This window comes from Nyctibius grandis, chromosome 25 (genome assembly GCF_013368605.1).
Source record: "Nyctibius grandis isolate bNycGra1 chromosome 25, bNycGra1.pri, whole genome shotgun sequence".
Taxonomy (NCBI): domain Eukaryota; kingdom Metazoa; phylum Chordata; class Aves; order Nyctibiiformes; family Nyctibiidae; genus Nyctibius; species Nyctibius grandis.
The window spans coordinates 6582984-6852664 of NC_090682.1; the positions used below are offsets into that span (position 1 = coordinate 6582984).

Sequence of the window (269681 nt, forward strand, 5' to 3'; positions counted from 1 at the left end):
TGCAGAACAGAGCTGCAAACCTAAGGGCAGGTGCCAAACCTCCCCTCTCGCCATCGCTGCTGTCACTGGCCGTGTTACCCACCTGCAGTCTCCCAGCACTGGACAGTCCCCAGCCAGGACACGCAGGAGTCCATCTTCAGAGTCAGCCAGTTTGAACACATCCCATGTTGCCAGGGAGCGGCTCTGGAGCGAAGCCCTGTTCCCCCCCAGCACACCAGCTCTCCCCGTTTCCCAAGGAGAACTCCCCACCCACCCCAGCACAGACCCGAGCACCCTGCCCATGCCACAGGCGCCCGGCTGAGCTGCCCTTGGAGCCTTCCTGCACACAGCCCATCCTCCAGCCTTGAGGCACAGCTCCAGATTGAGACAGCCGGGGTGACACACTGATGTCAAGGGCAGGATCCGAGCCCCTGCCAAGCTGTCCTGCTGGCTGAAAGCCCCACAGACAATCACTTCTGTAGTTCTGTTTTTTAGCTTTCTACTTACCCCAGCTCCGCTGGCCACATACTTAATGGAATAATAGTAATAAAGCCACAACGAGGTGAAGTGGGCTTGGAAATTGCCAGAAATGACCTTGACAAGACAAACCATGGAACAGCCCAGAGACAAGCGAGGAGAAGATATGAAAGGTAAGTACAAGCTGGATATCTATGAATAACAGAACATCTCAACAAGAAAACAGAGCTACCAAGATCATCATACAAAACAGGCTCACGTTGATTTAATTTGTGTACAAAAGCAGGTACAGCTGCCGTCAGAGGTTTTAACAGGAGAAAGGAACATGTTGAGAACCAAGTTATTGCTAAGAAAACCAGTATTTCTCCAAACACGCTTCTCCACTCACAGACCCGAGCGGGGTGGCTTTGGGCACAGCATGCACCAGGCTGGCAGCCACCCCAGGCCACAGAAAGCCAGAGCTGTAGAGTCCCTCCTAAAACACCTACCTGGAAGCAGTGCCATGGTTTCCTGGCTGTTGGTGGGACACAAGAGCAAAATCCATACCGACAGGGACTGGTGCAGTCAGAGCAGATGGGAAGCCTGCGTGTTGATCCATCCCTTCCCTGCAGAGGGTCTCCTCTGGGCAGCTGTCGTTCCCTGGGCACTGCTGAGGCCTCCCCGTTCATCCAGAGCCCGTAAGAGCCAGCCAGGACTTCCTCAGCATGGACACCAGTGCCATGGTCTCCACCAGCAGTGCTTGCAGGACTACTCCAAGCAAGCAGGAGGTGGAAAAACAAGGGCCTGAGCCGAGGGTCAAGCTGTCCTAGGACAAAGGCTGGCCAAGTAGTTAAAAAACTTCTAAGAAAATCAGCAAAAAATATACACAGACCTTCTCACAAGTTATAAAATGATATTCATCAAAAATATATTTCTCTTGCCATGTAAACATTCGCCCAGTGCGAGCTGTTGCGGTGGTGTGCCAGCACACGACGCCTGGGAAGCAAAGCAGGAGGGGGATCCGCTCTCCTCTGCTGCACATCGTTGGCCACACCGAGGAACACGAAGAGCACGAGGGTGCAGAGCAGCAGCTTCCCCCACGCATCATCTCTAGGGAGCACGGCTTTGAGGATGGCTTCTCACAGAGGGGATCCCTCGAAACGCAGGCTTCTCCATCAGGCAGAGTGGATCAGCATTTGTCAAAGCATAAAATATTTAAGTCGGCTTGGAGGAAATCCTGACAAAGACTGAGATACCACGCTTCCCACGCAGCGGTGCCGAAGCCTCCCCAGCTTCTCCGTGGTGGGCAGAGCAGCCCCGCCTGCCCCCTCGCAGCCCCGTGCATCCCAGCGGGGTGGTGTTGGGGTACAGCCTCGGCACAGGAACGGCACGGAGACGTAGGTGGGGCTTTGTCTGACGCTGGGCATCACCATGGGCTCGTTCCTGACACGTTTTCTCTAGCAAAGTCTCAGCTGGATTCACATCCTCCCCCTTGACCAGTTAATCAAAGTCCTCCATGATTCACAGCTCTGGCTCATGGTCATTAGAATACTAATGAGGGAACTGTTGATTTATTGAAGTCCTGATATTTCACCACTGGATTAAACAGTCTATAAAGTGTATTTGGACACATCACAGGATTAGAAGAATCCGCCTGGGAAGGTCGCTTCCTCCTTCCTCCGCTCTTGTGAAGAGACTTCATTTCAAGGGCACAGCACGCCATGGAGGAGATGGCTGGGCATCACTGACCCCCAACATATCGTTAGGGAGACCACACGGGCCCCAGCCACCATCTCTCCAGATCCCAGTCCCACCTTCTAGTAATGGTACACTTTAATTTGTCTGTTCTCATCCAGTCCCAGCTGAAGCAGGCTGGGGCTGCTGGCAGGGGCCTTCTGCGCACCCGGGAAGAGAGGTCTGGCAGGTGGGTGAAGGAAAAGCCTGGCTTACGGGAGGGATTAGCACGCCTGAGCACAGCCAGCAGACAGGACAGGTACCGAGGGGCAGGGGCTGGCCTTGCACACACACACCGTATTTAGCCTGCTGCATCCCAGTCAAACGGAATTAAGGGGGATTAGGGAATTCAAAGGAGCCCTGTGCTCAGGCCAGCGTGTGCTCTCAGAGCCCCAAAGGATTTGCTGCCAACATCAGCATGCACCACAGAGGGGAAACACTGACAGCCCCTGCGTAATGCTGGTACAACACAAACCTGGGAACACACCCGCTAATAGCACTGAGAGGTCTCGCTCATTTAATCCTCCCGCTTGCTACGACATGCCTCAAAACAGAGCTGGAGGGAGAGCTCCTCCCTGCCCAGCCACGCGGCCACCCCACGTCCCAGGTCCACACGTCTCCAGGCAGCCTCTCCTTGCAGGGACACCGCTCCCTCTGCTCACTGCTGTTCAACACTTTAGTGCTCCTGACTCCCTCACCTCTGCTGTCACCTCCTACCTGCTGCAGGAAGCTGGAGTGCAATTGAGAGCAGGCCCAGGCAAAGGATACACTTGTGAATCCCTCTTGAAGTCTTCTAGCCATTTCTTGTTGGTCTCGATCATTCCTTGAATACTCATCGCGTTTGGCTCACGGCTCTGGAACTGGGAGTGCTGGAACGGCTGCATTTGCTCACTGTTGCACGAGAGAAAGAGAGAGCTCAAGTGGGAGAGGGCTCGAGGCAGAAACAACCCCAGAGATGACCAAGAAAGTGAGACAGGCTACTACAGAAAGCTATGGTTAACAAAAAGCGACCTCCTCTTGGCTCAAAGTCCTCTGCACAACCACATCAGAGAAGAGCTGCAGCAGGTACCCACCATCAGGCTGCTCTTCTCCTTCTTGTCTGTATGGTATCAGAAAGGTTTGGGTGGCAGCCTGCACTCCACCCACCCACCAGTGCCTGTCATGCCAGAGCTGGCCATGGCCCAGTGCCAGAAGCACCCCTGGACCCTGGGCCTGGGCTGACGGTTGTCAGTACAGCTATGGTGGCAGCTTCACTGGAGAAGCTATAAGGCAGTGCTGAGTGCGTGGCAGTGAATAACTAATAGTATCTAACTTATAACATGGAAACAACAATTCTATGTGGCCTATAAATCATTCTGGAGAACTTAAAGCATAGAAAGAGCAATAAAAGCACAACGGAAACATAACTCAAGGCAAAGACCCTTACTCTGCAGGTACGTATCCCAGCTTGCTGTCCGGAGGCTTGGAACTTGCACTGTGCGACGGGAACCCACCTGGAAAACAGACACTGAATACAGGCCCCCCAAAAGCAACACTCTTTCCATCTGGGTGGCATTTGCTTTCTTGTACTACAGACACACTGTCCCTGCAAGCTGAGCCACCCGCTGCAGACACAGTGGTGTTAAGGGAACAGAGACAGTGAACCCTGTCTGCAATTCACAGGTAGCTTCCAGCGCAGCAGGGCTGGCTCCTCTTTTGCTCCCTTCCTTCCTAACTGCTTTCTTGGGTGTACGTGAAAGGCTGCACTACTCCAGAAGCAGGATGGCAAGATCAGCCATATACTGCAACCTCCTGGGAAGAGGAAGCCTTTTCCTCATTCTTTATCTCAGTAGCACCCTTCCCACCAGCAGCAGCAGATCTGCCCTTAGCAGCATCAGAAGGGTGAGCCCGTTAGCACTTGCAGGGCCATGAAACCAAACGTTGTAAGCGAGCAAGCAGAGGCATCACAGAGAGGAGACTTACCTGGGAAATACTTGTGCCATTTCTCTGCCAGGATGCTGTCCGCTGACTGCCCAGCTGCGAAGGAGCGACCAGAGCTCCATGCCCACGGGTCCCTCAGAGACACCCCGGCGGGGGGCACCCGGGAGCCGCCTGCCTGCAGCCCTGCCCAGGAGGCGTATGTAGAAAGAGGGACGCCGTCGCAGGGCGTCGAGGTGAGGAGGGGAGACTGGCCATCGTTCATGGAGCCCAAGATGCCGAGGACCCCGTTCAGTTCACCAGTGATGCGCTGCAGAGACAGTGTCAAGTACTGGATCTTGTCCGGCTGCGGGATAGGCTGTGAATCCGTTCTCAAATCAACTGGAACCAGAGAGAGGAAAAGAGGGATCACTGGGAAGGCAAGGGAGACTCTGCCTCCCTAGCAGGAGGCTCGCTTTCCACTGTGTGTTACACTCCACGCTGGGTTTGATCAGTCTGAGCTAAGCAGGAGGCAGAGGGAATAACCCAGCTTTGCAGGCAACAGAGGAGATAGAGGCTGACAACAGGGATTTGTGCCTTGGAGGTGCTGGGGCACAAAGCGGGGGAGAAACAGGACAGCAATGACAAGAGCCTCCAACGCTGCAAGAACGGGGCCTGCAGGACAAGCCTGGATAGGCTTTAAGTGTGTGTTTCACCTCTCTGTTCCACCCCTCCGAGTTCTGCTGTACCCTGTGTCATGCAGCCACTAACACAACAGTGATTCCCCTGCAAATGGCAAGCCCCTTTCGAGGGAAGTTTTCCAAGTTTTCTTTAAGCTTCAGCCTTTCTGCAAGCAACACAACCCTCCTGCCTTCCTACGTGTTCATGGGGAGCCCTTCCTCCCACCTGCACAACTCCACTTACAGGCAACTCAAGGCAAACAGAAAAGCATAAGCAGCAGCCTGAGTGAGCTGCAGCAGCCTCTCCTGCCAGGGATGTGAGGAGGAAGCCCATGCACCTGCAGAAGAGCATTCCAGCTCTGCAACAGCAGAGAGGGAAGAGCTGAAGCCAGATTTTATAATCCACTCTAAAAACAGAGTTAGAGATTTAAAAGGGAAGTTCACACACAGATTCCATCCCTTTCATCTGCCGCTACAGGCAGGCAATAACTTTTTCAAATCACATTATACACAGAGCAGTCCCAGGCACGGACAGCAGACCTGCCTTAGGCAGGAACGAACACGAGCGAGAACAGCCGAAGGTACAGCAGAGAGGCGAGAGGGAAGGCAGAGCTAGGCCTAACGCATCACAACTGGGCACAGCACATCATGCCAGTCAGGCACTTACTTTTAGGCAAATGCAGATTTACACTGGACGTGCTGTCTGTGTCCTCAGAGCTGCTCAGATCAAAAGTCACCATCTTCGTGCATGCAGCACTCTTCAGAGTGTCTTCATCCGAAAGCTGGTCAAAAGGAGGAAAATAATGCAAATAAAACCTGCTCTTCTGTCCCCAAAACGTAAGAGCCACTGGAATACGCTGCTGGGTGCACGCCTAGTGAGTCACGGGGGTCGTAGTGCAATTGGGTTTGTTGTGCTCCCCACCTCCGTGACTCGCCTCTCCCCCACCTCTCAGACAGACACACCATTCTGTTCTCAAAGAGTACGTTCCCAAAATCCAGCTCTGCTGGCAAATGCCTCTTTGGCCACCAGCTAAACAGCCCTCGTGGGGACCAAGAGCCCTGCAGAGACTCCAGCCTGGGGGAGGAGGCCCAGAGCTCTGGGCAGGGTGGGAGTGCAGCGGGCAGGCACAAGGAGCAGTGGTGCTGTGGTTACCTCCTCCAGCAGCGAGGACTCCAGCTGTCTCAGCTTCTCTTCTTTCTTCTTCAGCAGCACCTGTCCTTTCCGCATAGCCGACTTCATCTTGTCCAACTGCTTTGCTTCCTGCAGTGGACCAGCAGCCAAGACAGGAAGAAAATTAACCAAGAATGACAGGACATAACCTACATTAGTGGTCACTGTGACTAATTATCTCACTTCCACTCAGCACAGGAAATCATGCTAGTGGAGTAAAACTGCTCCCAAGTCTTCAAGAGCATGGGGAGGGAGTGCAGAGGGCAGAGCACATGCCTTAAAGCAAGCTCACCCCAAGGAAGAGCAGGTTTCCCTTCCAAGCCCTGCATCCAGCAGGGTCACCAGCTCTGGTTCTGCAAACCTAAATGCTCTCTAGCATCAGCGAAGGGAACTATGACCTTCCCTGCCTTTGGCTGGCATACCAGCAGAGCTGGCAAGCACTCAGGAACCCTTTCCCAAACAAGGGGGAAACCACTGCAGAGCTACAGCTGTACGTTTGTCCCTACTGACGGGCAGCGGTGAGCGACTCACCTCCTCCAGGTTCCTGCGCACGCCCTCCAGGAGCTGGGAGCTGCCAGGATCCTGCACCGCCTCCTGCGCCTTCTGCACCTCCTGGCGCCACTGCTGCTTCGCAGCCTTCAGCGCCGTGTGCCTCTTCCTCATGGAGCGGGTCTGGCGCACCAGGAACTCCTTGGCGTTCCTGATGGAGATCCCTTGGGCAGAGATGTAGCTCCTGACACTGTGGGAAAGAGGCGTGCTGCTGGCGGGGCCACCCTGCAAGCCTCATGCAGCAGCCTCCTCAAACACATTAGTGCAATGCATGCAAATCCAAGGGAAAACGTTTGCTTGTAAAACCACAGCAAGAACGTTTTCTGCAAGTGGCCAACAGATACTCACTGGTCAAACTGGAAGTCGCTGTCCTCATGGCTTTGAGAGGGTGGGGAAGCAGGCTCTTGGGACGAGTGCTGAGGAGTTGAAACATTTCAAAAACTAAGACACATGAATGGGAAACAGAACCCCAGGACCTATAAGAACCCAATTAGGAGCAAGAATTCGGAATGACATCACCCTGGTATTGCCCAGAACCAAGACCAGCACCAGGGATGTTCTTTATGTGACTTCTAAAAAATAACAAAGACATTTCTATCCCTGGCTCAAGCCCTGCTTGTGACTCCAACAGCACCCAGGTATCCATCACTCCTTTCCCCCAACAATAATACACAGAAAGCAACAAATACTACTGAACATATTGATGTCCCCTGGCAAGGAAAAATGCATCACTGCATCTCAAATGGAGTTCACACAGAAGGAACCAAAACTGGGAGTTTCAAGTGAGTTACACCCTCACAGCTCCCAAGGCAAGCACCTTTACAGCCTGCTTTACTCACAGCTTGAAGAGTTTCTCTCAAGTCTTCAACATGGAGCTCAGCTTTCCTTCTTGGAGATTCCACGCTTTCTTCTGCCTCCAGTTCTTTCAGAATCTCCTGCTTGCTCTTGACAGCTGCCTCCAGCTCACTGCCCCAAGAAAACACAACAGTGGCAGCACTTGATTAGACCAGTAATCTATCAGCAGCGTCCAAAGGGACCTCCAGTTCCCAGGAGGGAAAGGGCCACAGACATGCAAGACAACACCAGTGTCAGGTCTGTGGTGTGACATCAAACATAACCCTCACCTGGGCAGGGACACATTGCTTCACACCCTTACCCAGCAGCTCAGCTATCTTAGGAAAATCTTTTATTTGCATTTCTCCGCCCCTCTCAAAGCATCTTATTAGCCTCACCAGACAGATGTTGAGAAGACAAACAACTTAAGCTGACAAACAGAGGCAAAGGGACAAAGTTACACAGCAAGTTACTCATAGATCTGAAACCAGACCCCAGGGGCTCCATGTAAGTAAGCCCACCGTTAGGATGCTGAAGGACTACGGCCCAACACGGGCAGCTCAGAGGTAAGGGAGAGGTCCAGGTCAGGTTGGAGAGGTTTCTGTTAGCAGCACAAGGTAGGTTTCTTGCATTAAAGTTGTTCATACACGCACCTGATGCGTTTCTGCAGCTTCTGGCTTCGGGTCTGCAACAAGTCCACCTGGGCCTCCAGCTCAGCCTTCTGGTCCTGGAGCTCCTCCAGAGACCTGCGCAGCTGCCGGATGGACTCGAGGAGGCTGGCGTGCTCCTTCCTGTTCTCCTCTATGCGGAGCTGGGAAGCTAAAGCAGCTTCCTAGAGGAAAGCCAAAAGAATCCTGCTCAGTAATTTCCCCAAAAGCAAGAAGAAAGGCACACAACACAAGCAGCTCGCTACTCATACAACACACAGGAGGTCCCAGAGCTACAAATGCACACGCTCCATGCCAATCCTGGAAGAACAGGACTGTCTCTCTTTAGGTAACAGCTCAGAGCTAACCAAACTCCCAGCAGGATGGCACTCCAGGCTGAGGCAGGGAGGGATTTTCAGACTACCAATTTAGAAACAACAGTTTGCTTTTTTTAGAGCCAAGTTCTAGCATGCTCCCTCACCCCAAACAAGCAGCACAGCACCTCGCCAGAGCCAGAGCATACATACATCTCTTTCCATCTCAGTCCGCCTCTCTTCATCCAGCAGCTGCTGCCTTCTCTTTCTCAGAGACTCCTCCTACATCCAGATGAGAAAGCAGGTGAGTGACAGAAGCGAGGTCATCTACAGCCCTTGGCACAGGCCAGGACTTAGATCTGGCAGGCAAGAGCACCAGCCAGTGAGTTTTGCCAGCTCCACGGGAGCATTTGGAGTGCTTCCCTCCCACTCTGCTGCCCAAGATCCCAACACACTCATTCCCTTTTCACAGCAGCAGGGAGAAGAGTGGGTAAATCAGGAAGGGACTGACTAAAATCCAGAGTTATGCTGAGCAGGACACGCTGCCTTGAAAGGCTTTTGATCCCTCTGCCACTGTCTCCCAAAGCACTGAGCAAACCCAGAGCACCGACTTTCACTGCAAGCACCAGCCATGATGCTGGACCACTAGGAATGCTCAGCCCTGCTCTGGTTTGGGATGGGAGCTTTACCTGTAACTTGGACGGCAGGAAGAGCCCCGGCTGAGCACCTCAGAGAAGTTCCCCCAGGAGGAAGCAGCCAGAGGAGCAGCACAGGCTAGGAAACCTCCGTGAGCCCAACAGGGCTGGCTCACCTGGCTGAGGAGCTGCGCTGATCTGGCTGTGATGTTCTTTGTGCGCACTTCAAGCTCGTTTTCTGCCTCCTGGAGTTTTCTTTCCTGCACAGAGATGCTGAGTTAGAGAGAGAACGGCACAAGCTCCTCCCTAGGCAGAGCTCTGCCACCAGGAGGAACAGAGTGGGAAAGCGTGACCTGCCACTTGCGTCACCTGGGGCTGTAGAGGGTGGCGAGTACACCGAGGTGTCACCGTGCCCAGGCCCTCCCCAAGCAGCCAAGTCACGACAGCCTGCTAGGCAAAGCGCTCCCCTCACCTTCTCCCTGTGCCTGTGCTGCAGCGCAGCGAGGCGCTCGTCCAGGTCTGCCCGCAGAGCCTTCACCTCCGCCTCGTGACGCTGGCGCAGGCGTGCCGTCTCGCTTCGCAGCCCTTCCAACAGCTCTGCTCTCTGCTTTCTCTCCTGTTTGGTGCAAAACACAAACAAGAGAAACGGCTGAGTGAAGCGCAGGGTTCTGCAGCAAGGCAGCGTGAACACACGGGGTGCACCCTGGGGAAAGGCAGCCCAACACAGCAGCTCCTGAGCAAACACCAAGCTCAGCAGATTCCAACCTCTTGCTTCCAGGGACACCTTTGTTAAGGGAACAGCTCCAGACAGGAGAAAACCCACAAAACTAAGGCTCTGTCACACACTTCTCACTGTATAGTCAAAAGTGGGAGGTGGAAGGCTTGCCAGAACAGGCATCTGCAAGAATGGGAACACCCTTGTCATACAGAAGTCCACAAGTGCGTGTGCAACGGCCTGCACAGAGAATATTGTGACAGCTTATCCTTATACCACCAGCCTAAAGTCACTTCACATCATGGCAACAGTGCCCAGTTCTCCTAGAAGGAAGGAGATTTCCCCTTTAGGAGTGGCCAGGGTAGGCAGGTCTGGCAAGCAGCAGTGCCAGCCCAGGCACAGCCCAACTGAGCGAGTCACTACCGTCACCTCCCCAATTCCCCGCTCTCCCCCAGCAGTACCTCCTCCTCATACTGAGCCTGAATCCGTGCCAGGACCTCCTGGTGCTCCTCTCTCATCCTCTCCATTTTCCTTTCATGGTCTTTTTCAACCTCCCGGCGTTTCTCTCTCATAAGCTCGCTGAGCTGCAGGGATGACAGGGAAAGACGTTACTCTGAACTACAGCCTAGTGCTACAGAGGCCCCCCAGGACACGAGCAGAAGGGCTGAAGTTCAGAGTACCTCGCACATGGCATCAGGCTGTGGCCTGGGTAGTACAACACAAGCACCCTGGTGAGGCAAGGTGCTGCTGGGGTGTCCTTTCCCCTAAGGCACCGCTGTCACCCCTGGGCAGGGGACATGGCCTCTCAGACCTCACCACGCATCCAGGGAGGGTGAAGAACCTTCCAGAACCCAAGATAAATACTTGCCTCACGTTCATATTCTGTTACTCGATATGCTTTGTGCTGCACTTGCTGCTCTGCTCTCTGCAAGTCGTCACGCAGCCGAGCCTCCTCGCTCCTCTGTGCCTCCGCTATCTGGGTTTGCAGGCTGGAAATGACCTGCCGTGAAAGCCACCCACAGAACCTTGTCACCCTTCTGACAAGATCTGTTCAGCGCCCTCCCACAGAGAGGAAGCAGCATGGCAGAGACCCACGGGTGCAGTCTCACCACTCCCTCCTTGGAGCACGGCCAAATGCTGAGCCAAGCCAGAACCACAGTTAGGAAGTGGAAAAAAATTAGTACCACCCTCCCTGGCCACCTCTAAGGACAGTGTGGGGAAAAAAAAACAGTTTACATTCTAAGGACACCATCTTTTACCTCACGATGCTTCTCTTCTGCTGCAGATTTCAGCTGCTGGAGTTCAGTTGCAAATTGTTTCTCTAGCTGTTCTGCTGCCTACAGGAATATGAGCAAGAGAGCCTGCTGGAAAACCTCTGTGTGTGGGGACCCACTGTACAACACACATTTGCAATTAACATCTATCCACAAGCATCACAAACGCACAACAGCAACCCCCTTCCAAGCCAGTTACACACAAGGTGCCTTTACTCTTTATGTGCTTTCCCTCCCAGGAGATCTCCGTGGATTTCAGTCATGCTGTGCTGGAGGGACTACAAACTGCCTCCATTCAGGACCTCCCCAGCCTCTCTGGAGGGCTAAAACAGCCACCAAAGGGGTGTTCTGATCTGATACAATGGCTTGGTTTAGCTTGGCACAGACACAGTGATTGTTCTTTTCTTCAGATGCAATGCAGCCCTTAAAATAATCATTATTTAATCACCACTGTAATAAAAACTGGGGGAGTACTCCTCCCCACCTCAACCACGCCTCGAACAGCACGCCTAGCATCATGCCTTTATGTTTTAAGGCAGTCATTATTACAGTACACGGAGATATTATTGAATCTCAGCCCTTTAGCATCGCTGTGCAAGCCAGGTCAGCATGAACAGCATTGGCTCTGACCCCAGCTGGCAATAAAGATCTCACCTTCTTCTTTTCCCTGTCCAATCTCTCCCTGAGCTCGCTCAGGAATTGTTCCTTCTCTTGTTCCAGCTCAGTCATCTCTTTCTGCTGGGCTTCCTCCATTTCCAGCTTCATTTTCTCCAAAACAAGGTGCTGCTCCCTCTCCAGGCTCTCCTCCTCCATCACCCGCTGGGATTCCCACTCTTCCCTTAGCTTCTGCAGCACGACCTCTTGCTCTGCCCTGGGAGATTTGCAACAAGAACAGAGGCAGAAGCAACTCAGAACTCAGTGCTTTACTACTGGAGTCACCACACAGCTCCCCTGCACGTACAGCATCACAGTCAGGGCCTCGTGTGGCTACCCAGGCAGGGTACCAGCTACGGGAGGCTCAGGGGGGCTAGTGCCTCCACTCGGAGTGGCACACAAGATGCTTCCCCCCACAACCAGCAGACTTTATGGCCCCAGGGACGGCAGCACAACTTTTCACCTGATCTTCTCTTTCTCTGCCTCGGTCTCGGAGGTGATTTTGGCTCGCAGCTTTGCGAGTCTCTCCGTTTCTTCCTTTCTGACACGCAACTCTTCCTCCTCAGAAGCCTTGGCCAAATCTTCTTTTAGAGTCCTGAGAGATGAGCAGCCAGGAAAAGAAAGGGAAAAGGTTCAAGAGGCTTTAATATCTTCCAGTCACCTCCCCAAGGCCTACAGATCAGCTGCTGCTCCCACCAGCTGTGCCTGCCCCAGTGATGCCTTCTCAGGGCTCCAGACCATTCCTTCTCCTCCAGAGCCCAGCTGCTGGCAGGGGAAACGGCCCCCCAAGCATGAAACTTCTGTGGTGCATTTTTAAAATGCACTATATCATAGGTGGCACTTATGTTTTTTTTTTTTTTCCAGGTAGGTGAAATCAGCTCCTATTAAATGAAAGCAGGCTCCCAGCCAAGGTACCTGCACGCATTAGTACATCCATAAGCTTCCTATTCTCCTACGACACCCTTTTTCCTACTGCTTTGTTACTGCACAGACATTTTTCCCTTCAGGTGAGATTTCTGTGTCTTCCTTCGCACCCAAGACAGCATTCCCATGACATTTCATGTCAACATACTGTTTCTGGCTAGCTCAGTGTGCTAACAACTTAAGTATCAAGGCCACCTAAAATAAAATATAAGCCTTGAGAGAAAAATCCCCCCAGGAAGAGGGCACAGCTCCCCGTGCTGCTCTGCTCCCCAGATTGCTATTAGCTCCCCATGCACTGGCCAGGTTTCACACAGACGTCCACACCCTAATCCTTACAGTCTTGTTTGGAAGCCCCTCTGTAAAACAGACAGCACCAGAGTTTCAGATAGTTCCTCTGAGGTAACCTCATCTTCTGGAATGCTCCAATTCCAGTCCTGTTGCTACCATTTAGCCCAGGATTTGAATGTCTGCCAGGCAGTAAAGCTCCAAGCACTGAACTGGAAACTTTTCCCAGGTTAACCGTAAGAGCCAGGCTCAGAGCTGTGACAGCTGCATGTGTACCGAACCAGAGCTCGTCTCGCAGGAGAGGGGAAGGTGCTCTGGTCTGTACTGGAGAGCCCTTTCCTGAGGCACGCTGCTCTCTGCCCACAGCACTGACAGCAGACTGCTGCTCGTTTCAGGATGCGCAGATCCTCACGCACAGGACTGTGTGCCAGGCCGAGTCCCATACTCCTCCTCCCCAAAAGCCTTGTTCTTGCCTCCTTTGCCCACAGCTCTGCAAAGCAGCACCACTTCCAAGGTGGGGGCCTATAAGAGCACAAGCCTGTAGCCACTGGCAATGAAATCGCACCTGGGAAAGGCTCAGAGGAGAAATAGGGAGGAGAGGGAGTAAAAAAGAAAAGTACCTGAGGAATTTTTCTTTTTGCTGATGAAGCTTCTCGCATTCCTCCTCCTCCTGCCGCCTCATCTCCTCCTGGAATTGCTGAGCTTTCTCCTTCTTTGCTTGCAATAAACACATTTTCTCTTGCTCAAACTCCGTCTCCTGCTCCTTAGCTATCTCCTCCAGGGATTCTTCACTAGGCTTCCTCAAGGACTGCTCATGTTTGATTTCCTTCTCAGGTTGCCTACCAAAAAGAGAAGGCTCCTTTGGGTGACAGAAGACTGAGCAACATGAAAGGAACAGCAACATTCTGCCAAACAGTACCAACATCAACCCAAACATCCGAGCCAGGTACTCTAGAAGCTTCCCTGTCAAAGGGAAAGGACACGCCGAGCCCCCACCAGACTGCAGCCGCCTACAGGCTGCTGTGGAGCCCTCGTGTGTAGCTCACGGGAGGTGAGGAACAGCAGTGCGGGTGGGTGGAGGGCAGAGGCAGAAGACAGGCTTGCTGCAGGCAAGCACTCCTCACAAGGCTCTGGGGGAGCACAGGCTCAAGGGTGTGAGCAGCACGTTATCTCAGGTAACAGCCTGGGGATGCCCCACGCGCTGCTGGGGGCCCTCCTGGTGACTCCCAGAGGAGCTCTGCCTGGTGAGTTATCAAACCCAGCCCTAGCAGCACTCCTGCCCCAAATGACTCTTATTTTGGCCCGCCAGAGCTCACCTTGCGAGGGCGACACAGCCTCACTCCACGCAGGATCTGGCGGCCACAGAACCCTGGCCAGGGCTGCCAGGCACAACAGCAGATGCCACCCGTACCTGTTGTCAGCCCAGGGCTTGGCAGCGCGCTTCTGACAGACCACGGGTCTTTCTGCAACTGCAACCTAAAGTGTGCTGGGAGTTTGCCAGCTCCAGGCAACAGAGAGCCCTAAGCACTCCAGAAATTCAAACCCAATCTGTTCCTAATTAAGTTCTTTCAGACAGAGAGCAGCAGAATTATAAGGTCTGAGAGAGGCTGAAGGGGAAGGAGGGGAAAAATGAAGATTATTCTTTGCTCGGGAAGCCGGAGCAGCAAGGTCTCATCGTGCTCAGAGACTGCTAGCGTAAGGCAAGAGGGGCTTCTGTTGTGCCAGGAATCAGGGAAATAACAGCCCCAGTAAAACAGCCTTGAGTCAAAGGGAAAAGGTCACTTATGCAGCCATTAGCAAAAAGAACAAGACAGAGCAAAGAGTAGTCGGGTTCTGGAAAAATCCTGCTTCACTAGTGCTCCCCCCCAGTGCCACGTGCTCTGGGCCAGCTGCAGAGGTGCCTACAGAAGGGACCATTTATCAGGCTGCTCTGCAAGGCAATTCAGCCACTTCCACCTCATCACATTCTTCCTTTTGCCCCAGTTCTTGCTTAAGAAGGGATTCAGCCACACACACACACTTACAGAGCTCAACACAATCCCTAACAGAAAAAGGGAGGTGCTGTGCTGGTCTCCACATCAAAGATCGCCTCTCCACTGCTTTGTCCTGAGAGACCCACTGCCTATTTTTCCAATTACAGCTGCTGATCTGTCACTTGACATGGAAAGCCAAGTCAGCACAACCACTTTCACAGAGACCTTCTATCGCAGCCCAACTGCAGGTACGTCTCTGCATGGACCAGCAGGTTAAAACAGCAACAGACCACTGGCTGTCGCCGGGAGCCTGAGCCCCGCCATCCTGCGCTCCGACCTTCCTCTCTCCACACAACCAACGTTCCCAGCGACTGTAAAAATGGGCTGATTTGTTGGGTTTTGGTTGTTCCCCCCCAGCAGCACTCAGCAAGCAAACTCAGGAGGGTGTGAGAACGTTTATCAAAGGAGAGTAAATGCTCACAGCCCCGTTAGTGACACCGGTAGGAAGGAGGCTGCTCCAAGTGCAAAGCAAACGGCTCTCTCCGCCCCACGGAGCCCGAGGGCTGAGCTGCTGCTCTCCCCCTCCCCAGCACACACTGCTCACTTGGCACTCCCCAGCAAAGCAGCTGCTCACATTTGCATGCGGAGATGTTCAAGCTCTGCTGCGACCACCCAACCGCATCGCCGAGCGTGCTGACTTCACACGCTGCCTTCAGACACCACAACGGGGAACAAAGGGACAGACGCTGTTACGCTTACAACACCGAGGACTTAACCGAGCCCTTACGTGGTGTGCGGGGCAGCAAGCTCCTCCAGGTTGTTCAGGCTATCCAGCGACCCCTCCTCCAGCTCCTGGGCCACGGCCTCCTCCTGACTGGGGTTTTCTAAAGCAAAACGCTTCTCCTCGGGCGTTGCACAAGCGCTGGGATCCCTCTCGCTTCGCAGCACCAAAAAGGTAACGAGACCAGATGTTTTGCCAATAGACAGGGTCAGCACAAAGGATAGACACCAAGTTGAAAAGATAAGCTTACTTTTCCTTTAGTTTGAAGCAGCAGAAGAGAAAGAAAGCAAGCAGCAATAAAGGAAATAATAGAGCAAGGACAAAAAGCAAGGTGATGCACCTCATCATTACTACGTAGAATTAAGCGTAGTGATTAAGAAATATCCATCACCACTTGCCCTGATACCTGACCATCCCCCAGACCCGCAGCCGCTGGGGAGCCCCGGTTGCAGCGAGGATTTGGAGAGCCTTTCCCGGCAACTGGGAGGTCCCACGCAGTGCGTCCACTCGTAGGGGAGGTCTCCAAAGTCGCTGTAAGAGGGTCCAGCTTTCGTACTGTTGAATAAACAAGCTGACAGAACTTTAAAGGCGGAAAGTCTGGTTTCACTCCGTTAGATGCCACCCAAAGCCTGGCCAGGGCTCGAGGAGGAACTAAGGGAGTTTCTCTATCTAGTTGGCTCTGACTATGTGTTCCCAGTCGAGGCCAGTAACCTGGTTTCACGACCTTGACAGCCTGCCTCTAAGCAAGGAAAGAGATACATTCTCCTGACTTTTCATTTTCACTAATGATTTTACTTAAGCTACATCTTTCATTAATGATCATGCCTATGTCACTAATGATCAGATACTAATATTCTCTAACATGAGGGTGGAGGTTCATCTAGAGGTCAGCTTTGGTTCGGGGCCCATTGCTCAGGCCTCAGCACTGCACCAGATTCGCACAGATGAGGTTCTAGCGGCTGCTGCAGGTAGACAAGACAGGGGGAACACGGGATGTGCAGCTGACATAGATGGGCACCAAGCCATGCCTGCCAACAGGAGCCATTTGCCCAACGTGGGGCTGCCAAAGGCACAGCAAAGCTCCAGACCATTCCCACCCACCTGAAGCCCTGTCAGGCTAACAGGCAGCTGAGGATTTAATGGGCGTCAGTCTCAAAACTCTGAGTCACTTCCCTGGATTATCCCCCTCTCTCTCCAAGTCCTTTGAGAATTTCCCCAAGGTAAGGCAGCCCTACCAGCAGGACTCACACTGCTGTCCAAATTACAGATGGAAATATTGGCAGGCATGCTTACATCTACAGTCCTACTTCATCTTGGAAGCGCAGAGAGGAGAGACAAGGCAAGCAGGAGCTAGCTTTCCAGGCAGAGAAAGAGAGGATGCGCAGCTGGGAAGCAGGTAGCAAGCGATAAGGAGACAATTCCTGCAGGCACAACACATTTTCAGGGACCTTCACAAGAACAGCTCCTCTAAGAACAAGGCTGCAAATCCCGAGTGCATGCAGCCAGTCATTAAGATGGTCTGCAGCTTCTTCTGTTCACAAGTTTTCCTGGCACAGGCAACAGCTTCTTGGTTCCCAGTGCCCCAGAGTACATGTAACTCTGGGCAGAGGCTAAGAGCTTTGACACGGTTCACCTCTAAGTGCCACGTGCTGCAGCTCTCAGAGGCAGAGGGGAGGGAGCCCAGAGCTCACAGCTCAGCACAGTATTTGAGCTGTTTAAACAAGTCACCACAAACAGGCTGAAAACAGCTCCCCTGCACAGCCTGGTCCTTGCAGTAACTAAGGGTCTGGAAGCCAGCACTGCCCTTGGGGTAACAGCTGGTGCACTCTAGAGTTGTCCACACATCGGGATACAAAAATAGCTTAATGCTCCCACCTGGTCAGCCAGTGACTTGCTCTAGTTCTACTCCACTCCCTGCAGAAGGGAGTGGAATATAACTGTTCACATTGCAGTTGGACTCCCCTGCCACCAGTAACAGGCACCAGGCTGGCCCTGGGAGCCTTCAGCTACCGGCTCTGCCCAGTGAGGAGCTGGCAGCCCAGCAGGACCAGTGCTGACCGAGACTGGGGGTGCCTCAGAACCAGAAAAGGTCTGTCATCAGGCAACGGCCAGTGGCCGAGTCTCCCATGGTTAAACAGCACAGGGTACACGCAATGTTAACACGTTCAGACCATCTTGGCACAAGCGTGATTATTGCAGCCTTCGAGAGAAATGAGAGAGCTGTAAGGGAAACAGAAGGCAGTTCCACATCTGGGGCAGTCACAAGGAAGTGAAAGACAGGCAGTTTCGCTGCCTACCGAGCCAGAAGCTCAAGCGAAGCTGAAATCTGCTGAGACAGTACTAAGGAGGGGGCAGGAGAAGCGAGAGGTTTATGGGAAAGACCTTATGAGAAGCTGCAGCAGCTCAGGGTGTTCTACAGGGGACACCTGGACAGGTTACAGCGACTGGAGCAGAGGCAGACAGCAAAGACATCCAGAGCTGGAGCTGTCCACGCCTCCTTTGTTGCTGTGTTTGTACCATACCTCTCAGCAGCTTTTGTTCTCTGGCTTTGCTCTTCCTTTACACTGGCTTTGCTTTGCTCTTCCTTTACACTGGCTTTGCTTTGCTCTTCCTTTACACTGGCTTTGCTTTGCTCTTCCTTTACACTGGCTTTGCTTTGCTCTTCCTTTACACTGGCTTTGCTTTGCTCTTCCTTTACACTGGCTTTGCTTTGCTCTTCCTTTACACTGGCTTTGCTTTGCTCTTCCTTTACACTGGCTTTGCTTTGCTCTTCCTTTACACTGGCTTTGCTTTGCTCTTCCTTTACACTGGCTTTGCTTTGCTCTTCCTTTACACTGGCTTTGCTTTGCTCTTCCTTTACACTGGCTTTGCTTTGCTCTTCCTTTACACTGGCTTTGCTTTGCTCTTTTTCCTCTTCTCCCAGCTCCTGGGCCTGCAGGTAAAAGCAAACAGGGAGGAGTTTGCTGGCTCCTTCACCACCAGAGCCTCAGGACCTCAGCGTGGTTCCGCTGAAGGGCAGCGCTGCTCAGGTCCAGCCACAGGACCAGAGAGCACCCGCAGGCTGCCCCAGAGCCCCCAGCTGCGTGCGCCAGCCTCCTCTCCCTCAGGTAACCAAGGGTCCCAAAACAAAGCAGGCACACAAACACACCCTGCACAGTTCACCTGGGGAGGGGAAGAACTTCCCTCTCCAAGCTGTCAGCCCCACACGAGACAGCAGCAAGGGCTCCTCCTCCCTGCTGAGGCTCCGGCTCCCCAGAAGGGCAGCCCCTTCATGAATTCTTGGGCACCACAGACAGCAGGTGAGCTCAGCCCTTGCCATGCTGGAGTGTGCTATGGAGCAGGGCCAAATTAGCACAGAATTAAACCAGCAGTAATTTACGCAAATGTTCAGTGGAGCAAACAGCAGAAGGATTCTCTGCAAGTGCTGCCACTTCCCATCACATCAGCCTGGGCAGAGCTCTCCCCAGCAGCTCCCCCTCCCAGCCTCCCCCCTGCCCCGGTGTAAATAATGACTTCCATTCCCGAGAACCAAGGAGCTCTGCAAAGGTTTCCTGGCTCAAAACGGGCTCTGTCACTGCTGCCTGCGGAAGGAAAGCAGCCAGACAACTGGAGGACGAGATCTTCCTGGGAAGGGATAACAGAGCAGCACTGCTGAGCCCACTGCTGTCCCCAGAAAACCACCAGCTGCAGGAGTCTCTGGACACATTTGAGAAGGTGAAGACAGCCCCTGCCCACAAGGGACAAGGGCTGATTTTCAGCCTTGTCTGGGAAGTTCCCAGAGGGCCTTGCCTCTCCTGCTGCCTCCCGAGCCCCAGCAGTACTGCAAGCAGCTGAGTTCTCCGCCCTGCTTCAATGCCAGGCTGTGTCCTGGAAATCTCACACACCAACAATCCAAAGCCAGTCTCGTGGCCAGAGGAAAGCAGGGTGACAGATAACAGGCCATCTCCTCCCTCTGCACAGCACAGTCCCCAAGGGACCTCAGCAGGAGGATCTCCACCGTCTCCTGTGCACATCAGCTTAGATGGCGTGCCTGCTTCCAGCTCCTCACCACCGTCACCCCCGTGCAGCAGCAGGGCCAAAGCAGGGTGCCAGCACTCCAAATGCCCGTTAAGTGAAGGGTGAAAGGAGCAGACTCTCCCCTGCCAGCAGAGAAGCCAGGTCTAGCAGGAGGCAGCCCCCACGGCCTCTGCGAGCTGCCACGGCTCCTGCCAAAACACGCCAACCAAACCGCTCCAACACTGCTCTCACGTAGCTCACGGAGGTGCTCTCTTCACAAAACAGACTATTTCCCCACTAGATCCAAAGCAAGGCAAGCTCGCTACGCAACAGTAGATGCATTGCTACAAGCCACGGTCTCATTTCAGACCAGCCTCTGCCTACCAACACAGAGGGGCAGCTGCAGGTCTGCAAGGGCACCATTTCATACCCACCCCTCTCTCCAAAACACAGCTGTGAAACTCAGACCGTGGCTGCTCCAACAAGACATTTGCATGCACAGTGACTGTGCTGCAGCACGAGAGGGAGAAGGAACACAGCAGGCACGTGTTTTGTTTTCCCTTCACATCTGATTACGCTCATTATTAGGCACCAGAGGACAGGTGTATTCTCCAGACACCACCTTACAAACTGGATGGCTCCTCTCTGCTGGACAGGTGGTGAGTTTGCCACTCCAGGTCTCCTCCAGAGCAGCTGATCAACTCACAATCAGAGCAAGGCTGAGTAAACCCCAGCTGGAGCCCAACCCTCTACCTCCCTGTGCAGCACGCTCTTCCAGCCAACACGCTGATGAGCTGAGATGCTGCGGGAGGAGTAGCTGGGAGGGCTCAGCAGGAACGGGGGGCTCAGGAAGCCAACCCAGTAACACGCTGAGAAGAGAAGGATAAAACCTCAAGCTGCACAGCAACCTTCTTCAGTCAGAACCGCCTGATCATAGCTACATCCCAGGCTAACGTGGTATAGGAAGCACAGACACGTGCACATGTACATACACTCCATTGCCAGACACACCGAGAGGAGCCTATTTTCTCCCCTGCATGAATGCAGGCAAGAAAACCAAATGCTTAAAAATAAGCTTCCCTATAGCAAAAATCTGCCTGAGGTAGTTAACTTCCTTTTCTTCCCATTTATGCTATCACGTTCTCACCCAAATCCTTTCCATCTGCTTAGAGAAAGGACAAATATACTCACAAAAAAAGTAAAATCGACTCTGCTTTCCCCCCACTCCCCAGGAAAGCCACTAATCTACACTCATACTGGGGCAGGGAAAGCACACACGTGAGCTTGCACACACGCACCTCTCACAGGCCACCTCTACACAAAGTTTATGATCTTTGTGTAGCTACTTGCATCTCACGTCTGCAGAAAAAACGAGCTAGTAGTGCTGCTTTCCTCCCTGACACTGAACACATCGCTTCTGCTTGCCTCCACAAAGCCTTTGTGCCGACAGCATCATCCTGGGATGAGCGCACCAGTGTGCAGCGTTTTACCTGCCTATCCACAGGTGGGTCCCTGAGCACATACACAGCACTTACCTTGCCGGTGGGGCTGTCCAGAACAGGAGACAGGACCTCCACATCCAGTACATGCTCAGAAAGCCGACTCCGGAAACCCAAGTCCTAAAGAAGAAAGCAGAAGAGGATCAGTGTCTGAGGGGCAGGTGCAGGTTTGGCCAGAGATCCTGAGAGACGAGACCAAAATCCTCCCACAGCCTGGAATCCACACTCACCGACAGCATGGCTTTTGCACCACTAGATATCTGAACAATTAGAAAGGTTTACAGGACACAGGAGAGGCTACACCACGACTCTGGCCCGCATCCAAGCACAGGTCACGCCTGCACTGCAGACGGACAGCTCTGTTAGCAGCTGGGCCAGCAGGCAGGGGTGACACATGGTACACCCAAAGCAAGCAGCAGACCCATCTTCCCCCAGCCTCTACTGCTCTCACTGCTGATACTGCTGCAGAGTTCCTGAGGTTCTTCCTAAAACTCAGCTCCTGCAAGTTGCCCACAAGCTGAGGCAGCTCTCCCTCCCGGCAGAGCCCTGGGGGTCCTGTGCACACACGCCCAGCAGCGAGCACTGCAAAGGTGTTGTCTGAGGCAGCAGCCCCTCGCCAACACGCAGACTCGTACTAACACCGATAAATAATGATATTCTCAGCCGTTTGCTGCCCGTGCTGCCTCTGCTCCCACTGGCAGATGGGACATTACCTCACCCACAGACAGAACACGCTAAGCGCAGGATGATGTTGCTGGCCTACGCCGTGGCTGTAAGGTCATCACAAGAGGTGGGCATGGCATTAACCGGCTGCACGCTCCCAGAGGACCATGAAGCCCACGCCTGAGGGACAAGGAGCTTGTAGGGACTCACCACCGGCCGAATCAGCTCGTGGTCCAAGATGTTAGAGACTTGCAAGTCCTCCCCACAGTCGCTGGTCGCGGATGCCTTTGACAGCTGCAAGGAGATACACGTTACAGCCTGTACACATCTCCCCCCTGCAGCTTCACCTAGGCATTTCCAACAAGATGGCAACTGATACTGGGAAGACAAGTCTGGACTCTACAACACAGGGAAGAACACTCAGGGCATGATACACAGACAAGCACAACACAACACACCACGTCACACAGGCAAAGGACTGGGGAAGGAGGGCAGTGGTAGGAGATGGGACTGGGGAGGGCAGAGAAGTGCTCTTCGAATATCCCTGATAAAGGGCCTATGCTTACTGTCCTGTTCCTTCTGCAGGGATCTCTGCAGCCCTGAACTCCACAGCTCACCACACACACAGGTAAAGCCACACAGAACAGCACCATGATCTTAAAAGGACTTTAAAAGTCCACCTTACCATGCCTACCTGATTGCAGTGGGGACTCCTGTGTTCCCAGGATCATGAAACAGTTTGTAGCTGTTCAGTGTGAATGCCCATGCAGCCCTGCTGACTTCAGCAGGACTACCCAGGCACAGAGGGCAAGCATGAAGCGTTCATGAAAGCTTTCAACTTTAAGGTCTTCAGGACAGAGCATGTAGAGAGGAATCAACGGGAGGAGAGGAGAGGAGAGGAATCAACGGGAGGAGAGGAGAGGAGAGGAATCAACGGGAGGAGAGGAGAGGAATCAACGGGAGGAGAGGAGAGGAATCAACGGGAGGAGAGGAGAGGAATCAACGGGAGGAGAGGAGAGGAATCAACGGGAGGAGAGGAGAGGAATCAACGGGAGGAGAGGAGAGGAATCAACGGGAGGAGAGGAACAAAGCAGCATGGACAGCTGGGCTTGGTGTGAACTTCATTATGAAACCTGCTTGCTCAGTACAGATGGCAGCACTGGAAGCTGCGACTTATTTCTCCCCCTCCAAGACTCGAAACATGCGTCACAGTTCAGGGTTTTGGCCTGTCAGTTGCTTAGTACTAATTTCCTAGCTCAGTACTACGGATGCCCATCTGGGAATTCGGAGCACTCGTGCCCCCCCAGGACCACCCTGCAGATTAGGAAAGCGCTTACACCGACTTCACAGAAAGCCAGCAAGGGCTTGAAGAGCTTTCCTGAATCAGGGCCTTACAAAGCACCGGGAACAGCCACAGCAGCTTCCACACCGAACCCAGCCCGTGCAGGCAGGTCTCTTACTTTGCCAGCATCCAGCCTGCTGTCTGTTTTCAGATCAGCTGCTGCTTCTTCCTCCATTTCATTCACTATCTTTTCCCCAACAGACACGGTGTTGACAGAGGCAGCCAGGCTTGCCAGCTGCTCTGCCTCAGCAGCTTCCCCAGCTGGAGATGCAGCTCCGGGTTGCCCAGAACCACTGGGCACATCTGTCTGTGCTGTGCTCCTTTCCCCCAGAGACTGGGGCAGCTCATCAGCTGCAGAGAGGTCACCTTCCACCTCAGCATCTTTCTCGCCCAGTAGTTCATCCCCAGAGAGTTCCCCATCGGACTCCTCCTTGTTCTGGTCAGACAGGCTACTATCATCATCTCCGGGAAGGACTTGAACCGGAGTCGGAGGGCACGCAGCATCAGAATCCAAGGAAGACTCTTGCCCTTCTTCAACATGTCTTGATTTTAAAGAGTCCTTCTAGGCAGCAAGTCAAACACAATTATAGCTATAACATGCTTTACCTCCTACTTGGGGGGATGCAGGGGTCAGAAACAACATGGGTTCTCCTACAGCAAGAAGCAAAACCACAAAGCTTTGGGTGACTTCAAGACCAATTTGATTTCTTTTCATACAGTCCCTTTCAAAGGGAAGGAACTTCATTAAGATGAAACACTCATTTCTTGGGCTCAGGCTTTTTTTAATCTGTCGCTCTCTCATTCACAGGGTCTCAGTGGGTAAGAGTTAGCAGCGGCTGCTGCAGGAGCCATCAGCCCCTGGGAGCACCCTACACGCTCTGCAGCACACCCATTTGTGCTTCCACATTGAATCTGTTCAGCAAGAGATGGAAATTTGCATAAGAGTATTGCTGGACACTTAACCTCTACCTGGAATTATAACCAGAGAAAAGCAGGCTGGAGGCAGTCATCCCACCTTCCAGCAGGACCAACCTGAGCACAGGCACCGATTTCAGCCCCAGACCGTGACTAGCTGCCACACGAGACTGCAGAATACAGAACCCACCGGCCTTGGGAAAAACAATCCCCAATTACAGCTTCGTCACCCAAAGGTTCAGCTGCCTCTCCCGGCAGTGGGGAGGCCCCAAAACTCACAGCAAAGAGCACAACAGCCAGGAGGAAGCAGGAAAAGGTTCCCTCATCAGCATGCAAACAAACCCGCTGGCACGTCCTGCTTTCTCACTGTTTTATTAATGCTGGGGTGTCTTGTCAAACACGAGCTGCATCCTGTGTACAGCGTGTACCGAACACAGAGCGCATATCTTAACGAGGCATTTTTATCCAAGTGCAGCTGGGATGCTGTCAGCTTTAAACCCTGGGCCACGGCAAACCGAGAACGTCTCCTAGCACATCGTTTGCCTGAGAGAGCCATCCATCAGACTAAAGAGGAGGGCAGAGACATCAAATCACTGGGTACTGTCCCAACGCTGCAGCTCGGAGTCTCACCTGCAGTTCCCTGAGGAGTAAGTGAAAGCTCACAGCCCCTGTCCAGCTTGGTGCCTGGTTGGCAGGGGGTCACAAACACGTCGCTGAATCGCCAGCCAGCCACACAAGGCCCTGCAAAGGCCTCCGTAACCCAGAGAAACATGTGCAAGGGTGGAGGAGTCCTCATTACACTCCCTTTATCTGGGAATTAGGGCATCTGGAAAGAGATCACTAGTTGTGCTCCCTTTCGGGCAGGCTCGGTGCAGGGTTTTCCTGAGGACCTCTCTCCATGACATCTGACTGTGCCCAAGAACGTTCTGCCAAATGAGAGCAATCAGGATTCCTGCACCTCAAAACACTACACACACACTTCCCTTCGAGGAGCACACACACCACACAATACACCCACGTGTCCAACCATACTGTGCACACACAGATTCTTCTCCAGGGAAGTTGACCTCAGCTACTAGAACACCCTAGCTGGTAGAGTCCTATTTTAATAACAGATACAGCCAAACCTTTTGCTAACATCACACCACAGACACAAGTCTCCAGGAGAGGGAACTCTGTCAGACACACAGGTGGAAGAGGAGGGAGGTTTCCGTGTTCCAAAACAGACTATGGGTTTTCTATGGTGTTCAGAGCTAGGACAAGTCAGTCAGGTTACAATTGGCTTTAGCTGATATTTTCACAAGCTGCAACGCATTTTACCTGCAGCTGAGTGAGACCAGCTGATGTGAAATCTCTGCCTCTCAAATTGTTACTTGTAGTGATCAGCGTAAGTCTGGAGAAAAGCACATCGGTGCCAATGGGACCAGGTTTTGGGAAGGCACCTGATCTGGCAACAAAGAGTCAGTACAAACAGCAGCCACCAAAACTGAATCCTACCCATCCCAGACTGTAACTGTCCTACCCATCATTGGACTGTAACAGGTTGAATGCAAGATCTTACAACAAGAAAATTCACGTTCTTTCTCCCCCCTTGCTCACCAATTTCAGGCTGTTCTCAGGCACAGAAGTACAGAGAGAGGGTTGCAATTTCCAGACCTCCTTTGGGCAGTATTTGCCCTTGGTTTTTGAGTTTGCACCTATCCCCACACATGTAATACTTCAGCCAGCACAAGAAACAAGCCAAGCAGCTATCAGATCCACAGCACACCACCAGAAGCTGCCTACTGCGTGCAAAGCTTCACTGACACCATGCAAGCAGGACCGTGATGTCAGAGCCACTCATCACCTCTGTCGGGCTGCCAGCTTCCTCGGCAGGGCTCCTCTGGTGCCGGGGATCACCTTCAGCGACATCAGCTAGCCGGCTGCCACGGTTTCCCTCCTCTGCTTTGCTGCTCTCCTAGCAGGTGGGTAACAGATCCGCTGGCAGAAGTCCTCACACCACCTTCCCAAGCTGGTAGGGTCACCCAGCTGTGACAGGCCACCACCCTGGGTACCACCCACTGCAAGCCCCCCTGGAGCAGACAGCTCTCCAGCCTGTGCTCAGGAGCTCCCAGGCCCAGACTCCCAAACAAACCGTTTATGCTCTGCCTGCTTTACTGCTCATCCTGCTGGCCAGCTCCACGAGCTCGCTGTTCCACCGGGCTCTGGCCAGCTTGGGGCTCCCCACGAGCAGCAGCTCCCCACAGCAGTTCTCAGCCTCACTCCCCCCGCACAGGACACAGCAAGGCTCTGAGCACGTCAGCCATTCCTCCCCTTTCACCCCTCATCCCTGGGCGGGTACGGTACGGATCTGCGGTGCCTGGGAGCCGGCAGCACCGCTTCCCGCACAGACATCTCGGCAGGAACACACAAGCTGCGCTGCACAGTGTTTGTTTACACCGACAGCTCCCTTTCACACATCTCCATCTGGTACTGAAGCCTCGCATCGTGACTTCCCACCACACAGAGCACCCCCTCGCCTCCCAGGGTTTACCCAGAGATCGACCTGGACAGAAGGCACAGCACTCAGCCTCCCAGGCTGGAAGCACTACACCAGGGGATCACTGCTGCTGCTGTGGGACCCTCTCTGCAGACACCCAGAGGTGCTTCCAGACCTTCTCTTCCTCTTGCCCCTTCCAGCAGTACACCAAAGCCCTTTTATGTTTTAGAGCAGTCTCACATGTCTGCAGCAACTATTCCATCACAGGAATCCAGGAGGCAGGAAAGCTGGGTTCAGGTGACAGCTAACCCCACGAGCAGCCAAGCAAAGCCAGCTGCATAGAGGAGTCCCTCTGTCCAGGAGCACATTCTAACTACTACACAGAAACCTCACGTTCTCCAGCATCTCCCTTGGGTACCATTTTCACTGCCTCTTCCCCAGGTCACTTGCTCCCTGCTCCAGAGAAGCACACTGAAGGGGGCTGCATCTCTTTCCATCTCTTGCTTCTCTTGGATGCAGCCTCCACTCTCACCCAACATCCTGCGTCTCAGCAAGTCGCTAAAACCACACACTTATTCCATACAATTCCCTTTGACTATAGGTATTCAACCGTGATCCACAGGCTACACCAAGCCAGCTTTTCATCGCCTCACCCCATTATTGCCTAGATTCCCCCCGCCCCACCCCGCAGGGCTTGTTATACAAACCCTTTCAGCTTTGTAAGGGAGCTGGAGAACGGCTCAGGCTGGAGGCTGAGGCTCACAGGAATGCTTTCCTACTGCCATCTCATGGAACTGCACATGAATTGTAATTTATTGTAGGGCACTAGTATCTTATCAGGACTAAGATATCGCCCAGCTGGGCTATCAGAGCCTGGCTGTCAGGCAGCCATTGCCATTTCACAATAGATTGCCGAAGCCCTGCCGCCGCGCCGAAACGCCACGGCAGCTCTTTGTTCCTGGACACATTAACGTTTCCGTGACGAGCTGGGCCCCGACAGGCTGCTTGTTGTTTGGAGATGGGAGTCAGGCCTTGCTTTGTCACATCCCCTGCAGCGTAAGCCTTCGCAGTTTCTGCCCAGCGCTGTGAAGGGTTCTCCAAAGTGCTTCACAGCTTAATTTTCATACATTGTGAAGAGGATAAGGGAAATACTGTAACACACTTGAAAAGAATTTGTCTTTCAGATACTAGAATGGTATTTTCAAAGCGATGAGAAAGGATTAGTGTCAGAGCAAACACTCGGGCCGAATCACCAGAGCTGCTTGCAACACACTTCCCATTGTGCCCTCGTCATCCTAAGCCTGAGCGCTGCTAATCAACCAAACCGCAAGCATTCTCCTTCAAGCACAAACTTGCCTTCAATACCCACACCCTGTCCCCTGCAGACAGCATCTGCCTTCTCATACTCCCCCCCCAGCCCTGCTCCAGGTCATTCCTGCTCACAAGTGACACTCAAAACTCATCCCTCAGGCACCCCTCCTGTGCTTTGGCTCCCCAGCCCAGGCGCTGGCTGGCAGTGCCACAGCTCCTCTCCCGCCCGTCTCACATCGCCCACATTCTTACCTCAGACTCAAAGCTGATTCCCAGGGCGCTGACATCCATGTGCAGGTTTCTCAACAGTCTTGCTGTCACATGAAGACTCTAAAGGTATCAAAAAAAGGAGATGGCCACCACCGAGCTCTGCCCTCTGCGATCCCATGGGCCACACAGGAGGCACTGAGGGCTCCTGATCAGTGAAATACAGCAGCAGAGTCAGAGCAACACGCCACGGCAATAAGCCTACTGCCAATTTGTTCTGGAAATACACCGTGGCAGATGTCACTTTATAGGGAGCACAAGGAGAACACAGGATCAGACGCTTTTTGGCCACCAAACACCACACAGAGGAAATGCACCCCAACTTAAGGCCCAGGGTCAAATGGAACAGCCAGAGTCAGGCAGCTGTCACCAGGGGAGCATCGCAGTTTGTCACTCCTTGAAGCTCCACGTGCTATGGTTACTGACACGCGTTAGGAGCCAAGGCACACAAACTACCTCATTCTTGCCTTCTTCCTCTTCCTTTCTCCATTTATCCAGAGCTGCTGTGTCTGAGGAAATCTTCTCATCGCAAACCAAGTCCAGCAACGTCTTGATCTGGCTGGGGGGCTTATGGGTCTCTGCAGGCTGTGAAGTCAAAAAGAAAGGGCAGTGAGAGGACAGACAAAGAGCAAGGGGAGATGCAAACCCACTGAGACACTGGTCAGCAGCCGGGAAGCTGCTGCACTCTGAGAAGATGCTCAGGATTACGCTGCTACAGCCACATCCAGCTGGGAGATAGTCTAGTCTTTCTGAGGCCACACTTTCCCTTACAACAGAGGGGCTCCTGTCCTGGAGCAGCACATCTGCAAAGCCTGCCTGTGCCTCAAAACACCGATTCAGTCAGAACATAGTAAACCAAAACATTTGAAGTCACCAGTGAGAAGACCTAACTCAGCCAGAGGAAAACCTTCAGTGAAGGTGTTGATTTGTACAATGTTTTGCACAGATATTGTTTTGTTTTCCTTTAAAAGATCACTTTGTTACCACTCAACACATTTGTTTTGTTGACCCAGAGGGCACATTCTGTAAACAAACATTTGACAACTGTAAATCTTACATTCATCCAGAAAGTTGTTCTTTTTTTTTTTTATTCTCAGCAGATACTTGAGTGAATATTATTTATTAGATTGCATTGCCTGTACTGTATGTCATAGCTCCTTTGGACACAAATCAAAGTTCCAATAAAATGAGCTTAAGACTTTTTCCCCCCCCAACAATAAAGAATTTCCAGTTAAATCTGCTAAACATAAAAGAAAGCTCACCACAAGTCTAGCACTAGGGTCCCTAGCAAGAGCAAACAAAGTATTGGGAAAGACAGTAGGGAAGTGTTTTTAAGAGACAAACATACTTCAAAACTGCTGTGAGATCCCAAATTCTCACTGCAACTGCTGAGCATCGCCATGCCCTTCCGCAGGGCGTGCTCTCCCGGGCACGCTCCCCGAGCGGAGGGAGCCTCACCTGCACTCCTCTGGCTGCACAGCCCGAGTCCGCCGCGCTGCCCACGTCCCAGTTCAGCGAGCCACGGAGGATGCCGGCCGGAGACGCCGCCAGGCCACGCAGCGGAGGGAGGGTGCCCAGGGGCGCCGGGACGGGCGCTAGCAGGGTGCCTGAGGGCTGGAGCAGACCGAAGGGAGTCACTGACAGCACAGCACGGGCACACAGCTTACGTACCTTATTTCAGACGCTGCGCGACACAGGCTGCCGATACTGAACCCGCCACCAAAAAGCTGCTTGTGAGACCCCCCACCCAGCAATCACCAGCACGTGAGATATGTCAGGAATAGCAGTTTGATTTACTCACGTGTTTTCTTTTCCAAAGACCTATCTGAATATGGTGCTTCACTTCACAGCAGTGAGGTGAACCAAGAAAAAAAAAAAATCAATGGGCATTACTGCAAAGCCGAAGCAAGAGGACACCAGGAGCCACGCTAGCTCACGTGCCAGCACATACCCACACGCAGCACACACCCAACATCACACACCAGCGGCAAACTGGGCAGCTTCATCTGTTTGCCCTGCTGCTCTGCACAGTGTGAAGAGTGGAGTAGAAACTGCTCCGACAGCAAGAAGCCGCCTGCTCTCCACAGGCTGCAATTACCACCTCTTTGTAGGCCAACACCCAGGCGGCTTCCTCACCTCACACAACCAGAAAAGCACGGGCAGGGGAAAGCAGCTCTGCTGCAGCACATCTGTAAGCAGCTCCTGAATACACCTCTCCCTCAGAAAGGACAAGCAGGAGCCCTGGGAGCCACCCAACATCCTCACCACTGAGCGACACACACTTCACATCTCAAGTTCTCTTCACCCAGAAACTCAACCATTCTGCTGGGCTTTGTGGAATTCCCCACCCCTGTAGTCTCACTCTGATACACTGCACTGGCTAAACTACAAACACACACACACACACACCCCCCAGGGTTTTCTTTGGAGCACACCAGTACAGCCAAGTGCTGCTGCTTCAGCAGAGCGTCTGTGTGTTCAGACCCCACAGGTCCTGTACTCTGTGGCTATGCAAGATCACAGAGTGAGAACAGAGTTCATTCACTCACACACTGAGGGATGGGGACAGGGAGATGAATATACACTGATCCTTCTTTCTCCAAGTTGCTGCCACAGCAATGGTAACAGAATAAATCACACATTCTGGGCCTAACTAATCATTTCTACAGACAGCCATTAACTACATGCACGGAGCAGAGGATGTGAGCTGTCCTTCAGCAAAGATAAACTCACTTCCATCAGGCTAATTAAAACTTTCAGGATAATCTGCAGTTGATCTGATATTTATAGTCATAGTTCTTAGCAGCTAACCAAGCACTACCACATGCTGGTGATTAGGAACCTGAGCTAGCAATTCAGTGGAGCCACAGCTGGGGACCAAAAACAGTAAAGCAAAGCAATTCCCAAACATTACACATCTCTCCAGGTCTGGCCAAGGACCCTCCTGCCCAGGGTGCAGAAGGGCAGAGGGAATTCGACCCAAGGACACCGAAGGGAGAATCCCTGGCTGCATTTCCTAAGTAGATAAATAGCAGCAAGTAACTGAAACATCTCACATAATTATATATACCCTTACCTATCTAAATTAGAAATATATACTTAACACAATTTCATATATAAACAGGTGTGTAAGTTTTGGGCCACTTGAACTTACATATCTATATATAAAAGAAAATGCTCGAAGTGAAGGCTTGAGGCTGAGTCAAAGAGGTTTATACCTTGAGCAACACCACAGCACACCGTCTTTCCCCATGAGATTTCTCATTAGTGGCTACTGGAAGGTAGGAATTATTTGCTATCACTTAGGACATGAAGGCAATTTGGTTGTGCTTGCAGATAGCAACAGCAAAGCAGACTAACCTCACACATGTCTACACCCACATTCAGCGTCTGGATACCGCAGTAAAATACGCATGGCCACTGCATGAACACCATCTGTGGGCCTCTCCAAGGAAGGCAATCTTTCCAGCACTCCAAATACCTGCTGCTCAGGACAGCACCAGCACCCTTGGCTGGTACCATTTCCTTCTCAGCAACAGCACCACAGGGCTGTGGCACCCCTGCGCCAGGCGAGTCCTCCTACCAGAGGACCTCCCAACCTCTGTGGGTTTGTGACCCCACTTCTGCTGGATTTCCAAACTCAGCCCTGCCAGACAGGATCCCTTGTCAGGGGAATCGCTGTTCCCATCCCAAAGCAGCAACAGCACAGCCCCTCTAATTCACAGCCACACATTCATCCTCCACCCAGCCCTCCCCAGCAGCACCGCAAGCAGAGTCTACTCACAGTGGGTCGCTTCCGTGACTGCTTCTCCTTCTTGTCTTTCTTCTCTTTCTTTTCTTTCTTTTTCTTCTCCTTCTTTTTCAAGCTGCCACATGCCAGCAGCTTCTCTCGTTCCTGAATGACAAGCTCGCTGTAGTAGCCATCACAGGGGTGCTCCCACATGGACTGGCCATTAGCAAAGTTGAAGTAGTAGATTTCACCAGTGATATCCTGGCTGCGTGGCAAGAACGACATGAAAAGTAAGAACAGTACTTCCCCATGCCCAGGACATGCATCTGCTGTGGCATTACGCCCTGCTCTGCCACCAACGTGGGCAGCACGCAGCAGGGGAGGCCAGGAAACCAACAGGACAGCTGCCAACAGAGCTCTCACCAGGGCTTCCACCCGGGTGGTAACGGGGCCACAATGGCTTCCTTGGCCAGCCACATCAGCTCTGGCTCCTTCTCAGGGTCAATCCCGATGTTCTGTGCAAAATCGTGGATTTCTAGGAAAGCAGAGGAGGAATCAGTGGAGATGGTCTACGCAGGCATTACACAATAGAGCCATCCTCCTCAGCTAAAGCAACGGGCAGGGGGGAAATCCTGATCTGGACGGGAAGCTGCTCCAAGCTGCCAGCACGCACCAGTGAGCGCGTCCTACGAGGCTGCTCAAGCAGGGAGACAGACTGCAAAATGGCGTTTATCTTTGCAAAGATAATTTTTCAGCTCCGCCTTCTATGAAATCCGACTTATTCTACCCTCTCCATTCATGCTCTCCCTGATTCTTGTGTTAATGCACCTAGAAGTGACCCACACGCTTGAATCCCTCACGACAGCTCTGAGAGCACGGGCAGCAGTTACCTTGCTGGCTGGGAATGCACGTGTCATCGTAACGTTCTTGCAGGATGAGCTGGTTCCCAATGAGCGTCATAGCTCCTGCCACGGCTCCCCACACCTGGCAGCACGAAGGAAGTGACACAAAACCACAGCCATCAGCTGCGCTCAGAAATACAGCCTCCTCGTCACACAGCACGGGGCTGAGGCCCCAGGAAACCCAGCGCTGGGGCTGGGGAGGGCAACAAGGTGCACTTGTTGCCCCAGTCACAACACCCACAGCCTGAACCCACCCCACAGGAAGGGAAACACACAGCAGGGCAGACCCCTGCACTCTACTTACAGAGCTCTTTCACTGCACGCAGCAAAACCGAATCAAACACCTTCCGCACGTGCTTCACAGGGGCTGCGGAAACAGGGAGCAGAGCTGAAGCAGCACACGAGTTGAGACTCCCCAGGCTTCTGAGCTTCTACAGAGAAGATGAGCACGTGCTTCGGGCACTTTTGAAACAGGAAAAAAATAAGCTGAAATGAGAAAAGGAAAAAAGAGAAAAAGAGAAGTTTTCCCAGAGCACAGCACAGCTTTCCGAGAGCAGTCCCTGGGCTGAACCAGCGCTGCCCAGGGACAAGGCAGCTTCTCCCCAGACCCTGCTAGCCTGGGCCTCTCTCACCTCCCCAGAGGACACTTTAGAAGCTATAAAGGGATCCTAATTTAACGTGTCCCCCCTCTGGAGGGCTGCTTTGCTATTGAACTCCAAGGCTGGAGGCAGGGATTTGGTCCCACCACAGCTGGCCCTTACAACCCATTCAGCACAGGCTCAGGCAGCTCTACGTCAATTTCGCTGCCCCAAACACCCGCAGCTGTGGCTCTGCGCAGCCACGTGTGGCCAGCATTAGCCTCACAGAGGCACACGGGGAGGCAGGCCAGGGCGCTGAGCAGGCTCGCAGCGCAGCTGCACAAGCACCAGCACAGGGGAGGCTGGGAGCCCAGGGCAGGAGCAGGGACGGGGCTGTCCCTTCCACTCCCTGCACACCAGCCAGCTGCCCAAGCACCTCCTGTTACCCCCAAAACCCCAAACGCTCAGCACCTAGAGCACCCCTGGGCCGTCCTCAGCACACGGGGGCCCGCCAGGTGCCCCGGCAGCACCGGGGAGGGGCCGAGCACCACCAACACCCTAACGCCGAGCACCTGGAGCGGGATCACCCCTCCCCTGCCTGGAGCCGAGCCCTCGCTGCCCTCTCACCTTCCCCTGCCCTCGGCCCGCTCCGCATTTATAACTCTTAAGCAAAGCCAGCCTCAGGGGCAGCGGTTAATCCCGGCAGAGGTATCCTCGGCACACACCACACTAGACCCGCAGTTAACGACCCGGTTAAAGCGTTCCGACGTGTGCAGCTCGCTCGAGGGGTCCCGTTCCGGCTGTCCTCCCCCCCAGCACCATTTCAGCCCCTTTCCTCCCCCGGCAGCGGGGAGGGAGAGGGGTGAAGCGCTCACCGCCCTCCCGGAGGCCTTGCCTCGGCACACCCGCCTCGGGCAGGGCGGGTGCGGGTAACCACAGCGCCGGAGCGGCGAGGAGGACCCAGCCCCGAGCCACACGAGAAGCCAGGCCTGGGAGAAAGCCAACAAGCTCCGGTTAACGGGGCACAAAACTTTAAAAAATGCCTTTTTTTTCCACCCGTTTCGTACCCGCCTCCCCGGAGCGGGCGCCCCGCCGCCCCCGCATGCTCACCGCGCTCGGGCCCCGCTCAGCAGGCCGGGGTCGGTCCGTAGGGTACCCGGTGCCACGCACGCCGCCGCTGCCGCCGCTGCTCCTTTTGGGCCCCGGCTGCCCCGGTAACGGCAGGGCCCACCCCCGCCTACGGGCCGCGTGACGTCACGGCGCGGCGGCGCCTGCCGGGGGCTGTAGTCCCGGAGGGGCGGGGCCCGCGAGCGTTGCCATGGCGACGCGTGGGCGGGACCCGCGGCCCGCCCCGGTGCCGCCGCCACCCCCCCGCCGGGCCCGGGGAGCCGCGGCGGGGCCGGAGGGGGGGGGGGGGGGATCGGGAGCGCTTCCGCCGGCGGGCGGGCTTTCCGGGGCGGGGAGCGCCGCGCCGCCATGCCCGCCGCCGCGCTCGGCCCCGGCGCGGCCGCCCGGCCGAGGCGCGGGGCGCTGCGGGCCCGCTGAGCGCCGCGTCCCCGCTCGGCCCGCCCGCGGGGAGGAGGCCTTTCCGGGGCGGGGAGCCGCCGGCGCGGGCAGCGTGCGGCCATGGCTGCCGCCTGGCCCTGCCTGCTGCTGTGGCTGGCGGCGGCCGCCCTGCGCGCCCGCCCGGCCCCGCCGCGCATCCGCCTGCCGCTGCGGGGCGGCGCGGCCCTGCCGCCGGGGCCCCGGGCGCGCCGGGCGCCGGACGAGGCCGAGCGCGGCGGCAGCTTCGTGGACATGATCGACAACCTGCGGGGCAAGTCCGGGCAGGGCTACTACGTGGAGATGACGGTGGGCAGCCCCCCGCAGAAGGTACGGGCCGCCCCGCGCCTTCCTTCGGGGGCCGCGGGGGTGCAGAGGGGGCGCGGGGAGCGCTGCCCGGCCTTCGGCGGGGCCGGCCTGCGCTCTGCGGGTGCCCCATGGCCGGGCACGCCGCCGCATCCCGCTGGATGCACGGCCGGGCAAGCTCTCCCGGTGCCCGCAGCTTTCCCGGTGCCCCTCGCTCCTGTGACGCTCGGGGGCTGCTTTCCCCGTTGCCGTTGATGCGAGCTGGCCGCGGGCACCCGCCGAAGGTGGCTCCGAGGTGGGCGCTGCATGTGGCCCTCCGTGCGGCGCGGGCCAGGCTCCGTCCGTCCCTCCCGAGGCGAAGGATGCCACCGTGCAGGAGCTGGCACCGTGCGAGGGCTGCGAGGAGGTGGGAGTGCGGCGTGCCCGTCTGCGAGGGCGCTGCTCGGCCGTGTGCCTGCCCGACGCGGGCACGTGCAGGCCCCAAGGAAGCAGCCGGCCAAGCCGTGCTTGGCACGTTCCTCCCAGCACGGTGCCGGGCACAGCTGCCGCCCGCCTGGCTGCCCGTGCTGCTCCTCACCTGGGCAGATCTTCCAGAGCTGGCTTTCCCTGGGGCTGTCGTGCGGGTGGCCGCTGCGCAGGAGTCGGGGCGGTGTGGGCAGGCAGAGCAGGAGCCAGGGACAGAAAGGGGCCCCGTCGGGCTGGCAGAGCAGGAGCCAGCGCATCACCAGGCTCTGCTCCTGCCCCGTCTTTTGGTCGGGGTCCGTCGTGTCCTGGGAGCCGTGCTGCCCAGCTCACGCGTGTGCCACCGTGTGCCCGTGCGCCGGGGACAGTTGTCCCGTGTTGTCCCTGCTTGCCTGGGATTTATTCTCTGCTCTGGCAGGGGTTGTTTAGGGAAAAAAAGGGAGGAGATTATTTCTAAAATCCGGTTTTCAACGTGATTTCATCATCTTTTGCCTGGGACCTGCCACGTGTCGCAGCTGCCAGATAATTTCCGCGCGAACCACCTGTTCCCAGGCGCGTTTCTGAGCCGGCCACCCTTCGGGGCAGCATGTCCCAGCCTTGGACTCCTTCCAAAGGCGAGCGTGGTGCGTGCGCGCGCGCCCGTCTGCTGGAGCAAAATCCCTCCGGGCGTTGTAATGGAATTAAAAGATTCACATGAAAGAGCCCGGCCGTGCACATGCAGGGGAGGGTGTTTGTCTGCGGGGGCGCGGGCACCCTGCTGTCCCCCACCAGCCCGTCTCCCTCCTCGCCTTCCCTTTCACCTGCCCGGTGCTGAGCTCTTTCTCCAGGGAAACCCGTCTCCTCTGGGGACCTCGGGGATCAGCCGAGGTGGGCTGTGAGGAGCAGCCAGCCCCTGATGGCCCATCAAACACAACCGCCCCGGGAAGGGCCCGGGCACAGCAGCAGAGGCTGCGGGTGCCGGGGTGCCGTGGAAAGGTGCTGGCCCAGCACCTCTTGGCGCTTGCCCAGGGGGATGTTGGAGGGGCGAACACGCCGCTCTGATCTTAACCCGTGGCCTGAAATGGTCTCCTAGGCAAGGAGCTGGCCTGGGGTCGGGGAGATCTGTCCCCCCGCACAGCACGGGGCCGTGGGCAGGGCGGCAGGGCTGGAGTGGGGGGCACCCAGCCCTTGTCAGTGGGGCACGGAGGAAGCTCCGGGAGCCGTACCCAGCGCTGCTGCGATCAGCACGAGCGCGTTAGCCTCCTTCCTCTCCCCTCGCACTCCATGGATTAAGGGCCGAAGCCCTGGCACGCTCCTGGCCGGGCTGTGCTGAGGGCAGAGCCCACGCTCTGTTTGCACGGCGCCGGGCAGTGTTTGCTTTCTGTGCAACACCCCGATGTCGCCGACCCCTGCTCCGCCGCTGCGTCCTCTCGCACAGCGTCTCTGAGCTGTCCCCGGGCCCCTGCCCAGCTTGGGGCTGCACACCGCGGCACAGCGTCCCTCCGGGGCCCCCCACGGTGTGGGGACGGGGACAGCGTCACTCGCCCGCGGTGCCAGACGGAGCTGAGGGTGTACAGTCAGCGCAGGGTCCCGCTGCAGGCACGAGCCTCCCTCCCTCTCTCCCTTCTGCAGCTGAATATCCTGGTGGACACGGGGAGCAGCAACTTCGCTGTGGGAGCTGCGCCTCACCCCTTCCTCCGGAGATACTACCAGCGGCAGCTGTGAGTACGCTGGGGGGACGCAGAGAGCGCGGCCAGCGCGCCGTGTGCCCGCGATGCTGTCCCTTCTTGGAGCCAGGCTGGGTCTGCACGGCCCCTTCTGTGCCCGGAGAAGGGACCCCTTGGCCGCCTGCCCGCCCTCCCACAACCCTTAGGGGGGTGTCTGGGCTGCTGGCTCTGCGGCACAGGCACACCTCCACGCTGGCCAACGCTCGGCTGCGCGTGTGCTCCCGCCGTCACCCAGCCCGTGGGCACCCGCTCCTCCTCCACACCAAGCTCACTCTGGCTCTCGGATGCCGTTGCAGGTCCAGCACCTACCGCGACCTGCGCAAGGGCGTGTATGTGCCCTACACCCAGGGCAAGTGGGAAGGGGAGCTGGGCACCGACCTCGTCACCATCCCCCACGGCCCCAACGTCACCGTCAGAGCCAACATCGCGGCCATCACCGAGTCGGACAAGTTCTTCATCAACGGCTCCAACTGGGAAGGGATCCTGGGGCTGGCGTACGCCGAGATCGCCCGGGTGAGTCCTGGCTCGCAGCCCTGCCCGCAGAGGAGGGCACCTGTCCCAGCAGGGTCCGGGTCACCTCTTTCCTTGCCCCCACTCGCGCCCTTGGGGCCCGGCTTGCGGCCGTGCTGGTGGCCTTGAGCCCTGCTCCTGCAGCAGGCACAGCCGGGATCCCTGGGCGCAGCCGTGCTGGTACTGGGAGCTCCCCCGGGCACCGAGCACCCTGGCAGGAGCGACAGCCCTGACACATCCCCATCCTGCCTCTGCTTTCCCCTCTCCCCAGCCCGACGACAGCCTGGAGCCCTTCTTTGACTCCCTGGTGAAGCAGACCCGGGTGCCCAACATCTTCTCCCTGCAGCTTTGCGGGGCAGGCTTCTCGCCCAACGAGACGGAGGCCCTGGCGTCGGTGGGGGGCAGCATGGTGAGTGCCGGGTGGGCAGGCCGGGGGGGCTGCCCGGGGGGACGAGCCCCACGGCGCCCGTCTGTGTGCGCTGCAGATCATCGGCGGCATCGACCGCTCGCTCTACGTGGGGGACATCTGGTACACGCCCATCCGGAAGGAGTGGTACTACGAGGTCATCATCGTCAGGCTGGAGGTCAACGGGCAGGACCTGAACATGGACTGCAAGGAGGTGCGGGGGGCGGCGGGGCAGCCTCTGCGGCCCGAGGGGCAGCGGGAGGGCGGGGGAGCGGGGCTGGGGCCGTGCGCCCGCGTCACTGCCCCTCCTCTGCCCCCAGTACAACTACGACAAGAGTATCGTGGACAGCGGGACCACCAACCTCAGGCTGCCGAAGAAGGTGTTTGAGGCCGCGGTGAAATCCATCAAAACAGCTTCTTCGGTCGGTGAAACCCACCTCTGCCCCCGTCAGCGCGTCCCCGGGGCCGGCGCGGGCTGCGGGCGGCCCGGCTGCCCCTCTGCTCTGCCCGCCGTGGCCCCTCACCTCCCCTTCCCCTGCGCAGACGGAGAAGTTCCCGGACGGCTTCTGGCTGGGGGAGCAGCTGGTTTGCTGGCAGGTGGGCACCACCCCCTGGCACATCTTCCCGGTCCTGTCCCTCTACCTGATGGGGGAGGCCACCAACCAGTCCTTCCGCATCACCATCCTGCCCCAGGTGAGCCGGGCGGGCGGGCAGGACGGCGCCGGGGGGCACGGCTGCCCCGTCCCCGCCCCGACACGCCTCCCCTCCCGCAGCAATACCTGCGGCCGGTGGAGGACGTGGCCACCTCTCAGGACGACTGCTACAAGTTCGCCATCTCCCAGTCCTCCACGGGCACCGTCATGGGCGCCGTCATCATGGAGGGCTTCTACGTGGTCTTCGACCGCGCCCGCAAGCGCATCGGCTTCGCCGTCAGCGCCTGCCACGGTGAGGGCCGGGCCCGCGGGGAGGGGGGCGCGGGGACGGGGACGTGGGGTGGCCGCAGCCCTGCCTTCTCCCGCCCGCAGTTCACGACGAGTTCCGGACGGCCGCGGTGGAGGGGCCCTACCTGCACCCCGACATGGAGGACTGCGGCTACAACATCCCGCAGACGGACGAGTCCACCCTGATGACCATCGCGTACGTCATGGCGGCCATCTGCGCCCTCTTCATGCTGCCCCTCTGCCTCATGGTGTTCCAGTGGCGCTGCTTCCGCTGCCTGCGGCGCGACCACGACGACTTCGCCGACGACATATCCTTGCTGAAGTGACGGCGGAGCGCGGGGGAGCCCCGGGGCCGCAGGGGGGGCGGCGGGGCAGGGGGAGCTCGGCCCTGTCTCCGGGGGCCAGAGCGTGGCGGCAGGGCGGCAGCGCGGGGGGCTCGGACCCTCGGCCCTGGGGGACTCGGTGCCCGTCGGAGCCAGCGGGCTGGGGGCAGCCGTGGGCCCCCTGGGCCTGGGCCGCGTTCGGCTGGGACCTGTGGAAAGAGCGTGGGCGCTGGGGAGGGGGCTGAGGGCACAGCAGCCCCGGCCCGGGGGCTGGGGGCAGCTCCTCTGCCCTTCTGACCCCAGCCCGGCCAGGCCTGACGGGGTCACGCTGACGAGCCGTCCCCTGCCTGCCCCTTTCGCCCCGTCCCTGCGCTGCCCACCCGGCCAGGCAGCCCCCAGCCCAGGCTCTCCATGTCCGGAGCCGTTCCCCTGCCCTCCCAAACTCTCCTCCGCTGCCGCCAGCCCCAGGACGCCCCGCGCCCACCAGCCGCCTCCCGGGACAGGTAGGAGCGGGCACCCATCGTCCCCCACATCCTCTCTGGGGATGGGAAACTGCCTCACCTCCCTTCCAGCATCGAAGCCGGTGGCTGCTGCCCTCCCGCCCCGGGGCACGCAGCCTCCCGGCCTCGGCTCCCCCCGCACCCCACCAGCCTGCCCCGCACAGAAACCGTGGGCCAGGAGAGCCCGAGGTGCCCGCCGCTCCCCAGCCCGCCCGTTCGAAAGCCATAGGGGAGCTCCGGCGGCCCCCGCCCGCAGCCCCTGCCCTGCCCCACCGCGGCGGGTCCCACGGCGCCGGGCACGGCGGCTCCGTGCGCCCTGGCTCCTGCTCCGAGGCCTGAGACCCCCCCGGCAGCGGCTGTGGGGGCTGCAGCATTCGTTCTTTTTTTAAACACATGGTTGTATTTATTTCAATCTTTTTTTTTTAATAACGTGAGTCACTGGTAGTGCAGCTGCGCAGCGTCAGAGCGTGTACATAGCAGGTCCCGCGGCACACCCGGCTGTACGAGTCACGGTCGCTTCTCACCTGTACAACACATATATCTCTATTTTTAATTCTAGCGCTGAAAGCCACTGTTCCAAACCCAACATAGAGGGTTTGCTCCTGTTTCCTTTGGGGTTTTTTAAAATATTTTTCGCCCTCTGCTCACTCCCCGGGCCCTGGCCCCCTCCCGAGGCCGGGGCTGGCCGAGGTGGGCGCAGGGGAGGGGACGGAGGGGCGCAGGGCTGGGGCACGCAGGGCGCTGGTTCACAGGCTGCGAGGACAGCACAGGAGGCACTTGTGTCCTCGACGTGTTCGTACGGCAAGGGGGGGATTTTCCCATAGGTAGGGACAACCCTCCCCTCCTCCCGGCCGCTGCGGACTCACCTTCCCTTCCCTGGGGCAGATGCCCTCGAGCTTGTCTTTCCTTGCTTCTCTGCCTCCGACTTGGACAGGAGAGGGCTTTGTTTTAATCACCGAGATTCGCTAATTAAAAGGTAACGTTCCTCCGTGAGTGACAGACGGGGCTGCCTGCGCTGCTGGGGCCGAGCCGCCGGCTCAGGTGGGGCCAGGGGTCTGCAGGGATCGCCCAGCACAACGCTCGTGACCTAAATCCTGGAGTTAAAGGCGTCTTTGACCAAGCAGCGTCACGCGGTGGCAGAGCGCGCGCAGACCTCCACCCCTCGTGCCTGCCCGGGACCCCCGGCACCCCAGAGGCTCTGTTGTGGACCACTGCCTTAAAACACGCTGGCCAGCGTGTGTGTGTGCAGCAAGATTGGGACTGGGACCAAAGGCAGGCGTGCTGCACCCAGGCAGCGCCTGCACGGAGCAGTCCCAGGCACAGCTCCCTCCAGCAGTGCTGAATTTGTGCCACAGGCTGCAAAGAAGGGGGGAAAAAATTCCACCGAGTAAGTGCAAGGTTTTAAGTGGTGCTGAGCACCTGTAATCCCACCGAGATCCATGGAGAAAGGGTTGGTGGTCAGCCCGGGCTTGAGGAGACAGGAGAGGGGGAGCTAGGCACTGCCCCGGGGTGGCTGTCCCGAGCTGCAGCGCGGCCGAGCCCCTTCGCCCCCAGCGCTCCCTCCCCGGCCCAGAGCTCCGGCGGGGAACGTGGGCGAAGGCCTGTGCGAGGGGACGGGGACGGTCACCGCAGGCGCCGCTGTAGGCTCCAGTACTCTGTAACCTATTGTCTATGTAAGAACAATGAATGTTAACACGGTAAATTATTATTACATTAAAAAAAAAGACCACAAAAAACGCTCTGCGTCCACAACCTCATTGCTAAGAGGGGTGACGGCCGTGGCAGGGGAGCGGCCTGCCAAGGGGGTTTGCGGCAAGTGCGGAGCTGCTGGGGCCACCGGCCCTGGAGAAGGAGCTGCTGGGACCACTGGCCCTGGAGAAGCAGCTGCTGGGAGCTCAGGGGGAGGATGTAGTTCCAGGAGTGTCCCCGCACGCAGGTTATGCCTTAACACTCGTCCGCAAGGCAGGCAGCAGGGCTGCGAACAGAGGGGTAAGGAGCAGCACCAAATCACTGCATAATATACACACTTTATTTATGAATTTGTATGTATACAGACTTTCTATACACACATTACCTATATAATAAAAATGTACATGTGTATACATGGTCGTATAAATATAGAGCTGTAGAAATCTCAGAACCCATCCTGTCTATGCAGAGCAGCTCCGGGCGCGGGGCCGCCTCGCTCGAGCAGCCGTCATTTGAGACTGGGGCAGAAGGGGCAAGTGTCGTTTGTGTTGGTCTGTGCCCAGAACTTGATGCACTGGAAGAGAGAGAAGGAGTCAGGAGCCACTGGCGCTGCAGACACCACGTGATGCAGTGCTGGCCAGGGCGCATGTGTTAAGGGACAGTTTCTTTGGCTCCTTAGACACAGCCTCTGGCAAATGGTCGCCAAGAGGGAGCCCTCTTAACCTAGCAGGATCACAGGCCCTCCTCAGGACATGGCTTTCCATTTCCTCAGGAGCTGCTGGAGGCACCAGAGCCACGGGGAGGAGGGGTTTTGCCCACACAGCTGAACCGCTGCCAGCACCGTGGGATGAGAGTCTCCTCTGCTTCCCCAGAGCACAGACCCACGGCGCCCAGGCACCGGTGGCAGCTCTCTCCCTTGCCCTGTATTCTACAGATCCTTCCAGATTCTCCTTCTCCAGGAAGGCAGAAGGCCGGGATCTAACCCTCACAGGCCAGGATCTAACCCTCACAGCAAGGAGCACGGGCTCGGGGGCAGGAATAAGGACAGCCTCCTCCTAAGGCCACCACCAAACGGCCGCTCAGGGTGGCCCTGCTAAGAGCAAAGGAGGGGACTGCCAGGATGCAGAGAAGTTGTTTGCTGATCGTGCCCTGCTCTGGGCGAGATCTCACGGCAACAGGGACTCACTACACGTGCCCAGGGCTCCCGGAAGGGGATGGGCACTGGGAACCATTCGGCACCCAAGAGCAGCACGCAGGGGGAAGCACGCTCACCTCCTTGTGCAGCACGTGCGAGCAGGCCATGGGGTGAAGGTCTCCAGGCTGCACAAGCTTCTGGCACATTAGACACAGCTTACAGGCAGCCGGGGTCTGGATGAGCAGCCAGGGAACAGAAAGGAGGCAGGAACAGACGTCAGACACCCCAGCTCACATATTCCACATTCCAGCCACTCGTCCCACCAGCTGCAGCCAGGCACCAGTCTGCCCCACTCCTCCCTCTGCCCGTAGACACCACGTGATGTCAGAGCCTCTGGCACCTCTTGCCACCATCCCCCTCTCCCCCAACGCGGAGCACGAAGGGCCCATGCCCCTAACCCTCCCCTTCCACCTCACCAGCCCAAGCAGCTGCGTGAGGAGAGAGGTCCCAGCTCCACTGGCCCACCCTTTGGGCCCCCTCTCACAGGGCTCCCTCCCCAGCTGGCTTTCCCCGGGATGGTGAGGCGCTCCAGGAGAGCCAGCAAGCCTTACGTGTGACGCTGTTCCGGGGTACGCCACCTGGGCCGGGGGCAGGAACATGGGCGTGCTGATCTGCGGCAGCGGAGCGGAGAACATGGGGGCCCGGATCTGCCCGAGAGGCTGCTGCAAGGGAAACGAGGCAGGTCAGAACAGCCCGGAAGGGAAGGACAGCCCAGCTCCCCCCAGTCACCTCGGGGAAACCGGCTCCCTGCAGGTACGCCGCAGTCAGCAGAAAGGGGACCCCAGGGGACAGCCCACAGGGAACCAGGGAGCAGTTATGGCTTCTCGTTGCTACCCCAGCAGCCCCCCAGGAGGAGTCTGGCGGGCCCCCGCCGCTCTCCCACCTGAGACCCGGCCGCTGCCCGCTCCTGCTGCTCCGCCAGCTTGGCTGCCACCAGCTGATTCAGCTCCTCCATGGTCAGACCCTTCATGGTCCTCCGAGCAGTCTTGATCTGCTGCAGGATGTTGGTGAGCTGGGCCCTGCAGGGACAGCAGCCTGCTGAGAGCTCCCAGCCAGCGCGTCACACAGCCCTCACGGACGGGGACCCTCCAAAGGCCCTGCCACTGCTCCAGGCACGCCAGCCCTGGGGCAAGCCCGTGTCACAGCCAAGGAGCGTGTGCTCTCAACCATCTACCCTCTAGGTGAGGTGAATTGCTCCTCGCCTTCAGGCCTCCCTCGCTCCCTCCAGACCCCGCGGGCACCGAGAGCTCCGCTTCCCCTTCCCCCAGCCCATGTCCCCCGGGCAAGCCCTCGCTCTCTGGCCAGGGCGACGTGAGACACTCACTTGTTGCACTGGGGAAACCGAGCCAACAGCTTCTCCAGCAGCTTCTCCAGCTTGTCGGCCGGCTGCAGCCTGTGGAACTCCGGAGCGACGTTAACTCCTCCCAGGCCCGGCGGAGGGGGGATGGAGGCCGGGGGTGCCACGTGGGGGCTGTGCGTGCCCATGAGCGACGCCACGACCGGGCTGTTCCTTCCTTGGGAAGCAGGCAGCGGCGGGGAGGGCTGGTTGGGCCTGGAGATGGCAGGGTTCAGGAGAGGAAAGGAGAGCGCCCGGGGATCAGCGCTGGGCATGACCATGGGGACGGGAACGGGTCCGATGGGAAACGGGAGCCGGGGAGTGAGGGATGGGTTGGGCTGGAATGCCGTCAGCATGAAATCTGTCTGAGAAAGAAAAACAGGGGGAGAAGGAAAGGCTGGTCAGAATAAGCCCACCCGAGTGCCCTCCTCCCCAGCCAGGCGGGAGGTGGGCTGAACCGCAGGCACCGGCAGCTCTGCTCCTCGTGGCAAGGGAAGGAACCCCCTCCCCTCCTCGCCAGGGACAGCAGGCAAGCCCCGACAGACAGGGGAGAGGCACAGGGCTCCAGAGAATGCAATCCCCTCCAGCCTCCCCCAACACACACAGCACAGCCAGCGGGCAGGCCGCCCCCAGGGCCTCCCACCACCCTCCCGGCAGTGCGAGCTGGCGTTTGTCAGCCTGGAGAGGCACTCACTTCTGAGGGCGGGGGTGGCAGCGTCGGGGTGGGGATCTGGGGGAGGCTGCTCAGCTTTGTTCCGTTCCTCACCATCTGGATGTGGTCGTTGAACTGATCCTAGCAGAGAGGGCAGAACACAGACGTGTTTTTTAGCTTCTGCTGGGTCTCAGCCCTCTCCCAAAGGGGCCGAACCTCAGCACACAAAGTAGCGTCAACGCAGAGAACCGCTCGCCGTCAGGCTGGGAGCCCTTCAGCAGGACTTACTCGGACGCTTTCCTTGGTCATTCGTATCCTGTTCAGCCTCATCTCCCACTCCTGCTTCGGCCTCATCGTCTCCAGCGTGGGCGGTGCAGACCTGCAAGCGCAACTACACTTTCCCACTTGCAACTGTGCTCTCAGGGGCAGCAAAGCGGGAGCAACTAAGCCTCCAGTGTCAGCAGAGGAAGGGGAAGTGGGCAGGTAGGGACGCTTGAGTGACCCCGCCGTTCCTGAGCCTACACGGACTTACTTGAGGTAGGTGAGGTGTAGCTCTGCTTCTTTTTCTGCTTCTTCTAGTTTCAGCACCAGCAGCTCCTTTCGGCTCTCCAGGGACAGGATCTAGCAGGGAGAGGCCCCCACGGACAGCAGTTTGTCAGCCCTTCGCTGAGCGCCACGCCAAGTGCACCCGGGCACCGCTCCCGCTAACGCTTGCTGCACTATACTTGTTATCCCTTCTCCTGTCCCACAAAGAGGGAGGCTTAGCCTCATCCTCAACTGCTCCTACTTTCACATAATCATCCATTAATGATCCAGAATCTCAAGAAAGACCCTCTTCAACAACTGCTTTGTGGGTAGGAAGTCACCTACTAACCTCTGCCTTCCAGGCCCGTTCCGTCTCCTCGAGAATGTTCCTGTTGATTTCGTTGTGCTGGTTCTTCAGCTTATCCAGCTCCATCTCCCAGAGCTGCCTGCGGACAGAAACGCAACGAGGCGGCTGAGGCCTAGGCGCCGGCATGGCGTGGAACAGGAGAGCTGACAACCTCCCACAAACCCCATCCATCCTTGTAGCTCTGCATGGGGTGGGAGTGGGGAAGATTGAGAGCTCCTCAGGCTGCACAAGTCACCATCCCAACAGCAAGCTCTGCCAGAGCACGCAGACAACCGGCGTGCAAACACGCTGCACAAGATGAGGAGGGGGAGCTCCCCTCAGCAGAATTCAGTCCAGCTCCAGGGAGGGCTGCCCGGGTCTGAACCAGGAAGCGGCCCGAGGCGGCACACAGAACTCGGCCGTTCTGACCCCAGAGAAGTTTCAAGCTGGCCCTTTCCACCCGTGTTATGTGGGCATCTGCGCCGGGACCTGGAGCTTCTCTGCCCAGCTTTGAAATACCCGAGCGTGCCAGAGCTCAGAGCAGCTGTGGGGAACTGTCAGAGGAATAGCTCTGGCTAGTTCTGGGAAGCTGAAATGCAGTTACAAGCAGAGTCAAGCCCCTGAGCATCAGCTCTGAGGATCTTTATGTCACAAGTATCTAGGAGCTTGCTTGTGACCAGCTTTTGTGATCAAAGAGGATTTACTGCAGAGACTTAGGGCACCAGCCTGCTGAAGATCTCTAGAGCACGTAGCCAGACAGCACTGTCAGACCGCTCTCTCCAGCCCATCCCCCAGCAGCACCAGGCTCACTCCAAGGCAAAATGCCTGGAAAGAGAAGAACATCCAACAGCATCGACCCGGTAAGAGGCGAGAGCCTTACTTCTCATCGGACTGCTCTGCAATCAGAGAGGCAATCTTGTTCTCCTTCTCCTCCTGCTCTTTCAGCAACCTGCACAGGAGAGAAAGGACGGATGGAGCCACCTGGAGGGGTTCTCACCCCGCCGCCAACGCCACACGTCCCTGGTTTACAGCACACATCAGCACAGCTACGCACCCGGCGTGACAACACGTTCTGAAGACGGCGCCATCCAATGGCAGCACCCTCCAGAGCAAAAATTGTGCTGTGTCACGATACCGCTCAGAGGCTGTGGCACCGCACCAGAATCCACCGCAGGGAGCTGTGCCACGCCGACAGCACCGGCTTTGCAACCTCACCCAGGGGGAAGCGGCTGCGTGCTTGGAACCGTTCCTAAAGGAGCTTTATCCAAAAGCACCGCCGAGCCCTCAGCACAAAAACCATCAGACCTCTACGACAGCTCTGTAAAACTGCCAACTCACCGCCCCAAGGAGCCTTCAGATCTCCACAAACTCGCACCCCGCTCGCGTCAGCCCCCCCGCATCTCGTGGGACTCTCCTCGCAGCACACACGGCCTGTCTCACGGCAAAGCCTGGCAGCAGCTGGTGTGAGGCACAGCCAGGCAGCCTCCCGACACGGGGCGTTGGGAGGGGAACAACTCGGCAAGGCCACCGAGGCCCAACAGCACTGCGGCAGAGCGGGCCCCCTCCCACGGACAGGCTCTGCCTTCTGAGAGACGGCGTCACGCGGAGTGGAGCCGCGTGCTCCTCGCCCGGCGCTGTCCGGGCACACACCCGACAGCCACAGCCCCCCCGCAACAATTCACCTGGAGGTTCTCTGCTAACAAACGCTGCTCTGCCTGCAGTAGAGCCACTCCAAACTGTACAGATGCATCCTAAACCCCTCACCAAAATACTCGCTGCTTCCAGTTTAACGTGACCCTCTTTTGCTTCACCAGCAGCACATCACGGTCAGGCAATGCCTTTTCTCTCCCCAAAAGAAACACTTTCTTTTCCACACTCGTACCTTCTGCCTTTCTCACAGAGCTTCTCAATTTCTGCTTTCAGATCCTGCTCTTTCTGCAAGAATTCTTTCTTCTCTTTCTCCATCTTCTTCTTTGTCTCCTCTCGCTTGATCGTAACATCCTGAATCGCCTTCAGGATCTCCTAGGATAAAACAAGCATCACGCGAATAAAGAGCAAAATTCCCAAGTAACAGTTTTGTTTTCAACTTCGTTATTATTTTAGATTAATTGAAGAGAGATTACTCGATTGCACGCGTCATCAAAGTCTTTCTTTTCAGTAGAACTATATGAAATACACAGCAATTATTCTGAGGAAACCCAGGAGACAGACAGACGGCCTAAGCTGCAGCTTCTCCTGCCTCTTTAGAAGGATTTCAAGGGGCAGCGAGTTCTGCTCTGCTTTAGGTCTGGCCAATGGGCCACGACAGTTCCTTTTGGCTTCACAGAGCTACCACAGGGCCAGGTGTGTGTCTTTGTTTAGCCCGCACCCGGGGCTAGATCACCAGCAGGAGCAGCCGTGCACACGGGATGCTGCGTTCCCAATTAGCTCTGAACCGCTCAGCACCCCGATTTGGGCAGGAGCCAGTCCTCAGCGCTGTAAAATAGTGTCACGCACAGGACACTGCCATGCAGCGTGTCACTGCCCCTCCTCACGGCCTGCTTCGCTCCGCACGAGGCCAAAGCAGCCCACCTTAACCGTGTAGGCGGCGGTGCCAACGGGCAGCTCAAACAAGAAGAGGACTTTGCCACACACCTGGTGGTTCTTCATCTCCTCTTCCCTCCGCTGCTGGAGCTGCTTAAGCTGTACCTGGAGCTGATTCTCCACTTGCCTCTGCTTGTCCAACACCTCCTGGTAACGCTCCTTCAACAAAGCCCTCTCGGACATCATTTTGTCCTGCAGCGGAGAGCGGAAATTTAGGGAGAACCCCTTGCCTCAGGCCAAAGAGAGCACAGAGAGGGGCAGGGAAGCTCAGCAGCGTTTAAGAGCCCAGGAGGTGCCACCACTGTCAAGAACCACCGTTAATTAGCTCTACGTTCAAAGCTCAGGCTCTTTGGATCGGAAAAGCCGAGGGGAAGCACTGCCTGCAGCTGCAGCTAGTGCTGCACCTCCTGCTTTACAGGAGACAGCTTAACAACTGCAGGACTAGTATTTTAACGAGAAAAAGAACGGCCTGCGGGAAGAGCAGCGCTCCAGCTCATTTGCCCGGTAACGGCAGCGTGAGCAGCCCAGCCTGGACCTGATCGCGGGGCTTCCATACCCACCAAGTTCTTCTCGATGTCCTGATCCGTGTTCGCATCCATATCGGCCGTCTTGAAGTCGGTCTGCGAAGGGAGGCAATCGCTGTCAGCCCCGGGCCCCTGCCGCTGCACTGAGCCTGCCCAGACCCCCACACCCGGCCCGGTTCCCGAACACCCCCGTTAGGACCGCACACCCCCTCCCGCAGCCGCAGGGTCCCCCCCAGCCCCGGCAGACGCCCAGCGCATCCCCCCGCCGCCCAGCCGGCCCCCCACCCACCTGCACCGCGATGTTCTGCGAGGGCCTGGCGGGGCCCGCCTCCGCCTCGGGCTCCCCCGCCGCCCCGCCGCTCCGCCCGCCGGGCCCGGGCTCCCCCTCGCCGCCGGGCGCCGCCGGGGCCTGGCCGGGGGCGGCGGCGGTGGGCTCCGCCTCTCCGCCGGGGCCGGCCGGCGCCGCCTCGCTGGGGCTCTCCGGGGCGGAGAGCGCGCTGCCACTGCGCGAAACAAACAGGCCGGTCACTCGCTCCGCCCGCCCCGGCCCCGCTCCGGCCCAGGCCCCGGCCTGCCGGGCCTACCTACCTGCCTGGCGGCGCGGCGGGGCCGGGCTCGCAGAGGCGCGGCGGGGCCGGGGCGGGGCCGTCGGCCTGCGCCTGCTCCAGCGCCATGGGGCTGGGTGCGGGGCTGGGGCACGGCGCGGGCCCGGTGCGGCACGGAACGGCCCGGAGCGGCCCGGAGCGGAGCGGAGCGGCCCCCGCGCCCCCGCCGCCCCGCCCCTTCCGGCGCCAGCAGCGGCGCAGAGCGGCGCGCCCCGCCCGCGAGCGCCCCCTGGCGGAGCGGAGGCCGCGCCGCCGCGGGCGGATGTGACGTAACTGTCAGCGGGCGCGGATATCCGGCGGCGGCGGCGGCCCGTGCCCGGTGGGTGCTCGGTGGGTGCCCGGTGGCCCCGGGGGCAGGGTCCCCCCCCGCGCTGGGGCAGGCCCGCCTGGCACCGACCCGGGAGTTGGGGGGAGCGGCTGCCCGGGTCGTCCCGGAGCTTCGGCCTCCAGGACCCCCGTTCCTGCCCGGTGCCGGGGCGTGTCCGCCTCCCCCGGCGTCCCCGGCGCCGTGGGCCCGGTGCAGCGGGGAGCGCTGGCCCTGCCTAGGGCATCTACAGGGCTCGGCGGGCTCCGCCGCTCTTGGGAGGCGCCAGAACCGGAGCGGGGTCCCGGGAGGCGCTTCCCCCTCCCCGTGCGGCGCCGAGGCTCCTGGGACGGGGATTGAACCGGCGCTTGAACCGGGGCTGGGCGGGAGTTTCCACCCGTGCCCGGTAAAAGCAGGTTCCTCCGGCCGTGGGGGAGGTGAGAAACGAGCCCGGTGGGGCTCCCCCAGGAGAGGAACCGGCTCCGGCCGCGGGTGCCCGTGGGGTGCGGCGTTTTTCCTGCCGTTGGTGTCTGTGCGGGGCCAGGGTGAGGGAAGGACGTGGCCGCCCTCCAGCAGCGCCGTGTGCTCCTGCCCGGGGCAGGCGGGGAGGGCAGGTCCCTGCCCGGGGCAGGCGGGGAGGGCAGGTCCCTGCCTGGCCCCAGTGTGGCCTCCCGGTGCCACTGGGAAGGAGCTGCCTTGGCGGGGGTCTCCCTGGCAGGGGCTCTCTGCTCTCCTGGGGGGTTCCTGCCCAGCCCAGGTGTGCCAGCGTGGCCTGCCGGGAGCCGTGGGGCTCCGTGGGACCTTCAGGTGAGGCTACAGTCCCCCTGTTCTGGGTCAGAAGAGGTTCTCACTGGGTTTGTCTTGCACCCTTTGCAGCCCGCCTGTCTGATGCCGCATTGGAAGCGGAGGCTGCCGCTATGGAGCGCGAGGATGGAGGCCACGCTCTGTATCCACACGTGCCTTTGGCTGGGAGCCGCCTGGATCCCCCTCGCGTCGTCGGACGGACTGGCCTGTGGTGGGGAGCGCGCTCCCGGCACTGACGCCCGGCACGGCAAGCTGACGTGGGCTGTCAGCCTGGAGGCGCCCGAGGAGGAGCTGGAGCAGCGGGCGGAGGAGCTGGCCCGCGCCGCGGGGCTGGTGAACATGGGCCGCGTCGGGGAGCTCAAGGGCCACTACCTCTTCAGCTACCAGCCCGAGGGCTGCCCGGCGAGCGAACCCGAAGCAATAAGGAGGTCGGTGGACACTTTGTTTGCACAGCACGACAGCGTGCGGTGGCACTCGGAACAGAAGCTTCTGAAGCGCTCCAAGCGCAGCCTGCGCTTTAACGATCCCAAATACCCCCAGCAGTGGCACCTGGTGAGTGGTTTTCCGGCCCCTGCCGTGCCAGCGGGCTCAGGCTGTTTGTGCAGCCGCACGCAGGCTCTCCCGGGGCAGGCGACGCGGTCGGTTTCCGTGCTTGCAGCGAGGAGGAAGCACGCTGAGAGCTTGCTGTGCTCGCTGCGGTACCGGGAGGAGGCAGCTCCCGTGGCTGGCCCCGTGGCTGGCTGGTGCTGAGGTGGGCACAGGGGTTGTGGCCAGAGCACACTGTACAGTTAGTGTCGGCCCTGCGGCACCGGGCACCCCGCTTCGTGGCTCGAGCGACTGTTGCTCACTGTCCACGTCAAACAAATCTGCTGTGACTCCTCCCTGCGCTCCCAGCCTGGAGCACGTGGTAGCCAGCGTGCCCGACAGGTCTCGGAGCCCCTTTCCTCACAGCTGACCCGCTGCTCCGCTCTTCCTCTCCTCTCGCTGTCCTTTCTGGTGCTTAGAACAACCGCAAGAGCCCCGGGAAGGACATCAACATCACGGGCGTGTGGGAGCGGGACGTGACGGGGCGCGGGGTGACGGTGGTGGTGGTGGACGACGGCGTGGAGCACACCATCAAGGACATCCAGCCAAACTACGTGAGTGCCCTGTGCCGGGAGGGGGTGAGGGCAAGCTGGAGGCCGGGCAGGGCAGCATGAGTGCTCAGCTGCCAGCAGAGCCTGGCCCACGCAGTCACCCTGGGCAGACCTTTCCCTGGGGGATTTTGCAGCCAAGTCGCAGCCTTTGTGCTCTCCCAGGAGGGAGCTGCTTAGGCGTGAGAGCTGGCCTCCCTCTGACCCCAGCAGTGCTCCAGCTGCCTCTGTGCGTCCCCTTCCCGCAGCAGCAGATAGCAGTGTTGAGCTGCAGCCCTGTGTGGAAGCAGCCCCTCAGCTCCCGTGACCTCCAGGCTGTGTTTCAGCCCGTGTAGCGCGCTCTCGAGTCCTGCTTTTCCCGGAGAGCTGAGAGTAGAGCCCCGAGTCGTGACCGTGGGTCTGTTTTCAGAGCCCAGAAGGCAGCTATGACTTGAACTCCAATGACCCCGACCCCATGCCTCACCCCGATGAGGAGAACGGCAACCACCACGGGACCCGCTGCGCGGGGGAGATCGCTGCCGTGCCAAACAACAGCTTCTGCACCGTGGGAGTTGCCTACGGGAGCCGCATCGCAGGTATGTGCGCGCCTCGGCGGCTCAGCGTGCTGCCCTCCTGCCTGCTTGTCTCATCCCCAGCGCTGTGGGGCCGGGGCACGGCTCCGTGGGAGGGTGGCTTGGTCCAGGCAGCTCTGAGTCAGCCAGCACCTTGCTCAGGCTGGTTGGTCTGTCGGAGGGAGGAGCCGGTGCCTGCCTGAGCTGCTCTCCTCTCCGCTGGCCCTCGGCCTGGGCTCTGCCTCGTGTGGATGGATGGGGCACAATGGCTGTGCCTCTCTCCTCTGCAAAGCCTGGGAACGTGCTGCCGTGGCCCTGGCTGTCCCTGGAGCTCTCACGCTCCTTCGCAGAGGGAGGCAAGGTCTCCGTGCCTGGCAGGATGCTTCCCTGGCAGAGCAGAGGACGCTGCTGCTGTGCCATGCCCACGACGTGATACTGTCCACACCCGGCAGATGGTGCCACGTTCCCTGGCCGTGACACGGGGCTGGGGAGCGGGTGGGCCCTGGGGTGCCCCGAGGTGCTGGGGACCGGGAGCTCGCCCAGGGCTCTGCAGGAGGCTCGGCACCCCTGCCTTGTGCTTGCCTCCCTCCCTGCCTCGCCCCGACGGGTCACTCCCTGAGCAGCCACCCCGGGGAGCACTGCTCTGGGTAGGGGGCCTCGGGGGTACGTGGCAGCGAGCCCAGCTGGTGTTCGGTTGTGCTGTCACCATCACCAGGTTGTGGCAGTGGGACTGCAGGGCTTGGCAGAAGAGCTGTGTCCAGCAGAGGACGTGGAGCTGTGCATGAGGGCGCATCTGCCATCCCTCACGCACCTTCAGCCTCTGCGGGCTGAGCTGCAGGGCTGCAGGCCCGGGAGGTCGGGTTGTGTCAGGCTGGGAGGGTGAGTGTCCCTGCTGTGACCCTGCCCAGGAACGTGTTTGCGCTGTTCATACAGCTTGCTTTGACCCGCCGTGGTCACCTTCGTTGTCCTGTGTCCTGCAGGCATCCGGGTGCTGGACGGGCCCCTCACCGACAGCATGGAGGCCATCGCCTTCAACAAGCACTATCAGATCAACGACATCTACAGCTGTAGGTGAGCCCTGAGGGGGCCCGGGCTGTGCCGACACCCAGTGAAGGGCTGTGGGCCCCGCTCTGCCTGGGGAGGGGGGTCACAGCTCCTGGCTGAGTGCTCCCACCAGCCCCTCTCCTCCTGGGGCTCCAGCTAGCCTTGAGGCACCAGCACCAGAACGGCCGGTGTGGGTCCTGGGAGCGTGCCTGGTGAGCAGGCAGGCTGCGAGGTGGCGGGTCTGTGCCACCCTGCCTGTCCCCTGGCCCGGTGCCCGCCTGTGCCCTGCAGTCAGGCTGCCTCGGGGGCTCTGAGCAGCTCAGCCGAGGGGGCCTGCAGCTGGGCACGTAGGATGGGGCTCTGTTACTGCTGTTAGGAGTAATGCAATGGGAGGAAGAGGTGCTGACTGCAGCTCCTGGGGCTGTCACTTCATGGCTGTCTCTCTTCGCAGCTGGGGTCCAGATGACGATGGGAAAACTGTGGATGGCCCCCATCAACTGGGAAAGGTAAAAACCAGTCCCAGCAGCACGGCTGGCTCCCGGGCTGGCCCTTCAGTGCTCGTGGCTTCGTGCCTGCCTGGACAGGCGAGGAGGGACGTTGCTGTGGCACAGTGCACATTTGTTTGCTTCCCTGGCTGCAGGCGGAGGCGTTGCGTGTCGCTGTGCGGTGGGAGGTGAGGGCAGCGTTCAGGCAGTACTGGGTGAGCTTTCCAGGGAGGGGCTGGTCCCAGCAGGGAAACACTCTTTCACAACCTGTGGTGTTGTGCTGACAACTTCTGCAACCCAAGGGACGCTCTGTGCTCAGGAGCCCGAGCGTTCCAGAGGCCCCTAACCTGGCACCGCGCTGCCCCGGGATGTGGTTCTGATCCTTTCTCTTTGGCTTGGCTGCCTTCTGCTGTGCTTCTCCAACCACAAGACAGCAGTTACTGTGCTGTTCAGAGCAATGCTGACAGCTGAGCTATCAGTTCGCAATGACAAGTGGTTTCCAGTTCTGCAAGTTAATTTACTGTGTTCCTGCGTGCAGAGGCAGCTGTAACGAGTGCTGGGACTCAGAGCACAAGCAGAGCTTGCTCTACCTCAGCAGGGTGTCCGGAGGGCTTTGTGGCCAGGGCAGTGTGTGCCTTCACTGGCCGAAGGGAGGGCAGAGGAGGAGGGTTGGTTTCCAGCGGGACTGAGTTCTTGTGCATCAGTCATGAACCCTTTATCTGGGTGGGAACGGCGTCTGTGCAAGGTGTCAGCCTGGACATGCGCCTCCCGAGTGGGGCTGGTGTGGTGGTGATCCTCGGCGAAGGCAAAGCCCAAGTGCACGTGGGGGCTGGGACCTGGCAGAAGGGCAGCGGCCACGTGTGGGTAGTGTCAGTGGGCAGGAAAGCCTTGATGGGGCAGAGAAGCCTTGATGGGGCAGAGAAGCCAGCTCCAGAGTGAGCCCTGCTGCGGCTGGGAGGGCTGAGGCTGCTGTGTTTCCTCTGGAGTTCAAGTGCTGGTCAGCCTTTGTGCTGTGACTGCCTGGGAGGCTGCTTTTCCTCTTTATTTATTTTTAATGCAGAATCCACTTAAAATCATAGTGAGCTGTAGACCAGCCGTTCCCCAGCCAAGGCATCGCTGCCTTTGTGACACACTCGCTCTGGAGTCTCGCTGTCTGGCTGGGGCTGTAACAGACACAACCCCCTGCCTCTGCTGGCGGCGTGAAACACGGCCCAGAGGGGCTGTCCTGGCCCCGCTGGCACCCCCAGGGCTCGGCAGGGCTGGTTGGTGAAACCTCGGAGCGTGGACGTTGGGTGCTGGATGGAGGTGCCAGGACAGAGTGTGGCAGTGACGTTCCTTCCCCACAGGCCGCCCTGCAGCACGGCGTGATAGCGGGTCGCAGGGGCTTCGGCAGCATTTTCGTGGTGGCCAGCGGCAACGGCGGGCAGCACAGCGACAACTGCAACTACGACGGTTACGCCAACTCCATCTACACCGTCACCATCGGTGAGCGCGTGCCTCCCGCCTCGGTCCTTCCCAGCGTGGAGAAGGGAGGTCATCCCAACAGCACAGAACGTCTGATCCGTGTTCTGGAGGGCAGAAGCCACACGAGGGTAGAAGATCTGTGTCGTATTAAGCACAGTGAAAGGTTTATTGCGGCTCTCTTGCCTGTAGACCTTCCCACAGTGAAAGATCCAGGCGTGGGTCTGGTTTCCCTGCCCAGCTCCCAGCCTGTGAAGAAGCTCAGCTGGCAGGAGGGCTCTGCAGGGGCTCCTGACCTCAGATTGCAGCAGTTAGAACGAAAGAGGCCTCGCGTGGCCAATGCCTTCTCCTGTTCCCCAGGCGCGGTGGACGAGACGGGCTCCATGCCGTTCTACGCCGAGGAGTGTGCCTCCATGTTAGCCGTGACCTTCAGCGGCGGGGACAAGATGATGAGGAGCATTGTGAGTACCACGCAAGGCACGTGTCTTCCCCCCTGCTCCGCTGGCCACGCCTGGCCCCGGGGCTGGAGCAACCCAGTGCAGGGAAGGGACGAAGCTCTGTCCCTCCTGATCGCCACGCTCTGCCTGGGGCTGCTAGGGGGGTCCTTTGTGAGGCGGGGAATGAAGGTGCTTTTTATGCAAGTCCTACATGAGGGGTGCTGCGAGAGGGAGGTTCCTGTTCCTAGTTGTTCCCCGTGTCATCGCTGCCTGTCAGCCTGTGACTCGCAGTGTGGTGGCCCTCTCTCCACAACGGTGTTGGCGGGCACGTTTGTCACCTCAAGCGCAGGCAGGATGGCAGACCGAAGGGGACTGCGCTCCCTCATCTCCCTGCTCTGTGCTGCTGGGACGGGGGCCGCTTGGGTGACCCTGAGCAGCCCCTCTGCGCTGTGTCCCTGGGAATGTCACCCAGGGAGCCCCCGGCTCAGCCCCGGGGACCGCCAGCGCAAGACAAGCTTTATCCCAGCCATGTGTGTGCCCCTTTGCAGGGAGGAGTGAGCCTGGAGCGAGACTCCCGTGCCCCTGCGGGCTGTCCTGGAGAGCAAGGGGGGGCTGCAGCACGCCGTGCCCAGCCAGCCCCCCTCCCTGCTGCTCCGAAGGGATGTGGGAGCAGCATTGGGCCCTTTAAACTACTTGGCCCCAGGTCCTCCTCTGTTCTGGCACACGTGCCTCTCCCAGCTGAATTTTTCAGAATATTTTTATCAGCTTTTCCTTTTTTTTTTGCCAAAAAATGACTTCTTGTCAACAAAATGTCCTTTTTGCCTGAGCCAAGCAGCCGGGCCTGTTTTCCCCAGCGCCAGGCCTGACCCAGCGTGTTCCTCCATCGGCACTGGGGCAATTGAGGGGCTGTCAGGCTGACCAGCCCCTACGGCTGTGACCCGTGCCTGTCCTGCGGGGCCAGCGGGGCCAGCAGAGCCCGAGCCCCCCTGGGGCAGCTTGGGGTAAACGTCGCTGGCTCCCAGGCCTGACTGTTTGGGGCTGGGTTGTCCCTGGCTTGGCGGGCACCGGGAGCGTCCCCTGTCAGGATGGGCAGGTCCCAAAGGCTTTTCCTGGCACGGCCGATGAGGCAGCGAAGTCCCAGTGCCAGGTCAGAGTCAGCAGTTTATGTCTGGCTGCCCCAAGCCCACTGCTTTGGAGGGCTCACTCGCCCCTTCCTTCCGAACACTGCCTTTACAGGATGCTGGTGTGGGAGCTGATGCCCCTTTTCCTGGGGGCAGTCTGCTCCTGAATGCCCTTTGTGCTGCAGGGCTGTCGGAGTTAAGTGCTCAGTAGCCATCTGCTGGGCTTTTTCTTTTACCAGACTATAAACTTTGAGTGGTTTCCTTAATGGGAAGAATTTAACACGGCGTCTGGCACGAGCTGCGTTTCCTACTGAAGGTTGCTGCTGCTCGGGGTGTTCCTCGTGGGACGTGCAGCGCCCGAGCTGGAGCTGTTAACAGCTCGCAGAGCGTTACTGAGTCGGGCAGAGAGGGCTACAACCCCCCAGCTTTGGGCAGCGCAGGCTGCCTGCCCGCGGGGGGCACGGGGAGACCCACACGTTCAGTTGGCAGTGGTGGGGGGTGATCTGGGAACCTCCCCGTGCCCCTTTGAGGCTGTGCGTGCTCCAGGCAGCCCCGCACCAAACCATCTGCGCCCAGCTCGGGGCTGGGGAGCTGTATGGTGTCCTTTCCACCTCATACTGGTTGTTGCTGGGTGCCCATGTCCTGGCCAGGAACTGTCTGGTAAATGTTTCCAGGCTCTTCAGCAGCTGGTCCTGGACCCTCTCCCCCTGCTGCTGCCCCGCTCTTGTTGTTGTTCTGCTCTTGGCCGAGGGAGGATGACAGCATCTCTGGCTGCCCCTCCTGTCTCCCAGCCTGATCTCGGCAACCACAGAGAGAAAGCAAGCTCGTGTGCTGCAAATTCCTCCCTCCTGTCTGGGGCGGGGGAAGCTGCCCGTGTGAGGAGGCAGCTGGGAGACAGACGGATTAGATGTGGTTCATGCAGGCAGGGGGTTTGGGACCACCTCCCTGTGTCTCTGCTCTGGGGAATGAATCCTTGGGCACCTGGAGAACTTCCTTTGTCTGACAGCCTTGCACAGAGGGGACACGCTCTGGGTGCTGGCCTTCACTGTCCTCAGCAAGTAATACTCGGGCGCCCCTGTCGTGCTGGGGCATCGCTCCTTTCTTAGCTGTCTCCAGGACGATGGTGGGAGCCCCAGAGCCCCCATCTCGTGCCCTCTGTGTAGCGTGGGGGGCAGTGCTGTTCTCTGGGGGCTCCGCTGGAGCAACCAAGCCACTGCCCCCTGTCCCAGGGCTCTTGCTGGCTGTCGTGTCACAGGCTGAGGGTGGGCTGCGGGAGGAGCTGGCGTGGTGAGGGCACGGCTCGGGGCCAGGACCGCGTGCCCGGTTGCTCGAGTGCCTGTCCCAGCCATCCCAGCGTGGCAAGCAGTGGCCTGACAGGAGGCATCTCCCCCCTCTCTCGGCAGGTGACAACAGACTGGGATCTGCAGAAGGGCACGGGCTGCACGGAGGGGCACACGGGCACGTCGGCCGCTGCGCCGCTGGCAGCCGGGATGATCGCGCTGATGCTGCAGGTGCGGCCCTGCCTCACCTGGCGGGATGTCCAGCACATCATCGTCTTCACCGCCACCAAGGTGAGTCCCCTCCCTCCCCCTGCCGCCCTGCAGGGATGCTGCCGAGTGGTCCTGCTGCGTGCATCCTCAGTGTCTGCCTGCCCCTCTGCAAATCTCTGGGTTGTCTGGCTCCCAGCAAAGGGATCGTGTTTTCCCCTCGCCCCTCGTTCCTTCCAGGAACGTGGCTGAGGCATTTTCCTCTGTCATGATAACAAACGGGGTATTTGCTCCAGGAATGCCTCCCCCTGCCAGCATACAGGTCTGCCAGGGGCTCCCCGGGCCTGGCCCGCGGGCACCGGGAGTGTGTGTGTGCAGTGCAGCGCAGCCAGTGCCACCCCACAGGCCGTGCAGGGGGCCAGGAGCAGCTCTGCCCTGCTCAGGCCTCTCCTCGGGCTCTCAGGGGAGCGGGAGCTGAGCGGAGCTGCCCCGTTCAGCTTAGGGCCAGGGCTCCTTCCGCAGCCCTCTGGGGAGCAGGATTCTGCGGCCAGCTAGCGCTGTGCTGCCTTTGGCACCGGGCAGCGTTTTCCACAGCTGCATGCCAGCACCACAGGAGCGCTACAGCCTGATAAGTGACGGGACCCAGATCTGTCCTGGCCCAGCTGCTGTTGATTTAAAGGACTTGGTTCCCTCTCCCCAAGGCTCCTGCCATCCCCCAGGCTGTGGCTGGGGCAGGAGGGGGCCGGGAGCAGCTGGGATGTTTCAGAGCAGAGGCATTTGTGCCCTTTCGTGCTGCTTGATTTCCTTTCTGAGGAGCTGGGAAGCGTCTTTGTCCTGGGACTTGTTTCAAACAAAGGTCAACCTGTTTCATTCTAATAAGGCCATGTGGGTTTGCTGCCCTGCTGCTGTGGGATGCTCCCGAGCCTCCTTCCCTTCGGGCCTGGGTTTGCTCAGGGTCTGCAGGGCTGCCCGTGTCCCCAGGGGGTGACAAAGGTGCCCTGCGTTTCTTTCCAGTATGAGGATCGTCACGCCAAGTGGGACGTCAACCAGGCCGGCTTCAGCCACAGCCACCAGCACGGCTTCGGCTTGCTGAATGCCTGGAGGCTGGTGAACGCTGCCAAGGTGAGTCCCTGCCTGCCCCAGGGCCGCCCCGTGGGCCGGTGGAGTGGCCACAGCCCCGTGGCGGGGACAGGCCCTGTGCCAGCGCCGTGGGGTGACACTGCTGCCGTTGAGGGCCAGCGCTGTGGCCGTCCTCCTGCCAGCCCTCGCTGTAAGGCTGCTTTCGGTGTGAAGTAATGGGGCTTTGGGCAGGGCCTGAAGCCTGCCCCGAGCTGCTGCTCTCCTCACTATATATAGCCATGGGCGAGAGCCTTCGCCGTGGGAGCCGACAGCTCTGATGGATGGCTCGGGAGCTTCGTCAGAGCCCCGGCACCTTCCTCCCTGCTCCAGGGAGGGCGTCACGCCCCGAGGAACCGGGGTGTTCTCAGCTGGTCGCTCTGGGCTGCGTGTCTCGGGGGCTGCCGAGGGTGTGCTGTGCTCAGAGCAGGCAGGGGCCTCCCTGCCTTCCTCCCTGTGCCTCCAGTCGCGTGGAGACCATGGCACATCCCTCTGGTGCTCGTGCGTGGAGTGCCGTGCAGCTGGGCCGGGTCCCTACTGGTTGCCAGCAATGCCCCCTCTCTCTCAGGGACTTCCAGGCTGCAGGGCCTGGGGTTCTGCCACCTCCCCTGCCCCGCTGTGCCTGGGCTCAGAACGGCTTCAAGTCACCCCTCAAAGCCACGTGGGTGGTGGTGGAGACTCGATTGGAGCCTGGGTTGGCCCTTGTGGCCCCAGGCAGCCCCTCTGCTCTGCCCGCAGGCGTGCGGGCACCCCTCTCCAGCCCCGCGGCGCTCGGGGCAGCCCCTGCGTGCTGCCCGGGTCTGTGTGCTCCAGAGCAGCGGCGGGAGAGGCCCCCGGGTCCGTATCCACACCATGAGGTGTGCTAGGGACAGGAGCAGCCTCCAGAGCGGTGGGAGGTGGAGATGGTCGTGCAGAGGGGGTGCAGCCTCGCGCTGAGCCCTACCTTTCCCCTGGCAGGTCTGGGAGTCCGTGCCCTACCTCGCTTCATACGTGAGCCCGGCGCTGAAGGAGGGCAGGAGCATCCCGGTGCTGCCGCGGGAGCTGGAGGCCGCCTGGAACGGTAAGAGCCGGTGTGCCACGTGCCAGCACGTGCTGGCACACAGCAGGCCAGGGACCCCGCACGCTGGCCCACGGTGCAGCCAGGTGTGCTGACCTGCAGGCACGAGGCCACCAAGGGGTTAAGCGCTGGGCTGCCTGGGCTTTCTCCTCTCCCTTTCGCTGCCTGTCCCCAGGGGATCTGTGCCTGCTGCTGTGGTCCCCTCCCCATAACTCCATCCCCTGGATTGATGTCTTGGAGGAGCCAGACAGGCCTTAGTGAGCAGGGCCGGGCTGGGCAGCAGCCAGACCCGCTCCTCTGCCTTTGACCATTTTAGGTAATGCTCCAGCTCCCGACTTGGCCACATAAACACGGCGCTGCTTGGGCTGCTACCAGCTCGGCCCCAAGCCCTGCCAGCCCCCAGCGGGGCACAGCTGCTTGCCCCGAGGCAGGGCCCCTGGCCCACTCCCCATCCCACCGGAGATGCTGCCCCGGGCAGTCTGGCCCTGCGCCCCTCGCTGCCCCAGCCGCAGCTCCTGGCAGAGATGCTGGGAGCTGGTAGTGCCTGGAGGCTGTTCCCCAGGACAGAGGTGCCCCTGGAAAGAGTTTGGAGCTTGGCAAGCTGGACCTGCCCTTGCAGGTGGTCCTGTCCCTCCCCTCCTTGCTGCAGGCTCAGGAAATGCTGGGCAGGCGCTGGACACGTGTCCTCCCTCTCTCCTGTCCTTGCCCAGCTTTGCTGCATGCTGCTCCCCTGCAGGTTCCAGCACCACAGGGCCCCACAGGACAGAGGGACTGGGGGGACCTGGCTTCTGGCCCATGTCAAGCAGCTCGAGTGTGAGGTGGGGTGCCTGGGAGGAGGTGTGCCAGGACACCTTTACCTGTGCCACCTGGGGAGGCGTGTGGGTGGCTCGGCTTGGGCAGACAGGGAGGCTCCTCGCAGAGCGTGACCCAGGGCCAGGCCACCGGGCACAGCGTGGCTTGGCACGGCAAGCCGAGCGTGGAGTGTGGCTGCCCTGGCTCCTGCCTCCTGCTCCGGGGACATGGGCACCTGGGGCAGCTGGGAGGAGGCAGAGAGGGGGTGTGTGTCCTGCTAAGTGGCACAGCAGCCCCTGAGGGATGGCTGGAAGTGGGGACTCCATCCTGGCCACCAGCCTCGGCAGACCCTGCCTTCCCTTCCCCAGTCACCCCCGCCGACCTGGAGCTCTCCGGCATGAGGACCCTGGAGCACGTGGCCGTCACCGTCACCATCACCCACCCCCGCCGCGGCAACCTGGAGATCAGGCTCTTCTGCCCCAGCGGCATGATGTCCCTGATAGGGACCACCAGGAGCATGGACTCGTAAGCACCGGTGGGGACAGGGGTGCGGAGGCTCACGCTGAGGGCAGGACCCCCGGCCCAGCTGGCCCCGAGCGGCAGAGCCAGGGCCCGTGGCCAGCCTCGGGGCTCGGGCCACGTTACCCTCTCATGGGTGGCTTCTCCTCACCCTTTGGCAGGGACCCCAACGGCTTTGCTGACTGGACCTTCTCCACGGTCCGTTGCTGGGGCGAGGAGGCCCAGGGCACTTACAGACTGGTCATCAGGGACATCGGTGAGTCCTGCCTTCCCGGAGGCCCTTCGTGGCGTGGTGGCAGCAGCTCCAGGCCGTGCCCTGGGGAGCTGCCAGCCCAGCACCTGGGCAGCGGCCGGTTGGCTCCCTGCAGTGCTGCCCAGCCACGTGGGAGCGTTCCCCACCAGTCCAACCGCTCTCTTCCCCAGGAGACGAGAGCCTGAGGCCTGGCACCTTGAAGCAGTGGCAGCTGACCCTGTACGGCTCCTCCTGGTCCCCCGCAGAGATGAAGGAGCGGCAGAGGTAGGACACCCCGGCCCCGTCTGGGTGGGGAGAGGGGAGGCGGAGGGCTGAGGGGCGTGATCAGGAGTGTCTGAGCAGGGGCTGCTGGGCTGGAGCAGCGTTGCTGTGGGGTGCACGGCTGGGTGAGGCTGCAGCCTGGCGCTGGCCCCTGGCACGGGGCGCTGGGGCTGCACAGAGCTCTGTGGTTGGGTCTGACCCAGGAGGGCAGCCCTCGGGGGTGGAAGGGCACCCCACACCCTGCGTGGGTGCTGGGGACCCTCCCTGGAGCAGCCCTGCCTGTGGGACCCTCACGGGGCGCCGCTGTCCCCCAGGCTGCTGGAGGAGGCCATGAGCGGGCAGTACCTGCGCAGCGACTTCTCCCTGCCCTGCCCGCCGGGGCTGGAGATCCCCGAGGAGCAGCGCTACACCCTCACAGCCAACACCCTCAAGGTGAGCCTGGGGGGATGCCAGTGGCGCCGAGCCCCCCTCCTCTGCACGAGGGACGGGGGGACCTGCCTCGCTCATCGCCGTGGCACCGTGCCCTCTCCCCTGGGCATGGCTGAGGGCTTTGTTTCTAAGGGTTTTCCTCCTCTGCAGACCCTCCTGCTGTTGGGCTGCTTTGCCGTGTTCTGGACTTTCTACTACATGCTCGAGGTGTGCCTGAGTAGGAACAACGTGGGGCTGGACCTGCCCTGCCACGGCTCCCCCGCCTGCACGTGGTACCAGCAGGGAGGGAAGCACAGGGCCCCGGAGAGCGGCCTGGAGCTGGAGTCTGTGCCCCTCTACTGCGAGAAGGACACGGAGGACGTCGAGATGGAGTGTGAGCACCCGGAGCCTGCCCAGGAGGAGGAGGGGGAGGAGGGCTCCTGGACCGCCCCCCACCCCAAACTGCCCAGCAATGGCAGAGCCGTGAGCGTCCACGAAGCAGCCCCCGCCGGAGCAGGGTACCTCAGCCCGCAGGACAGGGAGCACCAGCCGTGCTAGCTGGGGCTGGGGGTGTGGGCCGCGGCCCCCCCGCTCGGTACGTCCTTCTCGAGACTTTCCTGAGCCACCAGGGACCGTGGGCCTTGTGTCCTGTGGCAGGTGGCGTTGGAAGGGGCTCGGAAGCAAGGAGAAAGAGTGCTGGCAGCAGGAGGGGAGCGTCCCTTTCCCTCGCTCTGGAAAATAAAGCAAGCCTTAAACCCCTTCCTGGCGGAGCCTGCCCTGCAGCCCCACGGGGGGCTGCCCTGTGCCCTCCTGGGCGCGTGGCACGGAGCTACGCACGGAGCCCCCTGCATGCCACGGCTCTGCGACCTTGCAGCATGAGGAAGGAGTGTCGCTTTGTCCCTAACTTCTGCAGAGTGAGCCTGGAAAAGGTGGCAGGGCCCCTGGCAGCTGCCTCTGCAGCGGGGACCCCCACAGCACTGTTGTTCTCTGGGCTGGGAGCCGGCCAGCACCCACCAGTTGTGCCCAGCTTTGAAGCAGGAGTCGTTTTGCCCATCTCCAGCCAGCGCTTGCTCCCTGTGCTCTGACCCCGCCGCCTCCACCTCTCCTGCAGGTGGGTGAGCAGCCGTGGGGCTGGGGGAGGCCGAAGGCAGCGCTGCTTTCTGCATTGTCCTGCTCGGGGGGGCTGGACGGGGCCGTCCCGCCTGGGGTGGGCACCGAGGGGGGAGGCACGAGCCCGTTGCGGCCCCAGTTTGTGCCCAGAGGGATGAAGCCGTGGCCTTGGGGCCAGGACGGGGCGGTGGAGTTGCTCTGGCCGTGGCTCATCTGTGCAGGGGGTTGGCTCGTTCACGCGTCTTTGGGGTCGTGGGTTTATTTTTTTAAAGCTGGGGTTGGTTTTTTAATCGGCAAAGCCCTTTGGTGCAGCTTTCCAAATAAAGTCTTAAAAACCCTCCTCTCCCCGCTCTGTTGGTCCCCTGCCCTCCCAGCCCTGGGGACGCTCCTGGCTTCTCCCCCCGGGCTGTGCCCTGCCCCGCAGGAGCCGGGGTACCGGGGGCAGCTCCGGGCCGGGGGAGGCGAGGGCTGGGCCAGCATTTGGGGCGAGCAAGGAGGAGGGTTGGCCCTGTGGCCGCCGAGCCCCAGCTCTGCTTTTCCCCAGTTTGGAGCTGGAAGGAGCAGCGGTGGCCCAGCTTTCACGGCGGGTGGCTTCGGCGTGGCGGGAGGAAACCTTGTCAGGCCGCGCTCAATGGATCACCTTTTAATTCTGACAAAAACGAAGTACAAAACCGAGGCCGATGTTCTTTTCTCCCCGTTCGCAGGGATCTCTGCGGCGGTGGCGCGGGGCTGCGGGCAGGCGGGGGGGCCGGGGCGCCCACCCCTCCTGCCCGCCGTCCCGGGGAGCGCGGCGGGGCACCGGTGGGTGCCGGCGGGGCAGGGCCGGCGGGCAGCAGGGAGGCGGCGGGGGCGTGGGGGGCCGGCGGGCAGCGGGCCGGGGCAGGGCGCGGTGCCGGGGCGTCGCCAGGGCTGGGCGCGTGGCATGGCCGGGCACAGGGCTGCGGCGTTGGGGGTGCCTGGCGTTCTCTTTGCAATAAATACCAATCGGTGGGGGCGGCCGCCGGTGCTGGGGCGGCTGCGGGGCCGGGGGGAGCGGAGGCGGAGGTCCCGGCCGGGGCGGCTCTCGCGGGGGGCGGCGAGGGGGGCTGCCTAGCTGATGATCTGCCGGGGCCGGCCGTAGCTCATGCCCGCCTGTGACGCGCCCTTGTTGCTCCCCATCTGTAGGCCGATGACGTTCTTGCCCTCCTTCAGCTGGCTCTCGGTGAACTCCCGCTTGTGCTCCTGCGCCTTCCTGCGGGGCGGAGGCAGAGCCCACGTGGCACCTGGACCCTGGTCCCCGGGGCGCCAGCAGCCCCCGGGGTGCCCCGGCCACCCTCCCTCCCCAGCTGCAGGGTGGGGGGGTCCCCACGCCCAGGGCCACGCTCCCCAACTTACTTCATGAACCAGTTGGGGTCTCCGTGGTAGTGCCCGTCGTTCTTGGTCACCGCCACGCTGCCCAGGGCCACCAGCGTCCTCTGCACCGCCGCCATGTCCTTGGCTGCCGAGGGGCGGAGGGGCGTGAGCAGGGGCAGGGCGCAGCGCGGCAGCCCCGGCCCCCCCGACCCCGGCTGCCCCCCGCCCGCCCTCTCCTACCCTCAAAGAGGTCCACGGTCTGGAACATGTCGGTCTTGATGACGCCGTAGTCCTCGGCCGCCTTGAGGAACTGGGCGATCTGCTCCATCTGCTTGAAGACCATGGTGGGGGGCGCGTCGGGGATCTTGACGGGCTTGGAGCCGTCGGGGTAGAGGCTGTTCACCAGCCTGCTCAGGACCTGCCGGCAGAGCGGAGCCCGGGCTCACCCGCTGCCGCCCGTGGAGCTGCCCCCGCCGCGCGGCAGCCCCGGGCACGGCGGCGCCCGGCCCCCCACTTACGATGCCGTTCTTCAGCCAGACCTGGAAGCCCAGGCGGCCCCGCTCGGGACGGCCCACCGCCGCCCCGCACTGCGCCACGATCCACTCCACCAGCCGGTCCTCCAGCTCGTCGTCGTACTTCTTCTCGATCTTGGACTGCACGTCCCTGCTCATGCCGTAGGCCGGGCCCTTGTTCGCCATGTCTGCGGCGGGCGGGAGACCTGCCGGCGGCGGGGCCCAGCGGGGCGGTCAGGCACCCCAGCGCCCCGAGGCACCCGCCTCCCCCCTGGGCACAGCAGGGCCCTGCCCTCCTCCCGGCCCTTCCCTTGCCACACGACGGCCCTTCAGCTCCGTCTGGGCACGTTGGGAGGTGGGTGCGTGGCCGGGACCCCCCAGCCTGCCCGGACAGACCGTTCCTGTCCCAGCAGAGGGGCCTTGTCCCTGCTCCCGGCTCAGGCTGTGCAGGAGAGCGGCCTCGTCCCCGTCCCCTGCCCGCTCTCGGCTGGCACGAATGTCCGTGGCGTGGCCGTGCCCTCCAGCCGGAGCAGCCGTGCTGCCCCCGGCGGGGCTGCAGAGCAGAGGGGTCGGGCTGGCAGAGTGGCCACGGTGGCCATGGCACAGTTGGGGTGGCCACGCCGTGCTGGGGCAGGGTGGCCGTGGTGCCGTGGGGTGGCCGTGGCGTGGCAGGTCCTGGCACAGGCGCGGTGGGAGCCGTGCCCGTGCCCTTGTAAGGGCATGCTGCGGGCAGAGCCAGCAGGTAGCTGGCGGTGGGCAGGGCCGGGGGGATGCCAGGACATCCTGGGGCGGGCTCTGAGACATGGCACGGCTCAGTGCAGCAGAGGACGCGGACCCCGTTGGCTGGGCACCCCTGTGCCCACACCCCAAGCACCACCAGCGCACCCAGCAATGCCGTAGCCACCCCCTCTCCACGCCCTGGCCCAGGGGGTCCATGTGCAGACCCCAGCCTCGCCGGTCACGGCTCACGTGGCCACAGGGCAGTGTCCACTGGCCACCAGCTGCCCCTGGACCTGCCGGTCCTGTGCCCATCTCCTGTCCTCGCCAAGGCGTAGGGCAGGAATGGGTCAGCAGGAGCTGGAGCTGCCCTGAGCCCCCCGCAGCCCCGGGGAGCTGGACCCTCCTCGGGCAGTGGCACCCCGGTGGCAGGAGCAACATCCCCAGGGAGGGCGCAGGATCGCGGTCCCGGAGCAGCATCGCCATCCCTGGCACAGGGTCCCCATCCCGGGGAGCAGCACCCCTGTCCCCACCCTGGGCCCCCTCCCCGCCGCCCCCCCCAGCAGGACTCACAGCGGCTGCTCTCGAGGCGAGGGGCGACGCTGTGCGCGGGAGCCAGCGCTCTGCACACTTCGGAGGCTGACCCGAGCTAAAAGGCCGGGGCTGGGCCCGTGATGTCAGCGCGGCCCGGGGGCCACCCCCCCCAGCCCTCCCTCCCGGGGCACGCCACCCCCGCCGCGCACCGGGACTCCGGCCCAGGCACCATATTTGGGGAAAGACTCCGAAAAGCAGCGACCGCGGCCCGTGCCCCGAGCATTCCCCGCGTGCCTGCGCCCCGCCGGGTTGGGGGGCAGGGGCTGGGGGCTCACAGACCAAGTCCTTTTATAGCCAGGCGCTCGCCGCCGCCGCCGAGGGCTTCTGCCCTGACTTCATGGCTGGTTTCCCCGTGTGCTCACTGCGGGGAGCGGGGGCGGCCGAGTGGGGCTGTGGGGCTGCAGCGGGGGCACGGTGGTCTGGGGGCACCCCCAGCCCCTGGTGTGCCCCACTACAGGCCCCTCAGGGCAGGGTGGCGAGGCCACAGGCATGGCATCCCGCGGGCGTCGTGCCTGGCCACCCCATGGCCATCCCCAGGATTCCCTCTGGCACCGTGCTGGGATGCCCAGGGGAGCCCTGGTACCCTTGCTGCCCTGCACACCCCTAACCCCCCTGGGGCTGCCAGCCGCACCGTGCCACCCCCCATGCCCCACAGACCCCCCCCGGGCCGCACAGGGGGTCTCTGGGGCAGGAGGGCAGCACTGCCCAGCCCCTGTGGCATCTTCCCTCTCCCCAAGTCCTGGTGGGACGGAGAAGCCGGCACCGCAGCAGAGTGCGGCTGACGGCGGGCGGCAGCCTGGCCTGGCAGAGCCCACTGCCCCCCCGGGACCCCCGCTGCCCCCCCAGGACCCCTGCTGACCCCCGGTGCCCAGGCAGGAGGCAGCAGGCGCGGGCAAAGTGCAGACACTTTAATGCGAGTCCCTTCCCGCAGCCCCGCGCGCGGGGAGCCCACGGCAGCCTCGGTGGGGGCGGCGACGGGGGGGCCCGCACCCTCCCGGGACACCGCAGGAGACACAAGTGGGGCCTGTCCCCCCACCGCCATCGCCACCACCGCGGACACCCACGCTCCCACCTCCCACCCCTTCGACTCAGGCACTGAAGAGAGACCCGCACCCGTGGGTGCCAGGGGGCCGCTGGCACGGCGCTCGCCCCAGCCCCCTGCGCTGCGGGTGCGCGGACACGGAGCAGCAGCACCTCTTCCAGTGTCACTTGCCACCCAGGACGGGTGCCCCGGCAGCCCCCCAGCCCTGTTTTTGGCCACCACAGGCACGCAGCGCCGGGGAGGGACGTGGCCGCCGGGGAGGAGGCACACGGGGACCCCGGGCTGCGCGGGGAGGGGGACGGAGCGGCTGGGGGACCCGCAGCACGGGCATCCCTCCCCGGGGGCGCAGGGCGCCGCGGCAGGACCCCCTCCCGGGGGCTGCAGCCGGCGTTTGGCACAGTGCCGGGGCAGCGGGCGGCCGGGCCCCTAGAACACGTAGATCTTGTCCCGCTGGACGCAGTCCAGGTCGTCGTCCAGCGTCAGCAGCACCTGCGGAGCGAGGGCCGGGGCGGCGGTGAGCGGGGGGCCGGGGGCGGCGGGGGCGGCCGGCGGCGGCGGGGGCAGCCGGGCGGGCGCCGCCAGCACCCACCAGGAAGGAGCCGAACATGGCGATGGAGGAGAGGAAGTGCCAGATGTCGTGGTCGTCGAAGAAGTCGAGCAGGATGCAGTCGCGGTTGTGCTCCCGCGACTCGGCCGGCGTTTTCTGCGGGGCACAGGGCCGGCATCACCGCGCCGGCCGCCCCCCGCCCCGCCGCGCCGCCCGCCCGCTCACCTGCCACGTGCTCAGCCCCTGGAAGAAGAAGAAGAGGGCGAAGCCCCAGACCACCGAGGTGCCGACGATGCAGAGCAAGGGGATGAGCTGGATGCGCTCGCCGCTGCGGAGCTGCGGGAGAGGCCGCGGTGAGGGGCGGCAGGGGCTGCCCGGGGCTCCCAGCCCGCCCGGGGGGCCCAGCGCCCACCTTCATGATGATGTAGAAGGCGAAGTAGAGCAGGAGGTTGCAGATGCCGATGGCCAGCAGGTAGGAGGCGAAGTCGTTGGGGCGGACGATGAGGCCGTAGGCAGCGCTGGGGAGGCAGGGACGGGCAGGGGGTCAGCGCAGCCCGGGGTGTCCCCCCACGCCGTCCCCCCGGCACGCCGGCAGCCCCTGGGAGATGGGGCAGCGTGTGGGGAGGCCGGGGCTCCTGCAGCTGCAGCGGGGACCCGCCGTGCTCGGCTCATGGCTGTGGCGAGCTGCAGATCTCAGCCTCAGCGGGGGGGACCGCAGCGGGGACGGGGAGCGCCGGGCTGGGGGGGCAGCGCGGGGTCTGCCCCGCACCCAGCCCCGCACTTACAGCGACCAGTTGATGATGTTCCCCATGACCAGCAGCACCATTCGATCCTGCGGAGGGCGAGGGGGCCGTGAGGGGCGGGTGGGGGGTGGGATGTCCGCCCAGCCGGGCCCCCGGTGCCAGCACTCACCACGTACATGGGCCCGCTGCACTGCCGGACGCAGTCCGTGTACAGCACGTGCAGGATCCTGCGCAGGATGCCCGAGTCTGAGGGGACAGGAGAGGAGCGGTCGCACCCGGGGGGCCGCCGTGCCGCCCCCCCTGGCCGTGCCCCCCACCTCACCCAGCTTCCAGCGCCCCATGTAGTAGAGCTGGGTGCTCAGCAGCAGCGTGGCCACGATGTGCATGACGGAGAAGACGATCCAGAAGGCCGTGTTCCCCTTGCCGAAGACCTGCGGGGCGAGCGGGGCGGCGGGCAGCGGGGGCGGGCGGCCCCCCCCTCCGCCGGCACCCCCCTACTCACCACGCCGAGCACGGAGAAGAAGATGACGAGGGCCAGGCAGGCGTAGGCGCTGTAGGCGCTGGCGTTGATGTCGGGGTGACGCTTCTGGTAGAGCTTCAGCATGCAGAGCCCGGCGATCATGTACATGAAGGAGGTGTCTGGGGGGGGTGCAGCGGTGAGCGGGGCGGGGGCGGCCCCAGCGCGGGCGGCGGGGGGCCGGGGGGCACTCACCGAACTGGAAGTTGGTGTAGTTGGGGCAGACGTGGTAGCAGGCGCTGAGCAGCCCCTCCATCATGAGCGCGGTGCCCATGGCGTAGAAGAGCCCGAAGTGCTTGGGGATGCCGCACTCCTGGGGGCGGGAGGGGAGGGAAGCGGGGGGTCCCGGGCGGCCAGGCCCCCCCCGGGGCGCGCAGCGTCGCACGCCCACCCCGTACCAGGGCGAGGGCGTCGTTGCGCAGCAGCGCCCGGTTGTAGTTGATCTCCCGCTGCAGGATGATGAGCAGGAAGAGCAAGCCCAGCAGGACGTAGCCCAGGTTGCTGAGGATGTTGTTGAAGGCGCTGCGAGGGGATGGTCTGGACGTGGGTGCTGCAGGCCCCCCTCTCCCCCCCCGGGGTCCCACCGCAGCCCTGCCCCGGGCGCGGGGGTCCCCCGACCACCCGCTGCCACCCCCGAACCCACCTGAGGTTCCCCAGCGGGTGGGCGCACAGAAAGTTGTAGTAGCAGATGTCCTGGTTGCCGGTGACGTTCACCACCTGCGCGTGGGCACGGGGAGAGCAGGAGACGGTGGGGCGGGGGGACACGGGGGGACACAGGGGGACACGGGGCCGCAGCCCCCCGCGCCCTGGGGACACGCTTACCGTCTGGTAGGTGATGACGAGCTGGACGACGGGGAGGGCGTAGAAGACGGCGATGGTGGCGATGTTCCTGGGAGAGGCGGGGGGGCGTCAGGGGGTGCCCGCCGCCCACCCCACGTCGGGACGCCGCCCCGTGCCCCCCGCCGCCCCCCGCTCACCAGAAGTAGATCTGGTACTTCTTGCGCAGCACCCGCTTGTCCTTGCGGGCCAGGTCGGCCACGCAGAGGTATTGCTGGAAGGAGGAGAGGCAGGTGGAGGGGCCGGCCCGGCGGTGGGGGGCCGGGGGGCCGGGGGCGCGGGGCGGGACGCACCTTGGTGCGGATGACGTTCTTGTCGTAGTCGATGTCGGCCAGCGTGTCGTAGTCATCCTCCTCGACGGAGCTGAGCGAGTCGAGGCGCGGCCGCCCGGCCACGTTCTCCAGCGAGCGCTCCCCTGCGCCGAGCGGGGCCGTCAGCAGAGCCCCCGGCCGAGCCCCCCGCCCGCGGGACCCCGATCACCCCCAATTAACCCTCGGCCACTCCTCGCCACCTCACGCCGGGGACAGGCTCCAGCTCCCTGCGGAGCCCTGCGCTGCCCCGGGGACCCGCGCTGGCCGCGCCGGAGCGGGCGAGCATCACCCCGTGCCCCCGACCCCCTGGGCCCTGCGAGGCTGGGGACAGCGGCGGGCCAGGAGGACGATGTCCCCCCCGTGCCCTGCAGCCCCTCAGGCAGATTTTGGCTTGATTGGCCCGTCCCTGCCCGGTGCCAGCCTCTACCCATGGCAATGCTCAGCGGCCTCAGCGGGGCGGAGGGCGTGCGCCGCTTGAACTGCTCCTGCCCTTCAAAGGAAAGCGAGAGTCATCGGCGCAGGAGCGGGGCCGAGCCCCGGGGGGGATCCCCGGCGGGTGTCCGTCCCGCTGGCACCGGTGGAGACCCCGCTGCGGGTTGCAGCAGTCCCGGGAGATGGAGAGGGGCAGAGCCCAGCCGCTGCCGGCAGCGCGGCACCGTTGGGGCATCCCGGCACTGCAGCCGTGCCCGCCACCGCGCCGCTGCCCCGGCACTCACCTGCATAGCCGTAGGGGACGTCGGCGGAGGCCACGCTGTCCGTGAGGCCCTCGGCGCTGCTGGAGGAGCCGTTCCCTGCACGGACGGGCAGAGCCAGTGGGCACGGGCGCCTGCCGCGGGCGGCGAGGCGAGGGCGGGCGCGCAGCACTCACCGAAGGAGCCGTACCCGCAGCCGTCGTAGGGCGCGTGGCCCAGGAAGGAGTCGGGGATGCTGCGGCCGTGCCCTGCCACACAGGAGGGGCCCCGTCAGCAGCTGCCCATGGCACCCCCAGCCCGGGGCCACGCGGCCGCTCGGCACAGAGCAGCACCCCGCGGCCCTGCCCCGGCGTGGGAGCGGGACCGCAGCGAGGGACAGAGCTGGCACCTACCCAGGAGAGACGCTGGGAGCCCCCGGGGAGCCGTGGGAAGGAAGAGACAGACTTGGTGAGACGCCCCAGCCCCAGCGCGGCCGCGCCAGCCCCGCAGCAGGGAGCCCCAGCCCCGGGATGTCCCTGTGCCCCCGACATTGGGGTGTGTCGCAGGGGGCTGGGGGACAAGTGGGGCTCAGGGGGACAGTGGGGAGCTGCTGCACAACCAAGGGGTTCGCCACGGGCTCGAGAGGGCAAAATAACGGGGAGTGCCCCCAGCAGAGTCACCGGCTGCTGCCTGCAGCCCCTCACCCGTGTCCAGGCTGGGCGAGTCCATGGCTGCCAGGAGCCCCTTCCTCTTGTGCCGCCTGCCGAGGGAAGGGGCCATGAGCAGCGAGGGGCGCGGGGGCACAGCACGCCGAGGGCCCCGCCGCGCCGGGGAGAGGGGCAGGGTGGCGCGGCACCCGCGGCTCAGCGCCTGGAGGGGACAGCGGCCGCGGTGCCCGGAGACTCACCGGCAGCTCTCCCAGCAGGCGATGAGCAGCGTGAGGACGTAGAAGGAGAGGAAGATGCCGAGGCAGAAGAGCACGCTGCTCACGTAGGCCTCCGCTGCGCAGGGCCGGGACAAGCCCTCAGCGCGAGCAGCACCCCGGGGACCCGCCGTGGGACCCCCGCAGAGCCCAGCACCCCCGGCCCCCAGCGGTCCCTCCAGGCTTACAGGTTATGGCGGGCGACACCGTCACCTCCAGCATCTTCTGCCGGTTGTGCTGATCCACGGGCTCGTCTGGAAGAAGGCGCGGGGGGATCAGCCCTGCTCCTCCCCGCTGCTCCGCCGGGGTGGGGGGCTCAGCCCTCTGCGGGCGCCGTGCTCCTCCCCATCCCCAGCGTCACCCCCCGGGGGTACCTGGGGAGGCACCTTTGGAGAGGGGGTAGTAGGGCAGAGCCCCCCCGCACGCCTCGTCCTCCGTCTTCACCACCACCACCACGTAGAAGCTGTTGCTGGGGAAATCCTTCTTCTGCGGCGGCCGTCCCGGGGGGGCGAGAGACGGGGGTCAGCAGGGCCCAGCCGGGGGTCTCCCACGCCGCCCCCCGCAGCCGGGGCTCCCTGGGGGGCTTGGGGCCGCCCCAGAGCGATAACTCTGCCAGCTCTGTTAACCGGCGCTGCCCGCCCGTGCGAGGCGGGGGCTAGAGGGGGCACAGCCCCCCGGCACGGCCCCACGCCCACCTGCACCGTGATGGCCGCCTTCTTCGTCATGGTCTGGTACATGCCGATGAAGGCCACGTTGTTGTCCAAGTCGTAGACGGGGCACTGCGGGGGCGGAGGGGCCGTCAGCGCCGCCGGGCACCGCGGGTCTCCCCGACGGGAGGCCCCGCCGCCCAGACCTACCAGGATGTCCTGGATGGAGATGACGGAGCAGGGGAAGGCCATGGCCGAGGTCACCTTCACGATCACCGAGTCCACTCCCGCGGGGAACTCGTACTTGAAGTACTGCGGGGCAAAGCGCCTGTCACTGCCATGGAGCCGCGGTCCCCTCGTCGGGCTGGCGCTGGGCGCAGACCCTCTCCCCCGCCACGCCGGCCCCTCCTCACCTGCGGCTGGGCGGCCGTGGCGTTGAAGCCGAACCTTTCGTTGGTCCTGCGGAGAGCACGGGAAAGGAGATGTGCGGTGAGGGGAGCCCGCAGCCCCAGCTGGCAGGGCCGGGGCGCGGGGTGCCCTCACCGCAGCACGAAGTTCTCCACGCGGGTGACCCGCAGCTGGTACGAGGCGTTGAGGGACAGCGTGGAGACGTCCACGTAGAAGTGCTGGGTCTCCACCTCCGCCTTGGTCTGGGGCTGGCACAGCGTGCGGCTCACCTCCTGGTACGCGTACTTGCGCTGGTACCTGGGCAGGCAGAGCCGTGCTGCGCCCGCCGCCCTGCCCGCCGGGACCCCCGCCCGCCTGCCACCGCTCCTCGGGGCTCGGCCGGGCCGCCCCACCGATACTCACAGGCCGCGGAGGATGAGCGGCACCTGGAAGGAGACCACGGCCTCCTTCTGCCTCACCACGAAGAGGACGGGCAAGTCCTTGTGGTCGGAGAGGACGTTCACCGAGACCCGCACCCCCTCCGTCTGCGGGGACAGCGCGGGGGCGAGGCGTCGGCGGGGCAGCACCGGCCACCGCGGGCTCGTCCCCGGCGGCTGGACTTTGCTCGGCCATCGTGGCGGAGATGCCTCCCCGCCACCCGCGCCGCGGGCTGCCGCCGCGCCCCCCGCGCGCCCCACGGCCCCGGCTTGGGGGGGACCCCGCGGGAGGGGAGCCCGTGGGGCAGCGGGCGGTGCGGCCGGCTCACCCGGTTCCTCCGGACGCTGTGGTTGAAGGCGTAGATGTTGAGCAGGTCGGCGTCCACCCAGTCGGCGTAGGCGGTGTCGAAGCTGGCCTCCTTCTCCACCACCCGCCGCGGCCCGCGGGGCTGGGGCAGGGTGGGCGGCAGGGCCAGCAGCGCCCACGCCAGCAGCGCCCGGGCCAGCGCGGCCGCCCCGGTGCCCGGCATCCCGCCAGCATCCCCGGCCGCGCCCGCCGCTCGCTGGCCGGCCAAGGTCCGCCGGGGCGGGACGGGACGGGACGGGACGGGTGGGTCAGCCGGGGCGCGCCCGGGCACCCTGCCCCATGGCCAGCCCCGGTGCCGGTGGGGGTCCCTGGCCCTGACCCTGGTGCCGGTGCGCAGAGCCCGGTGCCGGTGTCCGCAGGCGGGACGCGGTGCTGCTGCCGGTGTCCGGTGCTGGATCCCGGTGCCGATGTCCGGTGCCGGTGCCGCTGCCGGTGCCGCTGTTGGTGTCCGGTGCTGGATCCCGCTGCCGGTGCCGCTGCCGGTGTCCCCGCTCCGCTCCCCGCTGTAAACACGGCCCGGCGGTGACGTCGCGCCCCGTCACACGTCGAAGGGCCTGACCGGGGAAGTGACGCGGCGGCGGCGGGCGGTACCGGGGACGGGCGGCCCCTGCCCGGGGGGAGCGGGTCCCTCGGCAGCCCCCGGGGCACCCCCGCTCCCGGGGCAGCCCCTGCCCCGTGTAGGACCCCATAAGGGAAGCCCGGCCCCACACGGGACCCCATACCAGGAGCCCCTGCCCCACACGGGACCCCACAGGGGAAGCCCTGTCGCAAGGGGGGGGTCCCCACCCTCCAGGGGACCCCCAGCTCCGCGGGGCAGCGGCCAGCCCCAGGGGCCGGGCAGGGACAGCCGCCCCCCGCCCCGAGCAGCCCCCCAGGTCACACCGACGCTGCCCGAGCCCCTCTGAGGGGACATGGACCCATCCCACCCCCCAAGCCCCCAGCCCAGGGAGGGGGCAGGAGGAGCGGGGTCTCCCCAGCCCCGCAGCCGTGTCTGCCCCTGCGGCGGCAGCGTCAGGTGGGTTTACATTGAGCTCCCCACTCAGTCCCCTCCAAAAGGGCTCTGTGGCCGTTCTATCGCGTTTTACGTGTGTGTGGTCGGGTGTTTGGGTTGTAAACCCCCCGCCGAAACAGCTCAGCCCCACGTCATCTCGTGGAAAGCCATTTTCTAGGCTTGGACCGACCTGCCGGACCCCTGCGGCCGCTCCCCCCCGTTCCCTGCGGGACAAACGAGGCCGGAGCTGCTGCTGTTGTGCACTTTATTCCTACGGGCCCTCTCCCCGAGGATCCCAAAGCACCTTCAGACAGTCTGAGCGTCGTTTCCAGGTGAGGGTGGTGACGCTGGCGGCAGATGTGCGTTCCCTGCTCCTTTCAGGGCTATTAAAGATAAATCCCTCAGTAACCAGACACAAGCTGACGTCCTGTCGAGGGCCACACCACCCGTCCCTTCACCTGCAGAGCGCTGCTTACAGACCTGAGCTCTGCACGGCGAGAGGGGAGGACAGACAGACACACAGAAGCCCCCCAACAGCCAGGAGAAGAACAGGCACCTGCCCTGGGGTCGGTTTGGCAGCTGGGTGCGTGGGGCAGCACCTCCAGGGCCCCGCAGAGAGGGAACACCACGAGTCACCAACACAGGGAGGGGAAGACGCGGGTGCCGGGGCACACACACACACACGCTGCGACACAGTGGGGTGAAACATTGACGTTTATATCGCGATATGCACTAACAGAGTGAGCGCTACCAGCCGATGCATTTTTGCCAAAGCAGAATCACATCTCGTGTCCCGGGGAAGGCTGGGGGCAGCGAGCGGCGAGAGGGCAGTGCCTGCAGGCAGGCGGGCAGGGCGGGCAGCGCGGGGGTCCGGGCGTTCCTCCTCACAGCTCCCATCCTGCGGCCATCGTCCTGTCCCCCCATGTCACGAGACTCTTTCTGTCCTTCCACATCTTTTGTTTTTCTCTCTGCTGCAATCAGTGTGAAATGGGCAGTGCTCAGGCAGACGAGATAGCAGGCTTGGGCACGGAGCTCCCTAATGCCATCGGGCTCTTTACGGGAGGAAAAAGCCCCCCGGGGCCGGTTCTTTCCCAGCCAACCCTTAACAGGGACGTGGTCCCCGCTGGCTGGGCAGGGGCAGCTCAGCCCCAACTCCAAGGGACACTGGTCGCCTGGAGCTGGAACTGAAGCTCTTCTACATCTGTGATGAGGTGCCTGGTCAGAGCATACAGCACGGAGCACGGCACCCCAGCACGCCAAGCCAAAGCAGAGCCAGCCCCACCACGCTGCAGAGGGCTCGGGGGCCTGCCAAGCCTCCCGTCCACTCGGCACCCGGCCAAGGGGGCCCAACCCACAGCTGAGCACGGGTGAGGAGCGGAGGAGCCAGAGCTTTCTGCTGGAGAGCACGCTCCTGGGGAGCACCTCGAGCCAAACGCAGCAGCAGCGGGCAGGGGAGCGGGGCTGCAGATGAAACTAGCACACTGCCTTGTCACACCAGCCTGGAAAGCTCCCAGGGAGCAGAACGTGCTTCATCCCATCTCCCTAAGGGGTGCCTCAGGGGGGATAAGCCCTTTCCCCAGGAATCCTCCTCTGCAGCGGATTTTAACGCTTGATTTTGCACTCTCCCTTGCCCTTCACCCTTCCTTCATCTGCGTGTGGATCACACACACTGGAAACAAAACACACACGACGCATGCAGTCCAGGCAGGAATCCTGCTCGGACCAAACCTACAGGAGGGGATGCAGTGGGGACAGTAAAGCCTTCCTCGACGCTGGGGTGCAGCCTGCGTTACACACCCGCACCCTTTGTGACAAAAGGTGCCGGTGTAGTTCTCTGCTCAGCTCGGGCTCTGCCTTTCGGGTCCAAACCAGTTTCCTTCTGAAAAGAGCGCCCTTCCTGTTTAAACCAAAGGCTGCTCTCGTGTGATCAGCAGCAGACTACAACCAGCCCTCGGAACAAACCCACCCCAAATCCCACCTAGTCGCAGCCCTGTGGGAGGGCCCCCACCCCTACAGCTCCCTTGGCCAGAGGTGAGCAGCATCCAGGGCAGGAAAAGCGACGCCTCCACTTCACTTCTACTGTAAGAGGCTGTAGTTGCTCACGTAAAATGTTTATACAGGTAAAACAGAAGCGATAAAGAAATATACACCTCGGGATCTGAGAGGCTTCAGTGATTGAGGCCTCGCAGACGGGGGCTACTCATACAGGTTTCCTTTAGGAAAAAGGATGCAACAGCCACACTTAAAAAAAACAGAACAAGGAACAGCACTGCAGAGCGCATGGCACAGGCGCCTCGGAGGAACGACACGGCAGCTCCAGAGCAGCGAGGAAGCGGCTGCCGTGTGCTGTGTTCACTGGGGGATTAAAATCCTAAATGAGCAACTGCTAAAAGCCAGCGACACCCCACAGACAGGAGCAGCGGACAGGCCAGCCAGCAGCGCCTGAATGAGGCTGCCCAGGAAAGCCACGTGGGAGCAGAGGTGCCCGGCCAGTGGGCACGGTGAAATCCACACAAGACGAGCACCTGGGAGTGTTACACGAGCTTGGTTACCTGTTCCTTTACATGTCTGAATTCCAGTTTCATGCTGCTTCAGAAAGGAGTGAGAAAGCAACACCTGCCACTTAAAACCCCCCAGGAAAAAAAAAACCCAAACAAAACACCAAACAAACCGTAAAAGGTGGGACCGAGTTTGGAAAAATGCATCTGTTCTGGCGTTTGCAAGTGGAATGTGATTCGTGTTCACAGGCTAATACACAGAGCACGATCCCTACGGCCAGGAACGGCGGGCAGGAGCTGCGCGCGGGCTGCCGGAGACGGGCTACGGGGGTTCTAGGACAACCACAGAGCAACGAGACACGAGAGGGGCACACAGCGACAGTCCTGTTCGCAGCTTAAATGAGGAATGGTTTAAAAGTAAAACTCTTCTTCAGCTAACTTCCTCCCGCAGTAAAACCAACCAAGCCGGCCCTCGTATGGACAAGACCAGTTAACCATGAGCCTTCCCCCTCAAAACACTAGGGACGAACATCCGGTAACATTCTACAATGGAAAGTGCTTTAAGAAAGAAGGATTCTGTAGTGCCAGTGACAGAACTGATCTGATGGGCTGGATGATGCTGTCGACGCCGCCGGCGGCTGCTCAGGCCAGGGCAGCTCGCTTCTCCTCGGGGGTCTCCTCCAGCAGCTGCATGATCAGTTCGTGGAGGGGTTTGCAGATCTTGGCGTAGCCCCCCCCCGTCAGGTGCAGGAAATCAAACATGTCGTGGTACGAGATGGTGCCATCCGAGTGCACGAAGCCGGCGTCCACGTCCAGCAGCTGGACGTTGGGCAGCTTGGGGAGCGAGGCCTTCAGCAGGTGGTTCACCTGGGCGTTCTTCTGCCGCAGCGGGTTTGGCTTCTCTCCACGAGGTAGCAGGCCCTGGCACAAGGAGGAGGCAAAAAGAGCTCTGTGTGACTCTGACGGCGTAAGCATGCTTGCCTTCCCTCGCAATGCAGGCTGCTTTCGGGATTTCAGATGCCTGAGGGGGAACTCAGCCCTTGAATCAGGCTTTGCCCATTCAGACCCAATATGAAATGCAAGTGCAGGAGCCAGATGAGCTCTAAGCACAGCTGGCATGGCACCCGCTTGCTGTGTTATTTTTTTTCCTTAATCTATCAGTTCGTGCTCTCCGGGTGAGCTCTCAGCCGTGCTCTGAATGCCATCGCCCAGCTTCTCCACAGGAGAGGCCCTGGCTAACCTGCCAAGACAAGGAAGCCAGCCAGGGTTTCCCAGGCCAGCTCTGATCTGGGCACCTACTCTCCCCTCGCACGACGACTTCAACAGCATTTCTAAGTGGGACAGCCCTACGGCTAACGGGGAGGATCCCAGCCACCCCTGGAGGGGCTGAAAGGAGGACTCCTGCAGAGCCAAGGGGAGGCACGCGCAAAGCACAAGAGAGATGAAGCCACTGCCCACCCCGGCACCACCAGGAACTCCCAGTATCACAGTAGCACAGCACAGAGAGCACAGGGCTTCCTCCCAGCAGTTTGTTTTCTCAGTGCTGCGACAGACGTACCAGGACAATGACTTTGGCCTGCGGCTGCTGGGTGTTTATCAGGCGCACGATGGCCTCGATTCCACCTGCTACTTCTTCCGCTGTGTTTTCATGGTTATTTGTTCCAACCCAAACAACGATGACCTACAAGGAGAAAAAAAACGTTTGTGACTTTTTCAGAACAAGCTGTGACCGGCTTGCTGACCCTGAAAGCCCTGCACCAACGTCATCTGCGACCAGCGAGCTCCACGGAGAGTCAGGCTTAAGGCCAAACCCAGACCGTGACAGGTCTTCAGCTGTCAGTTACGCCGACTTCTGAAGAGCATCTCAGGAGCTTCTGCTGTGGCCCTCAGTACAGCTGAAGCACGGCCACTGGCCACCGCTCTCAGTGAAGAGAGCAGCTGTAGGTGCAGACTAGAATGCTGATTGTCACCACGCACCCCAAACACCTTTGCTAACTCATCCTCAAATTCTTCACCATCGCTTTCTAGGGGCCGAGAATGCACGTCAGGCCTGACACGCTGCACCTCCACGCTGCACCCAGCCCGGGTGAATCACAGCCCTGATCAACGTTTTTGCTAGGACTAGGAGGAGGCCTCCATTTCCCGCTGACACCTTCCAACTGGCACGTTCAGCAGCGCAGACCCCGTGTGTGAGCAGCACAGCTCTGCTCCCAAACGCTTCTGGTTCGGCCAAACACGCTTCAACACCTGACGCACGCTCAGTGCCAACGGTCGCTCACGCAAAAAGTTCAGGTAAGAGTAACAGCTCGCTCAGCTCGGCACCACCCGGCACAGAAGTGTCTCCTAAGTCAGCACAGGGCTGCCTGGTTTGCTTCTCTGCCGATACCTTCGGTTTAATGTTCTCCAGCTCCCCGTTCTTCAGTCTCCATAGGACATGTCCTGTGGTGTCTCCACCAATCCCAAAATTCAACGCATGAAGCGGTGAGAAGAGCTCTCGCCATATCTGCAATCAGAAATCAATTTGCTATCTCAGAGCAGCACCCTGACCATGAAAGAAAGACACAAGGCAGCCGCCACCACGGCGGAGCAGCAGAACTCTTCTTTGCCCCAGCAGCTTCAGGGAGAAGCCAGCGTGGCAGCGCCTACAGCACCCCAGGTGCCAGGGGTTAAACGGGCTCTGCCCACGCAGGATACCCCTACAGAGAATTCCACGGCCTGCCCTCGGGAGTTTGGATTCAAGGAACTGGCAAGGGGTTGTGCACGTGTGTCAGAACAGAGGCAGGCAGTAACGGCTTCAGCACAAAGCTGCAATGCCTTACAGAGCTAACCCAAGGCTTGGTACCAGCACTGGGACGGAAAGGAAGCAGGGCAGAACAAACCTGAGGGGTTGGCAGCAAAATCAGAATGGAGCAGGAGGAATGGTCAGGATTGCACGTGATCATCAGTTACTGGATTAGAGAGGGAAACACTCCCATTCCTCCCACCCCAGCGCCCTCCTGTCTTTAACAGTACCTCATACTGCTGTAGCAACTGCACCATGGAGTCGCCCACGAAGAGCACGTCGGGCTCCTTGTCTTTGCAGTCCAAGACAAATCTATTGTGCTGTTAAAAGAAAGAAGCAAGGTGAGCTCCAACCAACAGCTCCTCAGGAGAGAAAGGGATGGTGGCCCAACTGGTTCCCCCTGGTGCCGCCCATCTGTGCCATTTCCTCCAGCCCCCTTCACTGCCTTCACCCACGAAGGGCCGGACACTCCTCCCGGCTGCTTGACCCCAGCAACGACCTCGCTTCCAGCAAGAGCAGCACCTCGTCTACGCTACGTGCTGCACACACGTACGCCATGAGCCTGGCAGACGCCCATCCCGCTCAGCAATTACAGAACAGAGCCATTAACGGTTAGTCACCGCGTGTCCTCTGGCCCGCCCCTCCCAGCCGTACCTGGGACATCCACCTGTCGTCCCCCTGGATATCCTCGGCGGCGTGGGGCACCGCGGCCGGGTTGGAGTGCCCCTGGCTCATCCTGTTCCTGCGGAAAGAACAGTTTAGATGAGTCGCTTCCAGCGGCCATGGCAGCGTGCTGGCGCTGGGCAGGAGGCTGGCAGGACCCGCTGCGCTTCCCGGCGTTCACGAGGGACAATTCACACCTATTCCTACGCGTGGTGACTCCTGCCTGACCGCTAAATGCATCTTCTTCCACGCACGGCTGCCAGGCGGGCCCTGCAGGCCGTCCTCCTGCAGCCACCCCCCGACTGGACGTTTAGGCACGGGAGTATGACGTATGACAGCCCATCTCAGCGGGTGTCCTGCAGGAGCACACCTCGGCTCGCGAGGCTTTAACAGCATAATAATAACTGCTAATCACCCGAGGATCAGCCCCTCTTAGTACCAAGATACCCAGCTTACAACGGCCGAGCTCCGCGGTTCAGGCGGATTATCTGGCTTCAGGGGACAGCGCATCACGGGGGTGCTGATCCCGAAGGATCTCCCCGGGAAGAGCACGGGACGGCGGGCTGAGGCTTCCAGCTGCCGCCCCGGGCGAGGGCAGAGCCCAGCCCTGCCTCCCGGCGCCACGCACGCCCACAGTCCGCACCAGCCCCGGTCTAACCATGAACCGGGGCTGAGGCACCGGGCGACGGTGCCTTCTCTGGAGCAGGAGAGGTGACAAGGACGTGCCCCTCCCACCGGGCCCCCTCCCACCGGGACCCTCCCACCAGCAGCACCTGCACCCAGCCAGCAATCACCCCGGGCGGGGTTGATAAGGACGGCTTCCCGCCGCCGCCCCCGCCCTACGACGGGAGCTCCTCCTCCTCCGCCGCCGTTACGGCGCGGCCGCCGCCTCGGGCGGGGTCTCCCCGCTGTCAGAAGCGACCCGGCCGCCTCCTGCCGAGCTCCCCGCGGCCGGCCCTCCCAGCGATGGGGCGGAGGAGCCCCCCGCCCCACCCCGCCTCCACCGGAGCCCTGCGCTAGCTCCGCCGCGGGGCGCGGCCCGGGCCTCCTCGCTCCGCCCGCGGCGGATGGACCGGCGGCTGCCCCGGCGGGGCCGGGCCGGCCCCCGCGCCGCGCCCGGCCCCGGCCCCGCGCACTCACGGCGGCTGCGGCTCCCCCCGCGACTCCATGGCGCTCGGCCGGGCGCCTCCCTCCCCTCGGCCCGGGCTCGCACCGCGCCTGCGCAGCCGCCGCTTCCGCTTCCGCCGCCGCCGCCCGCCAACCGCCGCGCTCCCACCCCGCGCCGCTTCCGGCCGCGCTGCCGGAAGTCCCGCCCAGCGCTCCCGCCGCGCTGGCCTCTAGGCGGCGCCCGGCCGCGGCGGCCTCGCCATGACGTCATTCTCCGGGCCGTGACGTCCGTGGCGTCATTCTCCCGTCGGCGAGACGAGGTGAGGCGTGCCCGGGGCGGCGGGAGCGCCTCGGGGCCGGGGCTGGGCGGCCTCCCCGTCCCCCGCGAACCTCGGGGCGGGGGGGCGGTCCCTGACGGCCGGCGGCGCTGCCGGGTGAGGCCTGGCGAGCCCGGAGCGGCGTCAGGGCTGCGGCGTGACGCCGCCGCGCGCGGTCGGTGCCCGGAGGAGCGGAGTGTCGGGGGGCGCCGCTCCCCGGTTGCCTTGTCTCGTCGGTTCACTCTCCGCGCCACGCGGGGGCGCCCTCCCCGGCCCCGCCCCGCCGCCAATGCGGAGCGGCGGCGGGCGGTGACGCGCGGGTGCGTCACGGCGGCGCTGGCGTCACGGGGCCCGCCCCGCGGGGTTGCCATGGCAGCCGCCCGCCCTCCGCCCGCCCCCCCCGCCGATGAGCTCACGCGGTGCCGCAGCCCCGAGGGGGGGGGTTTGCTCCTCGCAACAAGATGGCGGCGGCGGCTGCAGCGGCGGCGGCGGCGAGCGGCGCGGGGGGGCCCCCTCCGGCCCCGCGGCTGCCCCCGGCCCCGCCGCCCCCGCGGCCCCCCGGGCCCGCCCGCATCGGCTACTACGAGATCGAGCGGACCATCGGCAAGGGCAACTTCGCCGTCGTCAAGCTGGCCACGCACCTGGTGACCCGGGCCAAGGTGAGCGGCCCGGTACGCGTGGGGCTGCCCGCCGCCCTCCTCTCCCCCGCTGCCGGCCCGGCGGCTCGGGCGGCGCGGAGGGGAGCGCTGCCTGGGGGCCGGCCGGGGCCCGCCGCAGCGCCCCGTGGCTCCGCTCTGCCCGCCGTGCGCTGCCCCCGCCGCCGCGGGCCGCGGAGCGTTCGGTTTCTGGCGTGGCCGTGGGGGGCTGAGCGCAGCGGCGAGTGGGGACGGAGCCAGGCCGCTGTCACCGGGCCCTCCACCTTGGCCACGGGCTGGGCGACCCCGCCGTGAGCTTCACTCGCCGCCTCCCGGAGCAGGACTTGGTGACGGGGGGTCCTGCGGCTAATTTGGTCTCCGTTTGTCTAATTTTACCTGGGTAAATATGGAGGTGGAGCAGCTGGGTGCTCTGCGAGCGCGGGGGTGCCGGCTGACGTAAAGGGCAGCACCGGCAGCCGCTTTAAAGAGGGCTTTGAGGAACGCTCCGAGTCTCGCAGGGCCACGCAGAAAACCCAAGGAGTAACGCGAGACAGGGCCTTACCGGGGGAGCGGGTCGAGCGCGCCGGTGTCCCCAGGTACGGGCTCCGTTCCCGGGTCGGCGGCCCCGTTAGCCCTTGGAATAGGGCAGGAGATCCGCGAGGAGCAAAAATATCGCTGCAGCGGTCGTGACTTCGTTACACCGTGCTCTTCGCTGCTGGCGGCAATACCGGAGTCTTCTCCAGAGACTGGCGCAGGGTGAAAATTGGGGTGGCAGCAGGAGCGGGGACGGGGAGGCAGCGGGGAGCGGGCAGGCCTGAGGTACATGCCATGTGCCTGCCCTGCTCTGGGCTGCCGTGGTGGCACCTTGGCAGCGCTGCAGGTGGAGGCCGTGAAGGCGGCTCTGCCTCGTGTGCGTTTCGGTGTCCCCTTGTAAATTCCAAGTTACTATATTGACATGTCCAAAGTTACTTTCGTTTGTTGAAACTCTGGCTTTTTGCCCAGATAGCCAAGTAAAATTAATTAAAAGCTTGTTAATTAACACCTCCTGGACAGTTCTTTTCAGAATTGGGTGGTATTTGCCTGTCTTGTATAAACTGACGTCGGTTTCTGTGCCCTCAAGTGCTAGATGGTACCATCTACCCTGCGCTTCAGCCGCTGCTGTTTTGGGCAGGGCCTGGCCACTGCTTTCCCCCTGGTACAGCTGGACTTTGCTCGGTGGTAAGTCCAGATGCTTCAACTGCAGGGTCCTCACCCTCTTGAGTAGAGATCAGTCCTGTCACCATGAGTTGCCTTCTTGTTTTCAGCGTCCTGTGTTGAGTCGAGGTTTCTTTCGAGTGGTGCTAGCTCTGAAGTTTGCAAAATACCGCAGCGGACACCGTCCTTTGCGTGGCAGTAGTTGATTTTTCTGAAGAACAGCAAAATGCACACAGATTTTTGTCTGGAAACCCTGTTCAACGCTGTCAGGGCCAAGGCTACACTTACACATTGTTTGTGGATGATGGAAGAGGGTGCTCAGCTTGAAAAGCTCCTGCTTTGCTAAACAGCAGTTTGCTGTGCAGGGGCTGAGGGGAGCTTGGTGGCTTCGGGAAGCAGCCCAGCCCTTTGGTGGGACAGCAGATTTGGTGGCCTGTGCCGTGGGGCGCAGGGGAGCGCGCGAGTCGCTTCGGTGGCGGGTTTGGGGCACTCACACGTTTCCCCGCGCTGCTGCGGGGAGGAGATGCAATCCCTCTGAACTCCGAGCGCTCCTGGGGGCCAGGGAAATACCTGTGCTGGAACAGCCACCATCTGTTGGGCTGTGCCTGGAAGGCTGAGCTGGGACGGCCTGGAGCTGAAACTTGACCTGGAAGCGTTCTCAGCTCGGAGGTCAGGTTTCCTTTCCAGCCCGAGCCAGCGAACGCCTCGGTTTTTGCCTGCAAACCCTGAGCGCTGGTATTTTGGCACTCCTCCTTTGCTGGGGGGGCTGTCGCTACTGACTCTGGGAGGGAAGTGGGGAGCTGCTTGTTCCAAGCTCTGGGACTCCTGAGGTTTGAGGGGAGGTGCTGATGTAAGACGTGTTGGAAAGGGCCAGTCCATACAGGAAGGGTTTTCTGAATGGCAGTGGGGATACCAAATAGTGCTGTGGGGAGCTTGTTTTGAGCACGGTAATACTTTTAGCAGCCTGACTTAATGGAAGTGCCTTAGAAGAAAGTAAAGCCTTGGCAGAACGGTCCCATTCAGGGATCTGAAAGAGCTCTTTGATCCTGAAAAGCAAACGTCACCCGATTGCCGAGTGTGCTGGCAGCCCCTTCCCGAGGTGATCTCTTCCAGTAGTAGCTGCACAGAGGAATCGGGCAGCGTTCAAATATAGCCACCAAATCCCTGCACAAACCTGACCCCGTGTCACATTCTCTTAGAGAAAAGCTGGTTTGCTCGTCACGGCCCCTCCTTGGGAGCTGCGCTCGTCTGATGTCCCGAGGGAATTCCAGCATGAACGCCTGTGTAGGCCTGAACAGATGTTGTACCCTCTCTTTTTGGGCCTTTTCAGGAGGGTAAAATTGATAACCAGGTAGGCTTGTGTTCATTGCTGCACCTGAATGTAACGGTGGGCTGTTGATGAGGGGTTGGAGTCTGTTTTCCTTTCCTGTGGACGTTTACCAGGTTGAGCGGACTTTGACATGACATCTGGAGATAACGGCGTGAGCATTCCTGGCCTGCGTCCCCTTCCCTAAAAAAGAAGAGCACGGAGCAGTTTGGTGCCTGTTCTCGCAGTAAAGGACCGGGGTTTTTGTGGCTGTTCTGAAACTGAGGGCTGTGTTCATTTGCAGAGAGGAGGGGAGCGTGTGCTGTGTGCGCCTGGCTCAGTGCTCCGGCACATACTGCTGCCACACGACATTGCAGTTCACATCTAACCGAATTTCACCAGTTGGATGTGGGGCAGCAGCGCTGGGGACGCAAACGAAAGGGAATGCTAATCATCCTAGAGGGCAGGAGGCCTGTATTCATAATTGTCTCTGCTGGAGCCGATGAAGTAGAGGGGAACAGTCGACAATTTACGTATTAACCAAGGCAGCAATTTACATTCAGTGCCCGGTTATGCAAAGCTGGAACCCGTGCTCTGTAAGAGAGCGCTGTTGTGATGGCTGGGCAGGAGCTGGAGCCGTGTCCCTGGCGAGGATGAATTGGGCACCTGCAGCGTATCTTGCTGCATCTCTCCTCTTCTGCTTCCTGCCTGCTGTCCCCGTGTCCTTTGTCTCTTCTCATCTTTCACAAGAAACCCTTGCTTGTTCCTGTTCTAGAAATCTTCCCAGTGACCTACTGAATGAATTGTTTTCCACACAATTCCCATTTTATAAGTCATCCGAGTGACTTCATGAGGGTTCCAGCTCTGTTCAGACACTGCAGTTGTTCTAATGCCACATTTTTTCATACGGGTTCATCAGTGAACGTTAACAGGGAGAACTTGACGAACACACTGTGGAGCACGTCCCCTGTGTCCCCGTGCTCTTTGGATGTGGTGTTTCAGCCTTCAGGAGCTGTTGGGGATGAGGTATCTTTGGGCAGGTGTGGAAGTTGCCCCTGTAGGAAAAGGAGTTGCCGCTGATGGGAGCGGAAGAGGAAAGGCTGTGACGCAGAAAGGGATCGGTGCCTCTTTCCTTGGTGAGTGTCTTGCAAAGGTCTTGTGAGTGCTGTGGAGCCCTAATTAGGGGTTTAGAGCCTGTATTCTCGTTTGTGTTTGAGGGAGGAGTTGCGTTCGGGGGAACCGAGGAAAGAGCAGCGTGTTGCTGGGAGACTGGGCTCCTCGGGTGTTACATACTTTCACAGGGAAGCGGTGGCTGAACTCCCTTTTCCCCGTGCACTCTCACTGGGTCATGTATCAGCCTTGTGCAATTGCTGCAGAAATCTGCTAACCCAAGCAGCTTGCCCCTTCTCGCTCTTGTCGAGATGATTGTGTAACCACTGTATGTTTGTCCCCATGAAAGTAAAGCTTTAGGAAGTTGCTCCAGCGTTGCCAGCAGAGTAGAAGTTGCGGTTTGTGGTGGAAGTTCTCCCTGGCTGAAGAGATTCTCGTGTGAATTGTGACTTCCCGTGTGAGCGTGATGGGCGCTGTCGTCTGTCAGTCCTGCTGTCGTCTGCACGATGTGAGCAAGGTGCTGCCTTCAGCAGAACATATGAGAGTAAGAGTTAAACTGATTCCAGTGTCTGCCTTCTGAGCTGGCCCTGGTTTAAGCAGCACAATTTGGAAATTCTCTAGTTAAGCCATTGTGCTCGTTATTACAGACAGGCCCTTTCTGCTGATCCCAGTCCAGGGGTTTAATATGCTGCATTAACACTTAAATGAAGAAACCGCTGAAGGCTGACTTCATTATTAGTCATTATGTCGCTTTTTCTAGTAGCTCCGACCCCAAGTCTCTGTAGTCGAGGCTAAACCTCACCCCCTCTCTTAAATGGCCATCAAAGGGGTTCCATGAAAAGGGAATTATGTGGCTTCAGCCAAGTTTCAAAGTAGTCGAATCATACTAGCCCACACAAACAAACTCCCACGCCCAGTGGAACTGACACGTTGTGCTCAAAAATAGCACAGCGCTTGCCTGCGTGTGCGGGGGGAGCTGAGCCGAGCTTTGCTCTGCTCGTTGGCACCGTTCAGAGGATGGGCAGGGGGTCCTGGGGCAGCCTGAGAGTCCGCTGCCGAGGTGGGTCTCGCTGGGAGCCCGTCGGCTTTCCCGTGACGTTCAGGGTCATACCTTGCTGGACATCCTCCTGAAGCGTTAATTCCTACGCAGCACGTGTCCTGGTTATGCTGAAATGTTACTGGTGCTTCTGGTTATCCCGGCGGCCTCTGCATCCAGCGTGGGGATTATTTTGATAACAGTCACCCTCCGCATTACACGTTATTGACAGCCCGACTGAATGTTTTCATTGTACTTCGGTATCTGCTCGGTGTTTGCCGCTTTCGTGTATGGTTTGGCAACGGGAAGCTCTGCCTTTGACTCTTAAAGTATCTGGTGCAGTTATAGTGCATTAATTATCGAGTTTTGAAGATTGTTTAGAAGAAAAGGAGTCTCTGTAGGGTATCAGCATGTGACTGCGGGCCCAGAGCTGGAGGCTAGAGTGGTTTGACAGAGCGCCAGGCGCAGGACGACTGTCAGCTCCATTAGGGGAACGCACGCCTTGGTGCTACTGGGAATAAGAGAGAATGTGGGGCTGCGGCAGCAGATTAAAGCGTGGCAATTAAAGTCTGGATTTGGAGGCTGCGTACGTCTGCTGCCTTTCAGCAAACAGATGGATGTTGCATGTCTCCTACCAATAACTTTTAAAATATGGCTAGTGCTGTTGGAAGTGGTTTTGGGATGAGACAGGCCCAGCGAAGTGCTTTCAAGGCCGAGAAAGCACACGTGGATTTCTGCAACAGAACGCAGGACAAGTTTCCTTAAGGTTTTTCCTTGCCTAAGCAAGTCTCTCCCAGCTTGTGCTCGCTCTTTGGCTGACTTGGCCTTTTAGCTGTATGGCTCCCTGGATAACACCTTCCTGTGTGTTATAATGAAAGTGAAGAAGTTGGGTGAAAAAATGCCTCTCATCATCTGTGTGTCTAAATTCTTACCAAGGTGTTCGTCCGTGCTTTCCTTTAGCAATGCCACTTGTCATTGCGTGTTTGCTTATCCTCTTCGCTGTCCCTTCAGGAAAGGTTTTATGCTTCCCTTTGCCTCGAGGCCTGGGGTAGCTGCTGCCTTGTAGGTGGAACCCTCCAGGCAGCTGCAGCCAAACTACTGAGCTACGTTACCAGCCGGTCCGTTGGCTGTCTGGACCTTGCAATGTCCGCTGGGTGGGCTTGTGCACTGCCTTCATAGAGGCACTGGTCTCTAACCTCGGCTGTAGTTACCTTTGCACTGAAATCATCAGTGCTGTAGGAAAAGGTTTGCCTTTTGGCCAGGTGCCCTAACAGCGTGGCCATGTTTCTGTGCTTCCTAAACAGTAGTAGCACTGGCAGCAGCTGAAGATGAAGAGTATTAGTCTGTACTTAGTCTCTCTGCTCTAGATGTGCTTGTAGGAAGTCCTTGGGCTGTAATCTTGCGAGTGGCTCTGTCAAGGTTATCAGCCAGACGGAGTGCGGCTGACGGACGGGGCTGCTGGCAGACGCACGGCATCTCCCGGCTGCCGCTGGCCCTGCCGCTCGCTGGAGCCCCGCGGGCTGCTGCAGGAGCTGCTCTGGCCTCTCCCTGCCTGGGAACAAGGAAAGGATAACGCGCTGCCTGATTTATGGGAGGTTTTCTCGTTACCAGGTGGCCAGAAGACAATGGTGTTCTTTTGCGGGAAGCTTCTATTGTACCTGGTACCTGCTGCATCCCCGAGGCTGGTAACAGCTGTAGCTGGTTTCAGCAGTTCTTGGGGGCGTAGGCCTTCCCCCGCTCCCCCCCAGTAAGACCTGTTATTATATTGCTTAGCTTGTGCTACTGTGTTTTTGCACATGTAAGCGTACCGTTAAAGTGGAATCATTACTCAGTAGCTGCTAAGGAGTATGTTCTGAGCCATACAAAGCCCATCTATGTTCTTGCGTCTCAAGCCCTTGGACACAGCGAGGCGGTTGTCAGTTATACAGGAACTGTTTGTTTTCGAGCACAATCTCATTGGAAACCAATAAAAATCATTCTGATTCATTCTGTGTGCAAGGATTTTAATATTGGACTTCCACGGAGGTTGTTTTTCACCTGAGCTGCTTTGGGAAGGGTAAGATAAAAAAACAAAGACTTTTCCTTTCTGCTGGTTAGTTCAGCTGCTTTATGTTGTTAGAAACAAAAAGCAGAGTTGGTGGAGAAGGGAATCGCGGTGGCTGCCTCCCCGAGCCTGCTGTGCCGTGGGTGTTGTGTGCGCTGCCCTGGCAGAGCTGCGGGGCCTGTGCGTGTCCCCCTGCAGCTGAGGGGAAACCTAGGCTTAGTCAGAACCAAACACTGACTCTCTTCCAGCCAGGTTGAGGCTCCCATTGCACAGTAAAAAGACAAGTGCAGGCTGACGATGGGTATTTTCCCCCTTTGTAGGCGCTTCTGCAGTTTGAGTCATTTGCTAGACAATGTGGGCCCTGATCTCTGCTTGGTTGTCTGTGTGCACACGCTGTTGGTCCCAGTTTGGTGCCGCAGACAGAACTGGATCAGTGTCTTTGCTTACTGTTGACCACTGAGGCAGCTGGGTGTGTAGTTGGTTCCTTCATGTGGGCTCAAAGGAAAATACGGTGGTTCAGGAGTTGCAGTATGGCACTTAAGACAAGGGTGGGATGCAGCTTCTAATTATGAGGGTCATCAAATTGTCTAGTTCCTTTCGGTAGGTTTTCAGAGCCCTGAAAAACCTGTGAGTTGTCCCCCACTGGTGGGTTCCCTGCAGAAGCACACCCTTTAGCCCATCTGTGTCACTGGCAGTGGTCACTCTTGTGTGCTCTGCCCCGAATCCGATGACGGCAAGACAAGCAGTTCTGAAAAAATGTTTCTGAAGACGTGCTGGTGGAGCCTGTGGAACGACATCAGGTTCGTACCAAGATTGTCTTTGGGAAAACTTGAGCTGAGAATCTTGGAGCTGCTTGAGAACATCGGGAAACCCGTCGTCCTTCGTGTGCAAATGCTGTTTGCTTTTTCTCAGGACATGAGGTTAGTGGGTGACTCCTGCAAGAGACCGTAGAAGCACAAGTCCTAAGACTTGTTTTTGCAACCAAAATCAAGACAGGCATGCGTATTTTTCTTCTAGAGCAGCGTTTTTGGATGACAGTCACATTTCTTGACCTTTGTAGGGCTTAATTTAAAGGCAGATGGGTTTAGGATGCATGACAAACTCTTTGAAAGTGTATCAAATCTTGTGTGTCCTGAGAAAACATGAATGGCTTACCTGAGCCATCCTGATATAGGTGAGGCAAGAGGTTTAATTTGAGAGGTGTAACTAAAGTTGCCTTGAAAAATGGTGTTGGCAGAGTGACCAGGCAAGGACAGCACGTGGCCAAATCCGTTCATCGTGTGTGTGGGTGGAGATGGGGTTCCTTGGCACCGTGCTGATAAGCAGCGAGGTGCAAAGCATCAGGAGTTTGTAGTTCAGCAGGAAATTAGTGGGAAACCTAGATGTGTCAGAGCTTTCACCATGGCAACCAACAGCGCGGCGAGACAAAAGCAGGTCAGCTCTGCACGGAGCGAGGCGGGAGCCTTCGCCAGGCTGCGTGCGAGCGTGTCTGCAAAACCTGCCCCTTAACTCCTGGGCAAGGAGAGCTGCCTTCCAGTAAGGGGCTGGTAAGGGGGCGATGAACTTCAGGATCTGGCTTTGGGGATTGGAAGTGAGTTCTGCTGATCTTGTTCTGGCTCCACCAAAGCATCTGACTTGCTTTTTAAAGGCTACAGTGGATGGGAATGTTCTATAAACTCTGAACGTCATTCGGATTGTTTACCTGTCCTTGATGATTGTTTGTAAATAACAGAGCAGTTCTAAGGCTACTTCGTGTGACACTGCCCCGTTTAGTTGCTTAACTCTTAGGCTCTTGCTCTTGGGTTTGTAAACAGGCCAGGGGTTGCACTGGGGCCGGATCGCTCTCTGCTGGCATGCCATCAATTTGTTCATCTGTCTTCTCACTCTGTGCGTTCCAGCGTTTGGAGCTCGTCAGTGAGGTCAGCAAGAAAAGCCTCGAGCAGCACTGACATCATCAGTGACACGTGGAAGAGCTGTCTCTGCTTCTGCCCCCCTGCCAGCGTCTCTGCACACAGCTTCTCCCTGTGTGGTTTGGCCATCCCTGGCCAGGCCCCAGCTCGTGGTGGAATAAACGGCAGCGGGCTCCGAACAGTGCTGCCGCTGCTCAGAAGTTTTCCTCGTAATTGAGCGGGGTATTAAAAGGTTTATGGTTTACAGTTACAGGCACTGCTCTGGCCGGAGGAGCATCGAAATTGATACAGCAATTACTGCCGGGCCCGTCACGGGTTGTGGCTCTCGCATGCTCCGTGAGACAGAAGTGGCAGTCTCTGGAGGAGTGCCACGAGCGGGGTGGCTGTGGGCTTGCTCGGAGCCCGCCGCTGCTCTGGCTCGGGAGGAGCAGGCGCCGAGGTGCCGGGCAGGCAGTCCTGCCTCCGCCTGCCGTGAGCCCTTCGGAGGGTGAGCAAAGACATTACAGCCAGTGTTGGTTTCACAGAGCACAAGTATTAAAAGAAAAAAAGCAACTTTAGAGGTGCTGTGACAGCAATAGTATGTTGTAAAATTTTCTTGTTCCTGTCACCTTCCCTTTGAATTTGTCGTCAAGGCAAGAACTGCAGCTGAAGCAGGGCTTTTGTCTTTACCACGCTGCTTTTTACCAGTCTGCTTTACATTGTCTACCTTTTAGTCTCATAGCATTAGAATCGACTTATCTGCTTCCCTGTAGATACCAGTCTTTCTCCAAACGTGGTTTGCAGTCACATTTCATAAATACAGACACATACACTGGGTCGAAAGCCTCTCTTTCAGGGCTGCCTTGGAGCTGCACGGCGAGCGCTGCCACGTGCCGTGCCTGGAGCAGCCGGGCTGCGTCCTGGTGCGCCGTGAGCGGTGCCCAGGTCTGGGCGTCTCGCGGGGAGACGCGCTTCCGGGCGGGTTTGCATGCCGAGCCCTGAGTCAGCAGTTTGGGCTTTGTGTGGTAGGGTGCCCTGGCTTGTTGGCGTGAGTCACCACTCAACCAGTCACAGAGCAAACGCGCCCGTCCAAACAAGAGGCGCCCTGCAGAGGCACCCAGCAGGCTGTGTCAAAGCCAGTTACGTGTCTCCGAGGTGAGCAGCAAAACACAGTTTTCAGACTCTCCTGCGCTACTAATCCATGGCTCGAGTCAGAACAGTTCATGGTGCGTGACTTCAGTGAGGCAGCTGTTGGGCACACCAACGGGCACGTGTCCTGACCCCCTGCGCAAAGCAGCGTGCCCTACACCTGGCCGAGGGCATCCCGAGCAGGGGCACCTCCGTCCAGGGCCCGCCTGGGGCTCCAGGCTGGGGGCAGCCTCTGTCACCACTAGAAACCTGTATGGGAAAAGCCTGATCATCCCGGCTGTGGCCTGCGTCCTGCCGCAGTCTTACCCTGTCTGCTTTTGCGTTATTCCTCCCCAAAACGCCCTCCCAGGCTGCAGACAGGCTGCTGGACGCCCGCTGCTCTTTTTGGGTCTCTGGCTGTTGTTCCTGTGCCGAGTGAGTAAGCGTTAACCAGCCGCCTGTCCTCTGGCTCCACCACCCAGTAGAAAGTGTTGTGGTGCCGCTGTTTTGGTTTTGGGTAGTGTTTTCCTTTATGATGGGCTCCTTTGTCCTTGGGCTTCTCGCCTTGGCGTCGCTGGCTGTCGGAGCGTTCACCTTGGCAGCGGGAGGGCAGCCACAGCGCGGGGGCAGGTGCAGCCCAAGGACGGGGCTGCCGTACCTCGTTGGGTCTGGCAGGGGCCGTGCCGAAAACTCAAGGTCAGGTGGGCTGCAGCTGGTGCTGCCTGGGGGTCCCCGGGCTGCGGGGGCTAGGTGGTTACATGGCTGAGGGAAGGTTTTACGGCTGGTGAGAGGCTGGGAAGAGAATTCTGCCCTGCTCTGATGCAAAGGTGCGAAGGAACTCTCGCTGGCAAGGGCCTGGCGGTCGAGCCCCCGGGTGTTGGTGACCCGTTGGGTCTAGGTGCTGCTGGCCCTGAGCAAGGGCCCATTCTGCCTTTGAGTGAGAACCGTCCTGCTTGCAAATGGGAGCAAGTGTGTCCAGGTGCAGGCTGGGCTGCCACGGTAAAAACTACCCCTCTGCCATGCAGCGCCCATTTCAGGCGACGTCCCCTTTGGATTTGTGGTGTGACCTCTCACGTTTTGACTTTGAGCTCGTGTTATGGGAATCCTGCAGTGGAGTTCATTTCCCTCGTTGTTGGCAATTGTGAGCCCAGTGTGTACAGGATTTAATGCAAGAGCTTCCTATTGACGATGCTCTCGGAGTAGCTGGTGTTTATGAAGTGAGGGATTTCCAGCTTTGTTTTCCTTCTCTCTCCAGTGCAGAGTAAACTCCTGGAACGGAATTTCTCATTTTCCGACCGCTTGAAAGTAGCGGTTGGATTCTGTTGCTGTTGGTTCCAACCCACGGGCCGAAGGGAAGACTGAGCTCTGTGTATTTTAGACATTTCTAAAGCTGTATGAGGTGTAAGTCCTCTGAGAACGGATGGAATATGGGTGACAAAAGGTGAGTGAATGGGAAACAGTGAAATCTGGAGCTGAATGCTCGCGGCTTGGCTCAGTGTGCGACAGCGCCGATAGCGGGAAGGTCTTGACCCAAGGACAGGCTCTGCTTTGGATTCTAGCTGGAAGAGAAATTCAGGTGGTAGGGGAAGAGGAGGAAGAAAGGAACAAAAATAAGTCCATCCTTGCTGTTTGGTCTGTGCGTGTTGTAACGCAGTCTGTACAGCATGGGCAGTGCTCTGCTGCTGTCCTGTGTGCTCGGACTCGTGTCTTGGTTTCCTAATTCCCATGCTGGGAGAGCGCTGCAAAAAGCTTTCTGCGGAATGAAGGACTTGGATCTGTTGAGCTCCTATCAGGCTGGTGTGTACAAAGTACCTTTTCATAACATTGCCAAGGCAGTTCTGCCTGGGTGAGTGACAGTGGGGGCCTCTCTTCGCACGGCTGGGCTTTGTTCCAAAGTATTCCGGCCTCCTGCACGCGTATGAGAATGTTTTTTAAAAAAATAAATCCGTAAGCATCTTCTGGTGGTACTGCTGTCGTTGCTCTGCCAGGAGTTTTTAGAAGTTACAGCGTAAGTGGTTCCCTCGTTGTGTCTTGTCCAGCGATGTGTCTCACGATGCCCCTCGAATTAATGCCAAAAGCAGGGGTTGGAAGTCAGGCTGACCGACTCCTTTGGCAACCAGCTCAAGCTCAGCAGGAGCAGGTACGAGATACTCGGTGCTATTCAGGCTGAGAGTGCCGGAGAAATATCTAGCACATAGGTGATACTTGTGATCTTTAAAGCACTTCATAAACATCGGCTAATCCCACGGTGCAGGCCTGGGTTGGCAACCTGTCTGGCTTCCCTGGAGAGAACTGAGGGCTGAAGGACTACGTGAAGTTGCAGCACGAGGCTGTGGTAGAGCTTGAATTCCAATTTGATATATTTTTTTTTAAGTATAATTCAACTACTAGATGTGCTGCTGCTGTAACCTGTGCACGTGCACTGTGTGCGCTTCCCTCCTACCTGGAGCTAGCGTGAGTACGAACAGCCGGCAGGATGCCGTCAGATGTCAGCAGTTTGGTGTCTGGGAGGCGGTTGGCTGCCAGCTTTTGAGTAACTCCTGAGGAGAAGGTGCCTGACGTAAGAATGAGCTTGTTTGCTGGCAGGGACACAAGCCAGCCTTCGCTTCACGGACTCCACGATGGATGCTTGCTAGTGCCTTTGGAGTCACGCTGCTCTCAGCCTCGGAAGATTCCTGGTTACCCAAGGCTGCAGGTGCGACCACGGGACACATGGAGTCTCAGCCTGAGGTTTCATTTGAGTAAGAGTTACAGCCCAAGTTCCTGTAGCTCTAACTGCGCAGCTGTGATGTGTGTGTGTACCAATTCACGTAGGTTGGCATTTTGTCTTTCAGCAAGCTGCCGTGTGCACCTGCGATGCACTTGAGATCCACATTTGATAAAAAGCAAATTAGAAGTCAGAAGTCTAATTAGAAGTCATTGGGGAACTGTTCTGAAACCACTAACGTAGGTTTGGAGAACCTGTCCTTCATTTCCCGTGTCTGTGGAACACATTTTCTCCAGTGAATGGTTATTGTATGCAATGCAAAGGACGGGTCAGCAGCAAGGTCACGGGAAACTTCTTTTTACCCAGGTAGCAGCTAGGAGCCGGGCTCAGGCACAGCAGCGTGTTCTGCTGTAGCTCTGGGAACACTTGGAGGGGATTGCTGGTCTGGGGGTCCTTTGATCTCTGCGGTGGTTTTTGATTGTCTGTGTCTCTTCCAATTGCCAACCGGCAAGGTCCGATAATTGCACACAAGTGTTGCATTACTGCTGCTTTAAGATGAGCTTCGTTCAGAAAATACCCATTTCCTCTTTGATCACCTTTCTTTCCTTCCCTGCCTTTGGTGGTAAGGTATGGTAGTGAAAAAGCTAAAACCCGAATTAATATCAAACCTCCAAAACTGAGGCATTTGGGGCTTAAAGCTACGCTGTCCTTACAGCACAGTTTCATTTTCATCTTCCTTTGAAAGAGTCAGGATTCCTTGTGTGCCATCCAACTTGCTTCTGTTTCAAAGAAGAATTGTTTGACAGAGATTGGGTGTCAAGAATGTGTTGTAAGTGGAAACAATTTTGCTTCTGTAGCTTCTAAGGATACTTGCAGTGAGGCGCGTTCCATGTAACAGTTTGAATCCTGCCTGAAGTTCATGACTTCTTTTTGTCCGGGTGGAAGGTGTGGGTGAGGAGAGCGCCAGGGTAGCGTTGCCAAGGCTGGGTAGCTTTCCCATCTAGGAACTGCTGTTGATTCCTGTAAAGGAAATTTCCTAAGTGCTCAGTTGAAACTGATGGTTTCCCATAGTAGGCAACCTTGCTGTTCCTGTCCTGTTCTCTCCGTATAACCTGCACTGCTTTGATGAAGTGTTAGTGGGCAACTCGCTGGGGATCTCTGGAAGGCAGCAGTGCTACATCCAATACCGGGCTGTGCTGTGGCCACGAGGGAGGCGATTTGGCTGGGAAGATGCTTATTGCAGCGATAAATCTTTTATAAATGCGGTGGCCCATAGCGGTAGGTGTCCAAGCTGACGAGCCCTGCGCTTGGTTTTTCCAGAGAGCCTCAGGTTATCCCAAGAGCCTCCTGTTGCGTGGGAAATGATGTGTGATGTCTGAGGAGCCCAGCTGTCGTGGCTGGCCAGGAAGAGTCAGGTAGCGAGGTGGCTCTGTGTTCACTTAATGCTTTGGACGGCGTCTTGCCCTGGCAGTGGGAGCAGGGGGGTGGCAGGGATCCTGTGCAACGACGGTCTGTGTGTCTGCTGGTTTCCTTCTGATCCCACCTGGATACGAGGGCGTGTTGAGCTGCTGGTGATCTGCCACTTCTCTTTGTGGCTAGGTAATGACTGACTTGCAGTTAGGCTTCCTTGGTCTCTAACGTATTACATTTTCCAGAGGTAGTGGAGCCATAGGCTTGAAAACTTGGAGAGGGAAAACTGCTTACTGTTTTATAAGCTCCTAAATCCCCAAGCTTTTTGTTGTATTCATCTTGCTGATTTTGTTATCTTCATTTCTTCCCTATACAACTAGGCTGAAGGAAACGTGCTGCAGAAGTACCTCATCCTGATGGATTGAATAAATGTGGTGGCCAGCTTGGCAGATAGTTTCATTAAAGTAGTAGCCGTGGGGAAGTTTGCTTAGCAGTAGCTTTGAGTTAACTCCAAGATCAGTGGCTTTCTCCAAAGTGATGAGCACCTGGGTAGTTCCAGCTGGTGTCAGCCACTGAACTGGACTCCTGTAGCTCGTCAAGCTGCCCTGTCATTCCCTCATTTTTGGGTTGTTGGTGAGATGCTCTGAAAACCCCGGTCAGTGCCTGGGCTGAAGCTGCAGAGGCAGCACCTCGGGGTTCGTTGTGCTTGGATCAAAAAGGTAACCGGCGAAGCCTTCTGCCATGGGGGAATCAGCAAAGCAGCTGCGCAGGCTCTCAAGGTACAGGAGTGTTGTTAACTCAAGGGTGGAAAAAGTAAAGGATTTCTTTGACTTCCAGAGTTGGAGAGCGCCAAGTCAGTATTTCAGAAGTTACTTGAAACTGAAGCTGAGAGACTTGCCTTCAAACCAGAGAAGCAGCTGGCTTTCTGCCAAGCGCCTGAGCGGCGGGACGTGCGGAGGAAGGAGGCGTTCGGCAACAGAAACCCGAGCAATACCTGTGTGCTTGTTGGACAGAGGTCTCTGGCTCCTGGTGAGATGCTTGGACTGGAGGGAGATGGAACTGGTGGTGCGAGGCGGGTGGAGTTTCATCTCGCTCCAAATGTCTTGCCCTAAATCTTAAAACTTCACCCGTAAGACAGTACTTCTCAATGTACCTGTTTATTCTCCTGTTTGGTTATTCAAAAGCTGGCTCTTAAGGGTTTCCTCTCCTCTCACAAGTCCCCTTAAGCAAAATGCTGTTGCCTGGCTGTGATTTGCTACGAGGAGAAAAACTGAATACTTCTGCTCTTGAACAGCTTGGCCCTTTTTTCTTCAGCGTCCTGCTCTTGGGGAAGAGCAAATCTACGCGCAGGGCAGGCGAGCGTGCTTTGGGAGCGTTGTCCAACTCGGAGCTTGCGAGTGGTTCCTTAGCTGCAGCCCAGGTCATCCGTCGTGGGTGAACGCTGGTACCCCGCGGGTGAGGGGAAGGGAGATGGGAAATCACATTTACTGTGATACCAGAGACGAGCCGTCTCCTCGAGCCTTGGGGCAGCCGTGACTCCGGCTTCTGAGGGTGCCATAATCACTGAGCTGCAGGCTAGTAAGGGAGGGGATGCGCTGCCTCTCATGTTGAAACTGGGGTACTGTGTAGGAAGGAACGTAAGATTTGTATCATCAAAGAGCAAAAGCAAGCGGGAACATGATTCTGTAGCCTAGTGAGGAGGGAACTCCCCTGGGAGGGGATGGGCATCGGTTTCCATCGGCGCTCCGGGGACTGTTTATGTATTTTGTGTTGAGAATTGCTGGATAAAGCACATCTAGAGCTGCCGTCTCACTAAGAAGCCAGTGAGTTTCTGAGGAGTAATTGGAGGGTGTGCTGGGATGGCTAACTGTATTTCACCGCCATTGGGGCTTGCTGCACTTCTCTTTACACTCTCATTTTTAGGACAGGGACCTTGGTTAGTTACAGCTGACTGCAGTCTGCTGAGTGACTATAGCTTAGTGAATTAATGCATCCCCACTGCAAGTACTAACCAGCCCCAGGAGTGCTACCGGCCTTCTGCGAGGAAAGTACAACGTGTTTGACCTCCTGAGACAACCAAAGGTGTAAAGATAATGTAGTGTGTTAGACAGCTTTTACCAGGAGATAAGGTAGTTATCAGGAGCTACGAGCTGACGAAGAAGCAGTTTGGTTTAGATCTCATGATTAAGAACCTTCCTTTCACTTCTGACTTGCTACTTGGGTATCTAAATTGCTTAATGAGAAAGAGAGAGTAATATGAAAAAGTAGCAAGGTAGGAAGCGTGGTTTCCAGTAAAGCTTAAACCACAAGGAGTTTATCAGAATCTTGAGGGACGGGGATCCTGCTATGTATGTATTAGTAAAGAAAGTGAAAAGGGGAGGCACAGCTCAGAAGACGGAGTATCTTTTAATTTTTAGGGCATGGGTTTGTAAAAGGTGGCGAAAGGTAAGGCAGTCGATCACTCAGTGAGGTGTGCAGAACTAACTGCTGGCTTGCTATCAGGAGCAGAAGCTACAAGGGCGTTGTTGCATAAAACAAGCCTAGTCCTGTAATGTTTTGTTTAGATAAAAGATACAAAGAACGTTCAGCAGTAACCTGCAGTCATTGAAAAGTGCTCGGTGACTGAACGAGCCTTCTCTGGCTGCCTGGTCAGCCCGTTGGGTTGGTGCGGTCCGCTGAGGCCAAGGAGGACGCGTTACCCTCATGGCAGTGGGATACATCCCAGTAAAGGAGCCGTGGGTGGGTTTGTGGTGAACGAGCCTGGTGTCTGCAGCGGTTCAGACGTAGGCTCGGTGTGGAAGCGAGGGTGCAGCAGACGTTCTTGTGCAGAACCGCCAGACCCTGGTGCTGGCTGCTCGCCAGGCTGGTGGGTCCTCGCTTCTCACAGCAAGGCCTCTTCGATGGAGACGCTGATCTTGGGCAGATACGCCGTGGTTGGGCATTAGCTGGCAGTGGCAGCTTTGGCGAGGCCCCCAGCAGACTGTTGGCCAGGGAAGTTGTTTTGATTAGATGCATCATCCTCGTCTGTGGAGGGTGAATGTTTTACTAGCAACCAGCAGTCACCCATCGAGAAGACTGTCAGCTCATGTGGAAGAGGAAGGGTCGGGGCTTCATATAACCAGATCTGTTGGCTCAAAGACTTTTCAGAAACAAATTCTGTGACTGGGCTAGAGGCCAATTCCAGCACTACGTCTGCTGGCACTCAGTAATGCATCAGAATATCTCTGGATCTCTCCGTATGCTCTTTCTTGCATTACTTGTCAACAGACCTGACTGCCGTCGAGGAGGGGTTTTGGGAGGGTGTGTGGTGTGGGAGAGATTCCAGCTTACCTCCCGTCGGGGTGCACTCGCTGCCTGTCCCTGGGCGAGTACCACCATGGTATGCGTGTCTCTGGATACAGTCAGAGTGGGGTAGAGCTGGAAACCTGCCTCAGCTGTCACCCGCTTCGAGGTTCAGTGACTAGGAGGTGGCCCTGCTGCACAGAGACTTTTACATTCGAGGCGGTTTAGGTCTTGCTTTGTGCTTTTTGTGACTCTTACCTGGCGGTTTTATGCCGCAGCTGATAAGTTATTGATGCTGTTATCCTCCTCTCCCCACACCTCTGCAGTGCTGTGCCGCTGAGGCAGGGATGAGTAATGCTTTTTGAAGCAGTGGTGCTCTAACCTTTCAGGCTGGATGCGTAGATTGAACAGTTTAATCCCTACATTTTCCATGGCATTGGGATGACTGTACAGTGCTATCAAATGATTCATTGATTAACATAACTCTATGAACCAGAATATTTCTTCAGACCCTCAGAGCAGAAGGGATGCGTTGTTGAAGGCTCCGTTCGTGGTGTCCGTAGCTGGGTGCAGAGTACAAGCAGGCCGGAGTGGAAGGCTGTCCTTCTCCCCCTACCAAGTGCACAGAGTTCTCTCGCATTCCATTGCCGTGACGTTGGAAGGCTTTTTTCTTTCTTTTTCCCCAGAGGACTAAGCAGAACTGTTTACCCTCCGCTAGCCAGCGTCCCCTCAGACGAAAGCAAGGCGTCTCAAGTGCAGCGAGATGAACGTGGGCGGGGGAAGGAGAGGAGAGCACGGCCAGAGAGGCTCCGAGTGGAAGCTGTGGTGTTTGAGCGTCACCGTAGAGGTGCTGTGCTGCCGTTCATTTTGCTCCGTCAGCTTGGCAGCGTTGAAATGTTCCGTGCCCGTCGGTAGCGGGGCACTTGCCAGCCTGCAGCGGGTGTTGTGCGCGGTGACGAGCACGGCTCGTGTTCTGCTGTCCTGACGACATTTAATACCGCTGTCCCCTGGCTCTGGTCGCTGCCGTGGCTGGAGCGGTTGAACGCTGTTTGGCTCCATTGCCCCCGAGAGCTCACCCTGAAGCTGTACTCACCTGCCTTAGGGTGTGAAACTGTATTATTTAATCTTTAACTCTTCTTAATGTGATTTTATTTTAAGTATTTCCAGGTTGTTAATCCTGCTGGAATGATAGGTCTGTCTTTTGCAGCTCCCCGGGATTCACAGGCCGTTTGTGTGATATGGTGATGCAGCTAATTACTTTGTAGTCAGGTTTTGCAGCTTGACCTCTGAGCCTGGTGGTTGTGTCTGGGTATGAGAAGAGGAATGTGATGTGCAACGAGTGGAAGCTGTAGCTCGTAAGAACCACGTTTTTGTAGAGCCCTGCTGGTGGGGGTGACTTGCTCCCCAGCAGCCTTGTGGTTTCTTTACAAGGTGCACACACTGGCCCTAGCCCGTTAGATCTGTCTCAGATGTCACTGTTATTTATGCACTAAGACTCTACTGCATTCCATAACCAGGGAAAAGTTCTTGTTTTCCCTGAGGCAGCTGCTGCATTTAAGGAATTTTTGGTATGTGCTAGAGTAGAAACTCATTTTTATTTTGTACCTGGATCATAGAAAGTCAGGCTAATGCGACTGAATCTCGGTTCTGGAGAGACAAAGTTCCCCTGCACCACACAAATCCCTGTGGCTGTGCCAGCTCCGCTCGACGCTCTTTGCTGCCCCAACTCCAGCAGAATTGTACCTGGCGAGCAGGGAAAGCCCTTTGGTCGAGGTGCCGTTCGGTGAGGCTTGGCTTTCTCCTCGCCGGTCGCAGGGGAAAGTCGGAGGCTTTCTGCCGCTCTCAGGGAGCGCTGTAAGGCGCCTTGCACGCAGGACAGCGGCGTAGGTGTTTCTGCTCACTCATTTGCAAGTGGTTGGCTTATGCTAATGGGTCTGCTTTACGTGCTCCGAGCTAGAAGCGCAGTGGATGGCTGGCTGTGCTCTGCCTGCCTGCGCTTCCACGTGGTAGCAGTAGGGTTGGGTGATTCTCCTTGGGAAGAGCCTTCTTGAGTTTTTCACGGCTGCTTCTGAGTTGCTTTGCCCTTGGTGGAGACAATGATTTTTGGTAAGGAAAGTAGATGTCACTTTACATACTCTTAGCTTTTTTCAGAGTGCAAGTAACCCTCGAAAGTGACGTTTCTAAATGTTGGGCCTTTCAAAGAAAAGAAAGCGGTTTTGACTTGGTGCTGAAGGGCAAGTTGTATTTCTGCTGACTGTGGCGCTTTGAAACACCCCGAAGCTTTGCGTGCTCTTCCATCCACGAGGCAGGCGCTCAGGAAAAATGCCTGTGTTGAAGGAGGTTTTCCTGGCAAGATGGTGGCACATGGTGCGGCTGCAGGGGCAGCACCCCCCACACCCCTTGGCCCGGGCAGAAACAAGACTCTGCGTGTCTGATGCGAGCGGGCACGAAGGAGGCTGCTGAGAGCAGCCTGGCTTCCTGGCCTGGGTGTTCCTGTTGCATAGGCTGAAACAAGGTAAAAAAAGCAATATTTAGGCATGCACGGTGTGCTTCTCTTCCTTCCAGTGCCTGACATCGTCCTGCTGCGGGGCTGAGTGGTGCTGGGGCTCAACTGAGCTAAGCCCAAGGTCTATTTTAGCTCTGTGTTTTGATCTGAGCTGGTTAGGGTTTTATGCGTGGTTTTAAATTTACTTGGACATGTCTAGAGGATAAGAGATGAACCAGTCCGCATGGAAATAAATTTGTAGGGATTTGTGGAGGTGGGGGGTGGAGGGGGAGGTCTGGGGGTGGCGGGAGGAATGGCATGTTGCCTTGGAGGCTTCTTCCCTAGCCTGGATGTTTCTCAGGATGTTCTCTCTCTTCCCCAGAAGAGGTATTGCAGCTGAAATGCAAACTCGGGGTTATCTGGTTTCTAGTGTTGAGGGCAGTGATGATGGTTAGTGTTACCAGTCTTGCACTTGGTAAATAAGCTTTTTTTCCATCTGCATTTAAAGAGAGGAAAAAATAATAACCGGCCTTGTGAGACGGTGCCTTTATTTCCTTGCTGGTATAGTTGAAGTTAATAGAAAATCTCATTTCTCTGCCTCTGGTAATGTATGTCCCTGGAGAGCAAGGTCATCACAAGTGATACCAATGAATGAAGAGGGGGGATGGGAAATGTGATCTGAAATTCCTGCAGGCTCGCTCATCCTGCACCCTCCGCGTGTCAAGGGAGGCTGTATTTACGTCACGGTGCCTTACATAAGGGTCTATAATGTGATAGCTCCTGAGGTTGTGTGGGTCTGCTGAGGCTCCTGTGTAATTGGTTCAGCGTGTGCTCAGCGGAGAGCTGCATGGCACTTACGGACGGCTCTGTAGCCGCGTGGAAAGAGTTTGTATTGTGGAACCTTCATGCAGCTCTGGATTTCTTTTATTTTCCCTTTACTATCACCCTTTTCGCTGGCCTTACGGCTGTTCCGGGCATCTTGCACTTTTAGAGCATGTTAAATTAAAAATGCTGAGGAGTGGAAGGACACAGCTGACTTGCAAATGTGCTACCTGAGGCCAAGTGGTCAATATTTGGGGAAAATGTTGGTAGGAAGCATGAAGCGAGCCGGGTGCTGTGCGTGCTCTGCTGCAAAGGCACTGCTTTGGTGCCCGTGCCCTGATGTCCGGCAGCAAGCAGCCAGTGAGCCTGCGGCTGTTCAGCGGGCGCTGCTGCTCTTGACATTTCTGTCCTGGTCTTGTGATGTTCCAGGTTTAGAAGGCGAGCGGCTTGTTTTACTGCCCGTGTCACTCGATAGCCGTACAGTAGGAGCTCCTCGCTACAATCCCCCTGACTGTACGGCGCGGGGGGACGAGCACTGAGAGCGTTGGAGCTCCAGGGATAGGTAGTGTGGGAAGAGCTGCCAGTGCGCTGGCACGGCTTCTGGGATGGGTGGGGTGGGCTTGTTCTGGAGCGGGGATCTTGCCCTCAAGCCAGGGCTCTGGTAGTCCTTGCGATGAGAAAGAATCACTTCAAATCTTGCATCTGTACTCCTAGTTTTGTTGTGTTTTATGGCTGTGCGGGAATACGAAAAAACTGCTTTGGAAGTGATAGTGATGAGTAAAGAACTGGGCAGAACTGGCCTGTGTAGGAGAGCTTTCTCCCCTGGAAGGTCGCTGGCTGAGCCGTAGCCACGGAGGCTGCCCCAAACCGTCTGTGACGTTCCCAGCTGCGGGAGGTGTTTGTTCTGCCGTTTACATGGCTCTCACCAAACTAACTGGGAGTGATGCTGCACGTTGGTCCTTTCCAGTGTGCAAAACAGAAGATCATTGCTCCTTGTTGTTGCAGTACTGTTACCCAGTCCTGTCCCAGTCCCAGAACCCATGTAGCTCACCTCCAGCCTCAATCGACAGCCTCACATGATGTGTAAACTTGAAGCTCAGTTCCTGAGACTGCTCTTTCTGCCTGCTGCTACGGGAGAGAGTTTCTTTTTCTCGTGGATTCTGGGGTGACGTGGGCTACGTGAGTGCTTTGTGAGAGGGGCAGAGAGGCCGTGCTCTGCTCGGCGGCCTCTGCTCGCGCAAGGCAGCAGGACAGACAGACCTTCACTTGAACGAGGTCGGGTGATGGTTCCTGCTCCACGTATAGTACCTCTCTGTGCTGCCATTTCAGTTAAGAGGCCTTTAAAAAAAAAGTCCTCTAAGGAAAATCAGATCCTGCCTTGGCAGCCTGTCTGTCTAATCTGGGGTAAATGCAGATGTGCATCTTGGAACAATTTACTCCTGGTTGTGTTTAGGGCTGCCAGAGTGACTTTTTATTCCCACATATGGAGCATGGTTTCAGAAGGTAATTTAAACAAATGGAGTGCCACTTCCAATTTTTCAGGCTTCTAGTTCAGGAGCCAAAACCGTTCTCCTGGCTCCAGCTTGCCCACCCTGGCTGTATCGGTTCCCACATGGTGTGCCAAGTTTGCAGAGAACTATCTGTGGTCCCTTTCCCCTCTGAAGAGGCACAAATGCCTTGGCCGAGCGGGGCTGGAGCTTTGTCCGGACTGAAGCGAGGGCAGGGCGTGCAGGCACTGCCTCTGGGCAGCCCCCCGTAGCCAGCCTGTGAGCTGGTGGGGAAAGCCCTCCCTTGGGGCTGTGCTGAGCCACCCGCTTGGTCTGGCTTTGGGAAGCTCCAGAGATGGTCCGAGCTTCCAGCCGGGCCTTCTGCTGTTGTCACGGCTCGCTGGGCTTGGGTTGAAAGAGCTCAGCTGGGTAAGGTGTTAGCAGGTGCCCTCACGTGCTGGGATGTGCTGTGCAGAGGGAGGCTTGGCGCTTCTGGTTAGCACTGGACGGTGTCAAACAGCGTTATTTCTGGTGGGGCCCTTCAGGAAGGGTACTTGGGTAACAGAAAATGCCTCTGATCCATGTGGTGCATGGCCAGCAGGGATTGGTAGAAAATAAACACCCCTGTGTTTTGTTTGGACTGGAGAATTACCTTAATATGTAGTTGTTTTGGTTTTACGTGCATCTTGCTGTGCTATGAGATGTGGGATAAGAAAAACATTCAATAGCTGCCTAGGTTTGTTCTGGTGAAAGGAAATATTTTCAGTCTACTGAAACAAAAATCACAAAGTGTTGTCGGTTTCCTGGTGCAGTTACCCCTGACCTGGCTGCTGTAAGGAAGAGGAAACAGAGTGAAATGGGAAAAGCACCGTATATTTAGATAGTCGAAGTTGACGTGTGGAAGGGCGCAGTGTTTACTGTGCAGGCACCTCCCCAAAGATGCACAGGAGTTCCCCAGACAGCTGCGGTGATCACAGACCCACCTTCTGGGTTGCTGCTCTGCTCGATGACTCCGTGAGTTGCAGGTACTCACTGACCGTTGTGCTTCGTACGTAAGGACGAGCTCCAATGCTGACAGCTCGGACGCGTGGAGCTGCGTAGCGCAGACTTGTTTTAAGCCCCCAAACGGGTCTGTGGAGGGGCTTTGTTTGCTTGGGTTTTGTTGTCTTGCAGTTCTGCACGTATAAAAGAGGCTTTGTCCTCGCCGGGCCCTGCATTTCCCATGCATAAGGAGAGGCATTGAGTGAATTCCAGGCTGCGGCTTCGCTTCCCCGTGCCCCCGCTGCATTTACCTGTATTTAGTGCACGTCTCTGACTCAGTGTTTACTCTTCAGTATTTAAACATTCCCTAGAAGTTAAATCTCCCGAGAACATTATTCTTCACACCAAGCGCGTGTGGAAGCCCAGTTGTGCAATGCCCACGCTCACGTGTTGGCTGCTGTCTTACTCCCTCAGAACAGGATTTAGGGTGGCAAAGCAGCAGCCACGATTAGAACTTTGGTACGAGTCTGCTTTCGAAATAGCAGCGTCTCTGTGCTCCAAAAATACTCCCTTGTCCCTCGCTCTAAGCTTTAGAGCCGGGGTGCAGCGCTGGCTGTTTGCTGGTGCTGAGGGCAGCACCCTCGGCGCTCTGCCAGCCTGCCGCTCTGCCAGCCTGCCGCTCTGCCAGCCTGCCGCTCTGCCAGCCGAAGCCGCTGGCGTGGTGGAAGAGAGGACGGGCTTTGACTTGCATAGATGGAGCGGCAGCGATAAGCCCGTGACACCCCGTGCTCTTTGTGGTTTATGGCCCGCTGCCCCGTGCTGTCACCAGCCTGGGGTTAACGGCTGCGTGTGGTATCTGGGAAGCGGTGGGTTGGTCGGGTGTCCAGGGTGAAGGTCTGGAATTGTCCTGTCCTTACCTGGATGAACTCCTCGGAGGAGCTGTGTGGTGCTTCAGCTTGCACAGGAGGGTGAATCACGAGCATGGGATCTGATTGCCCGGCTGCTGTGACGCTTTGGTTCTCTTACGAGAGCGTACTCTCGTACGGGACTCTCGTGCAGGACGGGAGATCTGCAGCAGTGCCCTTCATCCCCAAGGCTCTTTGCTCTGCCGTGGTGTAGCAAGGAGCGCCTGGCACGGGTGGAAGCACGCCAGCCCACGCGTGAGCCGGGCTCCTGGGGTGGCTTCCGCAGCCGTTTCTCGCTGCACAGCGGTTGGTCGTCTGGGTGCCCTTTTGCTCGGACCATGCTGCACCGTGCATCCCTGAGAGGCCCCTGCTGGAGCGTGTTTTGGCTTTGAAGTAGGTTTTCAGCTCCTGAGTGTGTTATCTGTGGGTTTCAGTCAGTTCTGCTGATAAGGGAAATCAGATACTGTTGTTGGAAGTGGCTTGTAGGCTTCTCTACTGCTGTAATTCAGTTCTACGCCGAAGGGAAAGGTGATTCTTTAAAAGTTAGTCGGTGCAGTTCCTGCTGCGGAAGGATCTCCTGTGAAGCTTGCTTTGGTATGAAACAAATTCACATTTTAAACTAAACTTTTTGCTTGTGTTTGTGAGGGGGAGGAGCAAGCTTCCAAAAGCTACAAGAGGCAGGTGCTGTGTTGTGACATCGCTGGTGACTTAGTGGAAATAACTGCGAGGGTGTTTTTGTCCTCAGTGAGCTTTGAGCTTCTCACTTGTTAAGAGTCAGGAAACTTCTGACTTGACTTAGGTATTCCCCCCTCACCCTTTGGTGGAAATACCACTGCAGAACATGGGTTTCTTCTAAGCTGAGCTTTATGATTGAACGTAAGCTTCCAAGCTTGCATCTTCCTTTGGACTTGATAAACTCTGCTGAAAGCAGAAGGGTGGAGGCAGCCAGTGGTGCTTCCAGCTGCCAGGGAGCTGGGAGGAGTCTGGGGAAGATCACTAGGCTGCAAACGTCAGACAAGCTGAGCTCCACCTTTGCCGTTCCTGTTGCGCCCGTAGAGGTTCTCGTTTTCAGCGGTGTCCCCGTGAATGTCCCTCGCAGGGTCACTGATAGTAACGGTGGCGTGAGACCCCGGCCAGGCCGTTCCCTGGCTGTGCTGGTCTGCGGGCAGCTGCCTGCTCCCTTTCCAGCAGCGATGCTGCTGTGACTGGATCGAGGTTTTCGGGTCACTAGTTTTAATACATCTAGTAAGTGTCTTTCTGAGTTGGCGCAAACAGTGAGAAATAGACGGGGCGAGGGCACGGGGGAGGCTGATTGCCTGGAATTTGTGGCACTAACGCTGGCACGATTTGGTTTGCTCCTGCAAAGCCGTCCAAGAGTAGGGCTAGGAAGGGGGTACCAGTGCTTGGAGCTGTTTATCTTGGTTGTCGAGGGTTAATGTGCTGAAGGCCACATTCCTTCCAGTTTCACTTTTGGCTTCGCTTCCTCAAAATTTCCACTTCATTTCAGAACAGTTCTGGAGTGAGGGGTGGTGATGCTCTGGAGCCTTTGAGTCTGAAGTGTTCTTTTGTGTCATCAGGGGGATGGAGGCAGCCACGGTTGTTTTCAGGCCCAGGGGCGCGTGGAGCAGATCTTCCCGACAGTAACGTTAACCCTCCCTACATCAACTAATTGAGGGATTTTTAATTAACTGAAGGAGTGGAGATAGTAAGTAGAGGCAATGGTTTTGAGAAGAAAAGTGCTTTCTCCTATCTTCTTGCGAGTGCAATGAAAATTCGGACGTGTTAGGGCTAAACATTTGTGTTGCACTGGTTTGATCGTGTCTATTCTTTTGGGAGCCAACCGCAGACTGAAGTTACTAGGTTTTGCAGGCACGTAGTAAACATGTTATCGATGGAGAGGTCTGAGAACGCTCAGGCTTTGCGGTGCTTTTCCTCCTCAGGTCGCTGTACCTTTCCCAGAGGTGGGCATCTCCTCTGAGCTGGTTCTCCTGTGGCACTAGCACCCCACCGCTGCCTGCGTCTGGCACAAAGCAGGGGACCGCTCCCAGGGCGAACCTTCGTACGGGTGGGAGACGGTGCCCAGATAAAGCAGATGTCGAATGAGTCGGCTGCCCCTGAGAATACATTAATCCTGACGACTAGTACGGCCTTGCGAAGCGGTGAATACTCACCAGAAATGCACACGTACGCTGCCCTCGGCCTCTCAGACGCGATCCCGCGGAGGAGCCTGGAGCCCCCGTCTCTAGGTGTGCTGAGGGGATGGTGTGTGTCATGCGAAGCCATAAGTGCCGCTTCCGAGACATCTCGTGGTGGGGCTGCTGCTTGTTTGTTCCCATAGAAACTGCCAGCTAATCGTGGCACCTGGAGGAAGGCTGCGCTGGAAATGCAGGGTCTAAAAATTTCTGAAGACAGCATCTAGATCTGGCGTTCTGCTTTATCCTTCGCTTTCCTGTCAAAACCTTGCTCCCTTCCTGCCCAGATCCCACAGCTGGTGATTGCTAGGTACTGGCTCCTCAGTGTGGAGCGTTCGGCGTTCTCGCTGGCATCGTGGGGAGCAGAGGTGGCTGCGGGCCTCGCGAAGGGCTCGGGATTCACTGGGGGTACCCTGGGTACGAGTGTTTGCTGTTGGGCAGACATGGAGCTGGAGCAGTGTCCCGGGGTAACTCCCTTTCCTGCAAGCGTGTGTTGTAGCGTGGGCTGTTGCTTTTGGTTTATTTTGAATATCCGAGTAGATTCATGTCGGTATAGAGGAAAGCTAGCGCTTACAGGCTTAGGAAAATACCTGCGCGGGTCTGTCTGAGCCCAGGAGACCATGTTCCCCAATGGACTTGAAGTGGAAGAGCGATCTGTTCCATCTTACCTGTTGCTGTAGATTTTCACTGATACTGTTGTGATCCCAGTGTGATATTTGATGTTCCTACAGCCTTCTGTTCTAACCAGGAGCTACTATGCTTCTGAATGACTCCACATAAAGTAACTCCATATTAAAATCCTGTGCATGCTGGCGCTGCTGCAGGACCTGGCCTCCTCCCTGGAATGTGGGCATCGCTCGGTGTAATCGCCCAGCACGGAGCCGCCGCTGCCTGGGCTGCGGCGAGGCAGAGGGAGCGGGCGCTGAGGGTGAGTGAAAGGGATTGTTATACGGGATGACAGATTCCTCCGGAGGTTGTTGCTGTTGCAGAAGGGAAGCCAAGACATCGGTGCTTAATATCTTCCAGAAGTCCTCTGCTTTAACCCTTAAGGAGCTTCAGGAAATAAAGGGAAAGCTGGTGCAAAGTCTCCCTGGGGCTCTGCTGCACATCCTGGTACAGCACCGCGACCTTTTCCTGATTGCAGCTTACGGATCGCGCTGGCAATAGGATTTCTTGTGGTGTATGGGAGAGTGACGAGCAAAACCAGAGCTGCTCCTGCTGCGAGCATGTTGCTTTCGTTAAAAAATAGCCACCTGCTCCTGAGTTGAGACCTGTTGCAGTGCCCCAGTGCTGGCTGCTCCGTATGTGTTTGACGTGAGCAGCGTTCAGGTATTCCATCTTCTCATCGGAGACCTCTGGGTCCGAGTAGGGATCTTTGCACTATAGTATTGCTTAAAAATACTCAAAACCAAAAGTACATCACGTCGCTTAACACTTCACACATGCCATCTCCTAACTTCCTTCCCTGCTGAGCTTTTGCTTTTTAACAACCCGCGAGGTCTCTGCGTCGCAGCGAGTCCGGCTCGGTTCCGCGGCAGGCGGAGCCGCGGCTGCTGCCGTACAGATTCCTGGTGCGGAGCCTGCTGTGACAGATTTCTTCCTGCATGCGAGTACATTTCCAAAACTGTGCTGCTAAGCAACTCGGTGCGAGAGCCTAGCGGTGCTCTAACGCAGCGCCAGCGAGTAGCAGGCTCGTATGATTTCCTCCAGCTCTGCTGCTGCCGGCAAGAGCGCTGGCAGCGTAAGAAGCAGCTCGGCGGAGTGCAGGGGATCCTGCAAGCGGGGCTGGGCTCTGGCCGCTGAAGTGAGCTGTGTGTATCAGTTGGGTGCCTGCTGCTTTGGCTGTCGCTTGGTTCTGGGCAAAGCAACAGTAAATGGGTTGCAGCTGAAGAGTTTGCCCTTCTGCTCTTGCAGGATGCCCTTTCTTCGGTGTCATATGTGTCAATAAAGCTTCACTGATGGGCTTACGTGACCTGGATCTGCTTTTTCACACCGCATTTGACTAGTTAACCGGTTTACATGGGTTTAAATGCACCTCCATGAGGTTCGGCGCTAGTCTAAGCTCATTCGAAAACTGGTTCTAATTAGCAAGTGCAGTCTTTGTGTAGTAAGTGCCAAGATTGCTCTTAATTTGCGTGGAACCTGTGGAGGTAGCGCTGCAGACTGTCGGCAGCTCGTACGGCTGAGCCGCAGCAGTGCTCGCTGCTGAAGTCTCCTTCCTTTCCCTCCAGCAAACCCACACAGGACTTGGCTGCCTCGGTAGATCCCCCCGTAATTCACACGGGGCCACTGCCAACGTGACAAGCAAAAGCTCCTTTCCCATGAAATGCCTCTGTGGAGTGTTCTGCACCTGCAGCTCACGTTAGGTTTGACCGGAGAGTGGCCCAATTTGCAGCCTCGGCTTTGTGAACTGGTTAGAGCGTGCACTGGTTTGGGAGGGCTCAGTCTTGGCCGTTCAAAGTCTCTTGTTAGGTCAAAGATCCTGAGGTGGAAACAAGATGTGGAGAAGCCAAGGAAGAGCTGGTGCAGGGGGTCTGACGGAAGAGGGGAGAGGGGCCTTCACTTGGTATTCACCTGAGCTTTTTCCCTTAGGCTTGAGCTAACTGTCAATACCGGTTCTTAGGTATTCTGCATGTATAGTCGAGGTATGGAGGAGTTCAATTAAGTCACATAACGAGGCATTCAGGTTTTGTGCGTGCTATCTGGATGGACATGTGGACGTATTTCGCTGCAGTAGCACGGGCCATCGCTATAAGCTGGCATTTGTGGGTGTCGTATGTTGGTTTTCCTCGACGAGGAGAAAGAAAGAATTTTCCATACCACCTCTAATTCATGCTTCTGACTCCTGTGAAGCTCCTCAGCTTGCATCTGTTAGCCATTACAGTAATTTTATAAGGCTTCTGAACTAAAAAGCAATTACTGGCAGGAATGTCAGCTGAAGCCGAGGAGCTGGAGGGTTTTCTCCTCCTGTAACAGAGCACTACATGCAAAGATGGAGAGGTCAGTTGTAATGTAAACATGGCACAATGTCAGCCTGGTGGGATTCAGGAGAGACCAGAGCTGTGTGGCTCTACCATACTTGCTTTTCTTTGGACTGGTTGGGTGTGGCTAGCTGGGCTCTAGTCTGCTGAGGCTTGCTCTGCCTTTGGGCCAGTCCGGTGTAGCTGAGGAGGAAAAGGCAGTAGAGGCTGGGATCAAGACATACAGTGTCTGAGCAGGGCTTGGAAAAGGTTCTGCAAGTCTTGCCCCTAAGAAGGATGAAGACTGGAGGTGGACGTGGTGTAGCTTGAAGGGTTCCTGTGCTTCAGCTGTGGGTGGCTGACCTCCTGGGTTGCCGTTCGGTCCTCTGGTGAAGCTGGGGCAGCCTGAAGGCCAGGCAAGGCACTGAGCAGCCATCAGGTTTTGTGGTGTTATGTACAACCTAGACAAGCTCCCTGCAGCAAACCAGCAGCAGCTGGCTGGTGCGGTTCTGTGCCAAGCGCTGCAGCCTGCCCCTCTGTGCCGTCTCTTCCCCGCTCTGCTGTCTGCAGCCTGAGGTGACGCTACGTGGCGTGTCCCTGCTGCGAGCCGAGGAACTCGCACTTTTGCAGCACCTCCGATTTGCCAAAGGAGGTTCTTGGCGCGCTGTGATGGTTTGTTTATCTGCTTGGTGTCTCCAGCTACATTCCCCCTTGCCTTGCCCTGCAGTCGTAATGCCCTTGGTGCTGCTCAGCAGGCCTGTGATGCAGTTGATATTAGCGTGTTCAGCAGCCAGAGATTCGGAGTTCCCTTCACTCTTGTTTCCTACCTGGGTTCAGCTGGTATGTGGAGCTGTGGAGGTGAATGTGGTTTTTGTGCTTCTGTCATGGAAATCTTGGTTCTGTTCCCCTGGGGACAGGGAAAGGTCAAGGCAGAGTACAGCCTTCACACAAGCGGGGTATTAATATTGCAGCAGGCCAAGAGGATTTGGGCGTATTGACTTTCCTCAGAAGGCCATCAGTATTTTCTTCACCTTGTGCAAGGCACAAGTCGCTGCATTGATTGTGCAGAGGGATGTGGACAAGGTGAGAACTTCCTTCCTGAGCAAATGCAGCTCTTCTGTACGCAGCTTGGTCCACAGTTTCCTGCTTTCAGTCGCTGCCAATATTTGTGTTTGTGCCACCTCCAGAAGCCACCGATTTTGCTGCAGAATGGCCTAGTTTTATCTGCTGCATCACTTTTAGGTAGGTGGAGCCTGCTAGTTGGTTAATTCCGAGGAGGAGATGCCTCTGTTTTGCCCATGAGGTGGTCAAGGGAAGTCTTGCTGGTTCAGTAACAAGCTATTGTCTGGGTATCCTGAATGTCAGAGCGCGTCTCTTTCATCAAGCACTTTGTTATGACTAAAAACTGTACAAACTGCCTGTTTGCATCTGGAGAGATCACTTGTAGTGACCCTGAGCGCACGAGCAGACTTGTGATGCCAGCTTGCCTGCCACGTGTGTGCCCCTGCCGTCCGACCGCCCGGTTGCTGTGGAGCGACGTCTGTCAGCCTGAGCTCCTGAACAGGGACACGACCTCCAGCAGCCTGGAGTTCACGGTCTGTTTTCATCGCAGCCGTGCGTCCATATGCTGGTTACGTGCCTCTGCATGTAGCCAATATGCATATCATCCTCTGTGTGTACTTGCTTATCGGGTCTGCAGAGCTCTTCTGACTAGACACTCTGTGGGGGAGAAGGCAGTGATGATGCCTGACCTGCGGCGTGGGGTACGGGAGGGCACCGGCGTGTGCAGTGTGGTGCAGGTCAGCCCGAGAGAGCGAACAGCCGAGCTTCAGCCCCTCGGTGGGTGCGTTGCAGCAGCTCGGGGCTCACCACCCCCCTTGCAGTGAAGAGCAGAGGTACAGAGGATGCTGATTTAACTTCCAGCCATGCCCGTACCCTGGAGGTGTCCTGAGGTGTGCCATCTCCACTGCCACGCTTGGCAGTTTGCATCTGCTGCTGGTGTCAGGTTTTCCTTTTTGGTCACACCCGATCTTAATTCCGCTCTCTGCTCCCGGAGTTCTCCTGACGGTCCTGTGCAGCTTTGGTGTCTGCTTACTACAGTGGTTCTTACCCCTCCAGCAGCTGCCTAATCCAAACGGGCCGTGTTCCCGAGCTCCCCACGTGTCTCTGGCAGGCAGGAGCAGCTGGGAAGAGTTCTTCTCGGGCCGTCCCTCTGACAGCTTGTGGTGTCAGCCCAGTAAAACTCTAGCTCTGGTGGATGGAAAGGAGAGGGCTCCTTCGCTGACGTCACTTGCAGTTGTAGAAGGAATTCAGATTCCTGCCTCCGTTTAGATGGGCCTTCTCCAGGCTTACTCATTTATTAGTCCAAAGACTCGTACCAGGGGCAGCTTGTACTCTGCCGTGTGCCCTCGCAGAGTGATGGCAGCCAGGTCACACGGGCACGTTCATGGGCAGCAGGACGCATCCAGCGACTGCTTGCTGAGGGTTTTCCAGGAGGAGTGTGGAGCAGAGGACTCCTCGGGACAATTCTAGGAGATGTTTCTCCTAAATAAACATGTTGATTTTTTTTCAATGCAGTCAATTTGTCGGTGCCATCTGTTGGCTCTTGATCCATTGAGGAGATCAGTTGCTGACTTATGGGAACACTTAGTGGCATAATTACACTTTTTTAACTATTACTGATGAGACTGATCGCCCGGCTGCGTTCCGAAGGAGGGGCGCTTCTGCCTGACTTCACCTTGTGCTGCTATAGAAACAACTGCACTGAGATGGAAAGGGCGGTTTCTTTATGGAACGATATCCATGCAGGAAACGTTAATTATAGTTTAATCATAATTAGACCTAAGCAAATGTGTGGGATGAAGTAGTAGATGTTAGCCCAGGACAGGGTCTTTAGCTTTTTCCTTTGTTCACTGCACAGAAGAAAAGGACACGTTCACTGATGGCTTCTTTCCACGGAGAGCAGCCTGTTCGCTCCGACCTTTTGGCCCTCTCTTCTCAAGAAGCTGGAGCAGTTCAGAGCGTGGTGGCTGTCCTCTCCGTGCCCCCGCGCTGTCCCCATCCTCCTCCCGCCCCTCCGCCTGGGCACCCAGCAGTGTGTGTCCCTCCTTGTTGGCAGGGCAGATTGGTTCAGGGAAGTGGGTCCGGACATGAGCCACGCTTCGCTGCTAAACAGGACGTCCATATAAATTGTAATTTGTGTGCTCCAGAGCTGGCTTATAGCCTACTGCCTGTAAGCTTCGTTAACTTGTGATAAAAGAATAGTTAATTTTTCAGGCCCCTCTTTTATAGTATTTCATTGTTTAAGAAATTAGATCGTGGTTTTCTTCCAATTGTAGCTGAATTTGTGCTTCATTTAATGGCGTTTACTCTCGCTCTCTGCTGTCTAGTGTCCCGTTTGTAAGCATGAGGGAACGCACTTGAGTTTGGCTTTGGGGGGTTTGTGTTTCGTGAGACTACCTGAAAATGGTGGTTCTTGCACAAGTAACATCACAGAGGTCTGGTTCTCGTGGTGCCATGAGCATTAGTTCTCCCTTCGCTTGGAGCAGGAGACCTGCTTGCCTGTACTTTCTCGATGCTTTCTGTGGGGGTGGGATGGTTTTGTGATGGCAGCAGCAAGTTCCTGCTGGCAGGGAGAGCTGGACCAACACCTGCAAGCTTGTGTGCGTGACCTGCATCGCCAGCCTGGGGGATGGAGTGAAGCCCAGGAGGGGGATGAGGGCGGCATGCAGCTGCAGGGGCTCTTTCCCGAAGGAGGGAAGCGTGCCCTTAGGGCTGAATCCATGGGAGCAGTTCCCTGCGACCGGGTTGGAGGTGAAGTCAGTCTGGCTGGTGTGACCAGAGGACTTCAGCCAGTCTTTGCTCTGTTGAAATCCTGAATCGTCTTTCAAGGGAGGGAGAATATCAGCCAGCTGGGAAGTGCAGGAATGGAGAAACCAACGTGGTCTGTTCTGGAAAGCCTTGAAAAGCACTCCTTCCCTCTGGAAAAAAAGGAGTCCTCTGAAACGAATCAAAGAGCAGATCTCTGAAGTGAACCAAAGAGAGTCCCTCCGCGAAGGCCCGGGTGAAACGGGCCCCTCAGCCCTGAAATTCCCTGCGCTTTCCCTTCTGCCGCGAGCACCGAGGGGATTTCCTACTTCCACCCTCGCACGTTCGCGAGGAAGCTCTGAATTTCCTGAAACCGGAGCACAAGGTGGTTTCCCCAGGCTTTTCCAGGACACTTTTTTGCTGTTTATATTACATCAGTTGCTGGAGGCAGTTGAATGGAAGGCAAACGTTTTGAAGAAACCTCTTCAGAAACACCAGGTCTCTCCTCCTCGGAGCTTTTGAGGATGGCTTTAGGTCTGCTCGGGGGCCACCTGTTTGGCCGAACTCACAGTAAGATCCTTCCCAAGAAGACATCTTCTGGCTCGTGTTTGTGTTCCTCTGCTGCCGCCTCAGGTATTGTGTGTCTTGTGGGTGTGGAGTTTCAGGGCACCGCGTGTAAAGCACACAGCGTAGCAAGGTGACAAGCGTGGGGCAGGCAAGCAGGTGAGCTGGCAGCCCGGTTCTCCCTGCCCCGTGTTATCAGAGAAGAACAGGGTAGTTCTGTTTTGTCTGACCCTACTGGCCAAGCTATATTGAATGAAATGCTCTACAAACCTTGAACTTGGCCAAGAGTGTCAGCTCAGGTCGTATAGTTAAGCTGAGAAATGAGTAAGGAGCTCGGGAATACTCCAGAGCTGGGGATTCTCATGTACGTATTGGTGCCTGAAAATGGCTCGTGTCTCTCAGCAGACACCTTGGCCTCACTCTTTGAGGAAGCTTCTCTTAGCTTTATGTGTGTGTGTATGTATATTGGTTCTTGCAGGGACAATCCTTGGTGAAAAGCATGTAGTGAGTGCTCTCCAACCCCACTCTGGCTTTCATCTTCCCCAGTCCACTCCTGAGCGTTGTCCTTGGAACTCCGCAGTGCAGAGCTACCAGAAGCGTAGCTAACGAAGCACACGCTTCTCGCCGATCTGCTCCTCGGCAGAGGACGGGCTGCAGCCCAGAGCGCTGCCAGCTGAGAAGGGGACAGCAGAGCTCATCACCCCGTTAATCACTGCCCATTAGTGCTTGGCAGTGTCACGGACCAGGTCTGATTCTGCTGTTTCACCTCGTGTCTCGGCTCTGACCCCGTTCCTGCTGGCAGCTTCCCGTGCCGAGTGCCCGACCTGGCTGCCTTTCAGCTCTGTCCTGGCTGTAGGGAGCATGCTCAGGGACTGAGGAGTCTGGAATCGGTCCTGTGCTCCGAGTTAAAGGGTTCAGGGGAAAGAAACAGCCCATTGTACTCGGTGCCTTGTCGGGTTCCTGCTGCGTTCTGCTCACATGCAGGGCAGTTATTCCCCTGGCAAGGATTTAATCATAAAATATGAAGCTTAATTTTCATGTGCTTCAGATTGTTCCCTTAAAGATCCCTTTTTTTCTTGCTTTTCTGCAGACAGCACCAGGCCTGTTAGAGCACCGTTTAGCGTTGCACTTGGGGTTTGGCTCTGGAGAAGTCCATGCGTGTCGGACCGTGCGCCGCTGTGGCTTCTGTCCGTGGACGCGGCGCGCCTCCGTGTGCGGGGCACTGGTCCCCGTCCCTAGCGGGTGCTGGGGCCTGGTACGAGCTGAGCGTTTGTGTAACTGGGCTTTGGGCTCCTCTGTCAACCCTTGCTGGTTGTGCTCCATCAGCGTGTTGTACCGCGGTGCTGCTGTGCGTGCCCGTCCCCGTGTCTGTGCGTGGTTCTGCAGTCCGCCGTGACAGAGGCGTTGTAAATTATGGTCTAGCAAAGCGGCCAGGAGAAGGTTAGGGGAAGCGGGTCTTGTCCCAGAGTGCCATCTCTGAGCGAGAAAACCTGCTGGTGGACGTTAGTGCAGCCCACCAATCTTGAATGAGGCTGGCACGCTAGAGCTGCTCGTGTTTCCTGGTGGGGAGGAAGGTACTTACGAACTGAGGGCTGAAACCTGCTGCAGAAGCAGCAGTGCAAAGCTCCTGTGCCAGTGAGAGCAGCCTCTTCTCCCAGCCCTTCGCTCCAGGAACGTGTCACGCTGGCTGAGAGAATTGCCTCTTCTCCCCTGCTAAATCAGGCCTTGCAGGAACGATTCCTTTCCTCGTTATCTGTGCCTGATGGGTGAAACAAATTGCTTTCTTGCAGTGGGCGTGAGGGGAGGTGCTTTCTAGCACAGGAGTGTCTCCCTGTTTGGAGTCTGGCTTCACTCTCCGTGCCCAACAGAGCTGGGAGCTGCCAGCGCCGGGGCAGCATGCTGGGAAGGTGGAGGGAGGAGAAGTGAGGGAGTCTTTAAGGCTGGAGAGCAGCTGACTGGAAGCACTTCGACTTGTTTAAACTGTGTTAGTGGAGTGTTATAGAGCACTTCTGTTTTAAAATAAATAAATACATCGATTGTTAGAAGCCTGAGCCCCCCCATTTCCATCCCTGCTCGTATTTGTCAGCCCTGGTACACTGAGGGAGATACAGCTCCCAGGCTGGTGTTTGGGCACGTCCTCCAGCGGTGAGTGAACGTGGCAGTGGCACAGAATACGTTGTCCTCTCTGAGGCTGGGACAAGTTCTGTTTTCATACGGTGTTCAGCACAGCAAGATCTTACGTGCAGCACTTGTTTTTAAAAATGCTTTTCCTAATACGTGATTGGGTCAGTAACCTCTCTTGTTTTCCCCTCTGCTAGGTTGCTATCAAGATAATTGATAAGACGCAGCTGGATGAAGAGAACCTGAAGAAGATATTTAGGGAAGTTCAGATCATGAAGATGCTTTGCCACCCGCATATCATCAGGTTATACCAGGTAGGAGCACGCTGCAGTGGGTTTTCCATCCCTCTGCACTACAGCTTTACACTGTGTGGTAGTCCTTTCTCTAGGGTTATTCCTCTGTTTCTCCTAGGTGAAATATCGGGCGAGTCCTTTATGTTTTCAAGGTCTTGGAGTACTTTGATTAGAGGAGCCGGGGCGGGGGAAAGTGTAGCTAATCCTTCTCTTTTCTGGGAGATCAGGCTTCCGCTGTGGGCTGGCCTCTTGCCATTTGTTTATGGCTATTGTGTGCTGTTCAGTTTCCCAGTTGAAACCGGATGCGGGCTCCCCTCTCGATTTAAGGGACAGAGTCGGCCTTATCCCCTAGCAGGACCGAAAGCATGCGGCTCCCCTGCTCTCCTCCGCCTGCCCCGTTGCCCTGGGGCCCTGAGGACCTGCTGATCTGCTCTGTGCTTTCCTGGGAGGTGATCAGTACCAGCGGCAGACCCGCTTTTGAATAGTGTTTGCAGACTTCTTCAGCTTGTCTGGCATTTTTAGTCTGCAAGCAAAACCACCAGAGACAGAATCAGTGAGTGTTGCCTTTTACACACGTATTTGGTGGTGCCCCTCCAACTGCACCATCAAATAGAACAGTCAGGAAGCTGCAACAGGCCAGAGACAAGAGACAGCAGAGGGATGGGAGCAGAAGAACAAAGGAGGCCAACACCTTGGTGAAGTGTTAAATGCTGGTTTGGAAGCTGTCGGACAGATGAGACTCCCTCCCTGGGCCTTTCTGATACAAGGGCTCAAGCACTTAAGGGAGAAGTTGTGGTAACCCTCAAGAGAAGCTGCTGTTCCCTAGAACCAACTCCTGTCTGTCCAAGCCCAGTCTGCTTCTCATCTGTGCCTGATTAGATGAGTCATTAGTTGGACTCCAAAGGGTTAAAACTGAGCAGAAGTGACAGGGGTTAATGTTTAGCTCTTGGCCAAACCAAGTGTGAGACACTTCCAGCGGACACTGAAGAACTGGGGCACTTTTAAGGTACTTAGGGAACGCTTCTCAGCAAACTGACTCCTTAAAGCTTTGCTTTTGAGCCAAAAACCCATTTTTCAACCAGTTTTATTCCATCGAAAGCCCTTGATGTGATACTGAACAGGAGACACTTGTGGCTCAGCTTTGCTAAGGTGAGAAGAGGGTACCAACTCTGGGGCTTGTTTCATCTGGCCATTCTTCCTGGGTGCCACTTTCAGTGGCATTTATTTTTTGATGAAAACTACTAAAACGTGGAGCTGGGAATTCAGAGCCTTTCACAGCTTTTCATCAGCAATCTGAGTTTGAAAATCATGTTTCCTTGAGCTTATAAAACTTGAAAGGTGTAAGTGAAAAAGGAGAACGTGTCTGTGATGAGAGTGGTCTGTAACATGAGAGATTCTGTTTGTCTGGAAACAGAAATGAGGTTTAAATAAAAATCTACCTAAGGGTTTTCTGGACATGTAGTACCACCAGTAAGCGGGAGCTGTGTGTCATGCCCTGTGACAACTGAGCAGGACTGAGGTTCACCTTTGTTATCCTCTGGTTTTAACACCCAGAGTAACAGCGATGCAGCTGTTGGAGCAGTGCCCTTGTCTAGATCAGGCATGTGTGTTTAAAATACCAGCTCTATGTGTTTGAGTCCTAATTCTCAGTAAGAACAAGCAGGGCTGGGCTCCAGGTACCCAGCTTCTCTGGGATAATGGTCAATTTCGTGTCAAAAGGTGAACTTTCACTTGTCTTTGAAACAGAGAAGCCAAAACACAAGGCAACTGTTTCCAGGCCTTTCTAAACATGCGGGAGTATCGCAATTGAGCTGTCCTGCCTGGCACTGCTGGGAGTGAAACACCGTGTGTTTTCCCAGTGACAAAGCGGAGAAGCCTGCAAAATAAATAGCATCAAGTTTTGGAAAACACCCCGAGCGTGTCCTTGCCCAAAGGCGGGTCACAGACCGTAATGCAGTCACAACGCAGCCCTCGGAGCCACCCTTGCCCAGTCCACGGGCAGGAGGCATTCCTTGCTGCTCCTTGTGTGCTCAGTGGGATTGAATGCCCTCGCCCGCTGCCTGCGAAGCATTTAAACAGTAGTTGAGGCCTGTCTTTAGCATATAGTGCCTTGCCCTGTGTTTTTCTTCTCTTCTGCGTCCTGATAGGGACTCTCCTAGAAGCTGTTCAGGACTCTGAGGTCTCTTTGGAGTGTAGTTACACGAAGGGTGTCAGGACCACACTCAGAAATCGGGCGTATGCTTCAGCGTCCTGTGCTGAGCGTGGCGCCGGCCTCTGTCAGCCCCTCGCTGCCTTTGCCTGCACGGTGCCTGGTCCTTTACAGAAATCCCATCTAATGTGTTGCTGGCCTTGGTGTGCACCGGCCCCAAAATCCTAATTCTCTCTTAAAAACGTGTTAAAAACTGTTAGAAATGCGGTGGTACCTGGCTGAGACACGGGGACTCCCTAAAGCAAAGCCCGAGCTCTGGTTTATGTCTAATAGGTCTTGAGTCATTTGCAAGTCACCTCGTTTCTTGTTGCACACGGCAGTCTCCTTATCTGTCCCTTTTCTGTCCTTGCGCCCAGGTTATGGAGACGGAGAGGATGATTTATCTCGTGACGGAGTACGCTAGTGGAGGGGAAATATTTGGTAAGTACGTTTATTGCATTCTTTAATCAGATAATGCACTGGGGCAACTACAGGAAACTGAAAATAGCTGCCACGCTCTCTTGTTTCAGCTGAGAGATGCCCTTCAGCCTGAAAACTTTCCACTGACAAGAGGGGTAAAGAAATAAATGACACCAACTTGATGGAAAATAACTTCCACAACCTCTCTTTCTTCTTGGGGTTTCATTGGCAGGTGGTGCTGCTCCTCCTTTATGCTGACTTTGGGGTTGAAGATATTGGGAATAGTCACCCAGTTGCGTTTTAAAGTGTTGCTGAATACTTTACTTTCCAGCAAGTTCTACGCAGCGTGTTGACGATAGCGGAAATGTCGGTGTGTGTTAGCAGCTTTCAAAGAAACAGGCTGTCCCGTGGCTCTGGAGTAGTTTGTTCTCAAAACCGTGTATTTTCTTATCTTCGTGATATCTGATGTTATCTTCGCATGTGTTAGTTACATCCATTCTGAACTCCATTGTCTGCTAACAATGTTTTGGCTGAGCTTTCTTGACCACAGAAGCTGTTCTTTAAAGGGAAAAAAGTATCTGTGCCGCACAAGTGCAAGAGCTGTTGAGTGATTTATTAATTTGTTTGTTTTATTGCCGTGGCCAATAGGAAAACTTGTAGGAATAGAGATTTACGTACACGCTGGAGCGTTGTGCCAGACGAGAGTCAGAACTTTGCGAGGTTGGTCTTTACTAGCTTAGCCAGCGTGAGCCTCGGAAAAGAGGGGAAAATCGTGCTTGACAACTAGAGCTGAAAAACGCTGGTTTCCAGTGAGTATAATCTAATACCAGTTCCTCAGTCCCTTTGTAGATGGTTGTCATGTCTTCTGCTCACCACTGTCCGTGTCCTTTGGATTTCTTCTCTGAGAAGGTGACGGCGGAGGGAAGAAACAAGTAGCAGCTGATGTTTGGCAAGTGTCTATTGCCTGGTCAAAAACCTGACTTTGTCCAGCTGAGTCTTCCGCTGGTTTCCTCAAACAGGGATCACGGTGCTAGACACCCAGCAGTTCTCCAGGCTCGTGAAATTTGTCTTACCTCGTGCAACAAGCTGTCATTGCAGCAAAAGCGCTTGAGCGTGTGTTGGAGTTCGCTTGCGTGTGGGTCAGCGCGGGAAAGCGTAAATCACTTTGTGCTTTTTCTCCCTCTTCTGTTGAGTTTGGCAGACAGGCTCATCTTGTTTGAAATCCAGAACTATGTGCTAGCTCATATACACACTTGGAATGACTTCTCTTGCTTACAAAAATAGCCGTCTACACGAGTCGAAGTGAAAATCTAATTGCTCTCTGAAGTATTTTATGCTGTAGCACATCCAGCTCATCAGCACGGCTGACTGCCATTACACTGCCCAGCACTTTGTCCTCGTTGGTGGCTGGGAGCAGGCAGTTATCTCACGGCCCTGACGGTTCTCCAGGCCGACGCCACGAGGCTGTGCCCCCGCTAGCTGGCTTTGAGCCTTTTCAGGCGCTGCACGAGGCCCTGCGCACCCTTGGCGTTAGAGCAGAGAGGGTGAAACTGAAGTCTCAGCTTTGTGTAATCAGGGTTTCCTGGGGAGCCATTAGGACTTTGTTCTAACAGCGGAAGCAATTTACGGGAGGAAACAGCAGCCCGTTTTGGGGAGGTTTCCTTGCAGCCGTCAGCATCTCCAGTGCTGACGAATCTCACGTCCTCATGCTGTTGAGAGAAGGGATGTCGGCGCTCCTCCGTGGTGTCCTGCAGCGGCAGAAGCCGAGGCGTACCTGTTACTAAGGGTAAACTCTGCGTGTTTCTCCAATGCCGTGCCCGTCCCTTTCATGGTGGGCTGGTTAGGGATCACCAGCCTTGCTGCAGGGCTCGCTGCGTGTGGGCAGTGCAGCCGCCGTCACGGCGTCTGGGCACCGCGGGATCCTCGGTGTTAACGGCTCAGCACAGGCACGTTTGTCTCCTGACGGTCTCAGCTCTGCGTGACCTGGGTTGTAATGCACACGTGTAGTGCTGAGCTGCAGGAGCGGAGGGGGCTGACAGCCGAGGTTCTCTGGGTGCTAAAGGCTGTGTAAGGCTGAATGCCTCGTGTAGTTTGAAATACAGCGTGACACCTCCGTGAACCACAAGGTTTTGTTAGAAGTAAATCTTAGGTTGTTTCCCTTGATACTTTAAAAAGACTTTCAGAGGTTTAAACCATACTGTACAACTGTAAATATTACCTAGGCAGCAATGTAGGATGGCATTTTTAGCTGAAAGAATGGTAGTTTCTCTAAATGGCCACGGTGTCAGTCGGTGTTGGATGCTGGCCTTGCTCGTCCCTTGTTGCTGTGAGCTCTGCAGCTCTCCTGGGTTACACCTAGGACAGCTTTACAGGCCGTTTATCTGGATTTCCAGTAAAGGCCTGAGAGCTCCTGCAGTGGCCAAGCGCTGCAGTGAGTGTCTTTGTTTCATCTCTTACTGGAAACGTTTTGATCATTCCCTTTGTTTGCGTAGCGGTGCAGGGGGATCAGGGAGAAGACTTGCTTCTGCTGTGGGCTTAAGGAGTACAGTGTAAACTGTTATTTTTGTCCCGATGCGTGTTCTGTGTGTGGTTGGGTTGCTGGTTTGACATCAGGAACAACTGGATGTCTCCTTTTACACACAGGGTGCTCTTTGTTCCAGGTCCCTCGAGTGTCCTTTTTTGAGGTCAAACAGAATATAGTTTAAAAGTCTGGTTTGATTTCAGCTGTTTACTGAGAATCCTGTAAATAATGTGCAGTCCTCATTGACAAGAAGGCGGGTACTTGGTTAATTAACAAAAATTCTCGTAAAACGTGCCCAAATTACCATCTGGTTAATGTGGCCAGCACACCTGCTGGCTCTGCCCCTTCTCCCATCTCCTCCTGCCTGCCCTGAGCTTTCTGAGCGTGAGCTGGACACACACGTTAACGTGGTACCGCGCTCTAGGAGGTCAGGCTGCTTCTGAGATCACAAGGCTGGAAATAATTTAGCCTAACCCACCACACGGAGGGGATGTGAAGCTTCAGCAGCGCTCGCTTGCCAGACGGAAAGCGACTCGAAAGCGCGAGGGGTCTGTCTAGAGGCGAAGAGTGGAAACTCGTGTATTGCTCCCGTCTCTCACCCAGAAGATGCTTTTCCTTCAGTGCAGGATTTCACCCCTTTTTTTAATGCAGAGAGCAGCATCAGGTGCTTCATGTGAGTCCAGAGAACAGCGCCTTGGTGCACTCGATCGGTGCGTGGGCGCCCAGCTCAGCATTCAGGTCATCTCTGCAACCTCTGCTGCACGGGAGGTTTGTGCAGACTAAGCTTGCAACGGTTAATTTTGGCACACAGTTGCCCTTGCTGGTATGTGAAGTATTCTGTAGCTTCATTGTTTCTGTCCTTCCTCTGGAGCCTGTGCAGAAATGTCAGCGGTCTCCAAGCGCTGCGCCTACGTGCAGAGCCTGGGCACTGGCCGCCGCTCGCATTTCTTCATGAAAAGTGAAATTTCACAGCTAACCTAAAAAGGGTTTTTTGCAGCCTAAGCAGGACTGGCTAACAGAGGGGGCAGCAGTTTTCTGCGTGAGCAGACGTCCGGCAGGGCAGCCCCTGAGAGCAAGAGGCCGAACGGCGCCGGCCTGAACGGCGTGTGTCACTGTCCGTGCGTGGGGACAGGTGAACCTGGCTGGGGCAAAAGTGCTTAGGAGAGCCTTGGAGAGAGACGCCTGCTGCAGGAGCTGGGGTTGATCTCTGGCCTGCAGGAGAATCTCTAAAATATTCTCAAAACCGTTGAGAGGTTGGAGCCTTGCACTTGGATTGACGAGCGCTTGCTGTACCGGCAGCCTGTGCTCCCAGTCGGAGCAGAGGGAAAGGTGTGAATGCCCTTGGCTTGCTCAGGAGCTGAGCTGCTCTCTGTTGCTCGGGGTAATGCCTAAACTGGAGCAGGCCCTTGCTTAACTCTGCCTGTCAGTCCCCCAGCTCTTCAGAGTAACAAATGTGTGACCGTGCAAGTGACCTAACAAAATGTGATGGGGCTGTTTGAGAGAGTAAACTTTGCTTCTCCTAGCACGGCAGTCAAGGGTCCTCTTGGGATTGGTGATGGATTTCCTTCCCCAGCTCTGGTTCAGTTTGCTCATGGAATAAGTTTATCCGATGAATAAAACGTAATTGACAACTTCACTCTGTTGCACAACATGAGTAGTCAAAGGTAGAGAAGTAGGTTGCTGTGCAGTCAGGAGCCAGCAGAATTGCCTTGATGGATCTTGGTAATTAGTATTTACTGCAAGTCAATTATGTCGCAGGTATTTTAATTAATGGGCGACTGGGAAAAATACAACCACCTGATGAGAAACCTTCAGAAGGGATTTATTTCTGTTATTTTCAAGAACAGGTATCTCTGTCGAGCCCTCCAGCTGAACGGAGTTTATGGAGCGAAATGAGCTACCTCAGCCTGGTTTTGGCCAGAAGCCTTTTGGCGTTGACCCGATGGCCCAGCTGTCTTGAAATGGGCAAGGAGATAAGACCCCCGGGGTCTGGCTTACTAGTGCCTCTTGTTACAGAGGTTGAGCAGGTTTTATTTTTATTTCAATGGAGAAAAATATTGTAAAACCTTTACACTTGTCACCAAACAGTTGTGATTCTCCAGCCAGTCCATCAGCTGTCCTGTAAGCAGAGGAAGGCTTGTGCTTCTACAGCCGTTCCCTCGGGGACAGCCCAGGGACGGGCTGGTGTGCCAGAGCCCCTTTCCGTGGGGCTTCAGCAGTGACCCCGCCTGGTGTTGGAGTCGTTCCCGTCTCCATCCTCTGCACCGCTTGCTGCAGGCGTGAGAAGCCCCCGTCGGGGTTGTGCTCCCCGTGTCAATAACCGCCTTGTTCTGCGCTCTGTCCCTTACAGATCACCTGGTGGCCCACGGGCGGATGGCCGAGAAGGAAGCCCGGAGAAAGTTCAAGCAAATAGTGGCTGCTGTCAACTTCTGTCACTGTCGTAATATAGTCCACAGAGATCTGAAGGCAGAGAATCTGCTTCTGGATGCTAACCTGAACATCAAAATAGCAGGTGAGCTCAGACCGGCGGTGTGGGAGGAAGGCAGCTGCTTTCAGCAGTTCATAAATGTAGGCACTGGCTGCTTCCAGGTATTCAGGGAGAAGGAAGCCCAGTGCAGCTAAAGGAAGCTTTGGATTTCTGTGTGGCCTGCTGCCCAGAGCTGAAACTGCCAGGTTGTAGCCAGGAGATTTATGTCTCCCTTCAAGTAGTGCAAAATAAAAGAAGAAAGAAAGTTTGGCTTCATCGGCAGATATGTGGCTATAGGTGCTGCAGTGTTCTGATCGGCTGGCCAATGGGCGAGAGCATATTAAAACACTGACCTTGTTTTGAGTCCTGCTGCCAGTTTGGGACTTGCTTGAAGCAGGTCAGACTAGGTGAGAGAGAAGGAATGGCAAGCAAGGATGACAGCGTTTGTGGTAGAGCAGTGAAGGGGAAACAGCACTGCTGGAATCATTCCGCTCCGCGCTCTGACGGAGCAAGAGAATTAGCCCCGGTGCGGTGGGTGCTTTAGTCATTGCAGGGGGAGAAGCTGAAGTCACTGAACAAACAGGCTGTCACAGTCAGTTCCCAGTGTCGTGCTGGGCAGCGGGGTTTTGCTAATAGCTGCCCTTCCAGAGAGCGTGCACCTTGGGCAGCTTCTAGGCTGACCTAACGCGGGCCTGCGTGTCTGCGGTCCTCCTGTACACGAGGCTGAGCCTTGGCTGCTGAGCTCGCGATGCACTGCCTGGGCTTGACTTTAGTTAGCTTTGTGGGATTATGTTTGAAACAAGAGGATTTAACACGCCCTGGTCAGCTCGTTTAGTGGGCTCTGGGATTGGAAGAGCTCCTACTTACCATTTAATTCTCCTAGAGCCTAATGCGTAGCAGAGCAGTTTTGGAAAGCACTGTGTTGCCCTGTCTCGTGATAACTTCCTCGGAGACCTTGTCAGCTTTTACAAGGGTTTGTAACTTGATTTTTTAAAAAAAGGAAGGGGGGGTGGCAGGTACCAGAGCTCCTGCGGGAAGGGCTGTTTGGGAGGTCTGTGCAAGCAGCATCTGCTGGTATCTGCTTTATCCGAATGGATGCACTAGTGACTTGAGGCCATCTTGTGTTCGGGGGGGAAAATCTGGTCTGTGTGTTGGGGGGATGGTGCCTAGCACATAAAAAAAGAAAAGTTAAAAACTAACCCAGGTAGAAAGTGCAATATGACTGGATTTCTTAAAGACGTGTCCCCACGAGCATGCTGACAAGCTCTGTGAATGTCTGAAAACTGTGGAAACTTTTTTTTTTAAATCTAAGGGAGTTGGAAACTATTTTGCTTCCAAATCTCTGCTCCCAGAATGGACTCTAGCAGATAGTTCCCACCCTGGTGGTGGCAGTGTTTTGCTTGGCAGGAAGATGCAGTAGTGATTTGCAAAGTAGCCTGGAAAAGCTGATTTATGGTATAGGATTTTCCAAGTGTTAAGTTTGGTCCCTATAACTCATCAATTACAACTTGACACCAGTTCTTCCATTGTTTCAAGAGCAAAACAAGAAGCGATAGCAACTGCTCTCCTTCCCAGCAGACCTCCCAGAATAAATACTACAGAAATGCGCTGATTTTTCCCATGGATGCTTTCTCTCCAGCGTACCTTCTCAAAGGCTCAGTCAGTAGCTTCTGGCACTGTGTTCCCTTGTGCTCCCGGGCAGAGGGTTCAGCCAGGAGCTGAGATGATTGCTGAACACCCGGCCCTTCCTGGGTATGGTTTTGGGGAGGAACCTGATCTGTGCATTGCTTAGCATTCGTGTGGAGAGCCTGCCTGCTCCTTCACCTGCTGAGGATACACGTCCCTGCTGCGCCGATACCAAAGCCAGCCCCTGAAGCTCTGCTCTGAGGAAGTGTGACAGCCTGGGCCCACTTTTTGGTAGCACCGACTGCTGTGGGTCCCCGTCCGCGTGCATCAGTGTCACTCGCCCTCCTGCTGGCACACTTCTAGTAGAAATGTGGGCACAGCAGCTGGCAGCCCAGCTTTGGGGCACTGCTCCTTCCGATAGAGCTTGCTCCCGAGGACACCTCGTCCAGGGGACGTGGGGACACCTCTCTGGGGCTGTGAATTTGCTTTTAGTCAATTGAGGTGAAAAGCAAAGAAATTGTTAGTGAGGATTCTTTCTTTTTATAAGAAACAGCTCGTTTCTCTTGGCTCCAGACTTTGATTTCTTCACTCTTCCCAGTGCAAGTCCCAGCGGTGTGCCAGGGGGTGGCAGGTTAATTAGCAGAGAATGCCATTAGTGCCCACGTTAGCTGATGCTTGACTGCCTGTGAGGTTAAGACCTTTCTTTTAATTTCTCTTCCAGGATTTATGATTTGCTGTTGGCTGATTTGACGTGGATTGTAGAGCTGCCCACCATGACCAAAGTTTCCAGCTCCTGTAGTGCTTTCTGGAAACCCAAAATTTCCCGTTCTTTTTCCCTTTGTCTGCATTCTGTCCTTGCTGGCAGCTGCCCTGGCCCTAACGAGGTTGTGTGAAGTTAATGAAACTTGACATGGGAGAAGCTGAAAGTTGGAAATTAACATTCAAGGTTTATGTGGGATTTCTTGACTTTGAGGTGGAAGCCTCCTTCCAAACCATCCCCCTGAGTTGCAGCTACCCTAGTTGATCTGATTGCTGGTGTGTTGACTCCAGCATGGAAATCACGTGGGTAAGAAGTGAAGAGCAACCTTTTGGGAAGACCTTTGCATTGTGCTAAGCAAAGGCAGGAGGGCTGTAGTACGTGCCGCAGGTCTAACTCATGGTGTTGTGCTGCAGGTTGTTCAAACGGGGTGTTTTACGCTGTAGGAAGCAGATGTGCCACTGGTAGTGCTGGGTCATCTTTTGTCTCGGTATGGGGAGAAGTTTCCCCCTGTCCAGGGGGTTTCAGCGTTGCTCTCACTCTTCCTGCCTCTCTTGCCCTCTCGTTTCTCTGCCATGTGTGTGTCAGTTACTGTTATGGGATCGTGTGTGACTTTACCAGACTCAAGGTGAGATACCGTTTGTTCTGGACAGTGGAGTGGATCGTGTTCCTCTAATCAGTCCTCTTGCTTCTTTCAGATTTTGGGTTCAGTAACATCTTCACACCTGGTCAGCTGCTTAAAACGTGGTGTGGGAGTCCTCCCTACGCTGCTCCAGAGCTCTTTGAAGGCAAGGAATACGACGGGCCAAAAGTGGACATTTGGGTAGGCGACGAACCTCTTTCTCTCTTACTTTGGTCTCAGTGTTGCTCTGTGTTTGGCTTTGCTTCCTGAATACTCGGTACATGGCTCAGAGAAAGGCCCCTGATACGGCAAAAAGTGTTTTTTGAAGAAATACTGATAAAATTTTATTGTGGCTACTGTGTCACGTGTTTTCTTTATTGGGAAGCATGGTGCCAAAAATGAGTTGCCCAGAAATGCGTTTAATGTAGTTTCCCAAAAATATGGTTCACTTTGCTATTGAATGGTGAAGTGTTTACTGTAGTAGGGCTTGATCTGGCGGAGCTGAAAGAGGAAGCTCCAAGTTCTGCTCCACGAGGCTTTCACAGATAGCACCTTAGTGCAGAGGTTTGGGACGCCTCCTCCACGGCACTAGCTGTGCACGCAGAGCCTGCTCTGCCCTGCAGCGCTCCTGGGTCGCCTGCTGGCCTGCCTCTTCTCCTGGGGCTGTGGGCTTCTGGGGCTCCAAAGAAAGTCTAAATCGGGCTTGAACTTTGAAGGCGGATTTAAGCTGGCCTGGGCCTGAGATGCCAGCGAGGTCCATCCCAATGGGATTTGCTTTTTCTCCTTTATTATTCTTTTATTCTCTTTAAACACCATCAACCGCAGTCTCTGTCTCTCCCTCTGGCGTTGCTGACGCGACCTCTGTTTTGGGCGCAGAGCCTCGGCGTGGTGCTGTACGTGCTGGTCTGCGGCGCCCTGCCCTTCGACGGGAGCACGCTGCAGAACCTGCGGGCCAGGGTGCTCAGCGGGAAGTTTCGCATTCCGTTTTTCATGTCCACAGGTAAGGGGTGCGTGCTGGTCGTGTCTCTGCTTACAGATTCTGTGGAGCACTTAAATTACACCGTACCAGTTGACTGATATGCCAGGAAAGTGGTGTGCCAGGAAGCTTATCCGCTGGATGGTGGTTTGTAACGAAAGCTAAAATCAGTTCTCAACCTAGAATTTAGAAACCAACGTAGTCTTACTTAAAATCTCAGCTTTCATGTATAGAACTGTGCAAACTCTAGCAAAATGTTAGCAAAGATGTAGTCTTTCTAACTTTTGGGAGATGTGAAAGCTAAAAATGGAACGGTGATGTAGGAATACCGAGGCTTTCCCTCTACCTGTTGTAGACCAGAAGCTCTTTATGGCATGCTGGCACATGAATTTCCAGCCATAGCCCCATCAGAGATGAATGTCGACATCCTATTTCTGCAGAAATGCTTCTGAATGCTTTAGTAATAACTCTTGGTTTTGAAAAGTGTGATTAATTCTCCGATAAAACCAGCTTCAGTTAAGAACGAGCCTTACGTAGATTTGCGGTTGCCTGCTCTCAGGTTAAGGAGTAATTTTGCATGGGCTTCGTGGAGTTTCCCAGCTGAAAGCTTCCTCGCTTGCCACCTTACTTGGGGAAGAGGTTCTCTTCGTGCAGAAAAAGTTTGCTAAAACACGTGCTGCTTTTAAAGCGAGCTTAGGTCCTGCCCCAAACGGGGGAGCGCCTCGGCCGTCCCCACGGTGACAGCACACACGTAACACGGTGGAGAAATCCCTCGCAGTGAGCTCTTGCTGAGCGGGGAATGTTCAGAGGATACTTTGCCCTTTCTACCCCCCAAAGCCCGTGGTGTCCCCCCACCACTGGTGGCTTGGCGGGGAGGGACAGGGTGACAGCGTGCCACCTAGGGGCTCCGGCACACAGCACAGGGGCCCGCTGGCCTGGGTGGCTTCCTTCCCTCCCTCCCTCCTTCCTTCCCAGCCTGGGGAAATCAATGTCTGCAGCAAAGTGGCTGTTGGGGATGTGCGAGGTGCCGAAGGAGCAGCGATGTCTTTGCTGTGTCTGGTGTCCTGTGTCGCCTTGGCCCTCGCAGCGCAGGCTGCCTCCTGCCGCAGCCGGGTCCCTCCCGCGGGCTCCTCAGCCTCTCTCTCCCTCGCAGAGTGTGAGCAGCTGATCCGCCACATGCTGGTCTTGGACCCGAGCAAGCGGCTCTCCATGGAGCAGATCTGCAAACACAAGTGGATGAAGCTCGGGGAGGCTGACGCCGAGTTTGACAGGGTGAGAAGCAGAAGCGAGCTGGTGTGAGCGCGGGGTGTGCTCGGGGCCTGCCGGCTGCAGGCGGGCTCGGGGCACGTCGTGCTGCAGTTTGGCTGTTTGAGAGCTCTCGTGCCGAGCTCTGCTGTGCTGCCTTTCTGCTCTCTGTGTCTCCTGGTCTTGCTTTCCACATCGCTCCTCATCTCCGTACACTTTTATCTTCCCCCTTGGCGCCAAGAGCCCAGGGCACTGGGTTCTGAATCGGTGTGCCACCAGCCCTCAGAGCTGCCGCCAGCTCGCAGCCGGAGCCCGGTGCGTTGGTCCTGCAGCGCGCTGGGACTCGTCCGTGTGCCTTCAGGACTGAGGTGTGTCTGTGCCCTTGCAGCTGATAGCGGAGTGTCAGCACCTGAAGAGCGAGAGGCAGCTGGAGCCGCTGAATGAGGACGTGTTGCTGGCCATGGCGGACATGGGGCTGGACAAGGAGCGCACCGTTCAGGTGGGACACGCAGCCGGCAGGCGTGCCCTGCCTCTTCCCCTGGGAGATCAGGTGGCCGCGTTGGTCGCTTCTCGCCTCTGGTAACGGAGCAGTCAGCACAGTGTGGAGCGTGGTTTCTTGCTGGACAAAAAGAACTGACCGCTTTCTCCTTGTCCCCTTTCAGTCGTTAAGAACCGACGCGTACGATCACTACAGCGCAATCTACAGCCTGCTCTGCGACCGCCTGAAGAGGCACAAGAACCTGCGCATCGCAGCATCGCCCAGCGTACCGCGGACCATGGCCTTCCCCACCTCTGCCAACATCCAGGTGGGTCCTGCTGGCACCGTGTCCTTGGAAGGCCGGCCAGGCCCTCCCCTGCTAAACTCAGGCTTGCTCATGGGTGTCCTCATCCTGGCACGTGTGGCAAAACGTTCCTCGCCCGAGAACTGTGTGTATTTAGGGTGCTGTAGTCCTGAGATAGGAACAGTTTGCTCGTTGGCTGTGGGTGTAGCGAGTACCCTTCAGGCCAAGTCTTGTGTCAGCTTAGTGACAGGAGGAGACAGCGTGCGGGTTACTGGTTGGGAGCTGGGGTTTGCAGAGCAGGGCTGCTGTGCCGTGCTGCCTCTTCACTTTGTGCTGCTGTCCCAAGACATGAATATTGGCTTTAAGAGAGGCCAGGTCATGAGGGAAGCAGAAGAGATGCTGACCCTGCCTGAACAGAAGGGAGGAGGGGAAGTGAGGCAACCCCTTGAGAATCACGATTAAGCACATCTTCACAGGCTCCAGGGTGACCTCCCTGTGCCCTGGTGGTTAGGTCTGTGCCCTGGTGTTAACCCAGCAGTGCTTGTAAAGGGGTCGTTAGAGATGCTAGCTTCGTGTCCTCTCACTTCGATCTCTGCTCAGCAGACAGAACAGACAGGCAACACCGTGAGCATCAATGTGCCCCAAGTCCAGCTCATCAACCCTGAAAACCAAATCGTGGAGGTGAGCTACACCCCTCGGGGACCCCTGCAGGTTCTTTTCCCGGGCTCACGTTGAAGCCCTTTGCTCGATCCTCACGTTCTATTTCAACACGTGCAACGTTTTGCCTCCCCAGACTGATGGAACAATGAACTTGGACAGTGACGAAGGGGAAGAGCCGTCGCCTGAAGCCCTGGTCCGTTACCTCTCCATGAGGAGGCACACAGTTGGAGTAGCTGACCCACGGTTAGTATTGCACCCTAACTCCCTGAGGGAGGAGTAGGGGAACCTGGAGGTTCACTCCTAGCACGTGACTTTGGTCCTTCTGAGGTGTCCCAGGCTTATTCATGCACTACCTTGGCAGAGGAGAGGCTAATGCTTCAAGGGGACTTGTGGGCTCTCTGGTGTGTAAGAGTTGACACCTTTTGGACTGGCAATGGTCTCCAGCTTCTGGAGAAAGAAGTTCGAGGTGTCTCTTGAGCAAAAGTATTCTTTTAAATGTCCTAGTCTCATTGCACAACTCGGTTAGTATTTCAGCTGAGGGGATGTTTCCCCTCTCTTTTTCCTGATCAGCTCTGTGTAAGCTGTAGTGGTGTTCACTGGTGTGCAGGCCAGTTTCTCACCTAAGCTGCACGGCTGCCACATCCTAAGTAAAGTTCTTGTGATAAATGTGATCGAGGTTAATGCAGAGCTACTTCTGGCAGATCTCAGCTTGGAGGGGGAAAAGGGACAAATAAAAACCAGAGAGCGGCCTGGCTGCTCTCTGTGAGCATTTTCCAGAGCAATAAGAAGCCTTCTTGTGAAGCGAAGGTGCCTGCCCTGGGCCCGTGGGTGGTTCTCTTCATGTCCCTGCTAATTCACCTGTCTGTAAATGTGATTGCACAGGACGGAAGTCATGGAAGACCTGCAGAAGCTCCTGCCTGGCTTCCCCCGTGTCGCTCCTCAGGCTCCGTTCCTGCAGGTGACCCCGAATATGAACTTCATGCACAATGTGCTGCCTAGGCAGAACCTGCAGCCCACGGGTCAGCTGGAGTACAAGGTACTGACCGACACACGTGCTCCCTGCCGCACTCTCTGCCCCACCAGCGTGGGGGGGGTGTTTGTGCTCGCTCTGTTTGCCTGTTCTTTGGACTCCATAAGCTTCACGGTTTCCCCTCTTGCTGTCTCTTTAGGTATGATTCTAGTGGGCTACTTGGAAAGCTGAAGCATGACAGAACACCGCAATATGAAATTAATTAATGGGCTGGGGAGAAACAGGGCTGCGCTGCCTGGCTCTGGAGCTGCAGGCTGCAGCCTGCCTGGCAGCTGAAGCAGAGTGCAGGGAAACGGAGAGTTAAACACTGCTTTTCCACTGACCCTGCCTCTCTCTGCCCCATGACAGCTCTGAGGTGTTGGTGATATTCCTTCATCTCTGCTGGAGCCCGGAAGGCTCGTCCTCTCTAGTGCTAATGTCGGGTTTGTGACCTTGGGGCTCAGAAGGATCCGGTACGGGGTCGGTGACTGCTCTGTCTGTGCTCCCCAGGAGCAGTCCCTGCTGCAGCCCCCCACCCTGCAGCTGCTGAACGGCATGGGCCCTCTGGGGCGGCGGGCGTCCGACGGCGGAGCCAACATCCAGCTCCACGCGCAGCAGCTGCTCAAACGGCCGCGGGGGCCGTCCCCGCTCGTCACTATGACGCCAGTGAGTAGCAGAAGGGAAGAAGAGAATCGGTGCCGTGCTTATAAATACCTTCTCCCGCAGGCAGAGGTGCCTGCCTCGGGGTCACAGCAGACAGCAGCAGGCTCAGTCGTAGCAGTGTGGAGCACTGCAGGGAGTGTGCCCACTTGCTTCCAAAGGCTGCCCGCTCTGGAGCAGCGGGGCGTGCTGTCCCCTGGGGGCAGAGCTGCTGTGCTCCCGGAGCTAGCAATGAGATGGCGTTCCTCTCGGGAGCTGGCAGGGTGTGTGAGGTTTTTAAGGGCTGCTTTCCTTCTCCTTTGCCGATCTAATAGAGAAAGCAGAAATGTCCATCTTGGGCGTTAATGCACATTCTTTCTCCCTGGATGCATCTGTACCAGTTAATTTTCCTGGTAGCACCAAAAGAAGCAGCAGCCTTGGTCAGGGAGTTTGGGTTGGGGAGGGAGCGTTGGAAGGGGCTCTTGGCTGCGCATCCTTGGTGCTGAAGAGGAGCTGACATGTGTCCTTAGGAAAGCTTGTTTGGGAAGATGAGGTGCCCACTGCACAGCTGGGACCGCAGCAGCCCCTTTCTGGAACCCATGGCTTCTCCTCTGCCCGCAGGCTGTCCCGGCTGTCACCCCTGTGGACGAGGAGAGCTCCGACGGGGAGCCGGACCAGGAAGCTGTGCAGAGGTAACTCCAGTCTGTTAACGTTTGCCCTTACGGCCTCCACGAGGCTCACTCTGTGGGCTTCCACAGCCGAACTAAAACATGACCAACCTCATCACAGGCAACCATGTTGGGTACAGCAAAGGCTCAGCATTTCTCTTGCTCTTGTGGGTGTTGATTACTGAGGCAATTACTCCTCTGACACTACTGGGTGCTTACAAAGCTGGATTCCCCCTGAAATGGTTAGCTAATGGAGCAGTAGGTTCTCCAGAAACTGAAACTGCTAAATTCCTTTGCTTCAGTGTGCACCAGCATGCAATCCACACTAACCTGCCAAAGGGGTGCTAATGATTCACCCCTCCCTGCTCAGCGACGGAGGGAGGAGGACCTCATTGTGGCCTTGGGTGTCAGAGCAGCTTTTGTATCCAGACGTGCAGTAAAAATCCAACTCTGATGCCTTAAAGTGAGCTTGCTGGATATACGGGTACCTCTAGCTTCTAATTTCAGCGGTAGGCCTTAACATAGTCTGCTCCAGTAAGGAAAGGATTGTTAGATATCGGGCTGGAAACTTCTGTTCTCTTCAGCTGCTCCAAACACACACTAGGAAGCGGGTACAATACGCTTGTCCTTTCTCAATGGGGGAAACACTAACCATGTCCTTGCTAACATTTTCCTAGTAGCTTTTGCATAGTTTCTCCTCTGCTAACCAGCTGGTGCACTACACGTGGGTGTGGTTGCGGAGTGCTCCTGCCTCTTGCTTCAAGCTTGAGAAGTTTTCTGGCTCCCCCCCTGGTTTGTACAGGCCAGCACCTCGGGGAAGGGAGCGTTTCCTCGGGGGCTGCACTCAGGAGAGGGAGTCCAGCTGGGGTTGGTTGCAGGCAGAGAAACGCTGGGGTGGGTGGAGGTCGTACCCCAGAGCCTTTGCCAGCTCTTCTCCTTGCAGTGCTCCAGAGCGAACGGGGGATTTGACCGGTGGGTGTGTGCAGTGGCAGACTGTGCAGAGTGTGTGCTGAGGCTCCTTTGGCCTACCTGAGCCTAGAAGAAAGTCAAGGCTGGTACACGTGAGAGAACTCGCTGCCAGCCCTACCTTCGAGTAGACACAGAGCACATCTTGTGCTCTCTGCGTAGCCTGAGACTCCAGTTCTTCCCCACCCTCATCTTTGGGCTCGCTCTCGCAGTACTTTCCAGCTTCACGAGCTGCTGTTCATCCACGAGCCACGGTACTGGGAAGGTCCTTGCTCCTCGCCTGCCCCAGCTGCAAGGCAGCGCGATGGAAGCGCTGAGGCTCAGTTGTAGCGTGAGCAGGCGCAGAGCGTGCACCTCCGGGCACCGTGGGCTGCGTTCAGCCCCTGCTCGGCTGCTGTGCCCTGGCTGTGCGCTGCCCTCCGAGCAGGGCTCGGGAGCACAGACTCTCTACGCAGCTGTGCTGCCTTGGTAGCTACTAAAGCTTGTAAATTGGGGCCTGTAATGTCCACTGACAACGCTTCAGAGGGCAGGCAGTCCTTTGGACTGCGCGAATCAGATAAATCTGATTCTTGGCAAGGGGTTGCCCACGCATCTTACCTGGGCAGATTTTCACCGCTTCTATTCTAAAGCCTAACGTTTCAGTTGAGTCTGTAAGTTAAAGCATTAGCTCAGCCAGAAGCACTTTGAAACCCCCATGCAGCATTTTGTAGGTTGCAAGGCGCTGAAGTGTTCAGGTGCCACTGAAAGGCATGTCTCCTTGGACCCACAGGTCGCCTCGCTGCTCTTGACAGTGCTGCCCTTAGTCCTCTCATACCACGTGTTCTTCTCCCACCGGATGGCCCAGAAAAAGCCCCATCAAGGTTGTGTGTTAACTCGCTCTCCACCCCCTTATGTTGCAACGTGTCAATAGCCATCAGAGGAGAAGGGTAAACAGCATTAACATCAGGGACAGATGCAAATATTTAGCTTCTCAGAACACTGCTCCGAACACTCTGTGTGCAGCCACCAGCGAGCAGCTTTTGCCCTTCTTCGTCTGACCTTGAAAACAGAGCTCAGCCTTTGCTCTGCTCCAGGGAACAGTCACATCTCCTTTGAGCTTTGGGAAAGTTGCTTCCACCCGAAACGCTCTTACAGCTCGTGATTGGATTGTTCCCTGGAGGTCTGAAATGAAATGATCTTAGCAAACCACAACTGTAAAGCTCTTTGGGAAACTTTCCCTCTCTGCATCAGATGATTCTTAAACAGCTAATGGCACAGACCTTGGCAAGTCACCACGGCGCTAAGCACCCTCCATTCTGTTCACTCGCTGTCTTCTGCTTAAGTGGCTTCAGTAGCTGGCAAAGAGAGGCTGGGTTTGGAGGAGGCAACAACTTTATTGCTTGCTGCTCTTCTCTGCTTCACCAGTTGAAGTTGCAGGGAGCCCTAGCAGGGGAGAAGTCTGAAGGTGAGAATTCCCTGTTGGCATCGCTGGTGTCGCTGGCCAAGTGATCTTTGTACAGTCACCCCAGCTCCCTCGTTGCTGCTTGTTCACAAGAGTACAGATAGTTGAGTTTGTAAGTGGGCATTCATCCCACCTGGCCTTGAGCGGGTGAAGTGCTAGCCCCTGTGCCTGTCACAGGCCACGGCATCCTGGGTAGGTGTTTCATTTATTCTCTCTTCTAACCCCGTGCCCACAGCTGCTCTGAGCATCGCTGCCGCCAGTAACCAGCAGTCCGGGGCAGCGCCTGGCAGAGCTGTGTGGCCCTCGTCAAACCCTTGCCAAAGCAGAGGCTCCTAGTTCTGCCCTGCGCACTCCCTCAGGCTTCAGGGGGTTTGCAGAAGTGCAGTCTCAGTGCCAGTGCAGAGGGTGCCTTAGCTGAGGCGGCTGCCCACAGGCTCTGGTGCAAGGCAAGCCCAGCCTCAGTGCCGGTGGCCCTGGCTCCAGAGGAAGGGACCCTCCGGCCGCTCGGTTTTGCCCTGCGCATCCTCGCTGGGCGATTCCCGCTCCCCGGAGCAGAGCAGGGACTAGATGGCGCCCTGGGACCGGGCTGGGCACCGGCCCTGCCTCAGCCCAGCGCCCTTCCTCCTGCTGGGGGCAGCCGGAGGCTCTGCCCACCCGTGATCTCATGGGTTGGCCCTCGCCCACCTTGCCCCTGCTGCGACAAGCTGGCTGCTGCTCGCAGCTGGAGTCGGAGCGTCCCAGGGTAGGTCTGGAGCACAGAGGCCATCCTGTGAGGGCGCAGGCTCTGCTCTGCGCCCGCTCTCTGGCCAGCTCTTGCTAGGGTTATCCCAGACTCTTGGCTCCGTGCACGCAGCAGACTTCCCCGTGGCTCAGCGGGGCCGTGGAGAGGGAGGCTGACCTGCTGTAGCGGCCTGAATCCACGCTGAGGGCAGGTGGTCACCTGGGTATTCCCAAAGGGACATACCAGCATTGCCCTTGAGGTGAGACGTGGCTTTCCTGCTGGGAAGAGCAGATGGCTGCTCCTTCCTTCTGGGGCTGGCAGCTGAAATGACGCTTGCCCCCGAGTGCTGCAGAGGCAGTGCTGTGGTGGGCACGGGCAGCGTGTCCATGGCGTGCTTCTCCCCGGCCGGTTCCGAGCACGGCAGCAAGCGTTCTTCCTTCCCGTTGGCTCTGGGTTACCTAACGCTCCCTGTTTTTGGAGTACTCCCGTCAGTCTCTTATAAAATGTGCTCCTGCTTGTTGCAGATACTTGGCAAATAGGTCAAAAAGGCACACTCTGGCAATGACCAACCCTACAGCTGAAATCCCTCCAGACTTGCAGAGGCAGCTAGGACAGCAGTCCTTCCGACCCCGGGCCTGGGCTCCACACCTGGTCCCCGATCAGCACCGGTGAGTAATGGCACCGGCCGTTCGGGCAGCTTTGCGCCAGGAAACCTGCTCAGGTGTCGCCTGGACCGGAGCACTGAGGACACCCCGCTTGGCAGGGAGGGGTGAGGAGGAGGAACAAGTACAAATTGCAGACCCCCAGGGCAGAGGGTGTCCGACCGCGCTGGGGACGCGGGAGCTCTGCGCTGGCGCGGGCTCCGTGCCTGCGAGTACAGGCAGTGCAGGGGCAGGGATCAGCTGGCTCTTCCCCTCCAGTCCTCTTTCCGTGGCTGGAGGTGATGTGCCAGAATGCTGCCATCACGCAAGGGCTGGAAATTACCTATTTGTCTTAGAGAAAAGCCTTTCTCTGTGTAGTGGTAGGTGTCGAGCTAGCAGTAGACAGCAGATTTTCTACAGCGCATTTTTGGAGGCAGGTGCAGGCAAAAGGCTGCACCAAGAGTCACGTACAGCAGAGCTGAAAAACCTCACTGTTCTGCACCAGAGTTGTGTGTTTTGACTGCAAAGTCTCTTTGCAAAGCTCCTCAAGAGTCATCTCGCTTCTGATGGGCACCCCTGATGGGAGTGATGTGGGGAAAGGAAGCTGGGCTGGGAAGAGGATCACAATGTCTGGGAAGGAGGGAAGCGAAGCAGATTGGATCTAAACCCACTCAATGTGCAGGTGGGGCCCTCCTGATGGAGAGAGGTGTTAATCTGACACAGAGTCCTTGGCACAGCAGCAAACCGGAGACGCTAGTGCCCCAGAGGGAGCTTAAAGGTGCAAACCAGCTGCAAACAGGGGAGTTTGCTGCCTGTTGGTTCGACTGTTGAGAAAGCAGTCGCCTGCCAGGCCAGATTGGTGCTCGTGCTCCATCTTTCAGCCAGCTCCCGCTGGTGAGCTTGACAAAGCGCTTTTTATTGTAGCCAGATACCTGCTGAGCTGAGCACTGATGTAATCAGCAGAGACAGGTGACCTCTGAGCAGACCGGGAGGTGCTAGTGCCACGCTGGAGCTCCAGAAAACCCAGATAAGCACCTCTCTGCCCTGAAGTTACTCCCTCGCAGAGGTGCTTGGGGGTGGGAGAGCAGGAGGGGAAAGGTTCCTAGGGCCACAGAAAAGCCTGATAGGAAGAGGAGTGCAGCTTGCAAAACAACCAGAATGTGCTGTGTGCTGCGTTAAGGATTGCTTCAGACCGTGAAGGTAAGCTGGGTCACTCACACTGCAGGGACTGATTTGTACCAGATGGTTAAAACACACCATGTAAACACGCTGGTGTCACCTCCGCCTCTTGGCTTTGGAGTCCTGGGGCTGCTCTGTTGCATCACGAGCAGCGTGGTATCTGCTCGCTCCACCCTCGGCGTGGTAACGCGCTGTGAGCCTGCCTCATGCCTTACCTGTGAAATCAGGGACGCTCATCTGACCTGGGGTTAAACAGATTGCCCCGCGTTGTGTCCACGACACATGGGGCACAGAAACCATGAGCAGTCTGGTGTCATCACGTAATAGAGCTCAGTTAGAGTGGCAGGGGGGGACTGATTTTAGCAGTAACGGGGTTCAGGAGCACAGCAGTGTGCAGCCAGACGGACTCCTGTCGGGGTTAGTGCCAGGATGTCAGAGGTGCTGTAAAGCCCTTCTCACAGACAGGGGCTGCTGTTGGAGCCTGTGCCATTAAGTGTTTTTTTCTGGGTTCTACGGATTGCATTTGCACAGAAACCCTTGGGGCAGGCAGAGAACCCCGATCCTGTTGGGTGTAAGGCACGTTGTGACAGGGTATGGAAGGTTAGCTTTGCTGATGGTAATACAGGCTGCTCCTAATGGCAGGGCAGGAGCTTGGAGCCTGCTTTGATACTGGGGAGCCCCAGCTTTGGGAGAAAACAGCTCCTGAAAAAAATCTGGCTCCCTCTGATGGTGAAGAAGAAATCTCATTGTGAAGGGAAAGTGCTTGCAGGGCCTGGGGCACAGTTGCCTCGATACTGGCTGGGTCTGCTGTTCAGAGGTGCCCGTTCTGATTGCCCAGTGCCAAGCATCCAGGCAACGGGAGGCTCTCGAGTGAAGGGACAGCTCGGTTAATGCCTCACAAAGCTTCCCCTGCTGTGCAGAGCTACGGCCCTGCCCGCTGTTTTAAATTCATGCAGCTCTGAGCGCAGATGCCGGCCCCCTTTCCTGCTCAGAGGCGGCAGAGCAGTCAGGCTCCTTTCTCCACGTCCCCCTCCTGTTTTCCACAGGCAGCAGACGTAGTCAGGGGCCCTGGGGAGCTGCAAGGCTCAGGGAGTGGCTACTGAAGAGGGGGTTTTAGGTTTTTAGGACGCTGAATGGTTTCTGTAAGCCTTTTCCATCTGAGGGATAGATGCATCTGTGTGGATGGACAAAGAGTCGCTGCCCATCCAGAATCTGGTCTGTGGCGGAGTCACCTCCAACCCTAAAACACCTTTATGTGCCCAGGCACCAAGGATATGTGATAATCCTGTGTGTCCTGTTCACGGTGGTGATGGCACTGTATTTCTTGATCTAAAACACAGTTTATTCCGGGCGAGTGGGCAGGTGGAACGTGGCATGGCTGGTGTAAATCAAACGTCTGTGTACCGGGGTTGGTGTTTGAGCTGGCGTCACTAACCCCCTTCCCATGTGTTCAGTTCTATTTACAAGGACTCAAACACTCTGCACCTCCCCACCGAGCGCTTCTCCCCGGTTCGGCGCTTCTCCGACGGCGCTGCCAGCATCCAGGCTTTCAAAGCCCACCTGGAGAAGATGGGCAACAACAGTAGCATCAAACAGCTTCAGCAGGTAAGAGAGGGGTGGGCGTCCCCCAAAGAGCCTCTTGAGGGCTTTTTGTTGCCTCGGCCTTGCTGCTTGACGAAGCGGAAGGTGAAATCTTCACCGCTGATGGCTGAGAACAGGCAGCGGTGGCTTTGTGGCAAGAGAGTGCCTTGTTGCTCAGCAAGTGTGCCACGCACAAAAAGGTCACCTAGAGGGTGTGCTGGCATCGTTACAGGAGTGCGAGCAGCTTCAGAAGATGTACGGTGGGCACATGGACGAGAGGACGCTGGAGAAGACACAGCAGCAGCACATGCTGTACCAGCAGGAGCAGCACCACCAGATTCTTCACCAGCAGATTCAGGTACGGAGCCTGAGCCAGCATTTGGAAGCCTGAGCTGTGTTTTCCTGCACTGCTGCAGATCCAGCTGCTGAGCAGGTCCCGCTGGGACTGAGGAGGGAGGGTTGCTCGGCTGCTGTAAGGAGAAGCAAGCCTGAAGGAGTGCAGCAGTGGCGTTTGCGCAGCCAGAGCTGCAGTCAGGGATGATGTGATGCATCTGGACACGTCCTGTTTCACCAGTCAGTGCTTTCTAAACGTACTTTGAGACATTACTGATTGCAAACACCTCTCGTTTTCTTCTGGTGCCTGCTTCAGGACTGCATCCGGCCGCCCCAGCCATCTCCGCCCTTGCAAGCTCCATGTGAAAACCAGCCAGCTCTGCTCACTCACCAGCTTCAGAGGTAAAAAAACTGCTTCAGTCAAGCTCTGGGGAATGGGCTTTACTCTTCCTTAAGCCCAGGGATGAGCTAATGTCCTGAGGAGAGTCCGGGGCCGAGGTGGAGGTGTGTAAAGTTCTAATGGCATAGCCAGTTCCCAGGTGAACGTGCCTGGTCCTTCTAGCTGCATTCTGTCTGAAGGACTTCCAGAAGCAGAAAGAGGATTCAAAGGCACACGCTGGCTCTGAACAGATGCTGGGCAGCTCTGCCTCTTGACTGGCTTGAAAACACGTGACCTCCAGCAGCTGGTTTCTCTCGTGCTTTGTACTCAGAGCTGCTGCTGGATGTCTTACACCTTTTAGGGCTCTCAGTTAGGTGACCGTCCTTGGCTTCAGCACCCTGCTGTGCAGGTGAGGCAGGCTGAGCTATGGGAAAGGAGAAGGGCAGGTTGCCCACTGGCCACTGAGGGTCAGGAGGCGAGCCTGCGGTGTTCTTGTCCCTGGGTTTCTGTTGTAGCCACTGGGTTATGCTCGCTGCCTGTGTGACTTAGGCAAGTCGGGTGGCTCTCAGAAGAGAAGCCAAGCTGTGAGGAGTTCGGGATCCCAAACACGGGCTTTGTGGTGTTTATTTAAAACAAGAGAAACGCAGCATTTGGCGCCAGCTCTCCCAGTTGAAAAGGCATCCTAACGAGGAGCAGGCTTGGACAAGGTGCTTGTTTCCCTGCGCAGGTTACGGATCCAGCCATCCAGCCCGCCCCCCAGCCACCCCAACAACCACCTCTTCAGGCAGCCCAACAGCAGCCCCCCTCCCGTGAGCAGCAGCGTGCTGCAGCCCCACGGTAAGCGCTGGCACTTCGCTGGGCCACCTGCGCTCCTCGGGGCAGCCGCTTGGCGCAGCCCCACGGTCCTGTCCCACCTCCGGGGAGCACAGCGGCGGGGGGGCCGGGGGCTTCGGTCCCCCCTGCGGCCCGGTCCTCGCACGCTTTGCTGATGATGGAAAAGATTCTCCATCTGGCAGCAAGGGCTGGTGTTGTTGAGAGCTCGCGAGGAGCTGCCAGCTGGAACGTGCTGCTGGGTTTCTTGTCATGAGATCCTTCCTTACCGCTCCCGGGGGTGGGGAGGAAGGGCTGATGTTCTGGGCTTTATGCAAATCACCGTCAGCTCCGCTTTGTTTCCCTTTCTGTGCAAGGGCTCTAGCTGTGACCTTTGCCTGCTGGCTCAGCGGGATGGCGCAGCTGGGACTGGCGCTCCTCACCCCCCATGGACACGTACTGGGACTCCCAGCGTGGCCCAGGAGAGCAGCAGCTCCCGAGCCTTGCAGTGGGCTGGTGCTGAGGGTCTCTGTTCCTCCTAGGTGCCGCCTCCCAGTCCCAGTTCCAAGGGATGCCGTCCCACAACACAATCTTCCCGCAGTCTGGTAACTGTTCCCCTCCCCCAAACATGGGGCTGACGTGCCTGGGCCTGCAGCAGCAGTCGCAGCCTCAGCAGGTCACTATCCAAGTGCAGGAGCCCGGCGACATGGTCGGCAACAGCCTCCTGCAAGGGGCCTCGGTGGCCGGGCAGGGCCTGTCCTCCCACGCGCGGGGCATGCCCCTCAGCCCCGGCGCCAGCCAGCTCCAGCTGCAGCACCGCGCTAACCTGATGGCCTCCCTCACCTACGGCCACAGGCAGCTCTCCAAGCAGCTCAGCGCCGACAGCGCCGAGTCGCACAGGTAAGGCCGCCCGCCGCCCCGAGCTGGGCCTGGGGAGGAAGAAGTGGGGGCAGGTGTCTGGGGCTCAGACGTGCTTTCCTTGCCGGTTCGGGGAGAGAGGTGTCTCCCTGCCCCTGGGCAGCAGTTCCTGAGCCCCGTCAAGGCTCTGGGAGTCTGCGGAGCTGCTGTGTGGCGTGGCTCGGGGAGCACCTCCTGCCCAGAAGCAGCTCTGGGTGCCTCCTGGGCAGAGCAGGCAGCCCGGCCCCTCGCCCAGCCCGAGCTGCTGCAGTGCAGTCACTTGTCCTTTCCTGTTCCTTGCAGCCTGACCGTGAACAGGTATCCCCCCGCCAACTACGACCAGGTGCACTTACACCCCCACCTGTTCCCCGAGCAGCCTCGCGTGTCCCCCAGCAGCTACAGCCCGTCGGCAGGAGTTGGCTTTCCTCCGGCTCAGCAAGCCCTGAAGGTCCCGCAGCTCGAGCAGTACCCCAGCTTCCACCCCAACGCCCATCAGCAGCAGCAGCACTACACCGCCTCGGCACTACAGCAAGCCCTGCTGTCCCCGACGCCCCCCGACTACAGCCGCCACCAGCAGGTACCGCACATCCTCCAGGGACTGCTCTCCCCCCGGCACTCGCTCACGGGGCACACGGACATGCGGCTGCCGCAGGCAGAATTTGCACAGCTCATCAAGCGGCGGCAGCAGCAGCAGCAGCAGCAAGAGTTTCAAGAGTTGTTCAGGCACATGAGTCAAGGGGACGCCGGGAACATGGGCAGCAGCGTGGGGCAGAGCCTCTCGGAGCGCCAGTCGCTGTCGTTGCCTTACCAGAGCGCTGACACGTACCACCCGCAGAGCAGCCCCCAGCACCTCTTAAAGATCAGGGCGCAGGAATGTATCCCGCAGGTGCCCGCGTCGGTGCCGCCGCCCGGGTACGCCCACCAGCCGGCCCTCTTCCACTCGGAGAGCATGGAGGAGGAGTGCGCCTGCGAGGGGGCCAGGGACAGCTTTGCAGACACTAAGAGTTCCACCACGTTGACCAAAGGTTGCCACGAGACCCCTCTGCTTGTGAACGCAGGAGGGCACGGGGACCCCGAGCCTTTGCTGGGAACTGCTAATCACGCCCAGGAGCTGGGGACGCACCAGTACAGGCATCAGCCCGCTGCGGGATTCAGTCGGAATAAGGTGCCCAGCAGAGGTAAGGCTCCTGCTGCTCGCGTGGGCCACGGGCTGGCCGCGTGCCGCTTGCCTTCCTGCCGGAGGACGCCGTCTCTGCCCGCCGCGGCCGGGGTTTCGTGACATGCTTTGCATAGCACGGAATTACCTAGATTCCTTCTGGCTTTTGTGGCCTTAAGTAAATTGCAGGCAGAGGCTCTCTAATAAACAGTGTTAAATAAGAAGGGAGCCCGACCGGCTGCTTCTCTTTGGAATGTGACCTACTTCTGCAGGCAGGTACAGACCAGGTCCCGAGTACTGCCGTCTGTTGAGGGATGCTCTGTGCTGTCGGTGGTGGTGTTCCCCACCCTGGGCAGACAGCGGGCTGGAAACGGTTAAGGTACGAGCGTACCCCCTAACTGCAGCCGTGCCCCTTCCCAGAGCAGACCCTCGAGTGCTGGCGGTGCTGGAGCTTCCCAAACGTGCCCAGTAAGAGCGGTGGGGAATGCCTGGCGGCTCCTCTGGCGTGTGGGAGGCGGCAGCAGGACTAGCCCTGCTTGAACTAGAAGTGCTTGATTCTGCTGAGAGGGAGTTTAAACTCGCCATTAGCTCTGAGGACCTTTCCTGCTAGTTGGAAGCAGCTGCGCCTTCGCTCGGCGGCTGCGCTGGCAGCGGTGTGCTGGAGGAGCAGTTCCTGCCTGAGCTGTCGTTACAGGCCTGCTCTGTACGACAGACACCTCCGAGCCCCTCGCTAGGAGGGCTCTGGAGAGAGGCTGGATCAGTATGCGCTGCAGGACGGAGTGCTGCTGGGCTGCAGCCATCAGCCTGCCCTTGGCACGGAGGACCCTGCTGCGGAGGAGCACTGCCCGGGACGCGGGGGGCACGGCTTTGTTTGGGGACACAGCACGGGTTTGTTGGGAAAGGCCTGGGCTGGAACAGAGCGGCTCGGAGGGCAGAGCGGGCAGGCCAAGGCCTGGCCCCCCAGAGCGTGGGCGGGGGGAGGGACAGGGCACCAGGGCACGGCTTTTCTGAAGTCAGCTGGAGCTTCGGATTATCGGGGTGTTTGCTCTTGGGCCTCAATCCCTGCGGTGCTCGAAGCACGAAAGGGGAGAATCGCCCCAGGTCGAGCAGAGGTTGGAGGCTCTGGAGGTGCCTCTTGTACCGAGTCATGAGTTTGCACCTTACTGCCGTAGACCGTTAGATGGACAACAAGGTTTAACCAAGGCAGAAATTTCTGCCTCTGTACTGATGGTGCTAGAACGGTTACGCAAGGGAAGAGGACTTTGGACTACAAGGCTTCGTAAATGAGTAAAAGCAAGTAAATGTTTACAAATAGGGTTGTGTAAGCCCTTCTGCCAGGGCTGTTTGGAGGGCTCACGTAGTAAACTCTGCCCTGAGATGCAGCCGCTCGCGCTGCTGTCTTCCGAGCTTCCCTAACCCACTTGGAATCAGGCCTGCACTGACATCTCCGCTGCCGCTGTACCCTTGCCTACATGAAATCCCACAGCACCTCGGTGTACGTGCCACCAGCGCGCCGGGCACGGCTCCGAGGGGCGGCGGGGAGCCCTGCCCTGGCCCAGCGTGGCTTGCTCAGCCCGTCCCTGGGCTCTCCCGGTATCTCCCCTCTCCCGTGGTACGAGGGGGGCTGCCTTCTCTTTGCCCCGGCTCACCCAGGGCGTTCTCCCTAGAGCGGGGTGTAACTCCAGAGTGGCTCGGGGGTGTTTGTGCCTTCTGAGGAGCGTGCTGGCCCTGATCAGAAAGGCCTGCCTTGTCTGCGGAGCATCTGCCTGCGCCCTGATCAGAAAGGCCTGCCTTGTCTGCGGAGCATCTGCCGGCGGTGGCAGCCGCAGGCCCTGAGCGTGCCGACCAGATCCGTGTTTAGGATGTGACCAAACCGCCTGCGAGCAGCCCTGCTCCAGTTTTGCTCCAGCCTAGCCGTGACAGGGCTGGGAATGCTGCCCGTGGGAAACCTGCCTCGCCTCGGCGCCGAGCTGGTGGCGGTGGCCCTGCCCGCGGTGCCAGCGTCACATGCCACGGCGACACAAAGGCCGCCTGGCGCAGGAGCCCTGTCCCCTCTGTGGATGTGGGGCTGGAAGGCTTCGCTGCTGCTGGGGCGAGGAGAGGAGCGTGGTGCAGCCTGAGCTGCACCCCCAGAGCTGCAAGCGTGGGGTGGTTTGGGGTCAGGGCTGTTCCAGGCCGGGGGGCACTTGTCCCCCCATGCCTGTCACCCGCGGCGCAGGGGCTGGTGCCGGGGGCTCGCTGCTGGGCCTGGCTGCGGGAGCACCCCTGCAGTGGGGCTGTCAGGGGGCTGGAGGAGCGGGCTGCCGGCCCCCAGAACCGTTCCCACAGTTGGAGCGGCGTGCGGAGCCGTGGGTGGGTGGCACGGCTCTGCCAGCAGCTCTTACCTCATGTTTTCCCTCCCGCTTTCCGGGAAGGCTGACTGTTAACCGCACGTAACCCCACGGTTGTGCAAAGCAAGGGGGAGGCCGGCCGCGGCTCCGGCTGCCCCGGGACGGGGTTCCTGCAGGGCTGACGCGGCGGGGGGAGCTCAGACGGCAGGCTGGGGCTGGGGGTTGTTCGGCCCCGGGTGAGTTTACAGATGGGTCTCTCTGGGGAGCATCTTTCTGGCGTCCCACAGCTGCAGTCCCAGCCAGGAGGGGTGCTGTCCCGGCACAGCAGGACATGTTCTCGCTGGCCAAAGCCCCCGAAGCCGATGGCTCTGGCCGGGGGATGTACCTGCAGCTGTGTCGTTCCAGGGCAGGTCCCCAGCGCGCGTGGCCACGTCGGCATGTTTGTGCTCCGTGGGACTGTGCGCTGAGAGCGGGCTGTTTACGGGCACGGGACCTGCTGATAGGCTCCTCCGTACCCCAGGACTTTATTCAAAACATCATGTTCTTGATGACGAGAGGTTTCGCTGGGTAGGAATGTAGCCTTTACCCCCAGTCACAAGAGCTTGCGGTGCAGATGGACTTTGCCGGGCAGAACACCCGTGTACTCCCACAGCAGATTGCAGGGGGCAGGGAGAAGTCATCTGATAAAAGCGAACCTCCTGGCCAGCTCTTCCAGTAAGATGATGTTGCTGACAATTGCCAAGGGGCCCTGCTGGAACATCCCGTGGTGGAGGCGGAGGAGACGCTGCTCCCTCTGCTCTTGTGTAACGATGGGGGCGATGCAGGGAGGAGGGCGAGCGCGGGCTGAGGGAAAGGCAGCAGTGAGGAAGGGTCTGGTTCCTGCACTGTGCTGCTCCTGCCCCTGCCTGCCTGATTTGAGGCTGCTTTTGTAGACCTGGTCGCAGGCAGCTAGCATTGAGATCTTTGGGATCTCAGTCCTGGGGGACAGAGCTGCCCTGGTGCCATCTGGGGGGGCCAGTGCTGTGTCACGTCACCAGGAGCAGCCGGCGGGCCCTTCCCACCAGCCAGCAGCACCCTGCTCTGCCAGTGAGGAGTGTTCCTGCCCTCACATCTCAGACCCACAGCTGTGCAGCAGCGCGCGTTGCTGAGAGCTCACGTCCCTCGTACTAACGTGTTGTTTTTGTCTTGTCTGCTTTTCAAGAGTCCATCGTAGGGAACTGCATGGACAGGAGCTCCCCGGGCCAAGCCATGCAGGTGCCTGACCACAACGGGCTGGGCTACCCCGTGCGACCCGCCTCCAGCGAGCACCCGCGGCCCAGGACCCTGCAGAGACATCACACCATCCAGAACAGCGACGATGCCTACGTAGGTTGGAAGCAGCCTGTGCCCAGCGGGGCGTGAGGCCGTGCAGAGCCTCCGAGATGTGTGGGTTACGTACAAGGTGCCGCGTAGGAAAGGCAGCGCCCTGCTCTGCGGGGCTGCTGGGGACGCCGGGCCGTGGGGACACCTCACTTAGCACGTCCTGTTTGCTTAGTGCTGAAAACCTTTTAGCAGAGACCGATATGGAAGCGCTGCTCCTGCGCTCAGGGTCTGCCCCAGGCCTGGCTCTGGCTGTCGAGGGCTTTGCAGACACGCCAAGCCCAGCTTTGGGTTCTGCGGCGCCGCTGAACGAGCCGGCCATGGCAGCCCAGGCCTTGGCCGAGAGCAGAGGGCTCGCAGAGCTCCCCGGGCGGCCTGTCAGAGAGCTGGGGGCAGCGGGGTGCCTCGGCCCGAGCCCCCTTGACTCGTGTCCCGCTGTCTCCGCAGGTGCAGTTAGATAACTTGCCTGGGATGAGTCTGATGGCAGGAAAAGCACTGAGCTCCGCGCGGATGTCCGATGCCGTCCTCAGCCAGTCGTCGCTGATGGCCAGCCAGCAGCTGCGCGACAGGGAGGGCGAGGGTAAGGAGCGGGCTGAGCTGCGGGGACGCGGCAGGGAGGGTCTGGGTGCTGCTCAGGGGGGGCTAGGAGCCAAGAGGACCAGCTTGTGCTCTGCGTGGCAAAGCCACCTCTCCTCTGAGTGAGCTAGGCTTCCTGGAGACACACGGGGCAGCTGCGCCTGTGGTGGGACCCTTTGGGCTGTGGCAGGCTGCTGGCCTGGTCCCCACACTGGAGCTGTGACTCCTTCATGCTCCTTCTGCAAACCCTGATGTTGTTCTTTGACCTTGCAGACTGCGGGGAGAGTTTGGAAGGTCAAGAGCATCCCAGCCTCGGTGATGGCAACCAGCATCTCAACACCTCCTGTTACCCCTCGACGTGCATTACAGACGTCCTGCTGAGCTACAAGCACCCGGAGGTGCCCTTTGGGATGGAGCAGGCAGGGGTGTAGCCAGGAGGGAGTGAGTATCCCAGCGTCCTCCTCTTGGCAGCCGCACGCCTCGGGGGCCGGCCCTCGTTGGCCTGGCGTTCATGCATGTCCCCTTCCCCGTCCCCTTGCTGCGAGGGGAGAGGCTGTCAGCCCTGTGGCTCCGTGCTGGTGGCTGCCTGCTGTCCCCCCTGTTCGTTCCGGGCAGTGTCCCCCTCCCAGGCTCCCGCCGCTCTCCCACAGCCTCCCTGGGTCACCAGCGTCTCCCTCCCGGGGCGTAGCTGTCGGGTCTGGACTGGGAAGGCGGCGGAGGGAACTCTGTGGAAGCAGAATTGCTGTTCTCTGGCGTCTCCTGACATCTCTGCCCCTTCTCTCTCTCTCTCGCAGGTTTTGTGTACAGCTTTGAAATGACAAGGTCCATTTCAAACCAACAGTATCTAGCAGCGTTGCGCCAAATTGCCGTAGTATTTCTGACTAACTGGAATACCATGGCCCCTCTCCTCGCCATCAGCTCACCCCGCGTGCCGTTCCTTTGGTTTCCTTCAGTTCCGCCGTACCTGCCTGTAACTCCAGCTACCACAGAGAGAACCAGAGTCCTGCACGTGGGCGGAGGATCCACGGAGCCCGAGCACTGACTCTGGTTTGGGGGGCTCTGACTGACCAGGGCCGGCGGGGGGGGCCGCAGCCCGCCCTGGCTGGGGGCCGAGGGGCTGGGGCCGCTCCCGCAGACCCCGCTCTCCTCCCGCTCCTTCCCCCTCTGCACTGGGGAGGGGCCGGCGTGACCCCAGCCCGCAGCGCTGGCGGGGGCGAGGACGGTGCCAGCCCGGCCCTGCCCGTCCCCCCCACCCGGGGCGCGGGGGGAGCACCCCCCTGGTGCAATACGCTTCTCGTCTCATCTCTGTCTGCTGCTGTCCCCTCTCGTGTCGCTGTGTGCAGGGATCGCCTCTCCCCCGCCCCTTCCAGCCCTTTCTGTTGGCATCCACGTACACCTTGGGGTTTGGTTTTGGTTCCTTTTTCCTGGCTTACTGTAGGGAAGACAGGTTTCTCTTTGTTTTCTGCCTTAGCTTCTCCTCCTGATCACGTAGGAATTGTTTTTTGGTAAATGTTGTTTTATTATTATTGTTATTAATAAAAGGCAAAAGGAATTTCTGTTTGAGAGAAATTTTTAACTAGATTCTGTTCTATATGAATTGTGACTTGCACCTTTTGTTCAAAGTATTTTATTTCTTTTAAGGACATTGTACTTGTGGCTGGTTTTCTCTCTCGTGCTGTTCTCCTCCGTGCAGTCCAGGCGTGCGTAGGTCTCTCCTTTGTCCTTTCCATCCCTCCCGTGACGGACGGAGCGTGCAGCCCCCGCGCCGGGGCCGGGAGCACTCGGTGTCATCGTTGCCTTTGGGACTTGACAAGCTACGGCTCACATTCTTCTTACTGACACTTTTCTGGAATATTTTTTAACAAACAAGGCAGAACCGCCCCAGCCCTCCTGAATTTGCACAGAAGGAAGCGGGGAACCGGCGCGCCAGAGGTGACTTTGCCATCCTTCCCGCAGCAACAACCCTCGCCAGCTCTGCCAGCCCCGAGACCAGAGGAGAGGGACCCTGCGGCATCGCCCGGCCTGGCCCTTGTGCTGCGGGGAGCCAGGGGGGCTGTGGGAGCCGGGGGGGGGCTGGCCAGGCCCAGCGCCCTCCGCTCTCTCCCTTGCTCTGTCCTCCTGTTGTTTACATGACACTGTATCGGGGCGAGCCGCCGGCCGCCCCCGCCAGCCCCCGGCCCCCCGGGCCTCGCTGACCGTGCCATTTCGCAGCGTCACCCCTTTTTTTACCATGGCTTTGTATTGTAGTACTCGATACGCGCAGTATATGTTGAATGTATATGAATATACTTTGCTATTATTTCTGTTTTTTGGAAATGTCAGAAGTATTTTTTTTCTTCCTCATTTATGTTGGACTAAAAAAAGAAAAAAAGTTTCCGTAACCCCTTCAGTCCATTTTTGGTGGGTCACTTGCAACTAGTCACTTAGTTGGACAGTGGGATCATGACAAATAAAACCATGATTATGATCTTCCCTGCTCTCCTCTCTGCCTTCTTGCTCAACGTCCGCTGCGGAGGCGGAACAGCCTCGGTGCTGGGGCTGAAAGCTCGTGGTGTGGCTGCTCCCCAGCTGCCCTGTCCTCGGTCCGTGCCCGTGTCCCCTCCGGTGCAGAGGCTGGGATCACTGCTGCTCCCTTCCCTGCCCCCTGTCTGGCCGTGAGAGCCCAGCCTGAGCCCCGAGGGGCTGGGGGGACTGCTGAGCTGCCCCTCCAGGCTCTCCCTCCAGCCCCTCTGCACTGGGGGACGTGCCCCCTTTCCCCCCTGTCCCCTTGTGCCAAGTGCCACCACCCGGGCTCAGCCCTGTGCATTGGGGTCCCTGGGCTGGGGACAGGGGGACAGGGCAGCACCCTGGGCTGGCTGCGGAGCGGCTTGGGGCTGAGGTGGGGTTTGGGGGGGCTGTGGCCAGGCTGGGGTCTGCTGGGGGCCAAGCCTTGGCTTTGCTGCCCTGGGAGGGCTGGCGTGAGCCCGGGCAGGGGCACAGGCCCTCCGCACGGGGACACACCGGGAAAAGGGGGTGCGGGGAGCAGTGTGGGTTCACCGGCCCGGGGAGGATGGGGCAGAGACCCCCGGGGGGGCCAGCGGAGGACGAGGGGGCTGGGTAGGGCAGGCCAAATCCCTGCGGGTGCAAACCCCGTCCCCGGGCTGGCGGCCAATCCCCGGGGGCTGCCCGGGGGCCCGGCGAGGCCGCAGCGGGCAGCAGGAATCTGGGTCACCGGGAGCGTAAACAGGCTCCTTGGCCGGCGCGGCGCGTCCCGCGGGGAGCCCCTGTTTGCTCCTGCCAAGCCGCGCTCCTCCGCGCTGGCCCGCGATCCTTGAACTCTCCGCGCCACATCGCCCGCGTGGGGAGCGGTTTCTTGGGCCGCAGCGTTGGCTTATCTCCGCGGGAACTGCCCCCTCCTGCATAAATACCGGTGGCCGAGACGCCCGGGCGCAGACGGGACCAGCACGGCACAGCACGACAGAGCTGGTAAGAGCCCGGGGGCTCCGGGGGCCCCCGGTGCTGGGGCGGGGGGCAGCGCCGGTGCCCGTCCCACGGCACCCACCGGTGGGGACCCCTCGTGCGGGGTGAGGGGCCCCACTCCCCGCGCCCAACTCTCTCGCTCTGCCCCCAGGTTCAGCGCCAAGATGAGAGCCGTGGTGGTGGCCCTCGCCCTGCTCTGCCTGACGGGTACGTGTGAACGGGGCTGGGGAGGGGGCCGGGGCGGCGGCGGCGGCAGCCCCCCGCGGCACGGAGCGGGACGGGGCAGCCCAGCCCCACGCAGCACCGCTGGAAGCGCTTGCAAAGCGCTTTGCGAGTCAGGCTGCAGCCGAGCGGCTCCCCGGTCCCCGCCGGAGCCGGGCAGGTCCCCGCGGCAGGGCTGGAGCCGCCCCCGCCGCCGTCCCGCCGGGCAGTCGGTCCTGAGCGCGCCGGGCTCTCCCCGCAGGCACCCAGGCCCGCTCCTTCTGGCAGCACGATGAGCCCCAGGCGCCCCTGGACCGCCTCAAGGACATGATGGACGTCTACCTGGAGACGGTGAAGGCCAGCGGCAAGGATGCCATCGCCCAGTTCGAGTCCTCCGCCGTGGGCAAGCAGCTGGAGTGAGTGGTGGGGCGCGTGGCGGGGGGGCCCCGGGGGGTCCCCGGGCGCCGTGCGTGACCTCCCTCCGCTCCCCGCAGCCTGAAGCTGACCGACAACCTGGACACGCTGGGCGCGGCCGCCGCCAAGCTGCGGGAGGACATGGCCCCCTACTACAAGGAGGTGCGGGAGATGTGGCTGAAGGACACGGAGGCGCTGCGCCAGGAGCTGAGCAAGGACCTGGAGGAGGTGAAGCAGAAGATCCAGCCCTTCCTGGACCAGTTCTCGGCCAAGTGGACGGAGGAGCTGGAGCAGTACCGGCAGCGCCTGGCGCCCGTGGCCCAGGAGCTGAAGGAGCTCACCAAGGAGAAGGTGGAGCTGATGCAGCAGAAGCTGACCCCCGTGGCCGAGGAGGCGCGGGACCGCCTGCGCGGGCACGTGGAGGAGCTGCGCAAGAACCTGGCGCCCTACAGCGACGAGCTGCGCCAGAAGCTGAGCCAGAAGCTGGAGGAGATCCGGGAGAAGGGCATCCCCCAGGCCGCCGAGTACCAGGCCAAGCTGGTGGAGCACATCACCAACGCGCGCGAGAAGATGACGCCCCTGATGCAGGACTTGAAGGAGCGCCTCACCCCCTACGCCGAGAACATCAAGACCCGCTTCATCGCCCTCGTGGACGACCTCCTGAAGAGCGTGGCCTGAGCCGCCGGCCGGCGTGGCCAGGGACTGCCCCCGGCCCCGCTCCCGCAGCCGCTCCGGGGCTGCTCCCTGCCCTGCCCGGGGCGCTCCCCCCCGGGGGGGCTCCGGGGACCGGCTGCGGGAGCCCCGGGCCGGGCCAGCCCCGGGGCGTCCTCCCTGGGGACCCCCCTCCTCCCCTCCCGCCGCCTCCCCTCCCCGAACTGGCGCCAGTCCCAGCTTTGCCTTCCTTTTGTCAAATAAACACGACTTAAGTTATTGGAGCTCGCTCAGTCTTTGCCGTGGATGCTGGAGGGGGGCAGCGCCGGGGGCGAGGGGTGCTGCAGGCAGGGGGGGCCGGGGGGACGCAGTGGGAGGGGGGGACAGGGCGCTGGCAGGGCGCGTGCCCTGGGCTCTCCCCACCGCGGAGCCCAGCTCTGCCCCACACACGGCTCTCCCCGCGCTGTGCCGGGGTGGTGGAGCGAGGCAGGGGCTGGATCCCCCCAGCTCATGGGGTGGCACCCGGCTCCTGCCACCCTGGGCACGCGTCAGTGGGACGGTGGCACACGGATCCCACCCCGTGGCGAGGGGTCCCGGTGACCTGGCACAGCCACGTGCAGCCCCAGCGCCCCAGTCTGCCCCAGCCCTTCCTCGCCCCACGGTGCACACTCCTCCTCAGCCCCCAGAGACGCCGCCACCGCCGCCTGCTTCAGCACCGCTTTATTGCAAGGACCGCGAGGGCGGGTGGGTGGGCAGCGGGGGGGACCCCAGCCCAGCCGGCACCTGGCCAGCCCCCGGCGGGGCTACGCGGCCGGCGCCCGCTTCCAGACCTGGGCCAGCTGCTCCTTCAGCCAGGCCAGCCGCTGCTTCGCCGCGTCGGCGTTGTCCTCCAGCCAGCGCCTGCAAGGGGAGGGGGCTCAGCACGGGGCACCGGCCGCGGCCCCCGTGGGCATGGGGACGGCGGGGCCGGGTGCCCGGGCTGGCGGGGGGCACGGGGGGCACCTGGCCTGCTGAGCCGCCTCCGACTCGTGCACGGCGCTGAAGGCGGACTTGGCCATGGCCGTGGCTTTCTGGGCGAGCTCCTGCACCTTCCTCACCAGCGCCTCCGGCTCGTCCGGCGTGTCAGCCCCTGCAAGCACAGCCCTCGTGGGAGCGGGGGGACGGGGCAGGGGCTGTGCCCTCCCCTGTGTGCGCCCCGAGCCCCGTCCCCCTCCTCCTGGCAGCCCTCGCCCGCCCCTTACTTGCTCCCGCTGCCAGGACGGCCGTGCAGACGAGCGCGAGCAGGAGCGACGCCTTCATGGCTGGGGAGAGAGCAGAGCACGTGGCGCAGGGCGGTGGAGGGGGGTCCTGACCCACCCCCGGCCCCTCCCCGGTGAGACCCTCGCCGGGGGCCGCCCCACTCACCTGCGCCAGGCCGTGCTGCGCGGGGGCAGCCCCGCACTCCCACTTTATACCCTCCCCACAGCCGCCCCCGGGGGGGTTTGTGCAAAGGTCAGGGGCGGTGGGGCTGGCCAGGGAGGGGGGTGGCTGCAGGGACCGTTCCGCTGCCAGGGCTGCTGCCGAGGGAGTTGGGCAATCCCCCGGGGAGCGAGGCTGCCGGGGGCTGGCCGGGGGCTCCGCACGCGTGTGCATGTGGCTGATCCCTGCCCATGCCCAGCCCCACCGCGCAGCCCAGGCCCTGTGCTGCCGGCACTGGTGGGGCTGTCTCTGCACCCCACGGAGCTGGGCGCTGCCCCGGGGTCCCCATCCCCAGGAGGGGCTCAGCCCCGGGGTGCCCCCCATCCTCTCTGTGCCCTGGCACCCCGCCGGGCGCTGGCAGGGCTGCAGGTGATGTCAGGGCTCTGCGAACACGTCAGGCGCTTCCACGTCGCGACCTTGCTAAAGTCCAAGCCCGGGGCCCGTGTCACGGGCCTGCGTGGAAGCTGCCGAGGGCGCTCAGGCTGCATAAATAGGAGCCGGGCGCTCCCCGGCGCAGCAGGTACCCGCAGGGATCCCAGCGGCTGCGTGCAGAGGTGGGCAGCGCCGGGGGCTGCAGCGCCTGCGTCTGGGGGGAGGCACCAGGGGCTGGGGGCTGCGGCTCCAGCACTCCCTTCACCTCGGCTCTCTGCTCCTGCAGGCGTCCCCCGGCACTCAGGATGTCTCCGAAGGTGGCCGCCCTCGTCCTCGTGCTCCTCGTGGTCTCAGGTGAGGCGGCGCGCGGGTCGGGAGGGTGTTGTGCAGGGACAGGGACCTGCCGTAGCTGCCGAGCGGGATCGTGACCCCGGCGTCTGCTCGCAGGGGCACGGGCTGACGTCAGCGCGGACGAGGTGGCCAGCGTGCTCTGGGAGTACTTCACCAAGCTGGGCAGCGATGCCAAGGAGACGGTGGACCAGCTGCAGCAGGCCGAGATCACCAAGCAGCTCAAGTGAGCGGGGCCGCGGTGTCTGGGGGGGGGATGCGGGGGTGGGCAGGGCGGGGGGCTGCGGGCACACCGCGGCGCTGACGTCCCCCCTCTCCCCAGCACCCTGCTGGAGAGCAACCTGCGGAGCATGAACGCGTACGCCGAGGACCTGCAGCGGCGGCTGGTGCCCTTCGCCACGGAGCTGCAGGCGCAGCTGGCGCGGGACTCGCAGCGGCTGCAGGAGCAGATCCGGCGGGAGCTGGCGGAGCTGCGGGCCAAGCTGGCGCCCTACGCCGACGAGGTGCACCAGCAGATCGGCGCCAACATCCGCCAGCTGCAGGCCAAGATGAGCCCCTACGCCGAGGAGCTGCGCGCGCGGGTGGACGGCGGGGCCGGGGAGCTGCGGCAGGCGCTGGAGCCCTACGCGGCCGAGCTGCGGGAGCGGCTGCAGGACAGCGCGGAGGGCGTGCAGGCCGCGCTCAGCCCCTACGCCGAGCGGCTGCAGCGGCAGATCGACAGCGGCGTGGAGGGGCTGAAGGAGCGGCTGGCCCCGCTGGCCGACGAGCTGAAGGCGCAGGTGGGGCAGAGCGTGGAGGAGCTGCGGCGCGGGCTCAGCCCCTACGCCCGCGACGCGCAGGACGGCCTCAACCGGCAGCTGGAGAGCCTGACGGCGCAGATGGAGCGGGCGGCCGAGGAGCTGCGCGCCCGCCTGGCCGCCAGCTCCGAGGAGCTGCGGGCCCAGCTCAGCCCGCTGGCCCACGAGCTGCGGGAGGCGGCGGGCGGCGACGCCGAGAGCCTGCGGCAGCGGCTGGCCCCACTGGCCCAGCAGCTGGACGAGCGCGTGGGGCGGACGCTGGAGGCCTTCCAGCAGCAGGCGGCCCCCTTCGGCGAGGCCTTCGGGCGGCAGCTGGTGGAGCGGCTGGAGGAGATGCGGGGCAAGCTGGACTCGGGCACGGCCGGCGTGGAGGACCACCTGGAGCTGCTGGAGAAGGAGGTGCGGGAGAAGGTGGCCGCCTTCCTCAGCACCACCCAGCCGGCGGAGAGCTGAGCTCCCCCAGCGAGCGCCGCGGGGCGGGGACACGGGGCATCTGTCCCTGCTCCCACACTGGGAGCGTTCACGTGGAGAAATAAATAAACTGGCCCCTGTGAAGCACGTGCTGGTCTGTGTCTGTCCTTCCCCTCAGCACCCAACGTCCTGCCCTGCGATGGGCAACGCGGGGCAACCGCTCCGGCTGCTCCCAGGGCCGAGCATCACCCCGGAATTCGTGTCCCAGGGCACCGGGGAGAGGGGACGGAGGCTGGGCCAGGCGGGTGGGGGTCTCGGTCCCCGGCGCAGGGATGCAGGGGGTGGTTGCAGCCAGGTGAGCCCATCAGCCAGGCATTGGGGCTCAGAGGGCCCAGGAGCTTCCCAGCTCAGGGGGAAGAAGAGAGGACTGGAGCTGTGGCCAGGGCTGTTCGGGCGATCCCTGCGTGCCCGCCCGGGCCAGGGAGCAGGGTGGGCTTTGGTGCCAGAGAAGCGCTGGCCACTGCTCTGAGTTCCATCCCTGTGGTGTGCCGGACCTTGCCCTCCATCCCAGCCCCACACCCCGGCCCTGCCAGGGAGACGTCGGTCCCGGGGGCCCCTGTTTGCTGGGTTGCCTCAGTGCAAACATTGCAGCACCCTCCTGGTTCAAAAGCCCGGTGTCAGCAGCCGGGGATGAGGCCCAAGCTGCAAACGTTGCCCTTTTTTTTCCTGGGGGAAAAGCAACTCGCAAAGGAAACACACCGAAACACGGCGGGTTGGGTACCCCGTGGGGAGCAGGACCGGGCAGCTGGGCAGCAGGCAGCCCCCAGGGACATGGCCAGGCCCCCTGCCAGCTCCCACCCACCCTTCGCCCCACGATGCAAAGGTCGGTGGTGATGGCAGGGTCAGCCCCGTCCCCAGAAACCCGCAGTGCCAGCACCGAGGGCTCCCTTATCGCTGGGAAAACACGGGCTGGTCTAGCGGGCACGAGATCTCTGCCCAGGCGATGCCCGGGGAGGGGCCGGGCAGTGCAGCCCCGTAGCCCCGGGGGCTGCCCGTGGCCGCAGCGGGTCAGGCCGGCCGGGGCGGTGGGACGGGAGTGGTGCAGGGCAGGAGAAGGGGCAGGTGACCGGCCCCCACGTCACCTCCCAGCAGCACCGGCAGCCTCCACGTTGTGTTTACACAGCGAGGTCCACACAGCCTACCCCGCGATGCGCCTTATCGCCCCGCTCCGCTGCCTCCCCCCGGGCTATAAAAGCGGAGCCGCGGGCCGGCACCCGGCCGGAGGGGCGCGGGAGGCAGCCAGGAGCCCGGTGAGGGGCGGGGGGGGCAGCCCCGCTGCGCCAGGGCGGGCAGGGGCACCTGGTTTAACTCTGTCCAGCCGCGGGAGCTGGGCATCGTTTCGGCTGTGTTGCGGGGGACCCCAGGAGGGAGGCCCTGGTGGGGAGCAGGGAGGGGGCGTGAGGCGCAGCGACCACCAACCCGTGAGCGCCCAGAGAGGAGCCCCGCGCTGCGGCGTGAGCTAACGAGCCCTCTTCTCTCTCCCCGCAGCACGGTGGCCCAGCACACCATGCCTCTGAAGGCTGCGCTTCTCCTCGCCCTCCTGGCCACCTCATGGGGTAGGTGCCGAGTGAAGGAGCTGGCGGGGAACAGCCGGCGGCAGCGGGACGGGGCAGAGCCCCGCTAACCGTGACCCTACTGCCCGCAGTGTCGCCGGCCGAGCTGGCGAGGAGCGGCTTCTGGGAGTACCTGAGCCAGCTGACCAGCGACAAGGCCGGCCCGGAGCGCGGCCAGAGTGGCAAGCTGGGCAGGGACAGCGCGTGAGTACGCCGCTCCGGGGGCTTGCCTCGGGCGCCTGTCCCCCCCCATGCGCCCCACCAGCACGCATCAGCCCCTGGTTCTCTTTCCCCAGGGACAGAAAAGCTCACAGAAAGGCCATCGTGGCTGCTGACAGCTTTTATTCGGGGTGCGTTAGGGCGCAGTGTGCCGCCGCGGCAAGGCGGGGTGCTCAGTGCCTCCATCTGCTGTCTCCTGCAGAAACCTGAAGGGAAGCGTTCAGGACGGGGGAAGCTTCCTGGACAAGCTGGCGCCCCTCGACAGAGGCCTCGAGCCCCGGCTCTACCACGACCCGGGCAGCCTGCGGAAGCTCATCAGGAAGGAGCTGGAGAGCCTGAGGGTGAAGCTGTCCCCCTACGTGGACGAAGTCCACCACGAGGTCGGCAAGCACCTGGAGGAGCTGCGCTACCGGCTGCAGCCGCTCACCGAGGAGCTCCTGGACCAGGTGTCCCTGAAAGCCCGCGAGCTCCGGCGGCACCTCGTGCCCAGCCGGGAGGTGACGGCGCAGCTCCTGGGCGGCGCGGACGAGGTGCGGAGGTTCATGGCTCACTACGCCGAGAAGCTCGCGTTCCACACGGCCCAGGTGAAGGCCATCTTCCACCCGTACGCGGACAGGCTGGCGGCTGAGATCCACCGCAGCGTGGAGGAGCTGCACAGGAACGTCACCCCGCACGCCCAGGCCAGCCCGGAGAAGCTGAACCAGTACATCCAAGAGCTCTCCGCCAAGCTGACGCAGAACGCCAGGGACCTCCACCAGAAGATCCAGGGCAACCTGGAGCAGCTGCGGGTGAAGCTGAGCCTCTACCCCGGCAGCCCGGGGGAGCCGCCGGCCCCCGCGCCCCGCCACGCCGAGGAGCTGGCCCGGGAGGCGCAGCGGCGCGTGGAGGAGTTCCGCAGGGACACGTACCGCCAGATCCAGGCCTTCACCCGCGCCCTGGACCGGGAGACGGAGGAGATGAGGCTGAAGCTCTCCTCCGGGCCCTCCGCCCCGGGGGACCCGCCCGCCATGGAGGACCTGCGCGCCCGCCTCGACGCGCTCTGGAGAGACCTGGCGCGCAGCCTCAGCGAGCGGGGCGGCGAGGCGCGCTGACGGGCCGGAGCCGGGGCCGGGGCCGGGGCTGGGGCTGGGGCCGGGGGGGCGGCGGGGCCGGGCGGGACGGGGGCGGCTCGGCCCGACCGCACCGCGGTAACAGCGCCGCCATGACGGGCCGGGCCGCGGCGCCGCCTCACGTGAGCGCCCCCGTCACGTGACCGGCCCCTCTCACGTGACCGGCCCCTCTCACGTGACCGCCCCTCTCACGTGACCGCGCAGGCGCGGAGCGGCCCCGGCGGCGTCATGGCGGCGCTGGGGGCCGTGGAGGCGGCGGCGGCGGCGGCCGGGGGTTCCCTGTTCCGGCCCCTCAGCGCCGAGGACGGCGAGCAGCGGCCGGCCGAGATCGAGTCGCTGTGCATGAACTGCTTCCGCAACGTGAGGGGGCCGCGGCGGGGCCGGGGGCCGGGCCTGGGCCGCAGCGGCCTGCGGGGGCCTGCGGGGCCGGCGAGGGGCAGGGGCGGGGAGGGCGCTGCCGGCGGCCACCGCTCGTCCCGGAGCGGAGGGGTGGCGGTGTGGGCTGGGGGGCCGGGATGCGGGAGGCAGGCGGGGCGGGGCCGGGCCCGCGGGGAGGTGGGAGCGTCACCGAAACGGGGAATAAAAACTCCTTAAGGCCGGTTTATCTCTTCTCCTGGCGCCAGAGCTGCCAATCGAGTCATTTAAGATACTACAGAGGTGGTGTTCGCAGTCTTGTTTATCTCTGGCCCTTCCTAAGTGAGGAACTTAACAGAGACCTTGGATTCTCTGAGACTAAGCACAAGCAGGAGTCTGTCTGCTTACCATTCCCACCGGTACCTGAGCGATAACTGTGAGCCTTATCAGTCCCAGCAGCAGACCCTGCCTGCAAAGCACGCAGTTAGCTTTGGACAGTGCAGTTATTTAGCTGAAAGGAAACTTGGTTCTTGTTTAAAGGTTACCCTTTGAGGCCTACTGTTACTAAACCGTGTGGCATCAGGAGGAGGTTGGGTGTTCAGGGGGGTGGCGGCAGGGCTGGGGGGGCAGCCTGCCCCCGGGAACACGGGGGAACAGTGCCCTGAGGACTCGGGTTCCCACGAGGCGCCTCGCTGCCGCAGGGGGTGACGCGGCTCCTGCTCACCAGGATCCCCTTCTTCAAAGAGATCATCGTCAGCTCCTTCGCCTGCGGCAGCTGCTCCTGGTCCAACACGGAGATCCAGTCGGCGGGCAGGATCCAGGAGCAGGGCGTGCGCTACACGCTGGCCGTCACCTCCCGGCAGGTGAGCGGGGCTCCCCTCCCCTCTCCTCCCCCGCAGCGAGGCTGGTGCTGCCCATGTGCCCGGGGCGGCGGGGAGCTGCCTCGCAGACGCCTTGTGCCCACCTTTGTCCCTCACCAGCTGGTCTTGTTTGAGCAATAAAGCCTTTATTTTCTGTGCCATTTGAGAAATAGCATTGTTTGTTTGCTAGTAACCCTTTAAAGCCCAGAACACACATATTCTCCTGGGCGAATGGAGAGGGTGCAGAAGCTGGCCTGGAGCTGGCGCCGCTGCTTTGGCGGGTGCTGCGTCCCCCAGCACGGTCGCTTCCCCTGTGGGAGCTCCTGGTCCTGTTGGGGACCCTGACGCCGCTCCTCGTGCGCAGGACATGAACAGGGAGGTGGTGAAGACTGACTGTGCCACGGCTCGGATTCCAGAGCTGGACTTTGAGATCCCCGCGTTCACCCAGAAGGGAGGTGGGTACGCGGGCTGCGGCCCTCGGCGTGCCAGCGGGTGCGTGGCAGATGCCGGGAGAGGACCTGGCCTCCTTCCCTTGGGTGCAATGAGCTTGACAGGGGCGAGGCGTGGAGGCTGCCAGGGATCGGCGTGAGCAGGCGGGGTGGGTGGCACAGCTGTGGTGTACCTAACAGTGCTGTCTTCTTCCCTTCTCAAGTCCTCACCACCATAGAAGGGATAATTGACAGAGCTGTCGCGGGCCTGGAGCAGGACCAGCCCGTCCGCAGGGTAAGGTGCTGTGGAGGGGAAGTTCCTGGGGTCACCTGCTTGGCAAACGCTCGTTCTGTTCCTCCCCTGCGTGGTGGCCTGAGGAGCAGAGTGTCATTGGCGTTGTCTTCAGCTCTGGGCTGCCCTGGCATCAGTCTGCAACGTGTTCTCTTTTACAGGCGACGGACGAAGAGGTGGCGAGTAAAATAGATGAGTTCATTGGTAAACTGAGGCAGCTGAAAGAAGTCCATTCCCCCTTCACCTTTGTGAGTACGGGCACGAGCGCGGCCCCTCTGCGTGCGGGGGGAGCGCGGGGTGGCTTCCTGAGGCTCCCTCCCCCCCAGATCATAGACGATCCCTCGGGGAACAGCTTCGTGGAGAACCCGCGCGCGCCGCACAAGGACGACGCGCTGGCGGTCGCTCACTACAGGAGGAGCCCCCAGCAGGCTGCCATGCTGGGGCTGGAGGTGACGGGGAGCTGCTGCTCACAGCTGGGGGGAGCGGGGCCGGTCAGTCCCTGCACTCTGGGAGAGCTGGAATGAGGGAACAGAAGCTAATGCTGCCTCTGGTGTCCCCTCTTGCAGGGCAAGGAGCCGGGTGAGAAGCCAGCTGAGGCCGCGGAGGATCTGAGCAGTGAGGTGGGTGACTTGGCGCTGCGATGGTGGCCGTGCCTGGGTCGCTGGCAGCCAGGACAGCCTTTCTGGGCCGATTGGGGCTTTCTGATTCTCCTTGCCGTGCCCCAGGTGCTGCAGTTCAACACCAACTGCCCCGAGTGCAACGCTCCGGCCGACACAAACATGAAGTTAGTGCGTATCCTTCGAGCACGGGCGCAGGGGGGCCGGCAGGGGAGTGAGGGTCGCCCTGTGTGCTGAGCCAGCTCTCGTCCTGCTGCACCCGTAAGGCAGGAATAAATGACGTCTCACAGAGCGTGGGGGGTGCAGATCGGGCTCGGTGCCGCTCACAGCTTGCCAGCGAGCTCCTGCCATGCCTCGGGAAGGACTGAGGCTGTGAAGAGGGCGCAGGCTGCTGCGCTGAGGCTTTCCTTGCGTTGGGTTTTCCTTGACTGTGCCCCAGAAATCCCCCACTTCAAGGAAGTCATCATCATGGCCACAAACTGCGACTCCTGTGGGCACAGGACCAACGAGGTGAGCTGGAAAACGACCGACCCCTTTTCTAAACCCTGTTAGAGCATCGTGGCGTGACCTCGGTGTGGATCCGTGGAGCTGACTGCCGCCGTTCCTAGGTGAAGTCCGGAGGAGCCATCGAACCGCGAGGCACCAGGGTGACCCTGCGCATCACAGACCCTTCCGACATGACGAGGGACGTCCTGAAGGTACGGTGCCTGGATCCCTGCCCTGTCCTCCTGCGGTGGGCACGCGGGGCCGGCCGTCCCTCCGCAGGGGCTCAGGGGTGCTCGCCCTCGCAGTCAGAGACGTGCAGCGTGGAGATCCCAGAGCTGGAGTTCGAGCTGGGCATGGGAGCGCTGGGGGGGAAGTTCACCACGCTGGAAGGGCTGCTGAAGGACATCAGGGACCTGGTGAGTGCTCCTGCGCCGCGGAGCCCGCACCCCTCTGCACTAACACGTGGCCTGGCTGCGGGGCTGGGTGTCTCACAGCTGGCTGAGAGGGTGGCTCTGCTCTCCCAGGTTGAGAGAAACCCCTTCACGCTGGGGGACAGCTCTGCGCCCCGCAGAAGCGCCAAGCTGCAGGAGTTCATCGGGAAGCTGCACGAGGTGAGCGCGCTCCTCGTTGTCCTCGCTCTGCAGCCTGGGTTTTACCTCTGCAGCGATGCAGTACGTGCAGCTGACCTCCTCGGCGGGTGTTGCCTCCCCTTTTCTGGCTGTGCCGTGCTTTTATCCAGCCATTGCTGTTCTGTAGCGGAGGGAAGGTGTTAGAGCTGTCTCAAGCTGCGAGCGTCTCGGTGCCAGACGTGCTGAAGGATCAGAAGGATCCTTAGTGCCTGGACCTGCTCTCTTTCTGCAGATCATCGAGGGGAAGGCAGAGGCTCACTTCATCATGGATGACCCTGCAGGCAACAGCTACCTTCAGGTATGGTGCTGCCCACTCAGGAGATGAACTCCTTGAAGTCTCCTGAGCAGTTGGAGTGGATTTTCTTCTTTGTTTCCCTGATGTGTGGGGGTGAGCAGGGTTCCCTTGGGCTCTGGCAGTGAGGGGGTTGCTGCAGGCTCTGTCCAGGGAAAGGAAATGTCTGGTGGCTTTGTGGGAAGGAAGATGGGAGCGGGGTCTGCTCCCCAGGATTAGGGGCTGGGGATGTGGTGGTCTGGTGTGGCCGCGGGATGATGAACCCCTTGCCCTTGGGAATGGGGTGCATCTTGTCTGAAGCCCCTTGCCAGTGCCAGGGTGGTGCTGAAGAGGGCTGGTGCTCAAGGCTTTGAGAAGAGGGGTGTGAAGGAGGGCTCTGTCTCACCCCGCAGAACGTGTACGCCCCAGAAGAGGACCCAGAGCTGAAGGTGGAGCGCTACGAGCGTACGTTTGAGCAGAATGAAGAGCTGGGCCTCAACGACATGAAGACAGAGGGCTACGAGTCAGAGGGAGCCTCGGGCCGGTAGCCAGGCTCAGCCATACGCCTTCAGCCTCTTCCCCCGATGGCTCTGGGGACCAGGACTCTTTCGGGGCCAGGGCCCCCCTCCCCTCCCAGGACGTCTGCCTGCCGTGGGGGAGCTGCTTCAGCCTTGAAGGCAGCAGGGCTCAGCGCCGGGGCCTCCCCGGAGGCGTACTGGTGACGTGTCGGGGTGGGGGGGGCCGTGCTGGGGTCCGCCAGGGCTGTGACCCCCAAATAAAGGGTGTTGATGGAGGCATGGCGTGTGTCTGCGGGCAGGAACCGTCCCTCGCTACGGAGGGGCCGCACCACCCCCGGGGGGTTCAGGGACCACCCCCAGCGGCCGGGGGCGAGCGGTGGCCGCGTTCACGGGTGGGCTCGGTGGCCCCAAAGGCCCTTTGCCCCCCCGCAACGGCTCCGGGGCTCCGCGCTCCTGTGGCCCCGCCCCCGCCTGGGAGGCCCCGCCCACCCCTGTCCCTCGGCGTCTGCCGTCACTTCCGGCCGGCGTCACAATGGCGGCGCCGGCGGTGTCCAAGGCCGAGTACCTGCGGCGGTACCTGAGCGGCCCGGCCGAGCCCGCCCAGCCCCGCCGCCGCCGCCGCAAGAAGAAGCCGCCGCCGGGCGCCGCCGGCAGAGGCGGGTGAGTTGCGGGGAAAGAGGGCGCCAAGGCGGGGCCGGCCTGGGCTCTCCCCAGGGCCCCCCCCGCCCCGCCGGGACCCCCCTCAGAGCCCCCCGGCCTCGTCCCGCGGGGTCCGGACGCCCCCCAGGGTGCCCCACAGATCCCTCCTCGAGCCAGAAACGCCCCATCGCCGTAGCCATGGGCGGGGCAGCGGTCGGGCGGGTCCCCTCCTTGGCGCTGGGCTGACGGCAGGGCCCCTCTCCCCGCCCCCAGGATGCGGATCGTGGACGACGATGTGAGCTGGAGCAGCATCGCTCCTGCCCAGGAGAAGGACGAGGAGGAGGAGGACGAAGAGGACGTGCCTGTGGTGAGCGGGGGGTTCTGTGAAACGCGGTTGTGCTTAGCCCGTGCTCCTGACGGGCCGCATCGCGCCTCTCCCCTGGGCAAGCGCTCGCCAAGCCCCTTCTCGCCGCCTCCTTGGTGGGCTCCGCGGCAGGGGTGGGTGGGCTTTCCTGGTCTGAGCACGAGGGGTGGGATTAGCTCCCTGCAGGCAAAAGCAGCCTGTTCTTTAGAGACTGACGTTTACACAACTGCCAAGAGCACACGGCGGGGCCAGCACAGTGGGTCTCACAGCTGGGCATCTCGGCAGCGAAGAGACAAAACGTTGGAGGCGAAGGCTTTGAAATGTTGTGTTGAGATCCGCCTGCAGGAAGGCAGCTAAGCAATGGTCACACATCAGTTGCCCGTCAGTATAATTATGATTAATCATTTGTGCTTAGAGGGTAGAAATCCTTTCTTTATTTTTCTTTAAAGCCGTGGTGTTCACTGCGGTGTTTTCTGTTCAGGTGGCGGAGTTTGTTGATGAGCGCCCAGCTGAAGTGAAGCTCATGGAGGAATTCCGGACAAATACTAAATGGAAACTTCTAGGAGGTGAGACCAGACCTTTCCACTCTCTCTCCCTGAACATTTAACTGCTCTAAACAATAATGTCTCAAGTTAAAAATAATACTAGCTAAAAAAAAGATATCCTTGAAATGCTGAAGAGATCCTGAGCTATGGAGAAGCCTAATGATGTGACTTTCTGATTGTTTTTCTTTAGACCAGAATGAAGACTCGCAGAGTTCGGATATTTCAGTACCTGCCAAACCCACCATGAGGTATGGGGCTCCAAGTAGAAACTCTTCTCTCGGTTAACTCTGATTTTCTGGTACCATCTGCCTCGTTCTGCGGTTTCTAAGTGCTTTGCTGTGAAGTGGCACAGGCAGGGATTCCTCCTCTGCTGTTGGATAACCTCTGCCTGACTCTCACTTTCATTTTCTCCTCCCCTCCCAGGCGACAGCGCCATGACTCCCTGGATGGCTCGCCACCAAAGAGACTGCGGCACGACACCCCGGAGAGATCCCCTCCAGGGAAACAGCGCCACGACTCCCCGGACCTCTCCCCACCACGAAGGAGGCGTCACAACTCCCCAGACCCCTCCCCACCACGAAGGAGGCGGCACGACTCCCCAGACCTCTCCCCACCACGAAGGAGGCGTCATGACTCCCCAGAGCTGTCACCTCCTCCAGCCCCCAACAAGCTGAGGCCGATGTCCTCACCTCAGAGGTGCCTGAGGCACGACTCCGACTCTCCGTCCCCACGGAGGGGTACCCGGGACGCCTCTGATGCAGGCCGCGGGCCGGGCCGTGTACGCGGTGATTCCCCTGAGCGTCATCGTCTCAAACGGAGTCGGAGCAGCTCGTCAGACTCCGATTTATCTCCTCCACGGCGGACTCTGCCAAGCAGAAAAGATCAGCGCAGTTCAAGGAGTCCCCCTGACCTCTCACCTCATCGCCACCGTGAGGGGTCTCCCAAGAAGGTGAGCGCTTCGTCTTTCCGTTTCAGCTGTAGATTGCTTCCTGCTGGTAGAAAACTGGCAAAGTCCAACGACTTACAAATAGTGGAGTAGAAATTGCACATATCTCATGTAGGCCTCTGCTTGCAATGAGAAGAGGGGCAAGGTGGGTGTGAGAGAGGAGCTCTGCCTCAGCTGCCCGGTTTCTGGCAGTCTGGGGAAGTCGTTAGCGAGGGTGCCAGCACAGTGGCTTTGTAGCACGGCTGTCTCTGCTGGCACGTCTCTCTTGATTTCGGGCCACCCCCTCGTTACGCCTCGGGAGTGCTCGACAGCTCTCAGCTGGCAGTAAATGTGATTTGGGTTTGGTTTGCAGGCACACACGACGTTCTCTGGGGTCAGAGGCGGCTTGATGTCAGCGGATATGCTGCGGAGGGAGCAGGAGGAGCTCAGGAGGCACGAGAGAAGTAACAAGCACTTGGCAGGTAGGGCTGGAAAAGCACTGCACGAGCACCAGCTCGCTTCCTCTGCTCTCAGCTGTCTCCTGGTGCGGTGTCAGGCCCTGGAGTTGGGCTGCTGATGGAGAGCATCGCTGTGGAGCAGCATCTAGACATGTGCTGGATTCCTTGGGTAGGGTCAGTGAGCCTCTGAAAGAAAAGCTTTACAGACAGTGATTTCAAAGCAATGCCTGTGAAATCACAGGGAGGGTGGGAGGCTCTTTGTCTTCCCCATCTGCAAGTCTGAAAAGGCAGACTGATATTCAAAGAGCTCAGGGTAGAGCGTGGCCGTGTGGGGCGGCAGCAGCTAAAAGCCAGAGCTGTGACCCTGCCTGGCGTTGGATGACGAGCTCTTTCAGAGGATGGAAACAGTAAAAGGGAAAAATGCTGAAGTGAGTCGCAGTTAGTCGTTGACTTGTCTGGAGACGGCGGAACGTTCTCCAAGGTGTGACTTGAGGCATCTGCCCCCTGCAGAGGAATCCCGGTTCGCCGAGACCGTCTTCCGGGACAAGTCCGGCCGCAAGAGAGACCTGGCGCAGGAGCGGCTGGAGCAGAGGCGGAGGGCCGAGGCGCAGGCCGAGCGGGACGAGCAGTACGCCCGGTGGGGAAAAGGGTGAGGTCCTCCAGAGCTCCCCGCCGTGGTGTTGTGGTCTTGTGCTCTGAGCTTGAGCCCGGGACCAGGAGAGCACGTGTTCCCCATGTCTTGGAGACCCCCCCAGCTATCTCCTCTGTCGCCCCGTGTGTGTCGGGAAGGCTGCGCACGCGGTGGGAGTCCAGGACTGCGATCAGTCCTGCAAACCGAGCCAGTCACAGGAGATGACTGCTTGGGTTTGGAGTGAACCGTTGTGTTTGTTTGTTTTCAGGCTGGCGCAGGGGAGGCAGCAGGAGCAGAACGTGGAAGATGCAGTGAAAGAGATGCAGAAGCCCTTGGCCCGTTACATTGATGACCAGGATCTGGATCGGATGCTGAGAGAGCAAGAGAGAGAAGGAGACCCCATGGCCGAGTTCATCAAGAAAAGGAAGGCCAAAGAGAGCAAAGAAAAGAAAGGTTTGGATGCTGAGTGGCACCGGCGCGTGGTTTAAGGCCCCAGCAGCGCAGCTGGTGTTACATAGCCTGAGGCTGCCAGAGCAGCGTGGTCCTACGGGGCTGGCTCTGCAGTGGGGGCACCACGGCTGTGTGTACCTCTTCAGGCTGGTGACAGTGTGACCACATGATTACACTGAAGTAGTCAACGGCTGTATTGCTCTTTCTGTTTCTAGAAAAGCCCAGGTACAAGGGACCAGCGCCGCCACTCAACAGATTTAACATATGGCCTGGGCATCGCTGGGATGGTGTGGACAGGTACGTGTTCCCATACAGTGATGTGATAGAGTAATAGTAAAGATAAACGAGCTTTTGCTTCCAAGAGCTCACGGTGCAAGGATTCCCAGTCATCAGATGAAGGAGATTGTTGGCAGCAGTGAGGTGGAACGTGTTAAGTTAGGAATGGGTGGCGAAGATGTGGCTGTGTGGGACAGAGGGGAGCACAGCTGGTGCTGGCAGCAGGGTGGGAATAGCTGCCGCAGGGCGGGTGCCCGGCAGCAGGCAGAGCTCGGGGTGTGGGTGACAGAGCTCAGAGGCCCTAACCACAGAGCAAGGGGGAAACTGAGCCAGAGGACGAGGAGGGGAGAACTCGCAGCGTCTCTGCAAAGCCTCATGCGTGGTCTCGGTGCTCCTCTGTAGGTCCAACGGGTTCGAGCAGCAGCGCTTTGCCAGGATGGCCAACAAGAAGGCGGTCCAGGAGCTGGCGTACAAGTGGAGCGTTGAGGACATGTAGACACAAGGCGAGTTCCCACGCGAAGCACCGCTCCGGGACTGACGCTGCAGTTCGCCTCCTGCCCCTGCCAGAGCTGTGCGGAACGGCTCCTCTGCCTGGCCCGAGGCCTCTCCTTGGCGGGCAGCGTCCCAGCGGGCATCTGCTGAGGGGCAAGGCTGCATTGCCAGGAGAGCTGCCCAAAGGGGATCTTCCTCTCAGAGAATGGCAGCGGTGCCACCTGGAGCAGGCAGCAGCTGAGCGTGGAGAAGAGGTGCGGCGGCCGCTGCCCGCGGGACTCCCTCAGCCCCTGTGAGGGGCTGCAGTTGTTGGGTTCTGGTCCATTATTTCTCTTCTAACAAACTGTGAAAACTGTATGCTTCGGTGTTTTATGCCAAATGCTTTGTTCTCTGAGGGCGGGTCACAAGGCTTCAGGTATCCTCAATCTCAGGGTTTTTTTCCATAGTAAAAGTCTGCCGGACACTTTGTCGTCAGAGAGTTCATGTCACCCAGTAGGTCGGTCTGTTCCAGAGCTCGGCTGCAGTTTCAGTTGTGTTCAAGTTCTCCCAGAGAGCAGCTATACCCTAAAACTGCTTATTCCTGTGGGCTGATGTGCCCGTGGGCTGGTGTTGGCTCCTCCCGGCGTCCTTCCCAGCGCACCCAAAGGCCTTCTGCTGAGTTTGTGTGCAGTTACTGTGCCCTCTGGTTCCTGGACCAGGAACAGGTCCAGGTTCCTGTGCCCACTGACCAGCAGCGAGGCTACTAGAGCTCAGCTGCTCCTGGCCTGGGCTGAGACCAACCTACACCACTGTCTTTGACAGCAAAATCTTCAGGAGCCCCTGCGACTCTTGGGGGCAGTTTCTTGAGGAATTAAACGTAGGGAGGGTGGTGCAATGGCTTCCCCCGACTGCTGGCGTGGCTGGCGGTGGCGGCCTGGTCCCCCCGAGCTCTCTGGGCAGGGATGGCTCGGTGCTGCTGCCTGGGGGCTGGCTGCAGCGCGGCGGGACCCCTCGCTGGTGATTTGTCGGGCGTGGAGCCGGAGGGCAGGCAGGGACTGCCCTTAATCCCCGCTCGGAGAAGGCACTCGTGGAAATAAACACCGTTGTTCTCGCAGGCGTCCCAGGGAGCGCGTGTGAATGCAGGAGCAGTTCCCATGGAGATGCCTTGTCCTCAGCAGTGCTCAGGGGCCGGCCCTTGAACGGCTCTGCAGCGATTCTGCGGGCGAGAAGCGGAGTGGCAAAGCCCTCTCTGGAGCACGAGACTCTTGGGACTCCCTGGTTTTTTATTCCCTGTTCCGTTTCTGGCAGCCCTGGAGCCTGTGTGTGTACCTGTAAATAACAGCTGTCTTTTTTTTACTCCACTTGGCGTGCTGGTGGTTTTTCCAGGCAGGGACAGGAGGGTAAATAACCGTCAGGCTGCCGGTGAAGGGATTGTACGACGGCTGCTGCGGCCGTTGCCGTCTGCGTTCCCTCTGCAAACAAAGGGTGCTTTGCTGACACCTTCTCTGAGGGCTCTTGGTGACCATCCAGGCTACGAGCGGGAGCTGGTCCGTCTTTTCCAGTTCTACTTTCCCCTTCTGCCACCAAGGGGATGTTTTTTTTTTCCACTGTAGCTTGAGGCAGCTGCAGCCTCGAAGAGCGGGGTTACATTCAACCCATACTCTTTGCTCTCACTGACCCGAGTGTTTCTGCAGATGTAAACAAAACCCGTGTGGAATTACTGAGCTGACCCCAGTGTGGCGAGGTGTGCCCTGGTTGGATGCTGGTGCCTTCCTGGCCGCCCTGCTTCGACCAGAGCGTGCTCCTCTTGCAGAGCAGCCCAAGGTGGCAGCTGGCCAGCTTGTGTGGTACTGGGGATAAATCTAAGCTGCTGCCTAGGAAGGCAGCGCCTGTGTAGTGCTGGTACTGAGCACAACGTTGTTTTAGTACCAAAACCAGCGCAGGCTCCTGCGCTTGCAGCTCTTGTGAGGGCTGGAGATTTCAGATGTTAGATAGAGGGGCGTGTTTGTTACCACCCCAGGGACCTTGTATCGGTGCTCACCACGACACTGATTTCGTGCAGTGCATCTATCACTTGTTTATTACGAAATATTTTCTTGATAAAACATATCTGTGCCAAATAACAGCGTGGGGGAGCTCAGGTGGTGCCACTCTAACCTTTGACTGGGCGTCCTTCTGGCAGCGGAGCTCTCTGTGGGCAGCGGCCCCGGCCCTGGCACCGAGCAGCACCTTTGGTTGGCTTGAACCAAAAAAAAAATGAATATTAGAATCTTAATTTAATTTAAAACACTGTCATTCACCGTCACGGCAAACACGGAGCAGGGTAATTATTATGCAAATGAGGCAGATAGAAAAATGATTAATAATTGCGCAAATTAAAAATTACTGTAAACATCCTGCGAGCAGCGATAAGTCCGGGAGGAGTGCGTGCGTGCGCGGGAGGCAGCGGGGCTCAGCCAGCTCCTGCATCCCCATTTCCTCATTAGCGGGGTTTAATTAGCAAAGGAGGCGAGCGGCGGGTGGCGGGAGGGCGAGGGTGGGTGCGTGGCCTCAGCCGGTGGCAGAGGGATGTCACCGGGCACGGTGGCAGCCAGCGCCCACCCTCAGCTTGGGGTCCTGGCTCTGAACCCCGTTTGTTTGGGGGTAGAAGCTGCTTTTGGGGCCGGTTTCCTCCTTTTTGGAGCAGCCAGGGTGGGTGTGCGGGGCTGCCCCGTGCCCCCGCCGCTGTCTGCCCGTCCCAGCTTCACCCCTGCCCAGCCCCAGCCGGGCACTCGCTCCCGGCTGGTGGCACTTGCTCCCTCGAACAATTAACGAGCTTATTTGTCTGGCATTTTGTTGCTAATTGCACAACATTATTTTTTCCCCCTGTTCCACTGTTTTACTTTTATACTTTTGACAGGGAGCATGATAATAATAATAATAGGCTTACACTGCCTAATAGGCTTACGTGGTGCATTATTCATGTCAAGGACAAGCAATTAAGCTCGGCCTCGCACATATTAATTAGATTTTTGTCGATGAGCTCATCGGTAATGTGTTCAGTTCAGATTAAGAGCCTAATTCCCGGTGAGTGACACCGCCTGCCCCCGGACCCCTGCCCACGGATGCCAGGGGCTGCCCGTGGCGCTGGGGCTGGAGACCCTCGAGGGGCCGGGCCTCGGCCACCCCGTCCCTGTCCTGGCGGGGCCGGCGTGGCTCCTCCGCGCTGCTGGCTCTTGGCTGGGGTTTTAACAGCTCCAGCGAAGCGGGTTCTGGCGAGTGACACGTTACGGTGCCAGTTTCCTGCTGGGATCTGTGATTTTTTTAATTACAGATTGCCCGAGATGTGTCATTTTCGTGTCTCTAACAGGCAGCGGCGCCCAGTCGCGGGCGCTCGGCAGACCCGGCGGCTGCGTGCTCCCCCGGGGGGCTCCGGGGGCCGGGGCCGCAGGGGGGTGTCCCGGGGCACAGGCGGAACCCGTTTCACTCTGAAATGAACTTTTTTTTTCAGTCAGAAAATCGCTTTCCCCGGCGGCTCCGTCCTGCAGCGGGGCCGGGAGCGAGAATCCCCGAGACTGACAGGTTGGTGATTGTCTATGCACATGTGCACTTCCCTAATTATTCCATAATTAGGGACACGCAGAGATAAAAATTACTAATAATATTTACTCTAGACTCTATTTTTTTAACTAACCTCTCTCTCTCTCGCTCGCTCATTTGCTGGGTCTTGATGGAAATAACTTCGCAGATCCCAGTTAATGAATATTTGTAAATGCAGGAACATTTGGCGCCGGAATATCCAGGGGGCATCCTCTCTGCCTTGTAATTTTTTTCACGAGATATTTAATATTTATGGTTCCACAGCCGCGTGAATAAACCCCCAGGAGCTCGGGGGCTGGGGATATTTATGGTGCTGCCTCTTTTCCTTTTCAATTACAAAGACACCTCACATAATTAAGTGCTAATAACCTTGTTAATCTAAAATTGATACTCTTTCTCCTGGCCATCTCTTAATAGAATTAAAAACAGATTAATAATCAAGGGTAGGAGACATGGCACGCAATTAAGGGGGGGGGGCCGCGCTCGGGCCATGGCCGTGCTCCCCGGGGAGGGTGCAGGGACGGGGCTGGCGCGGGCGATGCCGGGGTCGGGGCTGTGTGTCCCCTGCGCCCTTTACACTGCTCAAATCTTTAGGACAAACAGCCATGTAACACCACCACCTAATGAAACTGTTTTATGTTAATTAATTATGTATCGAGGCTCATTTCCATGCGCAGCCCAGCTCCGCTTCCCCTCCGCCGAGCCTTTGATCTGTCGGAGGCTAAACAGGAGGTAAATAATCAGATTAAAAAGCAGGCTGGATGGCAATAAACACGTTTGAGATGTGTTATCTGGCGGTTGGAGCAGGGCACCGAGTCACGGGGCTCCTGGTTTGGGTCCTGCTCCGCTGTGCACGCGCGGCGTGGGAAGTTTCCCGTGCCTCAGTTTCCCTGCGCTCCCCCCAGCCCTGCTGCCACCCCCGGGGACAGCGCCGTGCGCGCAGAGGGGGCCCAGCCCTCGCCCACCCCACGGCTCCCCGTCGGGGGCCATGGTCACACACCAGGTGAACACCACGACGGGCCGGTGGCGTCTCGGGGTTTATCTGCGCCATTAATGGCTTTCTAAATTGGTGGCAGTGGAGCAAAGAAACCCAATTTGAACTCGGAGCATGCATGATTACTATTGTAATAACCTCGGCTAATAAGAATATGATGTGGTGTTAGGCTGGGAAAGAAAACACATTTCTCATTAGCTTTTTGATTAATTACTCCACCTAATTTCCTAGGGGGACATGCCTGGGACTGATTGCCTTTGCTTTTGACGCGTGGAAGTGGTTTACCTTAACTTCATAATTTCCTCGGTGACGTTTTAATGGCAGCCCTCGATTAATCCCTGGTGGGCTGGAGGCAGCGCTGCCGTGCCCGGGCGGAGGGCAGGCCCTCGCCCTCCCCTGGCTCCTCGGGGCCCTTCAGCACGTCCCCCCTGCCCCCGCCTCTGCGGGGCAGGGCGAGGGCAGCTGGCATTGCCGGGGCGAGCGGCTCTCCGTCGGGCAGGGCGGCCGTGCCCACGCTGTGCCCACCATCTCCGGTCCTCCCTGCCCTTCCCGGGGATGCTCGGCCGTGGCGAGCGATGGACCCGGGCGGGCGCTGCCAGGGCTCCAGCTGTTGGCAGGCAGATGTTTACACGGCTGGGAAGCGACCAATTTCCTTCCTCGCGTTATCACATAAATATTTTACAGGAGCTAAAATATTCAACGACGGTTTGATGTTGCCACATGGAGCGGTATCAAATGAGGGTGGGAAGGAGGGGAAGAACCGAGGGGAGCAAGCAGGGATTCATTTGTTTCCCTCGCTGAAAATTGAATTAAGCCGCATATTTCCGCATCATAAAGTTTCCCAGAACATTGATCTCTGCTCATTGTTTGAGGAGCAGGCGCTTGGCTCGCGCTGGTGGCACCGCACGGGGCGATGTCCCATGGGGCTGCGGGTCCCCATCCTGGTCCTGGTCCTGGTGGGATGTCCTGTGCATCCCGGGCGCGTCCCTTGGCCGATGGGCTCTCCGCTGGCACACAGACCCTCTGCCCCAGCACTCTCCAGCTTGGCTTGTTTTTATTGTGATTCTTTTTCTCTTCTCCCTCTCTCCTGGCCAGTGCCAGGCGAGTTGATGAATTATCCCCATATATATTCTGTCTGGAAAGAAAACACATATCGTATATATCTCTGACAAGTTATTATTCTTCCTTATCAGCATACGCGTGCACCCAGCCACGCCGTGACTCACACTTTGCGTCGCTCCTGTAACCAGGCACGAGGAGCCCGGCGAGTTCTTGCCACCCTGGCACAGCCCCGGCTGGGGGTGACCTGGCTGCGATGGGGCTGGGGTGGCGGGCAGCGGCCGGGCAGGGGGCTGTGTGCCCCTGCCAGCTGGGGAGGGGTCTGGGAGGAGGCGAGAGCACCACGTCGAGCTGACTCGGCGCCTGCCTCACCTCCAGCTGATTGCTGCAAATTAAATTTCACGCCCACGAGCTGGAGGAGCTGGCGAGCGGGGAAGAGGGACGGGTGGTGGAGACAATCTGTGGGGCTCCATCCACCTGCGCTGGTCCCCAGCCCCTCTGCGGCTGGGCACCCCGCTGCCCCGTGCCCCCCTGCTGCCCTGTGTGCTGCGGGCTTGGATGCAGATGGGTGCACAGATGAGTGAGCAAACACTTCTGGGGTTTTTTTCTCCCTGTAATGACATCCCTGGACTCAGAAATGAAGCCCAGCGGGGGACCCGCTCTGCTTGAGCCTCGGGAGCGAGGGGAGACGGGCGCAGCGGCACGGAGCAGCCCCAGGGATGCTCGGGGTGTGGGCTGGGATGCGCAGGGGTCTCCTCCGTGCCGGGCCGTGCACACAGGGGCTGTGCTCGGGGGGCTGCCGGGAGTGGGAGCGCTCCCCGGCCCCGCCGCGGTGCCTTTGATGTTTAACTTACTGCGATAACGGCTGCTCCATCTCCGTCGGTTTGAAGCGTGATCTAACAGGAGCTGTATAACAAAAGTTGCTAAGCAGCTAGGACATGATTTACTAATAGACTCTGCGTGTGCTGTAAGCGAGATGGAAATTAATTCAGCGATTAGCAGATTAACGTATGGAGCGGAGCATGCCCGTGCCCTTAAAGGCCGGGAGGCAGCGTGGGGAGATGCTGTGCGCCCCAAAGCCTCCCTGGGCAGCAGCAGTGCTTGGCAGTGCCATGGAAACCGGCGTGGGGCTGGCGGGCAGGGGCACAGTGCCTGCGCCGAGCCGTGGGAGCGATGCAGGGAGACCCGAGGAGCGAGGGCATGAGGTCCCCCTGCCCCTCAGGTGCCCCCGGGGCAGGGGACAGGACCGAAGATGCTGCCCAAGCCTGCGGCTCCTCCGTGCCTTCGGTTGGCATTTGCAGGCGGCAGGACGTGATCTCTGAGAGGCTGATAGCATTCCTGACAGAGGGCAAGGTGGAGATGAAGGGGAGCGTGTGCGTGTCTTCTCCCTCCTTTTTTTCCTCCCCTCGCTGTCTCCGGCGCAGCCTTGCCAGAAGAAAAGCCTGTGGGCATCTGTGCCGTGCTCCTGCCTTCCCCAGGGGCCATCAGTATGCAGGGCTAGTTGCCTGGGTAGAGGCCCTGGGCTGCCTCTGCCCCGCCAAGGTCACGGCAGCAGCTCCTTGCTGCAGAGTGTGGTCCTCCGGCGGCGGCAGGGATGCTGGGGCGGGATGCGCCAGCCTGGGGGAGGAGGAGGAGGGAGATGGGTCCCTCTTTGGCTAGGGTTGATGCCGGTGGCGTTACAGGGGGCAGCTGGGCTCCAGGAGCCGCTCTCAAACCCGGGGTGCGGTTTTTCCCATGGGACCCCCAGCACCCTGCCCTCGAGGGGCGGGAGGTGACGTGAGCGGAGGCGGGTGGGCAGGGGCTGGGGCCGGGGCCGCCGTACGTCCCCGCTCCCCACCACACCTGCGCCTGGCGCGGGGTGAAGGCAAATATTTGGAGGATGGCAGCGCTGCAGCCGGAGCCAGCAGCCTCTCGGAGGCTGGGATTAATTCGGAGGAATTTACTGGCGGAGTTTGCGGCAGATAAAACAGTTTGCTTATTTCACACTTGTATGGCCACCTGCTACGAACTGTTTGTTCAGTTTCAAATTCTTTAATTAAAATCAACATAAACCAGATTGAAAACATCCCAAGAAGGGGATGCTTGATTTGCTGGAGGATATTGCAGAAGAGGAGCCAAAGCGCTCACCAGACGTGTTGCCATCGGGTACCCGGCGCTGCAGGTTGGCGTGTGCCCTGGCCACCAGCCCGGTGCCAAGGGCGGGTGCCCCGGGGCACCTCGGCTCGTGGCCCTTCCTTGCCAAGGCCGTGCATCTGGGCGCCTCCTTGCTTTGCTTGGGTGCCCTCCCCGGTGCCCGGCACTGCCCGGAGCGGGTGGGTGCCGGCGCGGTGAGTGTCTCAGCCCTTTGTGGAGCTGATTAGAGGCCCCCTCCAACAAACATCAGAGCTCCAATTAACAGGGGCTGCTTGCAACCCTCTTGCAGAGCCCAGATAAGAATAGAAATTTCCCTTGGAAAATGGATTTGTGTTTAGCTGCGAGTGCCGGGCGGTAAATGACCTGCTCCGTGCGGCGGCGGCGAGGGGCCGGGGACAATTAGGGTGCTCGCTGGGAGCCGGTTATCTGCAGGAAGCAGGCGCGCTGCTATTTAGCTGTCTAATATCCCAGCGGGAGGGGAAGCAGAATTCAAACCCGTCTCTTTTCAGAGCCGCTTCAATCTGAAGGAGGGCTCTGCCTTTGTGCCGTGGCTTTTCATTTGGAGGGGCTCCTTCCTCTCTCCCAGCCCCTTGTTTGCGTGTGGCCACCCGCAACCGAGCAGGACGGGGAGGGGACGGAGGGCAGCAGCGTCGCCGCTGAGGATGCAGGGATGCTCGGAGGAAGCCCCTCTGTGGGTTCATCGCAGCGCCGGCGTCCCCCACTCCCATGCAGGCGGAACAACAACAGCCCCACGGCGTCCTCGGGAGCCAGGCGAGCTCTGTAATAACCGCAAAGGTTCAAAACCCCTCTCGGGCTGCGCGGGGGCTCCTGCCAGCCCGCGCTCCGGCGAGCCCGGGAGACCCAGAGTACCATGACTGTATTGATTCAATTATTCCCTACAATGTACTACTCTGCATTCGTGTGATAGCAACAAACAGAGCTGAAAGACATACAAAAATAAATGATCTGGAAGTTAATACGGCTGAACGAGCCGCTCTGAATGAGAGGAGAGCGCGCCTTGGTTTTACATTGTGAAATCAATAGCGTGCAGAACAATGTCCTGAGTCCCCCCGGGGACCCGCGGAGGACCCGCCTGAATCGATCGCTATGCAAATTAATTGAATTCATCAAACCCACATCGCTGGGTAATTGATGCTTCTTATAATTACCTCCGAGTTCGGAGCTTTCCGGGGATTTCATTGATTCCTGCGCAGGGAGAGGGCGAGGGCAGGTTCGTGGAAGGGCTGAGGGAGGCGATGGCTGCGGGGCCGCCCCGGGACCTCGGGTGGGATGGCCAGTGCCAGCAGCCGGTGGGGTGGTCGCAGCCCAGACACTGCCCTGCTGTGGCTGGGGCCGCAGCCCTGCCCGGCCCCGGTGGCCCCAGAACAGCCCAGTGAGGGGCAAAACTGTGCTCAAACCGTGTGAGCCAACAGGTTTCATCACAAGGGCTAACAGGCTTACGGAGCACAGGGTGTAAGGAAAGGGACGGGCAACTGAGCCCTGCAGACTGATTCGATTACCTTGATGGGCTCGTCAGTAACGTGGGTAATTAAGATCAAGAGCTAATTGCAGGCTGCTTGATGCCGAGGTGTCCCTGGCAGAGCGTGGCGTGGTTGGGCTGGTGGTGCAGCGCCTGGGCTCCCCGCGCTGGGCTCCCTCCAGGGCTGAGGAGGGGAGCTGTGGCTGTCCCCAGACCCGCTCCTGGGTGGCTTTATTATTTTTTAAACATGATTTTAAATATCTCTGCCCCAGGTGAGTACAGAGGAACACGGGCTGTCCCCGCGGCGGCGTGGACGGGAGATGGCAGTGCAGCACCGGCGCAGCCCCGCGTCCCCAGCGCTGGTGGCCAGCACGCGGGTCACTGCAGTTATTAATTGTGGCTAATGAGGACCCCTGGGCTCCTTGGGTGCCGCGGTGGCGGCGGGCAGCCGGGGTCGCACCCCGTCTCCCACCGGGTCAGGACGGATGGTGCCCTCGCAGGTGCCCAGCCCAGCCACGCAGCGGGATGGGGCAGGGCGCCGCGGTCCTGAGCACGGTCCCGGTGCCTTTGGGGGTGGCAGCACCCACCCCAAAACACGGCCAGCCGGGAACGGGGTCACGTCAACCCCGTCCCCCGGTGCCACTGGCACAGGAGAAGGGCAGAAGGGCTGGTCCGCAGGGGCACGCTCACGAAGGACAGGGCTCCCAACAGGAGAGATTTCTCTCTCACGGCTTTTCTTCTCTTTAAAAGCTCTTGTGAAGGAGGGAGCGTGCAACAGAGGGGAGTTCAGACCGATCTGATCCCCCTATCTCAGGCAAACACTCGCCTGTCCCTGACTGCAAATCAACAGGACGTGTTCCAGGGAAGGAGCACCTCGGCAGAAATGGATTTTCCCCCTACTGCTTTGCCATTTGTGCTTGTATTTCTGAAAGCCGGAGTGACGGGTTGTGGACTTCAAGGAGCGATTTCTATTCTCCTCCCTCGTGTGACATGTGGGCAGAGGGGCTGCGAGCCTGGGTACCGAGACAGGACCGAAACGCCTTGGGGAGGGATGCTGAGGGCCAGGCAGCCTCCCCCGCCTCCGAAAGCACCTTCTCCTCCGAGCCTGCGGGAGGAAACTTCATCCAGGGCGAGAGGCGGCGGCCGGGACAGAGCAGGGCTCGGGGGGCTGCGCTGGCCCACGGCCCCCGCCTTGGGTGCCCTGTGTGGGGAGGCAGCGCAGCGGCAGAGCGGGCCTCGCCTGCTAATTGCAGGGAGCAATCAACACGGGTACCGGAATGGCGGCGTTTAATTAACGCCAAATGACTCCGGCGCGCGTATGGATTTCTGCATTAGATGCACATTAAGATGAGATAGTCTGAGCACGAGGAACATTAGGGCAACCAGTGCTTAAGGACCAGCGCAGGCGGGTGGCTCTGCGTCCCCCCAGGGGTGGGGATGTCCCCACAAGTGTGGCAGGACGGTGCCCGCCATGTCCTTCCCCTGCACGGGTGATGCCCGGGCAGGTTTCTGGCTCCTTCCTCCAGCAGGCGAGCGCCCACTCAGCCGTCCCAGTGTGGTTCCCAGACACGGGGCTTTTCCAGCAGGTCCTGCCCAGCTGGGCTGGCCGCGATTCCACACAGAAACCCGGAGAAATGGAGACGAAGTTTCCGAGCTCCACCCAAACTCAGCGTCTTCCACACACGCAGAGCCCCCTCGCCAGCCCCGCAGCCTTTTGAGTTTGGTATTAAACACTCATTATACCTTTGGTGTGACAAACGACGGAGAAGTGCAATTTGAAAGCTGAGCTCCCCATCACACTCTTCCCTATTGTTTATTTGCCAGCTCCGAACGCGTTGGCTGCCAAGGCAAGTCATCAGGAGGTAACAGCCTGAGAGCGGCTGAATCCCCAGAGCTGCCAGCAAGCTGGAAAACTACAGTCTCGGCGCCGCCCGCGGTATTCACGCGCTGGAAATCATCGTGTAACACGGCGTGGTGGGAGCAGGCTTGGGCTGGCGTTTGGTGTCACGAGGCTCGCGTTCGGCACGCTCCGATGGGGTGGTCAGTGCCTCGCTCGGGGCAAGGCAGCCCAGAGGGTCCCGGGGAGGGATGCGGCGGTTCTTTTGGCCGTGTGGATGACAAGCCTTTCGTTACGGATGGGGCTGTAATTGTGCTGCCATTTACAGAAAAGTGCCCGGCACCTTGTTCAGACACCAGCAGGACGGGGCTTGTTTGCGTGGCACGTTAAGGGGTGGCTGGGGAGCTCCTGGGGGGCTGCCTGCCCCACTGATGCCCCGGGGATGCCACCCCTCGGGGGGCTGCAGAGCGTCAGCTGGACCCTCGCCCACCACCATGGCCACCCGGCACGGGGGGATGCCGCCAGGGAGGGCCGCTGCCCAGCCGAGCCACCGCCAAGGGCGTAAATAATTTAATAAAGGAATGTTTGAAATTGCATCGTCCTAAATAAAATAATAAACCCTCATTTACTCGCATTTATCTCCCGGAGTTTTTTCTGAAAGCGGTAATCTGGCATCTTCCACAGTGATGGATTAGCAGGAAGGAAACTCCGCTGGGGAATAAAAACCCACATCGTGTAGTTTTTGACATGTTATTATTCAGTTTTATCTCGGGTTGCTCATTCCTGGGCCATTACTCATGTTCACAGGGATTTTTCTCCCCCCTTATTTATTTATTTTTGTCGTGACCAGAAGCAAAGATGCCAACACATCATCCCGCCTTCCCCTCCTCCCCGTGGAGGGGCGGCGGGCGAGGGTGGCCCGGGCAGTGCTCCTCTTCTTGGCTACAATCCTTAACGCTGAGGACGTGGGAGCCCACCTTGGTAGCTTTAATTATTGCTCAAACTCTGCCTTTATTGCTTGTTAGCAGTTAGGTGTGGCCGTACCCCAATGCAGCGCCCCGTAGTTTTCCCCTCGGAGGGAAGGGTTTTGGCTGCCTTGCCTAAAGCCACACACCAGCCCTTCCCAGCGGCATCTCCCAGTGAGACCAGTCTGCATCGGCGGTGACCAGCAGACCTCGGCTGCCCCCAGCTTCGCTCTCGCCCCTGCTACTGCTCCTGCCCTGTCTGGCAAGGCGCAGACAGGCAGAAAGTGCTTCCTCTGTGGACGGAATATACAGCAGCTCTGTGTTTGTTTGTGTTCACTATAAAGAATGCCTGTTGCATATGTATATATATGTATATACACGTGCACGCTGCAGGGGGTGGGCTGGGAAGAGCGCAGCCCTGCGTGGGGAGGGGCTGGCAGAGCACGAAACCCTGGAAGGCGCCCAGCGTCCCCTGGAAGGCGCCCAACATCCCCGAGTGACAGCGAAAACACGTCCCCGGGAGCTGGCAGGAGCCAGGACCGCTTTCACGTCTCCTCCGGCGACACCAGCCCGGCAGCCGCCGCAGCCCCACCGCTGCAGGTGCCATCCCAGGAGCCCCCCTGGCTCCTCCTGCCCCCCCAAATGCATCCTTTACTTCAGCTTCGTGGGTAAAATAAAGCGCCCTGTAAGGCTGAGGGAGCGGGGCTCGGAGGGGGGTCTGCTTCAGGAGGGACCCGGTGCGGGGGGGTGCTGCCGAGCCCCCAGCCCGGCGTCCTGCGCAGCCTGGGCCCGGACGGAGACAGCATCTGCCGGGGGCACAGGGATTGCCACATCTGCGCCCGCCGCTGCCAGCACAGCCAGGCAGCCCGCTCCTGTTTGACTGGCCCTCGCCAAGTTTGCTCAGCTCAAGCTGGAATCTGCAGTGAGGAAATGACTTTCTGTTGATACTCGGCGCTAATGAAGAGGCAGCAAATGCTGCCCACTCACAACCTGTGAGGCAGCGGTGTTTGCAGATCAGCCATCGATCTCCCAGTGACCACGGGCTCTTCTGTTGCTCTGGCATTTGTTTCCTTCCAGCAGGGACACCTCTGTGCCAGGCAGGTGAGAATGGCAGGCCACCACGCACACTATGGAGTCTGTCTCCGGGGATGGGACAGCTCAGGGGAATGCTGCTTGCTGCCTCATCCGAGCACCAGGGCACACCGGTGCCTCTTGCCCTGCCCTCCCACTGCCAGAAGCCTCCAGCTGGGCTGATGTCCCCAAAGGCAGTGCTGCCCCTGAGCCCTCAGCAGCTCCGGCCACCTGCCCTGGCACGGAGCGCAAGGAAACCGTGTTTATTTGCAAATAGGGATGTTATCGAGCCAAATGAGTGCGATTATTAGGGGCTCCTGGAATTGTCAGCGCAGGGCGTTTAATTAGAGCTCAGCCGTGACGCTCATCATCACCCCGTCGCTGCGCTCTGGTCCCAGGCTGCGTCCCCCCAGGCTTCCCCGGCGCGAGGAGCGTGGCGAAGCCGGCTCTGTCCCCAGCCCCCTCGTCACATACCTGCTCCAGACTCTCAAGGTTAGCACGGCGGGGGTCAGCCGCGCTCAAACGTTGATTACAGAGCCGGCAGGAGCTGCTAAGATTTCTAATTAAGATTAAACAATGCACACGGCTTATAAATGCTTCTCAGGAATGTATAATTTGATTAGCTGGGGCTCTCGCACCTCTCACTCCCGAGTCGGCCCAGACGGCCCCTTGCTGGGGGCTCCCGGCCGCAGCCGCCCCTCGCCCCGCCGCCAGCCCTGGGGGTGCAGAGCGGAGGGTCCCCACGCCGCTGCCTCCCGCAGCACCCCGCGCAGAGGCGGCCCTGCAAACCCCCCGAGGAAGGGCAGGACAGCCAGGGTCCTGTGGCCGGGGGCCGTCCTGCTTTGGAGACGGGGGCAGCACCGTGAGCGCACAGCCCCTGGCCTGGCGCTCGACAGGGAGCTCGGACTCCACTCCTGCCCCAGGAGGGCCACCAGCAGGTACCAGTGTCCCCCGCGTGCCACCAGTCCCTCTCCCAGCCCGTCCACCGGCGCAGGGCAAGCCCGGAGCTGGGAAAGAGCTCTCCACCGTGCGTACCTGGGCGGGGGGACAGCTGCGCATCAATATTTATTCCAAACTCCCAGGAAACCTGGATGAAGTGTAATTATCTCGGCTCAATCAGCCCGGATTAGCATAACGTGCAGTCACCCATCAGACGGGGTTTGATTTCTGGGATCAAAGCCGCGCTGTAGCCGCTGATGGAGCGGGTGCCAGGGAGGCAGGAGAAGGGCCGTGGCCGTGGCTACTTTCGGATTCCCGTGGTCGCCAGGTTCACTTTTGCCTCCCGAACTTCCCAGGGGCACCGTGGGAAGCAGCTCCCCCAGCCCACTGAGCTGCCCGGGGCGGCTCCCCGCGCACCATCTAACCCCAGCGCCACTCCCCTTCGTTAAGAACTAAATATAGATCTCAGTTAAGGCACTGATGAATTTAATTGAGAGTGGCATTGCTGCCTTAACTTCCAGAGCTCGATGCCTTGTTTGTATAATGTATAATATGAGCTAAATGAGTGCTTACTTGTTACCACCGCCAATAATTCCCTCGCAAATCCCTTCAGGTACGTCTCAGACACTAATCCATCTCCTCCTACGGAATATTCGTGGGCACCAAGCCTCTTTCTTCCTACTGCACAGATTTTAACACAGAACAGCTTGCAAAACTCCCCCCCTCTAAACTCAGCGCCCGATGGGGAAGGAAGAGGCGAGAGGTGGCAGCGTGGGGCGGGGGGGTGCATAGCTCGGGTTAAACGCCGAGGTTATTGTCTCAGCCCTGGTGTCCCCCACGAGGAGCCCGGGCTGAGGGTGCCGTGCGGCTCCGGGGTGCCTCTGGGGCACCACATCCTGGGAGCAGAGCGAGAACGGGGGAGCAGTGTTGGGAAGAGCAATCAAAAAGCCTCCACTTGCTCTGCACTCAGCCACGAGCCCTGGTTGTGTCTTGCTTGCTCAGAGGATTGCTGCTAAAGCTCCACCACCTTTACTCCTTGAACATCCAGCCAGATAATCGATGGGGTTTTTGATATTGCCTAAGCCGTGCGAACCTGTTCAAGGGATGCGATGGCGAGCGGATAGAGCTGGCATTAAGGTCTAAAACGAAACACGCACAGACAAAGCCAAGGCTAAAGTTCCCCGGGCTCGGGGACCTTGTGCTCAGCCGCTGCTGCGGGGAGCTGCATGGCCACAGCACCCTGCCACGCCGCTGCTCCCCTGAACTCTCCATGGAGGGGTTAAAACTCGGTGTCTCCATCCTTTCCCTGGGGATGGCCAGAGGGAGAGGAGGGCTGAGCCTCCCCAAGGCCCTGCATGCCAGCTGTGTGTCCTTACAGACAAATGACAGCAAGAAAATGCCACTGCATGTCCCCAGCGTGGGGACAGCACAGGCAGGACCACTGACCAGCCGTCCCCTCCTCCGTGGGTGCAGGTGGGTGCAGGTGGGTGCCAGGCTGGGGGCACGCTCTGCTCTGCTCTGCTCCTGCCCAGCTCTGCTCTGCCCTGCCCTGCCCGGCTCTGCCTGTCCGCTCCGTTTTCCTGCTCCCCGCTGTCCCGGTACAAATCGTTTCCTCAGATAACAGATGACGTGTTTATCCCAAGGGATACAAGCCTGAATATTAGGATGTCAAAACCGGCTGCGTTCGCTATACGTTACTGTCAAATGGCAAATAAAAAGGGAGCTGCAGTTATTTAATTTGGTGGCAGTGCAGGAGAGCGGGAGCAGGGGGAGGCGGCTGCTCGCTGGGCAGTGGCAGGGCTGGGTACGGACCCCGGTGCCCAGCACAAGCTCCCTGTGGGCAGGGAGGGCACGGGGCAGGGGTTTGGTGCTGGGAGAGGTGCTGCATCGCCACGCTGCTTCTCCTCCCCGCTCACACTGGTGCCTGGGACCAGGGGAAGCATCCTCGTCTGTGGGGCACACGGCAGCTCTGTCACCTGCGCCAGGAAAATTTGTACTTTAAAAAGTTTGTTGGGAAGAAAAAAGGCTTTTTGAAGACAAACATCGTGTCTCCTTAGGGAAGGCTCCGAGTTTGCAGAATACCAATTAAAAATATAAAAGTGCTTTTAAAAAAAACAATCTATGAAGCCAGGTTCTGAGATTAGAGGGGGCCGAGGAGCCCCGGCCACCGCGGGCAAGCGCTGCCCGCCGCGGTGACCTTGGCGGGGGCCGCTCGTCCCCCGTGGGCTCGGGGCGCGGTGAGTGGCAGCCTGCCGGCGGCAGGGACCTGCTGATGCTGAGATAACGCGCCGGGTAATGGTTTTCGACATATTTCATTGAAATATAACAAAATATTTGCATAGCATTATTAGATAAATGGGAGCTGACTGGAGGCAGAGCTCGTTTGGAAATACGATGTGAGAATTCATTTAAAATGAAAGAATGGGGAAGCTTAAGTTTATGGTACCAGATTGATCAGAGAGAGGAGCTAATGACTCCCAACAAATACATCTCAGCTGCTGGATCCTCTCTCCCTGCTTGGCTGCTGCCCTGTGCACCGGCTCCTGTGCAGAGGACGGGGACACTGCCCTGCCTGACGCTGTCGGTATTGGCAAAGCCCGGATTTATGGGGCAAACCAGAGCCGTGCTCTGACCCAGGCTGGGCACACCGGGAGCCCGTGGCGCACGGGGACCGGGAGGAGGAGGGAAAGGGCTGCGTGACTCCGGGATAAGTGCTTGGGTTTAATTTCCATCTCCCGATGCTAAAGCAGATTGAAATGAAGCGACCGAAAAGCTGCAGATGAGAGGAGGGGAAATTAATAATGTCACAGTAATAACAGTAATGAGTGGCTGTGCGTGTGCTAATTAGTTTGGAGCCCTCTCGCCAACTCGGGTGCGCCTGTGCGTGCCGGTGCAATCGGCTGGGCCACGGTGGGGAGAGGCTCTCAGGTGGGAGCGAGCTCTGCTGCCCACCTGAGCCACGTTCTGCTCGTTGGCACCCCGGGCTGCCGAGGGGTGATTGGGCAAAGCCAGAGCCTTCAAATAGAGGCGGCCCCCTCCCAGCTCAGGGCTGCAGGACCCAGGCCAGGTGGAACTGGCTCGTGCTGCTGGTAGTGACGGGAGGAGATGCTCTCCGGCCGTGGGAACTCCAGGCAAGTCGCGTCCCAGCGCTCGGGGGTTTTGTAGGAAGAGAGAAATGTTGTGGCAGTGGAGCCCTGAGGATGGGCTGGTGTTTTCTGTGCTGCGAGGGGTGTCCGTGCGTTCCAAGTTGAGGAATACCCTGCACCATACCTGTGTGTTTAAGCAGCCCCGGGTGCTCAGAGGCTGCAGCAGCCACTGCAGGACAAGGCAGAAAAGGTCTCTTGAGCCACCTGTGGCACAGGTCAAGGCATGCACTGAACTTCTGGCTTTCAACACGGTAGCTGAGTTTCTCCTTCTAGGTTGTGCGTGGGTGTGGGAGGGGAGGCAATGCGGGAGGAAATGTGGAAGGCAGAGCAGATGGAAGAGAGGAGAAAATACACCAAGCAAACAGGCAACTGCTCCCTCTTTGTGTCTTTCCCGTTGTTTGCCTGGCGTTTGTCTCAAGGCTTTGGAGAGAGAAAACCTTGTCTGTGGGGTGCTGGGAGGTGCTGGGTCTTGGGCAGCTCTTGGGAAGGCACTGGCCAGTCCCACACTGAAGTGGGTTGCTGCAGGGCTCTTGCTAAAGGAAAACCAGCTGGTTAGAGATGCTGTGCTGGGTCCCAGCTGGGGCGAGTTGGCTCCTGCTCAGCAGCCTGCTGGGTCTTGGCGGAGGGCGAGGGTGCCCGGTGGGACAGGGTGATCCTGGGGGGCATGGCAGTGTTTTGGCACCTTCCCCAGCTGCGTGGGAGGGCTTTGGCCACCCCTGGGACAGGCTGTGAGAGGGTCAGGCTAATTCAGGTCGCTTTCCCAGTGCTTCAAACAAAGGTGGTATATCTCCGAATTGCATGAAGGGTCTGTGAGCAGCCTTTGTTCAAAGCTTTCTCCAGGACCCGCCTGTCGGTGGGCTTCTGCAGGCAGTGGATACTTTAAGCTTCGTATGTCTGTAGCAGAAATGGTGCTCAGGAGGGTAAAGAGAGAAAACAGCTACTCGCAAGGTAGAGATTTTTCTGCGTGAGAATAGCAGCCAGGACCCTTGCTGGCCTGCCAGGCGACAGCGGGCTCCGTCCCTCGCCTGCGTGCCGCTGCCGTGCCCATTAGTATTCGGGGCTGGTTGGAGCAGCCACTTAGGCCTGGAGACAGCTTCGCTCAGACACAATTGAAATGTTTTTATAAACGACCGGCCGGGTTTGAGTGACGTGCCCTTCTTAAGCTAAATAAAATTAAAGAGAAACCTTCTAAAAAATACATGAGCTAAACATCCCTTCTACACTTCATTATGCAAATGCCTCTGCCCATCGCTGCAGCAATTAGCTGCCTCCCTTCAAGGTGCTCGGCGTGGTGGGGCGGCTGTGCTGCGTGGGATGGAGGGGAGGAAGGCGGCCCCTCCTCCTCTTCCTCGCTGGGAATGAGAGATGGGCCAAGCGCAGGCTGCTGGGAGCTTTCTGTGCCCTTCTCAGAGCAGGTGCTCGTGCGTGGGGGTGAGGAGGTGCACGGGGGTGGGTGGGAGGTCCGGAGCGTGCGTTGCCACCCTGGGTGGCACCACGTCCCTCTCCAGCCCCAGCGTTGCTTGTGACCAGGCTGCCAGTGTTTCCACCACGATTTCTTCTCTAATTGCCTCTGTCCTTGTTAACATGTTCTCTCCTTCTTTGCGCTCCCCCTAATGAGTAACTCCTACTTGATGTGCAAGATGTGAGTATACAAGTTATTAATCTTCCGCCGCAGCAATCGCATCAGCGCGCGATCCCTCCCTGCCGGTGAGCTTGTTCTGCCGTTGCCCCTTATCACGTTAGCAATTTTGGATCTGCATTAAGTGTTCAGAAATCAATTTTCAGCTTATTTTGTGCTACGAAATTTGCCATGCCTGGATCTGTGATACTAATTGAACAAGAGCAATTGATGTTTTAGTAGTAATTAAAGATGGTAATTATTACCAAATCTCCTCGTGGCCCTGTGTGTTTGCTTTGGACTTGTCAAAACTGGAGGCAGGAGGAATCAATCTTAATAAAGTTGGCGCTTCAAAGCGTCTTCCCAGTAATGGCTTCCCACAAGGTTGGCGCTGGAGCGAGAGGGGAAGATGGGGAGGAATTAGCAAGCCTTGTAGACGGCAGGGACATTAATGGATGCTTCCTAATTAAAAAAAATGTAAAAATCTTTACCCCAAATGAAAACTTCTCATTGCTTTGTAATCACAGAATCCCTGTAATGGGGTTTGGAAATCACAGGGACGCAGTGACCGGCCCCAGCTGTGGGAATGCCTGTCCCAGCCCTCGCTGCTGGCCCATCCTATTGCCAGTGGCTGGGAGGACCCACGCGTTTGGCCCCGTCTCTTCATTTAATTTGTGGTGCTGCCCCACAGCCTCACCGAGCCGTGCTGGTGGCTGAATTGCTGCCCTGTTTATCAGCACCTGCTTTACGGGCATTTCTGCCCAAGTACCTCACTGGGACACACAGGAGGCGAGTCTAGAGGATGCCCCGTGAGGATGGGCAGCAGGGAGAAGTGGGGAGGAGAAGCCTCTGTGCAGGGAGGCTCAGTTGCTTTCTGGGGTCTGTGCCCCGGGGCGGGTGAGCCCGTGGGTGCAGAGATGCTCCTGCTGCCAGCCTGAAGGGCACCGTGCCAGGGCAGGCACCCCAGGGCTCACTGCAGGGCTCCCAGCGTGCCCCTCCACAGATCCACCCCTTTCTGTCGCTCCGCAAGGCAAAGCCACCGCCTCTGCTGCGATGGCTCCGGGCTGGTGTCTGTACCGGCGACGGCAGGACCAGGCCCGCTGCATCCCTGCCGCCCCGTCCCCATGGAAACAGGGAGGATGCTGCAGAGCAGAGCTGCTCGCCGCTCAACCCGGGCAGCTGGTCCTCACCCCCGGTCCCCCGGCAGAAGGGCCCTCGAGCAGGAGGCGGGGGGGCCGAGCCCGAGCTCCGCTCTGTCTTGGGAGAGCGAGACCCTTCTCTTCAGGGGGAAAAATGGAAATGTAATCAGATCGGCTTGTACAGCGCAAATAGAAAATCAGTTTTAATAAAGCCAGGAGAAATGCAAAGCAGCCGCTTGTGATGGAAATGGTGTTAAATAGAGCCCTCTTTGAGGAAAAGCCGCTCCGGGGATCTTTGGGGAGGGACGCAGCCCTGCGCTGGGAGCTCGGGAGCGGCAGGAGCAGCGGGGGTCGGGGTGTGCGGGGCAGCCCCTCTGCGGTGGGGCAGGGCAGCCCCTCTGCCCCTGCAGCCCCCGCACCCCCACCCCGGGGGGCTCCCGGCCCCGCAGCCGGGGAACGGCTCCAGCCAGCCCCGCGGTGCTTAATTACAGCCCCGGGGAGGCACTTGGGCTTGATTGCGTTCATTCATTACCGAAGGGCCGGTGTCTGTTTTCTGAGGCAGCTATCTGGTCAAATCGTGGCTGATAAGCAGTGCTGGTGTGTCTTTTTCAGACAGCCCGAATTTATCACTTGTCGCTTATTTATTTCGCGAGGCTCCGGCGGTGGCGCGGGTTTTTCTGCAAGTGATGCTGTGCAAAAGGCTCTATTTTCCCGTTCAGCCCTAGGAAAAAAAAAAAAGTCAGAGGAAAGCAGCTGTGTATTAACCCCCTTGGAAGGTGCAGGAGAGAGCTTTGTGGTGGGCTCCGCGGTGTCCCTGCCAGGCGCCTCAAAGGCTGGGTGTGCTGCAGAGGTTGGCAAGCACCATTTACTTTTATTCTCTTAATTAGCTGCTAAGTTGCACGAAGCGTTGCAGGATGGGAGGGGACGAGGTTGGGGCGGAGTGGGATGAGTTTGCCCGGCTAGATCCGCTGCCCTGCCCGGGCAGGGGGTGCCGGGGCTGGGGGTGCCCGGCAGCAGGGCAGTGCCGCAGGAGGAGGTGTGAGCGCCTACGTGGAGCAGACAGCGTGGGAGAGAGTTGTGAGACTGTGAGTAGCATCGGGAATGTTTTTACATCTCTCCCCCTCCCAGCAGGCGAAGCTGCACCTACAGTGAAATCCTCGCAGCAAAGGGAACAAAACGAGGAGGAATTTAGTGCGTGAAATCTTTATTAGAGCCCTCAGGAACAGGGTCCCTTAAAGTTTCCATTAATGAAATTACAAGGGAGCATGTACCTTACATCGGGGGGCTGTGTCAGAGGGGGTTCAAGCGTCTGCCCTTCTGCTCTAAAGCCACCCCCGGGGTGCAGAGGCCGGGGCTGGCATCCCCCGGGCACCCTTGGGCTGCTCCTTGCCCGGGTGGCAGCAGGGCGAACCCCAGCACAGCCACCCTGGGGGCAGGGGCGGCTGTAGGGAGCCACAATCCCCAGTTACTGCTGGGAACCAACAGATTAAACTCCCCAGGGCTCCTTTTCCCCTCTGTTGCCTTTCCCCAGTGGGCAGGGTAAGTGCCAGGGCTAACAAAGAAGAGGCAGCGTTCCCCCTTTTCTGTCCACCCTTCACTCGAGGGAGGGAGCGGGCTGTCTGCGGGCAGGGGGGGTTGGAAAGCACACAAAGCAAAGGCAGGAGCTGTAATTGGCCAGCGTCATGTCATCGTTCATCCCCGTGGAACACAATGAAATTAAAAGAGTTTAGATTCCGAAGCGTAATGATCATCAATTAAACTCTGCTGGGGCTGAGCTTCCCTCTCATTTGAATTTTATTTTATTATTATTATTTCCCTGTGATTGCACGAGGATGAAAACAAAAGCTGCTGCCGGGGGTTGCGGTGGGGGAGCGGCTGGGGAGCGTTAGAGGCGGCAATTACCGGGAATTACAGGGAAAAGCGGGGGGCAGGAGGCTGAGCCTCTGCCACGCACCACTCCCAGGCACGGGGATCCATCATCCTGAGCCTAATCAGTTAATGCTGATAAACTGCCAGCAATAACTGACAATTGAGCTGGGGGTTTGGGCTCGGAGTTCATTCCTTTTGAAAGCGCCAGAACGAACCCGTTACGAACAGAAAAGCACCAGAGAAAAGCCCCGGCCCCTGCCTGGGCGCCCTAATGCTGCTGCTGTTGATGCTCTAAGTGTGGCTGTTGATGTGTTTAGCGGCTGTTGGTGCCGGAGGTTTAGCCGGGCTGGAAAAGCTCCTTGATGCTCTGAAGAAAGGAGTTTGTTTATCCCTGGTAGCTCTTGCAGGGCCCCAGCAGAGCAAGGGCTGGCTCTGCGTGCGGCCCCGGTGGCACTGGGCGTACTGGGCTGTGCCTTGGGTGCCCATAGGATCCTGCTCTTAAAGCAAGTGCGATGGTGCCCGGGGGCACTTCCAGCCACGTGGCCCCTCGGTCTGGCCTGGCTAGCTCGGCTCTTAGCACGGCTTCCATCATCCTTTGGAGTGATCTGGACAGAGGTGTCCACGTTTACTCACCCACGGATCCCAGGCAGCCAGTCTCCCTTACCTTTATGGGCAAAGCTGTTCCTTTTAATTACACAGCCAGGCAGTGCCCGCTCTGGTTGCCCATCCTGTGTGACATTAGCAGGGCACGAGTGCTACCCAAACCCCGCGGTGGGGTTATGGCTTTCTGGGTGCCGAGGCTCCCTTTGCAGAGCTCCTCCCTGTGACTGCCCTTGCCGTACAGCCCGCGCCTGCTCTCTGCTCTGCGCTCGTCTGGCTCTCGCTCCCAGCCGCTGCGTTCCTTCCACCTTTGTTGTTAGACTGAAGAGCCCTCTATTATCAATTTTTTTTTTGTTCTCTGGGTAGGTATTTAAAGGCTTTGATCAAGTCACCTCATCACCTTCTCTTTGTTAATCTGGAGAGACTGAACTCCTTGAGACTTTTGCAATATGCAGCAATTGTGCCTCTGTGTCCCTCGGCTGCTTTGAAAATCCCAGGCAGAGAGGCGAAGGTTGGGCACCTGAAAACGAGCGGGTATCTGGAGAGCTCGCCCCGTTACGGCTCTCTGCTTCTCCCCCCTTTTGCAGAGGGCTTTGACATTCAGAGGGATTGTGCTTGTGACTCTGTCGGAAAGTTTCTGCTCGTGTGTTTTCCTTTTTTCTCCTGCGATGGTTAATAACTCCTTCTCGGAAGCAGATTTCCCAGGGTAACACTGGCTCTTCTCCGAGTCCTCCCCCCTGACTGCCCCGAGCCGCCGTGGCCGTGCTGGGAGCTGCGGGGTGTGCGTCGGGGGCGATGGGGAGTTGCTGCTGGCTTCTCCTGCTGTCTTGCCTCTGCAGGCTGGCTGCGTGCTGTGTTTGCAAGCGTCCTGCTCTGCTGCTGTCTTGTTCCTCTCGGCGGTGGCAGAAACCCCGGTGTCTGTGTCTGGGGAGGTGGGAAGAGCGGCGCCTGCGAGTTATTTTCCTGGAGAGCTGAAAAATCGCCGTGTGTTCGGCTTTGAACGCTTCCCTGGATCAGTCAGGGAGGACTAACCATAATCCAGACCCGGCAGACCCCGTGGTGGGGAGGCCGTGTGAGCCAGCTCCGGGAGAGCCTGTTGGGAGCCCACTAAGGCCCATCATCAAAGGCGTTTAGTCTTCACTAGAAACAGGATTGTGGGAAGACTAAATGATCCAGAAAGGATGTTTCACCTCGGAGGGGGCTGTTTTCCAGCCTGGCTCTGATGTCAAACTCCTCGCTGTGCTGTGGGCCCAGCTGGGTCTGCAACGGACCCAAGCGTAAGGAGCGAGCTCCAACAGCCCCTGCAGAGCCGGGCTCACCCTCCTACAGAGCCCCCCTTCCAGTGCGTGGGGAGGAAGGCTTCCTCCCCTCATCCTCCTCTCCCCCAGCTGCACCAGTGTAATGAGTTGTCAGGACCGTGAGGATGGACGGGGTGCACTGGGTCCTGATGAGATGATACAGCAACGATTCCATTTCATCTCGAATTTGACATTAAACTTTAATAGTCTCAAGGACAAGAAGCCAAGAGATATCAGATGTAATGAGATAAAGCAAAGTTTCTCTGACAGCAAATTTGATCACAAATGGGCTCTGAGATTGCTTCTTTGATATAAATGAAACATAATTCATCTTGCAGTGCATTGAATGGGCTTTGAGGCCATGTGTAATAACAGTGTCACCGTTGCCTAGCTCTGACAAGTGGCACCAGGAAAAGGGGCCCCGAGGATCTCCTCTGTGGCCCTGGACGGGACACCAAAGGAGGCAGCTGCCTGCTGGGAGCTATGGAGCAGGGTGGTGGGGGGAGCTGCGGGCAGGGACAGGCAGCACTGCGCCGCTTCCGCAGCACAGCCAGGGCGAGGTGCTTCCAGCCCCAGGAATTTGGGGCTGCTCGTGCATGTCCGGGCTGTTCTCGTGTCCCTGAGGGCTCCCTGTGGTCCTGTCCCGGGGCGCTCGGGCAGCACCGAGAGCTGGGCAGCCCCAGCCCTGCCCACCGGCGAGGCAGATGGGTGCATCACACCCAGCTCCGCAGGGCTGACCTTGAGCGGAGATGGAGCTGGAAAAGCCAACAGTGACCCTGAAACTCTGCACTGCCTTTGGGCTGGGCCATACCCCAGACTGGGCTGGGTTTGGGTACGGGATGTGCCTCAGCAGCTGCTGGGGGAGTTGGAGGAATGGGGTCTGGCAGGGAAGCGCGGTGCTGGGTGCCTGCTGGGTGCTTTGAAGCTCTCTTTATTAGTAAGAATCGACATGTCCCTGGCTGGCAGAGGAGGGGTCCTCTACCAGACGAGGGCGTTTGGCTCTGCAGAGCTGGTCTGCCTGTGCCCAGCACCCACTGTGCGAGCCCCGTGCTCTCTCACCTTCCTGCAGCCCCAGAGGAAGACCTCGGGGCCAACGGTGCCGCCACTGTAATCATAACGGATTCATTTTGCGCTGTTTCTTGATCTTGTTATTATCTTTGTCGTCAGAATTAATTTAGCTCTGTGTTTTCCCTTCCCCCTCTCGTGTTACAAGTGTCTGGGGAGGTCTGACAGCATCCTGATGGCCAGCGTGTTCGGTGAGCCAGGGCAGCGCTCTCCGGCGGCGTGACCTTCCCTGGTGCCGCCCGGCACGGCCTCGGCGCTGGCAGCGAGCGATGGGGCCGTGCTCCTGGCCCTGAACTGCTGCCCACGAGCCCTGGCGTTGTCCCTTCCCTGCCAGTGCCCGTGACATTGCCACATCGCGCGCTGCTGGGGCCGTGCTGGGTGGGTTTGGGGCTCTGCAGGGCTCTCCGGGTGCTTTGCCTGCAGCACCCCGGGGCTGAGCTGTACGTCCAGGGGCAGAGGGGACGGGTGCTGCTGCAGCCCTTCCCCTGCATGTGCAGCACAGCTGCTGCCAGACACCTTCTGGAGTGGGGGGAGGCACCCTGCAAGGAGCCTCACACTTGCTGCCTTTTCTTAATTGGCAAGACAGGCTTGGTTTATTTGTTAATTAACAGATGGACGTGCATGTGATGATGCGTTTTGGTTTAGGTGCACTTTAAAGTGCTGGTTCCCCTCGGGGAGCTGGTGGAAAGGCGGAGGTGTGGGGGGCAGCTGGGCATCTGTGTGGGAAGTGGCGGTGTGGGGTGTCAGGAGCTGGACAGAGGGAGAAGTTTGGCTGTGAGCATCCCCGTGGTGTTTCCCGAGGTCCAGGGTCCTCCCTGCGCCGTGTGATGGAGGAAAAAGCTGTCCCTCCTCTTGCCACCAGAGCAGAGATGTGGGAAACCAGGGAGCTGGTGCCCCTTTGCAACCAGCAATGCACTTTGAGTGGTTCAGTTCTCTGCGCACCTTGGCAAAGGGGTGGTTTGCCCACGGCCTTATGCTTGGAGCAGAGGAGGGGTTAAAGTGCCAGAGAAAACACAGCTGCCCCCTTGGATCCCCTTGGGAAGTGGCACAGGGCTGGTGAGGAGGTCAGCAGCACCGGGGCACGGGGCAGGATGAGAAGGGCTTTTGTTGCAGTTGCAAATAAATTAATGGTCTGTGGGGAAATGACCAGGAGCCTTTTGCATGATAAAGCAGCTGCTTCGTTGCCTGTTTTCTTAAAAGATTTTATTATCATTAACTTGCTTCCAGTGACCTGTAATAATTTGGTACAGCGGCAATTACAGCTCTGGGAGGATTAAACCGCACGCACACGCACGACCTGTTAGCGTGGTCTGAAGGGCAGAGCCGAGGCTCCCCGGGGAAGGAGCTGGTGCCCCTCGCCCCGTTCACCCTGATGACCCCGCGCCGTGACACCGGGGTGCGTCAGCGGGGGCACGGGCGTGCGGAGGGGCAAACCTGGGCTCCCCGTGCCCCCCTGCCCGGCTCGGGGAGCAGCACCGGGGTTTTCCAGCAATGCTCTGCAGCAAGAGATTTTTTTCCTTCCCGTTGTCCCCCCATGTGCTGCATCGAGCTGAAGGCGAGGGGTTGAGCGCAGGCTGATGGGGTCCTTCCTGCCTGAAACTCCTGCTGAATATGAAAAGTCGAATTGGTTCCCTCTAATAAATGAAGCAGTTGGATGTCTCATTTGTAACTTGACATCCACGCCAGCGCTTCAGCTGCTGCTGCTCGCCCCTGGCTGGGAGATGCACTTATTAAGATGGCACTCGCAAAGCTGTTGCCGTTTCCTGGAGCCAATCTATCTGCAATGCGCTTCGGGTCGGGAGGGGGCTGCGGGCGGGGGCAAAGGGTCTGGGGCGGCTGTGGATGCCTGCTTTCTGCCAGTACATCACCATCTTGTTCGTCACCCGCCGCCGAAGGGGATCGCTCGCTGCCCTGGCAGGGGCTCCTGGTGCAGTTCGTGCCGTCTGGCAGCGGTGCCGCGGGGTTTGTGCCCGGCGGGTGCCTGACGAGGGGGGTCTGGGTGCGAGGCTGCGTGCCGGTGGGCGTGCTGCAGCGGCGGTTTGCCAGGCGTTCCCTCGGTGCCAGTCTCTGATGGTTTCCTTGTTCCCTGCAAAGCCGGTGATGGAGGTCACCAGCACTGCCCTTGGGGGGGAGCAGGGGACGTGGCGGGGTTAGTGCCCCAGGTCAGCGCCCGTCTTCTGCAAGGGCCTCGTGATGGAAGCGCTTCTGCCCGCTTCCCCTCCCCTCCGCTTTCTGTGGCGGTTCCTCCGCAGGACTAAAACCAATCACGATAAATCAGAGCCTCTCCCTTGGTCTCGGCGAGGTGCTGCGAACTCGGGCGAGGAGTTTATCCATCCTAAATAATAATGCACCGGAGCTGGCAGCTCCCCACTGGCTCCATTTGCATGATGTTAAAACCCAATGACCCGGGCGGCTCTTTGATGCACGGAGAAGAGAGTGCGAAGGACTCGGTGCCGGGCTGTGCTGGGACACGTGGGATGCTGGAAGCTGTCACCAGCGAGGACGGGCTACCTGTGCCCTGGATCTCCCACCAGTCTCACAAAGGGAGCTGGCTGCTGCGAGCGCAGAGCCTGGGCTGATTAAATCTTTGTTTAAGAGCTCCGGAGCTCCATTACCTACATCAGGAGGGAGTTAATTAAACAGGAAGGTGGGAGGTGGCAGCCGATGTGGCTGAGGGCATCCCCACAGAGGCACGGCTCCCGCGGCCAGCGTGCCAGACTAGAGCGAGCCCTCGGCACAGCCCGTCTGCTCACGTCGCTGCGTCCTGGGAGGGGGCAGCTGGAGTAGCCCAGCGCCTCGCCGCCTCCTCGCCAGCCCCTCCTTTTCCTTCCCCTCTCCCAGGGAGTCTCTGGAAAACGGCGTTTTTCCCAGGGCTTTGGGTGCTCCTCGCTCCGCCCCTGGCCCTGTCGAAGCCCTGCTGCTGCGGGCAGCGCTCGGCTGGGGCAGAGCCCCTGGCTCCGGCCACTCCTCCCTGCCCGTCAGTGCAAGTGCTCCCGGAATTGCCCCAGCACAGGGCAACTGGGCACGGAGCTGGGGTCCTCCTTGGGCATGCAGTCGCGTTTCCACCCTGGCTGCCATGGGGTCTCGTGGGCGAGCAGGGCTGTAACCGGTGGCGCGGTGGGGGAAGAGGGGGTGGAAACCTCAGCGGAGCTCCCCGCCGACCCCAGCGCAGCCAGCGTCTCTCCAGGCCCCCATTTGTTACTGGGATATCAGGCTGCCCGTAATGGGTTTCCGCTTCCATTAGGCGCGTCCCTGTCAGGAGCTGGAGGCTGGCTGGCAGCCACCCTGCTGCTTCCATTTGCGGGTACGAGGCAATAGATTAGATTCCTGTTTGCTTCATGGAAGATCCCCAGCGATATCAATTAGAGATGTCAGAGGGGCCCGGGGGAATATTTCTGCCTTTATTTATCTATTGGAGTCGAGGATGTCGCAGGCTATCACGGGGAGACACGTAATGTCTCTCTCCTTTCTTCACTCACACTGTAATAAGGCACAGCAGAGGTGGTTTCCAGAGGAGAGGGGCTGTTGCTGGGCCGGCACCCGGCCGTGTGGGAGGGAGCGTCCCTGCTCGCAGACCCAGGCACATGCTCACCCTCCCTGAGCATCGCAGCCCCATCCCCTCGGTCCAGCCCCGCAGGTCCCGAGTGCTGCCGGCTCCTGCCGCAGGTGCCACTGAGAGGCACCAGAGCAAATCTAATGAAACACGCAGGAAAGTGGTGCAAAGAATTTACATCTGTCAGCGCTGGAGACAGGGAGAGGTGGGGATAATGAAAGGAGCCCCGATGACGCCTGACGTCCAAGGGATGTCAGCTGGAGCAGGCACTTCGGGAGAGTGCTGCGGGGAAGGGGAGATGTCAGTTAATGGTCTTGGGTTCCTTGTGGAGACCCAGGCAGCCTGGCCACGTCCCTCCTCTCGCGGAGGGAGCTGGGGGATCAGCAAACCGAGGACTGGTGCAAGAGGAAAAAGTGTAGCCAGCCTGGAGCTTGCTGCTGGTCCTCCTGGTCCCTGGGGAGGGATGCCCGGCCCTGGTGAGGCATGCCTGGCTCTGCGGAGGGATGCCTGGCCCCAGAGAAGGCATGGCAGAGCCGCTACCCCCCGAGGCTGTCTGCAGGGCAGCTGCCCATGCCCTACAGTCCTGTGCAATTCCGCAAAAGACATGGTCCTCGCTTTTTTCATGAAGCTGCTAAATTTTGCCTCATATTAGCCCTATGTTTGTGTGAGTTCAGACAGCCTCCATCCGTCCTACGGGCAGCCTGGTTTCTTTACAGGGCCTGTTAATCTGGTTCGTATAAAATACCGTTGGCTCCTGTCATCAGCTGTCTGCTGTTCCCACCGAGGTCAAGTGCAGACCTCCCATCCGTTTCAATGCCAAGGGCAGGCCATAAAACATGCTTTATGAGCGTTAGCTAACGAATCCCTCCCGCGAGGCGTGCGCTGTGCAGCGACGTCGTTGGGAATGGGCCCTTTTCATCCCCCTCGAGTGGATTTCCCTGCTGTTCTGGGGGGTTTATTGCAAAGCAATGGGGTGTTCAGAGGGGGGGACTAAGTGTACGGACCCCTGCTTTGATTATCTACCTCTTGCTGGGGTCCCTTGTGCAGGAGCCTCGGGATGTTCTTGCGCTGCCCACCAGGACGTGGTGGTCCTGCTCTTGACACCCCACCATAGCCTGGCTCCAGGCTGGGTGGGTTTGTCACAACCAACCTGCGAAGCCCTCGCTGCTGCCCAGTATTGATGCGCCGGCTCCCCCCGAAGCGTGGGTTTACTCTGGCTCTGTCTCTGGGAGTGAGTCCCATTTGAATGTTAATGCCTCTAAGATGAAACTGGGCTGATTAAATTTTAGACTTGCAAATGGATTCGGTAAATAGATGTTAGGGGAGGCGGGACAGCGGCTGCCTGCCTTGATAGCAGATACAGTAAATAGCAGCACTTTGTGATTAGGTGAGAGATTCACTCTCGGAAAATGAGAGTCTCGAGGGGCTGTTTTCTGGTGAGAAATCCTTTAAGTAAATAAATTTATGGCAGTTTTTTTCCCCCAAATGAAAAAGAAGTCCCTCTGCTGCTTCTCCCAGGCTGCCTGCAGATGGCTGGGTGGGAAATGAAGGCAAGGGCAGCCAGGCTGGATGGGAGCCCTGCCCGGGTGCTGGGGCGAGGCAGGAGAGAAGGATCGCTGCTCCTGGCTGCCCCTCTGCCCGTCCCTGGCAGCAGCCCCCGGCTCGGCTGCAGCTGAGGATGGGTTATTCCTGCTTGGTCTGCGGGTCTGTTTTATTTTCCCTGTGAAAAAGAAAGCCTGTAGTTGAAATACCTTTAAAAATGCAGATAGCAGGGCAAACCGCATTGACCCCTGCGTATGATATAGAGGAAGGCTTTAATAAGAGTATTGCATTCATTCTTATCTGGAGTGGTATGAAATATTGAGAGGAAAGAAGAAAGAAGTAAGTGTTGAAGCTGGCGCCCGGGTTTAGCACATATTAAACCATCTGTCTTGTGCTCCCCTGCTGAGCTCGAGCACACAGGGCTGCTCTGGAGGGAAGCCCAGTGCAGGCAGTGTCCGAGGGGAAAGGGCTACCGAGCCGCCTGGCAACGGGCACATCCTCCCCTTGGAGCCCCTTCCCTCTGTGGCAGAGTCTTTCCCGTCCTGGTGTGATTTTCAGGGTGAATTGGCTTTCCTAACGATGGCTGGGGGCTGCTGCTCCTGCAGCTCCTTTGCTTGGCATCTCTGCCCCACGATCTGCCTGGCCATCAGCTGTTGAGGGAGAGCGTGGCCGTGGGCCCTGTCCCATCACCCTGCTGAGCATCTCCTGTCCAGAGCCCCCTGAGGGCAAGGGCACACGCCCGGAGGGGTCTCCCGCTTTGGGTGATGAAATGGGGTGCTGGGACGTCCCATCCGTGGTGGCCTGCCCTTCTGGGGGTAGCGAATGTCCATCGAGACTCACGGCTCCTATTTACCCGCCCGAAATCTCCACCGCTTTTCTTGTTCCGTATATTGAAACCTCTATCATCTGCTCATTAAAGCATAATCTCCAAATTATACCGGCTCTGAGCAAACAGGGTTCCGCTGGCTGCTCGCGGTAGCGGGGATCGATATCACACCGTGCCTGCTGCAGCCCCCGGGGAGGAGCCGGTGCCAAATCACTCCTCGAGGCAGGCGGGGGGACGCGCTGCCTGCGGGAGGGGGCTGGCCGGGTGCCCTGCAGTGAAGGGGGCAGAGGCAGCCTGGGCTGGGGCTGCTTGGGCTGAGGCTGGGCACGGGTAGGGCACCTGCGTGTCACTTGGGGGAAGTTGGGTTTACTTCCCTTCTTACAAACCTGTTGCTTGTCACTGCTGGCGCTGTTGGGTCTCGGTTTTGTGGCCCGATGTCGCAGCCCTTTCCCTGGGGACGGCTGCACGGTGTGTCCTTGCTGTCCTCTATAAACCACCAGCCCCTGTGAGACATCTGGGCGGCGCTGGGGGTGCCCGCCAGCATCATCACTGAGAGACCGTACCGCTGTCCCCCCCATCCTCAGGGGCTCGGGAGCTCGGTTTGATTTGACAGGATTCATGGGAAAGTATTTTAAATAATACATGAAGTTTCCGCGCAGTTCAAGGCTGGAGCGCTCGTTTAACAGCCGCCGCGACGCGTTAGCGCCTGGTAAACACGCTCGTTCTATGTTATGTACGTGGCACCGCGGCGCCGGATCCGAGGGGGGTTCTGCGGGCACACCGCGGGCGCTTTGCCGTGCATGTGGATGAGGCGGCGGCAGCAGCTCCGCCGCGGGACGGAGGCTCTGATCGCTACAGCTAATTACTGAGGAGGGGAAGTCGATACAGGAGATGTCTGAGCGTCTTCAAATATCCTAAATTCTCTCTGTCTCGCGGTGCTAGCTCGGCAGTGTAAGGGAGATGAGCACGGCTGTGCGGGAGTCCTGGGGAGAGCTTGTGCGTGTGCCGGGACGGGGCACCGTGGCCTCCCAAAGGCACCGAGGCACTTGGGTTCCAGGCAGGTGGAAAAGGAGAACTAATTAAAAATAAACAAACATGCAAGTTTGTCCATGTTTTAAAGGTTATATGTATTCTGCAAAGTACACCCGTCAGCATCGGGGGAGCTCCGGGGTTTTGCTGGGAAATGGCACGGCTGGATGTCGTGAGGAGCACAAGCAGTGCTCAGACCTGGCTTCCCATCACTGCTGCAGGTGTGGGAGCACTGGGACAGCACTGTCCCGGGGGAACGGGGACTGGGAAGGCTCCCTGAGCTCTGGGGGGGTCAGCTCGCAGCCTGGAGTGTGAGAGCTGCTTGTGCTGGGGGGCTGGCTGGCCCCGCACGCGGCCACAGGGCTGCCCAAACCCTGTGCCGGGGTCCAAAGGGCACCCAGCCAGCGGCAGCAGGGATGGCGACAAGGAGGAGGAAACTGTTCCAGGTTTGTTTTTCCTCTCAGGCTTTTCAGAACACGGGAGCAAACATTTCCTACATCGGGTGGTGAATATTGAGGGCTCAGATTTAATCTCCCTTTTATTCTCATGCTGATGAGGTCCTCAGCATCCCTTCCCAGCAACTGCTCTTGGAGCTTCCCCAAGCCCTTCCTTGGCCAAGACAAGCCTTGTAGAGGCTAAAAGTGGCCTTGGCTGCCTCGCTGCCCTGCCACCAAAGACGTGGGACCGAGAGCAGGGGGGCAGTGCCCCCGCTCCGCTGATCCCCACCGCTTCGGACTTCAGTGCCCTCCACGAGCAGTGCGTCCCTGTGCTTGGGGGAAGCGAGCCAGCTCCTTAATGAGAGCCAAGCCCCCGCTCTTACCTTGCTCGGCAGCTAATTGAGGTGTGCAGCCGCTCTCCTGTTCGGCAGCCACCGGGAGTTTGTCTGAGGCAATCGCTGAGCACCCGCCGGATCAAAGGGCCGGGGCTCGTCAGCCTGCCAGTGCCCTCGCTGCTGACAGAGCCTTCCTCCCGCTTCCCCGAGTGACTGGTTGACAAAATAAATCTGTGGGAGAAGGAGGCAGTTCTGATCTGCTGTCATCTCCCCCAAATGCTCCTGATGCATTTTCTTTCCTCATTACACACGAGATGTCAAGTCCTCACCTGCTAGAGTGCTACTTGACATCTCTCCCGCACGCCAGCCTCCCCCGAAAGGCTTCAATCTCCGGCAGCAGCGGGCTGACAGGGGCGGCTGCCTCGGGGGAGCTGCCACCCTCCTCCCCAGCAGCTCTGCCCCCCGGGCAGCTGCCCTTCGGGGTGGTTTCTGTGCACTCCTGCCCTCTGCCCCGTGGCCTCGATGGACAGGGGCTGTGTTAGCCTGGTGGGAAGGTCCCCCAGCCACAGACCGGGCTGTCAGCCTGCCTGTCCCCTGAGGCTGGGCTTCCCCGGGGTCTGCACCTCTGGGGTCGCTCCCGCAGGTGATGCGCAGGTTGGAGCGGTGCTGTCACACGTGGGTGCAGCCCGGTGCTGTGGGGCCGGGAGCCCAGACGGCTGATGGGGAGCGAGTCGGGGCTGGGGAAGGGCAGCTGAGCCGCCTCACCTCCAGCACGCCTTTGTGGAGGAGAAGCAGCAATTAGCAGTCTGATAGCAGGATTAATAGCAGATGCTCATAATTAACTCACTGTGCATGTAAGCAGCTATTGTCTCCATTTTGCCCCGCACAGATTGATATTCAGGAGTGACTCGTTATAGAGACAGAACCCATTTTGCCTGCGGAGCGCAGCCACCAGAATGGAAATTGCAATTAGAGTTGGCTGTGTCCCTGCCAAAGACTGGCGAGGGGAAGGCGCTGGGGTGGGACAGGCCCCCCCCGCCTGCACCCAGGCTGCGAGGCGCTCTCCCCACGCTCCCCGCGAGGGTTATCACCGCAGAGCTGCTGCTGGGCCGTCCCAGCAGTGAAAAGGGGAGTGACAAATGGCTGGAGAAACTGGAGAGCGGCCAGCAGGCGCAGAGAGGTGCAAAGAGAGGCAGAACAAAGCGAGGCCAAAAGCTGCAGCTCTCGCCGGCCAGAGCAGCCTTGTTTCTCGCCTGTCACTGCTATCTGGGCCAGCCCATTCCTTACTGGTGTGACTGGTGCCAGCGTGGGTGAGGGACTGTGCTTTGTGCCCCCCTGAGGAGGGCTTTGGGTGCCTGTTAAAGGGTGCAGGGGCTGTGTTTGGCACATGCACACACAGCTTCCCAGCACTGCTGCCCGCAGGAGGAGCACGGTGCTGTGCCGGGGTCCATCGTCTGTCCCTGCTGGCACGTGGCTCCTGGAACAGCTCCTCGAAGGCTGGCCCTCGCTGGGGACAGTGTAAAGCTGCTGCTGCTGCAGTCTCCCTTTTTTTTCCTCTTCTGTCCACCATCACCTCTTAAAATCCCTTCACTCCAGACTGAGTCAGGAAAGGTTGACTTCTGTAACCCAGCAAAGCGTTTTCACTGGCTGTGCGGTGTCGGAGGGCACCTGGGGAAGGGGTGCGGGTCCTGCACGCGGAGGTTCGGTGGGGGACCTGAGGGGACATGGTGTAACGCAGCCAGGAGTTCAACCGCTCGGTAGGTGTTTGGAGCCTGCGCCGTGGCACCTGGTAAAACCCCCAGTAAGTCTGATGGCAGCGCACGGACAGCAAAATAAACGGCCATTAACTGTCCCTTTGCTCCCCCGGCCTCGGCGATGGGCACCCGACGGAGCGCTGGAGCTGGCTCTGGAGCGGTGCCCGCGGACACCCCCCGGGTGAGCGCTGCCCGGCCGTGTGCCGCAGTTCAGCAAAGTATTTAAGTACATGTTTAACTTCTATAAACCCATGTTTAATATATTTCCAATTAACCAAAGCACTTGAAAATGTGCTGGAATTCAAGCAAGCGGATAATTGCGTGCTGGGACTGGCAGCGCTGTCGGGTCCGGGTCTGTGCCTAAAGATGCCGGGTGGATCGGGGCGAGCGGCTGCCCTTCCCCGTGCTGTGAATCCTGCCGGCTTCGTTAGCTGCCCGCACAGCCTGACTGGAGAGGACCAGGAACCTTGGCAGGAAAGGAGCTTTGCTGCGGCTCAGAGGGCTCTGATGTGCTGTGAGGATGTGGATGTCGGTGGCGTCTCCATGGGCGAGGAGCAGGCTCTTGGTTTTGCAGGTGTGGGACAGTTGGTAAGGGAGGCTTTGGGATTGAAAGGGCTCGATTTGGGATTGAGACGGTTCAGTTTGGGTGCTTTTCTGCCTTTTCACCCTGGCCTTTGAAAGCGCTGGTCAATGCCCAGAGCCCACCTTGGTCCCCCACTGCACTAAAAGCCCTGTCACCCTGCGAGGCAGCAGGGAGGGCAGATGTGGAATGCAGGGCTGGCTGCTTTTGCAGGGAGAGGATGAAGGTCCTGCCCCAAACCGTCCTCTCCTTGGGGGGCACAGCTCCCCAGCTGCCTGTTTCCATGGCTGGGGTGCCAGGCTGGCAGGGAAGAAGCGGGCTCTTCGGAGCCTCCAGCTCTTTGCTCCTGCATCTTCTCGCTGGCTCGTGTTGCCTCCTAACAGACCGCAGAGGCGCCGCCATATGGTAATGCATATTTAACTGGTATTTACATTCAACATCGTCTCTCTGTAGCTCTGTTTTCCTTCCCCAACGCTCTAATTCCTCGTGGCTCCCGGCTGGTGCAGCTGGGGAGGCGCGGGGGGAAGGCGGGCGCCCTTGGCAGGGGCTGCGCGGGGTGGTGCTGCCCAGCTCCTGCCCAGCATCCCCTCTGCTCGCAAACGGGGCGTGCGGGGAGCAGCCTGCTCGGCCGGGAGCTGTGACGCAGAGACCTGGGTGCTGCTGCTAGGCGGGGGGCTCTGAAGGTGAAGACCCCCTTCTGCCAGCGGTGCCCTGCTTGGGAGAGCAAATGGCACGGGGACGGGGCTCTGCCAGGGCTGGACGTGGCGTGGGGTCTCCTGTAGGCTCTTATTGATGGCTGAGAAGTGCAAAAACCAACCAAGAAGGGAGGGGATCTGTGAAGGCACAAAAATAAACAACTCCTGTTCCGATGGACTCTGCTCCTTCATCTCGGTGCTCTGGAGCTATTGCTATTCCAAACGTACAGGCATAATAATTAAACATAATTACTCGTAGGTTCTGGGCCGGTGACTATCTATACCTGACGCTCCTAATGAAATTTCTATTAACACACTGACTGGTTAATAAATAACAACAACTCCTCAGTGTCTGGTCATCGGAGGGGCACGCGGCGGGGAGGGAGCCGGGAGCAGGGGCTGCGTCTCTCCGTATCAAAGTTAAAAAGCAAATGCTAATTTCAGTAATGAGGACATGGTCAGGGGTCCAGAGAGAGAAATCACCTGTTTAGCTCAGAACTTTTTCCTTGAGAATTCACCCTAATTCAGGATCCAATTACAAACACCAAGGGTGATATAATGGCCTGAAACATTAGTCAAGGCAAATTCCAAAGTGATGGCTGCTAATATGAAACAGTTTGAACATGAGGACGCATTTTGGTTTTGAAATCCCACCTCCTCCCCCTGAGAATCTACCGAGCACTTCCAGGGAACAAAGACCCTTTGAAAGCTCCTTCCACCTGCCCCTTCAATGCTTATCTGAAAGAGATCTTTTCCCCCTTAGCTGCTGTAATCATAAAAGCACAGGTGAGAAACTGCTTCATACCAGGCATGTCAATTCCGAGCTGGGCTGTTTGTAAATATACATGTGTGTATATAAATATATATATATGTATATAAAATAAGAGGCAGCAGCAGGCTCTGTGCCAGCAGGTGATTCCTGGGGGCTCGCTGGGGGCAAAGCAAGCCAATAAACTTTAAGGGACAACATTTTCGTGGTGATGCCGGGTGCTGTGCGGGGCTGTGCCGTTCCCAGCTCGGTGGGGGCATGGCATTGGGCTGGCTGGGCTCAGGGCAGGCTCTGCCACCCCTTAGCCATGGCAGGGCTGCTGCGTTGAAGGGACATGTTGTTCCCCCCTTGGCAGCGCTTTGCAAAGGCGCCGCAGGCGAGGAGTTGGGGGCTTGTAAATACTTTCACCTCCGTGTTGTGCTTCCTGTGACCGCGGGAAAGAAAGATAACTTTTAATGCTACAGCTCAAATCTGCCCCGGCATCATGTCATGGGGCAGCTGAGGGCAGCTGCTCTGAGCTTTCATCAGCGATGCGCTGATGTTCTGCCCGGTCCAGGGCTGCAGCGCTCGTGCTCGGCATGTCCTTGGCTCCGGGGGTCCCGTCCCCCCGCCCATGATGGCAGGTAGATGAGGGCTGCAAAACCCTGTTTGCAACGTAGCTCCGAGCATGCACCCATGGTGGACACGCCAGCCCACCACGGTGAAGCAAAACTCCTGTAAAAGATGTTGTGTTTGTGGAACTGGATGGGGGATCTGCAATCCGCGTGCCTAAGAGGGGGCAATGGAGTGCACCCAGGGACCAGCACCCAGCTGTGTGGATTCCTGCCCTCCCCACGGCTGGACTGAGGGACTCCAGAAGGGTCGAGCCAGGCTCAGCAGCCCGAGGCCGCTGCTTCTGCTGGAGCAGCTGCCCCGGGGAGACGTGTCCCTCTCCCTGCCCGTGGTTTGGCTGGGACACCCGGGTGTCACCCTCCCCAGGGATGTGGCCAGCACCCCCTTCCCAGGCTGTGGCCAGCATCCCCTCCCCGGGGGCAGCCGGCACCAGCGATGTCTCGGCACGGCTCTGGTTTCCAAGGTGACTATCTCCTTCCCCAGCCTTTGAACTCCGAGGTGATTTCTGGTCCCCAACACCCCGGCGGGTCCGCCGGCGTTTCTCTGCGCCGTGCCGAGGTGGCTCTGCTGCCCCGGATGCATTTCTCGCTCTGATCAACAAAGTGTTTTGGTCAGATAAGGCTGACTCGGATTGTCGCACGCTTAAATGAATAAATATCTGTCTCTCTGTAACAAACGTGCTCAGCAGCATTGAGAAAGCTCCTGGGTTTTTCTCTGCCTGGTGTTTTCCTCCTCCAGCTCAGCCCCGGGTGGGCAGAGTGAAATCAAATAAAGCTCCTCAGTGAGTTGGGGGCTTGGGAAACGCACAGGGGAGCTCTTGGCGGTGATGGAGGGATCAGAAAGGTGATGGGTGTACCTGGACCATCGAGCTGAACACCCGTGAGCCTCAGAGGGGTGGAGGGGGACCTACTGCAGGACCGTGGGGCTGGGGCCGCCGCCACGGCAGCTTGCGCCGCATTTTCCTGGTCTCTTCCACCTCGCTGCTTCGTGTGGTTCTGTCTCCCTGGGTTGATAATGATGTATCGCTCCTACGGAGTCAGCGTCTGCTGGGGCGGGGTGGGTGTTATCACACATCATCCAGCCATCTCAGCAAGTGGGGGCGAGTTCCTTGGTTCAAGGACAGGTCTTGGAGGTCGTCTAACTTATCCGTCTGTCTGTGGGGATTTTTACCCTTTGCTCCCTCCCAGGGCACGCGGATGCTTGCGGGGAGTATCTGCCTGTGTTGTCACTCTGTCCTCTCTCGGGCTGGTGGGTGCATGTCTCCAGAAGAGCCCTGCGGGAGGAGCTCTGTCCGCCTCGCAGGACCCCTGTGAGTCCTGCTGGGTGAGAAGGGGCCAGGGAAACTCCACTGCTCAGCACCCTCCGTGGTCTGCCGTGAAACCCCTTCCTGGAGGGTAATTCAGCCTTAATCTTGGGCTCAGCGAGTCAGGGGTCGGCGCTCCTCTGGGAGGCAGGACAAGATAATCTGCTTATCCTCGAGGCCATCGCAGCCCTTTCTGCCTGCGGAGAATTAGTGTGACGCTGTAAGGGATTACGTGTGGCCCCCCCAGCCCCGACCTCCCACCAAGCTCTCGAGCTTCAGTGCCGAGCGATGTGCCACGGGGAAGTCGTGCCAAACGCTAACAGCGCCGGACCGTAACTCCCCCCTCGTGCACCCAACAGGGACAAGGACACCCGCCGTGGAGCGGGCACCTTCCGAGCCATCCATGCCTGGCCGGATCCAGCACAGCACCAGTGGGCATGGCGTTATGGAGCCTGCCCGTGCCAGGGCTGGGATCAGAGCAGAGGGGGTGCCCCTGTCTGCTCCCCCTGCTCTGCAGCCCGTCCCTGCACAAGGCGAGGTTCAGCCCAGCCTGCGTTTCCCATGTCAGGGCGACAAGCCCGTGCCTTCAGGGACTGGGTTTTGGTGGGTTCTCAAGCGCAGATTCCCCCTCTCCCAGTTGCCCCCTGCAGTGTCAGACCCTGGGGTCCAGGCTGGGACCCCCGGGCAGGGGAGCACCTGCCTTTGGCGTGGTGCTTCTCCCCGCAGAGCTGCGATTGCTCCGCAAAGGAGGATTTTATGCCCGAGGAGACCAAGGGGCGAGGCAGGGAGCGACTTGCCCGAGGTGAGTTGGGGGCAGTGGGAGCTATTTCTGCCTCTCCCGGAGGCTCTGGCACGGTCAGTGCCAGGGCAGCAGCACGGTGAGCCCCGGCACAGCGGTGTGATGCAGTGCGTGGCATTCGAGGACAACATGGCAAGTAATCACTGAGCAGAGGAGAATAAATCTCCAGCGCCGGGGGTGGATGTACAGTGCCGTAAAGCACAGAACCAATATTACAGTCTCCATAACCCCATTAGTCTGGGAGCGAGGCATTTGATATAGAACGAGGGATGGCATGAGCCAACAGGTCTCTCCTTTATTTTTTTCCTCGCGTTTAATGCAGTGTTCTGGGTGCCGCTTTCGATGCTCAATGTGTTTTATTGTTTTGCTCACCCTGAAAGAGGAACTGCGGGAGCTTTGATGGATGGCTGGAAGCGTTGGGCTGGCTGTCGCTGCCGCTTTCCTGCGCGGTCTGACCCAGCAGAGCTGGTCCCTGTGCAGGGGGATGTGGGGTGGGGACCCTGCTCTTCACAGAGCAGGTGGGAGGTGGCTGTCCCCGTCCTGTCCCCTCCGCGGGACTGACCCACCACTGCCTGAAGCTGAGCCTGTCCCAGCAAACCCACTGGAGAGTTAACTCAGTCACTGATTTTGCAGATGAAAGGGAGCTGGAGGAGCGAGGGGGGGACACGGGCAGCAGAAAGCATCCCTCGCAGCATCTGCTTCCCCAGAAGCGGCCCAGAGCCCTGCTGATCTTCCTTTGATGTTGGGGCCAGGGCCGGATCTGTCCCGGTTCCCTCGGCTGGATGTCCCCGTTGGCACCCTCCGAAAGCTGCCTGGTGGGCGCTGCTGGAAGGGCAAAGGATGGCGAGGGGTCCTGGGGCATCCCCGGGCCCTCCTCCTCGCTCACGCAGCTGGGTGGCGGGGGTGCAGTATCGGGGTGGGGGTCTGGTCCCCAGGGTGTGCCTGGGCTCGGCCACGGGTTCGGTGTCACCGTAGGGCGGAGCCAGCGGGAATGGGAAGGTTTGCAGAAGTGGCTGAACAAGCCCCATAAGAGCGAGCTGAGGAAGGAGCTACCGACTGAGAAGGCAATTTTGGAAGACAAATGTAATCTGCAGATCTGAATATCCACAAGTGAAACAGGAGGAAAGATAAAAGCAGCAAAAAGTCAGGGAATCCAAGAGGCACCAGTTGCACTTCAAAGGGGAAGGGAGCTGGCTCATACATGTACTGCCGTGGTGGCTGTGCCAGCACAGACCCAGCGTGAGAGCGCCGGGGAGGCAGAGGAAAGGGAATTTTAAAAGCAGGATTTCAGATGCGTGTTTCCCCAGGGTGAAATTACACAGAGAAATATTCTGGCAAAATACGAAAGGGATGGAGATGAAAGCGTGGCCCTGAATACACATTGCAGATGCCATCTGTCCCGGGGGGACAGCGGAGCTCGCTCCGAAGCGGGTGTGTGCGGTGTGGGGCTCCCGAGCCCGGGTTTCTGGTGCTGGCTGGGAGGCTGGAGGTGCAGGGGCCAGGCTGGGCGGCACTGACGCAGGCACCAGGGCAGAGCCCGTAACTGCCTGCTAGAGCCCAGCTTCCCGCGGCGCCGGGATGGAGAGGTATCGATCAGAGCCGGGCAAGCAGCGCAGCAGTGATCTGGGGATGCTCTGTGAATCCGTGGGTGCAGGAGGGTTTGCTGGTGCTGGGCGCTGGTGCCCAGCCGTCCGGGGGCTGCGCAGCGTGACCTGCCCGGGGCCATCGCCCAGGCGAGGGAGGGCTTTGGGCAGAGCAGCCGGGGCAAGCGGAGAGCGGACACAAAGGCAGCCAGCGGCTTGGGAAAGGTCGCCTGTGCTTGCGCTGAAAGCGCTGGGCGATGGTAACCAGGATTTATCGCTCGGCAATTGCCATGGCAACGTCAAACACAAGTGGGAGAGCGATGCTGCCCGCCCGGGAGGCTTCCCGCGCCTCCTCCCTGCGTCCCTCAACCCCAACCAGGAGAAGGCAGGGGCTGAGCAGAGCCCGCTGGGATGGAGGGCTAGCTTAGATGGGGAGTGAAGAAGGAGCTCTGCCAGCCGCCATGGAGCCCTGTCTGGCTGCAGACGTATGGGAGACCAAGGTGACTCCCCACACGGCCAGGTCCATGGTGCTCAGTCCCGGCCCCATCAGAGGGTGCTGGTGGTCGGCTCGGCTGCCCCTCAGCCCCTGTCCTGCTCCTCAGGGCACCGCTGTCCCTCACTGCCTCCTTCCTGGGTGCTGGCCGACAGCTGGGTGCCAACAGTGCGTGGGAAGAAGAAAATGCCAGATCTTCTGCACAGGTTCAAGCCGCAGGTCACTGGTGTTGGTGGCTTCTTGTGCTGCTCCGGGGCACTCGGGCTCCTCCCTGGCACCAGCACCTCCCCACTGCTGCTGGGCAGCTCTGCAGGGAGGAGCACTCGCCTTGCTGGCACTGGCTTCAGCCGTGTCTCTGCTACCAGAGCTACTAAGCCTCGGTAAATATGCTTTTGATAATCAAGCGGTGTTTGTTTAGCATAAACCAACTCCCCCAGTAAATCGATGTGGAAGCAGAGTGGTTCAGAGACATAACTCAGGGCTGCCTGGTGCGGTCTCCGCGGGGCTAGGGAGGCATCCATCTCCGCTGCTCGCTGTCGTCCTGCCCCGGAGCCCCAGAGCAGGGCTGGTGCATCCCAGCGGCTCCCTTCGGGTTTGGGTACGGCATGGCTGTGGCGTGGGGCTGGGAGAGGCTCCGGGGGATGCGCTGGGAGCAGGATGTCTGCTGTGAACGCATCCCTGCCAGCGTGCAGGCGGTGGCTGTGTGCTCACCTCGCTGGGAGGCATCTCACCGCACGGCCCCAGCCCTGGGGAGGGTGGGCTGGGGGGGCTCAGCCTCCCGCGGGGCTGCCAGGCGAGAGGAGCTCTGCCCTGCAGAGCCTGATGGTCTCTGACTGTGCATCAATAGTGGCTACTAAAGGCCCAAGTGTTAGTGTGTGTGTGTCCTGATGTCAGTGCGCTGAGTCCTGCTTGGTGCTGGTGTGGGCAGCGAGCCAGCCCAGCCCTCCACCCAGCTGTATTCCAGTTTGGGGCTGGATGCTCTTGCTGGAGGGATATATCTGCCATGGCTCGATGGTGGGAGGAATTACAGCCTTGTATTTCATCGGTGTGTACAGGAGAGCTGTTGAAAGCGGGCACAGCTCTCCATCCATCGACCAAAGCGCTCAAGGTAGAGAGGGAGCATGGAAAGAGCAGGTGACCAGTCGCCAGAGCTCTTTAAACAAGCGATGAGACGGGGAAGGGGGAGAAAGAGGGAGAAGCATTCTGGCAATTGATGGAGCTGGAGGGTGAGGGATGAAAGGAGACGTCTTCTGGGGGTACGGCACGTGCCTGGGGCACCGGCTGCCGCGGGGCTGGCGGCGCTGGGCTCCGCTTGCCAGCGGGGAAGGTTCAACCCGATGTGTCTGTGGGACATGGCTGCTGAGAGGAGCTGCAGCCGCATGGGGGTGGAGGGGTTTGTCTCTGCCGTGGTGGGCCGGGATGGGGGCTGTCACCCCCTCCTGTCCCCACGGGCGCTGGCTCACGGCTGGCCGGACCCTGAGCCTGGGGTCTGCCCTGCTCCGGCCAGAGCTGCCCTGCCCTGGGCTGCCCCTCCGCAGAGAGCGCATGGGGAGCAGGAGCTGCTCCTCTTGCCCCATTTAGGGCAGAGAGGTGGGAATCAGGAGATGCTTTTCATGAGCAAAAGCTGCCAAAGCAGCCTTGGAAGGGGCAGATGAGGCTTTATCTGCTGGCAGAGGAGCTGCTGACTGCCGGCTCCTCTCCTTGCTGGGCCGCTGCCAGGCTGCAGGGGCTGAAGCAGCCTGTGGAGTTAGCAAAATCCTTTATTTTACATTTGATATCTTGTTCAGATCAATATGGATTCCTTGAGCAATTCGGGGGCTTGTAGTCTCTTGATTAGCCGTCCCTTTATCCAGTTAGATTTTTCTTATCTTGAGTAATTGTTGTTCCCGAGTCCATCTGGGGCTGCACCATGACCTTACCGGCAAGGGTATGCTGGCGGTGCTGGGAGCTGCTCCCCGAGACGTACGGCCCCCGTGCCTGCCCCCTCCCTGCCAGCCCCTCCGCATTGTCACCCTGTAAATCGTTTCTGAAAGCTTTTGTTGACTTCCCAAGGTGAGACGGGGCGATCTGGAAGGCAAATAGATAAATCTAGAGCGCTCAAAGGCCCCAGCAGCAGCCGTGGGGAGGAGGAGGAAGAGGAGGGGGGATGTTTACTGTGGCCACTTGCATCTCTCTGCCTTGCAGTGTCCCTCCAGGATCTCTCTCCCCGACGTACTTTGATGGGAGTTGCTATTAACTGGTGCGGCTCGTCAGGTTCACAGCACTGCTGAGTTTGTGCGAGATGCCCCAGCCCCAGATTAGTCAAATTGGAAATAAATCGGTGGTTAAATAAAAACCTCCTCCAGATGTGACGGTGACGAATGAGGGAGGCGAAGGGGACGCGGGGAGGGTGCTCCTGCCTCGAGACGCCAGCGCATGGTGGCTCCTCGGGCCCTGCCTGGGATGCTCGCTGCCAGCACCGCTGCTTACGGGGCAGGAACACGGCGTCTCGTGTCTGCTGCGGCGTCATCCCTCCCCGCTCCTGCCCTTCCGATGGGATCGCTCATTTCCCCTAATTAGTTCATGGAAACAAACACAAGGATGACAACAAAGGAGAGGTTTGCTGGGTCAGGCTCCACACCGGTCCCTCAAGTGCCGCTGACATGGCACAGGCTGTACCGGGGAAACAAACAGCTCGATTAAAGTCAGTGCATGCGGGGATGGTGCTGGAGAGGCTGTCGCCATGGAGCACCTGCCTGCTCCTCCGCTTTGGCTGCTCCGGAAAATCAGAGCCACAGGTCTGTGTCTGTGGGACGCCCCACTCCAACTTACTGTCCTGCAAGAACTGCCTGGAGATGCAGCTGGGCAGCTTGTCCCAGAGTAAATCACGAGAAGCCAGGGACGGGGAGGAGGTGTGCTCTTGGAAGCAGCTGGTGACTAAAGGTAGGAGGCTGAGTGTTTTTCCTGACACCTGGCAAATTAGCTCCCCGCTGACAGTGGGAAGGACCAGCGCTGCTAAGCAGCTCAGACCCACTTTGGCAAAGAGCTTTGGCCGAGATGACGTGGAGGAAATAATTATCGAAACCACCAAACACTTCAGCATCGCCAAAATATGTTTGCCTTTCGGTTCTGATGCTGCCCCAGCGGGATCCCGCGGTCCTGACACCTGGGGTGGGATGGGTGGACAAGGATGCTCGTGGGCAGGGAGGGTGTGGGGCTGCCGAGTGGGCACAGCGGGCTGGGCAGCACGGAGCCCACGGACCCGGCTTGCCAAGGCAGCGCCAAGCCCTTGCCAAGGCACCCTGCGGGCACGTCACTGCCCCGCTCCCCCGGGAGGGAGGGAGCTGCCACGCTCCAGCTCCCGCAGCCTCGGAAGCACCCGGGAAAGTCGCTCTTGGTTGTAGGTTCCTACTCGCCTCTTGCTCCCTGTTGTGTGCAAACCGCCCGGAGAATATTGACTGTATTTCTGTGCTGCTCGAGGTGTTTTTGTGCTCAGCCAAGGGCGAGAGCCCAGGGTGGGCTGTGCAGCCCTGGGGATGCTGTGGCAGGGACAGACACTGCTGCTGCGGAGCCATGAGAGGGAGCTCAGCCCATTGCCTTCTCCTCGGCTCTGCGGAGCTGGGAGCGGCTGGGCTTGCTCTGCTGGCTGAGGGAAGGCAGGGTAGCGGTGGCACCGGGAGAGCCCTCCTTGGTCTGCCTCCCGGAGACTTTCCTGTCCCTGTTGGGGCCACCATCGCTGCTGCCTGTGCTCGGCGTGGTGGCAGGAGCCTGGGCAAGCTCCTGCAGCCGTGCCGCCTGCCCAGCATGGGGCTGGTACCCGCCTGCAGCATCCTCATCCTCACCTCTGCCCCTGCCAAGGTCTCCCACGCTCGTCCCATCGCCTGTTTCCCAGCACTGGCAGTCACTGGTGCACGTGCCCCTGTGAGTGCTGCGAGGAAGAGACCCAAAGGGGTCACAGCTGGGGGCAAAGGAGCCTCTCAGGGCCTCACCCCAGGGGGAAAGGGAGGTCCTCGTCTTGCTGGGCGTCTGAACCTTCTCCCTTGGCACTGCCAGCCATCCTGTGGCTTGTGGCAGAAAGAGAGCAGAAAGGGCAGAAAATCCATGTGCTTTCCTATAGAACCGTTTTCTGAAAGAAGGACCAGTCCCATCCTGTGTCTGCAATTATTTTATTATGCAGCGCTAATGAAAAATACACTTGAACATCTGAAAAAGGCCTATGGTAAAGAGTTACTTAATGGAATAAATCACTTTAACTTAAGCAATTATCCTCTTGATTTTTTTCTTTAAAACACCAGTTGGCTAAAGGTGCTTCAGCTGTCTGTTTAGTAACGGCTGCGTGGGTATCGCGAGCGGCGCAGGTGTCCGTGCTGGCCCAGACCACCTCCTCCTCCTCCTCCACACGGGCCTGAGTCCCAGGGTGCAGCAGCAACACGGCCGTGCCACGCTTGTCTGCGGGACAGCTCATAGGAACAGAGGGATGTGTCCACCTCGTCCCTCTCCAGGACCTTATGCCGTGCCTATCGACACGGCTCCTGTGTGTGATTACACCTGGCCCCAGCCCTGCTGCAGGGATGGGGGTCCCCGTGCCCCTGGCATCCCCGGGCATCCCCTCCCCATTCCCCCAGCATCCACTCCCAGTCCCAGCTCTCCCATCAGCACGGCAGCACCCAGCCCCGTCCCCCCGCCGATTCCACCCTTCTCTGGCTTATTTGTTAAATATCCTGTAATTATGTAGAAATAAGTCTCCTACAGATTAGTGGGTAATTGTACTTAATAGGAACAAAATGAATATTCCTGGTTAACCGTTTGGCTTTGGGAGACAGATGGCACATAACCCCGTGTTTACCTCCTAACATAGCGGCAACGACAGCGCAGTAATTAACCAGTTGCTATCTGGCTCGTAACCAAAGGCATTAATTAGTTAACCGTCCCCGTGCGTGCGCAAGCAGCTTTGCGGATAATTTATGTGGCCTCATCCTCGAGGCTGTCTGCATGGGTTCGGGGCAGCGCTTTGGGTGAGGTTCATGGGCATCATCTGCCCTGCCCTTCCCGGGGGCCGTGGGCACCTCGTGCTGGCCCCAGTGCGTGTTCCTGGCGTTACCCGTGCTGGGAACGCATGTGCCCAGCCCATCGAACTGGGCAGTCACTGATGGCAGCGTGACAGGCGGTGTCATAACTGCTGGTGATCTGCCACGGACACTTTGAGTGCTCCCCTGCAGCTCCACCAAAGGTGAGGAGGCTCCTGTTATCTGGAGATCCTCTGCCCCCGTATCGCCGATGGATGCCGACACACGGCCTGGGCACGCTTAGAGCCACGTGGTTATTGCGATATGGAGGCACCTGGGCAGGATTTATTGCTGCTGTTGGAAGCCCCTTTGAACGCAGGCACTGTGATGTGTTCAAGTGATATTCGTAAACACAACAGCAGCCACAGGGAGAACTTGGTATTTACTGTAAATTCAGCATCTAAACAGAGACGTCGGTTTGCCTTCTGCAGTTTAACACCATTCATAATTCCGTGTTCTAACAGATTTCCCCCGGGGCCCTGAGATGCCTTTTTTTATTTGAGGCTATTCCCAATTACCCGCCGTGCCTCCAAGAGCTGGCTCCTGATTACACACACGCAGGACTGGGCTGAAACAGCCCAAGCTGCCAAGGCACACGCTGCCTCGGCTGCCCTGGCTCCGTCCTCCCGGTTCCTGAAAACATGCTTTCTGCAGCCTTGGTGAGAGGGTGCCAAAGCAGATGTGGTTGTAGGAAGGAAAACACGTTAAAAGCGGGAGCGAGTGGCTGCTTGGCTGGGACCGTGGCTCCCCCCGCGCTGGGATGGGGAGCGGGTGCGAGCAGCTGGGTGGGGGTTCCCCTGGGCGCACGTGCTAAGGGAGGAGGCTTCTGGTTTGATGTTCTTCTCTCTAGTAGTTTTGAAATCAGATGTTTTTGATGAAGGCAGATGTTTTTTTTTCAACTCACGAGGATTTTTTCATGTAAATGTACCAGTCTTGTCACAGCGAAGGGTGGGAGATATCAGAATAATGAAGTGTTTCCAAGGGATTCAAATGAAGAGCTGAAGCTGATGCAGTGTGGCGGGGACTAAAGCTGAAGCTCTCGTGAGTTAGGACCGAAGCTTTGGCGCTGGCTCCGGCGGTGCCTCCCCCTACCAGGGGTGGGAACGGGGTTTATCCCACCGCAGGGTTAGACCTGCAAGCCCCCCTGGGCACATGTCACCCAGGGCTGCCACCTCCTCCGCTCACAGCTGCCCACCCTTGCACCAGCCCTCCCTCCTGGGAGCGCTTGGCTCTCCCTTCCCCCTTGTTTTTGAACTGCCAGGGCTGAATTTATTGGGGTCTTTGCCATTACCTGACTTCCTGGAAAATTAATTAGTGTCCCCAGAATGGAAAGCGACTGCATGCAGACAAAAGGCGCATCCCAGGGGAGCTGTTGCAGCAGCAAACACAGGAATCGCTCTGAGCATGTTGTTCCTTGATTTTGGGTTGCCAGAGAATCTACCCCTGCAGGAGGGTGAGGAGCATCCCTGCAGAGGCGGGGAGGCTGCAGGAGACCCTCGCTCCCTGGGCCGCTGCTGGGAGCCCTGTGCCCTGGCTGGGGCATAAATCTGCTTCCCCTCTGCCATTCCTACCCTGTCGCCTTTCCCTCGGCTCCTGGCATCGAGCTCAGCACCCACCTAACGAGCCAAGCACTTGCCTTTGCCCCTCGTGCTCCCTTTTTCCCCTTCCCTGTGCACATCTGGGGGCACCCCATGGATCTGGGGGTCCTGCTCCGGCCCCCCAGCCCAGCAGCTCTTGGGCTCCACATGGGCAAAGGGAGGTTTAGCCACATAATGAATTTAGATTTAATTTGCAAGTGAAAAAGATCGTTTTCTTTTGTAGCTTACGCTGCAGCCCAAACGTCTAAGCTTCTAGGGTTTAAGTCTAATTAACTGCATTTCACAGCTTATTTAAAGAAAAGAATGGAGGCATTAAAATTGTAAAATCTAATTTTTAAGTAAATCTTTCAGCACAAAATTAATGTCGCAGTCTCCCAGCCGCCTTGGCAATATATCTCTTGTCTTCAAATTTCAAAATGAGCTTTTGCAAACATGAGATTATTCATTAGACTGTCTGGTAAAAGGATAAATAAGTGTCTCTTCGCATCCAAGATCTCCTGGTTTTCCATTTAGTGAGAGATTGGCTTACTCGGTGGATGGTGGCCGGCTGATGGGAGCCCCGTGGCAGGAGGTGAGGGGGAGCGGGTAGCCCCGCAGCCGGGCTGGCCAGCCGGGGCTGTGCCACACGAAGGACTGAGGAGTGAACCCCCCCAGCGTTTTGTCCCATGAATTGTGACCGTCTGTTAAATCTTGGCCTCGCTGTCCCGCAGCCCTCTGCCCACCCCTGGGGCCACCCATCCCCACCCAGGCTCCTAAAGCTGTCAAAGGGGCTCGTTTATGTCCTCATTAAAAAGGAATAGATTTTGTGGAACCACAGAATATTATTTTAACAACTCCATTTTTATATCACTTTTTAAAACCCCGGTGATTTCTCTTTTTTTGATTACAGTCACATAATTAATTGCAGGAGCGACACGTGTAATACTAATTGCGTAATTACTTTTGTGGACCATGTCTCCAAACGTGGCGGTTTGACCTTGAACGGGCTCTGGCTGCTCCGCCGGGCACACGGAGAGGTGGGTGCCATGAAACACAGAGGTGCTGGCTCAGGGACCGCTCGGGCACCGCCCGGCTGCCTGCCGGGTGCTGGGAGCATTCCTGGGCAATAACGACCCACACCGGGGCTGGCCAGAACCCAAATCCCCAGAAAATGACTAAGCGGGGCAAAATCCTGCCAGGACAGAGCAGGAGCAGTGCTTCGATAACTCCGTGCAGCGCTGCTATTTCTTGCTATGTTTTCAAAAGTGATGCTGAATTACAATGTGTTTCTGTGGGCTCTACTGTATTCCCGAGAATCACGCTCTGTGCTAAATCAGTCCGTGGCAATCAATGCTTTTCTAATGAATTCTGAATTCCTAATGTCAGGACATCACGGTGCCTGTTTATTTTCTCTCTGCCCTTGTCTTATTCCTCTGCGTTACTCCTGTAAGCTACATAAAATACATTAGATGTATATATACATTTTTCCCTTTCTCCCCTCTGCAGACCTCATTGGAAAAGTTAATGGTGTGTTTCTGGAGTAATTAGGATGATTTAAATGGGCTCGTAACAAAGTTCTTGCGCAGAAGCAGCCGCTCCTCACCCTCTGTGTCTGTCATCTCTAGGCTAGAAGCAGCAGCAGAGGAAAAGGCGATAGGAAATGGCGGGGAACAGCCCCCCAGCGAGGAGATCTGGGTGTGGGGACGCGGGAATTAATTATTCACGGCCGGCAGCTGGGCAGGCTCTGCTTGTACATCTGGAAATCAGCAAACACGAGGGGACGGCTCCGGCGAGGGTGTGCGCCCGTGCCCCTCCGTCCCTCCTCCGGAGCTCCCGGCGTGGCTCGAGGCAGCCCTGGGCAGGGGCGACGTGGGGTGCTCCCTCTCTGCGGAGCTGTGGGGTCTGTGGGCAGGACCTCTGTGTTTTGGCCCCAAGCGATGGGCTCGCCGTGGCAACCGCTCCTGCAGTCCAGTGGTCCAGCATCACTGATGCCAACGGGGGAGCAGCCCTTGCCGCCGGGGGCCATCAGGGCTGGGTTTGGGGGGCCAGCTCGGTCCCTGCAGTGGGGGCACTGAGGTTGAGAGGCGCTGCCATCCCCAGTCCCGGTCCCTCCCCTCGCTCCACAGACCTGCTTGGAGATGGTGGGATGGAGTCTGGCTTTGGAGTCTCCTCTTGTGTTCCCGGCAGTGCCTGAGAAATTAAGAATCAATCCGATTATTCAAGCACATAAACAACATCATAAAAATAACATCAATTTGCACAGAAAGGCGCTGCATTAATGCGCTGAAATAATGATGCCCTTTTACAACATAAATTTACAATCAATGTTGCTTTTAAGACTGTGAAACAATAGCAGGGGGAGGATCAATCCTGGGCCGGGATTAGATGGCCTGAGTCAGAGATGCGTCGGGGGTTATTTTTGGAAGCTTTTAACAGCCCTCGCAGGGTGTTTGCCAACAGCTTCCCCGGGTGTGCATGTGGCAGGCGGGTCCCGGCGCACCCGGCCAAGAGACATCCCTCTCGTGTCCCACCACCCTCTGCCCCGGAAAACTCGCCGGGGGTCCTGGCAGCGACCAGTGCGGTCCGGGGCTGCATCCCACCCCTTGAATTTCTCAGAGTACCTTTCCAGGAAAGGCTCCCACCCTGTCGGCTCCAGCGTCCCCAGGCCCTGTCACTGCCGCTTTTTAGCTCGCTGGCTTTCTATATTTATTTTTTTTTCCTGTAAATGGGCACCAAAATGAAATCTACGCTTAAGGAGAGATTGATTAGTTAACCAACTCAATTATATCTTTAGCCGGGAGCTATATTAAGTAATGCAGCAAAATTATTGCTCTGTGCAGATCCATTTTGTTAAACAGCTGCTCGCCGGCCTGAGGAGGAGAAGATGGAGGTTAAAGATGCTTTGACAGTGCTGGAGACACACACGTGCACAGCAGCCGTGAGGGTGCCCCGCGTGCAGCTGGACCAAGGCAGGCGAGGGGGACGGCGTGGGCCTGGGCTCCCCTCCTGAGGGACCCCCAAGCTCCCCTCCTGAGGGACCCCCAGGCTCCCCCGAAGCCAGCCTGCCCCCCGCACCCTCGCCAGCCGGCAGCCTCTCGCAATGCCATTTTCCCGGTGCCACCCAGCTCTGCCACCAGCTCCCAGCACAGGGATGGCAGGCACCGCTGCCACAGCCGGCTCTGCAGGGGACAGAGGAGTAGCAGGGACATCTTTTATGTTCTGTTTCCTCGCTGCCACCACCAGCGTTGATTTTCCACGGCGGGGCTCCCCTTCCCTCGCCCCGTCCTGCCGCGCCGCTTCCCGGCGCCCGCCCTCGGGGAGGCACCGCTGGGAGCATCTGAGACACGCAGGGAAAACAACAGGGAATTGATGCAAGGGATGACATCTGCGGCGTGCTCCCGGCACGCTGAGCCCTCCGCCACGTGCCCGGTGCGCTGCCCGGGGTCTGCCCGCTGCCGGGGCCGTGGTGGGTGGCACAGCCGGCTTGCCCAGCCCGGCACTGCTGTGTGCGGGATGCTCGCTGCCGGGGTTTATAGCAGGCTCCAGTCAGCACTTCATAAGTGTTGAGCTGTGAGATATTTACGTACTGTGCGTCCTGGGTTTATAAATACAAAGATGGGCAGAGGTCCCAGGGAGTGGGCTGCTGGGTGAGCTACAGCGGGCAGCGGCGGCAGAGCCCGGAGCAGGTTGGACACTGGGCGTTCCAGCCCTGCTTTCCATCCTCTGTCCCTCCACCCAGCTACTGTTCAAACATTAACGGCTTCCAGGGAGCTCCAGCGAGTTTCTCTGCGTCATTAAAACGAAGCTGAGCTCATCTTCCTATTCGAAGTGTCTTTTAGGAATACAATTAGCTTCCGTGCCGCCTTTGTGCTCTCCAAACCTTTTAATTTAGTCATACAAGGACAAGGGCGTTATGGCTGGGAACAGGTACGTACGAGTGCGAAAGGATCTGGGTCAGACTTGGTCGTAATTAAAATTGTATGCCCTGTTTAAGTGCCTTTCTGCATATTACGTCTGCGTGTACGTGCGGTGGCAAATGCCATCGCGGGGAGAGGGGAAAGGGCCGCTTGCTCAGCGGCTCAGAGAGTGGGTGCTCGTGGCGCCAGGGTGTGAGCCTGCACCCTCCTCCCATCATTGATGCCCCCCTCGTACGTGGCACCATCGGCACGTTTTCCTCTTTGGGAGGGAGGGGAGCAGGCGGGGGCTTGCAGCTCCCACCTCCCCGGGCTGGGGGCACACTTAAGGGTGGATAATCCTCTTGGGGAAGGCGTGGAGGGAGGGTGCTGGCGGTGCGCTATGGCACGAGTGCCTGCGCAGCAGTTACGGGCGCGTTCCTCCGGCTGGTAACTCAATAACAGGGAGCTGCTTGTCGCCGGTCTGCCCGAGCGGCATCGTAAAAGTGCCCGGCAGAGCGAGATGATCCAGCAGGCTCAGGTGAAATAATGAGGTTTCATTGCTGCGCCATAAACTTTATGGAAGTTATAAAAAATGAAGCTCTGCGCCGATGCAAGACAACACCCGGACAAGCACAGCAGGGGGGCACGGGGGCTGCTCTGGGCAACTGGCAAGGGGATAGTTAGGAGAATGGTGGTAACTGGCACTGCACAGCGCTTCCATCCCGGCTGGGGAGGTGTGGGCGCGAGGTGGGAGGGTCTGTGCAATCCAGCTTGATGTGTGGGTACTGGGAGCGGAGGAGACGGGCACGTACGGAGGGAGATGGTCTATGAATTAAACACCTGAACCACCCCCCCGTTACAGCCTCGCACGAGGGTCACTTGTTTTATTGACTGTGGCACTAATCAATCCGTTTCTGGTCCTTCCTCCCTCTCAAAGCTTTCCTTTCACGGCAGCTCAGCTCCCCAAAGGGTGGGGTTTTCTCTGCTGCGGTTCAAAACCTCCAGAGGATTTATGTTTCCTCTGGATGTCAGCTCGCTGCCAGGCGGTGCTGGCTGCCTGGGGGCTGCCGGCCTCCCCAGAGCGGCTGGGAGAGCTGGCGTGGGGTGGCAGTGCCCCGCTGCCATGGGAGGGGACATTCGCACTCTGCGTGTGCCTCTTGCAGAGAGCCTCGGATAATTTCATGTTTCGTCTGCATTTCGCAGATGTCAAAACCAAATTGTAGATGTTACCTATCCGGCTTTACTGAGCCATTTGTGGTGTCTGGGGGGAGCGCGGGTGATGGGGCAGGGGGCTGCTGGGGGAGCAGCATCCCCCGGGGACGGGACAGCCGGGGATGTGAGCGGCCATGTCATCGCGGCGACACTGGGCACGGCCCAGGAGCGGGGCTGGCGTCCCCTGCGAGGTGCCGGCATCCCCTGAGAGGTGCCAGCTCGCCGTGGGGCTCAGCGGCACGTCTCCGAGAGGGATTGCCCCCGCGGTACGGCGTGGCAAAGGTCCCTGTTCAATGTTTAATTCGGACTCAACAGCTCAGCATGGCTGGGGCTATGTGGGGGTCTGGGGCTCGCTCCCAGCCTGCTCTGATTAACAAAGTACCTGGCTGGCAGAGATCTGCTGATCCAGTCACCTGGGACTGTGTTACCCAGCGCTCGATGCCGCGGAGAGGCTGCATTAACGGGGAAGCATCGATTTCGGCATTAGCTGGCTCTTACATTTGAAGGCAGACAATGCAAGGACCTTCAATTATGTTCAAAGCAAGTGAAGGGAAGGAAATTGGTCTTAGATGTGGTAAATAGACTCCACAAACTCTGCTGAGGCACGCAGAGGTGTACACAAGGGAATTGCAGACTCGCGGGTAACTGCGAGGAGTTTACTCAAAAACACAATTGAAATTCTCCAGGTTTCATGGTGGGCTGGTTGGGTGCTGATCTGATCCGAGAGTTTGTTAATCTGATCGGGATTATTGCTTTAAGAAGCAATCCCAATGCAGCACCGCTCCCCGCGTGTCCCTTTCTCCCAGGCATTGCTCCCTAATGGGTGATTAACGCTGATGAGAAGCAGGGCTCTCCCTGTGCACTGGTACCGCTCTCCCTCCGTGCGAGGGAGGAAACACCAGCAGGAAAACGGCTCTGTTGTCGTGCCCAGGCTTAAATAAGGAAAACCTGTTTAAAAAGGGTTTTGTCAAGCCCTGGTGGCTTCCCCAGCCCCAAAGGTTGCATCGAGCAAACACACCAGATCTTCCCGACACGGATTATTGACTAGGAGTCACACACCGTGTAAACAGGGCTGGCAGTTCTGATCTCCAGTGTGTCCGTGTCAATACTCTCATTGATCCAAACGGAGGGAGTTAAAGCCTGGGAGGAGATCGGGCTCGGCGTGCAGGAGCAGGGCTGCTGGAGGGGGAGCCGTGGCTGTGCGGGCTGGCCCCGCAGCGGGTCCCTTCCCCCCATGGGCTCCGAGGGGCGCGGGGAGATCCGGGCACCCTGCAAGCCGTGGGTGGAGGCACCGCTTTCCAGCCCAGTGGGATTTATCTGCGTGTGCAGGGCAGGCTGGGCTCGGCTCACTCTTCCCATCGCTTAGCAACACCGCAGGGCCGGCAGCAGCCACAGGGGAAGAGGAAAACCACGCGCAGCTAAACTCAGCTTTGACCACGCTCAGTCTGAACAGCCTTCAGAAACCTCTCCCTGCCGCGGGGTCCTGGCGTGGGGGGCAGTGGAGCAGGGCCAGGGGTGCTGCAGCGCTCAGCGGGAGGCTCAGGCTGTGGTTATTCCTGTATTTATTTTGATCTTTATGCAATGGGTGGTTTGTGCCGCAGCTCAGGCTCTGCCATGGTGTGCGGGTACCTCTAGAAGCAGGTTGGGACATCGTGAGTGGTCTGCTTGGTTAGGTGCGGAGTGCTCACACTTACAATGTTTTTGGGTGAGTCCCCACAATTTTTTTAATATATATATATAGTATATATACTATATGAGGCATATAGGACTGTTCACAAGCCATGGGGATTAGTGCCCCATGGAAATCCCGAGGGACTGGACTCTGTCCCCGCATCGGGCGCCTTCCACCAGCCCCACGGGAAACCTCTGCCTGCGTGTGAGCAGTGGGGGGGTGCAGTTTCAGGAGCCAAGCCCGGCCTGTCCAGGAAACTTTCCTTGAAACCCTTCATCTCCTTGTTTTATAGGAGCAGAATGAATCTCCAGGCGTGTGAGTCAGCCGGTGATGTTGCGATAGGCACCCACGGGATAAATACAACCCCTTTGACAAGGAAAACTCAGCGCTGTCGCTCTCCAAAGGAGCTCAGGGAGAAAGAGCTGCCTGGTGGCGTGGCGAGGGGGCAGATTCACAGTTCAGGCGTATGAAATCACTCACGTTTTGATTAAATACGGAGCTCCTCGGTAGTGAGAAAGCCCAAACACAACCTGCAGACACTCAGTCACGACACGGGGGATCTGAAAGCCTCGCTGGATATTTTACCTCCTCCTTGTCCCGCTGTTGCTGTGCAATGAAAGAAGGGAGAGCTCGAGCCATCGCTGTCCCCAGCTGCACCCCAGCCTGCCCGGGGCACTGTAAGAGCAGCCCTGGGCAGTGGAGGGGATTGCACAGGGCTCCCGGTAACTCTGCGGCGTATTTTATATTTTTACCCCCACACCATCCCACCTCGCTCTGTAATTACCCTTCTCTAGCTGCATTTTCCATTGTCTGGTAATTAAATGAAGCAGCACAAGTGCGGAAACACCTAGCGAGATCCGCTCTGGTGTTACACCGACGCCTCGGAGCTGCCAATCACCGTTCTCACGCACAGCCTCCAACTCCGCTTATCGGGAACAGGCTGTGCAGTCTGTGCGTTCCCATCTCCCGGGGCTGGCAGGAGCCTCTGCTCAGGACCTGGGGCTTCAGGAGGAGATGCCGACCCCGGGAGCGGGCTGCGGGCTCTGCCCAGGGTTCCCCCAGCACCTCTGGTATTAGCGGGACCCGTCCGGCGCCGCAGCCCGGGGCAGGGACGCTGCGTGCGGGGAGCAGCCGCGCCGCGGGAGCCGGCACGCGCCTCCCTCCGCGGGAGCTATTCATCTTGGGGGAAACAGAGGAATATTTTGTATCTTTGACAAAGCGGCACTTTACGGGCGCTTGACACTTTATTAACTAATCTCTGGTACTTGAGTAATTTATTATGTTTAAGCTGGTGCCATCAAGTCTCTCAGCAGTGTCCGTGTGCGCCGGGAAATAAATTAAAGACTGTCCAGAGATACTTGGCTCATCGCTGTGATTGCTGGGCTGGCGTGATAGAGGGCTAAGGTTCGCTCCTCCTGCAAATTGGAAATTAGGAACTAATAAGACGACAGGCCAGAGAGCCCCGCTAGCTGCCTCTGGCAGAGAGCTGTTGGTGGGGGACGGGCTGCGTGGGCACAGCGCTGGCACGGTGGCTCCCCGGGAGCGGGCATGCTGCTCGCCAGGTGCCCTGGTCAGGGGGAATCCGGGGGCTGTGCGAAACCAAGCGCTGTGCCAGCATTTCCGACCAGTCGGTGGGATAATGTGGGTAATTACAGGCCTGTCAGGCTGACATCAATCCTGGACAGTATAATGGAAGAGCTGATATGGGACCTCATTAATAAAAAATTAAAGGAGGTAATATAATAAATGCCAATCAACACGGGTGCATGGAAAATAGATCTTGTCAAACTAAGCTGATATCTTCTTGATTAGATTACAAGTTTGCCTGGTGATGGCCATAACGCTGAGGTAGCTCTCTTTGGCTTGGGGAGGCTGCTCCAAAGCCGTTGGATCGAGAAGCTAAAGGGCAGCAACGACGGGAAAAGACCAGGGGCACGCTGCAGAGAGAGGAGGTTTTAACCCAGCGGTAGCGTGGCTGCTCCTTCTCCTGTGCAGGGCTGGGGAAAGATGCAAGAGTTTTCCAGGGCTGTTTCCTCAGTTCAGGCCGAGAGGAAAGTGCTGGCTAAGCTGCTCCTCTGGCTCACCCCGCGCTTCGCCCACCGGCTTTCCGTGTAGGTGTAATGGATGGAGAAGAGTGGGTTTGAAGGTCTCGGGGGCAGAGAAGACAGCATGTGAGCCATCAGTCAGGTACAAAAGCAAAGCAGTAACATTTCAGTGCAGTAATTTTTAATAATTTATGATTTTCACTTGGTTCCCAGAGTGTTATTACCTCACTTAATATCATTTACAAATTACACATGATCCCATCAATTGTAGTAAAGTGAGGAAGTGTCTGGGAGATGCTCAAAAATCAAATGGTATAGAGCAAATGAGAATTTATGAACCAGAACGGGCTGCAGCAACGGCGGGGGCAGCGATGCAGGCCCGGGGAGCCGGGGTGTCCTCATGCCCCACAACTCAGCACCGTGGTGTTTACTCAGTGACGCTGGCGGGCCCCCGCGCGACTGCAGAGCTTGGCTGTGCCCTGGGCCTCGGCCGGCTCCTGGCAGAGGTGACACGGGGACAGCGCCGTCCTCTGCAAGCCCACCTGAACCACGCTGCTGAGGCCGACGCCGACAGCGAGAGGATGAGGATGCAGCCCTTCCCTCCCTCTGTTTGCACAAACAGCAGATGAGGCTTGCGTCCTGCAAGAGCGGCAGGCAGAAAGCCAGCCCTCCTCCCGCTCTCCTCCTCCTCCTCGTTAGCGCTGCGTCCCGGGCGAGCTCCGGAAAGCGCCGTTCCCTTTGTGTCGGTGGTGGCACACAAACCTTCTCCATGGCAACGCGGCCGGCTGCGGGCAGGATGCGGCCCACCAGCAGGCTCTGCCAGAGGGGTCCGGGCGCCTGGCGGTGGGCAGCACCGGCAAGGGGGGCTCCGGAGGAAGGGAAGGGGCTGCACAGCTCCAGCGCCTCGCGGCACAGCCAGCTCATGGTGTCCTCTGCACATTGGGGTCGGGCACTTTGCTTTGGTCTAAAGGGTTGGGGTGAGTGTCCAAGGTCCTGCCAGCGGTCAGGGTGCCTGGGGACAGCTGACCCGGGGCCCACGCTGTCCTCTGCTCCCCCCCAGACCCGGCTGTGCTTCTGATGGAGGAAACCTGCTGTGGTTTGCTCCTGGGGACTGCCAGGGAAGGGACGAAAATGATCCTCTGTGCGGCTTCCTCCGGCATTCCTTAATTATCCTTCTCACCAGGCTCAGAGACAAGCAAGCCTCTGCAGAGAAAACAGTCCTTTGTTATCTAATAACTCACAGAGAGCGGCGATTTGCATACAGCGAAAGGAAGGGGGAAAAAGCCGAGGAAAACGCCTGCCTCTGATCATCACAGAGGCGTTTGATGGCCGCCGCCAGCCCAGGCTGCTCTCCCTGCCTGCAGTTCTCCCGGTATCTGGGACGAGTGGGACTCGCAGTTCTCTCTCCTTAAAGGCACTGCACTTGGCAGAGCCTTTCAGCTAAACGGAGCGTCTCTGTCCTGCAAAAATGGGCCCGTGCTCCGCCTTCCACGGCACAGAGCAGGGTTTGGTTGGGGTTGCAAAGCTCTCGGGGCTCCCTGGGCGGGGGGCTGTGGGCAGCGGCGGTCCCCAAAGCGTCGGGGCTATCGGCGGGCTCCATGGACAGGGACCGTCTGATCTGCAAATGGATTATTTTTAAGTGAAAAGACAGTAGCAGCTGCTTAAATGCATTGACTTGTTGAAAAACATATAGATTTGGGTCCCGATGCCACCGAGCGCCATCACTTGGGTGTCTCAGCCCATCTGCGTAAAGTGACTATTGATTTTGGTTGATATGCATTGATTCCCAGCAAACTGCCCTGCTTTGAAAACGAACTTCCAGCAGTTTCAAGGGAAGATGCGACGTGCGGTCTCCCTTGCAGGGCTCCCTGTTTTGTTAAAGGCGGCTCCTGCGTTTGAAAACCAGAAGCAAAGCCAAACAAATAGCTTGGAGGGAATTAAAACGCATCGATTCTCAGGGTGGGAATAATGGCTGCCGTTAAAAGCTTTTGGAGATGTTAACAGACACTGCTTTGAATAAAGATCCCCCTCCAGCCCGCTCCTGCACCCGCTGCCGTGGCAGTGATTGGGGCGGGGAGGTGGGGAGCTGCACCCACGGGGTACCAACGTGGGGGCATCGCCGATGTCCCGCCTGGCCAGGACAGCTCCCGGCCGGGGCACGCTCTCTGCCTCTCCTCAGCACAAGCAGCTCCTTGTAGAGGGCTTTCGCTGGGAGGCCGGGCTGCGCCGTCTGTCCCTCGCTGCCTGTCCGTCTGTCCCGCCCGAGGTATCCCCTCCCTTGCAGTCATTTCAAACCAGGAAGGAGCAGCGAGTGGTTTGTCAGCAGGTCCCGGCCAGCCTGACCTAGCAGAGCCTCGGCATTTACACCCGCAGGCAGAGTCCATCTGGGAGAGCGAGTCCTAGTCCCTGCAGCAAGTCCTTACTGTTAATTAAAGGTATTAATTGGCATGCAGCCAGCTTACTTAAAGAGGCGGTGGCCTCTGCGGTGCCTGACGGTAATTAGAGCTCCACGGAGCTGTTCTCTGATCCGGGCACACGCGAGGAGAGGGGAGCGGGGCGTCACTCTCGTGCAAGGACTTCTGTCCCCATCCCCGGGGAGGAAGGGTGCTGGCGCTGTGAGCTGCGCCAAGGGACACCGGCATGACCGCGCGGTTGGGGCTGGACTGGGCATCTCCTCCGGGCTCCCCTCTGCACCGAGGCGGCGCTGAAAGCACCCAGGGCAAGGCATTCGTGGTGGAACAGTGCATTTCTCACAAATTCCCTGCCTTTCGCTCTTTAAGGTGCATTATGAGCCACGGGAGGGTCGTGTTCGGTGCTGCACCTCGCGGGCGCTCCCAGCAGCCTGGCAGCTGCTCCTGTGCCAACTGCCGCAGCCCAAAGTTCTCCAGGCCCTCCACGCTAACTTCCTCAACGTCTTTGCAGTTCAATTTCTGAACGTAGTCTGGGAGCGACACGAAAATTAGGTCTAATAATGAATGATTACAACTTTCAAGTTAAGTCTAGTTGGTTGACTAATCAATTTGGTTAAGTGAAAATCCATAGCAAATGAGTCAGCCGCAGTACAACGTTTCTCCATCCAATTTAAATTAAAATCACCAACCATAATAATTTCACAATTACTCTGTGAGGATGCACCAGGGACTCGCCCCTTGAGAAGGGAAATGTCAAGGACTGCACGGGCGGCCCCAGGAGCCGGAGGGAGCGAGGAGCAGCCTCCGGCGTGGCCGGCAGCTCTGCCTGGGCAGCGGGGAGCCCGGGGGGATCCTCGAGCAGGTGGGAAGGCGGTGCTGGGTCCCCAGGTCCCCAGCACGTCTGGGCTCTTTCTGGAGCTGAATGCCTCCACGGAGCCGCACGGCCCCCGTGCCATGGTGCACCGCTCACCCCAGCACCCACCGGCCCAGGCAGTCTCGCAGGCGCCCATCCCCTGCCCGCAGCCCCGTGGGCTGAGCCCGGCCCGGCAAGGGCTCGGCGGTGCCTGTAAAGCAGCCGCAAAGGCGAGGAGAGGGGAGGCCGGGCGCGTAGATCAATCCGTAAATCTCCTTTTTCGCTGTGCCAGGAATGTGAGGGATGCGAACATTAAATCCCCAGGAAAGTTGCCTCTGCAGCCGTCTTTAGTGGTCTGAATTATTTATGTGTACAGCTGTGCTACACACCGAACTCTGCCGAAGACAGTTAAATAACTGTAGTCGCTGCGGTCTGCGCACTGCTGGCTTGGGCTCAGGGGCTCCTCGGGACGGGTCTCGCGTCCCACTTGCAGGCAGGTGGGTGGCCCTGGGTGGGAGCTCGCCCTGGGAGCCGGGGGCTGCTGCTCTGCCACAAACCCACTCAAAAACACCCACAGGAAAACCCATATCTCACTCTAAATCACCTGGCCAGGGTGAGCGCTGGGACGGCACCGCCGGGGATGCTCGCAGGCAGCACGGTCACCTCGCTTCCCCAGGGAAGGGGCCACGCTTCGTAAGGACTGTCCTGATAAATAATAGAGCAGCTTCCTCTCCTGGCAGCCGTGAAAGAGCTCCTGCCTGGTGCAGGAGAAGCCTGTGGATGCGTTTTGATATAAAAGGGTCAGGCAGCGGTGAGGGAAAGCCGAGAGACATTTATTTCATGCCGCAAATGCAAAGGTCCCCGTGCGGGCGCTGCCTGGAGAGCAGCACTGGCTCACGGGTCTCAGAGCCGATGTCTCTTCAATTCACCTTTCCCGGGCTGGGGAACGGGGGGGTTTTGTGCCGGGGCAGCGTGAGAAACGCTTGTTGTCTGTTGCTAGAGGAATCGTAGTGTTTCCCCTTGGAAAGCTGAAGGGAGAAGAGACGCTCAGACAGGGCTTGTGTAGCAGATGGATTTATGGATTATTTGGAGCCTCTTGTACTAATTTTGCAAATGCTGTATGTCTCCAGGCTCTTAATAGTTGCGTTCCCAGCTAAAAGGATAACGAATACATCCCACAGGGACTGAAGGCTTTGGGGAATAACTTATGCAAATCCTCCCGTCTGAAAGCAGGTGGGGACGAGTTCTCTGCAGTTTCCCTCTCGGGGCGGTGCAGACCCGCGTGGGGTGGTCCGAAGAGCCCAGAAGGACAAAACCACGCGACTGGCTTGGCCCTGGGTGGGTGCGCCAAGGACTTGGGGGGCACCAGAGGCCACAGGGATAAAGAGCGATGTGCTTCATGAGAGCTGCCCGCTCCTCACCTCTCCTAGTCGCTAAGAGAGCTGGAGCCAGGGGACCCCCGTGTCCGGCAGGATGAGGGATGCTCGTTCAGACAGCGTCCCTGCAGAAGGACCTGCGGGTGGGACTGGAGGATGGAGAGCTCGTGGGCACGTGCGTTGTCAGGGCTGTGCGTGCTGCCTGCCCTCCAGACGAGCATCCCGCCTGCTGCCTGGCTCAAGGCGCCTTTTGAGTGCGAAGGCTCTGGTTTTCTGACTGCTTTAGCTCTGAGAGGGAGAGCTCAGGCAGAGCCGCAGCCCGGTTGGAGAGCAGGAGCCGAGGTGCTGAAGGATGCATTATGAATGCAAGGTGTGGGGAAGAGAAATTATTAAACTCACAGATAGCAAGAGAGCTTCCTTTGTGAGCGGTGGAGATGGGAAATTATGCTGAAGCAATGCATTGCAAATCACCCGCTGAAAGGCAGAGGAGGCCCTTTTATCCTGCGGGCCCCAAGTTTTTCGGTATCTTTGTATGCAGAGGCATTCCTTCAGGGGAGAGAGAGGAGCCGGCAATGCTGTGCCTGATTGGCAGGCCGTCCAGTGCCAATAAAGATATTTGTTTTTTCAGAGGAGTGCTCACAGACTGAAATCTCGCTCTAGCATTTTCCATTACAGAGGAAAATGAAGCTTGGAAGATGTTCTCCATGAGGGCTGTTACCCTCGGAGTGCCAGCGGTGCCCACGGGCTCGGAGGAGGCAGCCTGCGTGGCATGGGGCAGGCATGGCCCGGGTCGGAGGGTCCTCCATCCCCCTCGGGGTTTGCCTGCGTTCCCGATGCCAGGATGGCGTCGGTGACCCGCTCTGCCAGCCCCAGGGGTGGGTCCGGGGAGCGGGCTGGGGTGGGCAGCGCGGTGCGTGGGCACTGGTCGGGCAGAGGATGCCCTTCTCCGTGTTTCACCAGCGCGACTCTGCTCTCAGGGGGCCTGTGACCCCTGTAACGCACGCAGGGCTCTGCGACCGCTTCCCATCCAAGCGAGGCAGTGACGAGGATGCTCATCCTCGTGCTGGGCTCTGCGGCACGCAGGGGATATTCGGGGCAGCCCAAGGGGCTCCTCAGCCCCCGTCCCCTCCGCAGGCACCGTGCAGGGTTTGGGCAGGGGCCCCCCGCGCCCCTCTGCCGCTCTCGCCGGGCTCCGTGCCGCCAGCCCCGCTCGCCACCCATCCAAGGCGGAGAGGAGGAACATCTGTTAACACAAATGCCGTGCTAATTTCTTCTTAACTCTCGCTCAGCATCTGCGTCGAACAAGCCCCCGCTCGGCTTGTACAGTGTTTAATTCTGGAACGGATTCAAAAGGCGCTTCGGAGCCGGGAGCGGGAGGGAAGAGCCTCTAAATCTTTAATAAGGCGCCGAGTCAGAACTTCTGCCGGGCTCCGTCCGCATCGCGTGGGGGAGAGTAGCCAGAGACAGGGCTCCTTAGTAACGAACACCTTGGCAGCAGCTCGTTAAATCACTGCGTTTCTGAAGCACAGCGGGACGCTGGGGTGAATAAATAGCGCAATCTCCCAGCCTGAAGTATTTTCACATCTGAGTTACTTCCCCTGCACATGATCAGCTCCTTCCTCGGGTTTCTCCGCTCCCCCATCTCTGCCACGAATGATTTTTGCTGATGAGCGCAATTAACAAATGAGAGACGAAGTCACAAAAACACATCTCCCCCTCGTCCTTCCTTTAATGTTTTACAGTTTAACAAACCGCCCAGGAGGATGGAGCGAGGCGAGATTGCTGCTGCTGATCTGACGGCGCAGCTTCTCTCTCCTTCTGGCTGCTTGTCTTTGTACACCACAAAATCCTGCAAAAATCAGAAAGAGAGGAGAGGGTGGGGGTGTGAGCCAGGCTCTGTGTGCCTCAGGTGGGACGGGGATGGCAGCAGGCTGGGCTGGGGAAGGCAGCCCGCTGCAGGCTTCTGGGGGGCTCCCGCTGCGGGGGTCCCGGGGGGCTCCCAGCTGCTGCTTCCCAACCACCTCCAGCTCTGCAGAGCTCTGCCGGTGCCTGCACGGGGACTCCGCCGCACGCTGGCGCTCCCTGCTTTGTACCCATCCGTGCCACATTTCATATTAAGCATTTTCCAGCATGGTCTAATTACAAGGTAAATAAACGGGCCCTCCCTTACAGATAATTTGTTATGGGGCTTTATTGCCAACAGGAGAGAGATGACACAGAAGGATATTACGTATGGTGCTGCTGGTAATTATTTTTACTATTTCATGTGAGGTTTATAGTGGTAACAGGGAGAGTTTTGCGTTGTGCTTGCCATTTTGGTGTAATTAATGTACTCTGCGTGCGGCGGGCGGCTGAGCAGAGACGTGCCGGGGTCAGGCATTTCGGTCCGTGCTGGGATGGCACCAGGAGAAGTCTCTCTGTGCTCTGGTCCAGCCAGCCCAGTGCCTGGAGCGCAGGGAGCCGGGGAGGGAGGGCAGCAGCCCCAGGGCAGTGCCCGCAGCCCCAAGGCAGTGCCACAGCCCCAGGGCAGTGCCCGCAGCCCCAGGGCAGTGCCCGCAGCCCCAAGGCAGTGCCCACAGCCCCAAGGCAGTGCCACAGCCCAGCCCCCGGGTGCAGCTGCAGCGAGGTGGAGGCCGAGGGCTCCCCTCCAGCCTTGTTTCCTCTCCCATGCTGGCCCAGCTCTCTGTTTGCAGAGCAAACCGCTCGTGTCAGCACAGAACTCCCCGTTGCCCCAAAGAACACGAAGGCATGTGAACGTCTTTGTGAAAGACGATGAATTCCCATAGCCTTCTCCAATGAATTTTGCTTCTGTAAATCTCTCCCTCTCCCTTTGCATGTGCTAATTGGTCTTAGCATTAATTAATCTGATTTCATTATATTCTCTTTAATTTGTCAAGATATCGTTTCTTTATTGGGCAAAGAAACGCTTTAGAGGATCGCCACAATTGCAGTAATCCCCCCTCCCCTCCTTTAAAGTTATGGAGAGAAGTCGGTATCAATTACGCTAATTTGCATACACATTAGGGTAATCGTTTTAGTTTAGCCAAATTTGCGAAAATTTACATAGCAAATTGACCTTCCACATTTTCACTTAAACACAGAAAAAGCAAGAGAGACTTGCGCCGGCACGGATAATGAAACGGGGTTTCTTTTGCACGGTCCTCTTACTAAAAGAGGTCTAATTAGACCAAGTAATTCTTTATTTAATCCGTAATTGCAAAGCAAACACGCCCTGCACCGATGGGGGATGTTTTCCTCCTCGTGTCGCCCACGTGTGCGTGCCAGCACAAGGGGCAGGGCAGTGGGAATCAGCCTCCCCGACCCTAACCGAGCACACCTCCTTCCCCCGCCACCACCCCTTTTGTGGCCTGGGGTGTTTTTATCGGCAGCCTTCAGGTGTGGCGGAGGATTTTACACTAACACACGGCGTTACCTAGTTAATTTGGCCAGAATAGAGTGTCATTTTGCGTGGTCACAGTCCTTGGTACTTGAGCTGAGTTCCCTCCTGGTGCGCTGCCCACCCTGCGCACGCAGAGATGAGCAGCGGTTTATCAACGGGTGTCCTGGGAAGCTTCTGGAGAGGATGGTGCATCGGGGATGAACGTGGGGGAGGAGCCGAGGGAGCGAGGGGTGCTGGTAGGTGCCGTGCCCAGCGTCCCGGGGTGGGGGGATGGCCATGACATGCTCACAGCGATGGCTCCCCTCCTGCCCGGGGACTCCTCAGTCCCGCGGGGTCCTGCTCAGTGCTGGCATTGTGCTAGGATGTTGTGCCAAGCGCTGGATAAACACAGGACCAGAAGTTGTCTCCTCTAACGGTAAATACTAAATGATCCCGTTTGATGGCTGGTGCTGGCCGGGGACCCCAGCCTCCCGCGGAGCCGGGGCTCGGCAGGGGCAGTGCGGCGCAGGAGGATGGGCACCCTCTCCCGCGGGGCCTGAGCAGGAGCAGGTTGGTGAGATAAATCCTTCGATGTGCCGTTTGGTCGGTTTGGCAGTTCTCCTGCTATCCTGCTGTAAAACAAGGCACACATCAAGCAAACTGACCTCGTGTAATCCTGATCCCCGACGCGTGAGCGGCGACAGCTGTGACCGGCTCCAGCGAAGCACCTTGTGCCTGGGCTGCAAAGCCCAGCTAATCCCCGCAGAGCGGGTCCCTCCCCGCCGCACGCCTGCGGTGCCAGGGAAGGGGAGGGCGCTTTGGAGCCGCTACAAACGCTTCGGAAAAGGCTCTGCGGCGGGAGCGAGCAGCTGGTGCGGATAAGCCGTTTCCCGAGCGTGTTTGCCAGATACGAAATTAGGAGTTCTGTCGAGGGGGGAAGCAAAGCAAAGCACCAGCCTTGTCTGTAACACTCTGGCTAGTGTAACACCCGCGCAGGAGGAAAGGCATTAGGGTGATCCTCAGGCTGCGTCCCTGGGATTTCCCCCTGATGCCTGCGTGGCGTCACTCTGGAGTAAATATTTGCAATCCCATCTGCCATACAACTAAGCACAGTGAGGGCATCCTGCAGATTTGGGGGGCTTCTTAGCCACTAGGTCAATTCAGATGACGACGCTTTGAGCGCTCTCCTCGGATTTCCAGCCTCTCCCTTTGAACAGCCGGCTCTGCTCAGATGAAGCAAAGCCAGGGCGTGCGTGTTCGGCCCCGCGGAGCTCAGCACTGCTTCGCCAGCTTACACTGCCAGGAAAGCTGCCCTGTCCCTGCCCGATGCTGTGGCAGGAGCGGCAGGGCCTGAGGCACGAGGCCAAAGGCTGCTGGTGGCCGTTCGAAAGGGTTCATCGGCTGAGCGAGGGAGGATGCTCGTGGGAACCTGGCTCTGAGCTGCCTGTCCCTCCCAAGCTCTGCAGAAGGCTTTTAGATGGCGAGGCTGGCACGGCGAGCTGCCTTCCCTGCCTCCTGTCCCAGGGACTGGCCAGTGGCACAAGCCCTGCGAGGCCGAATATGTCTTGCTGGAGTGTGCGGGAAGCAGCAGACCCCTCTGATGTCCCCTGATGTCCCCAGCATCGGGGCTGAGTCAGCAGAGCCGGAGGCACCCGGCAGCTGAGCCCTCGCAGGAGCACAGTCATCAAAATATTAGCCAAAACACGAAGCAGGGTGGGAGAGGATGAGTAATTTAGTGCAGCCCCAGGCAGCCGCCTCGTCGTCGGTGGCAGTGGTGGGCATGCTGACAAGCTGCGTGCGCTGTAGGTGCCCGTTAGCTTGCTTGCTCAATAAAAAACCGCGTAGTTACCGCGGCGCCCGAGCACGCCGCCCCGTGTGGCTCCTCTCTCGGCGAACCACTGCTGCCACAGCCAACAAATAAACACTGACGGGGCTGATATCAGCCCAGCTTTGGCCCGTGCCCAAAGCGATGCTTTTGTTTAAGCCCAGGGATGCTCTGGGGGTGTGGGGGGCATGCAGGGTGCTGCTGCCGGCGGCTGCACGAGGGAAGAGCGAGCACGCGAGAAAACACCTATTTCTGCTCAAAAATGGAGCCACAGTCTCCGCTTTGTCTTTAAGACACATCTAGCACCACAACAAGCCCATTCGACACCTCCAAATGAGGTCTGCCAGCCTCCTCCCCGCGGGTCACACCTCACTGGGGCCATGAGGTGGGAAGAATCGATTCGGGGTTGGAAACTCGGCGGTACCAAAGGCTGTGCACGGCGTGTGGTGGGGGTGATGGGGAGGCGTGCTTGGGGCTGGGTCCCCGGCGTGTGCCAGCCGGAGGTGTGCTCGGCCCCTCTGGCAGCAGGAGCAGCTCCCCGCTGCCGGGTGCTCGCAGCCTGCCCACGCGCCTGGGGACCTGCCTAATTAGAGCGCGCGGGAAGCGAGGTGGGCTCCTGGCTGTGTGACTGTCAGCGAGGATGAGCTCGCCGTGAGTCAGAGCCGAGGGAACGATGCAGGAGACAGGGAGCAGTCAGTGCCGGGCTTGATCAGAGGGCCGGGTGCTTCACACCCCTCCCAGCAGGACTGGTTCCCGCGGGTGCCCCAGGCTAAGCGCAGCCTGGGTGGCAGGAGGGGCTGTCAGGCTGTCTTGCCCCCCGGGCACTGTCTCTCACATCACTGGGCACTGGCACTGCCGTGCCCTGAGCCTTTTCCTCCTGGGCACCTTACCAAGGCCAGTCCTTGCCTTGCACGTGCCTACCTGGGGCAGGTGAGGGGCGGAACGCGCTCATCGCCCGGCCCAGCCTTGCATCATCGTCACTATTATTGTTAATAATAATTACAGTATCGTTATTTTCAGCAGCAACACAAGTCCTTCGCCTGTGCCAAGGGTGGGATTTTTCTTCTTCTGGAGGGATCCAGGAATCCTCCACTTACTTGTGTAGTATTTCTTGTGCCTGGTTAAAGATCATTAGAGCCTTTGTTAGCGGAGCTGACTGACAAGGGGAGTAGATTAATATTAGAACACCCTGTCAAAAGTGGTGCAAAGGCTGGATTGATTTTATAGGAAGTTTAGTCAGAGTTGTGTGTAAAGCCCTTGGGGGGCTGCACTGCAGTGAATCAATCTCCTGTATTAGCAAGTCCCTGTGGGAACACTCAGCTTCACTGTTTATTACAGCCAAGGCTGCATATAATAGATATGGCATTCGCTCTCTCCCTCTCTCCTCTCTCCTCGTTCGTTGCTTGAGATGGCAGCTGCAGGGACGGGCACCCCAGGCAGGCGGAGGGGCGGGTGTGGGGCACCCGCAGAGCCCCCTGCCCCGCTCCCCTCCCCGGGCACCTCCAAGGGGCAGGCTGCCCTGCTGCCCCCCTCCCCGGCCCCAGACCCACCGACGGGAGCCGGGTACCCTTGGCTTGGGGACCAGCTAACATCTGCTGCGCCGCGGCAGCTTCCATCCTGGTACCCGGGATGACAGAGCCAATCCACAGAGGACGATATCACAGGAAGCTTTAGCAAACATTAATTAATGGACTCCCACGACGCTTACATTAAGAGTTTTTGGCAACCCTTACACAGAGTGCCAGTGCCACAAGCTCTCCTCTCGATGCGCATCTCAGCACCGTGGACTATCACCAGGGATCAGGTGCTGCACCTGAGATGTGGTGTGCAGACCTGTGTGTACACAGCCTTGCTGCAGGGCACGTAATAAGCCGGATAATTTTCATTCTTCCTCTTCCACTGTCACTCACTTCACTTGCTGTCTGCACGACAGAGGTTCCTTCCCGCGCCCCCATCCTCTTCTCTCACTAACGCTCCTCACTTTCAAATGCTAATAGTCCGCAGCACTAAAAGGCTCAGAAGAGGTTCTAGATTGTTTGATCTTTGCCCTGTGATCTACTTTCATCTTTCAGCTTTCAAATGTTACTTCAGATTTCCTTTAACCTCTTGACACGCTGGGTATTCACAGCATTGTGAGCATTGGCATTCACTGTCGGTACCTTTTGCATCAGATCTGCCCAAATTCTAACGAAGACAGGGAAAGTTAAACTGGACACCAACTTTTCAGAGCGCTTGGTCAGACACTGGGGCAAACTCAGCCGGGATATTTTCCCTCCTTGTGTTGATGTTTCCCAGAGGTGCTGCCGGCCCACCCGGAGGACAGGGGACGTGGTGTTACTGGGGAGGGAGATGGTGGGGGACAGGAGCAGCCCCGGACACCGCCTGGACCTCTCCTGGGGGACATGGCAGGCGGGGAGCCGTGCTCCTCCTCCTCCTTTTGTAGTTGCACCTCCGGAGAGGAAGGGCTTTGGACCCATCGCCTTGCTCCGGAGCTCCTCCGGCCTGCCTCATCCTTGCTGAGCAGCAGTAGAGACGTCAGAGCCCTCCCGACGCTGTTATAACTTCATCTGGCCCCGCCAGCGCCTCCGCCCTCGCTGAGAGGCAGCGCCGGGCGATCCTCAGCCATTAGGGAAGGCAATAAATCAGAGAGCAGCGGTTATCGAGCGCTGCGCTAATGGACGTTTCCTTCCCGAGCATCCCCTCGCGGGCTCCCGGGGGGCACGGGGCAGCCTTCGCCGGGGGAGGCCAAGGGGAGCCGTGCCAAGGGCTGCGCTCCGCTGGGAAATGTGCTGAGGAAGGAGGATACCGGGCGAGGGAGGCACCGGCTGCAGCCGGCCGGCGGCAGGAGCTCAGAGGGCCAGCGCCGGGGTCCGGCTCTTCCTCCCGCTGGCAGAGACCCTGGGAAGAAGACAGCCCTGATGTGTGCTGTGGGGCTGTGCCACGGGCTGTGCCACGTGCCGTGGGGCTGTGCCACGGGCTGTGCCACTGGCTGAGCCGCGTGCCGTGGGCTGTGCCGTGAGCTCGTAAGCCGCAGTCCTTAAGGACCGAACGGCCAGCGAACCCAAATATATCCGTTTAGAGATGGCGCGGGGTGGTTTTCAAGTATGTGAGCTGCTGCTTGAGGCTGACTGCCTGATTTTCTGTGGTTTTCTTTCCTGCTGGGGCTGGGGAAGCCGCTTTGCCAAGGACTGCCAGCAGCCCCTCACCGTGGGAGCAGGGGACGGGGCAGGGAAGGAGCTGGGGCTGCTGAAGCTCACAGCCCAGGTCGTGCCCCTAAGCTAAGCTGTTGGGTTTTGCTGTTAGAAAAAAAAACGTGGAAACCTGTTATTTTAATGCCCGTTTGCCCTTCCCCTGCTCGGCTGCCCACCGCCTGCAGGAGGGGTGCTGGGGCAGAGCATGCAGAGCTGCTCACTCGTATTTGCCTGCGTGCTAATAAGAAAACGTCGCTTCAAACTTCAGCCCTCATTTGCCTGCTACCGAGCAGCAAAACAAAGCGAGCGAGAGGCTGCGAAGGGAGAGCTTGTTCTAAATGCACCGGGGAGAATTCAAAGGCACTTTAAAGTGGGGATGTGGTCTGGGGAAGAGTCTGTTTTCAATGCAGATTTGTTTTTGTTTGAATTAGTTGATGCTTATTTTAAGCTCCTGTGGCACGCTGTCATCTCTGGATTGCTTGTTTTCCTGTGCCAAAGTCAACCTTAATTTCTCCCCTCCTTTCAAGAGGGAGCCGTGATTTTCCCTCTGCTGCACTGAGCATCAGATGGGCAGGACAGCGCCAGCTTCTCTAAGCAGTGCTGACAAGACTGCCTACTGACTGCCAGAGGAAAATGTTGCATTTCAACTAAAGCCGGGGCAGATGGCGCAGGAAAGCGCTGGAAACTTGTCTCTAATTCCTAGCGAAGGACAAACCTCGCGGGGACCGGAGGATGGCTCTGGATAAGCCGGAAAACGTTGGCTGCTTTCCTGAAGCTCATCCGTGGATCCCGCGCCTCCGGAGCCGCGCGGGCTGCAGCCGGCCCCGTGCCCCGGCAGCGCGGGGGCTGCTCCGCTGGAGAGGAGCATCTCACCCCTGATAACGCCAGTGACACCAGGAGCAGGTCCCCTGCCTGTCCCCCCGCAAAGCTCGGGGGGCACGGCCGTGGCCGAGCATCCCCGGGGCGCAGGCTGGCCCGCCGCGCCCGCACCGGGCTGTGCAGGGCTCTCACCTCGTTAGCTCTCGTTACGAGTGCTGCCTCAGGAGATGACCGTACAGCGTACGGCGGAGGGACGCTCTCTGGTGAAACTGAACAGTTGTAGACGTTGGCTTTGTAGCTTTACAAAAACGCTTCCTTATGGAACCCGAAATGGTCGAGATTAGATGGAATTAATACGTACGCGTGTTTTATAAAGATTTCTAGCACAAGCATTTCATAGAAATGCAAATCTCAGCTGAGATTTATAGTTAGTAGAGATATGTGTGGAGCTAACAAGTTAACAGCACAGCCAAACTCTCCACAGATAATTGCAGGGGGCTGCGTGCAGCGTCCCCCCGCAGCCTCTGAACCTCGCGGGGAGCGCGGGGCACTGCCGGCACCGCGGGGGAAGGCAGCCAGAGCTCCGCAGTGAAGCGGGATGAACTGGGAGGCAGTCAAGCACCCGGAGCATCCTCTGACACCCTCTCTGGGAGGAGGAGGAGGCAGGATGAAGACCTCACATGTCCTCAGCAGGGCAGCGATCCCAGTACCTCCGTGCACTCCTACTTTTGAGCTGCAGACATTTCCCTGAGCGAGCAGGACCCGGGTGTGCCCGGAGCTGCAGGCTGGCAGGAGAGGCCGAGAGCTGTGGTGGTCCAAGTCCTGGTGGTCCCGTTCCCTCTGCGACAAATCCTTCGGCAGAGGGGAGTTGGCACAGGTTGATTTTTACAGTGTTTCACAGTTCCCTCAGCATCCAGACCCTGGACACCACCTCAAAGAGCTGCAAAGGAGTTGGTGTGATTGCTCTGAAGTTTTTGGGGAGGAGGAGAAGCAGGAACGGGCAGGGAGCCTTTGGAGGAGGGCAGCCGCTCTTCGGCAGGCAGCAGGCAGCCCTCTGTGCCTCATCCCTTCCCTTCTCTCGGCCATTTTCTCTGGGAGCAGGAGCAGACCCTGGCGGAATATTAACTCCGTGGTCACCGAGCCATTATTTATTACAATCATTGCTTTCAGGGCCTTTGACTCCTCTCTGTTAATTAGACTGCAGGGTCTAATAAACGTGATGGAAAGCGCCCAGGCCCAGGCGGCAGGGAGCTGGGGCTGCTCTGGGGAAAGCATGGAGGAGCGGCCACGGCGTGGACAGCGACCATCACCGTGGCGTCCAGCCCCAGCTGTGAGCACGAGGGCAGAGGCAGACCCTCCGAACCGAGATGCCCATCCCGGGTTTGCCCCATGTTACGCCGTCCTGGCACCCTGGGGCACACCCCGGGTCGGTCCCGCAGGGGTGAGCGATGCCGCGCGCATCCCAGGGGCATCGCGGGGACGAGTGGAAGCCGGCCCCGAGGCAGAGCTGTCCTGCCCCTGCCCTGCGCTGGAGAAATATTAAGAAAGGAAGGAGAAATGAGCTCATTTAAATGGCGTTTGAAGCCCCCTGGGGACTCTTGCAGAAGCAGAGTGTGAATAGTGTGGCTGAGCGCTGGGTTGAGAGCTGAGAGCAGCTCTGCTCCGACAGTTATTTAAAATTTAAACCCACAAATTAAACAGAATCTTTTTTATGATGATAGAGTCCATGTCCCAGGTCCCCGAACACCTCTCACTCTGTGCAGCAGCGCCTCGGGGGCTGATAGCAACTGAAATACCGCTGCTTCCCAGCAGCTTACAGGTGTCCCATTTCCAACTGGCCTTGCTGGTCTCTTTGGGTCCCCTGGGTGGGTGCCAGCCGGGTGCTTTCGGCTCCCCCAGGGTTTTTCTGGGGATATGGGAGAGGCGAAGCTGCCAGCCTCTCCTCACCTTCCCCAGCAGAGTCTCAGCCGACTTCTGCTTTGAGTTTTGACTTCGTTTGTTCAATTATCCCTCAAAGCAGCAGTGTGGGGAGAGGAGGAGGAGCGCTGACATTTGTGGCACAAAAGGGAACCTTTCGGTTTCATTATTCTTTAAAGGCTGCCTTCCCCCCCTGCTGCTACCTGTTGCTCTGGAGGGATTCGGTGAAAGGAAGCTTTGGGATGACAACACTGCCATTGGAAGCCCTGCAAGAGCAGGCGTCATGGGTGAGAAATGGTGTGTCACTAAACAGGGACAGAATGAGGCATCGTGAGGAGGGGTGAGGGATGTAACGTGGCAGAGCAGCCTGGGCAGAGCTGGTCCCTCGCTGCTGCTCTGGAGTCACGGTGGGGCAGGGGGAGTTTTTCCGTGGACACTTTTCCCTACAGAAGACAGGGGGATAATTAAATAAATAGGCTGGGGAAAGGTGTCTTTTCCCCTCAGAAGTTCACAGGTGTGCTGCAGAAAGGCAAACACCACCAAACACTTTATTAACTGACATTATTGCAGTTCCAGCAGCCCGTGGAGAACATTTTTGGGTTATCAGGGTCACCTTTGGCAAAAAAGTGCCTGTCCTTGCTTCTGTCCTTGCTGTTTTAGTAAGTACAGGGGATTATTTCAAGCAACCCGACTGGTTTCAAGACCTGAACCGGTCCCGTGAGCGGGATGGAGGCCGTCGGTGCAGCACGCTCTCTGCCAAGCCCAGCAGCCTCAGCATCCTCCTCTTCCTCTTCCTCCCCTGGGCCAGGCTGGCCCTCCCTCACCACTCACTGGTCCCTGGCTCCGTGGCACTCGCTGGAGTGGCTGGAGATGGACAGACTGATCGGAGCCAGACTGCAGGCTCCCTGCTGCAGTGCCTTTCCTTGGGGCGGGCAGCTGGGGTATGGGACTGAGAAAGCCACGGGGCTCGGTCCGGGTCCCCGACGCGATGCAACGTGGGGCAAAAGGGAGAGAGGCAGAAAGAACAGGGAAGAGAAAAGCTATTTTATTTCGGTGTGAAGCTGTCTGCTTTAAATACCCTTTTTATTACATTATCTGCATAGTAATACTAATAATAGATCTTGTTGGCAGTTCTAATGAGGCTGGAGAATATAAAGCTTCCAATAAAGTTAATTGTTGTCTTTAATACTCTCATACATTTATACATGGTAAATCTTTAAAGGAAAAACACTCGTTTCTTTTCCATTAAACTTTCAGGACTGGTCCGTCCTTTGATGGGCCGAAAGCACGTGCTCTGCCGGGTCAGTGGCTCCACCAAAAAAGCCGAGTTACAGCAAGAAATCCTCCATCAGAGCGAGAGGTGAGGAACGGGGGCGGGAGGAGAGGGGGTTTGCCTTGCTTTGGGGAGCGGGTTGCTGAAGTGAGTTTGTTTGCCCTGTGAAATTCCCCAGGGAGTGATGCAAGCGGGTGATCCTCTTTATTTAAAACTATCTATTAGGCAGTAGCCTAAAAACCCCACACATTAAAAAACTCAACAGGACCTTTCTCAGGGTGGAAACAAACATTTCAAATTGATCTGAAACGGAGTTTCCTGCACCGCGGGAAAAATCCCTGCGTGCTCCCGCTGCTGCCCCGGCTGCTCGGGGTCGGGGTCTCGGGCACGAGCCCCCGCTCCTGCCAGCCCCGGCGTCCTCAGCTCGTCCCCCCTCCGCCCCCTCCCACACGGTGCCGCTCCCGGCGCGGTTCCTGGGGGATGCTGCCGTCGGCTGTGCCGTGCTCCGAACAGGTGGTTGGGTAATTACGGGTGCTTTATGCACACAACACTGTTTTGCTCGGTGTAATTGCAGATTCCGTATAAATAATTCACATGGAATTATTATACTGAGGACATCACCCGCCTCCTCGTAATTTGCTTAACTGAAATAGGCTCTTTCATCACCAGCAGTGATTTGCTTTAGGACCGTGTACACACCATCCCTTACAGGCTGCCTTCGGTGGAGTTTACTGTAAATTTAATTAAGTTATGCAAATTGTTTGTCCACTCTGCGGTGGAAGGGTGGAAGGCCGCTGGAGCGTGCAGTCCAAGGGCAGGAACCGGGGCAGTGAGCCTGACGCCTCTGAAAGAAGTGGATTATTAGTAATAATACAATAATAATAGCAAGGGACTTATGAAGTTGTACGTCGTGCCTTCTCCCGGGAGGGCTCTCGGGCTGTTCGGTGCCCGCGTACAGGGGGCTGGAGCTGGCGTGGCCGCGGGTCCTTCTCACAGATGCCCGTTTGCCAGGGTGGCACCTTTGCTGTGCCAAGGCGGCGAGAGGCGTCCTGTACCGCTCGGCCGTGGCTCCGTGACGCAGGGGTCCAGCTACGCTCAGCTGCACCACCACCAAGAGCTCGCCCCTTCTGTCCAGGGAGAGGAAATCACTCTATAAACGTTAATTAGGAATGAGCTGCACAACAGCCCCGGGCAGCAGATCGTATGATTGTCCCCATCTTACGCATCCAGAAGCGCCGGCATGGAGCGAAGCAGCGTCCTCTCCAAGGTCACTCAGCATGGCAGTGACAGAGATGGATTCAGAGCCCAGGAGGGGGCTTGAAAAAAAATCTCCTTATCTTTATTTTTTATTGCATTTAAAAATAAAACATAGTTATTAAATATCATAATACCCATAATAGATTTTCGACTTGAACTGCATCCCGAGATGCTAAATGATAAATACAGCTATTATCAGGATAAGCACTCGGCGAAATTGATAGCTAGCGTTGGGTTAATGAGCGTGTGTACACACGCACGGCGGCACCACGTGCGGAGATGGGGCTCGCAGGCCAGTGTAGAAAGGGAGGCTCTTACGTGGCTCCCCTCTGGGTCTGCCTCTGCCCCGGGCGGGGGGCACGCAGCCCCCGCGCAGCCTGGCACGTCTGCGGGCACGCTCCGAGGAGCCCAGAGCCTGGGCAGAGGCAGCGTTAAGTCCTGTCATGCGAAAGGTCACGGCGAGACCCAATAAACGCCCCGTTTAACAAGGGGGAGAAATATTTTTATCGGTAACCTTTTGAGAAGGTGGTTTAATTCCTTGCTAAGAGTCACTCACGGAGGGCCGCGCGGAGCCGCGTGGAAGCCAACGATGGGGGTTTGAGGGGCCGTTACAGCCGGGCGCCCGGCTCGGCTGGGTCAGACGCGGCACGTGTCCCTGGCGGCTGGTGCCAGCGTGTCCCCAGAGCTGCGGGAGCCGCTGGGGTGACCAAGGCAGAAGGGAAAGCTGATGCAAGCGGGTCAGGCAGCTGTGGGAAGGGGGGGACAGAGAGGTTTTCAGAGGGAACTGATGATTTTCGGGATGAGGGAGCTTTTCTTGTCAGTGCAGCAGACTTTTTGCGTGCAGAACGCGAGAGCTGCGGCGCACAGGGTGCAGGCAGCACTGCACGGGCAGCACTGCACGGGCATCACCCAGGGGTGCTGGTGGGTGCCAGGGGCACAGGGGGCTCCCTGCTCAGTTAGGGGCTGAAAGCAGAGCACCTGGTGGGGAGGGGCAGCTGCCGTGCGTTACGGGGAGCCTTAAAATGGTGCTGCCCAGGGCAGGCTGCTTTCAGCAGGAGACACACCAGCGCCTTCTTGCAGGGCTCACCCAGGTCCTGGAGGCAGCAAGCAGGGGGTGGGGGGCCCCCTCCCCTGCTCTGCTCAGCCCTCGCCAGCAGAGATGAGTCTGGGGGTGCTCTCAAGGCCTGTTTGCAACCCAGGAGGCTGCTATAAGGTATGTGTGGAGTTTTCTCTCTCTTTAGCCTGGTGGTGTGTGCAAGAGTCATGGCAACTTATCCTTCTCGTGCTGCTGCTGTTGTTTGTGGAACTGCTCGAGCCCCCGGCAAGGGAGAACGCGCAGCCACCAGTGCCCATCCCCGTGCCGTGCTGGGACAGGCTGTGGGGGAGTGGGACCCTGGCCGGGGCAGGGCTGCAGCCACCGAGGGCTGGAGCGAGGGGTCACAGACTGCCCTGCTCCCTGGCTGGTGTGGAGGGAGGCTTCAGCTCTGCTCTGTGGCCTTGCAGGTGGGGTAGGTGAAAGTGCTAATGGCCATAACTGAGGGCTGATGATCTGCTGCTGCTGGCCATGGGCTACCAGGTATGCTGGATGGCACATGAGGAGAGGCCAAGGGCTGCTCCTCCCTCGGAGGGCTGGAGGAGAGCGGCTGCGTCTGGTGATGCTCCGGGGCATGAGTCTGTGACAGGGAGGTGACCTGCCAGAGCTGCCCTGGGCCAGGGAAGGGGATGAGGCTCGGGACCTCTTTTGGGGGCAGAAAAAAAGAGAAGGCTTATTTCTTTCAGTTCAGCTTGTTGCCTCTCAGCTCTGTTTCATTCCACTCACCCAGCTCTGAATGTGCTTGGCGAGTGTTTCTGCTCAGGCAGCGTCCCCTTCTCCCACCTGTAATGATCCCGCTGATGTAGTGCTTAAACTGGTTGTTTCCTCTCCATGTACGCTTTTAATCTCATCTTTTCCGAAACTGCTTCGCCTGTATCTTCCCAGACTCTAAATATCTCTTTGCGTCCCCTCCATAATGTCCTGTTGCAGTTGTTGAGCGCTTACAATGCAGAAATTACTGTCTCACTTAGTTTTAATGGCTGCAGGGGAAGCGAGGTGCGAGGCGTGCTGCGGCAGCTACCTCAGGGCTCCCTGGCTGCGAGGTTTGGCTGGAGACCCGGGGTGCCGCAGGCTGCCAGGGGCCTTGTGCCCACTGCAGCCCCCAGGCAGCCCATCTCCTGTCCGCCCTCGACCCTGCCCCTGCTTGATTTGTTTATGTTGTAGCAGAAAGATAATATAAATAAAGCACAGCCATAAAAATGTCAGGAAAAGTTCAAACCTATTCATTATCCATTTCTCTCAGATTAAAATTTCCATCAAGGCTGCTTGGGTTTGACTCGAGTTGCTTTCCTTTTAATGAGCTTGATATAGAAGGCAAAAGATGCTAATTCATCCTTACGTCTCTATCATCTCCCAGCTTTCGCTATATAAAGCATCAAGGTCGCATTCTGGGGAAATGTCTTTTTACCAAAGGTGCCATAATAATAATGAAGAAGCAATTTGTTTCAGCAAACTGCCTACAGTAATGAAGCTTAATTATAACCGTGTTATTAATACCGCTGCTTAAGGTAATTCACTTCTGAGCGGGGCGCAGAACAGTAAACTATAATTTAAACAAGAATCGAGACCCAATTTAAATCATCGGATCTGCCGTGGAAAAAGGCAAAGAGAGCGACTGCACTCGCCCGCCGTCGGGAGCTTCCCCGCGCGGCTCCGGAGCTGGCAGCCCTGCTGCAAACCCTGTGCTGGAAAAAAAATGCCCTAAAAGAAAGGTGATGTATGTGCTCGTGCATGCGTGAGCACTGTGAAAAGCGTCTGGGAAGGGCCACGTGCTCCCCAGGAGCTCCCTCCCCGCCACCAGGCAGGGCTGAGCCTCCGGCGCCTGGTTGCATGTCCCAGCATTTTGGTAACCATGAAATGCCACAGTTAGGGATTTTTTTAATTATTATTTTTTGCTTCCACTCTGTGATTTTAGGGCATGTGCCTGGAGCCTTGGGATCCTTGCAAATTCCCAGTGCTTCCCACCACACCGGTCCCCCCTCCTGCCGGTCCCCAGCTGTGCTCCTCGACTCTGGATTTCCCTTCTCTGGGCTGAGCATCTCCACGCAGGTCCCCTCTGTGCCGGCCCCCTCCCGCGCTGCCAGAGGCACACAGGCTGTGGAGTGACCTTTGCTGCTCTCAGACGCTCTTTCCTTTCTCTTCCAGGCCTCCGTTCCTCCGTAACAAGCTGCCCTCCCCTTGGCAGCTCTGAGCCCTGATATCCTCCTTCCCCGCGTCCCTCATTAGTCCCGTCCCTTCCCTGTGCTCTCTCCCCTCAAAGCCTCCTCTCCGCTCCCCCTCCCTCCGGCAGCAGCTCTGCCTCGGCCCTCGCTGCCTGCACCAGCTCTCTGCAGCCAAATGACAGGAGATGAGGTTTCTGCCTCGCCAGTAATATCATTTCCGTGCCGCCCCCTTCGATGGGCGATGGCGTGGGGATCCGCAGCGTGCCCCCTCCCTTCCCGTTCCTCTCCAGGGCTCGCTGCCAAAGCTGCAGTCCCAAATCCTGACGTGCCGAATTCCTTGAGCTGTGCGGGGCTCGGGCACCTTGGTCTGCTCGGTGATTGTACCCCGGCTCAGCCGTGCCGCTGCCAGGTGACAGGGAGGAGGAGGAGGAGGAGGAGGAGGAGTAAATAGGTGGAGTGTTTCGTCTCAGGAAGGGGGGAAAAAAAGCCTCCATCACTGTTCCACTTGACTGCAACCTCCCGCAGGCTGTTTCATCTCATATTATCTAAGCTCCAAGGGGGTGTCCAATTTGAGGAACAATAACTATAAAGTCATTTGCAGTCCCCCGCTGCGACCCAGCACATGATAGCCTGGGTAAAGCAGCAAACAGCCTCGATGGCCCCTGCTGCCGAGCTGGGCGCGGGGCTGCTGGGGTAAGCTGGCGGCGAGGGGGCCAGACCCGCCGGCGAGGGGCCCGCGGGGAGCCAGCAGCTCATTTCCCAGCGTGAGCAGGGCAAGGGCAAGGCTCAGCGCTCCCGCATCCCTGCCACGCTCGCGGGAATGTCATCGGGGCATGGCGCCGGCTCCCACGGAGCTGATGTGCAGTTACCACCCGCGGGCTGCAGACCTTCTCTGCACCGGCATTTTCCTTCCCATTTCCCACTGTTGTGCTGCTGCCAGTGCGGCTCCGCGGAGGTTACAACAGCTGTAATGAGCCCGCTCAGGCAGAGCTGCCTGTGGGGCTGGATCAGGAGGAGGAAAATGGAAAAAACAGGATGGCTCAGTGTCCTGCCTTCAGCAACGTGCTGGGGGATCCCCCTCTGCGCTTGGGGGGTGTTGGGGGACCCCGGGATGGGCCAGGGGGTGCCTCAGAGCTGTCTGGGCGCAGGGATGCGGCTCCGCTCCAGCTGCCGAGATGGAGCTACTATCTGGTGCAAACGCCCTCCCAAGGAGAGCTCTTCCTCACCTCCGCAGCACTGCCTGCCTCGCCGGGAGCTTTTCAGTCTTTTTCTCCCGGTGTGTGAGGTTTCTTAAATAACTCTCTGGGACTGTGCCGATGGCTATGTACCCGCATTTCGTGACGAGGCTTCGGGCGAGCGTCGAGGGCAGGCTGCGGGCGAGGCCCCGCGGTGCCGGGCAGACTTGTGCCATCCTTGCTCATCCCGGCCGCCTGCTCTGACAGCACTTCAGAGCTGTGCTCCTGAACTACAGCCTTAATCCCTGATAAGAGACTTGATCTCCGCGGGAGAGAGTCAACTGGCAAACACCGTGAGGGATATAAAGCAGCCCAGCGGGACTGGATGCAGTACCTAGAGATTATTTTCAAAAGAGCAGGGGAGAGGGAAGAACTGGGGGAAAATGGAAGTAAAAGGCAGGTATTGAGTTTCCCTGTGTGTTCGTGTCACCTTGTGAAGTGCCGGGGACTTCCCCAGCCCTCCTTGCTCTAACGTTTAAGGTGAAAAACAAAAGCAGCATCTGTCTGGCTAGTTTAAAATGTCTCTCCAGAGGGCTTTTACCCCTGTGGACTGGCTGAGAAACCCTCTTTGGGTCCACCAGCACCTCCCCACAGCCTCTTCCTGGCACCCCGTGCCTCGAACGCCCCCGTGGCTGCTCAGAGGATGCTGGGCAGAGCGTCCTTGCCCATCCGGAGCAGGTCCAGCTAGCCTGGATCTAATTTAAAACAGAGTTTGAGAAGGGGAGAACAAGGAGTCAGCAGGGACTTATGGAAGAGCAGAAGTTTTAATTGGGTTTTATCTATTAGCTAATCAGGAAGTATTTTGGTGGCAATTAGGTCAAAGCCTCTGGCACATCTGTGAAGCAGCCATCCATCATTAGCCCTACCTGGGCTCGCAAAGTGGTATTTATGAGTTTGCAACCGGTGAAAAAGCCCTGCTAAGAAATTAAGGTGAGAAGCAGAGCCTTGCCCATGGGGGGAAGGCTGTCAGGCGTGATTGATGGCGGGGAGCGGGGAAGAACAGCTGGTTATTGGGTCCAGCAAGGCTGGCAAACCTCAGCCTGGCAGCAGCAGCTGGTGTGGGAATAGCGGGGCGCGGGTTTGTCCGGAGGGCTGAGTTTGTCCGGAGGGCTGCGATTCTGTGATTCTGTGACTGGTTCAGTGGGGCTGCTCCTCTGGGGAGGTGCCAGGACTGGCGGCGGGCAGGCCTCGCCAGCTGGTGCCCATAAATACTGTGCACACCTGGGAACTCCCTCTGCTGCGTGTCTGTGTCCCCGGGGCTCCCCGGGCTCCTCCACCACCGGCCCTTTGCGGGGCGTCCTGGTGGGCAGGAGGAAACGCGGCCGCAGCTTTGCCTTTCATTGCGTTCCTGTTCTGTAATAAACAGCAGTGGGATTTCATGATTATTTAAACACCCCGTGCGTCGGAAGCCTTGTTGAGGCGGCGATTTTCCCCAGCATATGTTGGAATTTACAGTAAGTGCAGCCGCTCTCCAGTCAACACTTGGCTTCTCTCAGCCTCAGACTGCAGTGCTAATGAGGGGAGGTTTGCCCGGTTATCCCGGGGAGGTCGGGCACAGCAATTAGCGTTTCGCAGAGGTCCGACAGTAGCGATGGGAGAGCTCAGCCTGCAGGAGCGTGGGGCACCAAAGCCGCGGTGCCCAGCTGCTGGCCGGGCGCTCGGGGAGGATGACACACGTGGAGGATGAGGGGGAAGGAGCGGGAGCCTTCGTCTCGGCTGGAGACACGGTGGAGGTCTTGCCGGAGCCTGTCCCGGTGTATTTGTGCAGAGCACATTGCGAAGCTGCCCAGGCTTTGAGATTGCAGAATTAAATTAAACTTCTTCCTCCTCTGAGCTGTGTCCAAGCAAAGCTGCCTCTGTGATGCTGCCTGCCACGCAGAGCCGGCCCTGCTTCCCCGCTCGAGATGGTATCTGCGAGCTGCTCTCTGTAACTTTATTTAGATCTTTCTGCATTAATTGCAAGGAGAAGGGCTCAAAGTTCAGGACGGGAGAGAGGGCTCTTTGATGTAGCAGGCTGTTGTCTGTGAATAAAGCTTTGTATTATTATGTAAAACATAAAGGGCATCAGTTAGGAAATGGTACTGATTAATTTAAGAACCCTGTCTTCTCCGGCTCTCCCTGCTCCTTGGGTTAACGAGCGAGGGGGAGGGAGAATCACTCGAGAAGCATCTCCCAGGCTTCCAGCGGATGAGTTATGGAAGGGAGAGGTGATGCCACTGCCTGCCCAGCCCGGAGCAGCCGGGGCACAGCGTGGGCAGCAGCGAAGGCAGCCGGCCAGGCAGCTCCGTGCGGCTGGAGCGGGGACTGGGACCCAGCTGGTCCCCATCCGCCCCAGGCAGGGGAGCCTCGATGGCCCCGGGGTGGGGTGATGCCCAGCGGGCACCGGCTGTGCGTGCAGCCGCCCGCCCTGCCCGCCTGTGGGTGACTCTGGGTGCTGCTCACCGAGGGGCCGCTGCGATGGGAAACCCCACCGCGCTGCTCCAGCCTGTCTGCGAGATCAGAAATGATGTCCCGAGCTCGGCTCAGCCTTCTCTCCACCTCGGTGCTCACTGACCTGGTGAGCGAGGGGGACGCGGCTGCTGTCCTGCCAGGCTGTGCCACACCGGGCTGTGCCAAGCCTCAGCTGGGGCAGGCAGGGCTCCAGGCTCGCAGGGACATCCTTTGGTTGTTTTTCTTAGCAAGGAAATGTGTATTTTTTTAGGAAGGAAATTCACTCGGGTTTGCTGCTTTATTTATTTGTTTTGGCGCTGGCTTTGGAAACACCCCAAGGATGTTGGCTCAGTAACAGCTAATTAACTGGTGGTGGTTGGCTCTGCCCAGCCACTGCCCTGCCTGTGCAGACTGGGGTAGGAGCCTCTCCTCTCGGAAATGCCGCTGCTGCCTCGCGGGGCTGGGCTCTCCTGCCACCCCCAGCCGGGTCCCGCTTTCATAAATCTGAGCCAGAGTGATTTAGGGGCTGCTTTGCCTTCCCTGCTTGCCTAACAGCCTGCAGCCTCCCACCCACTAACTCACTGGGCTGACGGGAACGCTCCCAGCTGCAGCGCGGGGACGGGAGCGTGGGGAGCAGGAAAGGGGCTGACGTGCTAAAGGGGTGACAACGCAAAACCACTGGAAAAGCCCTGCCCCACGGCAGCCTGGGGGTGAGCCTCGCCAGCTGCGCTCCCCTGGGAACAACGCGGGGCTGAGGCGGCTGGGGGATGCTCCTCTGGGACCTCCTGCTCCACTTGAGCTCGTCCTGCGACCTGCAGCAAACCTTGCACAAAAGAGATCGCAGTCCCTCCCATTCCCCTGCAATTAAAAAAAACAAAATCCTCACAGCTGTATAGGAGGAGGGGAAGCGGGAGCCACGACGAAGTGGCTTGAGTCAGGGGTGCTTCCAAGTTTGGGGGGTGACCCGGGAGGAGGCTGCGTCCCTGCCCAGCCGCAGGTCAAGGCCGCTGGGTCCCGGCGCTGCTGGGGCTCTGGCTGCCCGTGCCACTGCCCATGCCCGTCCACTGTCGTGTCCTTGGAACAACGCTGGGAACTGCTCGAGAGCCCGCGTGCTCCCTCGGCTGCACCCGGAAGGGTTGCTTGGAGAGGAGCAGCCGTAATCACCACAGACCCAAGATAAAAACAGATAATAAGCAAAGACTAATCCTAAAAACTCTCCTTTAATCTTTGTGCTTCCAGACCCGGCCTCCCTTTCATCTGGGACTTCATGGTTCTTTAGTTATTCTACAGCTACAGAAACCACAAGGCTAGAAGAGGGGAAGAAAAAAGAAAGGATTAAATTAATGAGCAGGTAAGCAGGTTTATTTCGTCTGATCCTTCCTTCCTTCCTGCTAATTTCTCTGAGCCAGTTTGGGAGGCAGAGCCCAACGTTAGCTGTGTGACAGACTGTTGTACCCATTTTCTTCCTTAAACCATTTATCTGAATAATACAATGATGGGAGAGACACGAAGGGAGCCCGAGCGGCATCCGGAGAGCGTGCTGACAAGTGGGGGGCAAAATGCTGCGTGGGGAGGGACGGGCGTCCTCCAGCCTGCTGCCGACGGCTGTCCTGAGGCTCACTTGGGTCTCGGTTGCCCAGGAGGAGAGAGGCCACATCGATGCCGTTAGCGAGAGCGCTGCCAGACGGGGGACGGCGCAGGAAGAAAGGCCACCCCGCACGTGTGCGGTGGGGACGTGAGTTACCATCACTTAGAGAGGTTATGGGGCCGTGGCCGTTCTCAGTGACCCGTTCAGAGAAGCACTCAGAGCGATAGATGCTTGAGCAGCGGGGCCTGTCTTGCCAGCTGAGAAAGCTTCAGCTTAATAGTTATGAACTGGAAACGGGAAACAGTCTGGTGCGCCGCGTGCCAGGCTGACGGCTCGTGGTTTTCAGCCTTCCTGCTCTACATTAATTCTCCTGGGGCCCCTTGTCATCCCTGTGGGTTAATACCCAGTCCCAGCCTGTGGAGCTGAGAGCAAGCATTGGACCAGGCTCAGTGTCCCCGCTGATGTCCCTGCTGTCATCCGTGTTCTTCTTGCCCCTTCCCTCCTCCCTCCCCTGTGAATGGATGCTTAGCAAGGCATTTCCCAAGAGGGCACTTCACCAGACAGGTGGGTTCATAAATCCTCTGGCCCTTCCCAGACGAGAGAAGATCACTCCCTGCCCTCGATGAGTTTTGCTTTGAACAGAATTACAGCCTCTGTGTAAGACCCTGAAGGGAGAGATCCTGCTCGTGGAGCCATGAGCATCTTCCCACGCCACACGCCGCCTTCTCCTCTGCTCCAGTGGGTAGATCATCCCCCTGAGCCCCCGCAAGCCCCTGCAGAGGCAGGAGGAGCAAGCCCAGCCCTACGACTCCCCGCCATGGGCACAGGCACCCCCGGGTGGTACCGGGGCGGTCTCCAACAGAGTCACACTGCTTATGTCCTGGACTGGCTCCTCTTGCCTGCCCAAACTTCTGCTCCTAATGATGTTTGTTCCAGAGCTGTTTTCTTGCTTTGGTTCTTTCCATCTGCCGCCTCCTTTCCATCCAATTAGTGCCTTGGTGGTAGTTCCTTGCATTTCAGCGATGGCGTTCGTGTGACCCCCGGCTCCGACGTCCCTCTCACACCCCTGTAAGGCACTGTCTGACACCTTCCTTCATTTCATCTTCACTTGCTCGAGCTGCCTGGGCTTCTCTGAAGTGTTGGTGCTGTCTCCAGAGTAGAAAGCTTTTCAATTAAGAAACTTATTTTTTTAGGGCTCATTAAAAGAAAGAGGGTTTTTTTCTTCTTTGTGGGTAATGATTATTAATGGCCTTTCTTTTTAGCAGAGGTTTGTTACGCTTGCAAAGAAGGGGGATGCTGGCAGGCTCCTGTGTGGGGGTGTGTGACTGGAAGTGATGGAGAGCGATGGTCTCTTACATCATTCCATTAGCAGAAGAACACATCTGAGGGAATGCAGAGAGGACATGGCTGGGCACCATTCCCGCGCCCCGGCAGCTCCTGCTGTCGTGTACACGGGCGCAGAGCACCGTGGGGCCGGCGCCCGCGTGCAGGGGAAGGAGGGAGCTCAGCACCGGGCGTGGGAGATGCCTGTTCATGCCTCGATCTCCTGCATTTCCCCCTTATCTCTGGAAACAGGCGATCTTCCATTTCCATGGAAAGCCTTTAGTGCCCGTGCAGCCCTGCGAGCGCACCGAGGGAAACTCCCAGTGATTGAAGGTCAAGCACAGGCAGGCACAGGCTCGCCGGTGTCTGCACCGTGCAAACCACGCACCAGTTGGTGCCTCCCGCCCCTCTCCTGGCCCCCCCCTTTCCCGGTGCATCAAAGCATCTCCAGTGCGCTCCGTACATGACCCACTTTTGTACCCAGAGCATCCACTTCTATGTGAAAGCTCATCATGCTGCAGTAATCCCGGATGATCAAAGACTCCCGCATCCACCCACAGGTACAACGAAAACAGGCAGGAGCCCGGCGTGAGGCTGATGGAAGAGGCGCTCTGGGCAGAGCGTGGCACGGCGCATCCCCTGCGAGGCACCGCAGGCTCGGGAGCTCTGCTGGAGCAGAAAGCAGAAAATGGGACACGTCCCCAGGAAGGCCAGCTCTCGGCCTCGCTGGGAAACACAGGCTGAGCAGGATGACTGCGTATGCCAAACATTGCAACTCCTCTGTCCCTGGGAAGAGAGAAAGGAGCGAAGTGGAAAAGCTCAGCGGTGGGTCTTTGCAGAAGATGGGCCTTGGGGTCACCCCATGGTTTTGTTCCACTTTGAAGAAACCCGTTTCCTGAGCCAAATGGCTAAACTGAGTCTACAATTTTAATTCAACTCCTCCCATGGCCCCGTGCTGCTGGAGGATTAAAAGCATCAACAGTCCAATGGCTCTTCCTTAGGCACATCTGCACATTCTTTCTTTCCCCACTCTGTTCGACAGCGATGCAAACCCCCAACGTGGAGCATCCCCCTGCCCACCCTGGACTGCTGCTTCTCGCTCCTGGGCAGTCCTGGCTCAGGCTCTCTGCAAATGCAGGCAGCAAAGCGGCACCAGCTGCCTCCGTGGCTGCTGCTGAGAGTGCTTCGCTGCGAGTGACAGCCCGAGGACTCCTTTTATCATTTTACTTTTATGATCATTGCAATGAAAGCTGAGGTTCTGGAGAAGGACGAGAGGCCTTTTCACAACCCCACCAAACTGTCTCATTACCCTTCAGGGATGGGCAAACACCCCTGTGATAAGCGCTTGTCTAATGGACGAGCTCTACAGCATAAACATTGCCTCCCGTTCGCACTAATTGTCCTCCTCGTCACTGCTCCTTGCAGAGTGACAAGTGATTTGGTTTTAATGGAGCTCAGGTTCCCCTGTCACTCTTTAGTAATGCCTGTCAGCCAAGGACGAGGCGTGAGCCAGGACAGGGCGCGTGGGGAGCAGCCTCTGAAAGCCATGTTCCCTCTGTACCTGTGTCATCCATAACAGCCACTCCAGACCAATTTTCCCCCCGGGGATATTTTCTCAGCCAATTTTCTTTGTTTCCTGTAGCAGGAGCAATATTTATCTTTCCCCATGCTGCAAGACCAAGCAAATGCTTGATATAATTAAAAGGCAACTCATTTAAAACTGATGCAGGCGCAGCAGTTACATTACCTGGGAAACTGACGGCCGCAGGGTCATTTTCTAGTAATCATTTGGTAAGGACTTAAAATATGACCTGCCCTTACTTTTGTGAGTGGTCTAATAGGTCAGAAGCATTCAAGAGAGAGATGCACGCCCAAACGGTCCCAAAACCTGGGGTCTCGTTTGCGGGGTGGATTTCTCCATGCTTGGCTCTTGAAACTAAATATTAAAGGAAAAAAAGCATCAGAACCCAAGTTGAAGGTAAAAGAAAGCCCAACCTGGCACACACGCGGCAAAGACCATTCTTCCTGCACCTGGGAGGGAGCGCCGCAGCGGGATGGAGTCCCCCATTATCTCAGGCATTCACACGGCGGCTCGGAGGAGTTTACGGAAAACCCTCGTTTACCAGAGGCCACAAAACATCTCGCAGCACCTGTTACAAACTTGAGATCTATAGAGAAAGAGCAGCATAGCAGGCGTGTGGCAGCGAGAGCAGCAGAAAGGAAAGCATTGACCTCAGGCTCCGGTAATAGCAAGGAATTTCTTTGGGTATAAAGAAAAGACTACTATGATTGTCGTTAATGTGATCTGAAAGAAAACTTTCCTCTCCACCCCAAATCTGTCAATTGAAGCACGAGCTAAGGAGCGGGATGCAGGCGGCTGGAGCAGCATCAGCATCAGCACGCCTCGGCTTGCGCTGCATCCTGCTGAGCCCAGCTCCGGCCACGAAACTCGGCGTCAACGTTCCCCTTTCTGGGGGAAAGTGTGCTGGCCCTGCAGTGGTCCAGCAGGACAGAGTGATTGCCACATCCGAGGCTTTTGTCTCCCTCGGAAAACAAAAAAGCACAGCGATTTACCTGGAAGGTTTGTCAGGAAGGAAATCAAACCAACCCCTCTTCAAAAATTATCTCGGGGACTTAATGATGTAAGAAGACTGCAAGATCCAGCTGGGTGGAAAAAAATCTTCCAGCTGAGATTCTCTAACAGCCTCCCACAGCTAGGAAGTTATTAAAACCCCTGCCCCAGGGAAGGGCCCCCGCTCTGCGGTACCCGCTCCTGACGCCCAGATGATGATTCTCTGATTTTCTGCAGTGTTTTCATTTCAGTAAAGAAAACAGATTTTTTTTTTTTTTTTTTTAAAAAAAACAACATTCCTAGCATAGCTTCTCGGCATGATTTTCTTAGTCTCTATTTTTTTGCTGCAACTGCAATAAAATACAGCGGTAATTTCATTTTGGGGTGCCTTGCACGTGCGTCCCCCCGTGCGCTGCCGGCGTGCAGCCAGCCCTCGGGGCAGCCCGCGGCTCCCGCAAGGCACGAGGCGGCGTTTTCGGCAGAGCAAGGCAGAAGGGGAAGGGTCTCGGGTGAGCCGAGGGGTCGGGGGGGATGGCACCCCCCTGGGCAGCTCAGCCCCTGCATCTGCCGGGTTGGAGCCTGAAGTGCAGCTGCTGGGAACGCGTTTGAGAAGGCGCGTGTGCCCCGCGCTCTCCTGCGGCCATCGCTGCGGTGAAACGGGGCCAGCAAAGCACCTCAGCAGCACTTAAACCACAAAGCTGCCATTAGCAGGAGCGTCCTGCTCGTGGGAGGGAGTGAGATGGTGCTGTTTTAGCAGGCGGCGTGGAGAATGTGACCTTGTCCACGGCAAGGGGACACAGCTGCGTCCCTGGCACAGCGCGCTGGGAAAGGCGAGCTGCGAGGGAAGGGAGCGGGCTGCTTCGTGATACCTGCCTCCCAAAGCACACAGAAAGAGAAGAGAGACGTGAAAGGATGGCCTGTGGCCACTCCAGGGGCACTGGGGGTGGACAGGAAGAAATCAGTTGAACCCAGTGGAAATAAGTGCTGGTTGGCTGTTAATGCAGCTAATCCTCCTCAGGTTGTCCCACCTAACCTGTAAATCGCTTCCTGCTGAGCACCCATAACTTTACCCCAGAGAGCCAATTAGTGCAAATCTAGGGCTGGTAATTACAGGGTGATGGGATCCCGGCTGCTGCTCTCTCTGGGCAGAAGGGGCCCCAGGAAAGCACCTCTTCACGCCATGGCAGTTGTTATTACAGCCTCACGTCCCGCAAAGCTCTGGGCAGGTCGGTGTCGGGCACCGTGCTGGTGCCCCGGCTGCGGGAGCAGGGAAGGAGCTGCGGCCAAGAGCTGCCCCTGCCGAGCACGGACGCTGCCCCGGGCACCTCCTCCCCACTCCAGCCTCTGCGCAGAGATGGCCACCTCCTCCTCAGCTTGCAAAGCCTGCCCTCGCTCTGGCTGTGGGCATCGCCAGCAGGCAAGTGTTCATCTTGGTGTTTGCCTGGTGGGACCCGAGGCTGCCGGGGAGCACGGGGAGTTCTGTGAGGCCAAGGAGCAGGGACGCACCCCGGTGCCAGGAAGGCTGGAAAGCCCCTGGGGTTGCCTTTATTTCAGCCAGGGGTAAGGCTGGTGCTCCAGCTGATGTCTTTGGCTTACATTTCCCTCTAGCAGGGGTTAAGGAGGCGGGGGTCCAGAGCAGATTGGATTCTGGGGGAAGGGAAAAGAGGATTTGTGTAGAAGAAAGAGTTATGAAACCTGAGGCTTGTGCATCTCGCCTAAAGATCTGCAAGGGGGCTGGAGCTCTGCTACTTTCTGCTGGCGTGAATCGGGATTAATTCAGAAGAAGAAAACATGGACATTTTTGTATTACAAAAGTATTCTCAAGGCACTCGTATTCAGAATTAGGTGGGTAGAGGACATCGAGCAAAGGAAAGGAAGCATCAATGCATCCTGCAGAGCATCAGCGGGCTGCGTCATGTGTGTGGGGATGTTGCCGCAGTGAAGGGTGATGCCGTGTTGCACCCAGGGCTGCTCCAGGGCTGAGCTCTGGGCATTCAGCACGTGTGAAGCGTGCTGTTTGAACCCCCCAGTCAGAGTAACTGTTATGAAATTAGAAGCCATCTAACAGCAGGAACAGAGTAGTAAAGGATCCTAAACCTCCCTGACGGTTCTGGCTGTTAACATCTGCCTGTAGCTTAATTACATCATCAATCCCATTAAATAATGCAGTAACTAACTGGGGTTTAATGAATACATAGAAAAGTATAAATTGGACTTAGAGCGTAACTGATATCCCTTTATGGGATCAGAAGGAGCTGGAACGGAGATTCAATTCCTGCTAAGCAAAATCAGAGAAACGCATAAATAAAAATTAAGAGCCCGACGCGTAGCAGCAGCCGCCCCAAAGCTGAGATGCCTTGGGGTGGCTCCATGCTGGCGCTGCCCGCAGGCTGTGACACCCCACGCAGGGCACGGGCCGGAGCAGAGGCTCGAGCCCGACGAGTGGAGCATAGCTGGGGGGCTGCGGGCTGCCCAGCCCTGCCAGTGCTCGGCTCCCTGGGGACGGGACAGGCTGTCCCAGTGCTGCCAGGGTGGCCCTGAAGCTCAGCATCTTCCTGCAGGATATAGGCTGCTCCCTTTCTTTTCTTGGGTGTTTTTTTTGTTAACTCCACATTTCAGTGAAAGATGTGTTTGCTTTTTTTGCTTAAATAACTACACACTGTTTGCTCTAGAGGTGTTGAAGCACCCGGCCAAATCTCCTCGGTGTTGACGAGGCGCAAACAGTCCGGCAGAACGCGAGTTCCCGGCAGCGAGCAATGTTTGCAGAGGAAATCCAGAGGCGTTTCGGTGTGCTCAGGGCTGCTGCCTCATTGAGAGGGAGCGCTGACACTGCTCGCTCTGTCTCACGCTAACCCCCTCCCTGGGGCGACTACGGGAGGGACGGACGCTGCGGGGCGAGCTGGGGCTGAGCAGCACCTTCTTGGTTTCCAAGCACAGACAGGAGAGGGGCCAACGCTGGCCCGTGCCCCCAGCACCACCCACGTGCTGCTGGCTCCTCGGGGGTCCGTGGGCAGAGACGCCGGATGAGGCCAGGGAGGATGCCCGGGGGCTGGTGTGTGGCCGGGGAGCTGGAGCGGCTCGGGGGGTGCAAGCGAGGCCAGTGGTGGTGGCTCAGGGAAGGAGGAGGAGACCTTTTTTTTCCCCTCCTCCTACTACCGAGCAGTAGGACTTGTCCTGCTGTTACTCATTACATGACTCGACATCAGCAAGGGGCTGAGGAGAGGAGGAGATGGGTACGGGAGGGATGCAGCGGTACCGGTATGGGAGGGATGCAGCGGTACCCGAACAGGAGGGATGCAGCAGTCCCCGTGAGCAGAGCTGGGGCTCCAGCCCCCCCAGGCATCCCTGTCCACCACCCCTGATTCAAAGGTAGCCCCAGAGCAGGCGATAGCGAGGGGACCACGTCAGCCGCCTCTTCGCTGTCTATTGAACGAGCACATGCTCGAGAGTGCTGCCTTCCCCTGGCATCAGCACATGAATCCGTGGAAGTGTGAGCAGGCACTAACGCATCACTTACCGAACTGACAGTTTGGAGTTTTTTCCTACTGTAAAGCAAGTAAAAAATATGCCAGGCTCTTTCTTGTTTCTCTCTTTTTTTTTTTTTTTAAAAGGATGAGGTAGACACAGGCGCTCCAGCGTGAATAAACTCAGATTTATGCCCCCGTCAGCCGGATCCTTAAGCTTCCTAAGTACTTAAAACGTACACATTTTAACTTGAAAAATTACCAGGTTTGTCTAAAGGAAAATTTCTAACATAAAACAGGAAACTCATTTGAAGGGAGAGATTCTCCAATGAAGCGAACCCAGGCAGCCATAAAAAAGTTAAACCAGGCATAAAGGGAAATGTCAGATGTGTGGGAGAGCCAGATGTCTCTCTCTTTTTTCTCTTTTTTTATATTTTTATAACCTAGATCAGATTATAGGACAATATATGAATGTATCAAACAGGGAGGGGTATGCGGCGGTATTTCGCTCCCAGCCTTTAACTTGATGTGATGCGGAGCGCTCTACAAAGAAAAACATTTTTTTATTTCTAAATAAAGCACTTTCGGGTGACACATTTATTGCTGGCAAAGAGTTACTCAAACAAGAGACATTGTCAGCTATTTATTTTAAAAGCTTTTTTTTTCTTTTTGAGTTTGGGAAAAAAGGAAGATCAAACCCCTTCCAATTCTTCTCAATATTCCCTTAAAAGCTTTCAAATAAAGTGTTTTTTTCTGCTCCTAAGTTGCCTTTCTGGAGTTCCCAGGGCTCCGCAGGCAGGAGGGACTCCCGTGGGGAGCCCGGGGGATGCGCGGGGGCCGCAGCCCGGAGAAAACCCCGCGGTTCTCGCGAGGGATCTGCCGGAGGTTGCTCACCCGGGTTGTGCTCTTGCCACGCCGCTCAAGTTTGACCAGGATATTGGCAGTGCCTCCACGAGCAGCCTCCAGGAGAGAAAGAGAAATGGAGAGCCCGCGGCTTCCCCAGCTGGCAGCGCAGCAGCCCGCAAATAGCCCGCGCACAGGCTGAGCAGGGCACTGCCCGCTGCGCCGCTCCCCAGGACGGTGCCGGATTAACTGCACGCTCGCTCGTGTGTCTATTTATCCGAAGCAGTGTGAGTCCCCAGAGCCCGTTGCTAACCCGTGCCATGGCGGTTTGTTTGTGGAGGAGCGGGAGTACAGAAGGCGAAGAGGGGACGGGGTGGTGCCTGCCCTGGCGCGCGGGCAGGGGTGCGATGGGAGGGATGGGGCCGTCGGGGTCCGTGCTGATGTTCGGGAGCTCGTGGCTGGGATGAGAGGTTTCGGGGTGCTGAGAGACTTTGTGACACAGAGAGCCCATCGCTGGCGTGTAGCTCGCGCGGGCACGGCGGTGCTGCCCGCGCAGGGGCGAGGCGCTCGGGTTGGCAGCACGTCCAGGCGTCAGAGCGAGCGGCCAAAGCAGCCCGAAGGGTTTGGACAGCTGTGATCATTCCTGCAAGGTTGGGCGCTGTGAAACACCTCGTTACGCTGCTCAGAGCCTGAGCCCTGTCTCTAACAGAGGCCCTTTGGTGCCAGTTCCCGAGTCGAGGCAGCGGAGCATTAGCGTGCTTGTCAAGGCTCCGGTTTAAGCACCTTTCTCAGCCGTGGGCCAGGCGGAGGTGCAGGACGAGACCTTCACCCTCGGCCTGCCCTCCCCTCTCTGTCTAACACCCAACACCCTTTAATTCATCTCTGCGGGGTTGCGTTTGTCATTTCATTAGCTTTTTGTCTGAGCTGCTTTCTTTCCCCCCTAGATTATTCCATTTCTCTTGCTTTCCCTTTTTCTGTTCCTTTTGCTCTACAATTGGACCATTTGCAGTTTATAGGAGGATGAGAAACAAAAGGTATTGACAGCCCAAGCATCCAAAATTATGTGCCAAGCTCAAAAAAAAAGAAGAGATGAAAAGAAATTCTGGATCCTCTTTCTTTGCATTCTGATTTCTGAATCCGCAGAGCTCATTAGTTTCCCACGTTCGGGGCTTTTTCCGTGTCTGTGGAAAGTAGAAACCTACTTTTAAGAAGGGCTGTGGCCGTTTGCCTCCAGCGGCTGGGGACTGAGGAGAAACAGCGATGTAAGAGCCCTGGTAGCTGTTGAGCATTAAACCCATCCTCTCTTCGGTGGGTGCAGCTTTACGTTCGGGCCCAACGCTTTTCACGTGGGCCCTTTAGGAAGGTGATCAAGTATTCTCTGGAGGAAAAGGAATGGAGATTTTAACGTGGATTACTCCTGGTCGGAGCGGGTGCCTTGTCACTAACCAGGCAACGACTGTCTGCCAGGAGGGCCCCGCACAAAACACCCGCCCGCAGCGAACAGGCGCTCCCGGCACGGCTGCGGTTCCCAGCCTCCAGCCCCGCTGGCTGCCAAGCGCCTTGCTGCCCTTCCTGCCCAGCCCGGGGCTCGGCACCTCTGTCTCCAAAGTGGGACTTCGGTCGGCTGAAGCCCAACGGCCCGTTCCCGGTGCAGAGGCAGGGACCGAAGGCGGGTGCCAGCGCGGAGCGGCTGCGCTCAGGACAACCTGAGCGAGGCTCAGACCAATTACTGCTGGCGTGAGCCCAGGCCATCCATCTCGGCAAATTCCCCTCCGGGGGCCGCCCCATTAGTAGCAAATAACTGATTATTGCTGTCAGCTTTAATAAAAAAACAGGAGTTGAAAGACATTTCCCCCCCCTGTAACTTTCCAGACTGTATAAATTAGCGGAGTCAAAACTAACTTCTAATTTGAGTAATTCCAGACATTTGTCAGACTCCAAGAAATGTTTTAATTAGCGTTGGTTAATAAAGTGTTTAGGTAATTAGGAGAACATTTGCCCTGCCTGTCCATTTTTTTTCCTCTTGCTTATGACAACTCAAAAAAATTAATTGGCGTCCAGGCTTCAAGAGTTATTGCGCTTTATTTTTTTTTACTCTTCCTTTGTAATGAAGTTCCAGTGAGACCATTAATGGTTACGAGTGGAAGGCGTCTCTAGTGACGGAGCTGGGAAAGTTTTTCCTCCTCTTTCTGGCTGTGGTTGCGCGGCGGGGAGCACGGGGAGCGGGAGCTGGCTGGCTCTCGGGGGACGCATCAAAAGCCGGCGCAGCAGCCGGTTCCCCGCGGGGGGCCGGGGAGGATGCGCCCGGGGAGGATCGCTTGTCTGCAGCGCGCGCGGCGGTGCCAGCCTCGCGCTGGCTTTCCGCTGGGTAGAGTTTCTCATCTTCCCTTGTCCGGATGGTTGCCACCCCCACCGCCACAGGACCCCTTTGGCTAACGTAGCTGCTCCTCAGGGGCTGGCGGGGAAGGGGTTAAGGGCAGCCCGGGCTGGCGGAGGAGCACAGCTGGCTGCTGTTTGCTGGGAGCTGCAGGCAGGCTGGCAGGAGTTAGGGCCTGCCCTGGCTATAAAAGGGCTGGCGCTGGGGGCAGGAGGGCTCTGATGGCCCGGGGGCAGGTTAGCATGCTGGAGAGAGGGCAGGAGCAGAGAGGAAGGAGTATTTTTAGCAGTGTCTGGTAACAGGGCTTCAGCAAGGCAGCTGCTAGCAGACCTGTAAGCAGTTTCTCTGGACAAGGCGATGGACGCTGCAGGGCAGCGAGCGAGCCCGGGAGGTGAGCACGGCATTGGGCATGGGGGTGAGGCTCTTCGGGGCTCGCTGAGTCCAGGCTCCTCTCGAGGTTCCCACCTTGCATTTGTGCCGTGGGAAGCTCTTCTCTGCTCTTGAAGCACCTTCTTCTGGCTCTCCCACAGCTGTGGTTAGCGTCCAGCAGCCGGTTGGTGTCAGCTCAACTCATGGGGCTTTGCTTGGTGGACAACAGAGGTGTTTGACAGACGCTTACGCTTCAGATTTTAAAAATTTAAGGACTAGTTAGTCTTGGAGATATCCTCATGGAAAGGTCTTCACTTTTGGAGTTTAAAAAAACCGACAGAGGTGTACTTCACACCTTGCAAACCTTTTTCGGTGAGAGCTGAAAGCCAAGGCTGCTGCTCTCAGCAGGTCCCGGGGCCGTGCCCAGCTGAATGCTTTGCATTACTTATTGTGTCTCATCCTTTCCAATCGATATGTTAAATGACTCTGCAATTAATTTGCTTGTCTGGGTTACAGAAGAGTGGGAACAATGAGAAGCACAGGATTTTCTGGTCAGGTTTGGGCTAATTGCAGAGAGGGATCTGTTTGCATAGCACAAACTCCTCTGGCTTTGCAGTGCAGGAGTCCTTAGGCTCGCTCTGCACCAAATCCCAGGTGGTCGTGTCTGGCTTCATCCTTGAGAGGATCCTAGTAGCTCATCCCCTTTGGGGAGAGCAGGGCTGCAGGAGGCTGCTTGGCTCTGCAGTGCCAGATGGATGTCTTTAGCAGCTGTGCACTGCTCGGAGGGATGCTAAACTCCCCAAAGAGTCCTGGCAGGGAAGGGCAGGGCTCAACTTTCAGCCCCCATACCAGCCCAGCAACACATAAAGACCCCCTGGGGAATTAAACCCAGCACTTCCCTCTCCTTTAACCCCTGGTGATATGTCACTGATCAGCACAATTGCTTCTAATAGCTCCCCAAGTAGATTCAGGAGAGCAAGGAGTTGAACATAAAAATCCCTTTATTATTGCCATTTTGCTTTTATATACCCATCAAGCTTTCATATTTAATCTCCTACATCACAATAGCCGATCATTTTTAACATTTGACATTGATAAAGTGCCCGCTGCTATTATTCTGACATCCTATAAAACATTACACCCATTTGCAATAGAAAAGGCAAAGAATCAATACTCAGCCCCATTTTCCAGCGTGGCAGTAAATCACGGGGAGCCTAACAAATTGTGTTAAATACAGGCACCTTCAGAACCAATAAAGACCCCAACTGATCCCTGTCCGTTGCCATAGCTGTCAGACATCTTTTCTGTTAAACAGGCACGTGGGTGTTCACCCAAAAAAGCCCACTCGGTCACCAGGGGAAGGTCTTGGGGGTGCTTGTTGCTGAATGCCCTGCGGGTTCCTTTGGGCAGCTGGCGTGGATGTCAGCGGGTGCCTTACAAGGTACCTCTGGCAAGGGTGAAGGTTGTTAAGCCATAAGCTAAATGAGATGCAGGAGGTGAAGTGCTTCACCCTGCGGTACAAAGAACATTGCTGCTCCCGCTTGGCCCCGCTGGGCTGCGAGGTCAGTCCTTGCCGCGGGTGCCGCAGAAAATGGTCCCAGAGTGCTGCTTGGTGTAATGCGTTTGGTGCCGGCGAGCAGCGAGGCTGCTGTACGCGAGGGTGTCTGTGTCCTCCCCAGACTCTGCTCCCGGGGCCGGTGTTACTGCAGCCGCCGGTCGCTGGGGCGCTGGGGACCGCCGCGCCTCGGGGCGTGCTGGGGGCGCGCCTGGGTGCTGTCCCTGCCCGCAGAAGGGCTGGGTTCCCCCGGCACAATAAGGTACCGCCTGACACTTCTTCCATGCTTGTCCCTTCTTGTCAGACCCGTGAGCTTATCAGTCCCGGGGTTTACCCACGTGTTTGCTTTGCCGTGAGTTGCGTGCGTCCCCGCGTAACCTCCGCCGGTCCGTCTTCTCCCCTGCGCACCTCTGCGTCGTGGGCACCTAGTCACAGAGGTAAAATGAAAAAATGCGTGTCCCTGGGACGTCTGTGATGGTGCAAACCTTGTGTGCGTAGTTTAAAAGAGTTTTCGGCACATCTGCTGTCAGATAGCTCCTAAATAATACGGTTTACCTGGCTTGACTGATTTATAGGAGCCTGGCTCGCAGACCCCGAGGATGACATTTCAAACGCATCTTCCTTTCATTTGTAAGGGATTAAACGAACATGTTCAGACAAGATTGATCATAGGAAGGTTCAGATGATTTCTCTTTGTGGCTTCAGTCTATAGCTTGTAGAACTGATAGAATATTATTGGCTCTCATTAGAATAATGCATGGCTGGCAGGCGCCAGGGAAACAAACGCTCAGGGGGTTCCCTGTGCCGAGGCCGCCCGGGCTTGCGGAGGGGTGCCCGTGGCGGCAGCGGGGGGATGCTGCTGCTCCCGCGGAGACTCGCTCTGTCCTTCGTCAGAAATTTATTTAAGGCGTGCTCCTCGATGCTGCCCTCCAAGAGGGTTGCTCTGTGCTCAATGGTGCTGTTACAGCAGCTGGGAGTAGGAGGCAGATTCAATTCCTCTCTGCAGGAAAGGTGTTCCCTCTCCAGCTATGATGTTCCTGTTATAACTGCATTCCAAGCGGGGGCTGCGTCCGCTGCCGTGCACGGGTGCTGGCAGGGGGTCCCAGGAGCCTGCTTTTGTCTTTCAGGTCCTCATCCTGCAGTTTTCCACAGTTTTGGGCACTGAGGCTTGATGGCAGGGTCGGATTTGCCCCCGCAGGATGAGGTTTTTTGTGGTTCACACTCTTTGTTTCCGTTTCATTACCCTCGTGACCACTATCTAAAACACAACTTGTGTTTTTCCTCTCTTGCTCAGTCACGTCTGCTCCTGATGCTGGCCTTGGGCACGTGGCCAAATGGAAATGGGAGAGGGCTTTTTCTCTATCCTCTTCTCGGCTTGTAGACATGACTTATCTCCTCCCTGGCTCAGCCCAGGCTTAGGAAGCCATTACCCTTGGACGGCAGGTGAAGGCAGCAATCTCCTAGGTATTTGCTGGCAATTTGCATTGCTGCATTATGCATGGGCAGAAAAAAACAGAAATAAAGTACAAGGAACAGGAAATCGTTGTGGTGTTTTTACTCTGAAAGGTGAGATCGAACTGCTGTGTTTGTAGGCTCCCTTTAATAGCCCCTCAATTGGTAATTAGTGTTATATTATCACATATCTTTAATAGAATATTGATGCCTTTGGCAGAGATATAATCCCAGTGTCAAGAGTAATTCCCCTCTTTCCAGCGCGTCGCACTTATTACACCCGGGCCCAGCGGAGCCGGTCGCGAGGCTCGGCTGATGCATCTCAAATCAATTAGACGCAGCACTTCACCGCAGGTGACTTACGGTACGTCAGAGAAATGCGTATTAACGGCTCGCTTTGGGAGCGGGAGCTGCCGGGGAGGAGGTGCCAGCCAGGTCTGACTCCTGCCTGCTGCTCGGGCTCGAGGAGAGCCCTGGGGATGCGCAGCCTGGCCGTGGGGGAACGCACCTCCTCGGAGGTACGGGGGGCCAGGCAGGGCTCGTGCGCCATTTATCAAAGCGCCTTCAGCTTCCAGGGGAAGGCGGGTGAAACAATAATAAACACGGAGTAGCAAAAGTTAATCTCTGTCCACAGCGTTGTAATAGATGGGAAGTTAAACACAAATCGATGCGGACCTGTTAGCTCCAGCCAGCTCCCGAGCCCTGTGTGGAGCTGAGCCCGGCGCCGGTGGGATGCTGTCACCGACCCCTTCCCCCTGGGCACGGGCATCCTCTCCGTGCTGCTCCGTGGCGCGGGGCGTTATTCCCCCAGCGCCGGGAGGCCGCACCTCCATGGCAGCCATCTCTGCCAGAGCCCAACAGGTCTCCTTTGGCGACGAGCATCAGGCCCTCGAATGATTTAGCCGAGTTCATTTTACTTCTTGTACCTCGGGACTATTAGAGGAATGGCTTAATGAATCCTGCCCCATCTCTTCCTGACGCGCACGCAGGCATGGCTCAGGAGGGTGATACAGTCCTCCAGCCATCGCCTCCCCAACGACAGCGCAGGGAAACGGGGATCGATACTTCCCCTGCCATCTCCGCCTGCTGAAGACTGCACCGTTTCTGTCCCGCCGCACATGCTGCTCTCCCTCCTTCCCCTCGGCTGCGAAAGCCGAGCGCCGGAGCCCTCCTTTCCCCTCGCGCTCGTCAAGGATTTCTCAGCCATCTTTCAAGGGCACTCGCAGCCCGGGGGCGGTGGAGTGCAGACAGCATCCTTCAGCCCCGCTGACGGCAGCGATGCCGCGGCTCTGGCGTGCTGGCAGAGGCTCCCCGCAGGGGCCCCACTGTCGCAGCGGGAACCTTCGCCCCTCTCCCTGCGCTCCCCAAGCCCACGGACACGCAGCGGGATCCCGGGTGGGCCCCAGCCTGCCTCGCTCCCCCGGGCCGGCTCCTCCGTCGCCCTCTCGCCGGGGCGGCACTCGCAGCGCTGATGGATGTGTCTGCGGGAGGAGCGCCGCGTCCCAGCGGAGCGATGCTGTGCGTGTTCCCGGTACATCGTAATGTCAAGTATCAATCACGCATGATAAACACGGCTTGAAAGCGAAGGACACTTCGGAAGAACGGGAGGGAGGAATTTCAGGGCTCATTCAGACCTCCTGAGAGACCTGGTCCCTGTGGAGTAGGATGGTGCTGGAGAGGTGACCCCCAATGGTGGTGCCTGGAGGAACGGGGTTTCTGTGCAAGCTCAGCACCTCTGTTTTCCGCTGGGATGAGAAAATTCAACTACTGCAGAAACCGTTGCACTGAGACAGCCGTAGACAGCACCCCACACTCAAGACCGATATGAGTATCCCCAAACCCTGTAACTTCTGGATTGGTATCAGCACTTCCAGGGAGTCGTTCAGGACAGCGAGGACTTCTCTTTCCACAGGAGCTCAAAAGTCCTTCTCCGACTCCTGCACGGGCTCTCCCTTGTCCCCCCGCTTCCCTCCACCAAGGGGAGCTGCAAACCCATCTCAGAAGGGAGGATGGTTCCAGCTTGGGGCTCAGGTTTGGGCTGCAGTTCTGGAGGCAGTGCCCTTCCTCCGAGGACATCCCTGCAGCCATGGCTGCCTGGCCTGGGAGCAGCCCATGCTCCAGCGCTCTTCGCTCCTTCACCCACGAGCACTGATTTAAAGATGACCGTGGTGCCTCCT

At 58.4% G+C, this 269681-nt stretch overlaps 14 protein-coding genes across 30 annotated transcripts; 8 read left to right on the plus strand and 6 right to left on the minus strand.

Annotated features, from left to right (window-relative positions):
• Positions 1–695: 695 nt before the first annotated feature.
• On the minus strand, positions 696–34473 carry CEP164 (centrosomal protein 164). 5 transcript variants are annotated; one of them, XM_068418096.1, is made up of 33 exons: positions 34294–34473; positions 32910–33091; positions 32594–32687; positions 32127–32238; positions 31758–31968; positions 29432–29587; positions 28430–28558; positions 27959–28036; positions 25763–25873; positions 23120–23560; positions 21870–21953; positions 21033–21116; positions 18024–18433; positions 15508–15657; positions 13368–13586; positions 12002–12133; positions 11539–11755; positions 10870–10947; positions 10479–10610; positions 10072–10194; positions 9368–9511; positions 9072–9155; positions 8474–8542; positions 7953–8131; positions 7305–7431; positions 6814–6881; positions 6448–6655; positions 5899–6006; positions 5413–5527; positions 4132–4467; positions 3596–3662; positions 2938–3060; positions 696–2352 (listed from the first exon to the last, which is right to left on the minus strand). In XM_068418096.1, the coding sequence occupies exons 3-33, from the start codon at positions 32661–32663 to the stop codon at positions 2253–2255; spliced, it is 4665 nt and encodes a 1554-aa protein (XP_068274197.1). In that variant the 5' UTR covers positions 32664–32687; positions 32910–33091; positions 34294–34473; the 3' UTR covers positions 696–2252. The 5 variants fall into 5 exon arrangements, with proteins under 5 accessions (XP_068274197.1, XP_068274195.1, XP_068274196.1 ...); XM_068418094.1 differs by having other exon boundaries at positions 23120–23563; XM_068418095.1 differs by lacking the exon at positions 34294–34473 and adding an exon at positions 34251–34292 and having other exon boundaries at positions 23120–23563.
• A 336-nt stretch (positions 34474–34809) lies between these two features.
• On the plus strand, positions 34810–41628 carry BACE1 (beta-secretase 1). The gene is made up of 9 exons (XM_068418099.1): positions 34810–35055; positions 37105–37193; positions 37496–37712; positions 37981–38118; positions 38195–38329; positions 38436–38537; positions 38659–38808; positions 38889–39060; positions 39141–41628. The coding sequence occupies exons 1-9, from the start codon at positions 34810–34812 to the stop codon at positions 39380–39382; spliced, it is 1491 nt and encodes a 496-aa protein (XP_068274200.1). The 3' UTR covers positions 39383–41628.
• A 258-nt stretch (positions 41629–41886) lies between these two features.
• On the minus strand, positions 41887–49495 carry RNF214 (ring finger protein 214). The gene is made up of 15 exons (XM_068418275.1): positions 49318–49495; positions 49019–49232; positions 48766–48825; positions 48257–48397; positions 47505–47644; positions 46503–46571; positions 45626–45722; positions 45284–45372; positions 45040–45130; positions 44794–44892; positions 44088–44464; positions 43647–43782; positions 43315–43422; positions 42841–42936; positions 41887–42142 (listed from the first exon to the last, which is right to left on the minus strand). The coding sequence occupies exons 1-15, from the start codon at positions 49401–49403 to the stop codon at positions 42077–42079; spliced, it is 1869 nt and encodes a 622-aa protein (XP_068274376.1). The 5' UTR covers positions 49404–49495; the 3' UTR covers positions 41887–42076.
• Positions 49496–49609: 114 nt separating this feature from the next.
• PCSK7 (proprotein convertase subtilisin/kexin type 7) lies at positions 49610–63736 on the plus strand. Of its 3 annotated transcripts, none has more exons than XM_068418296.1 (16): positions 49610–49653; positions 50515–50994; positions 51447–51581; positions 51985–52150; positions 53107–53197; positions 53622–53676; positions 55002–55140; positions 55477–55577; positions 58078–58245; positions 59176–59283; positions 60235–60337; positions 61495–61651; positions 61807–61901; positions 62069–62162; positions 62474–62591; positions 62739–63736. In XM_068418296.1, exons 2-16 carry the CDS (start codon positions 50527–50529, stop codon positions 63123–63125), a joined length of 2385 nt encoding a protein of 794 aa, XP_068274397.1. In that variant the 5' UTR covers positions 49610–49653; positions 50515–50526; the 3' UTR covers positions 63126–63736. The 3 variants fall into 3 exon arrangements, with proteins under 3 accessions (XP_068274397.1, XP_068274395.1, XP_068274398.1); XM_068418294.1 differs by having other exon boundaries at positions 49631–50075; XM_068418297.1 differs by having other exon boundaries at positions 49640–49664.
• Positions 63737–64305: 569 nt separating this feature from the next.
• On the minus strand, positions 64306–66886 carry TAGLN (transgelin). The gene is made up of 5 exons (XM_068418298.1): positions 66812–66886; positions 65528–65727; positions 65250–65427; positions 65052–65154; positions 64306–64908 (listed from the first exon to the last, which is right to left on the minus strand). The coding sequence occupies exons 2-5, from the start codon at positions 65705–65707 to the stop codon at positions 64767–64769; spliced, it is 603 nt and encodes a 200-aa protein (XP_068274399.1). The 5' UTR covers positions 65708–65727; positions 66812–66886; the 3' UTR covers positions 64306–64766.
• A 1316-nt stretch (positions 66887–68202) lies between these two features.
• Positions 68203–74784, minus strand: SIDT2 (SID1 transmembrane family member 2). Of its 6 annotated transcripts, none has more exons than XM_068418267.1 (27): positions 74223–74784; positions 73880–74001; positions 73613–73774; positions 73483–73528; positions 73280–73381; positions 73118–73201; positions 72809–72908; positions 72611–72676; positions 72408–72501; positions 72205–72260; positions 71914–71925; positions 71698–71769; positions 71546–71620; positions 70812–70933; positions 70659–70732; positions 70504–70570; positions 70325–70398; positions 70080–70203; positions 69877–69994; positions 69667–69803; positions 69487–69595; positions 69334–69410; positions 69207–69253; positions 68834–68939; positions 68647–68757; positions 68464–68577; positions 68203–68363 (listed from the first exon to the last, which is right to left on the minus strand). In XM_068418267.1, the coding sequence occupies exons 1-27, from the start codon at positions 74421–74423 to the stop codon at positions 68301–68303; spliced, it is 2535 nt and encodes an 844-aa protein (XP_068274368.1). In that variant the 5' UTR covers positions 74424–74784; the 3' UTR covers positions 68203–68300. The 6 variants fall into 6 exon arrangements, with proteins under 6 accessions (XP_068274368.1, XP_068274367.1, XP_068274372.1 ...); XM_068418266.1 differs by having other exon boundaries at positions 72797–72908; positions 74223–74438; XM_068418271.1 differs by lacking the exon at positions 71914–71925.
• Positions 74785–78285: 3501 nt separating this feature from the next.
• Positions 78286–82831, minus strand: PAFAH1B2 (platelet activating factor acetylhydrolase 1b catalytic subunit 2). 2 transcript variants are annotated; one of them, XM_068418429.1, is made up of 6 exons: positions 82692–82831; positions 81186–81273; positions 80762–80851; positions 80136–80252; positions 79308–79430; positions 78286–78670 (listed from the first exon to the last, which is right to left on the minus strand). In XM_068418429.1, exons 2-6 carry the CDS (start codon positions 81264–81266, stop codon positions 78392–78394), a joined length of 690 nt encoding a protein of 229 aa, XP_068274530.1. In that variant the 5' UTR covers positions 81267–81273; positions 82692–82831; the 3' UTR covers positions 78286–78391. The 2 variants fall into 2 exon arrangements, with proteins under 2 accessions (XP_068274530.1, XP_068274529.1); XM_068418428.1 differs by lacking the exon at positions 82692–82831 and adding an exon at positions 82335–82426.
• Positions 82573–152397, plus strand: SIK3 (SIK family kinase 3). 5 transcript variants are annotated; one of them, XM_068418427.1, is made up of 25 exons: positions 82573–82621; positions 118881–118997; positions 121542–121605; positions 126456–126617; positions 129654–129778; positions 130454–130577; positions 131707–131825; positions 132187–132297; positions 132461–132604; positions 133181–133261; positions 133374–133483; positions 134123–134276; positions 134760–134915; positions 135510–135580; positions 139209–139352; positions 141959–142109; positions 142318–142443; positions 142735–142820; positions 143525–143634; positions 144150–144507; positions 144808–145682; positions 149192–149355; positions 149797–149929; positions 150199–150366; positions 150720–152397. In XM_068418427.1, the coding sequence occupies exons 2-24, from the start codon at positions 118956–118958 to the stop codon at positions 150354–150356; spliced, it is 3768 nt and encodes a 1255-aa protein (XP_068274528.1). In that variant the 5' UTR covers positions 82573–82621; positions 118881–118955; the 3' UTR covers positions 150357–150366; positions 150720–152397. The 5 variants fall into 5 exon arrangements, with proteins under 5 accessions (XP_068274528.1, XP_068274523.1, XP_068274525.1 ...); XM_068418422.1 differs by lacking the exon at positions 82573–82621 and adding an exon at positions 83013–83277; XM_068418424.1 differs by lacking the exon at positions 82573–82621 and adding an exon at positions 83013–83277 and having other exon boundaries at positions 133184–133261.
• Positions 152398–153338: 941 nt separating this feature from the next.
• On the plus strand, positions 153339–154929 carry APOA1 (apolipoprotein A1). The gene is made up of 4 exons (XM_068418313.1): positions 153339–153390; positions 153536–153591; positions 153848–154001; positions 154080–154929. The coding sequence occupies exons 2-4, from the start codon at positions 153549–153551 to the stop codon at positions 154675–154677; spliced, it is 795 nt and encodes a 264-aa protein (XP_068274414.1). The 5' UTR covers positions 153339–153390; positions 153536–153548; the 3' UTR covers positions 154678–154929.
• A 424-nt stretch (positions 154930–155353) lies between these two features.
• On the minus strand, positions 155354–155951 carry APOC3 (apolipoprotein C3). Its single transcript, XM_068418460.1, has 3 exons — positions 155892–155951; positions 155653–155779; positions 155354–155550 (listed from the first exon to the last, which is right to left on the minus strand). Exons 1-3 carry the CDS (start codon positions 155947–155949, stop codon positions 155454–155456), a joined length of 282 nt encoding a protein of 93 aa, XP_068274561.1. The 5' UTR covers positions 155950–155951; the 3' UTR covers positions 155354–155453.
• An 834-nt stretch (positions 155952–156785) lies between these two features.
• Positions 156786–158145, plus strand: APOA4 (apolipoprotein A4). Its single transcript, XM_068418415.1, has 3 exons — positions 156786–156834; positions 156928–157054; positions 157151–158145. Exons 1-3 carry the CDS (start codon positions 156786–156788, stop codon positions 158076–158078), a joined length of 1104 nt encoding a protein of 367 aa, XP_068274516.1. The 3' UTR covers positions 158079–158145.
• A 1099-nt stretch (positions 158146–159244) lies between these two features.
• On the plus strand, positions 159245–160985 carry APOA5 (apolipoprotein A5). The gene is made up of 5 exons (XM_068418153.1): positions 159245–159346; positions 159415–159473; positions 159585–159652; positions 159742–159853; positions 160071–160985. Exons 1-5 carry the CDS (start codon positions 159245–159247, stop codon positions 160957–160959), a joined length of 1230 nt encoding a protein of 409 aa, XP_068274254.1. The 3' UTR covers positions 160960–160985.
• A 205-nt stretch (positions 160986–161190) lies between these two features.
• Positions 161191–165708, plus strand: ZPR1 (ZPR1 zinc finger). The gene is made up of 14 exons (XM_068418229.1): positions 161191–161337; positions 162033–162194; positions 162556–162646; positions 162844–162914; positions 163073–163159; positions 163238–163360; positions 163478–163531; positions 163637–163703; positions 163968–164038; positions 164137–164226; positions 164320–164430; positions 164539–164625; positions 164876–164941; positions 165328–165708. Exons 1-14 carry the CDS (start codon positions 161206–161208, stop codon positions 165460–165462), a joined length of 1347 nt encoding a protein of 448 aa, XP_068274330.1. The 5' UTR covers positions 161191–161205; the 3' UTR covers positions 165463–165708.
• Positions 165709–165962: 254 nt separating this feature from the next.
• BUD13 (BUD13 homolog) lies at positions 165963–170675 on the plus strand. The gene is made up of 10 exons (XM_068418261.1): positions 165963–166092; positions 166345–166438; positions 166917–167001; positions 167171–167228; positions 167404–167929; positions 168279–168387; positions 168874–169012; positions 169263–169447; positions 169660–169741; positions 170123–170675. The coding sequence occupies exons 1-10, from the start codon at positions 165965–165967 to the stop codon at positions 170214–170216; spliced, it is 1500 nt and encodes a 499-aa protein (XP_068274362.1). The 5' UTR covers positions 165963–165964; the 3' UTR covers positions 170217–170675.
• Positions 170676–269681: the final 99006 nt, after the last annotated feature.

Bases quoted from the DNA above. Each gene is read 5' to 3' on its own strand.
- CEP164 (XM_068418094.1), bottom strand. From the start codon at position 32,663: ATGACGCTCATTGGGAACCAGCTCATCCTGCAAGAACGTTACGATGAC. The intron at 29,588-31,757 runs GTGAGTAGACTC...GGTCTGCTCCAG, and splicing joins AGTCACGGAAGCGACCCACT to CCCTCAGGCACCCTGCTAGC. The intron at 2,353-2,937 runs GTATCCTTTGCC...CCCACCTGCCAG, and splicing joins TTCAAGAGGGATTCACAAGT to ACCTCTCTTCCCGGGTGCGC.
- PCSK7 (XM_068418296.1), top strand. From the start codon at position 50,527: ATGCCGCATTGGAAGCGGAGGCTGCCGCTATGGAGCGCGAGGATGGAG. The intron at 53,677-55,001 runs GTAAAAACCAGT...CCTTCCCCACAG, and splicing joins GCCCCCATCAACTGGGAAAG to GCCGCCCTGCAGCACGGCGT. The intron at 55,578-58,077 runs GTGAGTACCACG...CTCTCTCGGCAG, and splicing joins ACAAGATGATGAGGAGCATT to GTGACAACAGACTGGGATCT.
- APOA1 (XM_068418313.1), top strand. From the start codon at position 153,549: ATGAGAGCCGTGGTGGTGGCCCTCGCCCTGCTCTGCCTGACGG. The intron at 153,592-153,847 runs GTACGTGTGAAC...CTCTCCCCGCAG, and splicing joins CGCCCTGCTCTGCCTGACGG to GCACCCAGGCCCGCTCCTTC. The intron at 154,002-154,079 runs GTGAGTGGTGGG...CGCTCCCCGCAG, and splicing joins GCCGTGGGCAAGCAGCTGGA to CCTGAAGCTGACCGACAACC.
- SIK3 (XM_068418422.1), top strand. From the start codon at position 83,080: ATGGCGGCGGCGGCTGCAGCGGCGGCGGCGGCGAGCGGCGCGGGGGGG. The intron at 134,277-134,759 runs GTACTGACCGAC...TGTGCTCCCCAG, and splicing joins CGGGTCAGCTGGAGTACAAG to GAGCAGTCCCTGCTGCAGCC. The intron at 149,356-149,796 runs GTAGGTTGGAAG...CTGTCTCCGCAG, and splicing joins AGAACAGCGACGATGCCTAC to GTGCAGTTAGATAACTTGCC.
- RNF214 (XM_068418275.1), bottom strand. From the start codon at position 49,403: ATGGCGCTGGAGCAGGCGCAGGCCGACGGCCCCGCCCCGGCCCCGCCG. The intron at 49,233-49,317 runs GTAGGTAGGCCC...TGTTTCGCGCAG, and splicing joins CCCGCCGCGCCGCCAGGCAG to TGGCAGCGCGCTCTCCGCCC. The intron at 44,465-44,793 runs GTGAGTGCCTCT...TTTCTTTCTCAG, and splicing joins TGCCACCCCCGCCCTCAGAA to ACAGATTTCATGCTGACGGC.
- PAFAH1B2 (XM_068418428.1), bottom strand. From the start codon at position 82,363: ATGGAGTCGCGGGGGGAGCCGCAGCCGCC. The intron at 81,274-82,334 runs GTGAGTGCGCGG...TTCTTTCCGCAG, and splicing joins CGGGGGGAGCCGCAGCCGCC to GAACAGGATGAGCCAGGGGC. The intron at 80,253-80,761 runs GTACTGTTAAAG...TTCTGATTGCAG, and splicing joins AGTTGCTACAGCAGTATGAG to ATATGGCGAGAGCTCTTCTC.
- BUD13 (XM_068418261.1), top strand. From the start codon at position 165,965: ATGGCGGCGCCGGCGGTGTCCAAGGCCGAGTACCTGCGGCGGTACCTG. The intron at 167,002-167,170 runs GTGAGACCAGAC...GTTTTTCTTTAG, and splicing joins TAAATGGAAACTTCTAGGAG to ACCAGAATGAAGACTCGCAG. The intron at 167,930-168,278 runs GTGAGCGCTTCG...TTTGGTTTGCAG, and splicing joins GTGAGGGGTCTCCCAAGAAG to GCACACACGACGTTCTCTGG.
- SIDT2 (XM_068418266.1), bottom strand. From the start codon at position 74,423: ATGCCGGGCACCGGGGCGGCCGCGCTGGCCCGGGCGCTGCTGGCGTGG. The intron at 72,677-72,796 runs GTACCCCCGGGG...GCCTTCTTCCAG, and splicing joins CTCCAAAGGTGCCTCCCCAG to ACGAGCCCGTGGATCAGCAC. The intron at 72,502-72,610 runs GTAAGCCTGGAG...GGCCCTGCGCAG, and splicing joins GGTGTCGCCCGCCATAACCT to CGGAGGCCTACGTGAGCAGC.
- ZPR1 (XM_068418229.1), top strand. From the start codon at position 161,206: ATGGCGGCGCTGGGGGCCGTGGAGGCGGCGGCGGCGGCGGCCGGGGGT. The intron at 163,704-163,967 runs GTATCCTTCGAG...ACTGTGCCCCAG, and splicing joins CACAAACATGAAGTTAGTGC to AAATCCCCCACTTCAAGGAA. The intron at 164,227-164,319 runs GTACGGTGCCTG...TCGCCCTCGCAG, and splicing joins TGACGAGGGACGTCCTGAAG to TCAGAGACGTGCAGCGTGGA.
- APOC3 (XM_068418460.1), bottom strand. From the start codon at position 155,949: ATGAAGGCGTCGCTCCTGCTCGCGCTCGTCTGCACGGCCGTCCTGGCA. The intron at 155,780-155,891 runs GTAAGGGGCGGG...CTGTGCTTGCAG, and splicing joins CGTCCTGGCAGCGGGAGCAA to GGGCTGACACGCCGGACGAG. The intron at 155,551-155,652 runs GTGCCCCCCGTG...CTCCCCTTGCAG, and splicing joins GAGGCGGCTCAGCAGGCCAG to GCGCTGGCTGGAGGACAACG.
- APOA5 (XM_068418153.1), top strand. From the start codon at position 159,245: ATGCGCCTTATCGCCCCGCTCCGCTGCCTCCCCCCGGGCTATAAAAGC. The intron at 159,347-159,414 runs GTGAGGGGCGGG...AACTCTGTCCAG, and splicing joins GGGAGGCAGCCAGGAGCCCG to CCGCGGGAGCTGGGCATCGT. The intron at 159,653-159,741 runs GTAGGTGCCGAG...TACTGCCCGCAG, and splicing joins CCTCCTGGCCACCTCATGGG to TGTCGCCGGCCGAGCTGGCG.
- APOA4 (XM_068418415.1), top strand. From the start codon at position 156,786: ATGTCTCCGAAGGTGGCCGCCCTCGTCCTCGTGCTCCTCGTGGTCTCA. The intron at 156,835-156,927 runs GTGAGGCGGCGC...GTCTGCTCGCAG, and splicing joins CGTGCTCCTCGTGGTCTCAG to GGGCACGGGCTGACGTCAGC. The intron at 157,055-157,150 runs GTGAGCGGGGCC...CCCTCTCCCCAG, and splicing joins GAGATCACCAAGCAGCTCAA to CACCCTGCTGGAGAGCAACC.
- BACE1 (XM_068418099.1), top strand. From the start codon at position 34,810: ATGGCTGCCGCCTGGCCCTGCCTGCTGCTGTGGCTGGCGGCGGCCGCC. The intron at 38,330-38,435 runs GTGCGGGGGGCG...CTCTGCCCCCAG, and splicing joins TGAACATGGACTGCAAGGAG to TACAACTACGACAAGAGTAT. The intron at 38,809-38,888 runs GTGAGCCGGGCG...CCCCTCCCGCAG, and splicing joins GCATCACCATCCTGCCCCAG to CAATACCTGCGGCCGGTGGA.
- TAGLN (XM_068418298.1), bottom strand. From the start codon at position 65,707: ATGGCGAACAAGGGCCCGGCCTACGGCATGAGCAGGGACGTGCAGTCC. The intron at 65,428-65,527 runs GTAAGTGGGGGG...CTCTGCCGGCAG, and splicing joins TCTGGCTGAAGAACGGCATC to GTCCTGAGCAGGCTGGTGAA. The intron at 64,909-65,051 runs GTAAGTTGGGGA...TCCGCCCCGCAG, and splicing joins GACCCCAACTGGTTCATGAA to GAAGGCGCAGGAGCACAAGC.